A 276,274-nucleotide genomic window follows, 5' to 3' on the forward strand; every position below is an offset into this window, starting at 1 on the left:
ATGTAGGTCCCAGCCTTCCAGCCACTCCTTAGATTTCAGGGATTACCCTTTAGAGACGGGAAGAGGGCAGAGATCACAAACATGATAAATTCGGACAGCCTGTAGGTGAAATAAATCTAATGGGGTTTTAGTCTTAAAGTCTCTAGTGTGCCATTCCTAACTGGCTTTTTCCAGAAGCTACTGAAAGACTTTCTGGTGTCTCTGTCTTCCCCCTCTCCTTGGATGCTGCCTTTGCTCACAAGTTTGCCTCTTCCCCTCTTGTTTGTGGGGTCCCTCCCTCCAGGAAGGACCACTTCTCCACGGAATACTGTTCTTCACCTTGCCCTGGGAGTACCTGGGACTACACCCCATCCCTGTGCCCCACCCCCTGTGGCCCCTGGTGAATGTAGTGCTCCAGAGAATGGACAAAAATAAACCCAAAGAGATCTGAGTCTCATGGGGTCACACACATACAAGCAGACCTTCAACATACTATCATCCACACAGACATACACCCCGTCATCTCCATGGCAAAAACTCTCCCTACTCCTTGGGAAACTCTGGTGTCTTCTCCTTTAAGACCCAACACCAAGAAATAAGAGGGCTCATAGAGGGCTGACCAGCTTTTCACTGATTCCTGTGGGACCAGTTCCCGACCGACTCAGACCCTACCTAAGGCAATGGAGTAGGAAGGATTGTGGGGCAAAGTCCTTAAGCCAAGAACTGAGGTCTCAGCGGGCACTGTCCACTCTGGCTACCCTCCCTGCCCCTGAAGACAAGCATCCCACCCATTCACCGCCTCCCTTATTCCTCCTCTGACCACAACCCTGCCCAGGACACATATGCAAGTACATCACTGACTTTTGATTCAACACCTAAAATGTCAGCTACCCAAGGGCAAGGTTTTTATTCACTACTGTATTCCCAGTGCCTGGAAGAGTGCTTGGTCCATAGAAGGTGCCAATCAAATATTTAAATACTTGTTGAATGAATATGAACTGGGCACTTTAAATTTACTTTTCTCTAAATTAAATATTTACCAGAGAGGTTGATGCCCCTCCCCCAACTTCATTCACTGATTCAACGAACACTTACTGAGCTTTTACCATGTGCCAGGCACACGGTGCATCATTATGACTTGGAGGAAACACCCCACGGCCCAGAGAGGTGGGGTGAACTGCCAAGGTCACACAGCATATCTGTGGCAGAGGAGGACCAGGCCCCCTGCTCCTTGGCCTCCGGAGCCCAGATATCTTTCCATGACACCACAGGCTTGTGACTGCAAGGCAGGGCAGACTGGCAGCACACACCCATCCTGGCGCCAAGCCGTGGGGCACTGTGGGGCCATTCTGAGGGACAGATGAGCTCCTTGCAGCCAGCCAGCTGCTCTGGGTAAGGGCCCTGGCCAGGGCCTAATGGCTTCCGGCGTCATAGCTAGTGTGGGCTCCTCCAGGAGAGGGCGCCCGCGACTTGCAAGGGGCTATGCCCTCCTTACCCAGGCCCACACACTCCTGTGCACCCCACAGTGAAAGCCATTATGGACATTCAAACAGGAGACCCACAAGCCATGTTCCAGGCTCTGTGCCAGGCCCTTTTAAATAGTTAATATTCATTTTAATATTTAATGTAATAATTTAAAGCCATCACAACAATCTAAGTCAGATCATGTAATTCCTTGGCTCAAAATCTTCTGAGATGACTTCCCACTTCACTAGGAGTAAAAAAGCCACGGCCTACAAGATGCTAGGCCATCTGTCCCCATTGCCTGTCTGACCTCCTGTCCTTCCACTCTCCTGCCCGATGGCCTCCTGGCTCTTTTGGAGCCCACAGGGCACATTTCCACCTCTGCCTAAAGCAGTCCTGCCCAGACTTCTGCACCATTTGCCTCCTTCAAGATTGACTCAACTGTTCCCAGTGAGGCCAACTCCTATCCTCCTGTTTGAAAGTGTAAGTTACCCACCACACTTCCATCTCCCTTACCCTGCTCCATTCTCCCCACAATATGCATCACCTGATGATCTTTATCATTTCTTTATCTCTTTACATTTGTCTCCTTCCTCGAATATAAGCAACATGGGGACAGGAATCCTCCTCCTTTGGTCTTGATGTTCCATCTGCTTACAATGTCTTCCCCCACATTTTTACCTTTTAGAATTCAATTTATATTTTTATTTTATTTTATCTTTTGGTGGGGGGTAGGTAATTAGTAGGTCTATTTATTTATTTTTAGAGGAGGTACGGGGATTGAACCCAAGACCCTGTGCATGCTAAGCATATGCTCTACCACTTGAGCTACACCCTCCCCCCTAGAATTCAGTTTACATTTAAGAGTTCAATTCAGCATCAGTGGTTGCCAGGGGTTGGCGGATGGGGTATGTTTGACAACAAAGGGGATGCTCAGGCAATCTTCAGGGTGATGAAATTGTCCTGTATGATCCTGGAGTAGCAGATGCAGTTCTCTGCATTTGTCAAAACCAGGAGAACAGCACATCACAAAGAGTAAGCTTTAATGTATGCAAACTAAAACCAAAGATGTCATTCGTTAAGGCTCTTGGACACTATAGATATAATTCAGTGTTTTCTCTGCTCTCTCCATGCACACACAAACACTTTGACTTGGGTCTTTCAGAATGATGATGGGGGATAAGGGTAACTTTCTTCATCTCCTAATGACTGCCGGCTCCTCCTTTGGGTCCTCTCTGCTCTTCCCAGGCTTCATCCCCTAGGGTTCAACGTCAGGTCTAGGTCTCTCACCTGGACTTTTTAAAAAAAAACCTTTTATTTTGAGATAACTTTAGGTTCACATGCAGTTATAAGAAACAACACAGAGAGATACTGTGTATCTTTTACCTGGTTTCCCCCAGTAGTAACATCTTACATAACCATAGTACCATATCACAGCTAGGAAATTGCCATTGACATAGTCCACCACCTTCTTTAGATTTTACCAGTTTGCATGCATTCATTAATGCTTGTTTGCGTGTGTGTATTTAGTTCAATACAATTTTATTACATGTGTAGATTCATGTGACCACCAGACTCAAGATACAGAACTGTCCCATCACAAAAGTCTCACTTGGACTTTTAAAAGCAGTAATGTCCTATCCTGATGTTTCTCAAAGTACAACTCTTAAACGCATTGGAGTCACTGGGCTATTTATGTGCAGATTCCCAAACCCTCCTAGCCCCTATACTGAATCTGCACCTCAGAGTGGAGCTTGGGAATCTGTACTTTTAACAGAGGCTATACTTTGAGAACTGCAGGTCTAACTGGCCTGCAACTCTCCTATCTCCAACCCACCCTCCACCCTGTGGCTGCTAGAAGGATCCTTCTAAAACACAGCTCTAACCATGTTATTCTACTGCTGAACGCCCTGCGGTGGCCCCGGATGGCCATCAGGATAGGGACCTTAGCAAGCAAAGCTCTCTTTTCAGGCCCCACTTCTCACCTCCACCACCTCACCCCACTGTGGTTCAGTCCCTCCAAATTCCTCTGATTCTCAGAACATATCATCTACTGATTTTGCTGTTCCCTCTGCCTGGAACGTCCTTCCTACTTTCCTCTCCCTGTTGCAACTCTATACAACAACTCATTTAGACAAACGAGGACTTGAAGGTTGAGAGAGATTTGATGTCACTCAGCAAGGAAGGGCAGGACTTGCTGGGAGCCAAATCCATCTGACTCCCTGCTCCTGGTCTTACTGTTGACCACGGCTACCCTGGAGGCTGTGGGAGGCCACTGGTCCCTCTTCCCCAGGGTCTGCTCATCTTCACTTGAGCCTGCCTGCTCATCTTCACTTGAGCCTGCCTGCTCATCGGCCTGTCTGATATCTCACCCAGGACCTCCTCTCCCTCTCCCAGAGCCACGTGGGGCTGGGAATCAGGGCCTGAGAGGAGGGAGGAAGGGAAATGGGATTGAGCCCAAGGGTAACCTGACTCCCCAAGTGGGTGGCTGGGAGGCGGGGCACACCTCAGGGTAGGGGGCTTGGAACAAGTCCTTAGGGACCCATTTAGGCCAAGGAGGGCGATGGGGGCTCTTAGAGGGGGGAGAAGGAGCCGAGTGGTGTCCAAGTCCCCTCCTCTGCTGCCGCCTCCCTCCACAGCTCCCTCGCAACCCGAGCCGGGGGGCCTAAAAATAGCCCCCGAGGCGCAACCACCGGCCGCCCTGGTGACCTTCTGGGTAGCACAGGCCGAAGGCGGGCGGGCAGCAGGAAGGCAGGGCGCCGGCCCCCCAGGACTCATCTCCCAGGGCAACATCCCCCGGGTGCCCCCCGTGGCCGTCCAGTTCCAGCGTCCCCCCAGCCCAACTCGTAGAGGCCATGCAGAAAGCCCGGGGCACGCGAGGAGAGGACACGGGCACGAGGGCACCCCCGAGTCCCGGGGTGCCCCCGAAGAGGGCCAAAGTGGGGGCCGGCGGAGGGGCGGTGGCCGGGGCGCCGGTCTTCCTGCGGCCCCTGAAGGACGCGGCGGTGTCTGCGGGCAGCGACGTGCGACTGCTGGTGGTGGTGCGCGGGACGCCCCAGCCCCGCCTCAGCTGGTTCCGGGATGGGCAGCTCCTGCCCCCGCCGGCCCCTGAGCCCAGCTGCCTGTGGCTGCGGAGCTGCGGGGTGCAGGATGCCGGCGTGTACAGCTGCAGGGCCCAGAATGATCGGGGCCAGGCCTCCTGCGAGGCTGTTCTCACAGTGCTGGAGGTCGGAGGTAATGGGGAGGTGGAGGCCAAGCCTGGCGGGGAGGGGGCTCAGAGGTAGAGAAGAGTGGCCTGGGCCACACTGGGGAGGTACCTGTTCATCCAGTCTTCTTCCCAGATGCTCTGGCTTCTCAGCTGTGCTGACTCAGAAGTGCCCTTCAAGAGGAAAGTGCAGGGAAAGAGGTGTCAAGGTAGAGAGGCTCCCTATAGGAATGTCAGAGGTCAAGGGTCAGCATTTGGTAAGCAGGCCACTCAGGCCTCTCTGGGTATTGGGTAGTGTGAGCCCTCCTAGTTTCCCTATCAAGAGAGGCCTCTTGGGGAAATTGTATTCATCTGCTCCAATAATTCAGACTTAAGATTCCTGATTAGTCCCTTACAGGCGAGTGCATGTCTGAAGGAGGGGGCTGGCTCCTCTGGTCTGGTGGCAATGCTGAGGGGATGGGTCAGAAGTCCTTGCAATCCATTGCTGGGGTAGGTTGGTGTGGTCAGCAGCAGGCTGGTTGGAAGAGGCCAGTCAGTGGATAAATATGAACAGGGTGCAGAGCATCAGGCATAGAGCTAGGACTGTGGGCTCCCAGGCGTGTATGGAGGTGAGAGGTTGAGAATCCACACACAAGCATGTGTGTGTGCACGTGCGGGCTGGGCAGGGGTCTGGTGGTAACAGCAGATGAGGGACAGGATTTGTGGAGTTTGCATGGAAAGTGCCTGGGCCATGCCTACCTGAAGGTTCAGAAGGCATGGAAGGGGGATGCTCAGGCTGGTGCATGGGCCCCTGCCTACAGAGTAGAGTACCAAGCTTGCATGTGAAAGGGTAAATGATGGTCTGAGGCAGAAGGGTGGGGCATGAGACTGGGCCTGGGGCTCAAGGTCCTGCTGAGGCTGCTATGGGTGCAGGCCAGGGCTGAGTCTCCTTGGGTCAGTGTTTGGGCTTCCTTTTTGACTCCCTCAGCCCCTAAGCCAGTTCTTCTCTAGGCTCAAGACAGAACCTCAGCAGACTGAGTCTTAAAAAATAGAATTCCAAGGAAGTAGGCTGCAGCTGGGGTAGATGGCAAAGAGCGGGAGGTCACTGAGTCTTTCCTGGGCATTTTCAAGAGGGAATTCTCACTACAGCCGGGTAGCCTCATGTACGGGGTACATCCCTGGAGGCTGAGGAGGAGACGCAGGCATGAAGGAACTCAGCAGCTGGAGGGGTAAGAAAGCCCCAGGTGCAGCCATATCAGAAGATGGAGCAGGAGCTCAGCCTCCCTGTGTCAGCATCTCCACTTTCTCCCTAGCCCTGCCCTGCTCACCTTCCTCTTCAGTGATAGAGAGGGCCAAGGCTGGCTTCTCTTAGTTGGCCTCATACCTAACCAGGTACAGACTTTCCCGGCCTTGGGTCAGGGCATGGGGCTGAGCTCTGAGCTGGGGAAGGACTGGACTTCTTGAGGAATCTTCTCTCTGGTGCCCTCAGAAGCAAAGGGGACTGGAAACAGAACATAAATCAAAGGGCACAATAGATAAATTGATGAGAATACAACTTGGAGGAAAGAGATTTTAGGGCAGGGGGAGGAAGCCACGAGAAGGAGTATGGTGTCATCATGTCTGTTTAGAGCTGGAAAGGACCACAGAGAAGTGCAGGTCCACACACTGTCTTTGACAGGTCAGGACACCGTGGTCCAGAGCAGAGGGAGATCCACCAAAAGACAAACAACTAGTTATGGCCATCCTAAAACTAAGCACCCATTCCCTTGGTTTGGACTCTGGGGGCATTTTACCACTTAAGTTCTAGACAGAGGAGAGCAAAAAGGGAGGGGGAGCTGTCCATTGTATGGAGAGTAGCCCAGCCCTGGCCTTTCTGAAGATGAGAAACTCCTAGCCTGCCCTGGTCCCCCAAAGTGTGGGGTGACAGGATGGCAGAGCCCCCTAGCCCCTCTGTAATATGGATGGTGTGGTCAGCAGAGCTGATCCCTGGCTGGACATACCTAGACGGAGGCCAAGAGGACAGTCTCCAGGCTGCTCTGGTGGAACAGCATGTTTGAAAGGCTGGGGTAAGGGAAGGACCCTGGGTGCTGGGGGACTGGATTGGGGGCCAGTCATGTTAAAACAGGAAGAAGGTTGGGCTGCAGCAAGTCACATTTGAGAGCTTTTCATACTGGTAAACTCTTTGCCCCAAGAGCAGCTTTATAATTAATTGGTAATCATTCTCAGTTGTAATTTATAATAGTATGAACTATGCTGCTATGTGGCAGGCAATATGCTATCGTATCCTTTGATATATCATTTAAGGCCTGCAGCAACCCTTGGGAAACTGAGACCCAGAGGGATTAAATGAAGCATCTTGATTGTACTGATCGGAAGTGGCAAGGCACAATGGAAGCCTGAGTCTGTCCCACTGCAAAGAACCACATGCTTAACTACTACATCCCTCCTACATGATTGGCAAGGGAGGGGCTCTGCTTTGGTGATGTTGGAGGACTGGGTGAGTGTGGCTTCCTCCTCCTCCTTTTGCCCGCCCCCCACCAGTCCCTGCCCAGTGACAGGTCCTGGTCCGGGGCAGCTAGGCAAGCAGCTCAGTATCAGAATAATTCATGGAAAAATTTCTTGATTGGGATCAACAGCAAGAGGACTTCAGGGTTCTCGAGGAAGCCCATCCAGGATCTGGCTGCAGAGGAAAGGAGGCAGTTTCCTGGCTGGGACTGCTCTCTGGCTCAGCAAGACGGGTGATGCTAAGGTTCCTGGCACTCCTGAAGCCTGGGATGTTAACTCAGGATAGAGGGATACTGGCATGGCTAGAGGGGGCTGGGGCCTTGAAAAGGCAAGTGGGCCGCAGGCTGGAGAGTTTGGAGGATGGGAAATAGGAGGGTAGGATTTGGGGTGTAGAAATGAGGAAAGAATAGGAATAGTGAAGACGGCAGAGATGCAGGATACTTGTAAAATGGAAAGCACCCTGTCTCATTTTTGTATTTAATCTTTAAAGCCCCAGGTTACTGACCATCATATGTATAAAAAAACTGGGATTCAAAGAGGGAATTTACCTAAGGTCACATGACTAGTGAGGTGGCAGAAGCAGATTTCAAAGCCTGGTCTCTGGGTCTAGGTCCACAGTGCTTGTCCTCAGAAAGAGAAGTGTGGGGACACTGAGGCAAGGATCTGTCATCATAATCATCCTTCTATCAGTATCCCCAAAGTCATCTTCAGGCCCAGTCTCCAAGACAGGCAGGCATTCTTCTCTCTCAAAACATCAGGCTCCCACTTGCATGGGCTAAGGAGCCATGTGCCAATCAAGTGACCAGAGCAAGTGCCACCCTCATAGTTTGGGGCATGGTGTGGCTGCAGGGGGAGGCCTGCACTGAAAGGCAGGGTGTAGGGAGGCGGGGGCACAGTCAAGAGAAGGTGCAGACTGACGATGCTTACTGTGTTTGGCAGTTGGAAGTTTCATAGCCAGGGTCTGGAAGACCCTGGTGCCAACTTGAAGAGCCAAAGGTCAACAGATGGTAGTGAACCATGCAGGGGGCTTGAAGGCATGGAGAGGAGAGATTAGAGAGGAGAGATGGCCAATTTAGCGATGGAAATATGGGGAATACACCAGGAACTGTGTGCATTCTATACTTACCGTCTTTTTCACCTGGCATGGGGAATGTCTGCATGAAAAACCAGGAGGAAAAGAGTATGGAGTTGGGAATGGGTATGGAAAGTGGCCCCATCCATTCATGCCAAGTGCTAATCAGGGAGAGGAGGAGGGGCCAGAGCTGGAGCAGCGAGGAGCTCTGGGAGGGGAGAACAGAGAGGCCATGAAGTCAGCCAAGGTCCATGCAGGAGAATCTCCTGAAGCCAAGGCAGGCCCTCCCAGGAACATCCTGAGTGGAAGGCGAGATGGTCGCTTCTCCAGCTGTTTCTGGAAAAGGGCCTGGGTCAAGACAGAGAAGGGAGGGAGGTTGGAAAATGAGCTGCTCCAGGAAGATTTACAGTCCCCATCCCCACCACCCTTCATCCTCTCTACCGGCAGCTCTGTCACCTCCTCCCATGTGTACCGAATGCCCACTGTGTGCTGTCACTGTGCTAGGGGCTTGGGATTTATAAGTTGGGGTGGGGGACTGAAATTCCTGTCCTGCTAGAGATGACATTCTAGTAAAGGGAAACAGATTATATGCATTAAACAATAAATATGTGAAAATTATATAGTATGTCAGAAATACAGAGCAGAGTAAGCAGAGGAAGGAAGAGAGAAAACTGAAGCAAGGCAGGAAAAAGAGGGGTGTGGGTGTCTGGCTCAGAGGAAGGTCTCCGTGTGAGATGAGGCATGGCATGATGACCTGGGTTTCCTCTAGTCAAGGGGAGATGCTGGTGGTGTAGAAATTGAAAGTCTGATTTTGGGGAAATGGCAGGGGGGCCCAGCTGCCTAGCCTTGGAGGAAAAATGGGGCATTCTGGGACCAGCTTGGGGAGGCCCACCCTGAGAGCATGCTCTAGGCCAGCCCTGTGTGGGTGAGCAGTGCAGGCCCAGAGCAGGAACACAGAATCTCATGGGCCTCTCCTTGGCCCAGCTGTCCCGTCACTCACACCCGCTGCCCATTGGTTATTTTTGCTACGGAATGTGCCAGCCCCTCGGATTCTCCTGCAGAACAGGCGCTCAAGTTACCCACTCTCCTCACTCAGCTCCCCCATCTGTGAGTGGGTGTGTTTGGGGGTGGGCAGGGAAAGCACCCATCCCAGGGTCCTCTAGCTGCAACTGATACGGACACACACGTGTACCCTCTCGTTGCACGTCCCCATGTCTGCATGTGTCTGTAGGTGCAACCTCTGCCTCTGGGGATGTGGGTAACAAGACTGCCTGTAGGCACCCAGAATGTATAAGACATGACCTAGAACTTTAAAATAAAGGGGCCACAAACTCAAATATCTTCAAGGGCCAAGTAGAAACTGAAAATGAGTGAGGTGCTGTTGTCAGCAGCTGAATTTGAGTGTACTTGCCCCACTTAAAATATTACACAGGCTGAACAAAACTCATCAGTGGGTTCTGTATTTATTTTGGACCTATGCTTTAAAGAAATAAAGTTAGGGGAACCACTGACCGATCAGCACGTGAGGCTTTATGGCATAGCGATCAGTAACAAAATAACAGTGCCTGGGTTAGAATCCCGGCTCTCCCAATTATTGGCTCTGTGACCTTGGGCAGGTAACCTCTCTGTGCCTTTGTGCACAGGTTAAATGAGTTTATTCATATAAGGTACTTAGCACATTGCTCTGTACATGCTAAGCATGCTGTCAGTGTTGATGATAATGACTTAGAAGTCACATCTCAGAAACTAGGATTGGCACTACTTGTGCATGTTGGGGTGGGAATTTGGATCTGGGGACACAAGGATACAGAACCTGTATGGCTTCAGCTATGTAATAGGACTTCTCTGAGCCTCAGTCACTTGTCAGTTAAATGGAGTCAGTTACATGTTCATAAGGGTTTCAAGCTCATGGTGTTGTTGTCAATGAGGCAACATTTATAAAGTGCCTGGCACTTATAAATGTTAGGAAACTTAGTTGTAATGATTGTTGAGGAGGGGTAGAGTTTTGTGTAGGCAAAGTGTGGCCGGTACTGAATGGGAGGAGGACAAAGAAAGTTTGGCGAGTGTGCTTACCTGTGAGTGAGGTGGGTTGTATCTGTGAATATCAGAGGTACCTCTGGGCACCTTGGCTGTGTGTGTGTGTGTGTGTGTGTGTGTGTGTGTGCGCGCGCGCGCGCCAGAGTGCAGAGACAGAATGCCTACCATCAGGCAACTGGAGGACCCTCTCTGGCTTTCCTGAGTAGCCTGGGGGTTTCGTATTCTAGGTTCATGTCATTACAAGGACCTTTGCCCTGTGTATAACCTGGGTCCCCCACCCAGCACCATGGCCCTGTGGCCTGGCACGGCGGACGAGTGTGCATGTTTGTGGAGTGAGCAAGTGGAGATGCAGCTGACCTTCCAGAGTAGCCCCACGGGAGGCGGGTGGGGGTGGCGTGGATGCCGCGTTGGACAGCCAATGAGAGTGGCCCGAATTCTCCTAGGGGCCACTGCACCCCTTTCTGTGCCTCAGTTTCCCCACGTGCCTAGGGCCCGGGAGGCAGATGCGGGGTGGGGGGTGCTGCGAGGCGGACGATCGCTGCCCCAGGGGAAGCAGGCGGGCAAGCGAGGGAAGGGGCGCCAGGGTTGGGGTAGGGGGCGAGGGCTGGCGGGGGAGGGGCAGGCTCTGGCCGCCTCGGCTGCCGCCGCCGCCGCCTTCCCGCCGCCCGGGTTCCCGCAGCCCCAAGGCTCCTTCCGCCACCGGCGCCGGCCCCCGCCCGCTCCCCGCCTCGCCCCCGGCCCCGCCTCCAACTCCGCCCCGCCCCCGCCTGTCCCCTCCTCGCCCGGCCGCCGGCCCGGCCCCCTCCCCCGCCATGAAGAAGCTGTGGGTGAAGAAGCGTTTCCAGGTGAGGGCTCCGGGGGCGGGCGGCGCCGGGAGGGGGCAGGACTGGCTGGGCGCCCCGGAGGGAGGGCGGGTCGCCGCAGCTGGGCCCGGGGAGGGGGCGCCGGAGCCGCGCCTGCCCCACCCTGGCCGCCGAGGCCGCGGGCCGGGCGCGCTCCGGGGGGCTCCCGGGCTGCGTCAGGCACCTCCCCGCGCCCAAGGGCAGAACCCCCCCCCCACCAGCTCCCGCGATCCCCGCGACCACCTGGGAAGCCCCTGTGCTGGCCTTCGGCATGGAGCGCCCACAGGCTTCCGTGCTACCCCTCGCCTCTGTCCAGCCCCGGGCCCCCGCCCGGCTCTCCCCAGCCCCCAACTCTGGAGCCTTCCATCTTCCGGAGCTCGTGAAAGCACCGCGCAGGGATCCGCGCAGGGCTCAATGCATTCCGCAAGCCCTGTCCTCCGCGGACCCGGGCCTCCTTCCTGCCTTCACGAGGCTACGGCCCTTTGGGGGACTTTGCCTTCCGCCCCCTCATCACGCTCGCCGCCCTGTTGACACCTATCCCAAGTACCTGTCCTTCTCTCAGCAGAAATCTATGTCCTTATCCCTCCATCTCCCAGCCATCCAAGCACCCCCATCTCTTCCTTCACATCAGTCAGTCTCTATCTCTGGGAGTGTCGCTCAGGTCCCCAGTCCTCTGTCCGTCACAAGTCTCAGTATTTGACCCTTGCTCCTCTCTCCCTGCTCCTTGCCAGAGCCAAGCTGGAGCTCCAGCTGGGAGGGCTGACAGGAAAGGAAGAATGGAGAAATTCCCTGTAGGAGAAGCTAGCTGCCCGGGGTCTCTTCTACTCTCCCCACCCTCACTGGCCCCTGGAATGAGTTTCTGTTTGATATAGAGGTTTGGACAAAGATATAAGGACGTTAGAGCATCAAGAGCAAGCCTTCCTCTCAACAACTCATTCTGGCTTTTCTCTTTCAGAAAACCGGCCATTCCCACCGGGCCTTTGGCCGTCTCACCCATGGTGCGTGGAGCGTGGGCTCCGTGCTCTAGCCCACGTGCACTCCTCTTCTTAGTCCATGTCCCTTTGTGAGGCACCAGGCCTTGAAGACAGCCCATGAGATGCAGGACCCCCCCCCCATGTCCACATTCGCCCACCCACCCAACTACCCACCCAAGAAGGCTCCTTGTATCGTGCAGCCGAGGGAGGACCTAGCAATGGGGGTGGGGGGCAACTGGCACACCCCATCGTGGGCCTGGGCTTACTGTTCTCCATCTGTGGGGCCAGGTGGGAATGAGTTCAGTGCATGCTTCAGCAACCCGTACATGGCTCCTGCTTGTCATGGCATTAAGAGAAACTGAGGCACAGAACCTGGTAGAATCTGGGAAAGTTAAAAAATAGGCCCAGAAAACTTTGTTCCTAGCCTGACCACTGGGCATTTTTGAGGACCATTCAGCAGTAGAAGAAAGGGATCAGAAATAGGGTGCTTGTCACATCATGGTGCAGAACAGATAGGGAGGTTTGTTGTAAGGAGAGGTTGCAAATGTTGTTATAGGGTGGGCCTGGCCCCTAATGGGGCTATGGCTGGGCTGAGTACACGTAGTGGTGTGTGTGTGTGTGTGTGTGTGTGGCCAGTGGGAGCACCAATGAAATTGCCAAGGGCCCAGAATCACTGGGGTAGTTGGAATAATCTGCCAAAGCACATGGGCTGCCCAAAGCTGGGCCCAGCCGAGACTGCAGGCAGGCAGAGAATGAGATGCTTTGCCCATCCCAGGTGTCTCCCTCCCCTTGCTCCCATCCCCACAGGGCATCTCTGGGCACTGGGTAGCCTCATGGCCCCTCTGTCCTGCCTGCCCACAATGCCCTACCCCACAAACGCTCTGATAACAGCCTGTCCATGTCTCTCTCCTGCTGCTCCTATGGAAGCGAAGTTTTCCGCTCCTGCAGAAAGCAAAGTTACGGTAGGAAACTGGCTCCTGCCCTAGCCCTCCACTCCCCCACTTCCCTGCCCGACCTGGCCTCTCCTCACCCTGCCTCAGCTGCACCCGGATGTGTTCCAGCTGGTTTGGGGTGGAGGACAGGTTGGTCCTGCGGTTGGTCGAGTGCCCTGATAGTACGACTCTGAGGTGACTCCCCTTTGTTCCTGGGGTACTGGGACCCAGCACTTAGGGCCTTGGCACCTAGGACCTTGTGATTTTGGGGGCTGCTCAGGAACGCAAGCTGTCACCGATGGGGGAGGATGGAGAGGGGCTGCGGCCCTGCCATCCATTAAGTGGCTGGGAGGGTGTACTCTAGGTAGCTTTGGGGGCACTACCAAGGAGGCAGGGGTGAGGAGCCAAGGGCCCAGAGATGGAGCCAGGGGACCAGCATGGGAGGGGTTACCCTGAGCCTCCCAGGATAGGCAGAGGGATGTGGGGAGCAAAAGAGGGGGAGAAGCTAGGTTCTGGAAGCTTTCCCAGTGACGATATGGAGCCTGCTGTGGGGGAGGCAGGAGGTGACAGAGGGAAGCGTTGGCGTCAGAGGGAGGAGAGTCCTGCCCACACAGACCCCTTCTTCTTCAGACTCCGAGACGGGTGAGGATGACATCAGCGATGTGCAGGGGACCCAGCGCCTGGAGCTTCGGGATGACGGGGCCTTCAGCACCCCCACGGGTGAGCTCTCTGGGGCGCTCACAGAGCCAGCAAGAGAGCTGTCCCCAAGAGCTGCCGAGCTTCACTGTGCTCCTTTCTCTAGGGGGCTCTGACACCCTGGTGGGCACCTCCTTGGACACACCCCCGACCTCCGTGACAGGCACCTCAGAGGAGCAAGTGAGCTGGTGGGGCAGCGGGCAGACCGTCCTGGAGCAGGAAGCGGGCAGCAGGGGTGGCACCTGCCACCTCCCGGGCAGCCCAAGGCAAGCACAGGCAACCGGGGCCGGGCCACGGCACCTGGGGGTGGAGCCGCTGGTGCGGGCGTCTCGAGCTAATCTGGTGGGCGCAAGCTGGGGGTCAGAGGATAGCCTTTCGGTGGCCAGTGACCTGTACGGCAGCGCATTCAGCCTGTACAGAGGACGGGCGCTCTCAATCCACGTGTAAGTAATGGCCTCACCTGGGCCCACTCTGTCCTACCTCACCATGCTGTCCTGCACTGCCCCTCACCGCTCATCAGCCTCTACCCTCCATGTCCCCAGCATCATCCATCTCTCTGTGCACTTCTCCACCCCCAACTGCTTCCACTCCTGGCCCCAGCTACCCACTCTATCTCCCACATGGCTCCATTCTCCTCCTGTGCCATCACCACCTACATCCTCCTGCTCCCACCTGTCCTGGCTTACTGTGCCATCTCGATGGTCTCGTGGACCCCTCTCTCCCTTCCTGTCTCCTCCAAGATCTCCACTCTCCCGGGGGCCCTCTACTGCCTCACCCATTCAGGCTCCAGTTGTCCCCAGGATCCCCCCCCCTCGGGAGCCCCCTCCGTGCCTGCTGTCTCAGCAGCTGCTGCCTTTTCATCTCTCTGCACATTCCTGTTCCCATGTGGGCCTTTTTCTGGGAGGAACGGAACCGTTCCACACGGCAGCTCCCGGGAGAGCAGGAGGGAGCAAGAGCACAACCAGGAGACAGAAGAGAGCAAGGTGGTCAGGGGGTAGATGGGGCCAGGGGCCTGGGAAAGCAGGGGGATGTGAAGTATCAGGGGACTGGGGCCGGGTGGGATGGGGACAGGGGACTCGGGTGGAGGTAGAGGGCTTGGAGTGGTGGAGGTGGGGGCACGTGAGGATTTGGGGGGAAACGCCCGAGGGTGGGGTTGAAGGTTGTCCTGGTAGGGGGTGGTGAGGAGCGGAGGTGTTGGAGTGAGCCATTGGAGCCATTTTTGGAGGTTTGGGGCTGGCGGATACAAGAGGGAGTGCTATAGCAGAAGAGGGGAGTGGCTGATGAAAGAGGTATTGGGGGGCATTTGGGGAGCTGAGGGGGGCCTGATTGGTGATAGGTATGTGTGTGTGGGGGAGGTACCATCACGGAAGAGGAAAAAGGGGCCTGGTGTGGGGAAGCCTTTTTGATGTTGGCTGAGGTGGCTAGTGGTAGACAGGGGAGAGGTCCAAGGCAGACGCAGGGGAGGCTCCCTTGTCTTATCTGGTTGGCATTAGCCAGGCGCTCCCGTGCCCTGGACTTGCCTTTTCCTTCCCTGCCTTTCTTTGCCAAGCCCCAGCCGGAGCCTAGAGTTGCTATGGCAACTTCCGAGGAACCCATTTCCTCAGCAATGTCTGTGGTACAGAGGCTGGCCTGGAGCTTGAAACTGCCGGCAAGAGGCCTCCTCTGCTGTCTCCAATTTCTCTCCATGCCTCACCCAGTTCCCAGAGGCCATTCCTAGGGGACTGTTGTCCCTCCCCTAGAGTAGACTCTGCCTCCCTGCAGGTGGCTGCCCGAGGTTCTGCTCCCTCAGGGCACTCTGGATTGCATCTTCCCTCCTCCTCTACCCCCCAGTCAGAGGTGAGGTTTGCAGTGTGGGTGGCTGACCCAGGTAGTCTAAAATATCCTGAGACTTAGGCACCCCTAGAACTTCTGCTTGTGGCTGGTACCCTACCATTTCTCCTCCCTTCTGTACCTCCAGAATCCCAGACATTTTGGAGGGAACAAGGGCTCAGAAGCCAGACTACCTGGGTTTCAGTCCTAGCACCAACCATTTCCTAGCTGTGTTACCTTGGTAAGGCACTTCACCTCTTTAAGCCTCAGTTTCTTCATCTGGAAATGGAGAGAATAACAGTTCCTACCTCAGAGGATTGTCGTAAGGATTAAATGACTCAATAAGCTTTCAGCACATGCCTGGCACACAATAAGTACTCAACGAGCCATTTCATAAGCTTTTATTAAGCTCCCTCTAATGTGTCAGGTACGATGCTAACGTCTCTGATTCCTTTTCTTGCTAACCTCTATATTTGATGTGAACCCCCCACCACCAAGGGCCTGGATGGGGGAAGCTGAGGCCCAGCTCATAGGCATCAAAGCTTTGGAGGCAAGGGGGCACTCTGGGCTGACCAGCACCTTCCTCCTCCTTTCCCGTACCCGCCGTCCAGGCCCACGCAGAAGTTATTTCTGAGCTGAGTTATTTCTGAGCCTACTCCTTTGAGGAGCTCTGTGTTTCTCAGGGGGGTTTCCAAGGACTCAAGGTAACTTTCCCAGGGGCGAGACAAATTCAAAGGCCTGTACTAGGGGCAGACTGATCAAAGGGAACAGGAAACTGGGTGTCCTCGTTTCCCACCCCAGGGACTCGGGCTGCCACCTGCTGCATCCTGGCAGCACTGGTGAGGGGCTCAGGTCTGAGGAGGTGCTAGGCAAGCCCAAGGATAAGGGCATTGCTCCTGGAAGGCATGTGCCTGTTCTTCTGGGGGCCACAGTGAACAGGGCATGTCCTGCTGAGGATGGGCAGGGCTGTAGGGGCCAGCTGGGGGCAGGAATGAGTGGGAGGCTGCATTCCTGAGAGGGCCCCTCCCCATCCAATCCTCCCGCCTTCCCTCACCACTTCATCCTTCAGGTCCTAAGCCTCATTCTTTTCTCTCCCACCACTCAGTTCTGTTCCTGCTGTTTCCTAGCTTCCGGGGCTGGGGGGAGGGGGCTGGCCTGAGCCCCTGGGACTGAGTCTGTACCTGGACCCAGCCACCAGCCCAATCTTCCGGTGCCAGAGCCGCCAGCCTCTCCCCAGTACCTGCTCTGGCTGTGCCTTCCTCTTAGTGGGGAGGGGGAGAAGGGTCTGGCCCATGTCACACTCAAGCCTTCCCAGCATGCCCACCGCCGATGCCTGTCGCGAGCTGAAGGTCTAGGAGAGGAGCCCCCCTGAATCTTCTACCCCTCTTCGTCTCGGTTCTGCAGCAGCGTCCCTCAGAGTGGACTGCATAGGGAGGAGCTTGACCTTCAGCCTCAGCCGGCCAGCGAAGCCCCTCGTCGCCCGGCCCTGCCGCCTCCCTCCAAATCCGCGCTGTTGCCCCCACCGTCCCCTCGGGTGGGTAAGCGGCCTCCGCCGGGACCTAGCGCCCAGCCCACGGCCATCCCCACGCCGCCCCACCGGCGCACTCGCGAGCCGGTGCCGCCCGAGGACGTCACCACCGAAGACAAGCGAGGGAAAAAGTCTAAGTCGTCGGGGCCCTCGCTAACGGGCACGGCGGAGTCCCGGCCCCAGACGCCCCTGAGCGAGGCCTCGGGCCGCCAGTCGGCGCTGGGCCGCTCGCCGAGGCTGGTGCGCGCCGGCTCCCGCATCCTGGACAAGCTGCAGTTCTTCGAGGAGCGCCGGCGCAGCCTGGAGCGCAGCGACTCGCCGCCGGCGCCCCTGCGGCCCTGGGTGCCCCTGCGCAAGGCCCGCTCGCTGGAGCAGCCCAAGTCCGAGGGCGGCGGGCAGTGGGGCACGCCGGGGGCCTCGCAGGAGGAGCTGCGGGCGCCGGCGGGCAGCGTGGCCGAGCGGCGCCGCTTGTTCCAGCAGAAGGCGGCCTCGCTAGACGAGCGCACGCGGCAGCGCAGCCCAGCCTCCGACCTTGAGCTGCGCTTCGCCCAGGAGCTGGGCCGCATCCGCCGCTCCACGTCGCGGGAGGAGCTGGTGCGCTCGCACGAGTCCCTGCGCGCCACTTTGCAGCGCGCCCCATCCCCTCGAGAGCCCGGCGAGCCCCCGCTCTTCTCTCAGCCCTCCACCCCCAAGACCCCGCGGGCCTTGAGCCCCGATGCCGCCCAGCCGCCCCCTCCGAGCGTCGCGGGGAAGCCCGGGGATGAGCCAGGGAGGCCTCGGAGCCGCGGGCCAGCAGGCAGGACGGAGCCGGCGGAAGGTCCACAGCAAGAGGTTAGGCGCCGGGACCAGTTCCCGCTGACCCGAAGCAGAGCCATCCAGGAGTGCCGGAGCCCCGTACCGCCCCCCGGCGCCGATCCCCCCGAGACCAGGACGAGAGCCCCGCCAGGTCGGAAGCGGGAGCCCCCGCCGCAGGCCGTGCGCTTCCTGCCCTGGGCCACGCCGGGCCAGGAGGGCGCTGCTGTGCCCCAGACCTTGGAAAAGAACAGGGTGGGACCTGAAGCCGAGAAGAGGCTGCGCAGAGGGCCAGAGGAGGACGGTCCTTGGGGGGCCTGGGACCGCCGTGGGGCCCGCAGCCAGGGCAGAGGTCGCCGGGCCCGGCCCACCTCACCTGAGCTCGGTAAGGCCTCGGGAAGAGTAGAGAAGGTGCTGAGACCTGGATGGGAGCACGTCTGGGAAGAGGCTAGGCAGTAGGGAGGGTGTGGCTTCCCCCGGGGAAGTGTGGAAGCAGGTTGAATTTGAGTGAAGGATTGTGAAGGTCCCTTGTTCTAGAACCTGCCTGCTAGTAAGGCACAGTGTGAGTGTGCTTTGATGGAGGCTGGATGGAGCAGAGGTGTGAGCAGAGACCCAGTGCCCAGTGCCTACCATAGGCCCCCTGGGTCTAGTAGCCTACTGGGCTGTTGGGTCTATGACCTAACGCTGGGGAGAGATACTGATGGAAACCTAAGGAGCCCCTCTACACCCCACCCATCTGTGGGGGAAGAGACCGAAGTCCATCTCAATAAATAATTGGTCAGGTACCTGTTACAGGCAAGCTTTGGGCCAGCCAACTCTCAACACTGACCTTCCCATCTCGGCACCATCCTGTGACCCCTTATGGCTACTAAGAGCTGACCCAGCCTCCCTTCTAGCCTCCCCTCTCCCATCCTTGAGTCCCTGCATGGCTGAGCTGATTGGTCACATGCTAGCCTGTGTCTCTCAGTCTTCCCGTGGGTGGTGACCAATAGGTCGAATGCCCCTGCCCTTAACTCTTCTTATCCTGAACATCAACTTGGGGCCACTCCTGGAGTAAGACAGAGGAAGCCATTTTTGACTCACTCCCACCCCTGCTGGCTCCCCCAGGCCAAATACCTCTACGCACTGCTCCCAGGACGCCCTGTCAGTGTCCCTTTTATTGCACTTACCACCCAGTATTTTTATTTTCATCACACTATTTTTCATTTTAGTATTACTGCCTCAAAATCTTTAGAGATGATTGAGCACCTGTTCATCATCCTGCTAGTCACATTTTTGCATACCCACAGCCATGTCTCAGGCATTGCATTAACTAGGCACTTAGAGATGTTACTTTATTTTAATCTGTATGCCAGCTCTGCAAGATGTTGGGTGTTATTTATCAGCTCCATCTAACAGATAAAACTGGGGCGCAGAGAGATTATCCAATTTGCCCAAGGTTCTGTAGCTAGAAAATAGCATAATTGAGATCCTCACTGCTCTTTTGGCTTCATAGACTGTGCTTTATCTAGCTTATAAAATGTCAGACTTAGAAAATACCCAGAGAGAGCCATGACAGTGGAGTTTTCTGATCTCCTTGTGTGTACAAGCTTCCTGTAAGCAGAGACTGTATCTTTTTCCTGTTGTATCCCTGGTATCCATACAGAGTAAGCAGTAAGTGCAGTATTACTGCTTGGTGAATGGACACAGTCAAAGCTGATCTTCATGAGGCCTCTCAGATGGCTGCCAGAAGCACCTGCTGCTCCCTCTTTTGAATCCAGTGGCATCACTAATTTGACAGTGCATCATGTATTGCCCTTTGACACTATTATTGTTTAAAGCTTGCATACCACTGGCTTGTCCTCTGTTTGTTTGGAAGCTTGTAACGTGCCCCCTGAAAGCACCTTGCACGGGGCGTGATCTACCACCCCTCATGACCACTTTGTGTAGAGACATACACAGCACAGTCCCTGTCTTCCTCCAGAAACCAACACTCTAACTGTGGCTGAAACTGAGGAGCAGCCAAACTATCATAGATTCCCGGCCACTCTGTCCTGCCTAAGAACACTATTCTGTCTTCCTTTTTTCCCTGTCTCAGGATATTCAGGGGAGACACCCTTCCCTCCCCAAGCCTTGCCTTTTAGAAGCCCCTCTGTTGGGTTTGCCCCCTCTCCCCGTGCTTCATGCCCACAGGGACCACGTCCCTTACCCTGTCACCTGTGTCTCCAACAGAGTCTTCTGATGACTCCTATGTGTCTGCTGGAGAAGAGCCCCTAGAGGCCCCCGTGTTTGAGATCCCCCTGCAGAATGCGGTGGTGGCCCCAGGGGTGGACGTGCTGCTCAAGTGTATCGTCACTGCCAACCCCCCACCCCAAGGTAAGCTCCAGGCCTGGAGAAGATTGAGACAGAGAGGGGAAGGTTCCTCCCTCCCTGCCGCCACCCCAGTCCTTGGAGGAGAGGGTAGGGAAAGAAGGGAGATCATTTGCTTCCAGAGGCTGTCTGGACTCCTTTGTGTGTGTTAGGGAGCTTTCCCAGAATTCCCTGCGAGAGGAGAGGGCAGGCTGGGCTTTTGTGATTGAGGGGGAGTCCTCGGGATTCCCTAGGGTGGGGAGAGGAGTGCTACGAGCTCTGTGCGGGGTAGGGGGAGATTTGCCCCAGTGAGCCTGTGGGCCATGGCAACTTGGTCACCCCGCTGCTTCCCCACAGTGTCCTGGCAGAAGGATGGGTCCTCGCTGCGCAGTGATGGCCGCCTTCTCATCCGGGCTGAAGGCGAGCGTCACACCCTGCTGCTCCGGGAGGCCCGGGCGGCTGACGCCGGCAGCTATACAGCTACTGCCACCAACGAGCTGGGCCAGGCCAGCTGTGCTGCCACGCTGGCTGTGAAACCTGGTAGGGACCCCGTGGGCCCCAGGGCTGGGTGAGGTGAGCAGTGACCCTTCCCGCTCCCAGCCTGGAGCTTGGGCTCTCAACCAGTGTGCACAGTCTGTTCTGGTGTGTTGGCTGCTCTGGGGGAAGCATTTTAAATGTCCCTGGCCTCAGGGCAGGGGCCAAATTCCCAAGGGACACATGAGGCTGGCCAACTCATGAAGTCATTGAAATTTGTCTTTAGATATCCATCCTTCTGTGGCATTTCCCTCAACAGGATCCTGTGGGGAAAACAAATTATCCTGCAGTCTTAGAGAAGAAGAATCTCCCAGCTCAAAGGGCTTAAAAGCCTTTAGGAGTCTTCTGAGGTCATTTCTTCTCTAGAACAGCACCCTCTTAAACCCAGTAAAAAGATGATTTTAAGGGCCACAACCCTCCTCGGCTCCCTTGCTCCTTCTGCTGTACCCAGAGCCCTAAAGAAGGTGCAGCTGAGAGCACCTCTCAGGAGATGGCAGTGGCCGAGGCTGCCTTGTTTTCTATTTTTATGAAAGTACTCTCTTGGTGTCATACTACTCTCTTTGGGTTTAAGCCCAGTTTCTTTCTGATTCAGGGCTGGACTGGTCTGGTGTCAGTGTCCATGGCCAGTTTAAGTCATTCAGGTTGCTGGGCTGGACAAAGTACAGATGCTGAGCAATGGTGGTATGGGGAGGTGAGGCTGGGTAAGGGGGTGTTAACAGAAGGCAAGGTCGCAGACTCAAACCTCAAGGATATCACCATTGGGTAAGCAGCCTAGATCAAACGACCTGGGTTGGATGCAAGGCAGATGAACCTGGTGCCTAGAACAGCCAAGTGATCAGCCAGTGTTGTGGGATGCTGGACTGAGAGCCCTCAGAGCCCCGAAGGAGCCTGGGAATTAGACCGGCAGAGGGAGGGGCTGGGCATGCCTGGAGGGGAACAGCACACAGTGTTCTGTCCCTTTCTTTCACTCAGTGCTGCAGGAGACAAGATAACAGAGCTCGTTTTGCTGTGGTCCTGGGGCCTCAGTACCTTCATGATTAGGGAGTTCTTGCTGGTATCTGACCTGAGTTCCCATCCTGCATTAGATCCTTTCAGTTGCACCTGCCTGACTTTGCAGACCTGCAAGTCGTCATCTTTAGCTTACGTATCCCTCCCAGGAGCCCGGGTATTAGGGTTTCTCCTTCTCTTTGCCCCTCCCGCCACACTGAATCATACCCGTCCCTCCACTGCATGCTTCCGTCCTTCCATCACCTCTGGGATCTGGCTTCTGACTCAGCTCCCAGCTCCCCTTAGGGGGCCCAGATCTGACCCCAGGACTTGAGTCAATACCTGGCTTGGGCTAAGATTTGGCAGGGGGTTGCCGGGGAGGCGATTGCCCCAGTACTGGCTCAGGGCCATTTGGGAGCCTTTTAAGGTTGGGAAGGAGGCTTGGGGCAAGGCAGTTGTCAGCACTTGACTGGGAGTTCTGTGTTCACCACGCTGAACCTCCCTGCACTTCAGTTTCCTCATTTGTAAACCAGAGATAATTATACCATCCTCACGATGAAAGCAAATGTGTGAACGAGCTTTATGAACTGTAAAGCTGTAGACAAATGTTGGTTGTTAGCGTTATTAAGGGGTGATGTTGTGCACAGGAGTGTGGGCTTCCACGGGGCTCCAGGGAAGCTGCCTTTTCCTTTTCTACCCTTTCTTCAGACTGTCTGTGCCTTGGGAACTCCTCCCCTGCCCTTGCCAGGCCCTCAGACCCTCCATATTTCCCAGTCCCTGGGTCCTCAGCCCATCACATCATCTCTGTGCCTCCTCCACCCTGGGGAGCCAGAAAGCTTCATCCCATGAGTCAGTTTCAGCAGGCATTGCAGCCAGAGGACAGCTCCTGTAAGTCAAGCTGGCTGGAGGGCCTCAGGGCTTGAGGGGCAGGCACGTGAGTCTAGACTCAGCCGGCATGGAGGAAGCAGATTTTCTTACCCTACAAGGCACTGTTTGGTCCAGAGCAGCTGGACAGGGGCCAATGGACCCAGAGAGCAGTAGGAGTGGACAGAACCAGTGGGTGGTACAGACATTTGGCAAGGGAGGGGTCCCAGGGCTGGAGTCTGTAGGGAGTGAGTGGGTGGGGCAACAGAAGGGTGTCTGGCAGTGTGGTGTGGGTAGGGGGAGCGGGTTGAGGGAGGGAGTGTGTAGCGTCTTGTGGGAAGAGGCCTCGTGGAACCACCCCCCTTTTCCGCTCCTCATGACCCCCTTGGTAACCAGGGCTGGCTGCCCCATGCCCTTTTGGGATGCCCTGCCAACAGAGCATGCTTTAGAGAGCCCACAGATCTCAATTTCTGGTTGGGAACCCTGGGAACAGGGGCAACTAGGGATGTAGTTTCCCAGGTTTGGCGGAGCAGGGTCTGTCCTCACTCCCGCTGGCAGCCCGACCCCAGCTCTGGGTCCCTCCCATTCCACCCTACTCCACTGAATGACTCCGGAGACCACAGTTACACTCCCGAAAGGTGTGTGTGTATTGGGGCAGGTGGCTGGGGAGTGTGAGAAGTGTGCTTAACCGAAGTTAAGCATTCTTGATGCTGCCCACATCCATCACACAAGCATTTGAGTACCACCTGGTTGCCAAGTGCTACATCTCTCTAAACAGTTTCTTGTGTTTGGAGAGTGCCAGATAACTTTTTTTCCCAAACCCTTTCACATCTCTTCCATTACTTGAGCTACATCGCACCATATACACTCCTTGCAGAGGAACATCTCAGGTAGTAATATTTCCATTTTACAGATGGAAAGATGAATATGTGGCAAGTAAAGTGACAGAGCTCACACAAGGCCAGCAGCCTTTAGTGAGCGTCCGTAATCTACCTAAGAATGTTAGAAGCAACAGGTGATTTCAGATGATGGAAATACTCACCCATGAAGCAAATAAACTTAGTTCTGATGGCAGATAAAAATAACATGACTAGTTAGCATTTACTACAGGTTTTGTGTGTACCAGGCCCTGTATTGATTGTGTTATCACATTTAACCCCCGCCCCCCGGGAGGTAGCTTCTATTATCATGCCCATGTTACAGATGAGGAAACCGAGACTTGGAAAGCTTTGGCAAATTGCTCTAGAGCATCACTGATCAGTAGAACGTTCTGTGATGATAGAATTCTTATACACTGTCTAACAGGGTAGCCACTGGCTACAGATGCATATGAAATGCAGCTAGTATGACTGAGTGGCTGAATTTTTCATTTTATTTCATTTTAGTTAACGTGCATTGAAATAGTCTCAGGCAGCTAGTGGCTACCCTGTTGGGTGCTCAGCTCTAGGAGCAGAGGCCACTGGGAGACTTCATGATTTGAAGCCCTGTCCCTGGGTCTCCCAAGCCTATAGTTCTAACCACTGCACTGTCCTGACCCCTTTCCTTCTACTCTGAAGAGGATCAGGGTTAGGGTGAAATTGTGCTCATGAACTCCCAGTGTGGGGAGGTGGGGGCAGACTGTCGATGCCCTCTGTGGGTAGGTCAGTCTGGGTGTTTTCTCTCCTTCCTCTCTTGACACCCCACCCCCACCGTGGCTGTGGTCCTGCTTTGTTTCCCTGCGTGCCTGGTGTGTGCACACTCAGCTCACCCCCACAGGCTCTGGTCAGGAGGAAGGGGGATGGGGGCTTCATGCACCCAGGCCTCCGTCCTGCTGCCTTCAGTCCTCCCCTCAAGCGCAGATCTCATATATTTGAGCCCAGGGTTCTAGCATTTTTCCAGCCAAGACCTTGGCCTCTGTACTTCCCCTTAGCTGGCTGCTGCATCCTTATCTACAAAGCAAGGATTGTTGTAACTCCTAGGCTACTTCCTTAGTAAGATTTGTGAGGCTCTATGTGGCTGGTGATTTAGCTAAGGACATTTGGGCCAGAGGATATAGCTTATCAAAGCCCACCCATAGGACCAACACCATCATAACAGAAGAGAGGTGGTTTATTGAAGGTCATGAATATAAAAGGAAAGGAAGGAAAAAATTACAGCATCAGCATCCCCCCCTTTTCCTCGCCCTGGTCTTGGCTGACTGCCGCAGAATTACAGGTTTTCCCTTGGGAAGGCAGTGACTGCCCATGGAAAGGATCTCAGAATGCCACACGGCCCTGTTGTCCATCTTTGATTGGGGTTTGGACAGCATCTAAGAAAGCAGCACGGTCCCTTGAGGCAACTCAGCCCTCCCTCCCCCTTCCTGTCTACCAGAAGCAGGTCAGCCCCGATGGGTGCCCTCCCCAGGCTGCTACCTCAGAATGGGGGTCGTCATGCACAGCTCTCAGAAGAATGGGGACCTAATCTACTGTAGGTGCCAATTTACCTAAACGTGGAGCAACCCCAAATAACACTTCCATGGCTAGGTCAGGCCGACTGTGTGAAAGTCCCTCTGCTTCTATGTCCATTTTAAACCAAGACGGAAACTTTCTCAACACAACCCTGCTCCGTTTCCAAAGGGAGATACTCATAACTGCACCTGCGGAAATTCCCAGCTACAGGCCAGCCTATGCCCTCTTTTCTCTTACTTCCGTGGCGGGACTACACAGCAAATGAGTAAAGAAATCGCTTTAGAGGACCTTCTGAGACAGTGCATGTGGGGAGAGGGCTGTGACTGGCCTGGCCATGTAGCTGTGCTGTTAACCTCCAGCACGTTCCTCCTTCCTCAGAAACCTCCAGGAACGCTGCTTTGCCTTTGGAGTGAAGGCCGCGCTCCTGAAGCTGGCCTCCACCATCTGGACCTGCGGATGACCCAAGGGTTGACCTGCTTTAATCCTTCTTTACCCAGTTCTACCCAGACAGACGGTTGAGCTGCAGTTCTCTGCACATGCTTTCTGCCTTAGAGCATTTGCTCAAGCGGTTTCCTCTGCCAGAAATGCTTTTTCCTGCTTAAACCAAACTCTTAATTCTAATATCCCTGCCCTCAGTTCTCCCTTCTTCCCTGAGCCAAAAGCAACATCCTGCTGTCTCTGCTCCGGTGACTTTTATCTGCCCCTCCCTTGCCACCTTATTCCTGCTTGCTGTTATAATCGTGTATCTGGCTTGATGCTCCAACCAGCCAGAAGGTTCCTGAGGACAGCACCATGCCTTCACTACTCTCAGTCCTCCAAGCCATACCTGGAGGCCCTCCTGGACAGTCAGGGGCTGTGTGGACCATAGGGGCTATGTGCAAGGTGGCAGTTGTGGGTAGAGATTCCTGTGAATTTCCTAGCCCCTGAAACAACCTGAGGCACTTGCAGAGGCTGGGCAGTACCTGCATCTGCAAAAGGTGATGAGGATTTGCCTGAGAGTGGAGGTTGGGGTGGCAGAGGAGGCTACAGAGTAGTGGTCCTACAAGTGTGGCCTCCAGACCAGCAGTGCCAGCATCACCTTAGAAATGTGTTAAAGATGTGTATTATTGACCCCAGCCAGACCTACTGGATCAGAAACTGGGTGGGGCCCAGTAAGCTGTGGTTTAAGGAGCCCTTCATGTGATTCTCGTGCAAGGTGGACTCTGAGCACCACTGCCTTGAGTCAGGGACCTTGCACCTGGTGGAAGGCCAGGTGGTGCAGTGGGAAGCACGTGGGCCAGACCTCCAAGGCTCAGAGCCTGGCCTTGAGGTTTAGTGGCTCAGTGAGATGGGACTTAGTGATACCACCTCTTTGGGTTGTCATTCTCCCGTGAGGGTCATGGCGGTCTGTAGACTTTCGTGTACATAAGAATTACCTGAGGGGCTTTTTTTTTTTTTTTTAATGCAGTTTCCCAACCCCTGTTTCAGGAAATCTAATTTTTCAGGTCAGAGTAAGGCCCAGGAATTTATAGTTTAAATAGTTCCCAGGTGGTCCTGATGTGAGTGGTTCAAGGATCACTCTGAGAAGCCCTGATATAGAGGGCCCTGTGTGACGCCTTTCATGTAGGTGGCTGTGACTGTATCTATCCTGGAAACAGCTCAGGGGAACACACTGGTCTGAAGGGTGAGGGCTTCCTGACTTATGAGCTCCCCCATGCCATTCTTTTCATTGAATGAGTCTGACCTAGAAGCAGTGTTGAAAGGCCAGACAAGGGCACAGAGTGTAGGGGCAATACTTCCATATGTGCATCCTAGATTTGGCTGCCCTCTCCCTGCCTGGTGTAACTGTGTTTCTTACAGTGAGAGCCAGGTGTGTGGGTAGAGCAGGGCTGGAGTATAGGGACTGACTACAAAGATGGTTTTGGCAGTGGGGCCAGTGAAAAGTTAGGTGGCACCTGAGCCTGGTGTGGAGCCCCAGAGGCTCTGGGAGCTGATAACAGAGATCCTAGAGTACCCTCCTTGGCCATGCATTCTGGAGGTACAGAGGGGTGGGAGGGCACTGCCTTGTTTTGAAGAGGCCTTATTCTGCCCCCTCTGGAGCCTAAGTGTCCTGCCTAGGTTGCTCCAACATCCCCCCTTTCTAAGGGACTTGAGGGCCCTCAGAATCACTTGGTCATTGCGTGGCCCCAGCATGCTATTCCCCTAGCCACCACCAGGGGTCTCAGGCTCCCTGCAAACCCAGCCCATTAAATCTCTGCAGTCCCTGCCTGGGCCCTTGAGCTGCCTCAGTGCTGTCCAACCTGGAGGTGACCCCAGAGGGTCACTAGACTCCATGGAGGGAAGGGGGCGCCTGCCTCCAGGGGCCATGCTTGTGATCTCAGCATTAGCTAGTGGCTGAACCCTGAGCAGTTTCTCGCCAGGTACCGTCCTGACTTCCCTCTCCACCCCCACCTCAGGACAGCCAGCCTGAATGGTGGGCCCCCCTCCTTCTTCACTGGCAATGCTGGGAAACACAGGTCATAGCTTGGGAATGTGGCCCTGAGCAGGGGTGATGGGAGGCGGGAGGAGGCCATGTGACCTCTCCTCAGTGGCTCCCCTACTCTGCTGCTCTGTCTCCAAGCCCCTTCCCCACACTAGTCCAGATGGGTGCTAGTTGTGAGGGATCACTGCGGGAAGCAGCCTCCGTCCTCCTGACTGTTGGCCCTGGTGGGGCTGACAGGCTGAGGGACCGTTGCCAACAGGTGCCCTGGGAGAGCCTGTAGGAGGAGGATTGGGTGCAGGCCCAGTACCCCAGGGTGACTGTTGGGGCAAACCTACCATGGCAGGTTTGGGGAGGCAGAGGTGGGATTCTGGGCCCCTGAAGTTTAGAGGGGCACCTCTGGGAAGAAGACTGAAGGTCCTGATAGCTCTCTGATTCTCAGCACCAGGGAAGACTGGGTATGCCCTGGCTCTGTAGTGTTTGAGGCTTGTTGGTGGATTCCAGTGTCAGGAATCTTGGCAGTTTGGTCAGGAAAAGGGGCATCCTAGGGGCCATTTGCCATCAGTACCTCCTCTGGTGGACACGTCAAAACAAATGGGTCAGTGCAAGCGTCTTGGCTGCTGCAGGGCACTGTGCCCCCCATCTTCCTCTGGAGACTGAGGCCCCCACCCTTTGAGTCGAGGCGCCGCTGAGGGGGCTTTGCATTTGTCAGGGTCCAGAAGCTGTAAGTAGAGAAAAGGCAGATCCCGCTGCTTGGGAATGAGCAGGGTGGCTAAATACAGCCGCTGCGCTCGGCCCCTCCCTGCTCCTCCCCCTCCACTCCAGGGCCCGGGCTGCTTGTGGTCTCAGCAGGCACCACCTTCCCAGCCAGCTGCCTGCCTGCCACCCAGCCTGTCCTGGTCTGGCCAGTCCCCACCTCCTCCTTCCCCCTCCTCAGGCTCCTTCCCCTCCCCCAGGACCGCGTGCAGAGCCTGGGCAGGGTCAGCAGAGTGAGTGGGGCTGGGCAGGCTGGGCTCCTGCTCCCTGGGGAGCTGGGCGGGGGTGGGGGGTGGGCAGTGGGCAGGCAGCAGGAGGGCCTGGTGCCAGGACAGAGACTTCGCGACAAGCGCAGCCTGGGGTCTGTGTGCAGAGTCTTGGGGTGAGTTGGGGTGCAGCCCCATGGGGGAGCCAGGGCCAAAGGGGCTTGAGGTGGGGGACCAGGAGGAGGGGCCAGGGGGCTGTGGCAGATTCATGTCTGTATTTGGCAGTCGGATGGGGGCCAGCTCAGTGAGGCTGGGCCCCTGGCCAGTTGCAGGGGAGGGCATCAGGACCCTGGGGACACCTCTCCCCCAAAGCAAGGCTGGTGCCCCCTCCCCTTCCCCCGGCTGAGCCGCCTTCTCTGTGGATGACTCTAACTCTGCTTTCCCAGCCCCTGAGAGTTTTGGGGTCCATGCTCTAGGGTTGAGGCCAACAGGTGCCCCTGGGGTATCTGACGCAGGAAGCTGAGAAGGGAGCGGGGGAAGGGCTGGTTGAACAGTGCCGTCTCATTGGCCCTGGCTCTGAGATCAGGATGGGGCTTGTCTGAGGTGTGTGTGTTCCTCTGCACCAGGCCTGGCTCACCCAAGATACCGGTGTCCTGGTTGTGTCACTCTGGGGTCCAGAGACGCGAACCACCTGCATTAGGAGCCTACACTTCCATGCCAGGAATGTGGGTGCCCTGCTCCAGTGGAATTCCAACACTCCCATAAGGCCCAGATCCGCCCCTCTGCTGCCTGAATCCTTTGTCCCGGGCCATTCCCTGTAGTTCCCCCACTCAGGAGGACCAGCAGTCAGGGTTGGGAGAGTCTGGCAGAGCAGAACTCAGGGGCTGAGGGACAAGAAACACCTGGGGAAGGTCACACAGCAAGCAGGAAGTGAAGTCAGAGCAGGGCTGGTGAGGGGGGCTGCCTCAGCTCGTGGGCTCTGTGACATTTCAGACCTTATCAGGACCTTGATCCTGGGCTGATCGATCAAGCTCTCTCAGTCTCTCTGCCCCCTTCTGCCCCTGGCATCTCTCTCTATGCCACTGCCTCTCCTCTGTTTCTCCTCCAGGTGGATCCACATCCCCTTTCAGCAGCCCCATCACCTCTGATGAGGAGTACCTGAGCCCCCCAGAGGAGTTCCCGGAGCCCGGGGAGACCTGGCCCCGAGCCCCCACCATGAAGCTCAGTCCCGGCCAGAACCGCCGTTCCTCTGACACTGGCTCCAAGGCACCCCCAACCTTTAAGGTCAGATCCCTGAGGCCAGCCCCTAGCCTCCTGGGTGCCCCTATTCTTTTGTGTGGCCCCTTGTTCTTGGGGCCACCCTGGGTCTCAGTCAGACTGGTGTGGAAGTGGCCCCTCTCCCAGAACCCCCTGCCCACAGGAGCCAAAGCTAGGCCCTGTCTCCCCTGACACTTTGGGGTCCCCCTTCAGGTATCACTTATGGACCAGTCAGTAAGAGAAGGCCAAGATGTCACCATGAGCATCCGTGTGCAGGGCGAGCCCAAGCCGGTGGTCTCCTGGTGAGTAGCAGCCACTGACCACCATCTGCCAGTGTCACTTGCTCCAGGCTGCACCTTGCAAAGCCTGGCTTTGGGTAGAGGGCAGTGGACCCTTTGCAGACCAACCCGTGATCTGCCCGGGGGGCCTCATCCTAGGTACGGTGGTGCTGCTTCCCCCAACATGCCCCGCCCCTTGCCTGAGGTCCAGGCTGTTTCCGGGCTTCCCCTCTAGGGAGGGGTTTGGGGAACTAATGGTTTCCTGCCTGTCCACTTGGGATGAATGGCTAGGAGTCATCTTACTCCTGGAGAAGCCTGGCCCCCTATGCCCTGTCTCCACCACCATCAGTTGACAATAGGGTGATTTTTGAAGCCTGCTCTGTGCCCAGCCCTGTGCTAGACCCGCACATAATTTCTTTCTGAGCTGCCAGAGCCCAGAGTTAAACTCAGGCCTCAGCTGTAGCGTTTCATTCCAAATGCCTGAACTTCGATTATTCAGTTTGCTTAGCTTTCTATTGGTTTAGGTTCTATTTTTCACTTTTAACTGATTATTTTTGATATTATAAATTATTTCATATTTCTTTTGGGAAGTGGGAGAGCTATCTGTCCATTAAAATAAATAAAAACACTACACAGAATCTAAAAATCAGTAAGAGCTGAATAGCTTGGTGCTACTCTAAGTGCGGTTAAATTCCAAGAAAGGAGAGACCCAGGTGGGCAGAGGTGGTCTGGAAGTTCCTGGAGGGGATGATATGACAGAGTCGGGGGGGAAAACTTAGCCCTAACCCAGGTGCCCAGGGTCAGTGGGGACAGATCTGGAAAGTGGACAGACGATGTGGGGAGAGGGAAGGCCTGATTGGTGCTGCAGCCCCACTCCCCAGTGCATGCAGGTCAGGCCCCTGGGTCTGGGACTGAGTTCTTGCTTCTCTGACAGGCTGAGAAACCGTCAGCCCGTGCGCCCAGACCAGCGGCGCTTCGCAGAGGAGGCAGAGGGTGGGCTGTGCCGGCTTCGGATCCTGGCTGCTGAGCGGGGCGACGCTGGCTTCTACACTTGCAAAGCAGTTAACGAGTATGGCGCTCGGCAGTGCGAGGCGCGCCTGGAGGTCAGAGGTGAGCACCTCACACTCTCCACGAACTCCCCCGCATCCTGGCCCCGACCTCGTCCCTGCCCACTTGCCAACTTTCACACAAGCTTAGTTCTAGGATGCCAGAACCAAAGGGACCTTTGAGGTCCCCAGGTTTAGCTGCTTATGCTGTAGTTGAATAAACTAAGGCCCAGAGAGGGGAGGCGATTTGCCCAAGACCACACAGCATATTGTTCAGTGCTCGGCTTGCTGTTTGGTACTGCTTTCCCTATGCTGAGTCACACCTGCCTCAGTGCCAGCCTGCTTCCCGTCGCCGGCCGTCCTCTCCGCACTCTTCTGAGCTTTTGTCACCTTGCCCTTGACAGGACCCTTACTTACACCCACTTCCATTCTTCTCTTGTCTCCTCTACCCATCCCATTGCTGTGCAGAAGGTATTATGGTTGGGGGTGGCAGTGGGGAGAGTCTGATAGCTGGACCCGTCCGGAGGGGCCCTTGGAGTGACTTGAGCATGGAGCATCGCAGGGACCCCAGGGGTGCCAGGGTAAACAGAGCTGGGAAGTGTGGAGAAGGCCGGGCCCTCAGAGTCGGGGCAACCTTCCAGACAGTGGGGATGACAGGCCCTAGCCAGGCTGCCCCCAGGGGCTAGTGATTTTCCTCTTGAGGGCAGGCTGTTTGCCTGACCTTCCACTCACCCTTCTCATTGGGCAGGTCAGGGTCGGGAACCCCTCCTCAGCTCTGCACTCAGCCACCACCCCTTCCTTCCTGGCAGAGGCCAGCTATGAGGATACTCTCAGCCCCCTGTTGGAGCCCAGACCCTGAGAGTCATGGTCACCTCCCTGGGCCCCACCTGCCTCAGTTCCCCTGTCCTGTGCCTCCAGTTCCTGGGGTTGCTACTTCCTCCGTCTCTGAATTCTTCAGCTCTCAGCCCCCCAACGCAGCCCCATTCCCTTGCCTGCTCCTTCCCCTCAGGGTCTGGCTCTGCCTTGCTTCTCTGTATTAACCCACGTCTCAGTGCTTCTCTCTTTTTGGGATTTCTCCCAACATCCCCCAGGCTTTGGGGTGCTCCTGACTCCTGGGAATGCCTCTCGCTTGGTTATCCAGGGCCTCTAGCTGCCCAGGAACCCTGGAGACCTAGCCTCTGACTGGCTGCAGTCCCTCCCCACCTACCCCAGGGCTGACCTCAGGGGAGCTGAAAGTGGCAGTGCCGCCCTGGCCATTTTAGAGGGGCCCTAGCCAGGTCTGCGTGCCCGTGCGTGCCTGTGCGTGTGCGTGTGCGTGTGCGTGTGCTGCACTAACCTGCCGCTTGCTGACTGAGGTTTTTGTCTGTACACAGGCGAGTGAGCTCAGGGGGCCGCCTGCACTCCCCGCCGCTACCCTCCGAGCCGCGCCCCTGTCTCAGACACCTCTCGGACCTCGCTGTGTTTCACTGCCTCCTGCCCACAGACCCTGCCGGCCCGGACCCTGTCCCAGCCTCCCCTCCCCTCCCTACCCATTCAGCGTCCTGGGATAGCCCATGAGACCCCATGGACCCCTCACTCCCCAAGTGGACATATGGCTGGGCAGGCTGGGAGCCCCCACACGGACTGAGTGCCAGAAAGGGGCGGCCATGAGGGGTATCAAAACCACCCCCCAGTCTCTCCCCAAAGGGGAGCACCCAGCGAGTGCATGTGCTACCGCTTCTACAGGCCCTGTCTGTCTTTCCGTTTGTCTGTCTGTGTGTCTGTGACAGTCAGGGAAGGATGCCTCTGAGCTGATGTGGGGTGAGGCAGAGGGGGAGAGGACAGGGCATGGCATCTGTAGGACAGAGGGGTCCAGAGGGACAGGGGGCTGTAGACAAGGGGCTCCTGGTGGGGGCAGATCACTGATCATTCCAGAAACGGGTTTCAAATGGCACAACACTTTATTTCACAAGAGACCAAAAGCCAGAGGCCCCTGGGCCCTGTGCTGAGGAGGCCTGGCTGAATCCTGGCCCTGGGCAGGCTTAGGGCCCATTTGGGGCTCCCTTGTTCACTGTCAGAGTTGGGGATGCTCTGTCTGGGAATGAGGGTGTTAGCCAGGCTTGGTATAGGAGTAGGGGCCGGCTGTAGTGGGTGTGGAAATACTCGGAAATACCTGTTTCTTAGTTCAAATAAAGTCCAGTTTGTACCCAGCTGGTGTGCTGTGTTTTTTTTTCCGCCGCCGTCTCTGCCCCTATGTGGCCCTCTCAGTTTTCATGCCCTTGATTCCCTCCCGCTTCCTCTGAGTTCACCCTTTTGGCCCATGTGGGATTGCCATCCTGAAGCCAGGCCTGGGAGCTCCTTGCTGTCTTGGCCTGCTGGGTGGGCGGGCTTTCCCTGTCTCCAAAGGAACAAAATGCATCTCTCTCTCTGTGTCTGTCTGTCTCTCTGTGTGTGCGTGTGTGTGTTTCCCTTGCCCCATGTTTCTCTGCTCCATGCGTGCCTTCTGTGGCTGCTTCCCCACCCCCAGCACACCCTGAAAGCCGGTCCCTGGCCGTGCTGGCCCCCCTGCAGGACGTGGACGTGGGGGCCGGGGAGATGGCGCTGTTTGAGTGCCTGGTGGCGGGTCCTGCCGACGTGGAGGTAGACTGGCTGTGCCGAGGCCGCCTGCTGCAGCCTGCGCTACTCAAATGCAAGATGCATTTCGATGGCCGGAAATGCAAGCTGCTTCTCACCTCTGTGCATGAGGACGACAGTGGCGTCTACACCTGCAAGCTCAGCACGGCCAAAGGTAACTGCCCACTGGGGCCTGAGGGCTGCCATGGCGCCCAGGTACTGGAGGGAGGGGAGTGGAGGTGGAGGAGCTGGGTGCAGAATAAGACGCCCAGAAAACGGGGCTCTGCCTCCTGGGAGAAGAGTAGTGGGGTGGGAGATAGTGCAGCACACCTGCTTGGATAACACCAGCGTTTGGAGTAGCACCTGACTCAGCATGTTCTGTATGAATGTTCGCTGTTTTTCCTGTCGGAGCCAGCTACTGAAGTATACCAGCCACACCTGGACTTGGGTTCCAGTTCTTGTCCTGCCACATACCAGCATGTGACTTTGGACAAGTCACTTCATCTCTCTGAGCTTTAGACTATTCATCTATAAAAAGGGATCATGATAATACCTACCTCCTAGGGGGATGGGTAGGACTAACGAGGACTGATGTATGTACAGAACAAAGCACAGACCTGGCAAAGGGTGGCAGCTAATAAATCTCCGCCATTGTCATTATTAATGACGTCTCTGACCTGGCCCCTGTCCTCTTTTGAAGAGCTGGTATAGTGCCTCACCCAGTTGTGGTGATGAGCACCTAAAGGTGATCCCTGTAAGCAGGAACGGTCAGGTCAGCATAAGGGGCCATTATTTCCCCCAGAAGATTCTTTGTAGGGTGGTCGAGTGGGGCAAAGGGGAATTTACTCTGGGTCTGGGGTGGGGGTGAGGGAGTGTGGGCATGACCAGGGTGGGCAGAGGAGGGTTCTAAGGGTCGGGGAAAGGGGTGTGGGGGAGGGAGTGGGCTCAGATTCTATGCCTTAGAGCTGAGCTGAGCAGGATGAGATGAGGAGAGGAGAGTCAGGCCGGGCCCTGGACTCGTGTCATATCCCCAGGCCCCGTGGCAGCCTTCCACCCACCCTTGCTGACCCTCACCCTCCTGAGATGGTCCAGTCTTTAGATCTTGCCCTGCTCTGGTGCCCTGGAATGTTGCTGGGCTCTGCCCAGGCTCTGGCTTCTGGCCCAGCTTCTTTTTCCTGCCCAGTATGAGAGCAGGACCCTCAAGCTGGGGTGCCTGGGGCATGGTGTTCCCCGCCCCATTGCTGACCCCTCCCCACCAGACGAGCTGACCTGCAGTGCCCGGCTGACGGTGCGGCCCTCACTGGCGCCCCTGTTCACACGGCTCCTGGAGGACATGGAGGTGCTGGAGGGCCGCGCAGCCCGCTTTGACTGCAAGATCAGCGGCACCCCACCCCCCTCTGTGACCTGGACTCATTTTGGTATGGCTCTCCACCCTGTAGATGTTTGGGGATCCCCCCAAGGGCCAGAGGGCGGGGTCCCCAGCTGAGGCTGCTCTGTCCTCCTGCCCCTCCCTGCCCAGGCCGCCCCGTGGAGGAGAGCGAGAACTTGCGGCTTCGGCAGGACGGGGGCCTGCACTCGCTGCACATTGCCCACGTGGGCAGCGAGGACGAAGGGCTCTACGAGGTCAGCGCCACCAACAGCCACGGCCAGGCCCACTGCTCAGCCCAGCTCTATGTGGAGGAGCCGCGGATGGCGGCCACTGGCCCTAGGTACTGCCTGGGGCCCCTGGGGCTGCCAGGGGTGCTTCTGTGGTGCCCTGGCCCTGTGGTGGGAGGTGCGGCTCTGGGCCTCTGGGCAGCTGTGTACTTCTTCCAGCTCAAAGCTGGAGAAGATGCCATCCATCCCCGAGGAACCCGAGCAGGGCGAGCTGGAGCGGCTGTCCATGCCTGACTTCCTGCGGCCACTGCAGGACCTGGATGTGGGACTGGCCAAGGAGGCCATGCTGGAGTGCCAGGTGACCGGCCTGCCCTACCCCACCATCACCTGGTTCCACAATGGCCACCGCATCCAGAGCAGTGATGACCGGCGCATGACACAGTGTACGTGTCCAGGAGGGGACCCTGGGGGTGTCCCCTCCAGCACCCTTTTTGCTGCAGTTCCCTCTCCCACCTTTGGGTCTTGCTTTGCAACCTTCATTGTGCCTGGGAGAGGGGAGCGCAGAGAGGCTATGAGGCCACTGCTTCCTTCCTTGAGCCCTTGAGCCCACACAGCACCCGTCGACTGGGTCACCAGTCTGGGCCTTGGTGGCCTGTTAGCATTTACTGGATGGGCAGTACAGCCTGCTACTGACTGCAGGCAAGTTACAGGACCCCTCTGTGCCTCAGTTTCCTCATCTGTGGTAGGCTTGTGATGAAAATTGAATCAGTGAATGCATGGAAAGCACTTAGGGCAGGGCCTGGCCAATAACAAGGGGTCAATAAGTGTTACTCTTATGGGTACCGCGTTGTTGCCACCATCAGCATCCTTGTCGATAAAGCGATGCTGCTCACAGCCTCCTGGAGAAATTCTAGTGAAAAGCCCAGTGTGGGCAGTGTCTGGTATCAAATGGATGCTTGGTCCGGGGTTGGTAAAAGGCAAATAAAGAAGAAAGAGTGGGGAAAATACCTAGGAACGTATTTGGGACCATGTCCTCTCAGCCTAGGATGTTTTCTCACGGAGTATCTTAGTTCCACCCTTGAGGGAATCTGAGTCTCCTGTGAGAAGGTCTACCTCCTCCCCACCAGCAGTGCCACCCCGTGACCTGTGATGGGCTCCTCTTCTGGCTGCAGTGTGACAAAACTCACCTTTACTAAGACCTTCCTGAGTGCCAGGCCCTGGGTGCTCGAGGCTGATGGGGATGATCTCACCTTCCTCACCACAGACCTGTGAGGCAGGTGCTATTATCCCTGTTTCCAGATTGGGGAACTGAGGCTTATAGAGGGATAGTGACTCGCCCAAAGGCAGACAGGAATGGCGTGACTCTGGTGTCCACCTCCTGACCAGGACGTCCCCTTTTGCCCATGTCTCACTCTCCCCTCCCATCTCCTGTGTCACCACCGTGGCTCTGACCCTCCCCTCAACCCCTTCCATGGCTATCTTTGCTCAGCCCACAGGCTTCCTGTCTCTCACTCTGCCCTGAGGCCCCGGGTGGGTGTCTGTCTCAGGATCTGAGCTGGCGTCTCTGCTTCTGTCTGTATCTGGGATCAGTGGCAGCCCTGGGCTTCTCTTCCCGTATAAATAGTGTCAACAGAGATAAATGAACCAGTGATTGTTCCATGCAGAGATAACCGCTAAGAGGAGGGAGGGGTGTTTGGGGATGGCCCTGATGTCAAGGAAGGAGGACAGTGCAGGTCTCTTCCCCTTCACGTCCCCCCGGGGATGGCCTCCTTACCATCATGCAGGGAGCACAGGGTAGGGAGAGAGCTTCAGAATCAGAGGGAAGCAAGTTCAGGCTGTAGCATCATCATTTATTAGTGGTATGATCTTGGACAAGTTCGTTAATGTCTCTGACCTCACTGGTAAAATAAGGATAATTTTGCAGGGTTGTTGAAAGGCTTATGGAGAAAAAAATGCATGTGAAGTATCTGGCATGGTCTAGGCATAGTGCAGACAACTCTTCTTGTAATTTATAATCTAATGTACTTTGCACTTAACTGTATGCAAGGCGTCAGGTTCTGGGCTTGGCAGGACAAATCAGCTGTCTTTAAGGAGCTTGCAGAAGGCATGATACGTGAAGGAAAAAGGAAGGACCACCCAAAGCAGTCGGCTGGGTGCTGGAGGTCCTGGGGAGGGAGTCAGGGATGGAGGTATAGAGGGGACCAGGGGCACAGACAGGAAGCTTCCCAGGACTGGCACTCACTTGAACTGCATCTTGAAGGAAAAGGAAGCCTTAGGTAAGAGAAGAACATTCCAGAAGGGAAGAATTTTGTGAGCAAAGACCTGGAGAGGGAACTCATGTGGCTTGTTCAGGGACCTGATGGCAGGTCAGGGTCAGAATGTGGAGGCATAGCAGGAGACATGGCTCAGTGGGAGTTTGGGCTTTGGATGCCACCTGATTGGCAGTAGGTGCCATTAAGGTTTCCAGATCAAGAGGTAGCATGCAATGCAGACCACACTGGTGGAAGCTTTCATGGCCAGTGGCCTTGGGGATGGAGAAGAAGGCACTTGGGCACAAAGTCTTGTCAGAACTTGGACATGGAGGTCATGAACCCCGAGAGATGCGGAGATGAGGGGCAGTAAACGGGGTAGGAACCTGCAGAGGGTGAATTGGTATGGGAGGAAGATGAGAAGTCACTGAGCCTGAAGTGCTAGAGGGACAGGCAAGAGGGGCCAGGGCTGCAGGTGTGGACTTGGCAGCCCGGACCTAGAGTTTGCTGCATGATGGACACCCTTCTTGCATCTGCTCTGCTCCTTGTAGCAAGTGGGGGTGGATGGCCAGGCCTGGGTGGCATGGACCCATCCCCCAGAGTATGCCCCTAGCTCAGGACAATGTCATTGTCCCTCCCCCCCAGACAGGGATGTCCATCGCTTAGTGTTTCCTGCCGTGGGACCTCAGCATGCTGGTGTCTACAAGAGCGTCATCGCCAACAAGCTGGGCAAAGCTGCCTGCTATGCCCACCTCTATGTCACAGGTGAGGCAGGTACCCTCCTGGTCAGGTGCATCCACGGCCCAGCCTCCGGCCTACCCACACGCTGGGCAAGGGAGTGGCTTCCACACCAGCTCCCTTCCCCTTGGTCCCCTGGGGAGCCATCTGGCCTTGCCTCTGCCCCTATGACCATGTCCCCAGCCCCCAGCCCATTGCCCCAAAGCTTGGTGGTCCTGCGGGGCCACGGGGCCCTAAAACCCAGCAGACATTCTGTGTGTGGCTTTCAGATGTGGTTCCAGGCCCCCCAGATGGTGCCCCGCAAGTGGTGGCTGTGACTGGGAGGATGATCAAGCTCATGTGGAACCCCCCCAGGAGTCTGGACATGGCCATTGGTGGGTCTGGACCACACAGGGGTGTGGGTAGGGATGGGGGCATGGACAGGGCAGTCTTAGCCGAGGGGACCGAGGGTGGGCAGGAAGGGAGAGCAAGGCCCAGCAGGGCACAGGGGCATAGGGGCATACAGGTGAGGGGTGGGAATAGATGGAGCACTGGGAGCATGGCCAGGAGGGGCTTTGCTGGTCCCCTCTCCATGGTGGGTGAAGCTCCGGCTCCAGATCAGGAGAGGAGACAAAGTGGGGGCTGCCACATTCCCTTCTCTTCTCAAAGGGAGTGGGTGCTTGGGTCATGATCCTGGGAAACCCCTCTCCTTCCCTGGGCATCTCTTCCTGCTCTGTGCTTCTCCCTACCTCAGGTAGCAGCAAGAAATTGGGATTAAGTCAAGCTCCCCCTATGCCTGTAACTGGACCCCACATCTTACACCTCATTGGCTCTGAGCCTGGCCAGGCCTGTGGTTGGGCAGGAGCAGATGGGGGACAGGCAGAAGCAACAGGAGAAGCTGAGGCAGGTCCTCAGAGCAGAATGATGTTGAGTTCCTGGTTCCCAAGCCAGCTGAATAGGGACAGAGGGCACCCCAGCAAGGCCCATCTCTAGCAGCTGCCTTCCCCCCAGACCCAGATGCCCTGACCTACACTGTGCAGCACCAGGTGCTGGGCTCGGACCAGTGGACAGCGCTGGCCTCGGGCCTGCGGGAACCCGGGTGGGCGGCCATGGGGCTGCGTAAAGGGATCCAGCACAGCTTCCGGGTCCTCAGCACCACCATCAAGAGCAGCAGCAAGCCCTCGCCCCCCTCCGAGCCAGTGCAGCTGCTGGAACATGGTGAGTCGGGGGGTTCCTGTGGGGTGGGGGTGGGGGTGGGGGCAAGAGCTGCTGGGCCAGGGAGCTCGGTGTCCATGGAGGAGACTCCAGGGCTGATTTGGACATGAAAACTACGGTGGGAATGGGTTGGCTGGCCGTGACCCCTACTCGTCAGAGTGCTTCCTTCCCACTCCGGAAATAGCGCATGCAGTTGACAAGGCTGAAGCTCTAAGTCAGACCAGCTGGAAGTCCAATCCCAGCTCTGCTGCCTACTGGCTGTGTTCCCCTGGACAAGTTGCTAAACACCTCTGAACCTCAGCTTCCTCATCTGAAAAATGGAGCTTGCATGGTGATTGGGAGGGTTCAAGGAGCAGTGGGTGCTGAAGATCTGGTGTCAAACCCAGCATAAAGCCAGCCCTCCTCCTCCCAGGCCCGCCCCTGGAGGAGGCGCCCGCCGTGCTGGACAAGCCAGACATCGTGTATGTGGTGGAGGGACAGCCTGCCAGTGTCACCGTCACCTTCAACCATGTGGAGGCCCAGGTCGTCTGGAGGAGGTGGGGCTCTGCCTTGCATGCCCTGTGCCTCACATGAGGCAGCCCAGCTCCAGGTGACCAGGTCTGGATCCTGCATGACCTCCCTGTCGTGTGTCCCTTAGCTGCCGAGGGGCCCTCCTAGAGGCCCGGGCAGGTGTGTACGAACTGAGCCAGCCAGATGACGACCAGTACTGTCTTCGGATCTGCCGGGTGAGCCGCCGGGATATGGGGACCCTTACCTGCACTGCCCGCAACCGCCATGGCACACAGGCCTGCTCAGTCACACTGGAGCTGGCAGGTGGGTGACAGCCGGCCTCCTTCCCTCTCCTCCCTCTGAGGCCCACAGCCTTCTCCTCACACCCCCAGGGATACACACCCACCTGCCAAGCCTAGGTCTCCCCTCTCAGGGGCCATTTAATGGCCACAATAATACCAGTCCTAGTTACAATAACAGTAATAGTACTAATAAAGATATTTATTGAGCACCTAGTATGTGCCAGGCTCAGTGCTAAGTATCTTACATGTATCACCTCATTTAACATTTCTGTCAACCCTGGAAGATGGAGTCGGTTATTATCCCCATTTTACAGATGGGGAAACTGAGGCTCAGAGATTGTGCTAAGTAATAGGCCCAAGGTCACATAACCTAATCAGTCAGGAGCTGGGATTCAAGGCTAGGTGCCCTACTCCAAAGCCAGACTATGCTGTTAGCTCCTGCGTTAAACACAACAGGAAGTAGAACCTCAAGTATAAAAAGCCGGGAGAGGGGCCAAGTCAACTTAAAAAAGAAAAAGGCCCAAGTGAGCTCATCTTATCACCAGACTCTCAGCTCTAGGGATCCTGGCTGTTGCCCTTTTGCACAAGCCTCTTTGGCAAGCCTCCCCATCTTTGCAGTGAGGACCTTTTAATAATTTCTCCTTTCAAGATACAGTCTCTCAGGCCGTAGCATGCATTAAGTAGTAATTGTCTTGTTTTCTGGTTTGTTAATTAACTCTAGACATATGTAACTGCCACTCAGAACTTCAGATCAGCATGAGCTAAACAGTGTTACCTGCTGAGTAGATAAGATTCCAACCAAATGCAAAGGAAGTGACATTTTAGTTAGCACAGGCCGTCTTATCATGGGGTAAACGTACATTTTCTGGTGCTTTAAAAAAAATCATTGAAGTTGGCTTAAAACCTTCTGATCCTTTGACCTTCATAGATGGACCCCTGCCACTGCCCCCACCCCTACCCACACCCCACCCCCAGCAGACTATGACCAGATTCCTAGAGAGCAGGGCAGGCAGCTTTAAACTAGAAGAGAGGTGGCAGTAGAGTGTGTGAGGAGGAGATAACGGGGACCCTACTGGCCCCTCCGTGGAGGGTGGGTAGGGTGGGGCTGCAGGAGATCTGGGCCCCTGGTTTCCCTTTTATGTGTCTTCCCCTTTGCCTAGCTTCCCCCTACCCCACCCCAGCACTTCCTACTCAGCCATCACTTTGCTCCTTGACAGTACCATCTCCAGGACTCATCTTTCTTCCCAGATATAGGAGGAGACTCAAGGTTTGGGGAGGCCCTGGCCACCAAGAACCCTGCAGCGGGCCTGGCTGGGACAGTAACTGAGGGAAACCCTGACCCAGCTGGCCAGGGCTAGAGCAGGCCTGGGGCTTGGATCTGCACCCCCTCCTGCTGTGCCCCACCCCCTCTCCCACAGGCAGGTAGAATGGCCTCTTTCCTCCACACCTGCCCCACTGATGCATCTTCTGTGCTCCCAGGATGACCTCCCCCTTTATCTGCGTAAAAGTTGAGCTATGTGCTTGGACATGAGGTGCTCCCTGCCCAGCTTTTCCCTCAGGGCCTATCTCTCTCACTCCCCTTAAAGCCAGGATCCTCAAACATGCTGGGGGAGGGGGAGGGCACCAGAACGTCACAGGCTTCTCCGAAAAGCACAAGCACATTGGAATATGTATTTAATTCCGTCATGAGAATTAGAAACTGCTTTACCAGGAAATACCACAAATGCATGATATGTGTAGAGAATAAAATCAGTCTCACGTGGGAGAACTAAACCGAGAATCGGTACCCGTTTATTCATCTTGCCAGCTCCCAGATGGTAGAAGTCCCCTTAAATATTTAAATAAGATTCAGAGAGAAAACTTCAAGATAGAGGCAATGCCATCCGTGAACTTCATTCAGGGTCACAGACTGAGCCACCTGCAAGGCCCAGGACAGGTAAAGTCAGAGAAGCCCGCAGAAGGGCAGCCACCCACAGGGGGCAGTGTCGGGCCACTCCTCACCAGCCCATTAATGCAGTGAGGGAGGCAGCTCAGGACAGCCAGTCCTGATTTTCCAAGAGAGGCAGGAAATCCAGATTTCTTTTGTGTGTAAAAATCTCCTAATTTCGAAGCTGGCAAAAATACTGAGATCCAAACAAAGCAAGCCTGCATTCCCTGGCTTAGGTTTTCTGAGATTTGGAGAACATCACATTTGGATTTGTAGAGAGAGCACTTGGTCCAGGCAAGGAACTCTTGTGTTCCCGGGGCCAAGTCTGAGAGTCCCAGGGTGGGATGCTGGGGCTCTGGGAGGTGGGGGGTTGTCTGGTGTTATGTCTGAGCCAGTTGCTGAGGGAGGGTTTAGAGAAGGACTGAGGAAGCAGGCCCTTGTGACCCCAACGTTCTGTCCCCCTCCCTATCCTACCCTAAATCCTGTGTGTTTCAGAGGCCCCTCGATTTGAGTCCATCATGGAGGACGTGGAGGTAGGGGCTGGAGAAACTGCTCGCTTTGCTGTGGTGGTTGAGGGGAAACCACTGCCGGACATCATGTGGTACAAGGTCAGAGGCTGATGGAGTCCTAGCATGGGGCTGGCCAGGAGCCTAGGGGGAAGGGAGGAGGGATTTCCTGGGGCTGTGGGAGAGATCAGGGGAGCCAGGACAGAGAAGAGCAAAGGAGCTGCCAGAGGTGTGGTTAGGAGGAGGAAGTGGGACCCAGAGGTGCTGGTGACACTGGCAAGGGTTTGAGGAACCAGAGGACCATGGCAGGGTGGGAAGAGGGGTTGCAGAACTATTCATGAGAAATAAGGGTGGAACCTATTCTGGGTCTGAGCAAGGCCCCTAGGGTGGAGATAACTGGGACCTGCGGTAGGGGTGAGACTGGGTCTCTGGCATGGAGCTCCAGCTGAGTCCCAGGTGGAGGTGAAGCCAGGCCTGGACTGGAGGTGACAGTCACCTCTGCAGGATGAGGTGCTGCTGACAGAGAGCAACCATGTGAGCTTCGTGTACGAGGAGAATGAGTGCTCCCTGGTGGTGCTCAGCGCGGGGGACCAGGACGGAGGCGTCTACACTTGCACTGCCCGAAACCTGGCTGGTGAAGTCTCCTGCAAAGCAGAGTTGGCTGTGCACTCAGGTGGGCTGGAGTTCAAGGCAAAGTGCTCACCCAGGAATCTGATGTGAGCTCCCAACCCGGCCCTTCACTCCTGACCACCACATCCTCCAGCCCCAGCACCACTGCCTTGGGCCCCCAACATTCTTGCTTCTCTTCTGTGTCTTCTGTCTGCCCTGCCTGGGCCAGTCTCTGCTCTCGTTCCTTCCTGCCCTCCCCACCTAACACCAGACATCTCTTTCTCAGCTCAGACAGCTATGGAGGTGGAGGGGGTCGGGGAAGACGAGGAGCAGCGAGGAAGGAGGCTCAGCGACTTTTATGACATCCACCAGGAGATTGGCAGGTGTGGGGCTGGGGCAGGTGCTGTGTCCGGGGGCCGAGAGAGGCTGCGTCTAAGTCTCAGCAGTGTCTGATCCCCATCCTCTCCCTGCGTCCTCACCCAGGGGTGCCTTCTCCTACCTGCGGCGTGTGGTGGAGCGTAGCTCTGGCCTGGAGTTTGCAGCCAAGTTCATCCCCAGTCAGGCCAAGCCGAAGGCATCAGCGTGGCGGGAGGCCCGGCTGCTGGCCCGACTCCAGCATGACTGCGTCCTCTACTTCCACGAGGCTTTTGAGAGGCGCCGGGGACTGGTCATTGTCACTGAGCTGTATCCTAGGGCAGGCTGGGCGGGTGGGGGACACACGGCCTGAATGACTGATCATTGTAACAGCCAATTAGCAACATGACTTACACTTTACAAAGTGGTCCCATTGACAATTGGGAGTTCTGAAGATGTCTTACAAATTCTTTAGAGTGGAGTCTGGAGGCATATGTGTGAAAACCAACATTTTTTTAGCTTAAATTTACATAGCACTTAATGTGTGCCTGGCAGTGTTCTAGGAGTTTCACAAATATCGAGGTAAGGAGGCTGGGTGGTTGGCTAGCAGGGTGACCATGTCCTATATACTAGCCTCCCAGTCTGCACTGTTAGGACCCAAACCTCAGCAAAATGACAAATTATTATGTGTCATGGACCTTCTGGGTCATTCTCAAATAGGGGCAAGAAGTTCCATAAACAGTCAACAAAACACTGCTCCACCTTGATCCTTCTAGATACTTCACAGGGTGGGCGAGAGGAGTGTTATCCCTATTTGACACCACAGGGAACCTAGATTCAGAGAGGTTATATGACTTGCCTGAGATCCCACAGCAAGTGAGAGTCCAAGCAGGGCTGTCCCAGATGGCAGGGGGAAGAAGGAAGATGCAGTTGCTATCTGGTATCAGATGTGCTTTAAGGGGAAGGAGAAGCCTGTGCTGAGCTAGGACCCAACCTGAGCTCTGTGGGTGGAGGGTGCTGCCTAAGGCGGGCCCAGCTGTTGGCACTGGTCACTGTTCTCCTTGATCTGGGACATAGCTGCACGGAGGAGCTGCTCGAGCGAATGGCCAGGAAAGCCACCGTGTGTGAGTCTGAGGTGAGGGCAGTGGGTGGCAGGGGCCTGATTGGGCACCAGCATTCAACCACCTGAGCTCCGAGACCCAAGGGGTGCATCCTGGGCATGCCATCTGTGCCCACAAATAGGCAGGGGTGGTGGTGGAGAGGAGTACTGTTAGGCAGGCAGCAGAGTCCCCTTCACCCATCAGAGCAGACCCGCACCCTGGGACTTGTACTCGGTAAATCTCAGCAGACCTACCCTGGTCCCTAACTCTGTTGTTTCCCGATCTTCCTTACGTAAGTATTCCTCACACATTTCTCCAGAAGGAGCCCCACCTAGACTCTGTTCAGTCTCAGTGCTGTCCTGCCTTGTAGGGCTGCACAAGTTGTGCACTGCACAATTCTACTGATTATCATGTAAATGACTCCCTCTTATAATTCTGCTGCACGCAACCTGTGCAGCTGTACGTGGAAGCCCTGAATCTCAGCAACCCCAAACCTATGTTTCAGCCCCCTCCACCAGCCACCTGAAGGCCACTTCCCAGGCATGGCCTGACTTTTTACCATAATCCTGCTGGTGATCAAACATAATACCCCCCGATTCTGGGCCTCCTGTTTCCACAGATCCGGGCCTACATGCGGCAGGTGCTAGACGGAATATGCTACTTGCACGAGAACCATGTGCTGCACCTGGATGTCAAGGTGAGATGCAGGTGGGAAGTGGGGAGCAGGCAGAACCTGTGGGAGCCAGGCAGTGGGGTGTCCTCCCCTCTTCACTCGGTCCCCACGTCTTGCCTTGTGCCCTGCAGCCTGAGAACCTGCTGGTATGGGACGGTGTTGAGGGTGAAGAGCAGGTGAAGATCTGTGACTTCGGGAATGCTCAGGAGCTGACTCCAGGAGAGCCGCAGTACTGCCAGTACGGCACACCTGAGTTTGTGGCACCTGAGATTGTCAACCAGACCCCTGTATCCGGAGTCACTGACATCTGGTATTATGGACATCTGGGACTGCTGGGGTGGGCCAGAGCAGCTTCCCTCAGTGCCATGCTGAGGACTCGTTTGGTGGCAGAGAACAGCTTTACTCTGATTCCTTCTCAGACAGTTGGCTGGTGGCATTGCTCACGGGGGCCTCCTGCCCTTGTTACTACCTGCCCCTCATCTGCCAGGGCTGACCCGATCACTCAAGGCCTAAGCCCTGATAGTCCTTGGCTCCTCTCCCCCCCCACCCCCAGGTGCTAGGCCTCCCTGCCTGCAGCCACCTTGCCTCCCCCAGTGAGGCAGACATAGCCTTTTGGTCCCTAGACTCCTCTGGGCTCCCTAGGCTGGCCCTGCCATGACCCTTGAGTCCTCCAGGCATGTTGGGACCTCTGGGTTCAGGATCCTCCCCAAAGGAGGCATCCCTGTGCCCATTTGTGCATGGCAGTGTTCACAAGGAGGATGCTTCCTTAGTAGATCAGCAGTAGCAAGAGAACTGCTCACTTCCGGTGGGAGGTGGGCTGTCCTCTTACCCATCTACTCTCCTTTCTTTTCTACCAGGCCCGTGGGTGTTGTTGCCTTCCTCTGGTAAGGACCCCTCTGCACTCAGGACCCCTGTCTTCTAACAGTCTCCAAGCAGGTCCACTGCTAACATTTGCAGAGCCTGGGGCAAGAGAGCAGCTGGGGGCCTGCAGCCCACCCCTTTCTCCTCCATACTGTGGCTCCTTCCTGCACTGGAAGGGGCCTCATGTGCACGAATGTGGACATCCAGACTGTGTGTCCAAGCTCTGTCCACCACCACGCCCCCCCATAAGGGCGGGCACGCTGGCAGCGTGCTTGGGAGGCAGGACAGGGAGAGGCCAGTGCAGGCTCAGTGCCATTTAGGCAGGGAACTAGTCCAGAACTCGGACTAGGAGGGGGAGGCCCTGGCTCCTGGGGCATATCCCATTGGCATAGACTCCTCACCTCAGGGAAAGGGCATGGCTGGAGGAGGGATGGAACAGGTCCTCTAGAGTATGGGCTTAGGAGAAGGACCTGGTTGCCCAGGATTCAAGGCATTACTGCCTCCCCGCCCATTCCTGGGTTTGGATAGGGGCAGGGCAGGCAAGAATCTGCAAGATTCTGCCCAGGTTCACCCTGCCTCTGCCTGCCCCACAGCTCTGGTGCCTCCATCTGTCCCTGGCCCTATGCTCCCCTGGCATCCACCTTTGTCTCTGCCCCAGCCCCAGGACCCTGCCCCCTCTCACCCAGCCCTCTCCACCCCTACAGTCTGACAGGAATCTCCCCGTTTGTTGGGGAAAACGATCGGACGACGCTGATGAACATCCGAAACTACAACGTGGCCTTCGAGGAGACCACATTCCTGAGCCTGAGCAGGGAGGCCCGAGGCTTCCTCATCAAAGTGCTGGTACAGGATCGCCTGTGAGTATGAGGCCCCAAGGAGCCTCCCCCTTGCAGGGTCCCCTCATGCCACCCCTCAAATCCTGCCCAAGCCTCTGTCCATAGGGAGTTAACCGCCCAACTCCTTAGAGGCCCTGTTTTCCCAAACATTTATTGAATGAATGAATGAATGAATGAATGAATGAAAAATCCCTTCTTAATCCTCATTCCTTTACAGGAGACCTACCGCAGAGGAGACCCTAGAACATCCGTGGTTTAAAGTGAGTCTTGCGGAGGGTAATAGCTCAGTGGTAGAGCACCTGCTTAACATGCACAATGTCTGGGTTCAATCCCTAGTACCTCCATTAAAAAAAAGATTAAAGTGAGTCTTGTCTCGCAATGTGGTGGTAGAAGAGGTGGAAGGAGAGAGAACGTTATCAACAGCTCCAATTATTGAGTCCCTACTGTGTACAGTAACCACGATAATGCATTTTATTTACATATGATCTGTTAGTCTCACAATGGCTCTGTAAAGGAAGGTATTATTACTCCCATTTTGCTGATAAGGAAACTGAGGCTCAGCTTGGGGTATCATGGACTCCAAGGCACAGGTCTGGACCTCCCCATCCTAGGGATCCTCATCAGGTTTCTCCCTGTCTCTTGAGACCAGCCCCAGTCCTCCACACTCCTGTGGCCTTCCTCCATCCTGCCCTGGTCCCACACACTATGGTTGGTGGGTGGCCTGGCTGGCTTGTCCTCTTGGTTTTGAGCTCTGTGTGGGCAGAGTTCTCACTCATTCATCTTCAAACCCCAGCACCACAGGGCACAGTGCCAGGCAGAGGGAGGGGTTCAGCAAATGAGCCAGAAAGAGTAACTGAATAAATCATCCAATGAGCATGGTGCTGGGTCAACAGAAGGCTGAGGTCATTCTGGTATCTGTCCCTGGAGTAGGAGCCTGATTTCTCAGCTCAGAAACAAGCTCTGAAAAGAGCAACCTGGGTGGGGGCTGAGGGGCACCTCCAAAGGCTGGCCCACCAGACTCCATATGTCTGGGATGCTGGCTCTAGATGGAGACAAATGGTGACTTGGGGAGCAGGGTTCAAGCCAGGGGTCTCCCAGGGCAGCCAGTAGACCAGGACAGGGCCTTGAGCTCCAGTATAAGCTCTAGAGCCCACCCCTGGAGCCACTGGTTTCCTATTTCTCCACTTAGGTTCAGGGCATTTGTCCACACGTGGGTACGTTGACCGTGGGAGTTGCTATGACAGATCCGAGGGGAAAGGGAGCCCCAGGAACCCAGATTCAATGCTGCTTGGTCTACTGTCCCCTCCCGTGGACATTGTCTCTCCATTGCCAAACTTGGAGGGTTAGGGTGGACAGAGGACTTTCCCTCAGGCACTCTTTCCTGGTTTGCAGACACAGGCAAAGGGCGCAGAGGTGAGCACGGATCACCTAAAGCTATTCCTCTCCCGGCGGAGGTGGCAGGTGAGTTTGGCAGGGCCCTGCCTCTGTGCCTTCATCTTCTCCCCCTGCAGCCTTCTCTCTCTAACACTGCTTTTTCTATCAGGTGCCCTCTCTCCTGCTCATCCATCTTCATGCACTTTTTACTCTCTTAACTCCCACTTCCCTCCTGTCCCCTGACTCTGCCTGCCTTGGGCTATCTCCCCTGGGGCTGAGGTGGGCCTGAGTGGGTCAGTTCGGCCCCAGGGGTCCCTCAGGTCTGACTCTAGTACCCTGTCTCCAGCGCTCCCAGATCAGCTACAAGTGCCACCTGGTGCTGCGCCCCATTCCTGAACTGCTGCGGGCACCCCCAGAGCGGGTGTGGGTGGCCGTGCCCAGAAGACCACCCCCCAGTGGAGGGCTGTCATCCTCCTCCGATTCTGAAGAGGAAGAGCTGGAGGAGCTGCCCTCAGTGCCCCGGCCACTGCAGCCTGAGTTCTCGGGCTCCCGGGTGTCCCTCACTGACATTCCCACTGAGGATGAGGCCCTGGGGACCCCAGAGGCTGGAGCTGCCACCCCCATGGACTGGCAGGAGCAAGGAAAGGCCCCGTCTCAGGATCAGGAGACCCCCAGCCCTCAGGCCCTCCCCTCCTCAGGCCAGGAGGTCCCGTCTGGGCCCAGCCCCCAGCGGGGAGAGCTCCGGAGGGGCAGCTCAGCTGAGAGCGCCCTGCCCCGGGCCGGGTCGAGGGAGCCGGGCCGGGGCCTGCACAAGGCAGCGTCTGTTGAGCTGCCGCAGCGCCGAAGCCCCAGCCCGGGGGCCACCCGCCTGACCCGAGGAGGCCTGGGGGAGGGCGAGTATGCCCAGAGGCTGCAGGCCTTGCGCCAGCGGTTGCTGCGGGGCGGCCCTGAGGATGGTAAGGTCAGCGGCCTCAGAGGCCCCCTGCTGGAGAGCCTTGGGGGCCGTGCCCGGGATCCCCGGCTGGCGCGGGCAGCCTCTAGCGAGGCGGCACCCCGCCACCAGCATCCACCTGAGACACGAGGCCTGCAGAAGAGCAGCAGCTTCTCACAGGGTGAGGCGGAGCCCCGGGGCCGGCATCGCCGAGCTGGGGCGCCCCTTGAGATCCCCGTGGCCAGGCTTGGGGCCCGCAGGCTGCAGGAGTCTCCCTCCTTGTCTGCCCTCAGTGAGGCCCAGCCACCTAGCCCTGTGCGGCCCAGCGCCCCCAAACCCAGTGCCCCCAAGTCTTCAGAGCCTCCTGCCACCACACCCAGTGATGCCCAGCCCTCAGCACCCCAGCCTGCCCGAGAGAAGGCCCCAGAATCCATGCCAGCACCAGTCCCAGCCCACAAACCTACACAGCCCCCCATAGCTCTACAAACCCCGGTGCCCCCCCTCACACCCTATGCCCAGATCATGCAGTCGCTCCAGCTGTCGGGCCACGCGCAAGGGCCCCCGCAGGGCCCTGTCGCACCTCCATCGGAGCCTAAGCCCCACCCGGCTGTGTTCGCCAGGGTGGCCTCCCCACCTCCGGGAGCCTCCAAGAAGCGTGTGCCTTCAGCCGGGGCTCCCGCAGTGCCAGCCGAGAAAGCCCGTGTCCCCACGGTGCCCCGCAGGCCAGGAAGCAGTCTCAGCAGCAGCATCGAGAACCTGGAGTCGGAAGCCGTGTTCGAGGCCAAGTTCAAGCGCAGCCGTGAGTCGCCCCTGTCTCGGGGGCTGCGGCTGCTGAGCCGCTCGCGCTCCGAGGAGCGCGGCCCCTTCCGCGGGGCGGAGGAGGAGGACGGCATGTACCGGCCAAGCCCCGCGGGAACGCCGCTGGAGCTGGTGCGACGGCCCGAGCGCTCCCGCTCTGTGCAGGACCTCAGGGCGGTCGGGGAGCCGGGCCTCGTCCGCCGCCTCTCGCTGTCGCTGTCCCAGCGTCTGCGTCGGACCCCGCCCGCCCAGCGCCACCCGGCCTGGGAGGCCCGCGGCGCAGACGGGGAGAGCTCGGAGGGCGGCAGCTCGGCGCGGGGCTCCCCGGTGCTGGCGGTGCGCAGGAGGCTCAGCTCCACGCTGGAGCGGCTGTCAAGCCGGTTGCAGCGCAGCGGCAGCAGCGAGGACTCGGGGGGCGCGTCGGGCCGCAGCACGCCGCTATTCGGACGGCTGCGCAGGGCCACGTCCGAGGGCGAGAGTCTGAGGCGCCTTGGCCTCGCGCACAACCAGCTGGCCGCCCAGGCCGGCGCCACCGCACCTTCCGCGGAGTCCCTGGGCTCCGAGGCTAGCGGTACATCGGGCTCCTCAGGTGAGGAGGGGCCGGGACAGAGTGGAGTCTGTGCGAACAACTGGGGTGGGGATGGGGTGTGGGACTGGGATGATAGGTAGGCTGGAGAGACGCCCTAGGACGAGGAGAGGGCCGGGGACACCGACCGCGAAGAGGCGGAAGGCTTTCTGGAGGCCCTGAGGATGGAACTGGCAGGGCTGGAACAGCGGGAGGCTGAAGGGCAGAGGCTGGTGGAGCAGACCAGGGTGGGGGCTACAAGTTCTCTAGTTCTCTGGGCGCGGGGTGGGGGGAGTGTGGAGCTGCCGGGAGGCGGGAGCTTTCTGGTACTGGCTGGCAGGTGCTCATGGGCCTGGGTCTTCCCAGCTCCTGGGGAAAGACGAAGCCGCCTGCGCTGGGGCCTCTCTAGGCTTCGGAAGGACAAGGGGTTGTCCCAGCCAAACCTCTCTGCCAGCGTCCAGGAGGATTTGGGTCACCAGTATGTGCGCAGTGAGTCAGGTAATAGAGGCCTGCTGCATAAGTAAACCCCTTCCCGCCCCAGGGGATGGTCATTGCTGGTTGGGGAGATGGCCACCTTGGGGAGCCCTGGCAGTAGTGGAAGGGGCTTGAAGTCAGGGAAACAATAACAATAATAATAGCAGCTGCCATTAATTATCAGTGCCAAGTGTCCTATTAAGCACTTCACAAGCATTGCCTCACTCCATCTTCCCACATTGTTTAGGAATGATTCTTACCATCTCCCTGTTTTACAGGTGAGGGGACAGAGGCTTAGCCATGCTTGCCCAAGTCACAGAGCTGGTAGTTAGAGGAGCAGCCAGAGTGTTGGGCTGTATGACCCTCTGCAGCCAGATCCCAGCAGTGGCTTCAGGACACTGTGCTAATGCCTTTCTTTGGCTAGTCTCCTCCCTAGGTCTCTGTCACTGGGTGTAGTTCTGAAGGAGGTCAGGACGAGGCCCCCTGCAGACGTGTGTATGCATGAACGTGCTCCCAAAGACACCCTTTCTCTCCCACCTAGAGGCCCACAATCTGGATTATGCCTCCAATCCTCCATTTCTCTGTCGCCCTGAACACACAAGTGCCCCTCCCTGTCCCCTCTGCCCCTACAGAAGGCACTTTGCACAGATAAGCAGCCTTCAGGGCTCTTTGCTGGGGGCAGGAGCACTTGGGATATACCCTGGTCTGTTTCTCTGCCCACGTGTGCTGGGGCTGCAGGGAGGGAGGTATTCTCTACCTGGGTCACCCCAGTCCCCCACCTGAAAGGGGGGGTGTTACTCAAGGATGACAAGCAAAGGCTTCAGGAGGCCAGGGTTTCCAGATAAACCTGCAGAAAGGAGCAGGCCCACCAAACTGGCCTGCATGCAGAATCTTTATTGGTTACCAATGTTCTCCTCCAGTTTCCTGATAAAACTCCTCAGAACTGCCCCAGACATGCCTTAGCCGGGCTTGAGATGACTGTGTCCCATCTTGACCAGGGAATGGGAAGCTGGGGCATCTCACCTGAGGAAGTTGGTGGTGGAGGGTGTAGTGAGAGAAGAGAAGGGAGGGAGGCCAGCTGGTGGGGGCAGGGGTAGAGAAGGAATGGGAAGAGAGAGAGCAAAGCCAGCCCTGAGGCCTGGGGACAGCTGATCCCTTCCCACATGGGGCCTCCCCTCCAGCTCCATTTTGCTTGTGAAGCTGATTTCTTGCCGAGGCAGTGTCCCTTTACTTCATCCTATCGCCCCCTCCTTGCAGGAAGAAGGCTGTCCCAGGTCCACTTTACCAGCTAGGGCCCCCTGGGGGTGGGGGTGGGAATGGCAGAGCTGGGCCAGGGTCACCTTTCACCTCTCCTCCTCGGCTCCCTCTCTCTCCCCCTACCCAGTACCCTCACTTGGTCTGAAGGCAGCCATTGACAAAACTATATTCACTTTATGTTGCTGGAGCCTCAGTGTGGGACCCCTCCCTGGGGAACACTGGGGTAAAGTAGGAAAGGGGACACACTGCTGTCCTGATCATCTTGCCCAGCTCATTCCCACCCCACTCCCTCCTGGTTCTTCAGAGGTGTCTGCCTCTCAGCTCTTTCTGCCCACGTGAAAAAATATCTACCATCACCACCACCACCACCACTATCCCTGGACCAGACTGGGATTTTTCCAAAGAGACACTCTCAGGGAACAGGAATGCAAATCTTCATGGCATTTAGGAGCCACAGGCCAGCAAAGACCTGGAACAAAGACGTTGGCCATCCACAGCCCTGCTGTGGGCTCATTCACCGGCCAGCTGTGAAGCCAGCTTTGCTGAAACGGCCTCTTTCTCTGGGGGTCTGTGCCCAGCTTCTCTACTGGGCATGCTAACGAGATAATCATCACAGTACAAGCTAACATCTTTGAGTGCTTATTATATGTTAGGCACCTGCTAAGTGCTTTGTGGGCCTCTTTGAATTCTCACCACAGCCCTATGAGCTTGGTGTTATTATCTTCCTCAGTTTACAGACATGGTCCAAGGTCATGCAGATACTGTCTCTTGTCCCTTCAAAAACTCTCACTACTTAGCTGACGTGAAGGAGTATGTAGAAGGTCTGAGACCAGCTCCCTGGACCCCAGTGGGGAAGAGGGGTGGGGGAGGCTGACACACGTTGGGGGTCTGCCCCAGGTTTGCCTCGACTTCAGGTCTTTTGAGATTGCACTTGTGATTGAACGTATGTTCATTCCCGAGCGTCTCAGCTCAGGTCGCCCGCTCCTGTCACTTGCCCTATGGTGCCCCAGAAGGAATGGGGATTGCAGGAGCTTAACCATTGTAGTTTTTCAATATTTGTTTTTATTTTATTTAACAAATGCTTATAGAGCACTTACTTAGTGCCAAGCCTTGCTCGAAGTGATTTATAAACATACAAGGTAGCCACCAAGCATCTTCAATAATCAGTGAAAGAAAAAGATAGTTCTGCACACAGTGAGTGCCTGGCGAAAGTGCTCACCCCAAATAAAATTCTCAAAATCCCCACATCTGGGAAGAGATGCCCTTTCACTCGGCCCCCTGCAGGCAGCACCAGCTCGCCCCATACGCACACACATCCTCCCCTCCCTCAGTGGGGAGTGAGCCAGGATCCCGCAGACCTATGGCTGTCTTTGCTCTCCCTCCAGACTTTCCCCCGGTCTTTCATATCAAACTCAAGGACCAGGTGCTGCTGGAGGGAGAGGCAGCCACCCTGCTCTGCCTGCCAGCGGCCTGCCCTGCACCCCACATCTCCTGGATGAAAGGTAAGCCCATTTCTCCTCAAGAGAGATGGGTAGACAAGTTTGGCCCCAAGGCCCGGGGATGTTCAGTGGGAAGTAGCAACCGAGGGGCCCTGGAGGACGTGTGTTCTGCCTCACTCAGCAGCCCCTCCTGTTCCTCCTTTGCTCCTAGACAAGCAGTCCCTGCGGTCAGAGCCCTCAGTGATCATCGTGTCCTGCAAAGACGGCCGGCAGCTGCTGAGCATCCCCCGGGCCAGCAAGAGGCATGCTGGGCTCTACGAGTGCTCAGCCACCAATGTCCTAGGCAGCATCACCAGCTCCTGTACCATCTCTGTGGCCCGTGAGCCTGGGGCAGGGACCAAGGCGGGCAGTGATGGGGAACAGTGGGGCAGGGCTTGATGGGCCCTGAGCTGGGCCCAGGGTTTCACTAGGGCTTTGCGTCTCTTGCCAGGTGTCCCAGGAAAGCTAGCTCCTCCCGAGGTGCCCCAGACCTACCAAGACACGGCACTGGTGCTCTGGAAGCCAGGAGACAGTAGGGCACCATGCACGTACACGCTGGAGCGGCGGGTGGATGGTGAGGGGCCAGCAGGCTGGTGGGGGGAGCAGAGGCAGGTGGAGGGTGGAGAAGCCGGGGAGACCTCACAGACAGCACTGGGAGCTTGGGCCACCCCTCTTGTGGCCTCAGCTCCTCCTCCATGCTGCCTGCAGGGGAGTCTTCCTGGCACCCCGTGAGCTCGGGCATCCCTGACTGTTACTACAACGTGGCCCACCTGCCAGTCGGCATGACTGTGAGGTTCCGTGTGGCCTGTGCCAACCGTGCTGGGCAAGGGCCTTTCAGCAACCCTTCCGAGAAGGTCCTCGTCAGGGGCATGCCAGGTCAGTGGGACAGGGTAGGGTGGTGGACAAAGAGGGCAGGGAACACTGAGCCCAGGGCGCACCCCCTCCTCAGAGCACCTAGTTTTGCCCGTAGGGCACCATGGTGATGATTTTCTCTATCTCCACTCAGATTCCTCAGCTCTGCCATCTGCTGCTCACCGAGATGCCCCTGTTACCTCAGGGCCAGCCAGGGCCCCGCCTCCTGACTCTCCTACCTCACTGGCCCCCTCACCAAGCCCCTCCCCAGCTCCTGCTCCCCCAGGCCCCCAATCAGTCCCTCTTGGCCCCTCATCTTCCCCATCACCCCCCAGCCAAGCCTTGTCCTCACTCAAGGCTATGGGTCCACCACCCCAAACCCCCCCACGAAAGCACAGGGGCCTGCAGGCTGCCCAGCAAGTAGAGCCTATCCCAGCCAGTGCCCAGGTCTCCCCAAGTGAGCCCAAGTCTTCCGTCCCTGACACTGAGACCCCGACCCCAGCCTCCACCCCTCAAGGGGTAAAAGCAACATCCTCAACTCCCTTGTATATGGTGACCTCCTTTGTGTCTGCACCACCAGCCCCCGAGCCCCCAGCCCCTGAGCCCCCTCCTGAGCCCACCAAGGTGACTGTGCGGAGCCTCAGTCCAGCCAAGGAGGTGGTCAGCTCCCCTGGAGGTGGTCCTCCTAGCTCTTCTAGGCCAGAGGGTACCACTCTGCGACAGGGCCTCCCTCAGAAACCCTACACCTTCCTGGAGGAGAAGGCCAGGCAAGTGGGGCCAGGGCTGGGAAAGGGAAGGAGGACAGAAGTGGGGAGTGGGTGGAACTTTGGCGACACAGGGATTCAGAGGGAAGACCAGCCTGCCTGGGCCTGGTGTGGGGGAGTGGGAGAAGGGGTGGGGCGAAGGCAGGAGGCACAGAGATCTGGGTCCTTAGCACCATTAAGTTCAGATTTTCTTTGTGCCAGGCACCATGCTAAGCTCTTAGCTATTCGATCTCATTTAATTTTCACAACTGAGAGGGAGACACTGCATTATTCCATTTCACAGATGGGAAAACTGAGGTTAGAGAGGAGAGGTTATGGGATTTGCCTCAGGGACTAAGCCAGTAAGTGGCAGAGCTGGGACTCAAACCCAGGTTCCTAGGATTGAACTCCAGACCCCACACTGCATTCTTGCCCCCAGGGGATACCTGCTCCCCCTTGCTTAGCCCTCACCATGGAGGTGTCTCCCTCTCTCCTCTGAGCCTGTGCTATCTCCACCCAACACCCAGGGGCCGCTTTGGAGTAGTGCGCGCCTGCCGGGAGAATGCCACTGGGCGAACGTTCATGGCCAAGATCGTGCCCTATGCGGCCGAGGGCAAGCGGCGGGTCCTGCAGGAGTATGAGGTGCTGCGGACACTGCACCACGAGCGGCTCATGTCGCTGCACGAGGCCTACATCACCCCGCGCTACCTCGTGCTCATCGCTGAGAGTTGCGGCAACCGGGAACTCCTCTGTGGGCTCAGTGACAGGTACTGGGCCTTCTAGGGGAGCAGGGAGGGAGGGTGGGGAGAGCTGGGCTCGGATATCACCTGTTCCCTCCCCCACCTCTCCAGGTTCCGGTATTCAGAGGATGACGTGGCCACCTACGTGGTGCAGCTGCTACAAGGCCTGGACTACCTCCATGGCCGCCATGTGCTGCACCTGGACATCAAGCCAGACAACCTGCTGCTGGCCCCTGACAACGCCCTCAAGATCGTGGACTTTGGCAGCGCCCAGCCCTACAACCCCCAGGCCCTGCGGCCCCTTGGCCACCGCACGGGCACACTGGAGTTCATGGGTGAGGGCACCCTGCCAGCCAGGGTTGGGGTTGGGTCACTGCCAAAGGGGCAGCAACCAGGGCTTACCCCACTTCACTCACACATGTGCCATTTATATGCAAGCACTGAATTAAGTCCTTTCCATGGATTTTAAAAAAATTTCTCTTTACAGTAACCGTTGAAACTGGCATATCACCCCCATTTTACAGATAAGGAAACAGAGGTGCATTGAGGTTAAGTATTTGTCTAACATCAGACAGTTATAAATGGTAGAGCCAGGTATTTGATAAAGCTGGAAAAACAGGAGAGTCAATTATTAATTTCTATAAATCAGGGAAACCAGCTACCATTTAGCTACCTGCTAAATACTTTCTGTTTATTATCTCCATTCCTTAGAGTTATTCTGCAAGCCACACTTTACAGATGAGGGGATGGAGAGCCAGGCAGGTCTAGTACATTGCCCAGGGTCCTGGAGCTAGAAGGGGCAGGCCTGGGATTAGAGCCAGCCAAGCTGATTTCAAAGGGTCTTAATCTCATTGTTAGCCACGCTGTTTGGGAACCCTACTTTGGAGCTGATCTGAGGGACCTAGTGACCCTGGTTCTCAGCTCCTCTGCAGTTCTGGTGACCCCCAACTCCCCTTGCACCATTCAGTGCCCTACGCCTCCCCAGGGGCCACTCTGCCCACTGGCATCCAGGGATTGCTATTCTGGTACTACCCATGGTCTGGTGACCTGGGCATCCTGGTCCTCAAGCCCCTAGGGACCTCTTCTGCCCCTCCCTGCTCCCTTGCCATCAGGAAGCTGGTTCAATTTGGCCTCTTGTCTCCTGTCAGCTCCTGAGATGGTGAAGGGAGACCCCATCGGCTCTGCTACAGACATATGGGGAGTGGGTGTGCTGACGTACATCATGTGAGTGCCCCTGGGACCACCTTCTACCTGCACCCTCTCCCCCACCCACCTCCCTAGCCACACATGCATGTGCACACTGGTGCACACATACATACACACATGAGTGCCCAGGTGCGAGTAGCCTTGTCTCTGAGCTCCTCTGAGCTCTGTGTCCCTAAGAACCCCCACGCTAATGTCCCCCTGGACCTGTAACCCTCAATTTGCATATGTCAGTTGAACTGTCTCCACCGCAGGCTCAGTGGACGCTCCCCATTCTACGAGACAGACCCCCAGGAAACAGAGGCTCGCATTGTGGGGGGTCGATTTGATGCCTTCCAGCTGTACCCCAACACGTCCCAGAGCGCCACCCTCTTCTTGCGAAAGGTCCTCTCAGTACATCCCTGGTGAGTGGGTCCCACACCTGCCAACCTCCCAGCATGACCTGCCCCTGCCTAGCCCATGCCTAATAATACACTGTGGCTGCTGCTGCTACTACTATTACTATTACCGCTACTACTAAGTGGTTGTACTACTACCATGTAAAGCCCGTAACAGTCCTGTGACATAGGCAGAATCACTGTCCCCATTCCAGAGATTGGGAAACTGAGCCCCAGAGTTGCCCAAGATCACTTACCAGGGATGAATCCAGGATTGGGGCCCCCATCTCTGGGAGGGTGGGGCCCCGCCCTGGTCTGGGGCCCATCTCTCCTGGCTCACGGTCCCCGGCTTGGCCTGGCAGGAGCCGGCCCTCCCTGCAGGACTGTCTGGCCCATCCATGGCTGCAGGACGCCTACCTGATGAAGCTGCGCCGCCAGACGCTCACCTTCACCACCAACAGGCTCAAGGAGTTCCTGGGTGAGCAGCGGCGCCGCCGGGCCGAGGCCGCCACCCGTCACAAGGTGCTGCTGCGCTCCTACCCAGGCAACCCCTAGCGGCTTGGACCACAGGCCGGCCTCGGGCTTTGACTCGGGGTTCCCGCTGATGCTGCGGGACATTCCAGGGCCCATGCTGAGCCGGGTGGGCCCGGGGCTTCCGACACCACCAGCAGCAACATCCGGCCGGGCTATTACCTCATGGACCTGCGGGGACAGAGACTCTGGGCTGTGGCCAATGCCACCGGGCCAGAGCCAGAGCGAGAGACCCGTTGGCCAGGCTGGGTGGGGTCAGGAGCAGGAAGAGGGGCAAGAAGGGGAAATGGGAGAGTGATAAGGAGAAGCTGAGAGATAGGGAGGGGGAGACTCGAGGAAGGTTCTGGGGGAGGGAGACAATGAATCTGGGGGAGAACCAACCCAGGAAGGTGTGAGTTGCTGGAGAGGAGAAAGGAGGAGCCCAGGGTGTCAACAGGCCATGGGCTGGGAGTGTCAGTGAAGCAGGGACAGGGCAAGGAGACAGGCCAAGGAGCCATAGCCAGTGTGTGAGAGAGGGCAGCAAGGTGGGGGAGGGAGAGGAGAGAGGACACAGGTCGGGGTGGGGTGGGCCAGCTGCCAGCATCCCCAGAAGGAGAAGGATGGAGGGCTAGAGGCTGGAGGTAGTGGTCACTCACGTGGCGCTCTCCTCCTTTCCCAGTGGATGCAGGTCTGGGCACTCTACTGGCCCAAAGATGTCCCCACTGCTCCTCTGTGGCCTTCACCCTTCTTCCCATTCATATTTATTTATTTATTGACTTTTATGAAGTCTCCCTACCATCCAATCCCTAATGCCCATGTTGTCCTGACCATCCCCCCAGCCATCCAGCTGTCTGTGCAGCTGTCTGTCTGTCTGTCACAAGGAAAATAAAAACGGCAAGCAGCAGGACCTATGTGTGTAGTCTATGGGGAGGGGTGGCTGGGGGTACAGGGAGTGCTGGGACAGGGGCATTCCAGCCTTATCTGGGCCAGTGAGAGCCAAGGTATACCAGCTAGCCCCTTGGGACCTTCCTCCCCTGTCCCCGATCCTTCTGGTCCCTCACCTCTCCTTCATTCCTAGAGGGAAGAGAGACATTGGTCTGTTTCTCCCTCTGAAGTTTTTGGAATCCTGGCAGGACCACTGAATCCCCACCATCACCCTCTAACCAGTCTCTGGTGGCCCCCACCTCTTCTCACATGTTCCATCATCACAACTGGGAGGATGCTGGGCTCTGGAATGGACCAGCCCACACCCCAATCCTGGCTCAGCCTTCTTCATTCTGCTTGGGAGGCAGGCCAGCTCTGGTCCTAAGCCCTGGAGCAGAGGGGGTTTCATCATGATAGTAGGCAAGAGCAGGTGGTGTGAAGAGCTGTAAAGAAAACCAGGATTGGCCCATGTGTCCACGCTCTGTGTTAGAGCACCAATCAGGATACCCAGGGCACCAGCAACACAGGGCAGTTGTGAGTGCTCTGCTCCGCGTGTCTGCTGTGATGGAGCTGTAGACAAGTGTTTTCCTAGGTCCCAGGGACACTCAGTCTGAACCTTCTAATTCCCATAGCAAGCCGGGAGCGGGGAGGGGGCAGTGGGTGTTAAGGGACCTTGACTCTACCTGCCCTCCTGCAGTGCCACAGAATGGTCACTGGGTCCTAAAACTGAGCTGCCCTGCCTGGAAGTGTGGGGAAAGGGAGTTAGTTCTTGTGTCCAGAAGGACTGTTCCCCCTGCCCGTCTCCACCTTGAAAACTGTTCTTGGCAAAGTAAAAGGAATAAAGCTTTACGCCATGAGCAGAGGGAGCTGGTGCTGGTGTATTGCTGATCAAGGTTGAGGGCCGCTTGGTTGTAGCCCAAACAACCTTTGGCCCAGCCCAGCCCAGCCTCTCTGGCTTCTCAAGTCCCCAGAGAAGAGGCAAGCCCCATCATCAAAAAATAACAGGATATTAAAGCCAGTTGGAAGGGACCAGAGAGACATCTTTCCCACCTGCCATTTTAGCGATGAAGATATACAGTTTGCCTGTGAGAATCTCTAATCCCCTACACACTGCAAATGTTTTCATATAAAAATGAGGTGCCTGAACTCATATCTTGATAAATGGTAAAATTCCTCTCCTGTCCCACCTCTGATCTTGAGCCTCATTCTCATCTCCATTGGAAATGGCATGTGAACTGCTTGTTCCAAACCCAGAGGAGCAAAGGTAATTTATGTCAGCTGAGCCATGTCAAAATTGCTCTGATCAAAAGGTGACAGTGCTCTGCACCTTGGTGGGCAGTTACAGTGAATGGAAGGAAGTATTACCTGGTGCCCTAGCTTGGGCAGACTGGACTCCAGGTGAGTCCCAGAAGGGTTAACTTAACCCCTTTACCCCAGGTGGTCTGATGCCCCTATGCACCAGTTTATGCCTGGAGAGGGAGCTTGGGCAGACCTAGAGTATTGGAGTCAGTGTTAGTGCCAATCTCCAGGGATAGTGTGGCCCAGCCAGACCCTACCATGTCACATGAAGGGGAGTGAGTGGGAATGGGGTGGCAGCAGGGGATGCTGTTCTCAAAAATCTTTAAGGTCCTCTCTAGGTTTATCTCAGTTTACCATCAGGAGGCACAGTCTGGAAATGACAACCCTAGATTCCTGAGGTGGGGGAGAATAAAGGCACTTTCAGATTGCCACATGGCCTTCTCATAATTAGTCCGGATGGACAGTGAAGCCCATTGCTACACTGGCTTCATTCAAGAACACCTCCACAAACACTCACACCCCTTAACCGACTGTGTCCCAGGAAGGGCATGTTGTCCCAGTGTCCAGGGACTGACCTGAGTGTAAGCTGTCCCAGCAGGAAGCTGAATCTCTTGTCGACTTGAGGCCTTGTCTGATCCTCCTGGCAGCAGGATGGATACTCCTTGCTCTAGGAAGGGATGGGGCCACTTTCAGCTGCCCAGCCGTCCCGGCACTGACATGTGGTATACCCCAGAGCTTCTTGGATTACCCCCACCCCTGGATCTGCCTCAGTGGCTGAGCCAGCATCTCAGGCATCCTCAGTCTAAATAAAGAGACTGCTTGGGTTGGGGGCAGGGGCTGGGGTCCCCAGGGGCTTGGGGCAACCACATCAAACAAGGCAAGGAGGGGAGTGATGTATAAAGCCTGGGCCTGGAGCTAAATACCTGTCCATGATCCTGCTGTGCCATCTGGAAGGGCTCCGTGCCACCTGCTACCCAGTTAGTCGACCCAAGTCCTGAAGTTGACCCTTCACGGTGAGTCTGGATCCTCAGGTCAGCCCTAGACACTCCCACTTCAGGGGATGTTCTGAACCTGCAGGGAAAAGGCTGAAGGTCAGAGTCCTGTGTTAGCCTAGACCCCCTTCTTTGTTTTCTGCTCCCCAGATGTCCAAAGCAGCTCCTGCCAAAAAACCAGCGGCTGCAGCCCCGCCTCCGGGATGTCCCGTGGATATCAACGACCCCCAGGTCCAGAGCGTGGCCACTGGTATCAGGCCTCTTACCGCGGCCACAGGTGAGGGGGAGGCCTGAAGAACCCGCTTCCGGAGAAAGGGAACTGGAGCTGCAGAACGCTCATCCTTGCATTTAGGGGATGGAGGAGGGCCGAGCATAGTGTCATGTACCGCTAGGGTCACTGGACTTAGGAAAGAGCAATTACTGAGGTGTGGAAGGGTGGGCCACAGAGTAGATACTTTTATCAGGGTAACAATTTAGGAGTGGCTGCCCCTCCCCCATGTTTAAAGGTCTAGTGGCTGAGGGGACGGGCAGGGGACCATGTATGGATGTATAGAACTGCGGGCGGGTCAGAACTGAGACGTGGGAGCTCTGGGCCCTGAACCCGCCTCCGGCTAGGTCCCGGAAGGCACTGCGCGGGAAGAGGCCGCCGCGTTTGCTGGAGCCTCTGGAGGACGTGGTGCTGATCGAGGGCAGCGCGGCCAAGCTGACTTACCGCTTCGGCTTTCCCGGACCCGTTCATCCACTGGAGCAAGGATGGCAAGGAGCTGCGCGACGGGCCCAAGTATCGCTATGTCTTCGGAGACCCTGACGTAGTCACACTGGTGGTGAGCGATGGCGTGCTGGTAGACCTGGGGCAGTACAGCATTAACGTAACCAACCACTTTGGCCAGTGCTCCGACTTGGCTCGCATCCTCGTGGAAGGTACGCGCGCCTGGAGTACAGTGCCACCGCGCAGAACAGCACCACCCAGCAGGCGCGTAGCCGGGTCCAGCCGCGTTTACCGTCGGGCCTCACTGAGTTCGGACGCGGATGTGGCCCAGACCCAGCACAGCTTGAGACACAGACCAGGGTGCAGCGTAGGCCGCCCGTGGCCCTTTCCTACCCTAGGATCCTGTTCCATCCAGGTTAAGAAGTCCTCTATGGGCTTCAGTCACTAGACTCCAGGGCCCCAAGGTCACAGGGAGTCAGAGGCAGAGCCAGGTTTAGAGTTTTGGTCTTCCGGCTCCCTGCCCAGGGCGATTTCCAAATCACCGCGAGATGTGTGAATATTCTTGGGCTTTCACCCCGTAGTATCTCTTTTGCTCCTGGATTCAACTTGAGGGGCAGGATTAGTCCTGTTTGACAGTTGAGGAGTTGAAGCCCCAAAGAGGCTAAAGACTTGTCCAACGTCACACAGCCAGCCTAAATCCATTTCGTATTTAGAACCGACTATTAGCCGGGGAGTGATGCTCCTGCTCATCTTATCTCTCGGTGCCTCAGTGGGTCGCATTCCCTTTCCATTCCTCTAGTCCCGGCGAAGATTCAGAAGGGACCGAATGACACAAAGGCACACAAAGGCACCACGGTTACGCTGACTGCAGAGATCTTGGGCGCGCCTGCGCCGGAAGTGGGCTGGACCAAGGACGGCGAGGACATCGAGGAGGACGACAGGCGAGGATGTGGACCTGCTGCAAGGATAGCGCCTGGAGCCAGAGCTTGGGCGGCACAGGGCCCAGAAACGCAGGAGTGGGACGGGGGCAGGAAAATGGGAGGCGAAGAACAGAGCTGGCTAATTAGTCCTGCCCAGGTCGCGCGTAAACTGATCCGAGGTCCTGCTATCCCCCTCTTCCCCGCTAGGGTTTTCTTCGGTATCAGCAGCACCACCACGACGCTGACCAGCCGCCGGGCCACGCCCGAAGACAGCGGCAAGTACGAAGTGTATGTGGAGAACAGCCTGAGCATGGACCAGAGCTTCGGTCTCGTGGATGTGGCCAGAAAGTGGCCCTCATACACTTCGCCCTGGCTTCAAGCTCTGGGGTCGTTGGGACCGACAACCCTGCTTCATATTGCTTAATAAAGCTGCTCTCTCTGACACTCCGCGTCTGTTCTGTTCTTTTGAGACTCCATTTCCCCATGCTCTCGCACCCACACTTATTCCAGATCAGCACGCCAAGGTCACAAACTGTTGGGGTCAGAATGTTTGGAGAATGCCTAATCCAATGCTTCGTTTTACATATAGTTAAATCTGAGATAGGATTTCTCTCACGATCATAAGTTTCTTCACTTCTCAAACGGGATAGCAGAGCCTTTGACTCCTCTTCTTTTGTATACTTCAAGCCCCACCCTCTCCTGGGGCTTTGCACTCTGGCCCCGCCCACCTCAAGGCTGGCCACACCTCCTCAGGTCTCTAGCTTCGCTCTTCCCTGTGACCTGGTTCTCTACTTTGGCTGCTACCCCTGGGCCCTTTCCCATACAGCTCAAGATCCTAATCTTAAATTCCAACCTCTGCTTCTCAGGCCCTACCCTTCTCACTTAGAGTCGCCCCCTCGACCCCTTGGCCACGCCCCCGTGCTCTCCCGTAAGTCCCACCTCCTCGCTCTTGGTTAGAAAGCGGGGAGGTATTAAGAACTACAGTTCCCGGCAGACTCCGCGAAGGAGGTCTCGCGAGTTGCGAGAAGACACGTGCGCGGAAGTAGCAAGCAGTAGCGGGCGACAGATCTGGCAAAAGAGAACTAGTGGTAAAGGGAGCTGATGGAGGGGTGGCGGAAGGGGTAGAGGGCAGGGGACGGCCGGTAGACAGAGGTGTGGCTCGGAGGTCCCGGGTGGTTTTTCGCACTTCCGCTCTTGTGTTGGTCCCACAACCCCTGGCTACGCGAGGCTAGGGTTTATTAGACAGTCAGTTGTGGGGTTCAGAGGATCAGCAATCAATCCTCCGAATCCAGAGATTCAGTGCCTTGTCAGTATCCATACTCAGGGGGTTGGTAGGTTCGGTATTTGGGATGCCAAAGGAGTCTATCTTTTGATTCAAGGTTCATCAGCCAGAGGTTAGTTTTAGGACCCAGTTTCAGCCTATTAGGGTTTTTGCTAGGATTTGGGATGCATCAGAAGCGGATCAGTGTTAGTTCCGTACTTGGGATCCATTCTTCGGATTGTAGTTAAATATTTGGGGCCCACTCAGAATTTGAGGTTCAGTATTCAGGGTTCACTGTTAGGTTTAAGGGGTTAACATTTAGAGTAAGAATACAACAATTGGGAATAGGTGGCTTTAGGGTTTTGGTTTTTTGAGGTTTGGGGTCTGAGGTAGGCGTCTGTTGCTGAGTTTCTGAATTTGCTGAATTTGTGGCCAGAGGGAAGTCTGTTAGGGGTCAGATTGTGGGATATGAATTTCAGAATTGGGGTGGAATCATTGTGGGATTTGAAGGCCGTCTGGAATCTGAGCTGGGATTTGAGATGTTTGGGATTTGTGAGGTGTTGTGTCCAGGGTGGATCTATATTGACTTCGCATTTACATCTTTGGAGAGGACTAAGTGTTGCTATTCGCGGTTTGGGGTTTGGTTGGGGTATGAGATCTGAGCCTGATTTCTCTGTTGGGATTTGAGGTTTAGGTTGTATTGCCATCATGCTCAAAGCTGTGATCCTGATTGGAGGCCCTCAAAAGGGTGAGGAGCCAGGAGAATGGGGGGAGGAGGTTGGGCTAGAGTGGTTGGTAGGGTGGGGGCAGTGGGAGGCAGGAAGCTGAAATGTGCTTCTCTCTCCTCTCCCAGGGACTCGCTTCAGGCCTTTGTCTTTTGAGGTGCCCAAACCCCTATTCCCTGTGGCGGGGGTCCCTATGATCCAGCACCACATTGAAGCTTGCGCCCAGGTAACCCCATGGACTCCCCTCTCCCACCTCACTTCCTGCTCATCTCCTTCATGTTGTATTTTCCCTTTCCCAACCATGACCTTCCCAGGAGGCATAACTTCAGAGACCACCATTTACAAATGACACTGTGAGTGGCGCCCCCCAGAGTTCTGTAGTGCAGCCGCCCTGCTGTCTTCCCTTAATCTAGTCTCTCATCTGGCTTCAGGCTTAGATTTCCCTCCTTTTTTTAAAGCGTGGAATGTGAGATCAGCCAAGAATCTTAGAGACGATTTAATGCTGTAGCAGGGGAACTTTAATAGCAAAGTGCAGAACTTAAACCCTTGCTCTCTGTGGAGCTAATTTCTTTGTTGCTTTTGGTATTGGGACAGGCAAAGTTTTATTTGAATCCAGTCTCTGCCTGCTGCAAGGATTTGAGCAAATATCTCACCCTTCCTGAGCCTTAGTTTCCTTATCTGTTAAATGGGGGTGATTGGACCTGCTTTTTGGGGTGGCTAAGCTTGCAAAGATGTTTATAAAGTGCCTCGTAGGATGTAGGCACTTGGTATATGGTGTCCTCACCTCAAGCTCAGATTGACAGACAGTAAATATGGTGGGGGGAATGAATGGATTATCCTTTAATGCAGCTTGGTATACAGAATCTTTCCTAGGGTGAGAACCAATTCAGTTGTGAGGGGGCAGGGGAATAATAGGATGATAAAAGATTAAAAGATCAGGGACTGAGACTCTCTCCAGTTTTCTCATTGTCCAGAGGAGAAAACAGGCCAAAGTGGTCAAGTGAGTGCCCTAGGGCCCCACAGCTGAGACTGTAACTGTGGTCTCTGGACTTCTGGGCTGGTAGTAGGGATCTCTCCCTCCTGTCATTCCTTCCAATCAAATTTTTTTTCTCCCAATCTCTTCTCTTGCCCTCAGGTCCCTGGGATGCAGGAGATTCTGCTCATTGGCTTCTACCAACCTGATGAGCCTCTTACCCGGTTCCTGGAAGCTGCCCAGCAGGAGTTTCACCTTCCCATCAGGTGTTTGTGCACATGTACTATATGGGGGTTGGGGGGAAGTGCCCTAAGCCTCTGAGTTCTCAAGAGTGGGTTGAGTCAGCATTTGCTGGACTTGCATGCTATGAGGATTCTTATTTGGGCATCTCTGAATCCCCGAGTTTATTGGTTTTCTCTGTGGGCCTTGGGCAGGTGTACACCTGGAAGTAGAAAGAGTAGGGTGCCCAGGCTCGTGGAATCTGTCTCCTCTGATCTCACTGAGCTGGCCCTGGGGTCCCTGGGGACAGGTACTTGCAGGAATTTGCCCCTCTGGGCACAGGTGGTGGTCTCTACCATTTCCGGGACCAGATTCTGGCTGGAGGCCCCGAGGCCTTCTTCGTGCTCAACGCTGACGTCTGCTCCGACTTCCCCTTGAGCGCTATGTTGGATGCCCACAGACACCAGCCTCACCCTTTCTTGCTCCTTGGCACCACGGTGAGGGTGCAGAGTGGGGGATCCAGAGAGGTTTCTGGAATGCAGGGTATTGGGGAGGCAGGGGCAGCCCAGGAGGTTGGAGTGGGGTCAGGCATCAGGAGGGAGATATTCCAGAAACCCCAGTGGTGATGGCAGTGGCAGTGGAGACCCTGAGCCCTGTGGTTGCTTAGCAGTCAGGAGCAAGGGAGGGGTGGGGGCAGCTGTCAGTTCTCACCCTTGCTGAAGGCCTGTCCCTGGTGGAGCTGGGTGCCAGGTGCTATAGGGGAGGGAAAGAAAGAGAGAGAAAACTGACCTTGCTGCCCTGGAGCTGGCGGGTCACTGTCCTGGTGTGTCTGTCTTTCAGGCTAACAGGACACAATCCCTCAACTATGGCTGCATTGTAGAGAATCCACAGACGCATGAGGTGAGAGCAGAGACAGGGCTGGCCCAGCACTTGCTCTGTTCATCACCATTCCCCAGCTCCTCCTCCTGGAGAGGAAGCTGGAATGCTGTGGCATGGGCCCCAGTCTTGTCAGACAGGTGGGGTATACCCTTGGTTGTTCTTTATATCCCTTCTGGAGAGATTGATGAGAATGAAGGGGTAACAGTTAATTTCCATGGGTGTGGTGCTTCAGTAGATGTATGATTAGGGTACTTTGGGAACATGAAAGGAGTCCTAACCAAGCTTTGCCTGGGTAGGGGTGGGGAGGGCTCCCTGGAGAAAGTGAGGTCTGAGCAGAATTAAATTTATGTAGATGAAGAAGAAGACAGAAAGGCATTGCAGGTAGAGGGAACGGCATGTGCAGAGGCCTGGAGGCAGGAAACAGCATAGCCTCTCCAGAATTATGGCGGTCAGTACATAATCAGCAAGGCAGAGGGTCTCTGTCCCTGTTTGTGACACTCCCTGCTCCTGAGCCTGGCTGACTTTCATGCCCCCCTTATATTTGTTCAAGCTTTAGTATTAAAAAACATGTAAGAACACACAGGCATATGGATTTTATTTTTAAGTTTTGTGCTAGGCACTGGCTAGGTGTAGAAGAAACAGAGCCAAAGGACAATCCTTGCTTCTCAGGAACCCTTGGACTACTGGGAGAGACAGTCAAAAACCAACCATTGCAAATGACACCAGTGCTAACAGTGGGGTATGGTCAGAGGCCAGGGGTGCCCAGACTTGAGAAGCTAACTCTAGGGCAGATCAGAGTGGACTCATGCAGGAAGTGACAATGCCAGCTTGGTTTTGAAGGCTGAGGTTTCCAGATGAAGAGATGGGAACAGGCATTCCAGGCGTAGGCGTGCAATAGCATGGAGCTGGGTTCTGGGAGCACGAGGAGGTAGGGAGGGGAAAGGCATGTCGTTCGGACTTATCTTGAAGGTGAAGACTAGTGGCATGCAGCCTGCATTTTAGGAAGACCACTCTGGCAGCTGGGAGGACCTGGAGATCAGAGGCTCTTAGGAGGCCGTGGCAGTGGCCTCTCCACTGAACCCAGCCCACTCTGTCCTCAGGTCCTGCACTATGTGGAGAAACCCAGCACGTTTGTCAGTGACATCATCAACTGCGGCATCTACCTCTTTTCCCCAGAAGCCCTGAAGCCCCTCGGGGATGTCTTCCAGCGTAATCAGCAGGATGGGCAACTGTGAGGCAGACCCCATGGCCTTGTAACCCCTGGTCCCCAGTCTCAAACCCCTCCCCCCAAGTCTCTGCAGGCTGCAGCTCCACCCGCTCACCTTCCTTCTCCCTTCTCTCCACTTGTCATCTCCATCCGAGCCTCCCAGCCCCTCCCTGCCTAACCTCATTCTGTCCCTCTTCCTTATCCATCCCAGTTCCTCTTCTGTCACTGCCTGCCCACTCCCCTTCTGGTCCATTTCTCTCAAGCCCTGAGTGTCCCAGAGATGTCTTTCAGAACAGACGGCAACACACACACTTGGGTGCACACAGGCTTGGGTGCAGACACACATACACATACACACACACACATACACTCAGGCTGAGGCTCCCCTTGGAGCATAGTGCCCCTGCTCACCACAAGCCGCAGTCCAGAGGTCATCCTCTTAAGGCCTGGGTGATGTCCCTTCTGTGGATCCCTGCCTTTGCTCCCTCCTTCCCCGCCCATCTCCCCATCTCATGCTTCATTCACTCATCTCACTCCCACCCATCTCTCTGCTTCTCTCTCCATCTCTCCTGGCCTCTCTGTCTGTTTCTGCTGAGCTGGCATCTCTACCATCTCTTTCTCCCTTTCTTTCTGTGACTGTCTCTGACCTCACCAGCTGCCTTCCTCTGGGGTGAGTCTGTCTGTGTTTCATTCCATCCAGTGAGAGGGAGGGTGCCTGGAGGCGGGGTTCAGAGGAGTGGATGGGGAGGAGAATGGCAATGGTGGGAAGCCAGCTCTGGTCAAACTCCTGGACGTGGGGCGGGATGGGCTGCAGGTCTGTACTAAGTTGGGGAGGAGAGGGGTGAGGAGTATGAGGGTGGTGTGGGAGCTTCCTGAGATGTGAGCATCCCTTTGGAGTGGATCGGACCAGACCTGGAAAGGTGGTGGGATTCCCTCTGAGTCCTATACCCAAGAGACTGAGTTGGCCCCCATTCAGGCTCAGCTGGGGAATTGATGTCAGCATCCCTTCCTCTCTGCCAGGGAGGACTGTTCAGGCTTGTGGCCCGGGGCAGGTACCATCCGCCTGGAGCAGGATGTGTTCTCAGCCCTGGCTGGGCAGGGCCAGATCTACGTGCACCTCACTGATGGTATCTGGAGCCAGATCAAATCTGCAGGGTATTGGAGGGGCCCCTGATGGGATGGTTCGGTCGCCTGGTGGTTGAGACTTTGAGGTGGTGGTCACAGCCTCCTGAGCCCCTGCTCCACTCTGTGTCCCCCAGCTCAGCCCTTTACGCCTCCCGCCTCTATCTGAGCCAGTACCAGATCACTCACCCAGAACGCCTGGCCAAGCACACTCCAGGGGGTCCACGAATTCGAGGTACCCACCCCAAGTCCTAACCTTTGCCCACCACTCCAGCCCCCTATCTACCCTCTGAGCTGTGACTCCTGACCTCAGATCCAGAGGTGAGGTCTCAATCCCTGCCCTCCCTGAACCAGATATGGTTTAGGGTATTTGCCCCCAGGTCCTCTCTTCTGCTTCTAGGAAACGTTTACATCCACCCAACAGCTAAGGTGGCCCCATCTGCTGTGGTAAGTAGTGGGCCAGCCCTGGGAAAGGAAGGTGGCTGGCAGGATGGGTGGGGTGGTGCAGATGCCTCCTGAGCCCAGAGGGCTGGCCTCCCTCCCCACTTTGTCACAGCCTCAAGCAGTCCCTTCCCCCTTGGGACTGGATTTGGGGCCCTCCAAGGCCCGCCAAGGCTTATTATGTGTGCTCTTTTCCACAGCTGGGCCCAAACGTCTCCATTGGGGAAGGGGTGACTGTGGGCGAGGGTGTGAGGCTCCGAGAGAGCATTGTCCTCCATGGAGCCACACTGCAGGTAGGCACCTGGCACATATAGCAGGGCATAGGGCCCCAGGAGGCTGAGGGTGGGGGTGAACCCTGTAGGCTCTGCATCTGGCCCTCATCACCCTCTCCCCTCACATCATCCTGTTTGGCAGGAACACACGTGTGTGCTACACAGCATTGTGGGCTGGGGGAGCACTGTGGGTCGCTGGGCCCGCGTGGAGGGTACCCCCAACGATCCCAATCCCAATGACCCCCGAGCCCACATGGACAGTGAGAGCCTCTTCAAAGATGGGAAGCTGCTGCCCGCCATCACCATCCTAGGTACGGCCTCCCAGGGCCCGAGGCTGAGAAACCTCCACAGGTGATGGCCATGCCCTGCGGGGCCATTTGTTCATCTGCGTGTATGTGTGCGTGTGCGTGTGCGTGTGCGTGTGCGTGTATGTATTCCTTTAGAAAACATTTACCAAATGTCTGCTGTGTGCCAGGTCCTGTGTGAGTCACAGGGGGCATGAGGCCAGGACACAGGTGGGCAGGGAAGGGTCCCTCTGGGATGGCCCCCAGCTCTTTACCCCTGGCCTCCCCTCCCCACGGCCTCCCCCTTGTGCCCTCAACCACACTGCAGGCTGCCGCGTCCGGATCCCTGCCGAGGTGCTCATCCTGAACTCGATTGTTCTGCCACACAAGGAGCTGAGCCGCAGCTTCACCAACCAGATCATCCTCTGAGTGGGGCTGCCAGAGGGCCCCCCCAACTCCTATCTGCTCCCCTGAGGCTGCAGCCTGCTCGGCCAGCCTCTGTCCAGGAGGGACTGGAGGAAACCAGGCAGGCGCTCCACACTCAAGGCGGGCAACGTGGGTGGCCGGGGGACTCCTGGCCTCCGTCTCCACTCCCTAATAAACCCGGGTGAACCTTGGAGCCAGCACGGACTCCGCTTGTGCCTGGGCTGGGGGTGAGGGCGGAAGTGGGGCAGCTGAGTCAGGCCCCCCCACATTAGCATTTAAATTGGAGTCGTTGCTGCAGGCTCATGAATAATGAATCTGGAGCCCTGGTAAATGTCCCCCTCCCACTGCCTCAGCCTCTTGTGCTGCTCTGGAAGAAGGCCCTCAAGGCTCCCAGCCCGCTGGCCCCCGCCTTCACCCCTACCCCGACGCTGCCTCCCTGTTCCCCTTCACTGGGCCTGGCTCAGGCTCCAGGAGTGTAAGATTCCGAAGGGCTGGGGGAAGGATTTTGGTTGGGCGGTGAGGTGCGGGCAGCAGGCACAGGGGCTGGGAGCTGTGGGCCCGTGGTTGGATTACCAGGCACACGTTTTTCTTGGTTCCTGCCGAGCCCCAGCCTCGGCCCGTTTTCCGCTTTGCCAGCTCCATCTGCTCCCAGCCTGGCTCTTGGCGGGGTTGGGGTTTCTCCGAACCCCCACCCCCACCCCCAGCCCGGAGTCCTGATGTCTGTCTCCTACTCTCATGGCAGGCGGGTGGGTCCGAGCTGGTATCTTTCTCTCCAGAAAGAACCAAAGTGGGAGCTACTGTTTTGGGAAGGGGGGCCCCTGGCCACCTCTCACCACCCTGGCTCTGGCCTTTGGTGTGGGAGGTGGGGTCTCAGTCTTCCTTCTACATTCCTTAAGCCCCAGAGAAACCCAGCCTTCTCTCATGTTTGCCCATGACCCCCTTGTGCCCCTCCTGGTGCCCCCCTTTCCCCAGCTGTGGGTGCGGAGCTTAGTTGCCAGATGAGCTGGTAATGATCGTAATCTGCTAATTGAGAGGAATCTAATTACCCGAAGAGAATGGGGGGGCAGGGCGTGGGTGGGAGGAAGGATGGGGTCCTGGCAGCAGGCATGGGTGGCAGGCGGCAGGGTGCTGGGGCCTGGTTGTCAGCACCAGGGTCTGGGACAGAGCCCAGGATTTCAGAGCTTCTTAGCTGGGCAGTTAGAAAATACTTTCTCAGGAGCTGGGCTGAGGGTGACCTGGGGACTGGGGCTAGGTGTGACCTCCCAGCCGTTGTAGGCCCTTCAGGCTGTGTCAGCACATGATGAATCCACCAGGGACTATAGCAGTCCTGACCGACAACCTGCCTTGACTCAGCCCCTTTCCCAGTTGGTTCCTGGTTCCTCTGGTCTCTGCCTCCAGCCCAGACCTTCTGTCATCTCTGTGTGGGGTCTGGAGGGGGCTGCAGATGCCAACTGTGGGCCTGGGGTCAACCCTCTGAGGGGAGGGCTGGGAAAGGGTGAGCCACAGGGCCAGGGGCTAGGTCCCTTCCTTTCCTCCCCGGAGTCCTGACCCTTCTGTTCGATGTGGTTGGCAGAGGCCATGGCAGCTTCATCATAAATATGATAATTTAATTATTTTCTCAGCAAAACACCGTGAAATCCAATAAGTCTGTGTCAGGCCCTGGCCCCCAGGAGCCCCCTCCTGGCCCAGTGGGGGTGGGGACAGGCACTGGAAGGGGAAAGGGTCAGTGTTTGAAGTGGTGGGGGGCTAGGAAGCGGAGGTCTCGGCAGCGGCCCCCCCAGGCGGATGGAGTCACAGTTGTATGTGTGTGCTCAGGTGGAGGGAGTCTAAGGAGAGAGGCTGCAATGGTTCCCGCTCCTCTCCAGCCTCGTCTGCCCTGGGAGGGGCCTAGCACCCCTCTACCTCTGGTGGCACAGACCAGAGCCCAGGATGTGGGAGCACCCTGCCTCTGGAGGGAAGAGCAGGGAGACCCCTTCACCACCTCTGGGACCTCATGGGCTCTGGAGGGGTAGGAGGGTGCTGGCCCCGAGAACGGAGGGAACTGGGGTGGGAAGTAGGGGATGAGGGGGGAGGGATGCGGGGGAGGGGTGCGTTCCTGCCATTAGTGCTTTTTTCGGTTTCCATAAAAAGATTATTCTGTAAAATCAGTGAGGGGGAGCGAGCTGGGGGCCGGGGAGGGGGCGGGTCCCTGGCACCAAGCTGGATGGGGTGACAGAGGAGAGCTGGGGACGGGACAAGAGCATGGAGAGAAATTTGGATGGACTTCAGGAGCCAGCCAGGGGGAGAGGCCGAGCCAAGAACACAGATTCCGGGGAGGCTGGCCAGGATGGGGTGGGGCGGGGGCAGGGCCCTCATCTCCCTCCTGCCCGGGCCTCATTCCCACCCTCATCTCCATCCCCTCCCCCTGGCACTTAGCAGCCATTATGGGGGAGCAGATTGCAGCCCCCTCCCCCTCTCCGGGAAGCAGGCACAGCTGGGGCCCCGCCACATCTGCCGCATCAGCACAGAGCACAGCTGGGTGTGCCCAGAGCTGCGCTCCACAAAACACAAAGTGGGGGCGGGGGCCAAGGAGAGCCCAGACCCCTGAGACAGACACACTGACACCTCTGCCAACAGACACAGACTCCTCGAGGCGAAGCTACACCCACCACCACACACGATCCCTCGTGTGCAGAGACGGGAGAACTGACAAACATGCAATTACTCTGCCCCGCCCGCCACCCCCGCCCATTCCTCCTCCCTTCCCTTCCCTCCAGGCTCCCCTCCACCATCCCGGCCACCTCTGAACTGCCCTCATCTCTCGTCTGGAGGGAGCCGGAGCTTCACCCTTCCCAAGCACACCCTTCTGGGAGGCTTGGAGAACCAGAGGGCAGAGGGTGGTAAGGGGCATACTGATCTGAGGCTGGAGCCTGGGGAAGCCACTGTCCTCCCCCCATACTGATGCCCCTCCCCACAAAGAAACCCCCTCTGAAATGCTGGTCCTTGCTTCTCTGGATGTGATGGGTCTCCATGCCAGGGTGGGCTGGCTTGGCACTCTTGACTGTTGTCGAGTTCCCCTTAACACTGTGTTCCATCGGCCACCTCAAGGAGGCGCTGCATGTGCTGCACGTCCAAGTTTTAGCCAGAGCTCAGCAGCTCCCAGGGCCGGCACCTGCCTCTTCCCCCCTTCCCAATAGTCTGCCAGTTCCCTCCTCTCAGCAATGCACCCCTCCATTTAGCTCTGCTACCCTGACAGGTGCAGGGTGTGAGGGCTCCGTCAGTAATGGAAAAGACCCCCTCACCATCAGAGATGTTCAGAAGTCCCTTCTTCCTGCCACTGCCTCCCCCCAACAGGCAATGACCACCTCTGGCCTCTGATTAAATCCTCTTGCAGCCCTTGTTTCTCACAGTCATCTCCTTGGCCCTGATGTCTTGCCCTCAACCCTCCCGTCCCTGCATCCCCTCATCCTCGAGTCCCACGCCGAGCACCCCCCACCGCTGCCCCTCAGAGCTTTAATCCCTCCTGCTGCTGTGCCGCCTTATCTGCTCCTAGCAGCTTTCACTGCTGCAAAGCCCTCTCCCCCGCCTTCCCTGGATCTTCTTCCCCCTCCTTCCCATTTTCTCTCCTCTCTGACCAGCACCCACCACTCGCCTGTCTCTGCCTCACGCCCCCATGATGACTCCTGGCTGACACCAGATCTGCACCCCGGTGCCCTTTGCCCTCTCTCCAGCCTCAGCTCCGAGGTTGCCAGCTGCCCACCCACTACCCACACTGGCTTCTTCCCTCCCCTCCCCTCCCCTCCCCCACAGGCCCCACAGACTTGGTCAGTTTCTGTCCAGCCAAGATTTTTCGTCTTTCTTTCTTCCCTGTCCTCCCTTTCCTGGCCTCCCTCCCAGTTCCTCCAGCCACCCCTTGATCTTGGACCTGGTCCTCTTCAATCCCAGTGACCAGCTGTCTCGGCTTCGGCATCCCCAAAATGGGATGCGGTGATATGGATTGTTGGTACCAGCCACAGGAGACGGGTCAGGGCTGGGCTGGGCTGGGCTGGCCCTAGGACAGGGTTGGAGGTGCAGAGTGCTGGCGGGCAGTGGGGGCAGGGCCTGGCTGCGGGACGCTAACCCTCTTCAGTTGCCTCAGATCACGTCCAGGCCTCCCCACCCCCTTCACTGGGACTCTCATTAACCGCTTCTCCTGCCTCGTCCGCGGCATAAATAACCCAGATAAATCAGCCGCCGTCCGCCCCCCGCCCCTCGGCCCCCGCACAGCCCGTTTGTCACCGCTGCTCGCTCACCAGCCAGGCCTGGCCCAGTCCCGGCCTCCACCCCCCCATCCCTGTCCCTTCCCGCCCACTTCTGTCCCACACTGGCTTATGCCTTGGTCCACACCAGAGCCAGGCTTCGGACAGGTGTCTGGGCTGGGGAGGGTAGCAAGGGGGTGTACTCTAGGAGCAGAGAGAGGCCGAGGACTCTCCCCAGGAGAATGCCATCTGGGAGACTGGGGGTCATGTCTTTTATGAACGAGGCCACCCAGGCAGGGAGTCTGAGGCCCACAAATGGTGGGAAGGGGCCAAAGCAGCTCAGCTTGGGGGATCCTATGCTGGGAGAAGAGGCAACCCCAAGAGCCAGGGTGCAGGATGAGCCTTGGAGGCTCCTTGGAACCCCCAAGCTGGATCCTGGGAGGTCTCCAGACCTACCTTTTGGAGCATTTTGCCCAAATAAAAGCCTCCATGCCCCCTGCCAGGTGTTCTGAGTCAGAACCCACCTGCCCTCTGTCAGCTCTCAGCCTCCATTCCCATCCCCAGCCTTGTGAGGTTGTAACAAGGGACACTCTAATCTCTGCGTCTCAGTCCATCCACCGTTCTCTTTCAGTCGGGAAGCCTAGTTCAGCCCTTGGGTGGGGGGTGGGTTGGTGGACAATTGGACTGGGAACAAATCTGGGGAATGGGGACAACTGGAGGGTGGAGGACGCCTGGCTGAGGCTTCACATCCTGACCCTGTACCTCTCCAATACCGCCCCTGCCCCCGGCACCCTGCACCCACACTCCCACCTCCAGAGTCCTGCGCGGACCCTCCCCCCTTGCTTGCACTCTGCTAGGGTCCTGGCCAGCCACACTTGGCCCTGATGCTCACTGCAGGGGGCAGCTGGTCCCCTGGGAGCGGGTGGGGGAAGCCTGGAAGGGATGGGGGAGCTTGGGCACAGGGCTGGGGGTGGGGGTGGGGAAGAAGCTGGGCCCGGCCCCAGGGACCAGCTGGGCAATGAGCCGGGGAAGCAGCCGGGAGGCTAAATGAGGGAGATTATCACCCAACTGCAGCCGGGCAGAGAGGGAGGCAGGCAGGGAAGCGGGGAGAGGGAAGGGAGAAAGGACGGGGGCCAGAGGGGAAGGGGGTATAAGGGGACAGGGGGGCAGAGGGGTGACAGAGAGACTGGAGGAGTGGGGGTAAAAGGCCAAGGAATGGGCTGAAAGGATGTGGAGATTACTCCCACTGAGCATAACCAGATTCCTGGGGGTCTAGGAGACTGGATGATGGGGACCTGGGGACAATTGGAGACAGCTGGTAGGAGGGGGTGGTGCATGCAGCTAACTGCTGTTCCACTTCCCAGTGGCCTGAAACTCCCCTCTCCACCCTCCTCCACCCTGCCCCTCTATACCGGGTTATCACCCAACTTCATTCCTTCTGGTGGTTGAAGGCTTCCTGACATCCCCTCAGGAGGAAAGAGGGTGGGCTTTGGGCCCATAGAGGCCAGTTATGTCTTATGTCGGGAAGTATGACCCTGTGATTTCACTGGATGGCAGGACAATTTAGGGATAGGCACTGAGTCCTAGGCAGCAACCAGTGCTGGGGAGAGCTTGGGGGGCAGCTCCCCGCTTTCTTGGCAGAGCCCCAGACTGAAGTAACCTTAAAAAAGCAATTAAATCACCTTTGAAAAAAAAAAAAACCCAGTAAAGAAAAATCAATACCAGGAGAAAGGGGAAGAGAAACGCTGGGAAGGATAAGGAGGTGGGGGAGGAAGCTCTGAAAGGGTCTGGTAGTCCAGCAGGGAGGGGGGAGCATGGGAGCGGGCTGCCTGGGCAGGGGGGCAGAGAGATGGGGACTGTCTGTGGTCACTTGGAGACTCTGAGTGCTAACTCAGCAGCTGCTTTCGGTGCCAACCCCCTTCCCCTCTGGGATGCTGCCAGATGCAGCCCCTGACCCCAGAGGTCCTATCTCCTCAGCCTGGGGGAGCTGGCTTGTGGGAAGCCCAGCTAAAGGGCTGCTAAGGAAGCTTCTTTGTTGAGAGCCTGGGGACAACCCCCGCAGGGTGCCACACAGGGCTGGGGTTGGGGGGTTGCAGCTTGTATGGGTGGCCTCCATGCTGGGGTAATCCGTGATGGATGGGGCTTGACCTGGCCTTGCAGCTAGCAGAGCAGCTCCCTGCTCCCCATGGGAGCCATCCTTGGGCCCCTTTTCCAGGCCAGGCAGGGGCTGCGACTGGCAGGGCAGGCCTGCCACAGGGGAGGGGTGGCCGCTGGGCAGCGGGTGGACCTCAGGCTCTAATCCCCAGCAGCTGCCGTTTCCCTCAGATCGATTCCCTTCTCACTTTTTTTTTCAGCTGCTGGTTCCGCGGCTCGGATCGATGGAGCCGCCTCCCCCGCCCCTCTGAGCTTCCTCTCCCTTCTGCTCATTAGCGCCCCGATTAATCAGCTCCCCCTTTCTTCTGGGGGACAAGTGCTTCCTCTCCTGTGAGGTCTCAAGCTCTCACACGGGCCCAGAGCAGAAGCTGCTCACTGTGACCAACCCCACCCTGGGGGCGCCAAGGCATCATTTCCTCCCGCCAGCTGGCCACCAGGGGCCCCGTCCCTGTCCGTGATAACAGCCCACGTGCCTGCTTGCCCTCCGCAAGATGGCAGCCACCCCAGGGCTCCCCTGCCCCTCTCTGCCAGGCACTCCCTGCATCTGTTTCTTTAGGATTGCACCCCCTCCCATTCAAACCCAGCACATCTCTACTCCCTCCAATATCCCCATTTGGGCTTTTCAGACACCCTCCCCACAACATCACACCTCTCTGCTCCCTGGCCTGTCTACCCAATATACGCTCCCCCCACCCCTAGCCTGGCTGTGGCAAGGGATTTGGGAAACATTTGGAAGGTAAAGTGGCCACAGATGTGCAAGTCAGCCAGTGTGCCCTCTGTCCCAGACACATGAGAGACTGAGTTTGGAGGTAGGGGTGAAGTTGGGGAGAGAGTGGCCAGAGTCCCAGAGAAGGTAGGGGTATGGTGGGTGTTAAGTCAGAAGCAAAGCTCTAGGGGAGCCAAGAATCTTAGTGGAACCACCATTGTCCTCTTGTCTGTCTTGCCTGCCCTCCTCTGCCCTCCCCTCCCCTCCCTCATTCAAACAAGTGGCTCTCCCAAGGAGTTTCTGGAAGCCGCTGTGAGTCGGGTATTGGGGTCAGTAGTGGCTGGGTGCTGGAGTCAAGAGTCAGGGAGGCCAGGAGGTGAGGGATAGAGTTGACTGACCCTTCCTGGGGCGTGGTCCAGAAAAGTGGCAAAACGAGCTGAAGACTCTGGGTGCGACACTCCTCCCTGGGTGGCCTGGGAGTGGGGCCATGTGGGGACCCCACAAGTGGCTGGAGTGTAGCAAGAGTTTGGGGGGAAGCCCAACGAGGTCTCAGACAGGGACAGGGGATCCCTGTCCTGGGCTGGGGGCTGCCCTCTTCCCTGGCCTGGCTCCTGCCGCCCGTGCTGCCGGTGAAACGCTGTTGACATGTCCTGAATTATTAAGCACGGGGTGGGCTCCGGAGCACATGCTGAGCGGAGCGGCTGGGGCTGCGCGGCGTGGCGGAGCAGCGCTCGCTCCCTCGCTCACTCGCTCGCTTGCAGGGACACACGCAGGGGCTGACAGCTGTGCTGGTGCTGATAAGGGAAGCCACAAGGAGACGATCGAGGAGAGAGACAAGCGGCAGCAGAGGCAGCAGCGGCAGAGGCAGCACCAGGGCTGCGGAGCTGCTGGGAGTGGGAGTGACTCCCCCACCTCAGGCCCCCACCCTGTCCCCGTCCTCCTCCCATTGCCCTGAGTTTAGAAGAGCAGCCGCTGCCACTGCCGCCACTCCGGAGGGCACCGGGGGCTGCTGGCCAGGGAGGGACAGGGGCAGGGAGGCTCCGGCCAGTCCCAGCAGCCGGGGACAGATGCCGATCGAGATTGTGTGCAAAATCAAATTTGCAGAGGAGGATGCGAAACCTAAGGAGAAGGAGGCAGGGGATGAGCAGAGCCTCCTGGGGGCTGCACGGGGGGCAGCAGCCCCCCGGGACCTGGCCACCTTTGCCAGCACCAGCACTCTGCACGGGCTGGGCCGGGCCTGTGGCCCAGGCCCCCATGGACTGCGCAGAACCCTGTGGGCACTGGCCCTACTCACCTCGCTGGCTGCCTTCCTGTACCAGGCGGCTGTTCTGGCCCGGGGCTACCTGACCCGGCCTCACCTGGTGGTAATGGACCCTGCTGCCCCAGCCCCAGTGGCGGGCTTCCCAGCCGTCACCCTCTGCAATATCAACCGTTTCCGGCATTCGGCACTCAGCGACGCCGACATCTTTCACCTGGCCAACCTGACCGGGCTGCCCCCCAAAGACCGGGACGGGCACCGTGCTGCCGGCCTGCGCTACCCGGAGCCCGACATGGTAGACATCCTCAACCGCACTGGCCACCAGCTCGCTGACATGCTCAAGAGCTGCAACTTCAGTGGGCACCACTGCTCCGCCAGCAACTTCTCTGTGGTGAGTCTTGCCAGCTGGCCCGCCAGGCCTGGGGAGGCCAGAGGCTGGCGGGGTGGGGGGGTGTGCAGGGCATCCTCAACAGGGCTTCCCTTCCTTCCGCCACCAGGGGCTGGCCTCGTGTCTCCCCGAAGCCTGGTGTTTCCCTCTGGCTCCCCAGCCATGGAGCAGTGGATGCTTGTTGGGGCTTACCCTGCTGCTGCCGCTCCTCTTCGTGGCCCTGCTGCTGCTGCAGTGCCCAGGTCTGGGGGCCGAGGGTCCTGGAGTGGGCCTGGGGGCCTGAAGCCGGTCAGCTTGTGGGGAAGGGATGCACCATGCCGTGACCAGACCCACTGACCCTTATTTATCTCTTGCTCCCTTTTTCTTCTGTGGCTAGATTCTTCTCCCCACCAAACAAGGGCAATGGGGGAAGGATGTCTGGGGGGCTCCAGCAAGGGAGGGACTTGGGGCTGCCTCTGGGGGAGGCTGGATAGAGCTGATCTTCGCACACACTGGGTGCCAGTGTCTCTTGTCTGTCTCTGTCCCGCACACACCCCCTTTCACTGTCTCCCTCACACATCCCTCTTTCATGCGGCCCCTCCAGCTTCTCCCGCTTTCCAGGCCCTCCCTCCGTTTCCTGGTTCTTGCTGCTCCCTTGCCGGGCTCGGGCTCTTAAACTGAGAATCACTCATTCACTCTTCTGTGCACGGCTCACCCTCACTGCTGCCCAGAACACACACACACACACACCCACTGCGTTGGGACATAGTTTCCTGCACACTCTCTCTCACACACTCGGTATCCCTGTCACTACACTCATGTGCACACCTGCACGCCCACGCACCCAGAGAGCTACTCATCTCTGAGCCCACATCCCTGCTCTGACTTAGCTGCCGAGGGCAGGGTCACGCTGTGAATGTTGTCCCCTCTTGTGACCCCACCCCATCTATCTCAACCACTGCTCTCCGTCTCTCACGTGTGTGAATGCACACACACACACACACACACACACACACACACACACACACATACACTCTCACGGGGAGTGGAGTGTCAGCTTGGGCTGCCCTCCTGTGCACACCATCCACAATCAGGTGTGTGAGGTGTGTGTAGGGGTGTGTCTTGTACGCTGTCTGTCTGTCTGTCGGTGCTCCATTCACCCACAGTCACAGGATGTCTATTATTCCTGGTGCTTGAGATGCTGTCCCCAGTCCACAGTTTACTTCCAGCATTGTGTACGTGTGTGTGGGGTGTGTGTTTTCATTCTTGTGACCACTGCCCAGCACATATGCAAATACATGGCGTCAACATGTGCCCATCCAGCCTAGCCTCTAGCACCACCCCGAAATGGGAGACTTTCCCTTCTCATGGCCCCCACCCAGGTTCTCACTCACTGCCTCGGTAGCACCAGGAAACATGTCCCAAGCATGTTTCTGCCCCCACCATCCCTGCAGCCTCTGGGTCCTCCTGCCGTTGGGTTGGGGGGAATTGGGTAGAAGTGGAGGGAGGGATGGGAAGGAAGATTGTGCTGGGAGAGGAGTCAAGGGGGTACTAGTCTGTTGTCCAGCTACACACCCTGCCTTCTAGGAAAAATCACTGCTCTCAAAGCCAGGGCTGCGATTGTCCCCAAGGAGGAGTGTGTGAATGTGGCCTTTCTGGTCCGTGGGGCTCCTCTGTGCGACATCCTCACCCCTCTGGGTTGGGGGGGGCACAGACAGAGCCCAGTCTCAGCAGGTGTTATTGGGGCAGAAATCAATGGGGGCTTTGTGTGGAGTGGGAGTTTGTGTCCCAGGCCCTGGCTGGGGGTGGAAGGGAAAGAGGAAGCCTCAGTGGGAGGGGAGGTGGGGGAGGAAGAGATGGAGGGGCAAGGAAGCAAGGTGAAGGAGGCAGGGGGTTCCTGCCTGGCATCTAGGAAAGGAGATACCTGGAGGATATGGGAACAGGGGTCCCCTGCTCAAGGCTGGCAAGTCCCTCTGAATCTGGAGTTGGCTGGGCAGGGGTGAGGGTGGCTCTCCCACAGGCCTTCTCCTACCCTGAGATTAGAGAGAAAAGGATAGAAGTTTGTGGGTCTCTGCTCTGGGGCTGCGGTGGCATGGTGAGGGGTGGTCAAGAAAAGCAAATACTGGGGGACAGGAATTCCCCTTGGACCCTACTCCCCTGTCCCCACCCAGTCTAGTCCTCCTACCATTCTGCTCAAACCCCATCCTTCTGAGTGTAACTCTCCCTTGGACCTGGCATTCTAGGGTTGAGTCTTCTGGCAGTTTACCAGAGTCTCAGATTATGGGTTGGGATGGGGGTCCATGATCCGTGGCATTGGGAAAGATAGGGTGTATTGTGGCAGCAAGACTGAGAAGGACGTGGACACAAAGACACAGGGTCTCTGATGAGGACATGAGGTCCCTAATAGACTCTGTGGTGAGAACACGGAAGGCGCGATGGGGATTTGGGATCTATGGTGGGGAGACGGGTACGGGGATGAGTGGTGGGAAGCTGCCAGGGTGTGGGTGGTGAGAGGGTCAGTGATAGCGACAGGCTTTGGGTCAGGGGCTCTTATGTGTTTTCTGTTGCTTTTCCTGTTTCCTCCTTCCCACTCCCCACTCTGCTATGACCTTTCCTCTGGAATCCAAGTTAATAAATGTCACATTTTCCAGCCTATTTTTACTCTGGGTAATGCACCCTCCCCCAGTCCCCTCAGCTGCTGCTCTTGCTTCTGTTACCACTGCAATTGCTCTCACCCCCATGCTCCCTTATGTCCCCTCACTGACTCCCCATCAGTCATTCAATCAATCAACATGGAGTTCTGAGCACCTACTATGTGCCAGGCTCCCTGCCAGGTCTGTGGGGGAGAACAAAGAAGGGGAGCCCTGGTCCCCAGTCCCTGTCCTCAAGCAGCCTCCAGTCTCCTGGTGGAGCGAGGATAGAGACACTTAAAAGCTTAACCAACCATGCAAGAGTTAACCAACCATGCAGGCAGTGTCAGGAGGTGGCAGGATTAATTGCCAAACGAGGTACATGGATAGTAAGAGCCTGAGTTCAGAGAGAGAGGCCACTCTGGACTGAAGAGGGCTGGGAAGGCTTAAGGGGTGAGGCAGGCTGGGCAGGGTTTGGAGAGGAAGGGAGGGGTGGGGGGTGGGAGAGCAGAGATGGCTCCTGGGTGGTGGGGGATGCACCCACCTCTCTGTTCCTGCTCCCCTCCACCTATCTCCCCCATCTCTTCTCTTCCCTCTCCCCGCTCCTCACACAGTCTCATGCCAGCCCACTCCACCTCCTCCTTTCGCCACCACCTATAATGTTCTCCTCCTTCCTCCTTGAGTCCTACCACCATCCACTCCCTCCACCCAAGTGCGCCAAGCCTCATCTGTACTTTCCCCAATGCGGCTTGCTCTCAGCCTGCCCACTTACTAGAAGGCGGAAATCACTCTTTCTCCCTAGGCTTCGTTTCTTCAGCTGTAAAATGTGGCTCTAAATCTCAGTGTCTCCTCTCAGCTGGGGACTGTACAGTGGAGCAGTCAAGTGTTTGGGTTCCAGAGCCAGACCATCTGAATTCGAACTTTGGCTGTGTGGCCTTTAAACTGTGTGATCTTTGAGAAGTCAAAAAGCTTCCATGAGCATCAGTTTCTATATTCGTTAAATAGGATACTAGAACCTAAAATAATGTGAGTGGTTGTAAGGATTAAAAGAGATGGCCGTAAAGGGCTGAGCACACTGCCTGGCACGCGTGAATTGTGCACTCTGAGCGTGTCAGCTGGTATAAATGCAGCCACCCCGGTTCCTGGCTTCCTTTCACCTGCCTGTTCCCAGCACCACCTGCTATTTTCTGACCCACGTGCTGGCATCTTCGCTACTCTCCATCACCTAGCCTTCCTCCTCTCTTGACCCTCAGGCCCCAACTCCCTCCTACCCCCTCCCCATGCTATTCAACCCTCCCCAGTATTCAGGCACGCATGCGTACATGCAGGAGTGCACACACACACACTCAAGATCCGTTCCTGTGGTGATGTTAATGTTCTGCAACTGTGCTGTCCAACATGGTAGTCACTAGCCACACTGGCTATTAAGCATCAGCAATGTGACTAGTGTGACAGAGAGAATGAAAGATCAATTCAAATAGCTGGGGTCAGTGGCTGCCTATTGGACAGTGCAGCTCCAGGTGGTCCTGGGAACGAGGTTCAGGCTGCCACGTTGGGCAGGGCTAGGCATTCCAACTGGCATCAAATGATATAAGGAGATGGCAGTGGTCTGTGATTGGAAGTCCGGCCATCTACTTTGTGGGCTGAGGTCCCAGGTTGAGCTGAGGAGGGGGCCAGTTTCTGGGGATATCAAGGTGTCTGGAAACACATATGAGCAGATACATCTTCTTCCCAGGTGCGGGACATGACCTTGGTCTTTTCCATCCTATTGTCTAGAAAACTGAGGCATGGGGAAGGTGGAGAATCCTTGAAGAGGCAGGGGTAGGGCCAGCCCGTCTCCATGAGGTCATCAGGGGTCCCAGCAGCCCCTGGAGGGGTAGGTGACCAGGGACCTGTAGGTGCTTCCCTGTCTCCATCCCCTCTCGGCTCTCAGACTTTTCTCCCCCTCCCAACCCTCCCTCCCACACGCTGGTGACTGCCGTGACTATTAATCACTCACCCTGTTCTCTTCCTCTCTACTAATCAGGCACAATTAGACAAGGCCTCTTCCAGCAGGGCAGTCCCCCTCCCTGCCCTCTTCCCTCCCCTCCCAGCCCCACCCCAGCTGCCATCAGGACAGCTCAGAGGCAAAGGGAGCAGCCGGCAAGCCCTTTGTCACTCTCTGGCTCCCCTGGCCCCCAGTTCAAGGCTCCTCCGCTATCCTCTGCCTTCCATCCAAGCTTCTTCCTGAGCCAGTCCCTGCCCTGGTGTGGCCAGGCCCATAGTGACAGTCTCTGCGGCCCCTCCTTGATTTTGGGAGGGGCTACTCTACAAACATTCCAACGCTATACCTTTGCCACTGGCTCCAAGGGCCTCAGGGCTGTCCCTTGCCCCCTTGACTCAGGAAGGGAGAAGGTTCCCACGGAGGTTGGTCTGGGCTTCTTGTCTACCAGATGAGTTTACCTCTGACCCTCACTCCCAGGCCAGCTCTCTGTGCCCTCCAGTCCCATCTTCTCCTGGGGCATGAACCTTGAAAACATTTCGTTCAACATCTAGTTCAGAGTTGGTCCTGCCTTCAGGAGCTGGGCAGGTCAGGTCGGAGAGGGCACTCAGTAGGGAAGGGTGGGGTCTGAGGAGAAGTGAAGGTCACTTATTTTTAAAGGGAGGAGCTACCTCTCAGCCCCAGCTGTTACCCTATGGTCAGGGATGCCCAGTGTTAGGGGGTCTTCCACTTTGTGCAGAGAAGCTCCAAGTCCTGATTATTTTAATTAAAAATTACCTGATTTGAAAAAACAATACTCTGAGGGCTACCTACAACTCAGACAGCGGAACCCAGTGTGCTGGCTTCCCCACCTCCTGACCCACCACTGGCTGCTGCCCCTCAGGCTTCCTGGAGGTGGCGCTCTTAGCCTGGCTGCTTCCCATTGGCCAGTGGAGTTGGTGGAGGGGGATTTGAATGATGTATCCCAGCAGCCAAGGGCAGGCACTGTTATTGTTGCAGAGGGCTGGCCTGCAAGGGCAATGGGGAGGGCCAGGAGGAACATGCCCCACCCGGCCCCACTCAGCAGTCCTGTGGCCTCTTCATTAATCAGGAATCAACACCGAGCTGGGCTCATTATCAGCTCAGCTTCTCGTGGCACTGCCGGAAGATGCTGATTAGCATTTGAAGAAATGGCCCCCACATTTCCCTCCCGTCCTCCCTCTTTCTCCCCTGCCCATTCTCCTTCCTGGACCCCCACCCCTGCCCTTCTGCTTCCCAGGAGGAACCTGCTCCCTCTTGTGGCTGGCGGCATGGCTGCCTCTGCCGGGCCCAGGCGAGGGGCAGAAAGCATCTGGAATGGGGGGTGGGGAGGCAGGAGGAGCACCCCTGGGAGCATCAGCAGTGCAGAGCCTCAGGGCTACTCAGGTTGAGGCCCCGAGTCAGTGGGTCCCACTGGGCAGAGGAGAGGGAGTGAATGTGAGGTGGAGTCTGAGTGTGGTCAGAGAGATGGACAGTCTCCCTGGAGGAGGGGATGAGAGGGCAGCCCCAGGACAGTGAGTTATCAGTGTTTCCCTGCCCTTCCAGGCTCTACTAGCAATGCCACCTCCTTGGAGCAGCTGGGAAGAAGGGGTGGGGACACCCAGAACGGAACCATGGACAGGAGGGACAGGAGGCCTGAGGGTTTGTGTGTGTGTGTGTGTGTGTGTGTGTGTGTGTGTGTGTGTGTGTGTGTGTGTGTTTGTAAATCATGGTGGAGGTTTAGGGTCTTGGAACCATCCCAGATGAATGGGGGTGGGAAGGCAGAAAGACAGAGACCCTGGAGGTGGAGATAAGAGGGTTCACAGTGCTGTGTGTTTTCCAGAAGAGGGAGGGGGTGTCTGCAATTCTTCCCAGGTCCCCAGGCTGGGGATGGCAGCGCTGAAAATCCAACCCACGCCCCTAAACGTTCACCATGCCCTTGGGACACCAGTTTTGGGTTGGATGGGGGAGCAGTTCCAGAGATACAGGCATAGGCTGCAGCAGCCGAGGCAGCAGCGAGAGAGTTCAGAGAGGAGCCACGGGATGATTAAGGGGAAATGGAGGATTGATTTAGGAGGAAAGATTAAAGGAGCTAAATCCGTGGCGCTTGGCTCAGCGGTGACTAAGCGTGGACAGGATAATAGCTTACAAATGTGTGAAAGGTGTAAATACCAAACGGGGGGAGGGGAGGCAGTTCGGCGGGCCAGGGAAGCGGGGATGGGGGGCTGGTCAGGCCCCTGGGGGACTGGGGACCCTTGGGCCACTGCGCAGTAGGGTTGGATCCTCTCCAGTGGGGGTGCTAGAGGGAGCAAACGGGGTGTTGGGGAGCCCTGGGTTCCAAGCAGGGATCCCATCTCTGGGGCGCAGCTTCACCGGCCAGTGCTGACCTCCACGTTCCACACCCGCCCTGCTGAGGATCTGAAGCCGCGGGTTCAAATCCCATTGGAATCGCTCTGCGCCCCTCGGCACCCTCGGCCTTTCCCTCTGCAGCCATCTGCTGGGGGCCCCAGTCCCGCCGTCCCGGCTCGCGCCCCCTTGCCCCTCCCCGGCCGCGGAGGGCGGCGGGAGGCGGTGTCTCCCTCCGCGGTGGAAGCCTCTGGCGCGGCTGTGTGCGGAGGTCACTTTGCCGAGGAGCCGGGAGCCGGGGGAATGCAAATGAGGCAAACCCAGGGAGGAGAGCGGAGGAGCCCGGAGGAGACGGGAGGGAGGGCGCCCGGGCGCCGTGATGGATGCCTGCCCCGCGGGAGGGAGGAGGGGGCGCGGCGAAGAGCGGGAGGCGGTGGGTGCGGGCCTTCTGGGTGCGGGTGGGCCCGGCCTGCATGCTCGGGTGTACGCGCGGGGTTGGGGGTCACTGGCACACTCACTCACCCACCGCCGCCACCACCGCCGCCGCCGCCGCCGCCGCCACCGCCACAGCCACCATCGCCACCTTCTCAATCTCGGCCCCTGAACGCCCGGCGGGCCACGGGTGTGACTCACTGCGTAAGCAAACTCTTAACGAGTAACTTTGCATCGAGGGCTGGAATGCCAGGGAAAGACTTCGTTACAAATTAAAAATATTCCCGCCTGGAAAATTGACTTTCTAGGGTTTAAGGCCAAAGTGGTCGCTACCTGGGAACAGGTTTGCCTATTTACCTGCGTCCTGGAGGCCCTGCTCTCCTCTCTCCAGTGGAAACGCGGCGCTCCCTGAAATTACCATATTCTTCCACGGCCCCAAGCGCTCCTCGGCTCCCAGCTTCAGCTCGGCCTCAGCCTGTGGTCACACAGACTTGACCATCTCACCATCTCCTACTTTTTCGCCAACGCTCACGCATGTGCATTTGAACAAACATCGTGCCCATTTCCTCCTAGACCCACAAGCACTTCTACCTTGAAGAGGAAGTTCCTTGGAAAGCACCTGGGTGGCTGGGGTCGCTGCGTTGACCCTGTGGTAGGGAAGGGGTCAGGCCTTCTTGAAGGGTGGTCATTCTCCCTGTGTCTGACTGGTGTGTGATCTGATGCCCTTCCTGGGTGGATGAGTGCACTTCTTTGGGAAGTTTTACTCTCCCACCCAAATCGAACTCCCTGGCAGAGGACTTGGATTGGTTCCCCTATGGTAGCATTTATCACAACTAGTCATGATTTACCTGGACCTGGGGTCGCTGGTTTTGTGTGCTCTGTTCTCCGCTGCTGTCCACCTGGCTCAGTGCCTAGATGCTCAGTAAACATTTCTGGAATGAATGAATGCCCCAGTGGCCAGACAGCAAACTCCTTCAGGGCAAAGACCAGCAATTTTGTTCTCTGAATCGTCCCCAGCACCAAGCACAGTGCCCAACGCATCATATCAAGGAATAGTGTTGGATGGGTGAGGGGGATTTGAACACCCAGCATTTCTTGAGCACCTACTGTTTGTCGGGGCTGTGCCAGGTGTATGTCAGCACCCAGAGGCTCTGAGCACAGACTCTGGTGCCAGGTCGCCTGGTCCCCTGCTCTGCCACGTCATGTGAACTTACATTGTCTTTTCTGTAAAATAGAGATGTTAAGAAACCTTCAGAAGAGGGATTTTGTGAGAATTAAGGAGTTAATTTATATAAAGTGCTTAGGACTGTGCTGGGCGCAGAGTAAGCACTAAGTAAATGTTAGCCGTTGTTCGATTATTTAGGTACATCATCTGTTTCCTTATAATACCTCTGAAAGGTGCCTATTATTATTCACATTTTACAGATGAAAAGTGTTGGATCAGCTAGGTTAAATGGCTGAACCCAAATCCCACAGTCAGTAAAGGCAGAGCTGCAACCCTGTACCCTCCACTGATAGGAGAGCCATAGCTCAGAGCTTGGGAGTTTGCCCTAGCAGAATTCCATCCTCTAAGAAGCAAAATTGCAGTCCCCTCCAAAATTGCTGAGAGAGCCTTTACCAAGGTGCATGATGCCCTGTGAGAGTGGGCCCAGTGGGGATCCAAGATCAAATGGCTGCACCATCTTGGCAAGGAGTTCCACGCCCCACATGGGCTCCCCGACTTTCTTGAGCACCTACCTCGCATCACTCTGAACTTTGTCTCCGATCCTCACACTGGCTTTAGGAGGAGGAATTACCATTCCCTTTTCACAGGTGAGCACTCTGAGGCTCAGAGAGGTTAAACCACCACCCTAGGTGGCCTGTCCAAGGCTGGTGTCAGAGCCAGGATTTGAACCCTGTTCTGTTAGGCTCCATAATGTGCACCCATTTTGCATGTTATGAAGCTTCTGTGGATCTGTTTCCAGCACCACATCCAGTGGTCGATCTCTGCCCCAGTTTGGGTTTTACTGGTCTTCGCAACACTCATTACTAATGAGGCCTTGTGTATATGATTTCACTCTGCAAATGCCTTTGACATTCTTTCTCTTTTGAGACTTATAACCAATCTGTGAATTAAGTGGGGCAGGAATTTCTATCCCCACTTGACGGATGAGGAAACTGAGGACCAAAGAAGTCAATAAATCACTTTACTAACCAAGATTACACAGGCTGTCACTGGTGGAGTGGGAGCTGGGACCAGGGTCTACTGACACCTGAGGTTAGTGGAGAATGCTGGGGCCAGTGGGAGGGGGGAAGTGGGTTCTAGATCTGAATTTGCCCTTTTTTCTATATGCCCTTGGATATGTCCCTTGCCATCTCTAGGCTTTTGTTTTGGCCTTTGTACAATAAGGGTTTGGACTGAGTCACCTCCCAGTTCTAATCAGTGCAGACCCGACCCTCCACCCCCTGCCCCCAGCACTTTGAGTTGGTACCATCTTCCCTGGCAGAGATAGAAAATGAGGAGGCTTTGAACCTGGACACTTGGGCCACCCCCAAGTGAAGCTGGGGCCTGAGAGCCGTCTAACCTGGGGTGCTAGTCACAGTCCAGGGTAGATGAAGATGAAGGACCCCTTTCCATTGGCCCACCCTGGACCCCAGGGCACTGCAGTGTAAGTTCCAGGGGTCTAAGTTAGAGGCATGAAGCTGGACCACATCAGGGGAGGGCTGATGGAATTTGAAGGGATAAAGCTGCCATGGAAAAGTGGGGTAGGGGGAGGTGCCAGGGCCTTGGCAGACACAGGGTGCCCAGAAGGCCCTGGAGATAAAGCCCAGGCTGCAGATTAGCCCTGGGATTAGCCCGGCCTCGGCTGCTCCTGGCTGCTTCTCATCTCATGGAGGCCCAGAGCCTTCTCCCCCTGCAGCTCTGAGCCCTGGCCCTGCTAATTGCTTGTTAACCCCGTGGGCTCTGTGACTGCAGGGAGGATGAGGGGGTGGGGAGGGATGGGGGAGAATGCGAGCCAGCCGGCCAGGGAGAACTTTTCAAGGAAATGGGGGCTGTGGACAGATGGAACTCAAGGGACTGAGAGAGAAGCCACCACTCACAAATTCTGGACAGATCTTCCCCAGCCCCTGATCGTTATCTGGGGCAGACCTAGAAGATGGGGCAGGGAAAGGAGGGAAAGTCTCCTGGGGAAGGGTTCTTGGCTTGGGGAGGCAGCTTCAGGCCTAGGGGAAAATCTAGGAGGAAAACAAGAGTCAGAGACTAGACACCTAGACTAGGGGATAGACCGAGGGGAGAGCAAACAGGATAGAAAGCAGTGGGCAAAGGAAAAGAGAGGCTGAGGTCAGCGAGGCCAATGGGAGGGATGACAGAGGCCAGGGGGATGGCAGGCTGACAGAGGGCAAGGGACAGAGGCAGAGATCAGATGGATAATTGATCAGTCAGGCCAGGAGGATAGAGAGGGACTTGAGGACATTCTAAGATCAGGGGACAGAGACTAGGAAGATGGACAGATCCAGGGCAGGGTCCAGACCAACGCTAAAACAGAGATGGTCCAAGAGGGATGGGTAGAGGGCTGGCTGGAAGGAGAGTGGTGGAGGGGTCCCAGGGGCTGCCTTCAGCGCAGACGTAGTCCTGTCTAAAAGCTGTCCAACCTACGGACAGAGGGGCTCAGCCTAGGGCCAGGAGGGTGGACCTGGGAGCAAAGGCAGAGAGCAAGGGAGGGCAGAGAAGAAGGAGGGCCAGATGGGAGGAGGAGGTGGGCTCTGAGATGGGGACAAGCCCCAGAGGCTGAGGGCTGGGTTAGGGTGAGAGGACCTGGAAATAGCCTCTTGGCCCATTAGGGCACATCCTGGCCCAGGACATGTCCCTTTCCATGGCAAGACTCTGGACCCTCAACTCCTGCTCACCCACCCTCCTTCAGGGCCAGTCCGTGGGGAGAGAGCAGTGGACAGCCAGTGGGACCTTGTGGCTGAGCAGCCGTGCCGTCTCCATGGAAGAGACTGTGGGCTGTGCTGCCACCAGAGTTCTGCCACTTAGGAGCTGGCGTCTCCACTTGCCGCTGCCTGCCTGGCCCAGGGACCGTCTCCAGGGCAACGCTCTGCTCTGCCCAGCAGTCAGGCCTGACCCGGGCTGTGCAGGTGGCCTGGCCCAGCCAGTCTGGCCTGTCCATTCCCTGCAGAGTATTGTCCATCAGACCCAGAGTCCTTTCACCCATCTCCCTTTGTCACCCCTACTCTGCACAGTCACCTCAAGGGCAGGGGTACTATGTGGCCATCCCCATCCAAAACCTTTAGAGCCAAAGCCTTCCAGGTTGGCTCTTCCCAGCACAGGGCTGGGCTCAGCAACACGTAGCCTGTGGCTGTGTGTCTAGGTTGGAGGTGCCACATAGGGAGGCTGCCCCAGCCACACCCAGGTTCAGGATCCTACCAGTCATTCACTTACATCCACCAGGTGATTTATAAGCACTAACTCTACTTTGACATCAGGTTCAGTTCTACTTGAATCTCTACTCTTGTTTACTTGCTGTGTGCTCTTAGTCAAATTACTTTCCCTCTCTGAACTTCCTCATCATGAAACGGGGGCACCAATGCTTACCTTATGTGGTTTTCTTGGAGACTCAAAGAAGAAAATAGATCAAAAGTACCAGCATAGGACCTAGTACAAAGTGGGAATGTTTGATAATGTTCATTTTGCTTTCCTTCCCCCTATCTCATGCCTCTTTCTGCAAATTGCCCTGGGCTCTGGGGATGCCAAAATGGTGAACCAGGGTTCCTGGCCTCAGGGAGTCCACAGCCTCCCTTGAGACTATGGAGAGACCATGACAATGCCTGGGGTTAGGTTCAACCAAGGTGGTGCTGCACACTGCGGGGCACGAGTGAGCAGCTCACTGCTGTCCCCAGCGCAGCCCAGGCCTTGTTTAGCCTTCCAACTGGCCACATCAGCAAGAGCCGATTCCAGCATCTTCTTTGCCCGAAATAGGAAGAGGGGGACTGCTTTGAGATTTTGGGCAAATACTTACGTATGCCCCCCATCTGCCTTTCCCACAGCACTGAGAACCCAGGGATCTTGCCTCAGGCCCCTATAGGGTTCTTCTCCCTCCAGTGACACGTTGAGAGTCAGGCTGTCTTGATGGACTCTTGCCCTTCATCTAGGGCCTTTCTATTCAAAGTGCGGTCCTTGGACGAATAGGTTGTTAGAAATGCAGAATCTCAATCCTGCCCCCAACACACATTTACTGAATCAGAATCTGCATTTTAACAACAGGTATTCTGTGCACACATTAAAGTTTGAGAAGCACTGATCTTGGAGACCTTGGCAAATCAGCCAGCTTCTCCAACTGAGGCCAAACTGAGGAGTGTCAAGTTTCCTCATCTGTAGGATGTAACGTGGTTCTGAAGATTCAATTGGAAAGAGTGCATTAAGCATTTAGTGCAGTGCCTGGGGTGGAGCAGATGTTCTGGGACTGTCAGCAATGCCCACTCCTGCCCCACAGATGGACACACAGCAGGGAGCTGGAGTAGGCAGGGTCAAGGACTGGAACCCAGAAGCTGGCAAGGGTGCAGAAGGAGGAGGGGAGGGACAGGTGAGGAACTGAACTGAATGGTAGCAGATCTGGAGAAGAGAGTGAGAAGGGTGTAGAGGAGTGGAGTGGAAGGGAAGGAGGAGTAAGAGAAAAGGGGACAGGTGTTGGGTGACACTCCTGTCTCATTTCAGGTGGATGGGTTGACAGGAGCTGGGGCTTGGGGTAGGGTAGGCTTGGGTTGGGGGAGTTGCCAGCAATGGATTGTGGAAACATCTTGAGTCTTGCATCTGGAGGAGTTCCACCTCTCCCACTGACTAGCTGTGTGACGTTAGGCAAATCACAGCACCCCTCTGAGCTGTGGTTGCTTCATCTGTAATCACTGGGCTAATTAAACCCACCCGATACCAGAGTGGCTAAGGCGATGAAGTGGGGCAGCAGTAGATGTTGCCGTGTTTTGTTAACTGCACAGTGCTTGTTATGTGTGTGCTTTTGTTTTGAGAATCTGAGGCAGGGTGTTGGTGTGAATGAAGAACTGTACGAGAGGAGAGGAGAGCGTAGCCAGGGTGATTAACCTAGCTGGGATGGAAGACAACCCTGCCCCGCCACAAGGGCGGCCCCAGGCCCCCAGTTCTTAGAACTCCTCACTCCCACAGCCCTCAACTCAGCCCTTTCCCTTCCACAGCCTCCCTGTGGAGCTAGGCATTTCAGAATCTTTCCCTAACCCTGCCTTGTGCCTTTTCTCCCAGCTTTTACCAAAGTGAAAATGTTCCCAAGTAGAGGGGAGGGAGAGAGAGAGAGTGATTGAGTGCACCGACCCCTTACCCCGAGGGAAGGTGCTGCCTGTGATGGGTTTGACCCTGGGGCTGGTCCCTGTAGGGTGAGCCTGGCAGAGGGGAACTTCCATCCGCCTCTCTCTCAAGCTCCTCCCCACCCCAGCTGCTCTCAACTCCCAACTGCAGCTGTGTTCCCAGCCGGAGCCTGTTTCTGTCTCCGGGGCGCCAGCTCCATCTGGTGTCCATGCTGGAGAACTTTTTGCAAAGGATGCTTATTAAAGCATCCCTGTGCCCTGCTCTGGGCCAGGTGCTGGGGACAGCAGACGGGCTCATTGCCCTTGTGCAGCATAAACTCAAGTGAGGAGAAGCTGGATATTGAACACAGGGGCAAATAGACAATCATCGCAGGTCTTTTTTATTGAAGTACAGTCAATTACAATGTGTCAGTTTCTGGGTACAGCATCATCTCAGGTCTTGATGAGTACTTTGAGCAAATCAACAATCACATTGTGGGGGGAAGATGATGCTGTGTGGTATGAGTCTGCATCTGAAGAAGGGACATTTAAGCTGAGGCTTAAAGGATGAGCAGCTAGCCATGCCAGTTGTAGGTGAGGGGCATTCCAGGAGAGGGAACTGAATAAACAAAGGCCCCAGGGAGGGAAGTTGTTCCATAAGTTTGAAATTGTCACAGAGATCTGGGAGTGGAGAGGCAGCAGAGAGAGGCAAAGGTTTCCTCACGTTGAAGACTTTCAGGCAAGGGAAGCAATTTGGTTTTATTCTCTGTAAAATGGGAAGTCATTGTTGGGCTTTAAGCTGGTGAGTGGCTTGACTGGATCCACGCAGTGTAGACCGAGCACTATGGCTACTGCGTTATGAATGGCTTGGAAGGAAAGGCAAGGAGGGATGAAGGGACACCAGTTAGGGCCCGCTGCCATAAGCCAGGGGAGAGGATGGTGAAAGGGGGACATGAGATGGAAGGAAAGTGGATAGATCCTAAGTAGATTTCAGAAGTCTAACTGCCCAGGACGGCTGCTGGATTGGATGCAGGGTGAGGGAGAGATTTCAGGGATCCTGACTTGAGAAATTAGGTAGATAGTGGGGCCCTTTACTTGGTGGTGGAAAATGGTGAGGAACAGGATTTGGGAAGATGTCAAGAGTTCTGCTGTTGATATGTTAAGCTGGAGCTGCCTTTTAATCACCTAACTGAGGGTGTCAGTAGAAAAGATGGAGCTCGGGGAGAGGCTGGGCTGTAGGTTGGTTGCTGGGATATGGGACAGGGGGCTCCAGGCAGGTCTGGTGCTCCTCACAGGGGACAGGGAAGCCTGAGCCTAAGGCATTGTCTTCCGTCTCCCCTCCTCCTCTCTCTTACCCCCAGGTCTATACTCGCTATGGGAAGTGTTATACCTTCAATGCGGATCCACAGAGCTCGCTGCCCAGCCGGGCAGGGGGCATGGGCAGTGGCCTGGAGATCATGTTGGACATCCAGCAAGAGGAGTACCTGCCCATCTGGAGAGAGACAAGTATGCAGGCAGGAAAAGGACAAGGGCTCCAGCCTGGGTCCTCTCTGCCTGGGATGGGTTTCCAAAGGTCTCCATCTCCATTGTGCAGACGAGACATCGTTTGAGGCCGGCATCCGAGTACAGATCCACAGCCAGGAGGAGCCACCCTACATCCACCAGCTGGGCTTCGGTGTGTCCCCAGGCTTCCAGACCTTTGTGTCCTGCCAGGAACAGCGGGTGAGCCCCACAAGCTGGGTCCTGGGTTGGGCCCAGCACCAGGCCTTTGGGCTCTGAGGGAATGCTGTCCAGATCTGCCCTCCAGAAACTCCCATCCCTCCAGCTCTCCTGTGGACTTTGCCAGGGCTGTGGGCACTGGAGGGCTGGGTGGGACTTCTGGGTGTAACCCCATCATGCCCCGCCTCCACAGCTGACCTATCTGCCCCAGCCCTGGGGCAACTGCCGGGCGGAGAGTGGGCTCAGGGAGCCTGAGCTTCAGGGCTACTCGGCCTACAGCGTGTCTGCCTGCCGGCTGCGCTGTGAAAAGGAGGCTGTGCTTCAGCGCTGCCACTGCCGGATGGTGCACATGCCAGGTGGGCGCCCCACCCCCCGCCAGCCCTCCAGGGGCAGAACACTGCTCCTGTGCATGGGGGCTGGTGCATGTGTACAGCGTGTGCATATGTCTCTACCCACGTGAGTGTACACGGTATGTGTTTGGATTTTCTGCTTGTTCTCATATATGCACATGGGAGTGTGCACATGTGTGTTTGTGTGCATGTTAATATGTATTTATGCATACATGTACTTGCGTTCATCTCTGCTTGTGTACTTGTAGGGATTGTGTGCATGTGCTTGAACACGTGCATGCAAATGTGTGTGCATCTATGTGCCCCCAAGCACACATTGGTTTGTGTGCATATATGCATGTGTATATTTTCATGCTGATATGCACCAGCATGTATAAACTCACATATGCATGTGTATGTGCAAACACACACATGTGCGGGCATGCATGTGTGTGCCCACATTTGGGAATGTTGTGGGGGAGCACGGATGGAACCGTAGACTCCAGGAATAATCTTCTCTCCTTTCAGGCAATGAGACCATCTGCCCGCCAAATATCTACATCGAGTGTGCTGACCACACACTGGGTCCGTGCTGCCTTCTCCCCTCCCTGCCTTTCGTCACCCTCTTCTTCATCTCTCTGTCCACCCTTCTCCTCACTGTCTTGGTTCCCCTCCTCCCAGTCTCTTCCTAGGGGGCTTCTTCCTGGGGGGTTGAGCCGTATCCCCATACTTCCAGGGGTCTGAGGACCTTTGCAGGTGTGTTCCTTGGTAAGTGCAGGCAGTGGGGTGGGGGGTGTTGCAGAGAACCTGGGACTGAGAGTGAGGGCTGGACTTCTCACCTTGGTTCTGCAGATGAGCTTGCCTCTCTGGGAAAGTGAGATGACTTTTCCCTTGGTGTGAGGAACGTTGCATTGCTGGCTATTGGTTTAAGTAAGGCAACCCGATCTGTCCATAGGTGTCATCTGATTCACACTTCCTTCCTTCCTTCCTTTCTTCCTTCCTTCCTTCATTCATTCTACAGATGTTTACAGCCTGCGCTGGTGCTGGAGCTAAGAGTGGGAACAAGAGCCCGGTAGGGCTGTGGACAGGCATTACAATGCAGGGTGTTAGTTCTTGGGAAGGGGAACCTCAGGGTTCTAACAGGGCCCCAGGAAAGGTATGCAACCCTGCCTGGGAAGGCAGAGAGGATTCCTAGAGGAAGTGACATATGAGCTGAGACTTGAAGGCTGTGGAAGAGTCAGCCAGGTGAAAAGGGGGACATGTTCTAGGCAGTAGGAACAGCACGTGCTAAAGACCAGAGACAGCATGTGTGTCTGGGGCCATGAAAGGGCAAAGTCAGTGTGGCTGGAGGGCAGAGAACAAAGGAGCGGGTGGAAAGAGTGGAGGAGGCACTAGGAAGCCAACAACAGCTTAAGGTGAGGCAAGAATGCCATCTGATTTTAAGAAGGTGACTCTGATTAGATGTGAGGATGGATGGGGGGAGGAAGACCAGAAGCAGGGTGACTGGTCAGGAGGGCATTGTGGGAATCCAGATGCTGGGGCCATGGGGATGGGTTTGAGATGCTGGGGCAGTAGAATCACATTAAGACTTTCTCTGTCCCACACACCAACTACATCTGCCAAAGGGGTGATAGAAGGTGATTAATGAAGGAACAGATGTGTGAGTGGGACTAGGGGAACCACAAGGGGTGGTGAGACTCCGCAGAACTCACAACACCAGGGAGCCTTTCCTCCCTGGGCCTGAAGGGACAAAGGAAAGGAACGCTACTGGGCCCAGAGAGTGATCCGGGGCTGCCCGAGATGGATGGGAGCCAGGAACCAGGGCCACAAGAGGAGGAATGCAGCCTCTGCCACCTAAATACCCCAGCATCTCTCCTCTCCTTGCCCTGTGATCCTGCCGGGGCCTCCCATTGGGCAAACCTAACCCAAAGACAGTGGACAGGGAGTCTAGGTGATGCATTTGGCAGAGATCAGACCTCTGGGACAGAATAAGGTAGGGAGAGTGGAAAGTGGATCTGAAGCAGTGAACAGAGGAAACCCAGCATCCTGAGAATACCAATCCTGTCCATTTGTTCTTCTGTCCGTCCATTCATCCATCACTCCACTCATCCATATGCATGTGTGAAAACATGCATAAATCCCATTCATCCTAGGATCCTCTCCAAGCCCCTTGTGTGTCCAAGGCCTCATTGACTAATTAGCTCTGGTGAATGGGTTGTGCCCTCCCTCTGAGCCAGGAGGACCTCTCTGCCCCAGGGGGCTGGGAGGCAGAGGGATACAGGAGTGTGCTGGGCGTTCTGCCTCCACCCACTTTCTCCGGTGCTCTGAAGCTGGTCCAGGAAGGGACTCCCATCCAGTCTCCTCTAGACAGTGCCAGCACTGGCCAGAACAGGCCCTCAATGTGGCCATGCCTGCCTCAGGATACCCCTAAGATTCCTCCTTGCAGTTAGAGGGCCTCTGGGCTGCCCCTGGCCCCTATTGCAGTTGGTGCCTCTATATTGCAGACTCCCTGGGCGGGGGCTCCCAAGGCCCATGTTTCTGCCCTACCCCCTGCAACCTGACCCGCTACGGGAAAGAAATCTCCATGGTCAGGATCCCCAACAGGGGCTCGGCCCGGTACCTGGCAAGAAAGTACAACCGCAACGAAACCTACATACGGTATGTGTGTGTGTGTGTGTGTGTGTGTGTGTGTGTGTAGGCCGCCCTCAATAGGCCTGATTTGTGGTGGAGGCTGGGAGTGGGGCCCATCTTTATTAATAATGAGTATTCTGCCAGGAAGGTCCTTCACAGATCCTTTTCTTCTAACCAACCCCTACCTATCCTCCAAGTCACATCCTGTGTCTCTGCCTCCATGGAGGCCCTTCTGAGCCCAAATGCCTTTCATCTCCCACAGCATCCTGTACATACCTCTGTCACTGGACTTACCCACTGTTTTAGAATCCTCCATTTGTGTGTCTTTCTCCCCCAGCAACCTGGCAGCCATTAAGTGCACATGGAGTGAATGCTGTGCGGGGAGGCGGGGAGAACTAGAAGGGATTGGGGAGGAACCAGGTGGCCTGCAGGAAAGGGCCACACTGAACCTTGGGTCTGGTACCCTGCAGCCAATCCACTAATGCTGAGCATCCTCTGAGCCAGGCCCAGCGCTGGATCCTATGGAGACAGAGATGATTAGAACACAAAACTCATGCCACAATTTGTAGATGAGGCCGTGTTTGATGGTGTACTATTGATTCTTAGGCCCCGGGAGAGATTAATGTGGGTAGGGTAGGGGAAACAGGGGAGGTGTGAGTGGGGCGTCTGAGGATCCCGGGTTTGGGTCCATGAGAACAGGAGAGAAGGGAGGCATCCCAGTTAGAGATCTGTGGGATGATGCCAAGGCCAGCCTGAGCAGTAGGCAGGCTGTGTGTGTGGAGAGAAGCAGATAAGAAAGCAGTTTGGATAAGACGGTACAGTGCAATCTTGGTCTGGGCTGTCTTGGTGCAGTCTGATCATGGGCAGTCTTGAAAGTCTGGAACAGAAATTTTGGAGTGGACTGTCAGGCAGTAGGGAGCCACTGAAGGTTCTAGAGAGGTATAGGGATGAGGCAAAGTGAACGTTATTTGTTCCTCTAGAGAAAGCAGGAGGGACTCTTGCAGGCTCAGGAGTTTTGTTTTCCCAGGCCCTTTGCTAACCCTCAAAATATGAACTGACATGCATCTGGGACAGCCTCCCCTCAGAGCTTCTACACACATGGGCTCTCAGATCTGGATCTGCTGGGCCTGGGATGTCCCTACCAGCTGCCTCCTCAGGAAGACGGCCCCACAGGGATACCCTGCTTCCTGTCTCTGCAGGGAGAACTTCCTGGTCCTAGACGTCTTCTTTGAAGCTCTGACCTCTGAGGCCATGGAGCAGCGAGCAGCCTATGGCCTGTCAGCCCTGCTGGGTGAGCCCTGGCCCTGATTCCTCAGGGGTGGACCAGCCAAGCCTGATCCCTCTGACCGTTCTCTCGTGCTCCCCAGGAGACCTCGGGGGACAGATGGGCCTATTCATTGGGGCCAGCATCCTCACACTGCTGGAGATCCTCGACTACATCTATGAGGCAAGGCATGGGGGCCTGGTGGGGGCCATGCAGATGGAGAATGGAGGGTGGGAGGAAGGGCTGGGGGAAAGCAGAGGGGTGGTGCAGGCTTCCTGGTGGAGCTGGACTGGCTGGGAAGTCAAGCTCTGGGTTCTTTGCTGGGGCCCCCTTACTGGCAGGAAGGCCTGAGGGCACTGAGGAGTCAGGAAGAGGGGATGGGTGAGGAGGACTGGGGCGTCCTAGTGGGGGTTTGCTGGGGCTGCTGGTCTATAGGGTGGGCCTGGTGAGGCCCGTTCTGCTCCTCTAGCAAGTTTCCTGAGCTCGCCCCTCTTCCCCGACCCTGAACCCCAAGGTGTCCTGGGACCGACTGAAGCGGGTGTGGCGTCGTCCCAAGACCCCCCTCCGGACCTCCACTGGAGGCATCTCCACTTTGGGGCTGCAGGAGCTGAAGGAGCAGGTGAGGATGGGCGCTGTCAAGTGTGCAGCCAGCATCCCCTCCTGGGACTGAATCCCCCATAACGTCTCAACTAGCCTGTGGGAAGGAGTTCAGGGACAAGGAAGGGATGGCTGTGTGAGGCTTGGGGGTACTGCTTGAAATCTCCTTGTCCCACTCACTCTTCACCATGCAGAGTCCGTGCCCAAGCCGGGGCCATGCGGAAGGTGGGGGTGCCAACAGCCTGCTCCCCAACCACCATCACCCACACGGCCCCCCAAGGGGCCTCTTTGAAGACTTCGCTTGCTAGGATGGTGCTGTGTCCAAAAGGACCCAGGAGTCTTGGTCCCCTCCCTGGATCCCCACCATAGTCTCCTCCTGCTCCTGGGACAGAATATCTGGGGGCAGTGAGGGCGGTGCTCATTGGGAGGGTGGGGACTCAGTTCCTGCTCTTGCCTACCCTGGCGCCAGCTGCTTTGCACAAAGGTCCCTCTTGTCCACACCATCCACCCCTAGGCTGGTGCCCAGGGAGGGCTGGAGACCAGGCTATGGGCCCCTGTGGAGGGGAGTGTAGGGGAGGAGAGAGGGAGGTAGAAAAGGGGGCCCATCCCAACCAGGGTGGAATCCTCTGTACATTTGTATATATTTAGGGAGGACAGGGTGGGGGTGGGGGTAAAGATTTAGAAGGTAAGTGGGGCTATGGGGTGGGTAATTTAGGGACAGCCAGGGTCCCAGCCCTCGAGTGTCAGCAGGAGAAGGCAGGCCCCCAGGACTCAGGACTGCTGGGCTGGTCCTACTTCCTGCCCCTCTCCAGTCCCAGCTCCCCTTTTGGCAGGGGGAGTGGGTGGCCCAGCAGGCCTGGCCCAGCTCCCAGTTCCCCCTGCTCCAACCCCACTTCCAGAGTCCCCTCCGCAGGGAGAGGTAGATCTTTCAGAACTTGTCTGAGTTTGGGGGTGGGGAAGGGGGCGTCTCAGGCCTCTCTGCCTCCAGTCTGGTTTTATAAAGTGCTGACAAAATTGGGAATAAAGAGGCATAAAGAATTCTCTGTGTGTATATGTGACTAAGCTGGGAGCTGGGGTGGGGCTGGGCATATGCATGACTTGGTACCTGGGAAAAGGAAATCCAGGCCCCAGCCAGGACAAGGGAACCCTCCATCCTCAAAGCCCTCCCTGCCCCCATGCCTACCTTTCAAAAATTCAGAACTACTAGTCCACACTCAGCCAGTTTATTAAAGGCAAGGAGCTTTATCAGGAGTGCAGAGAGAAGCTGAGAGACACCCTACCCTCCTCTCTCAGCTCCCCAGTTCTCCAACAACTCTTCTACAGCCCAGCACCCCGGGGTGACCCTAGGAAGCAAGGCTGGCGTCAGGCAGACTGCACTGCATAAATATTCGGAGGCCACAGCCTGAATCAGCAGCGTCAAGGGGGCAGGGAGACCTGGTTTGGGGCAGAAAAGGGTGGCTCCAAGGGCACCTCTTCCAGGGCTTGCCCTGAGCCCAAGGACCTCCCAAGCCAGAGAGAGGGGGCCTGTGGGCTGCCCTGGGGTCTGAGGCTGTGGCCAGCCCTGTCCCGCGAGGCTGGCAGGGAGAGGAGCGGGGCGGGGTGCCGCCTGGCCAGGGTTCCGGGGCACAGGGCGGGGTCAGGTGCTATTGCCCTGCTCCTGCTCAAAAAGCAGCATGGCCAGCTGGGTGCGGGAGCCGAGGCTCTCGAGCGCGCTCTGGCGGCAGCGGTGGTACATGTCCTCGCTGAGCCGCGCGCTGCACGTCTGGGCCCGATAGCGCTGCAGCAGCGCAGGCTCCACGGCCCTCAGCACGTGCAGGCTGGAGAAGCGCAAGAACAGCTCGTACACATCCAAGCTCTCCAGCAGCTCCTCCTCCTGCTCCGAGGCTGCCGCCAGCCGCGCCCGGGCCGCCACGTAGTCGGAGTTGTAGAAGCAGGCCTCACTGGCTGCCTGGCGATCGAAGCGGCCCGTGTCTCGGCCCAGCTCCGGGGGTCCCGGGCCCTGGGGTGGAGCCACGGTGGGGTGAAAGGCCTGGAAGTGCATGGGAAAGAAGGCCTGCCAGCCAGAGATGGCGTGCATGCGGCAGCGGTTCAGGAAGTCCGGAGTGAGCACCGTGTCTGGCCCGGCCAGCAGGAACAGCGTGTCCAATGGGTGCTTCTTGGAGAGCAGATCCATGAGGCGCAGTGGTGAGGGTGCGGCTGTCTGCACGCTGAGCCAGGGCACCCGGGCACCGGGAAAACGCCGCTCCAGCTCTGCCACATGGGTCTTGACAGGTGCAAAGACATCTGCATGGGCCGCCCGCTGGGCCTGTCGTGGCTCGTACAGTAGCAGCAGGGTCAGGGCTGCTGCAGCATCGCCCGGCTCCAGTGCAGCCGAGGCAAAGGCCTCCAGGAAGCCAGGGGCCAGGTCACGCTCGGCTGCAGCCAGTGGCAGTAACACAGTGAGACGTGAGGCCTCGGTGACGTAGGGCACAGGCAAGATCTCCACGCGACTCAGTGGCCGTAGTAGCTGCACCCTGCGAGTGAGGGGCCGGCGGCCTCCCTGGGGGGTCAGCGCCTCCAGCTGCAAGTCCAGCGTGTACTCCATACCCCGGGCAGGATCGAAGCGTCGGTAGCCATTAACCAGCTGCTGCTTCTGGAGCCGCAGGGCTGGGTGGTATCGGCGGTTAAGCTCCTCCAGAGCTGCCCCCAGAATGTCAGCCACATCAGCCCTGTCAGCCCCACGCAGTGGGCAGCGGGGCGAGCCATCAGCACAGGAGAAAGCGTGCTGCTCTGTGAAATAGTCCCAGCGCAGCACCTCAAAGCGAGAGGCTGGGCGGGATGGTGCTGGAATGCCCACGGGCCAGGCGGCTGCCCGCTCCCCATCAGCTGCCAGACGGCTGGTGTTCTGGATCTCCCACTGGATTGAAGAAACAGGCCATGAGTAAGGCCTAGATCACGGGGGCCAGCACACAGCTGGGGGACTGGGCAGGTATCAGAGGCCACTCAGGATGGGTTCCCCTACCCTTGCCAACCTCTGCCCACCCAAGACCCCCACCTGTCCTTTCCCCAGATGGAGGAAGCCTGAGAGTCAAATGGGGGTTTCTGGAAAGGCTTCTCAGAAAAGGAGAAACAGATAGGGACTGGGAAGCAGGTTTGTGCTGTGATTCTAGTGCTAATTTTTTATTACTCTGAGATGACTGAGACCTCTCAGCCGCCCCTTACCCCTGCCTCTGACCTGTCCTCCAGCCCAGATCATACCTGTAACTCCTGGATCTCCTGGTATGTGCGTTCCAGCTCAGCTCGGGCAAAAGCCTTGTGCAGCTGGTACATGTGCACAGGGTCACGTATGGGGTGAGCCGTCAGGGCACTGCGGAAACGAGGGTCCCCCTCCTGCACGGGCTCCCCAGGGCTCAGCTCCAGGTAGCTATAGTGTACCCCCTGGGGAGGAGAAAGGGGTGCATAATGGGAAACATGAGGTGATAGTTGCCCCACCACACCTAATAGTATGTGTATCATCTTCCCATTCTATGGCCTGTTGTGGGCTTGGGGTCAGAATTCTGTGGGTTTAGGTCTACCTTGACCAGTTGTAACCTTGGGCAAGCCTCTGCTAGCTCATCTGTGAAATGGGCATGCATCCTATCTCAGAGCCATCCGGGAGCTCAAGTAAGATAATAATCGTCAACATCGAACACCTACTATGTGCAAGTCTTCCTTATTTTTTTCTTAATCCTCATAACAACTTTGAGGAATAATTATTTCCATTGGTATGGATGGGGATACGGAGGCTCAGGGGATTCAGTAATTTACCCAAGGTCACAGGGACAGAAAATGACAGAACTGGCACGGAAAACCAGGCCTAGATCTCCAACCACCCCCTTTGCCTCTCAGGGGGAAGTGTACAAGCCCAGACAGGAGGCACCGGTGAATTGACTTATCTTCCTACCTCGTGGTCGGCAGTGCAGCCCACCCCAGTGGCATCCAGAATGCAGCGGCCCAGCCACTCATCCGGGCGTGCACTGACTATGTCGTTGCGGCAGCTTTCCAGATGGGGGCGCAGCTGCTGCAGCAGTGTGCGCGACAGCAGCACCCCAAAGCCACCGTGGCAGTAGCGGCCTGGAGCAGGCTCTCCACCGATGAAGTCTTGGGGTCGGCCCAGATAGAGGTGGGCAGCGGCTGCCAGGCTGAGGCGGCCAGCTAGGCGCGCCAGTCCGTGCGCCTCGGTGTAGGTGGCATCGGGCACCAGGAAGAACCAGTCAAAGTCGTCGCCGTGCTGCTCCAGCAGGTGGCGCAGTGCCAGGTGCAGGTGCCCGATGGGCCGCTCCTCGCCCAGTGTCACCACGGCCATGCCAGGTGGTACGCGGCGGCCCCGTGAGCCTGTCAGGAACACCACACGCTCTAGCCGGTGCCCCAGAGTGCGGTTCACGGCCACACCCAGCGTGGGCAATGTGGCCTGTGAGGTCAACACCGCCACAAGCAGCCTCTGCCTGATGCCCAGCTCCGTGCTGATGTAGCGGGTCCTGGGTGGGGGAGGGGTGAGAAGATAGGGTTATTAAAAAGACAACAAGGTAGGCAGAGGGCAGCGTACATAGGCTCTGGCAGGTCACACGCTTTCTGGGCTTGTTTCCTCTCTTATGGTAGGATAAGAATAAGTCTCTCCCGGGGTCATGAGGATTTAAGTGAAATATTGATTGGCCTTTTAGGAGATGGCACTATCCATGCAGATATGAGAGATACATTGTGGGTCTGATTCCCTGTTTCATTACTTAGTAGTTGGGTCCTTGAGCAAGTTATTTAACCTATCTGAGCCTTGGGTAGCCTCATCTGTAAAATGGGGCTGATTTTATCTCTTTAAAGCACTTAGCCAAATGCTTGGCACACAGGTAACTCCACACATCAGGTATATACTTATTTCTAAATATTACGCCATTACACGAATATATCACATAAATGATGTAAAGGAATAAATGGCATAGAGATGTAGTGAATGTGTTTGGGGGAAGGGCAAACTAGGGCTCGGGTTTCAGCAACTTACCTTCTGTAACACAGAAGGTAAGTTGCAGAAATGGAATTTGAACTCAGTGTTACTTAGGAGGAATTGTTTCAACTCATATGCAGAGGCATGAATGGGATGGGTACCTCACTCTTCCCCCACAAACCTCACCCCCTCAAATGCCCACACAGGAACAAGAGATACAAGTAAATCCTAGTTATCTCTTTTCTCTTTCCCTCTATGTACCCACTCTATATACCAGTCATTTTTCTAAACCCAGCACCCACCCAGAGGGCTAAGAGGATCTTTGGGGGACCATGGGTTCAAGCAGGTTTAGGAAAGAGGCGGGCAAGTTCTATCCAGGCCTGGATGGGGCCGAGAGAGGCCTCAGATGGGCTCCACACCTCCCGGGGAAGCAGGGCCATAGGAAATTATTGGGGCGCAAAGACTTCCTGGCAGGCCAGCCCCTTCCTTCCGGACCCTGACCCAGCCCCTAGCGGCCTCCACGGCCCGTCCGTTCCGGCCGGTTCCCAGGGGGTGGGGCTGGTGGGTCTAATCCCTACCTGACGGCCTTTTTGGCGGCCTGGCCAGGCTGTGCGGGATGGTAGGGCAAGACACGCGGCTCCCAGTTCTCCCCGGCTCCTACGCCAGCCCCGGGCCTCTCGCGCTCCGCTCCGGGCTGCACCGAGTTGGGCCGGCGCGCCGCGTTGGTGTTGCCGCGCGGCGGTAACTCAGAATCTCCGGGTTGCGGTGGCCCTGGGCCGCATGGCTCCTCCACCCAGGTGACGCTGAGTAGGCTCAGAGTGAAGCCCAGGGAGATGCCCACGGCCACGGGCCCTGCGGGCCGCAGCACCGACAACAGCAGTGATGCCCGCATGGCGCCCGGACCGCGGGCCCCCGGCCGTGGAGCAGCCCCAGAGCAGCCAGAGGAGGCTCCAAGGGGGGCGGGACCGGGGAGGGGGCGGATCCGGAGGGCTTAGGCCAAGCGGGAGGGCCCCCTCCCTCCCCGCCGAGTAGAGTCCCCGGCCCGAGCCGAATCCCCTGCGCCGCGTTCCGATCTCTCTCCAGACGCCGCTTGGTACCGCTCAGGGTCCCAGCGCTGGGCGCGGGAGCCTCCGCTGGGGCCGCCGCTGTCCGACGTGTCACTGGGAGGGCCCCGCCCCTGGGGTGGGGTCTCGGGCTCCAGCTACCGGAGAGGGAGGAGAAGTGGGAGGTTAAAGGGGAAGGACCCCCGGAAGTGCCCCCTCCTCAGTGCGGGAGAGGCAGACGCCGGGGGCGGAGTCACTTACCTCCCCACGGCGTGGTTGGTGCGTCCCCTGTGACGTCAGAAGTAGCCCGCCCCTGCCTGGATGGTGCGCCCTGAGTGACGTCAGGAGCTGAGGCCGGAGCTGTCCATCAGCACCAAGGGCCGCGGGCGGGCTCAGGGCATGGGGCCGCGGCTCTGGGGCAGCCCGAGCCCCTGCTCCTGCTTCTTTCCCTTCCCCAGGCCCAGCCCGAGTCCGAGTCCCCGGACGCCGCGGGACTGGAGTGCCAGCCGGTGTTGGAGGCGGAGCGGCGACGCCGCCGCGCCGGGACTGGTCCCTCCGGCCCAGCAGCCCCCTTCCCCTCACGGGGGACTTTTACCGGACCCCAGTCAGCTGGAACCTCTGGAGCCCCGCAACCCCAGCCCCGCCGGCCCCTGCACAGCCTCTTTCGCTCAGAAGCTCAGGTCGCCTCCAGCCCAGGTAGATCTTGGACAATCCCAGATTGAGCCTCCCACGGACCAGTCTCCTGGCTGCCTCCTTCTCACCGGCAGCACACTGCCCTCATCTTCCCCAGCCCAGTCCCCCTTTTAACTTCTTCATCCCGACTCCCTCTAGCCAAGCACTTTTGTTTCCCTTTGTCTTTTGTTCCTTACTTCAGGGATGCTTTCAGAGCTGTATGATGTGGGCACCAACCACTCCTTTGTCCACTGTGTCCTTGCTTAGTTCTCCCACTCTCATTCTCACCCCCATCCCGGTAGGGACCCAGGCCTCCTCCTTGACCCCTACTTCTTCTCTGTTAGGCTGACCTGGGAGGGTGACTCCCTTCTGTTCCCAGCAATATGCCAGGCACTGTGGCGACGCTGCGGTTCCAGCTGCTGCCCCCTGAGCCAGATGATGCCTTCTGGGGTGCACCCTGTGAACAGCCCCTGGAGCGCAGGTACCAGGCACTGCCGGCCCTCGTCTGCATCATGTGCTGTCTGTTTGGAGTCGTCTACTGCTTCTTCGGTGAGACCTTACCTCATCCCTCAATTGGATTCTCCACTGTCTCCCCAAGTTATTTTTCTGAGGCACCCTAAATCTTCTTTAGAACTTTACTACCACCATGATAGCTACTTTTCTTTTCTCTCCCCTTTTTTCCATCGCACACTTTTGTAGATAATTTAGACTCCAGACCCTAGAGAACACGGGGTTTTGAATTAGATATTCTTGAATTTGAACCTGGCTCTGCACCTTATTAATTGTGATTCCTTGGCACAAGGCTGCTTTGCCTAAAAGAAGGCACAACTTTTTCTAATTTGCACAAAGGTGCCAGATGGTCTAGTGGAGTAAGTGCCCAGTGACTCTACAGAAAAGGTACAGAACTTCAGATAGGGGAGTGAGCATTATGGGCTAGGTATCCAAGGAAAGCCTCCAGGCAGAGCATTATAAGTGGTTGGATAAAGTCCAAAGGAAGCTTAGAGGTCTGGGTTCCAGTTTGGGAAGGGGTGGGGTGTGACTTGTGCTCTGGGACCTCTACATCTCCCCCTAGAATGGCTGGGTAGTAGGCAGGGGTGTGAGCCAGATGGTCCCTCCCCTGCTTCCACCCCCGAACTCTGGGCTGAACAATTGTAGAGTGGGCAGGAAGAGGAGCTCCTCTAAGGGTTCAGGACACATGCTGGGTCTCCAAGGAGTCTGTGTCACCTCACCCCCTCCACTATTCTTACCCCTCCCTCTACAGTTGCTCAGTGCAGCCTGACCTTCACTCTCCTGGGCTTCCCTGCCACCCTACCCCTCTTGGAGGCTCTGACTCCCAGGCTCTTGGACTCTCTGAGTCCTTGTGCATGCCCTGCTCCTCTTTCTGACCCCAGAACCTCCAGGACTCAAATGCTTCTCCTCATTCCCATAACTGACTCTCCTCTTTATGACCTTCCTCTTTGGCTCTCCCTGACCACTTGATCTTCATTTCTGACTTCCATCTTCCCAGCTTTTCAGAATCTACAAGTCCCTCACACTTCCAGGTACCCTTAATGGGCTTAATGGGCCTAATGGCCCTATCATTTCCATTTTTCTGAAACTCCATAACCACTATTTTCCCCTATAATCCTCTTTGACTCCCTACAACCCCTTGTAAACCCCAGTGACCCCCAACCACCCTAGCTATCTCATTACCTTCTATCCCTGTGACTCTCTCTATTACTTCTAACATAGAGAGATCCCTATGACCCCATTGCCTGATTGCTCCTACCATGATCTCAATGATTCCATTTCTCTGGCTTCAGTATTACTCTCCCTGAGAAACCCTTTAATACTATCAATGAGCCTACAGATGTCAATCTCTCCTGACCTGCAAAGACCTCAACCTATGGACACCTACCCCAATAACTCTGCTTCTCTTTGTAATAACATCATATCTCTGAAGCCCTGAGACCCCTCAGCGGCCTCATCTTTCTGATCTGTGTGACCTCACCTCTTAAGTTTTTCTGACTTCAGAACACCTCATTTCCCTGAACAATCCCTCCTTAAAGATCCCAGTGACCCTATCACTGATTCATTCTTGACTCCAATGATCTATCTCTGACTCCTCTGACCCCTAAAGACCCAACGCTCATCTCAATGACTGTCTCTCTCTTTTCCCAATGACTCCCAATTACCTATCTCTCTGACCTCCCTTGACCTCAGTGGTCCCTTCACTACTAATCTCAGGACCCCAGTGACCCCCCCCAGTTCTCTGATATTAGTGTCCTGCCTCTGGTTTCCCTTGTGATTCCATGTCCCTGACCCCTCTGACCTCCTGCCTTCAGCCCAGTAACCTTGCTTTGGCCTCTCACTAGCCCCTGTTCCCCTCCAGGTTACCGCTGCTTCAAGGCAGTACTCTTCCTCACTGGGTTGCTGTTTGGCTCAGTGGTAATCTTCCTGCTGTGCTACCGAGAGCGGGTGCTGGAGACTCAGCTGAGTGCTGGGGCAAGTGCGGGCATCGCACTGGGCATCGGGCTGCTCTGTGGGCTAGTGGCCATGCTGGTGCGCAGCGTGGGCCTCTTCCTGGTAGGGCTGCTGCTCGGCCTGCTGCTCGCCGCTGCCGCCCTGCTGGGCTCCGCTCCCTACTACCAGCCTGGCTCTGTTTGGGGCCCCCTGGGGCTGCTGCTGGGAGGCGGCCTTCTCTGTGCCCTGCTCACACTGCGCTGGCCTCGCCCACTCACCACCCTGGCCACTGCTGTGACTGGTGCTGCGCTCATCGCTACCGCTGCTGACTACTTTGCCGAGTTGCTGCTGCTGGGGCGCTATGCGGTGGAGCGTCTACGGGCTGCCCCTATTCCCCCACTCTGCTGGCGGAGCTGGGCCCTGCTGGCACTCTGGCCCCTGCTCAGCCTGATGGGCGTTCTGGTGCAGTGGCGGGTGACAGCCGAGAGGGACTCCCACACAGAAGGTGAGAGGGCCCTGGCCAGGGTGGGCATAAGAGAACTGGGAGGCCAGGGCTGGGTGGAGGCGCTGAGCGATTGGGGAGTGGGGAAATGAGCTGTACACACTAGCAGCAGAAGGCCTTAGTCAGGTTAGAGAGCTGACTGTCTCTCTGGGGAGACACCCTCCGTGCCACCGTTCATTCCACAACAATGGATAGAGCACTGGTTCTGTACCAAGCCCATTTCCAGGCACTAGGGATGCAGCAGAGACAAAACAGAAAAGGCCCCTGCCCTGATGGGGTTACATTTGGGGTTGGGGGAGAGAGAAAATAGACATGCAAACAAACAAGATAGTTTCAGTTCTGTGGAGTGATATGCAGGGTAATGTGAAATATAGACAGAGTGGCCAAGGAAGGTTACTTGGAAGAGGTGACATTTAAGCAGAGACCTGAAAGATAAGCCAGGCAAAGAGCTAGAGAAGAGGGAATAGCCAAGGGTGAAGGCCTGTGAAGGAATGAGACTGGCCTGTTGAGGAAGTGGGGCTGGAGTGCTGGGTGAGGGATGCTGATTGCATGGGGACCCTGGGCCATTGATGCAGACTCTGGGCTTTATTAGAAGGGTGATGAGCTGCCATTGGAGATATAAAACAGGGAGAATATAATGTAATTTAGCATTTGGGATGCTCATTCTGGTTACTAAGTATAGAAAGCAACGGAAAAGGGAAGCATAGAAGGAGAACAAGTGAGGAAGCAGCTTAGTTATCTAGTTGAGAGATGACGGCTAGTCTAGGTGAGTCACCTATGGCTCTGGATTGGGAGAAGGGTAATAGCTGCGGAATGGGTACCTAGAGTCTAGAAATTTTCCATAAAGACCTTTGGAAGAAAGGAACTGCAGGAAGTCCCATCTGGGAGGTGGGAGATCAGGAAAGTAAGGAGGGGGCAGTTATGGACAAGGAGAATCTGGAGGCCTGGAGTCCTTGGGTAGGAAAGAGCAGGCATGCTTTGGGGAGACGAGGCATGTGGGCCTCTGAGACCTTTCTTTGCCCAACCCTTCACAGTGGTTATCAGCCGGCAGCGCCGACGCGTACAGCTGATGCGGATTCGGCAGCAGGAAGATCGCAAGGAGAAGCGGCGTAAGAAGAGACCCCCGAGGGCTCCTCCCAGAGGCCCCCGGGCTCCTCCAAGGCCTGGGCCCGCCGACCCTGCTTATCGGCGCAGGCCAGTGCCCATCAAACGCTTCAATGGAGACATCCTCTCCCCGGTGAGCATCCCGAGTGCCTCCAGCCCGGGTGGAGAAGGGAGGGTTGTAGACTGTCCAGGCAGGACTGGGCTTTTCCTAGGGGCTAAAAGGCCTAGCACATGTCCACCCACCCATCATAACCCCTCCCGTGGGAAACTGCTGGATGGGGGAGAGGTGTCCTGAGCGTGAATTTTAATGAGGTGTGGTATGGGGGTAGGGTCTCAGGGCTGTGGACTCTGGGTGTAATGGGGTCCTAGGCCAAAAGCAGACCAGGATGTGATGGTGCAGGGAGGGGATGTCTGCCTGGGGTGGCTTTCAGGGCAGGGGGTCCATAATGGCACTCTCACACCCATGTTTACTCTCCCACAGAGCTACATCCAGAGCTTCCGGGACCGGCAGACAGGGAGCTCACTGAGCTCCTTCATGGCCTCGCCCACAGATGCGGACTATGAGTACGGGTCCCGGGGGCCGCTGACAGCCTGCTCGGGGCCCCCAGTGCGGGTATAGCAGTCAAGCTGCTCCTGCCTGCCTGGACTCATCGGTCACCAGCTCTGCCAGCCTGGGGAGGCCTGCTGGGCCACAACTCAGCCCACCTGGCCCGTGGCCTTGGGCTGTCCCTTTCCCTATCCGGGAGAGGGATGGCCTGGCTGCCAGAAGGGAGGACCTCTCTCAGTCTTAGCCTGGCCTAAGGGGAGAGCCCCCTCCCAAGCTCCCGAGGGGCTCCTGAGGGACGCGAGTGTGAGCCCCATTGGGGTGTGCTCAGGGTTGTGAGTGTGTCACTTGTGTGTGCGTGTGTTTGGAGGGATGGCCTTGGAGGGGACACTGGGACCCTTGCCTTAGATTTCTGATTGGTAGGGCTTCTCCGAGGGTGGCCCCACCTCTTCTCCCACTGCTGGAGTCCCATGGGTCACTCTCCTGCATGTTAAAGTGGAGGAGATCTGCCTTCCTCCCACATTGCCTCCACCTCTCAGCCAGGCTCATCTAAGGCTTCTTGTCCTTGACCATGGGGCAAACTGCAGCAGCCCTCACCTTGGTCCCCTATTCTCTGCAAGCCACCAGCCTGAGGGCAGTGGCCGGGGAGGGGGGTGGGGAGGTACTGCTCTGGGCTGGGCTAAGGAAGGGGGTTAGGGGGAGGGGGCTTAAATGCACGGTGCATGTCTGGTGTCTGTCATGCCACTCTGGACACCTCATGCTTCTGTCTCCCCCCATCCCACTCTGTTTTACATCTTTTATAAATGTGCCAAACTGTGCAGCTTCTGCCAGGAGTGGTGGTCTTCGGTGGCTGTCACTTCCATGGGCCAAGTTGGAAACACTGTGGCCCTTGGTTCCCTGTGTCACTCACTACACGGGGGCTCCAGGCAAGTTCTGCCCTCCCATGTCACACAGAGAGCCAGGAAAGGGGCTGTACCACTTTTATTGTCTCCCAACACCTCTGGTTCCCCTCCCTCCCCACCGCTTCCAGGGGTAAGGGCACATGCCTTCCAAGCTGTCCGAGGGCACCTGCCTGGCCTCTTTGGGTCCTCCTAGCTACCTGCAGAGGAATGAGAGCAAGTGGGGCTGGGAAGAGAGTGGGTACCACCTTCCTCTCTCCTGGCAGAGCCTGGGCTCCTACACAGGAAGAACTGGGCCCTCACCCTCTGCTCCACCCTTTCTGGACTCCTGTCAGGGCTGTCTGTGGGGGCAGGAAAGGGCAGGTGGCCAGTTAGAGGTGGGGCAAGGCGAAGCATCTGAAGGGAATGCAGGAATTCAGGTGGAGGGTAGGGCATCCCTTATGTGGACAAGGAAAGAAATGGGACCAGCTCAGGAGCCCTCTGCCCAGGCTGATGTGGAGCTCACTGAGATGGGCTGAGAAGCCAGCTGGGCAGAGAGCAGGAGGGGTGAGGGACAGGTGAGGGGCACAGACCAGGGTAGGTGGGAAGGAGAGGGACTTGAGTACAAATGGGTCATTCAGGAGAGACAAACGTGGTCTAGAGGCAGGAGGAAATGAGGAGAAGCTCAGAGAGGAAGGAGTGTAGAAAGGTGGGAGTAGCTGCCCTAAATCTAGTGTTTCCCGTTGAGAACACAGGACTCCCTCCTCTCCTCAGCCCTGGCTGTGATGTCCCGCCTGCCTCCTCACTCCCCATCTCCAACACATCTCAGAACCATCTTGCCATCCCAAGTTCAGGAAAACCTGCAGGAGGTGTGTCTCAGCCCACGGGTTCCTAGGCGACCGCTGGCCAGCTGACCTGCCTCTCTGACCTCTGCTCAATCGGATTTACTTACCCTCTACCAGCAGCCGTGTGTGGGCGCTGTCCTGGCCAGCCTGGCAGCAGTAGGTGCCCTGGTCCTCAGGTCGCACGTCATGGATGACCAGGCTGTGGGTGGGGCCATGGCTGCGCAGCTCGTACTTGTCTCCCGCGCACAGCTCGACTCCCTCCCTCAACCAGCACACTTGACCCCCCGAGCGGGACACAGTCACCTCCAGCACCGCCCGGCGCCCAACCAGAACCGTCTTCTCAAGAGGGGGGCGGCGGCACATCTGGAGAGGCAGTGCTGGGGTTGGAGGACGAGGGCTTAAGTTAATAAGGACACGCAGGGCCCCCAGGAGGAGAGAAGCATCTTCCCTCCCTCTGCAGCATCCACTCCTGGTCTTAGATCTCTATGCCACCAGTCAGTTCCTCTCTACCCTCAAACTCAAAGTCTCCTCCTCCCCATCTCCTCCCCAGGAAACGCACTGCCCTCTGTGACCCGCTCCAGGAGAGCCCCGCGAGGAAGGAGGCGGGGAAGCAGGGTTCACCGGACCAGCTGTCAGCCTGCCAGTCCCAAGGCGAGACAGTGCCCACTTCAGGCCGTCCTCATCCCAGTTTCTTACCCTCAACCTCCAGCTGAGCCACGGACTGGGCTGGTCCCGCCTGGAAGCGGACCTCTCCAGCGTCCTCCGCGCGCAGGTCGCTCAGCACCAGGATATGTTTCTTCCCTGGGGGTGAGGGGGGCCGCTAGAGAGGCCGGAGCCGCCTCTGGAGAGGGGTCGGGGATGAGAGTGGGGCCGCAGTAGGTCCCCGGGTCGGTTCAGTGGCGGTAAATGTGAGCGGGGCTGGGCGGAATTGGGATGCCGAGGGGAAAGAGGGGCGGTCCAGGACCGAGGGCTCAAACTGGGGGCCTGGGAAGGACCAGGAGACTGCTCCTTGGGCTGTGGGGCGGGGCCTACTCGAGCTGGAGGTGGGACTTATCCTAGTAGGGCGGGGTCTGTCTGAGCCGGGGGCGGAGCAGTGAGAGGCCAGAGTGGGTAGAAAGTCGGCCAGACCTTCTTGTCGTATGCGGACGCGGACTCCGGGTCTAAGCGGGCGGCCTCCGAGCTCCCAGCTCCCGGTGGTCTCGACCTCCGACACGGTGCACTCGAATGTGGCTCCGTCGCCTTCCCGCGCTCGCACCGACTGGAGCTCGGAGAGCACCGGCACCTTGCGCTCTGGGGCGGAGTCAGGGGCGTGAGGAGGGAGTGGCGGTACCGGACCACGCCCACATCTCGTCCTCGCTTTAGAAGCACCCAAGAGAGTCTCGGAAGCAAGTCTGGTCCGCGGGCCCAGCACCCATGGCAGTGCCCGGCCTGGGCAGCACCCCGTACCCACCGTGCACCACCAGGTGGACAGGCCCGCCGCGTGCCATCCCCACCGCGCAGCTGTAGGTCCCAGCGTCTGAGGAGCCGCAGCGCCGCAGCTGGAGAAGGCGGCGTGTGCCAAGGGACTGGATCCTGAGCCGAGGGCTGGGAGTGAGCGGGCGCCCGTCCTAAGGGCGGGAGTCGCACAGTGTCGGTGTGAACTCGGTTGGGCATCGGCAGCCGCAGCCCCAGTAGGCGGCGGCGCCCTCTGTTGATGCCAAGCGGTTTCAAGGCAGGTTTACGCTATGGGGTAGGGCCATCCCGCGCCTTCGGGACCGGGACCGCGGCAGGAATCTCATGGGAAGGTGGCACCCTTTGGGAACCTTAGGTGTAAGAAGGGGGGTCACAGGAGCGGGAAGCCTAGAGTCATTTACCGATCATACTAGCCATGAGCGTGGATTCTGGAATCAGGAATCCTGGATTAAAATATGGGCTCTATGTCTGCCCCTGGGCAATGCTTCACCCCACTGAGCATCAGTCTCCTTATAGATAATAAGACCTACCTCATAGGGTTGCTGGATGGGTTAGAGGATTAAATGCAAATAAATTTTAGCACAGTGCCAGGCATATCACTCACTGAGTTTTAGTTATTTCTGTTGGGGCCTTGTTATTGCTGTTATGAAACTGAAATGGGCTGGGCTGGGACTGAGCTCTGACCTTCTCCCAGGTGATGTCAGCCAAGGCCTGGGAAAGCTCACACTCGAACGTAGCTGTGTCACCCTCAGTCACTTCTAGGTCCTGTGGTCCCTGAACAATGGTCACTGGGGCTTCTGGGAGCAGGAGAAGTAGGATACACTTAAGCACAAGGGGTCACTAGTGGGCATATTTAGACAAGGTGATTAACAGAGGGCACCAGTGAGTGAGGGGCATGCTGGGATAAGTGGTCCAAAGGGGATGCTGGTCAGTGGGGGGACACAGCAGGAACAGAGCAGTCAGTGTGACAGGAATGACCAGATAGGGGTCACATTTAAGGGGATCAGTGGGGGACATACTGAGGGTACAGGGGAATGGGGGAAACTGGAGTAGAGATGTCAGTGGAGTTACCTATAGGCAGGCATGGTTAGTGGGGGCCACACTAGCTGGAATGGACAGGAAAAACTGGCCAGTGGGGACAACATGGGCTTAGAGGAACAATGGTGGGACCCTAGAGCAGATGTGGTCATTGGGAAACACACTGGGGCTGAAAGCAAAACCGGGGGACCCTGAAGCAGAGTTGCTGGTGTGGAGTCACCCTCCTGCATGGTCAGTGGATCACTGGGACTTGGGTAGTCACAAGGGCACACTCAGGCAGGCAGAGGGGGCTGCAGCAGGCATGATGAGTGAGCTCACCTTCACAGTGGTTGGCAGGGCCACGGTCAGGCAGGCAGGCAACAGGGACCACCCTAGCACAGGCATCTTACAGCGGCACAGCCAGTGGTCCACAGGGACTGGAGGCTCAGTGGAGCCACACTCAGGCAGGGCAGTCACTGGTGCCACACGTGGCCAAAGGGTCAAGGGAGTCACACTCTGGCAGGGAGGTCAACAAGGGCCACACTGGGACAGGCAAGGTGAGTGGGAGACACACAGGTAGTGGTGTCAGTATGGTCACACCCAGAGCAGTTAGCAGACAGGCGATGGTTCCAGAGGCCGCACCTCTCACAGTGAGTCTGGTTGCACAGCGCAGGGCATCCGCAGTGAAGGAGATGCAGCCTGAGTCTGCCAGGCCCAGGTCACTGAGTACCAGGTGGTGAGTGTGGCCCTCTGCATGAATTTGGCACTTGGACCCTGGCTGCAGCTGGACTCCACCTCGGGCCCACTCCCCAGTCACACCCTCCTGGGACAGCTCCAGCTGGAAGGTGGCACTGCCCCCCTCGATGACGGTCACATCCTCCAGAGGCCGCAGTACCCTAAGCTGCCTTGCTGGTGGGGGGAAATGAGGAAAGAGGGAGGATGAGGGCTCCAAATCTGGCCAGGGGTTTGGGGGACTTGCACACCCCTTGGCTCTGCCTGCACCACCCTAACACCCAATCTAGTAAGGTTCTATCGAACAAAGTACAGGACCAGGGTGCAGAAAGAAGGGAGCAGAGCTGGCCTTACTTGGGTGAGAGAGGAGCTTAGTGGGGTTGGAGGAGGGGACACATAAAGGGGGTGATGTGTAGTTAGGGGGTGAAGAGGTTGGGTGAGGGGTGCTGTGACACTGGAAGGAGCACAGAATTTGGAGTCAGACCATCTGGACTTGATCCTAGCTCTGTCACACAGTTTGTGTGCTGTGTGACCTTTGGCAAATGGCTTGACCTTTCTGGGCCTTAGTTTCTCCAACTGTACAAGGCTAATAGCATTGAGACACAGGTTTATTGTGATTAAATAAATGAAATAAAATTAGATGAGAATATATATCACCACCAACAACCATTTACCAAGCTCTGTGTGGCTATTTCTCAAATGTTCCCAAAGACCCTTAAAATAGGCATCCACTCCATTTTTAGGAAGATTTGGCTCAGAGAGGTTAAGTAATTTGTATGAAGTCACACAGTTCATAGAGGGCTCAGGGGTAGGGGTGCTATCTGCTTCCTGCTTGTCAGATGGGCCCATGCATCCTGGGGCAGGTAACTGAAAAGATAAACCCAGCACATCTTTCTGGAGTATAACATTTACGTTTATAGCAAAGCCAACTTGGACATATGAAATGGAATGCGAAATCCACATGGACTTCTAAGGTAAATAGAAAATATTAGAAAAAGAAAAGTTTCGCTTTGGGCAGGCTGCTTCAGGTCACACTCCTGGGGGTCGGCCAGGGCTGACTTGCCTTGCGGCAAGGGGCACTTTGGTGGGGGTCTGAAGGGCCCTGGGCCAGCCAGGAGAGGCTGTGCCATGGGGTGGGCGATGCGTTAGGAGAGGACAGGGCACTCACGCCTTACACTGAGCCTGGCCAGGGTGCGATCGTGGTGGCTCTCACAGCCGTAGGTGCCCTGGTCAGCCAGCACAACGCCGTGGATGAAGAGGCGGTAGATATGGCCGTCCTGGGCCATGGACAGGCGGGAGTCAGGGGGTAGGGGTGCTCCACCCCGAATCCAGCGCACAGCCCCCGCTGCACCCACTCGGCCTGTCTCCACTTCAAGGCACACATCTTGGCCTTCCTCTGCCCGCACATCCTGCAGCCGCCGCAGAAACAGCAGCTCCGTTTCTGGGGAGAAAGGGAGAGGGGGCCATGGAGCCTGGTAGGGCCTGGAGGCTGACCCCCTGCTCCCTCTCAGGGATCTTTCCCCCTGCTAGGGCTGGGGCCTGGAGAATAGGTTCCGGGCCAAGACTACTTTCTCTCCATTAGGATCAAACCTCGAACATGGAGCCGGGCACTTGTGGCTGTGCCCCCTGCTCGGGCAGTCACGGTCCCCGCATCCTCGAGCTGGCAGCCTCGCACGGTCAACGTGCGGTTTGACCCATTCTGGGCCATCTCCAGCTGGGGCCCTGGAGTGACAATGGCCCCATTGCGCAGCCAGGTGACCTCGGCATCTGGTGGGGAGACTTCACACCGGAATGTGGCATCGTCACCCTCATGGACAGTTAGCGGTGTAAGCGCCGAGACCAGCTTCACCACCGGTGGTTCTGGGGGGCAAGGTCAGGCAGTGAGGTGGGCTGGGTCTTTCCCCTTCCCTCCTCCTCATCCCCTCCTCCGGATACGGGTCCTCATCTCCCAGTTCCCGAACAGAACTTTCCTGTGTCAGCCATGGGGTGTCTCAAAGGACAAGATGTCAACTCCCTTCCACTCCTAGCCAACTCCTCTCAATGCGGGCCTGGCACCTACCTCTATGACTCCCTAATAATAACATCATTCACTATGGTCCCTATTTATCTTATTTAAATGTCGCAACAGCCCTATAGGACAAGCACTACCCCCACTTTGGAGCTGGGGCCCAGAGAGTTTGAGCAACTCGCCAGTGTTACACAGCTATTGGGAAGCTGAATTCAGATTGGAACCTAGGGGAGGGACGGTTGACTCTAGAGCCCTGCTTTTAAGCACTGGGCTGTGCCTCCTCCTATCTGAGGGTTCCTGGAAAAGGGATCCCTGACACCTCATCCAAGAAATAGCTGTGCATGCACTGGTTGGAGCCAGAGGCAGTGAGGTGGGGGTGGGGGTGAGGGGGCCCAGAACGGTGTGGGTGTGTGGTCCTTAGGGGGCCAGGGCCCAAAGGGTGTGAGGGGTGCACTGTTACCTTCCACGCTGACGAGGAAGATGCGGCTGTCCTGGGGCGTGTCGCACAGGTACTCCCCAGCGTCCCTGCTCCGTGCCCCCCGCACCCGCAGCACCTGCCTTGCCCCGTCCTGTTCCAGCTGCACCCGCCCCTGGCTTGCCAGGCGCTCCCCGTCCTTGTACCAGCGCACAGGGCCCCCCGGCCCAGAGAGGTGCACCACCAGCTCTAGGTCCCCACCTGGGGCGCTGCGAACCCTCATCTGGGCCGCCTTGGGGGCCACCACCCGCACGGGGGGCTCTGTGGAGTCAGAGCTGGGGGTCACTGGGGTGAAGGGCTAGGAGGAGGGCAGTGGGAGGTAAGATGGGGAAAGGGACTGAGAGCAGTGGGGCAAGGGCTGGGCAAGGGGTACTAGAGAAAGGGGAGACTCGTGGGTTTAGGGGCACAACTCTCAGGCAGCCAGCCCAGGCTATACTCACCAGCCACTTGGACGTTGAAGCTGAGGCTGGGGGCCCCCGGGGCTGCCCCGGATTGGCAGGTGTAGAGGCCTGCATGGACCAGGTCTGCAGCCCGGATGCAGAGAATCCGGCGGGGGCCCTCAGCGCGGAGCTCCAGGCCCTCACCCTCCTGCACTGGCCTCCCATTGTGGCTCCAGAAGACAAGGGCTCCGGCCCGGGACAGTTCACAGCTCAGCACCACTGGCTCCCCGGGGGCCACGCAAAGTGGGCTGGGGGCTGCCTCTGGGGCAAGGAACTGCACTGGGGGCTCTAGACAGAGAGAGGAGATGTCAGCTGGGGCCTGCCTCTGCCTCCCCTACCCAGGCTGGCCAGGAACACCCACCAGCCAGGCTGACATTGAAGGTGACGGCATCGTCACGAGTCTCGCACACATACTCCCCAGCATCCTCCGGCTGAGCGTGGGGCAGGGTCAGGGTGCGAGCTGGCCCCTCGGCACCCAGCTGCAGGGCCTCCGATGCTTCCACCTCCAGCCCATCCTTGTACCAGCGCACCTGGGACCCAGCAGGGGCCACCTCACAGCGCAGCTCCACACGCCCTGGAGCCCCAAACTGCAGGTCCAGGGAATGGGCGGCTGGATGCACGATCCTCTCTGGTGGAGCTGGTGGGTGGACAGAGAGGGGAAGGTGAGTGGGCTCAGCCAGTAGGCCTCCACCTGCCTCACCACTAGATTCTCAGCCCTCTCCATTTGCAGTACAGCTCTTGGGAATGGTGCCACCTACAATCCATGGGCACTTACTGTGTGCTGGGTGCCATGCTAAGCACACTGCAGCTCTTTTCCCAGCTCCTCCTGACACTCCCTATTTTTGGCTTCACCTTATAGATGAGGACCTGAAGCTTCTTTACAGGGAACTGACTTGCCCAAGGTCACATGGACAGAGGGAGGTAGACCCATACTAACAGTCAGATCTATCTGACCTGAGTGCGTGGCCTCCCCTACCCCGCCCCCACTTCCTACCCTACTTCCCTGTTTTGCCTCTGATGCACTGATCACAACCTGAAAAACCATCTATTTTACATATTTGTTCTGTCTCGCTCTAGCGAGAATGCAAGCTTCGTGAAGACAGGTTTCTCTCATTGGTTCATTACTGTATGCCTCAGCATCCAGAATGGAGCTGAGCACGTATTTGCTGAGTAAATGAATTAGTGCTCCTGATTGCTGGGCTGTCCCCACCAGACCTCTGGTCACTGTTCTGACCTGATCTGGGCAAGCCAGGCCTCTCAGACAGCTGAGAACGAGAAGGCTGGGGGGCGAGAGAAAGCGTGTGCAGCAGGCAGGGCCCTGAACGTGCAGGAAGCGGGAGGGCTGGGTCCCTCAGCCTCCCGCCTCTCTGCCTGCCCAGGACGTCCCAGAGACCGCCCACCTGTGACGGTGACAGTGAAAAAGGCCGAGTCGTCTCCAGCGTCGCACACGAACTCGCCCCCGTCCTCCGGCTGGGCGGCGGGCAGCACCAGGCGGCGGCGGGGCCCATCACTCTCCAGCACCAGGGCCTCGCTCTCCTCCACCTCCAGCCCATCCTTGTACCAGCGCACGGGGGCGTCCTCCCGTGACAGCTCACACATCAGCACCACACTCTCCAAGCTCACAGCGACCAAGGTGACCTCGTCCCGGGGGTATAAGATGCGCACGGGGGGTTCTGCAGAGCAGGGACAACCACAGGCTGTCACAAACTCACTGGAGCCATCTGGCAGCATGAAGTCCCTGTTGCCCACAATCACAAGAGTAATAAAGATAATAATAAAAAGGAATAAGAGGTCCCCAATCTGTTCTCTGAAATCCCTGGGGCCAGAGGTGTCAACGAATCCAGAATGCTTCTGATTCCTGAAATGGTACACTTATCATATATTACATAACCCCCTCAGCCCCCACAGTGCTACCTCCATAATCAGTCACATTAACATTTCTGTGGTGTAACATATAGATATATTCACTCTAAGCAGGGTAATTAAAAAGTAGAAATAGTTTCACAGAGTTAAGCTCAGGTTTCACTGAATTGACTTTTAACACCTAACTTACAAAAAGCCTTTTGATTTTGAGCTTTTGTTAAAAAAAAATCAGAATTGTAGATAAGGGATGGTGGATCTGTAATAGCAAGTACTTACATACCGCTTCCTAAAGCTCCAGGAACTGTCATAAGCATTTTACACCCTCATAGCAATCCTAGGACGTACATATTGATTTATCCTTATTTTTCTGATGAGGGGACTGAGGCACAGAGTGGTTGAGCAACTTTCTTAAGGTCATACCTCATACCTAGTTGAGGGCAGGAGGAAGAACTACCATCTGTTAAAGGGAACAAACTCTGGAAGCAGTGGTAGGGATTCCAAATCAAAGTTTGCAGGAAACTCAGTAATGAGTTTTGCACATGACTAAGTTCCCTGGGGATGTTAAACATTGGTTCCAGGAGTTCATCTCCAATTGCTCTGAAGTGGTCAGTCTTTCACAGAAAGGAGCCATGGCAATATTGGAGGTGACCAGAGCACTGAGCCTGGGCCTGCCCATGCTTCCATGCACCTGGGAGGTCTCCCAAAATCAAGTCTCCAGGCCCCTTTAGTGCTCCTTTAGCATTTGGCCACCTTGTGGCTGGACTGGGGAACTGCTAGCTTTTTGGTCTAGGTCTCTGCAGAGGTGCGCATGGGCAGATGTGGCCACCCGTGAACATTCAGCCCTTGCCTCCGCCTCCCTAACTGGACTTGTTCCAAGAGTCTAGAAAATGTAGGCTGGTTCTCTGGGGCCTTGCGGGATGACGGGTGGTGATGGAGGCAGTGGAATGAGCACAGGGTGCAGCAATGGGGCTGGGGTGTCTGCAGAGCTGTGGGACCTCAGTTTGGCATCAGGCTTGATTCTCCTGGTCCACAGCCAAGGTGGTGTGTTGTGTGAGCTTCCCCATGGAGAATCCGGTGTTTTGTGGGGAGGACAAGTGTGGACTGGAATGTGTGTGGCCACAGCCATTATGTCTGGCCAGGGCTTGGGGCCGGAGAGGTTGAAGGGAGTCACTGCAGGACAGAACATGTGCAGAAAGGCCTCTTTGGCTTTGTGGCTTGTGCGCACCAGGCTGCACTAACTGGGGTGCATGGAGTCGGGGGGCCCTAAGTAGCTCAGCCTAGGCTGAGGCACTATTCCTAGGGCAGGGCAGGGGAGAGGCAACCAGATGGTGCCAGCAGCAGGATGGTCTCTCAAGTGCAGCCAGTGGGGTTCTTTTGTGCCATCTAGTATTGTTTTGGTCCTACACCCCCTGCCCCCATCACATACACACTGGGTTGGCGCTGTGAGCTGCAGCCCCAAAGTTTCCGGCACTGAACCAACATCACTTCCACAGCTGTCCTGTGCTTTCCTGCTTTGAACATTCTCTCCCCACCTTTAGCCCAAACCCCGACCCCCACTTAGCTAACACAGCCCCTGCTTCAAATATCTGTTTTGAAGGCACTTCCTGCCTGCCAACCAGGTTAGCAGCCCCCAGCCTTGGGCTCCCACTGCACGCTATCGCAATACTCGGCCACCCACACTCTACAGTTCTCTAACATGTCCGGCTTTCCTGCCAGGCTGTGCATTTCAGGGGGGAGGCAAGCATGTGTGTCTAAGTGCTGCTGAGTGTTCAGAGTCCAGCCCAGGGCTGGCTCCTGTGGGTGGCATGGCAACTTTCCCCGAGGCTCTCCCTGAACCTTCTGCTCTGCTCTCTTGAGCCCTCACCCCTCACAGCACTTGTCACGAGGTGTCACTGTACATTTATTTGTGTGTTTATTGGTTAAACACAGGGGTCGCAAACTCAGATGCCCACGGGGGCCAGGTAAGGTAAGGTCAGTGGCTGAAGTGGTCTGTGGGGAGGCAGAAACGGCGGGGAGGGTGGGACAGAAGAATGTGGGCCCCATCTTATGGGGTCAGCTACTACTCAGCGCCAGCTGTCCGTCGCCATGGGGGGAAGCGGGACCAGAGCCGCCGGGTCTTCGGCTTTTTCAAGAGGACGCATAACTCCGGGTTGTTATTTGAACTGTCCTGACTTTGGTAAGACTCTGCAGGCCAAACAAAACACATCTGTGGGCTGTATGGGACCCTAGGGACTGCCCGTTTGCGACCCCTGGTTAACAGTTGCCTCCCCAACTAGACTGGCAGCTTTCTGACAACAGGGACCGTGTCTGCATTACACACCAGTGACCTACAGCAACTGTCCCAGGGCCTGGCACATAGGAATTGCTCAGTAAATGAGCTGGTGGAGCACAGCTATTCCCGGCCTTGGGTGCCAGAGAGGAGCTTGCTTACTCGAACAAGGACCCTGGGCTCTTTCAGGCAGGGACCCCCAGTACATGCACCCACAGTCCCACCTTTCTCCTCCACAATATGCTAGCTAAGGACTCTGTGGCCAACTCCCCCAGGGGCTCAGGACCGTCCTCTGGTAACCCTGGGCAGCTGGGGTGGACCCACACCTGTGACAGTGACGGTGAAAGACGCGGACTCATCGTCGATTTCACACAAGTACTCGCCGGAGTCCTCCAGCTGGACGGCAGGCAGCACCAGCCGGCGGATAGTGTCTTCCTTCTGCAGGAGCAGTGCCGGACTCTCCACCACCTCTTCGCCGTCCTTGGTCCAGCGCACCTCAGCCCAGGGCCGGCACAGCTCGCAGGTCAGCACCACACGCTCCAGGCGCACGGCTGCCACGTATACCTTGCCACTGGGGTACACGATCCACGAGGAGACATCTACAGGACAGGGACAGCCATGGCTGGATGTCAGCTGGGGCTGAGGTGCCTGGCTGCCCTGCCTGATCCATGCCTGTTCCCGGCTCCTGGAAAGTGGGCTGTGTGGTGAAGAAGAAGGCTCTCCCTCGGACCGTGACTCACAGTTGCTCGGACAGTCACCCACAGGTGGAGGCATGACCACAGTCACCAAAGCACATCAGAGGCACAGCAGCACAGTGGGGACTGTGGTGTCAGCCTCAGCTGTAGAAACACTACGTTCTCTGGGTTGGGGCAGGGACAGGATGAAGGGTAAGATTAGGGAGAGGAGGGTTGGGTGCCCAGACGGAGCGGGGGTCTCCTGCTGGCCTCAGACCTTCTGACCCCCTAGTGCCTGGGCCCACCCCCATTAGACCCTGCCCTGTGGTAGTGTTGCCAGCTCTGAAGTTCCCTCTTGGCAGGCGCCTTCAGGAGAATGGAGAAGGCAGGGCTTCCCTGTCACTTGTGCAGCTGAGACAGGTGTGCTTGTGACCACACGCTTCCAGCTGGTAACTGAACTTCAGGGTGCAGACCATGGGTAGAGGAGAAAGGGGGTGGGGTGTGTGACCAACTTGGGGGAGGGAACCATGGTCCAGGAATGTGACGACTGCCCAGGTGGGGTTAGGGGACACCTTCCATGTCCCACAGCCCACCTAGAGCCCCACCTGTGATGGTGACGGTGAAGCTGGCCCGCTCATCCCCGGCGACACACTGGAACTCGCCCCCGTCCGGAGGCTGGGCGGCAGGCAGCACCAGGCGGTGATGGGGCCCTTCATTCTCCAGCACCACAAAGTCGCTCTCCTCCACCTCCTCCCCGTCCTTGTACCAGTGCACAGGGGCGTCCTCCCGGTCCACCTCACAGGTCAGCATGACGCATTCCGAAGTTATGGCATGCACAAACACATGCTCACGGGGGTCCAGGATGTGCACTGGGGGGTCTGGAGGGCAGCAGAGATGGGGTCACACAGACACCCACTCATGGGAGACATGAGTCTGTACTGGTCACTTGGCTAGGAGAGTCTCCTCCCAGGAGGACATTGGGAGGGAGGCCAGCTGTGCTGGGGGCTCTGGGGCGATGACGTGGAACACTGAGGGCGTGGCAGGTGAGGCATGACAGGAGATCATGTGGCACCTGAGTGCTGTGAGTCTCCAGAGGATCAGAGGGGACTGGGTGGGGACACAGAGGGTCTTTGTCTAGGCAGAGAGGAGGTCACTATCGCAGGACACATCAGGGTGGTGCTTGCTGCTGTTTTCACGAGGAAGCCCCTGCTGCGTGGCCCCAGGATGGGCAGGAGGTGGTAATGACTTAGTGGTGCCACCATGGGGTAGTGCTCCCTAAAGGTAGTGAGTTCCTCATCCCTGGGTGCATTCAGGCAGGGGCCAGAGGACCTCCTGGCAATGGGGCTGAAACAGGATTTGCGCTCAAAGTGAGAAGATTGATTGAGCTGGATCACTGGTTCCTGAGCTGTCCTCCCAGAGTGGATCCCCAGTCTCTGTCCTGGATATTCTGGCTCTGGAGGCCACAGGAGCCTGGGGCTATGCACTTATGACAGGTTTCCAGGGTGGTTCTGAAGCAGCCAGAATGTAGGCTGACTTCTGAGAGCCTTTGGACTACTGCACCTAAAGCTTCCCTTTGACCCTGGCCTCCTGGGGCGGTGGGATAAGCACTCCTGGGTGTGAACCCAGCTAGGGTGTTTGCTGGCTGTGTGATAATGGGCAGGATGCATAACCTCTCTGAGCTTCAGTTTCTTCATCTGTGAATGGAGGTACTGGTCCTCATATAGTTGTGGAGATTAAATGAAAGTGAAGTACTCAGCACAAGACTTGGCCAGCAGGTGCCAAACAAATGTTAGCTCCTGCATCTTCTTCCCTTACCTGCACTGAGTTCCCCCCACACTCCCCCAGCAGCGGGTATGCGGGGGCCAAATGTACTAGAGGGTGGTGCACAGGCAGCGGGATCTCAAAACATGTGACCCCTGGCCCACTAGGCCCTCCCAGGAAGGGACCCCCAGGCAGGCAGACCAGGGGGCAGGGCTCACACAGCCCTCAGGGTCAGCCTCAGCTGGAATGAGCCCAGATTGCTGTGGTCCCTGACCTCGAACGGTGACACTGAAGAAGGCTGAGACCCCTTCCGTTCTGCACTCAAACTCGCCACTGTCCTGGACGCCGGCCTCAGGCAGGATCAGGCGGTGTTTGCGCCCGTCCATCTTCACCACCAGCGACTCACTCTCCTCCACCTTCTGCCCGTCCTTGTACCAGCTCGCTGGGAAGTCCACCCGGGAGAGCTCACAGGTCAGCACCACCCTCTCCGAGGTCGTGAAGGTCAACGACAGCTTGTCCTGGGGACTCAGGATGTGCACTGGGCTCTCTGCACGGTGAGAAGCACAGTCACAGGCGGCATCCTAGTCTAACCCCAGTAAGCACCCCTCTCCGGTGCATGTGCCCAATGTAGGGAGGGTGAGCACATCAGGTCAGATGATGGCTGTTGACACATTCGTTGGAGTTTTAAAAAATGGTTTTGGGCTCACACACCAACTCTTAGTGTGCATAAGAATTCCTAGGGAGCCTGCTAAAAATGTCCCTCCCTGCAAGGGCCAAGGAATCTGCATCGTCAACCAGCCCCCAACAGATGACTCCAATGTTGGTGAACCCAGGTTGCATTTTAAGAACACTGCTCTGGCTATTGCTTACTTTGCCCTCCTCTTGGGATGCTGCAGCTAACTGCCTCAAGGCCTCATGCCTAGGCACCAAGGAATTCCTTATCTGGCCTTACAAACTCCAGCAACAGTGCAATGGCAAATGTTACCATGGTCCCTGAATTTTCAGATTCCTACCAAGAACTGTCCTCCTTAGGGAAGCCTCATTCCCTCTCCTCCCCTGTCTCTCCAGGTGGCAGAGTGTGATTCTGGAGACAGACTGCCTGGGTTCATAATCCAGCAGCACCACTCATTAGTTCTGTGACTTTGGGCAAGTCACTGAACCTCTCTGGGCCTCAGTTTGCCCATCTGTAAACTGGGGTGACAAAAGAACCCATCACATAGGGATGTTAAGAGGATTGTGTTAATCAATGTATGTAAAGTGATTAGGGTTGGGCCCGGCACCCAGAAAGTTGCTCTGAGAGTGTTAGCAATTACATGACAGGGCAGGAAGCAGTCAGGCACTAGGGGGCCAGGGGCCGTTTGTCTGAGATGACAAACATGACAGAATTCTGCAAACTACAAAGTACTCTGGAGAATTTGGATATGATGCTGACAAAAGATAATAAGGGGGTCCCTTATCTGCTGTGCATGGGTTGAAATCAGACTTCTGGATCACTAAGCCCTCTATCTGAGCTCACCACAGATGCTCCTTACTCTCCTGGCCCAGATGTGAGAAGCAAGACAGCATCTGCCTCATTTTCCCAACAGGAATTCTGTGTCTTGAGCCTATCTGCCCACCTTGGTCCCCACCAGCACGAACCTTGGATGGTGAGGGCGGCCGAGTCCTGCACACCTGGGCAGTTGAAGCCAACCAGTGCCCCGCTGTCCTCGTGCTTGACAGCTTGCAGGATGAGTCTGTGCTGCAGGCCCTTCTGCTCTATATGGTACCGCAGGGCCCCAGGCCCCACCTGGCCCTCTGGCTCATTACTCTTGAGCTCTGCCCCATTAAGGAACCAGGTGCCCTGAATGATGGTGGAGAGATCGAGGGAGAAGACAGCATCTTCCCCATCATATACCTGCACGTCCTCCAGACCTGCCACCAGGCGAGCTGTGGGCACTGAGATGGGGACAAAGCACAGCCATGAGAACCAGGGGGTGGGGCGGGGCAAAGGGCAGAGATTGGCAGGTAGAAGGCATATTACAGGACAGGGACCGAGGGCTGGGGAAGGGAGGAAGGTGGTGGGGAGGGTGCTACTTGGAGTACCACCGCTGGCCAGCCAGGAAGGACCAACTCACCTAGGTGAGCAGATCCATGGAACACAACGTGGGGACTGCGGCCGTGTTCACTGACCGTGCAGACGCGGAAGCGGTAGTCACCCTCGGAGGGCACACAGTCTCCAGGCACCTCCACGGCCCCAGCCTTCTCAATGCTGAAGCACTGGATCCAGTCTTCCGAGCCCACCTCCTGCCGCTCCAGCCGGTAGATGAAGGGCGTCTCGGGGGCTGGCTCGGGAGGCTTCCAGGTCAGCAGGACTGTGTTCTTGTGGCCCTTGAACATCTCTGCCAACACTGGGGGTCCCGGGGGATTGTGCTTGACGCCTAAGACAGAGGCAGGGTTTGCATCCAAGCCCTGCTCCAGCCTCCCACAGCCCTCGGACCTTAAGTCCACTTTGCCAACCCAGTTTCTGGGCATCTGGCCACCCTCCTGCCCTGATTCTCCTGTCCAGCCCTTGAGAAGTCTGCTAGGGGCTTTCATGCCCTCACATTTGACTCTGAGCAGAGTGGTGGTACGGGAGTTGCCCAAGCTAAAGGTGACCTCGCCAGCATCTTCTCTGGTGACCCCTGGAAGGACCAGGGCATGCATGTGGCCGGAGCTGCTCTGGCAGGTGGCCGGCAGGTCCTCCCCATCTCGGCTCCAGTGCCCTTCAATCCCAGCCTCGCGTGTCTCCACCAGCAGCACTGCGTTCTCTCCCTCAAAAACGTCGAGCTTCCGGGGTAGCCGCTTCAGGATGGGCCCTGAGATACGGACGGTAGTCCATCAGCCCAGGGTCTGGGCATCTACCGGCCTCGGTCTCGGCCTCCTCCCACCGGCCAGCTGACCTTTGACCGTCACGTTGGCCACGGTGCGCACGCGGCCTCGCATCTCGCACAGGTAGACGCCATCGTCGTCTGCCTTCAGCCTGTGGATGATGAGGCGCCGGACCGTGCCCTCCTCAATCTGCTCGTACTTGCGGCAGGGCAGCAGCCGCTGGTCCTCGCGGAACCAGGCCGTGGGAATGCGGGAGTTGGGGACTTTACACTCCAGCACCGCGATCCCATGCTCCCGGCCCTCCACGTCCTGCAGGGGCCTCGTGAAGCGGAGGCGGGGCTCTGTGGAGAAGGGAGAGACCAGAGAGGGCTCTGGAGAGGGCCGGCCCAGGAGACTCTCCTCCCATCATCAACTGCCTAAACCCACTTCGCTCAGGCCGTTTGCTCTTCTCCCAGAGCCAGCAGGCATTGTGGAATCAGAGAAAGCACAGGGAGAGAAGTCAGATGGCCCAAATTCTCATCTGACCCTGACACTTACAAGCCCTCACATCACCTTGACCAAAGCCATTTTCATGACCCTGGGCCTAAAGGGATGGAAGGGCTTGGACCACATTCATGATTTTCAAACTGTTCTCTGGGGCCCCTCACAGGTAGCCCACAAAATTCTATTAGGGTTTGAGCTGAATTTCATTTTGAAAGTACTTTAACCATTTTCAAAACTGCATTTTACAAAAAGAAAGCCTGACAATGGAAAGGGCCAGTGGGTTCACTTGGGCTGCTGGGGAAGCACACCTGTCTTGTCCAGCACCTCTGGGAAGCTCTGCCTTCCCGCTGGGCTTTTCTGTCTCAGGAGGATAGAGTTTAGCCCTGCCTGGCCAGTTTGTGCACATCAAACTGTACCCAGGAGGCCACCACCACAGCGCAGGTGCCACATGCTTGACTGCGTGCCAGGCAGGAATCAGGAGATTTGCCAACATTTTTTCCTCTGAGGGAAAAAGTTAGGTGATAACTATGGAAGGTACAATGTTGTGAGTTGTGATAAACTCCTATTTTGGGGAACTTTCACTTCCAGTGTGAGTTTGGGGTGTTCCTCCCCCCTCACCCATGAATTTCTATTTATGAGCAAAGTAAGCATTTATCAGATACGGTTGGGGACTCAACTTGGAAACAAATTTCCTCTCCTTCACCTTCCTCTTCTTGTAAACCTGGAGAGCAGTCTAATGAAAGGATAGTAAAAATTGTGGGGCATTTTTTTTCTCTCTCCCTCAAGTTGACCTTTGGTGTGAATCAGGAATTTCTCAGTGTGAGGCCTGCAATGAGGCCTTCCCCAGGAGGCTCACAAACTAGACTTGGTTATGAATGCAGCCTCCACCTAAAATGTGTGTAAATAAAATAGACCTCTTGTTTTCACTGATTGACTTTATAAGTTGTAAATAAGACTTGGAATTTTACATCCATAAAATGATCCTTTTATCTGTCTTATATATTGGGGCCCTAGATGGGATTTCCATTGGCGGGGGGGGGGCGGGGCAGGTGGTAAACAAAGAAGTTGAAAACCACTGGAGTACGAGAGTTCTGGGCCCCTCTTGATCTGTACATCAATCATTCATTAAAGCCCTTTATCAAAGGGTGGTTTTACACCATCTGCCTCAGAATCATTTGGGGAGTTTGCCAAGAATTTCCCAGAGTAGGTACCCTGTAGACCTACTAAATCCGAATCCCTGGGGAGTCTGGGAGGTGGGTGGGAAATGGCATTTCAATATTCAGCCTCCCTTACCCCCACCATCTTCTGGGCATTGAGTGGGGCTGGAGTTAGGAGGGCCTAGGAGGGCGCTGGAGGCCCCTCTCCAGAGCCCCGGCCGCCCGGGGGCGCCGCGGTACCTTTGACGTGCAGCTGCACCGCACTGAGCGTCTGGCCCGCGGAGTTGCGTGCCGCGCACACGTAGAGCCCGCGGTCCTTGGCCTGGCAGTAAAGCACCTTGAGCACGAAGCCGCCGTCGCGATCGCGGTACATGAGGCGGCGGCGGTCGGGGAGAAGCGGGCGGCCCTCCCAGTGCCATTCGATCTCGGGCTCGGGCTTGCCCATCACGTAGCAGCGGAACTTGGCGTGCTTGCCCTCATTCACCCAGAAGGTCTTGGGCGCGCACTTGAGCGGCTCCACCACGGGCCTGGGGGCCTCGTCGGGGTCCTCGGGCGGGCTCTCGGGGGGCTGGTGCACCTGCAGCAGCGCGCCGGCCCGCGCGTGGCCGTGCGCGTTGCAGGCGTGGCACACGTAGACGCCCGAGTCTGGCAGCCGAACCGCCAGGATGCGCAGCGCCAGGCTCGCGCCCGGGTGGCCCTCGGCGCGGCCCGGCTCGAGCGCAAAGTGGCTGCTGTCCCACACTTCGTCCAGCGCCATCCCATCCTTCTCCCAGTACAGCGTGGGTGCAGGGAGGCCCCCAACCTGGCACTCCAGCACCACCTCCGCCCCCCGTAGCACCCACTGGGACCGGGGCCCCGTCAGGAACACCGGGGTTCCCTCCCCGGCCCCAGGCGGCGGCAGCGGGCGCTCAGCAGGCTGGGGCTCGGGCTCGGGGGCCGGAGGCTCCAGCACGGTGACGGCAGCCGCCGCGTAGGCCTCTCCGGCCGCGTTGCGGGCGCGGCACACATAGACCCCCGCGTCGGTGGGCAGCGCGTCGCTCAGCAGCAGGCCGTGCTCGGCGCCGTCCGCCGGGAAGCTCAGGCGCTCGGAGGCCGCCAGCGGCTGCCCGCCCTTCTCCCACACGACAATGGGCGGCGGCTCCCCGAGCACCACGCACTTGAGCTCGGCCTCGCCGCCACTTACCACCCGCACGGGCCGCGGGAAGCGCAGGAAGCACGGGGGGCTCCCCTGATCCCCCGAGCCTGCCTTCATCGCGGCGGCGCGGGCGAAGGCCCGGAGCAGCGGCGGGAGGCCAGGAGGCGGGGCGCGTCTTGGGACCGGGTGCTGGGACCCGCGGGGCTCTCCCCTGGCCGCCCGCTCCCGGCTCGCCTCCTTACCCTCGGCCCGCAGCTGCGACTCTGAGGCGGCGGTAATTCCCGGGCCCGGGGCCCGGAGCCTAGAGGGCAGTCCTTCCTGTTTGCCTGCACAGAGAGGGGCCCCGCAGCCTCCCCTGCCTGCGGCCTGGCTTCCTGCTCCGGAGAGCCAGTCTTCCCAGCCCCCTCCCACAGCCAGGGCCTCTTTCCCCTCCTCCCTCCCACCTCCAGCCGCCAGGTCCCCAACCGCCCGCCAGGCTTGGGCCTGAGTGGCAGAGGCGCCTGCAGCTGCCAATCCCCAAAATATTCTCTGATGACACAGCTGGAGGACAAGAGCCCAGACTGGCTCCCCAGTCTAAGTATAGAGCAGGCGGGACCACCTGCCCCCAACCCCTAGCCCCAGTTCTAGCCCCCTCTCCAGCCATTCCCCTCCATGACTGGCCCAGCAGCTGCTTGGCTGAAAGGGGCCCCAGAAGGTCTGAGGGGTTGCCGCATTCTCTCTGACAAGTAACACTTTTAGGAGCTGGCAGACCCCAGCCTCCAGGCTCCTGTCCCACCTGGTGTCACCTCTGTGCTGGGTGCTGGGTTGTGACTCTGTGTGCGTGTGTGTGTGTGTGTGTGTGTGTGTGTGTGTGTGTGTGTGTGTAGGGGAAAGGGGTTGTATGTGTGGGTCAGGTCACTTGGGGTGAAAACCCTCGCTAGCCCTCTCCCCCACATTCCTGGCGGGAGTGGGAGATAAGGCTCAGGGCCACAGACATCTGCGTCAGAGATAGAAGGTCTCAATGCCATGGGCAGGGGCAACTTGGACTGCAGGGCGTGGGAAGGACTGGGGAAGACTGGGGTGAGAAGGGTAGAAGAGGGCAGGTGATGGGATGGGGAGGGGAGAGTGGGGAGGCCCAGGGCAGACCCTGACAGAAGGGAAACAGGGCAGAGTGTGGTTTCACCGCTGGCAGGGCCAGGCAAGCTATGTGGCCTCAGCTGCTCCTCTTACTGCTGGCCCAACGGGGTGGGCATGGCTGCCAAGGGCCAGAGCTGGACAGGGAAATTGTCCTGGCCAAGGTGAGGGCCCTGTTCCTCGATGCCTTGGGACCCCCAGCGGTGACTGGGGAAGGTGGGGATTCTGGAGTCAGGCGTCTGCCCCGAAGACACGCTGTGGGGGGCTTCAAGCGCAGGGGCTCTGAGCCCGAGGAGGAGGATGTCTCCCAGGCCATCCTTTTCCCGGCTACAGGTAATGGGGTGGGGAACTGGCATCTCGACTTTGAGAAACAGTGTGGTATAGCTTGGGCTTGGGAACCAGGCAGATCTGGGTTTGAATCCCAGACCTGTCACTTAACTGGCTTTGCAGCAATGGGCCAGTTACTAAACCTCCCTGAGCCTCTGTCTCCTCATCTGTAAAATGGACATAATGCCTGCCTCTCAGAATTAAGTGAGATGGTGTATCTAGAGTGTAGGGCTCATAGGAGGCATTTGGGAGATAGTGGTCTGGGGGCCCAAGGGTCTCTAGGGACAGAGGTATCTGGGCATGGGCCCTTTCCTGCCACCTTTCCTCCTGTCTTTGCTTTTACTTCCTGCTCCAAACATTGTTTCTTTAGCCCAAAGTAGTTGAGACTTGGGAAGATATCAGGGATGCAGGAGAAAGATTAGTTGGGAAACTTCAAAACTAGTCTATCTTGAGTTCCCTTCTCACCTCCCCATGTTCCATTGACTTAATGAGTAAAGCCCTCCTCTGGCTGGACTTTCTTGTAATCTGGCCCCCTTTTCTCTCAGAAAGGATCCCTCGCCTCCCTGTGCTTTGTCCCTATGCAGTATAGTGAGTAAAAGTGTGGCTTTGGGATCAGGCAGAATCCCAGCCTGGCCACTTAATAGTTAAATGGCACTTCATCTTTCTAACCCTCAGTTTTCTTATCTGCAAAATGGATCATCTTTGGTGAGGTTTATAATGAGATAATCCACGTAATGGTACAGCCCTAATTGCTCAACTTGTACTGGTTCATGATTGTGTGGTGCCATCTATGTAACTGTAAGGGTAAGGATGCCACCTGCACTTTCTTAGAACGCACACTCCTTTTTTTCTGAGCTACATCCTTTCTCCTCCTTTTCCTCTTTCTTGGTGTTAACCTGTCTTTTTAAAGTGTAATTATTTTAAGGAATTTCTCACGCAATTTTTCTGGCATCTAAAAAGCTATAAAGAGTAATATTAACAAATGCCTGTGTATACACCATTCAGGGTACCATTTCACAGTATCAGATGAACAGAAATTAAATCTAACTAACAATTCTAGGTGTTGGTGAAGGAAGAGAGTGCAAGGCCTCTTACACATCACTGATGGGAATATTAATTGGCAAAGCCACTTCAGAGAGAAGTTGGCAATGTCTGGTATTTTTAAAGTCCTTTAATGAAGAAGTAACAAAAGGGGAGCCTCTGTCAATTCTCCCTAGATGGGAGGAGTCTCAGTAGAGTGGCAGGCTCGTGGAGGGCAGCTGTATTCTTCCTGCTGAGGAGGAGGGGTCCTGGGTTCTGCCAGTCAGGGCTGTCCTCTGCCTTCCCTCTACCTCCTGCAGGTGCCAGCTGTGGGGATGAGCCAGCTGCTGGAAAGCTGGCCCAGGAGGCCCAGGAGGGCCTCTTCACATATGTATTCCGGCCATCTCAGCACACACGCAACCGCCAGGTGACTTCAGCCCAGCTGTGGTTCCACACGGGACTGGACAGGCAGGAGACAGCAGCCGCCAATAGCTCTGGGCCCCTGCTGGGTCTGCTGGCACTGTCATCTGGGGGCCCTGTGGCTGTGCCCATGTCGCTGGGCCAGGCACCCTCTCGCTGGGCTGTGCTGCACCTGGCCGCCTCTGCCTTCCCTCTGCTGACCCACCCTGTCCTGGTGCTACTGCTTCATTGTCCTCTCTGTTCCTGCTCGGCCCGGCCTGAGGCCACCCCCTTCCTGGTGGCACACACACGGGCCAGGCCACCCAGTGGAGGGGAGAGAGCCCGACGCTCCACTTCCCCTCTGCCTTGGCCTTGGTCTCCTGCCGCGCTGCGCCTGCTACAGAGGCCTCCAGAGGAACCTGCCGCCCTTGCCGACTGCCACAGAGCGGCCCTCAACATCTCCTTCCAGGAGCTGGGCTGGGACCGGTGGATCGTGCACCCTCCCAGTTTCATCTTCCACTATTGTCACGGGGGCTGTGGGCTGCCCACCCTGCCAGACCTGCCCCTGCCAGTCCCCGGGACTCCCCCTACCCCTGTCCAGCCCCTCTCTTTGGTCCCAGGAGCCCAGCCCTGTTGTGCTGCTCTCCCGGGGACCATGAGGCCCCTACGTGTCCGCACCACCTCAGATGGAGGTTACTCTTTCAAATATGAGACGGTGCCCAACCTTCTCACACAGCACTGTGCTTGCATCTAAGGGAGTCCAGAAGGTGGCCAAGCCCCCACAATCACCAGCCTGGAAGAAGGGCAGAGTTCAGAAAATAGATGGTTCCCACCTCCCCTCTCCTTCTGCCTGGAGGCTCCCCTCCTCACCCCATCCCACAGGTGACATGACAATAAACAACATGGTGCATACAACTTGGTGTGCATCCTCAGGCTTCTCTTATATGGTGCGTGTGTGGGAGATCTGGGCCCTGGGGAACATGGGGTAGTGGGATCTCAGGTCACTCAGCCTCACTTGACCTCGGAAATCTGGGGTTCACGAGCTGTAATTGGATGTGTATCTGCTGGGAAGCTACAACGGTTGGGGATGACGAAAATGTGCTCGAAGCTCCGGGCTGCCTCTCTGGAGACTGAATTGGCTGTCATACAAGCCAGACCTGATATGTCAATTGGGTTGCCTGTCCTGCCGCACCTCACAGTACCTACATCTAAGTGGCCATAACCCCCTCCCCTGCCACAATCTGCCCTAGCTGATGGACACCTAGCTCGAGGTCAGGTGATTCGTAGACTGGCCAGAGATCATGGCTTTGGGGGTCCCACTGAGACAGATGTTCAGAGCTGGTCAGGAATTTGAGTGGGGAGTAAGGGAAAGATGTATGAGTTGTCAGCCTCTGAAAGTCGACAAAGGGAGAGAGACAAAAGAATAAAGATGTGAGGATTTCAATTTGCTGAGGATCCTGGGACACCTTCAAATCTCTCATTAGCTCTTGATGTAGATTCCAAGAGGCCAGGCTGTACTGGGATTCGGGTTCTTGAAATCTTTGGCTTTCTCAATGTGCCATGTGTAACCCCTTAACTCAGTCCTTAATGTCAGAGGGTGGAAAGGCAGAACCTACTGTCAGAAAAACATTTGATCTTGTGTGAACTTATGCCCGCACTGAGAATCCACAGCAGGATGCAAAGAGTCCTTTTCTTCCAGTCCCGCCTTGATTGGGCCCCAGCTTCCCTGGCCTTCCTGTCTGCTTTCTTCACTCTCCTCCTTCTCCCCTTGGTTTTATTATCCTCCTACCCTGCCCCACGGTCCTGGCTTTCAGCCAGTAAGTTTCATCCAGGCTCCTTTTAAGAAGTGTGTGTGTGTGTGTGTGTGTGTGTGTGTGTGTAGAGGGGGAGGGTTGGGATGTTCAGGTCCCTCAGACTGAAACTCTAAGCACTTTCTGATACTGAAGTGTGTATTTATGCTAACGCAAGACTCCCTTCAATTAACCCAGATGGATGGGGCATGAGGCGGGCTGGTAAGTGCCTGGCCTAGGAAGGTGGTGTGGAGGGGAGAGAACCCACCCTGTCACCCTTAGGCTAACACCTTCTCCCTGTGTGAGCTGAGCTGAATGAGCTATTGTTCCTCACAGCACCAGAGCCCCCAGAGCAGCCCATTCCACGCTCCGGTGCTCCCCCAGTCTCTGCTGATGCTGAATTCCCCAGGAGGCTGCCACTGTTCTGGAGGGGGGAATATGCTTGTTCATGGGCTTAAGTCTCTCCCAGCACCTTCACTTAGACCCAGCATTACAACCAGTCTGCTCAGGCCCCTGGGCTCCCAACTCAGGTGGGGGACTGGGGAGAGGGCTGGTTGGGAATGAGAGATTATCCCCAAGCCCGTCTGAGCACCACTGTCTCCCTGTCTGGCTTCCTTCACCAGATCCCCCCTGCCTTGAGCGAGGCCTATCCCCAAGATCTTCAATCCTTCTACTAGGCTAGGGTGCTCCATCTTCCTGCTGGGGCTGCCTATGACCCTGTGAGGTCCAGACTTTTCCCTGTCCTGGGGATGTGGATAAGACCTGAGGGCTGGGGACACTCTACTGAGGGGCACAGTGTTCTCCACTAGGCCAGTTAGCAGACTGGTGTTGCTAGGGAAATATCTTCCCCTATCTGAGACAGAGTGGGAGAAGTGAGTACAGTATAGCAACTTTCCCAAAGCCAAAGGTATTCTTTCTAAAGGGCTGCTCTTTATTCTAAAGTTACCCTTCCTCTCTCTTTGTCTCTTTCTGTGTGTGAAAGTGTTATTCCTTTTATGATATTATGGTGACGGTAGAAGGTAGTGGTTTGTGGGGGGGGGGTTTGGTATATTTTTCAGTTTTTACTTAACAAAATAAAAATTTGGTCATTCTAATCACCACTTCTTAAACCAGTCATCTGTTGATGGACACTTGGGCTGTTTCCGTGTATCAGCTACTGTGAATAGTGCTGCTGTGAACACTGGGGTGTGTGTATCTTTTCAAATGAGAGTTTTTATCTTTTCTGCATATATGCCCAAGAGTGGGATTGCTGAATCATATGGTAGCTCTATTTTTAGTTTTTTAAAGAACATCCATACTGTTTTCCCTAGCTGGCTGCACCAATTTACACTCTAAAGGGAAATTATTATTTTTTTTAATTGAAGTATAGTTGATTTACAATGTTGTGTTTATTTCTGGTGTAGAGCATAGTGATTCAGTTATATATATGTGTGTGTTGATCCCCTCACCCTGTTTTGTTAATCCAAAACAGGTCAATCCCCTTTTATTTCAAATATTAATTTCTTTCCATAAATCATTCCCTTAGGAAGATGATTTTGCTTTTGTGAAAATATAATTTATCTCAGGCAATCTTTTGGAACTCAGACTGACTGTTGTTTATATATTATCAAGTTGTTTTCAGTAAGTGGAAAGGATCAAGGTTTCCTATATTGAGGGGAACAGAAGAAAAATCTTCTTACTCTATATTATTATACTGAGAAAAAAGTTTTCTCTGTAGTCATGGGATCAACACTTCTATCCTGTGTTGGGAGCACTCCCAGTATTTAAACACCCAGAACAGGTATATTCACCTTGAAATAATGAGGCCCCTGGAGAAAGATGAATTCCAAATCTCCTATCAGCACATTCAAGTCAGCTGGCAGTGAGTAGGCATAACAGGCTTTTCTAGATACCTGGAAGTGGGGTGCTACTTACTGTAAACAGTACCAAACATGTGGCAGTGGCTTCTGAACTAGACTCAAGGCTGGAAGAATTTTGAGGAGCATCACAGAAAGAGCCAAGATTGCTTTGAATAGACCTTAGTAGATATATGAAAGCTAATGCCAGTGAGAGCTCAAAGGAAGTAAGGAGCCTACCCAAATCACCGCAGGGACTATCTAAATCATTGTGAACAGACTGTTAGTAGAAATAAGAACATTAAAGGCACTGCCAGTGAGGGTGCAGAAGGAAATGAGGAACATACCATGGAAACTGGAGGTTTCTTGTTATACAGTGGCAAAAAACTTAGCTGAATTGTGCCCTGCAGTTATGTGGAAAACAGAAGTTGTAAGTGACAAACTTAGATATTTAGCTAAGGAGATTTCTAAGCCGCCTGCTTTCTTCCTGCTGATTACAGTAAAATGTTGGACGAGATAGATAAATGGACAAAAAAACCTGCTAAATAAACTATGCATAAAGTAAGTAAGCCACAAGGAGATATTGTACAACATAGGGAATATAGCTAATATTTTACAGTAAGTATAAATGGAATATAATGTTTAAAACTTGTGAATCACTATGTTGTATACCTGAAACATATATAATGTTGCATATCAGCTATATGTCAATAAGACATTCAATTAAAATATGTAAAGGAACCAGGACTTGATGATTTGGGAAATTCTCAGCCTACCCAAATGGCAAAAGGGACTAAAATAAGAGACTCACTGTCAGGAAAGTCTGCTCTGTAGAAAGAGATATGGGTACAGCTGTACAACGTTTTCCAAATTTCTAAAAAAAAATCAGAAGGTCTGAGTATTCAGTCACACAAAAAGCTCCTTGAAGAGTTCGAGGGTGTGACTCATAGATCCCCTTGGCCATCTCATTAAAAGCCAAAAATAAAAATATTATCCAGGAAAGATCCACGGAGGAGCCTTCTGTCTCCCATGACACACATAGGAGACCCACAATTTTCTTGAGAATGTTATACCAGCAGAAACACCACCTCTTAAATGGAAAGGGACAGAGAGAGTATGAAATGAAAGAAGGTGGTTGGACGCCTCTCCACCCCACTCCCTGCCCCACCAGTTCTACAGGCCAGAAACAAGCTGATAAAACTAATCATCTACATGCATGTGCCACCTCTCATGAAAAAGGAAAGATGTTCTGGGAGGGAGTCAAAGCCCAAAGGATGAAGCTGCAAGCCAGAGATTATTTCCAGGGCTTGAAACCTAATGGAGTGTGCCTGGCTGGATTTCTAAATTTCTTGGAACTGGTAGTTCCTTTTTTCATTCCATTTTCTGGTTTTTGAATGGGAATATCTATAACTTTTAGCCTATGCCTATCATACCAATGTATTTGGGAGCAGGTAATTTGTTTCACAGGTGCGCAGATGGAGAGGTATTGTGCCCCAGGAATCATACCCAAATCCTCACCTATACTTGATTTAGATAATTTAAATCATGAGATTTGGGACTTTTAACCTAGTGAAATTCAGATAAGGTTTTGAATTTTGAGTTGAGGCTATAATGGACTGAAATTTTTAAACACATTTGGAAGGGGGTGAATTTATTTGGTAGGGAGCGAATGTGTGGGGCAGAGATGGACTGCAGCATGCAGAATAATGGCCCTCCAAAAATGTTTGTTTCCTAGTCCCCAAATCTGTGAACATGTTACCTTACATGGTAAAAGGGACTTTGCAGATGTGATTAAATTAAGCACCTTGAGACGATAGGGAGATTATCCTGGATTATCTAGGTAGGCCAAGTGTAATAACAAGGTTCCTTTTAAGAGGGAGGCAGGAGAACCAAAGCTGGTAGTGAAAGATGTGAGGTCAGAAGCAGAGATTAGAGTGGTAGAGCCATGAGCCAAGGGATGCCAGCAGCTTCTACAGGTTGCAAGAAGCAAAGAACAGATTTTCTCCTGGAGCCTCCAGAAGGAGCCTGTGATATGTTACTTTACATGGCAAAGGGGGCTTGGCAAATATGATTAAGGTTACTATAGACTTTAAGATGGGGTAGGTAATTGTGGATTATTTGGTGGGCTCAATCTAATCACACAAGTCCTTAAAAACAGAGAATCTTTCCTGGCTGTTGTCTGAGAGATGTGATGACAGAGAAGAGTCACAGAGAGGCAATGTTGCTGGCTTTGAAGATGGGAGAAGGGGACCAAAAGCCAAGGAATATAGGCAGCCTATAGAAGCTGGAAAGGCAAGGAAACGATTCTCCCTTAGAGCCTCCTGAAAGGAATGTAGCCCTGCTGTCACCTTGATTTTATTTCAGTGAGTTGGATTTCTAACCTACAGAATTGTAAGATCATAAATCTATGTTATTTAATGCCACTAAATTTGTAGTAATCTGTTATGGCAGCAATAGAAAACTACCAGGAATAGTGACCAAAGATGAAGTGGTATCTGGGAAGAAGAAAAAGCTTCTCTGTCATTCCTGATGTATCCTACCTCATCCAGGAAATATGAAATTCAGCAGAATTTCAAATATTTATGCGGTCATTCTTTAGATCCCGTGTGTCTGACAAAAAAATACATTCCTGGATTTATGTACTAGTTTTGTCTCAGAGTAGAATATATTCTGGGTTGAGCAGTTAGAATAGTGTTAAATATATATAGTGGATCTCCTAGAAAAATGTGCTGAATGAATAAACTAATGTGATCAAGACAGGCTCTAAAGGGGACAGTATTACTTGATTTTGAAGTGCTACTTAACACATCTACCTAAGGACTGCTGATCTTAATGTCTTTTTATTTCTAGTTTATGATGGTCATAGCTCTATAAACAAGGATGCCAAGCTGCTTAAAGACTTAAACATATGACAAGACACTATAAACCTCTGAGAAGAAAACATAGGTAAAACATTCTCTGACATAAATCTAAGCAATGTTCTCCTAGGGCAGTCTACCCAGGAAATAGAAATAAAAGCAAAAATAAACAAAAGGGACCTAATTAAATTTATATACTTTTGCACAGCAAAGGAGACCATAAACAAAACAAAAAGACAACCTATGGAATGGGAGAAAATATTTGACAAGGGCTTAATTTCCAGAATATATAAATAGCTCATACAACTTAATAAGAAAAAAACAAACAACCCAGTCCAAAAATGAGTAGAAAACCTAAACAAGCAATTCTCCAATGAAGAAATACAAATGGACAATGGACACATGAAAAACTGCTCAATATTGCTAATTATTGGAGAAATGCAAATCAAAACTAGAATGAGGTATCACCTCACACCAGTCAGAATGGCTATCATTAAAAAGTCCACAAACAATAAATGCTGGAGAGGGTGTGGAGAAAAGGGAACCCTCCTACACTGTTGGGGGGAATGTAGTTTGGTGCAGCTGTTATGGAAAACAGTATGGAGATTCCTCAAAAAACTAAAAACAGACTTACCATATGATCCAGGATTCCCACTCCTGAGCATCTATTCAGAGGGAACTTTAATTCGAAAAGATACATGCACCCCAATGCTCATAGCAGCACTATATACAATAGCCAAGACATGGAAACAACCTGAATGTCCATCGACAGATGACTGGATAAAGAAGTTGTGGTATATTTATACAATGGGATACTACTCAGCCATAAAAAAGAATAAAATAATGCTATTTGCAGCAACATGGATGGGCCTGGAGACTGTCTTCCAAGAGAAATAAGCTAGAAAGAGAAAGAAAAATTGACATCACTTATATGTGGAATCTAAAAAAAGACAAATGAACTTATTTACAAAACAGAAACAGCCTCACAGGTATAGAAGACAAACTCATGGTTACTGGTGGGGAGGAAGGTGGGAAGGGATAAATTGAGAGTTCGAGATTTGCAAATACTAACCACTATGTTTTAAATAGATAAATAACAAGTTTATACTGTATAGCACAGGAAACTATTCAATACCTTGTATTAACCTATAATGAAAAAGAATACAAAAACAAATATATGTATGTATAAAAACTCAGAAACCTACCTTAAAAAATGCTATCTTAATAATAAATACCTTTTCAGCAACCCTCCCCCAAAATGCCAAGCTGTATTTTTTGATACTAGTAATATAGCTAAATCAATAATTTAAAAGATGCATAAATCTTAATAGGAGAAATAAGTATTATATGATCAAACTATTTCAAAATCAGAATGTAAATACTTTTCAGTGTATATGACAAAAAACCTTTCAACTTATCTGACAAAAAGATTTCTTAATGGCTATTGGTCAATGCAGCATCAAGAAACTGAAATGCGAATTTTACCAAATGATTTATCAAAAAGGGGTTTTGCTTATTTTTGTTTCTGCTCAAGAATGTTGTTACATTAACACTGAGCATGTAACAAATTGGTTTGCCTGGATGTACAAAAGTTATCAACATAAGCCAGACTTGCAACTAAAAATTCAAAACATACTTATCTCAAGAGCTATTCCTAGTCCAAATGTATCTATACTAAGGCTGGAAGATAGAATAAACCCAAAATGTATCTGGAAAAGTAACAAAAATAATTTGATTGTGTTCACGCTGGAAGTATTTTCCTTATTAATATGGCACATCACCTTTCCTATCTGCTACTGCATGGCTTGGAACAATGCTATTTTAGTTGCTGGAGTATCACAGCATTAGGAATACCTGCTTCTCGTATCAGGCTTTCATCTATGAGCTCTCTGGAAACAAAGACACAAAAACAAAGTCAAGAGTTGCAAATTCAGGATGGGAACGTACAATAAAGTTGGGAACATCTAGGATCCTGTGTGTACTGTTGAATATTTGTATCAAGTGACTCTCAGCGGCTAACCTGATTTGAATTTTTGTCATGGGCACTGTATCGTCCGCAGGAACAACTGCATTAAGTACTGAGTTCTTCTTCGCTTCTGGGGAGGAAGACGTACTGACTATTTCAGGTGTAAGGCTTCCAAGTTTTTGCTTTCTCTACTAAAAAGCCTTGAGCCTTGTTCTAGGTTGTATGTATTCTTGATTTTGATGACCCTGCATATCCAAATTCACTTGGTCACCCTGAACCAGTTGCAGAAGCTCCAGGAGAATTTCTTTTGAAATCTTCTGCCATCAATAATGCCACTTTAAAAAATTTCTAATATAAGTTGCTGAGTTTCAGGCATGCGTGCAAAGGGAGCCACCCTTCTCTTAACAAATCCAAGAAACTGAACATTTATTGGGTCACTGTAAGGTCTCAGTTCTCCATTATCTAAACTAAAACTGTTACTTCACAGTTTAAGCAGAATCTGAACATCTCGCAGCTAATTTTTTTCTCATTGCTGTATTCAGACCGCTTACAAAAGGAATGATCCAATCTGTACCCTCCACCTGTAGATGAGTTAGATTTGTTATCACCTGAAGCTCTTGAGGCTAAATGCAGAGGAACAGTCCCATGTTCCCTTGCCTCTTTGCAAAGTTCATTCACAATTTGCCCAGTGGAAGGTCAAATTATATGTAATCCACTGTATCCATGTTCACTTGACCAGAACCTTACAATGGAGTGATGTGGTGGTCAGCACATCAAGCAAATAAATGAACATCTCCCCAACAGTGGGAAAATGTTTGAGGTGGTATTCATGCGCTTTTAAAGACCATAATTTTAGGTCTATCATATTTAGAAGATTTGCATTTCCATTCATCTTCATACATTTCTGCCAAGGTCAATTTATTTCTCAATACATCATCACTCTGGTTATTTTCAGATTTCTTCGCAAGGTCTTCACATTCTTATCAAATTCTGCAAATCCTGTGCTTTTGAGGGTCACAGCCCTGAAGATCTCCTTTTCTACTCTGTGCACTAGGTGCTGCCTTCACCATCTCTGCCAGCTCCCTGCCTTCTTATGCTTTTAATGTTTCTCCCCACCCACCTCACCCCCTTTTTTCCCTTCCTATTTTGTCCTACCCTGAGCTTGAACAAATTTACTAAAGTCTTTGCTCACCATAGCTTTTGGCCTCTCCCTTTTCTTGGGCTCATTTTTCTTAGTATCGATCTCCTCCTTTATTGCTTATTTCAGAGTAAGTCTGCAGGTGATAAACTTTCTGAGTCCCCCGTAACTGAAAAAAGTCTTTTTATTTTCATACTTGAATGGTGGTTGGGCTTTGTATACAATTCTAGATTCAAAGATATTTTTCCCCTGAATTTTGAAAAATTCTCTCCATTTGCTTCTTGTATCCTGTTTTTCAATGAGACTTAATGTGTATATGATTCTCATACCTTTATAGTTCATCTGCTCCCCCTGCCCCCATCTCCTAAGTGGAAGCTTTCAAGATTTCCTCCTTACCATGGCATCTGAAATTGCACCGTAATAGAGCCACATTGTTAGTTTGAAAAAGGGATTCTAATTGGCATTTGGTGGGCCCTTTTGAACTGGAGATTCATGTTTTTTCTTCAATTTTGGGATATTTTGTTCTTTTACTTATTTGAGGATAACTTCCTTTCATATTCTTTCTTTTTTCTCCTTCAGAACTTTATATTAACTGATATTGAAAGTGTTAGATCAACCCTCTGCATATCTTAGCTTTTTTAAAAATAAAATACTTTGCGTATTTTGTCTTGTGTTATGTGATAGAAAAATATACTTGCTCAACCGTCCCAGTCATGCATGTACCCTTTAGCTGTGCTCATTCTGATCATTCTTTTGAGGGGTTCTTGTTATTTCATACTCATGTTCAATTTTTCAGTTGATTTTTAAAAAAAAAATCATTGTGATATCCTTTTCTATCCAAGAATGTAATAATTATTCTAAAGTCCTATTCTTGTTCTATGATTTATTTCACTGCATGAAAGTTCTTCTATGCATTGGATTTGATATCTCCTTTAAGATGTTGACTTTCTTGTGGGGAGGTTATAGCTCAGTGGTAGAGCGCATGCTTAGCAAGCATGAGGTCATGGGTTCAATCCCCAGCACCTCCAGTCAAATAAAAAAGTAAATAAACCTAATTACCTCCCCCCAAAAAAACAAAAACAAAGATGTTGACTTTCTCCCAACGTTTGGTAATTATTGGCTGGAAGCTTATCCTTTATTTCAGATTTCTGTTTGACCGTTTGTTCTCTCCGTTGTACATTTCTTAGCAAAAGGGTAATGAGAGCTTGTCATGATGTATATCATACTCTTCTGTCAGTAACTGCTATGGGGGGCTGTTTTGGTAGCTCATCTTCTGCAAGTGGGTGCTTCCTTTTCCTCCTATGTATCTAGTCACCAGGAACACTGTCCTTTCTCTCCATCTAAAGATCTTATATCTACTGCTCCCACCTGAAGGCAAATAATCCTGCTGGAATTGGACAAGAAAGGGGAGTGTATGTGGAGTGGTTGACATGCTGTGGCATGCTGAATAATCAGTGCCCTGCTGGTGGCTCCTGAGCCCAGGAGCTTCCAGGATCCACCCTCTTTGCGCATGGAGGGCCCTTGATGCTGTTTTCAACTCCTGTGGCAGTCTACTGCTGTGCACATTTTGGGCTGTGGTTTTCTTCTCTGATCAGTTTCCACCTGCCATCGTTCTTTTAGGGATTCCTCATGGTTTCTGGTCCACCAAGGGTTCTCATTGTTGTCCAGGATGATTATGAATTTATCTACTCATTTTTACATCTTTTCTGTTATTTCTAACCATTTGGGATGGGAGGGAGAGGCTGCACCATGTATTCAGTTTTGGACCAGAACCATCTCCCATCGCACTGTCTCTACCATGCATCACATTTGTGATAGGCAGCATAATGTCCACTTCCCCTAAAGATGTCTACATCCTAATCCCCAGAACCTGTGCAAATGTTATATGTACATTTTAAATTGACACAATGTTACATGTCAAGTTTATTCAAGTAAATATGTTATGCTATATGGGGAGGGAGAATTAATACTGCAGATGGAATCTACAAGTTGTTAATCGACTGACCTGAAAATAGGAAGATTATCTTGGATTTTCCAGGTGGGCCCAATGTAATCACAAGAGTCCCTAAATGTGGAAGAGGGAGGCAGAAGAGTCAGTGTCAGAATGATGCGATGTGAGAAAGAATCACTCAGTCATTGCTGGCTGTGAAGATGGAAGGGGGCCACGAGCTAGGGAAGCAGGCAGCTTCGAGAAGCTGGAAAAGACAAGAAAACAGATTTTGCCCTGGAACCCCCAGAAAGGAACAAAGCCATTCTGACACTTTAATTTTAGCCCAGTGAGATCAGTTTTGGATTTCTGATCTTTAGAATTATAAGATAATAAATGTGTGCTGCCTTAAGCAACTAAGTTTGGTGTAATTTGTTACAGCAGCAATAGGAAGCAGATACAATGTTGGGATGTGATCGCTGCCATCTCTTCCACCACATTGCCAGCTTGTTGAGAACAAGAAGCATACTGTCATTGCCTGTATTTACCCAGAATCAGCACAGAATCTAGAACACGTTCAGGGCTCAGTAAATATTTGTTGAAGAATGAAAGAATGAAAGGCTGCTCTAACTTTGAGGTTCTACAAAGACTGAGATTCTAAAGCAGCCTCTGCCTTTCCCCTTCTCCTGGTCCTGGAGACCCTAAGCCCTCTGATCTCACTCGTATCCTGTTTCACTTTGCAGGTTTTATTGCTATTTCATTTGCAGTTTCTCTTGTCATGGACCATTTCTCTCCTCTCTCCAGCCCTGTGTGTAGGCAGAATTGAGATGAAGACACTTGTCACATAGGTACCTGACTTTGCCAACCGGCCTTCCCCGGGTTATGCCTGAAACAGTGACTTTCTCCTCCTCCCCGAGATTCTGCCTGCTTTCTTCTCTTCTCCATAGGTGCCTCCACTCACATTTCCTATCAGATTTTTGCTCTTTTCCTATCAGCTTGAGTGGGGAATGTATTTTTCATCTCATCCTTTTCTTTCTGTGTTCTGAATTAAGAACATGGCCGATCTTTCTTATAGCCCTTCTTAACCCCTTTCTCAGATGATTTCATGGGTTTCCAGGGCAGACAATTAAAGGCACTCTCTGGTGACCTCAGGTTTACTATGAAGCCACTCAGGGAATCCCTTAGTGTATTTTGTGCAGAACTGCAAATTCCTCTTGGGCTAGGTGACCACATCAGCTGCTGGGTCACTGAAATATTGTTATTTTGTGGCTTTTCAGTCAGCCACTCTCAGGCTCCAGCTTCTCTGATTTCACATTGAACTTGGCTTCTGCCTCTCCAGCTTTCCCTCTGTGCACCTCATGTTCAGTCTCTCCTGGAACCAGGCTGGATGGGCTTGCTTGGTCACAGTCCAGTGCAGAGCTCTCATGCTAGATCTCCTGCAATGCTGCTGATTTGCTTTTGGTGATTCAGCCAATTCCTGGGCCAATCTTTTGTGGCTAGGTCTGGCAGCAGAACCGAGAGACATGATGTGTGGTTACTTATGTAGACAGAACTGCCTCTGACCACTCAATCCTGGGGCTTTTGGGGCCAGGCACATGGCCTCCTCTCTAGTACAAACTGTTTTATCAAATCTATTTTGGAGGTAATACCTACACTTCTTCATTCTCTTCCATGTGCCCCCCCCCACTTCCTGCTCCATGAAGATACCTAGTTGACTGAACAAGTAAATGATCCAATTTCATCCTCCCTTCCTACAAAGAAATTTCAAGTGTGAATTTTTCATTTTGGAGGAATCCTTAGATCTCAGTCATTCGATCTGCTCCAGAGTGGTGAGGTCCAGATCCAAGACAATGGCTCATGTTCTAGAAATGAATTATTACTTCTGTTCCCCTGTGGGCAACAGTCCAGGGGATTGCATGTTCTATGGTAGCAGGAACAAGCAAGCTTTGGACCAGGATGCTGAAGTTTATATTCTCTGGTAGTTGTTCTTGTGTCAAGACACCCTTTCTTCCTTTCCCTCCATCCCTGCTGCCTAAGCTAGTAACCAGCCCACCTTCCCTTACCCCTTTGGTAACAAGCATTTTGCAGATGTTACCCCAGGAAACTTAGGGGTGGCAGGGAAGCTACCAGTAGCAGCTGCTTACAACTCACTTCTCTCCTCACACAATAACGTGGGGGTGAAGCCTGATGCGCATTTCTGATTTTAGGCGGAGTGTTATTCTTTGGGAATAAAACTCAAAAGAGTGTAAGAGCAAGATATTATGGCATTTATTTGAGAAACACAATTTCACTCATGGTAATATGAAATTGTGCAGTAGTAGGGCATACACATACTACTTTCTAAGAACAATTTCTTTAAAATGGCATTGCATGCCTTTTAAAGATAATAATTCTTTAAGAGGTGAATTTGAACTTCAAACTTCAAAGAGTCCTTAGATTTAATTTTTAAAACAATGTTTAGCTCTTTAATCCTCCTGGAATTTAATGTGTGTGGTGTATATAAGGGAAGGAGCTTAGTTTTTTTTTCAGATGGATAGCTAGTTGTCCCAAAACTACTGAACACTCATTTAAACCATTAAAGTCAATTTTACTGTGGATAGTAAAAAAAAAAATAAATAAATAAATAAAAATTAAAAAAATTGCCATGTAATCTTGGTTGTTTCTGTCAATATTTGTCTATTTCTTTGTCAGTATCATGCTGCTTTGGTTATTGTGGCCTTATAGGACAGTTTGCTATCTGACAGGGCAAGAAGTGCCTCTTGTGCTTTTTTCCCCCCACAAAGTTTCTTGGCAGTGCTTGTGTGTTTAGTCTTCTAGAGGAATTTTAGAATCAACTTGTCAAGTTCCAAAATCTTCCCATTGAGATTTTGATGGAAATTGCATTAATTTGACATTACTATAATATTGAATCTTCTCATCAGGAACATGTTATCTTTTCATTTACTTAGGCCATGTCTAATGTCCTTAAAGTTTTCTGATTTTCTTAGTATCGATATGGCTTATTTCTCAAAATGTTCTAGGTATATACTCTCTCTTTCTTGTTTCTGTTATGGTGAACGGGAAAACTTTTTTTCCTTTTACTCTTTAAGTTTTTGAAAAGGTTTTGTCTTAGTCCAGGTTCTTATGGTAGCACTTTACAGAAATACATGGAAACTAACTTAGGGGGAAAAAGGGGATGCGGTGGGGAGAATTCTTTGGAAGGTGGCCAAGGCCTCCTCTGCAGGCCAAGAGCAGAAAGGGGAGTGGGCCTCCCAGAGGGCTGGAAAAAAGAACTGCATAGTCTCTTGTTGCTGCTTCTCTCAGTAGATGTTTTCTCTCTCTGCAGTTCAGTTTTCTTTGCTGCTCTTTGTCCCCCTTTCACATTTGAGGGGCTGCAGAACAAATCTGGCTATAAGGGCTACCCATATGAATGGTGACAAACTGTGGGCTCTGGAGGCACCCCAACACTGATTTCAAAGCATTGCAGTGTCAGAAACTTTAAAAGAATCTGTCTCTTCTTGTCTAAAGAGGTTAGAATTAGCAGTAACAGTTTGGGAGAACTGCCCTTCCTACTTCTGAGTGACTGATAAACAGGGACTGACAATCATCACCTTTCTGGGATTAATAATTATACAAAAGTATTTTGAGGTCCTACTTTTACTTTACATTTGTATACTGCTTTCCTGTTCATGATGTGTTTCCTCTTAGTCCGGTTCACTCACTTTTGGGCTTTCTGCTCAGTTCACACATAGTATGACATAATCGCCAAACTTTGTGCTTTAGTGGCATGTATTGCCATTTCAAATATTTTGTCTTTAGAAAATAAGATCCTTCAAATTTTGCAACTTGGGATAAAGGTGACTCTGACCTTAATTCTACTCTCAACTGGCTTACGATTCATTTTGAAAATAAATCAGAAAGTTGGGCACTACATTTAAAAAAAAAAAAAGCAACTAACCAACACCTCCCTGAAAACCAGAAATTCTGGTAAGAGACATTATTCTTTAGTCTAGTTCTGTAATAGATGTCCTTTTTGACCCAGAGCCAGGTGAAAGCTGCAATGGGATCTTAGAATCAAAAAACTTTGGCAATCTTGACGCTATTTGTTACTAATTGAACGACCTTCGCAAGTAACTCAGGCTTTGTTAATCTGTTTTCTCATTTTCAAACCCGAAACAGTAACAACTTTTAAAACCGGCTGTTATGAGATTAAACACAGTAAAAATAAAGGACGAGCTGCATGTGGAGAGTTACCAATCGCTAATATGAGAGCCCAACATTGCTGAAGGAAAAAGAAAAGCGAGTCTGGAGGGAAATTAAGGAAAAATCGTCAAAGGAACTTCAAAAGTGGCACCTCCACCAGCCCCAGCTCTTTCACACAGATGTCGAAAAACTCCTTCCTATGGTGGACACGCTCTCCTTTAATTGGAAAACGAATGTTGCTTTGAACTGGTCTTTTCCTAACAGAAAATTCCTTTTCTCCAAACTTTGCTTCCCCGCCCAGTCTGCAAACAACGAGTCAAGTTTTCCTCACTAGCCGGGAGGGGCCCCAGGCGAGCGCAGAGAGCGTCCCAGGCCGCGCGGGGCCCACAAAGGGGCGGGAGCCACAGGGGTCCAGCTTGGGGCGGGAGCCACAGGGGTCCAGCTTTGGGCGGGGGTCGGGGCCCCAGCAGCTGCAAAAGCCGAAGGACCGCCCCCGCGCGAACCAGCGGGCACCACCCCCAACCGACACTTTCGCACGACTTACGGAGTGGTTTCCGGCAGCGGTGTCCTGCTTTCCGGCCGCCCCTCCGGAGCGCCTCTCTTCCGGGGCGGGACTTCCTCTCCATTATTGATAGGCGTCGGGCTGCAGAGCTGGTGGGAGGATCACATACGAGGGTGAGTCGGCTGGAACCGGGCCTTTTACTCCTTGGAAGGGCACCATGGAGGTGCTCTTTCTTGCTCTTTCATGCTCTTTTCTCCCCGTGTCTTTTTGTGCGAACGTCTTGGCCTTTTGGCACTACCACCCACCTGAAGCTCTTCCGCTTCCTCTTTTTCTTAGGCTCCGCCCCCAGCGTCCTGTGGCCATGACGACCGCCCCCCGGGACTCCCTGGTGTGGAAGCTCGCGTGGCTGCTGCGGGAGTCCGGTGAGTGGACTTCCTGGTGGGCTGATGCTGGGGCAAGATGGGGTGCTTCCTACCTTCCAGAGTCACTCCCCTTTAGAAGTCATGGAGTTCCAGCTGTTTAAGGTCACGAGGGTTTGGGTGTCAAAGAGTTCATTTCTTCACTCCTCCGGAGTTTGTTCGGTCTGGTGTCCTGTGTCTTTTGACAGTCTAAACCATAGCCATCTTTCCAGGCCAAATTCCAGGGCCACTTCCTTCCAGCGTTCCCTGATACTCTCAGAGGAAAATGGTCGTTACTCTGCTGTTAACCCTTCGAGACCAAGAAGTGGTTATAATCATTGTTCTGTGGCATAGCGTTAAGTATAACTAAAAGCACAAGATTTGAAGTCAGACCCCACCTGGGTTGGAATCCCAACTCTTTCAAACTTGACCAAGTTGTTTAAGTTTTCTGAGACTCAGTTTTCCTCTCCAGCAAAATGGCATAATGATTGTACTTAACTCAAAGGTTGTTATGGGAGTTAATTTTAATTCATATAAAGCATTTAGTACAGTGTTTACATACGTAGTGAGTGCTCAAAATTGGTAGTAATCATAATTTCTTCCTTCAGATCCTGGGCAGAGTGGAGCCATAGTAGTTGTTCAGTAGTGGTTGGCATTAGTTGTGGCAGAACAAGTCCTCACTTTGAGATAAGACAGAAGTAGCAACTTCCTACCAGCTGTATGATCTCAACTGAGATTTTTAAGTTCTCTGAGCTCCAGTTTCCGTATTCGTAAGAGGTGTTTTAACAGTGCTTTTTAGGAGATTATGATAAAATTTAAATGAAGTAACATATGTCTAGCCCATATTGCTTAGTTAATGTCAACTGCCTTCCATCACTCTGTACCCCTATTGATGGTATCTGTGGAATCTCTCTTTATAGCAGTTTTACTTTCTGGCTTGTAATATTAACTGTGCACGTGTCTTATCTCCTTTTCTAGACTGGGAGGCTCTTTGAGGGTGGGTAGAGTCCTTGAATCATGTCTGTATCTATCCTGTGTCTAGTACATAGAAAAACCTTAATACAAGGTTTTAAGATTTGATAATTTATTCAGCAAAAATCTGACTTGGTTCCAGGGATTAGGGATGATTGCGTGCGTGCGTGCGTGCGTGCGTGTGTGCATGGGTGTTTGCGTGTGAGTGTGTGGGTGCACTGGTGCAAGTGACTAAAGAGGTAGCAGGAGGGAGAGTGTTACAGTGGTGAAATAGTTTTGTATCTTGATTGTGGTGGTGGTTACAGGAATCTACACGGGACAAAATGGCATAGAACTATGTTTTCCTGGTTTTGATATTGTACTCCATATAAAATATAACCATTGAGGGGTCATTTTAAGGGTACAAAAGGGTATAAGAGGATCTCTCTGTACTATTTCTGCAGCATCCTTTTAGTCTGTGCTTGTTTTTTCAAAAAATTAAAAAAAAATTTCTGCATGCCTACCTTATAGTTGTACTCTTTTTAGATGCAGTAATCAATACCAAAAGATGCCCTCAAGGATGACAGTCTGATTGGTGACAGTAATACCAATACCTTAGTGCTATAATGAGTGGTTATTCTTTCATGACATGCATTTTAGTGTTGTTTGAAAGTTTCTGTAAGTGTGCATGTTACTTTTGCAATCGGAAAAAGAAATACAGATGAAACACCCAGTCAACTTTTATGTAAAGTGAGTGATTATAGCGAAAAGTTCAGCAGTGTTACATGTTGAGAAAGCTTCCTGGAGAAGGTAGGTCTTGAGCTGAGCAGAGTAGAAGGGGTTGTGTCAGAAAATGAGAGGACTGCAACCAAGTCAGCTGTATTTCTAGCACTGTGAGTAGACCAGGCTGTTTTGAGCAGAAGGGGAAGGAAAATTTAGAAAAGTCAGGGTCTTGTAGTGAAGCAATCTGATATATGAGGCTGAAAAGCTAGGACTTCTTTGAAGATAGAGGAGAGCCGTTGAAGACTTTTGAGTGAGGAAAAGATGGAAAGTTTGGTCCTGCAGTGGAGGATCTACAGTATGAATTGGAGTGGGTGTATCCTGTTGTCACAAGTCTTAGAATAAAGGGAAAGAGCCTTTCCTTATGTCTCCCTCCTGTCTGCCCCTCTCCCTGCAGGGGATGTGGTCCTGTCTGGCTGTAGCACACTGAGCCTGTTCACTGCCACACTGCAGCAGCTGAATCAAGTATTTGAGCTGCACCTGGGGCCATGGGGCCCTGGCCAGACAGGCTTTGTGGCTTTGCCCTCCCACCCTGCCGACTCCCCCGTCATCCTCCAGCTTCAGTTCCTCTTCGATGTGCTGCAGAAAACGCTTTCACTCAAGGTTCTGGGGTGGGAATGTACAAAAAGCCCAAGAGAGTAGTGGAGGTGGGGCTGGGGGTACGGCATGAATGCACGAAGCCTTCAGGGCCCAGGTCCAGACTTTGTGAGGGCTGTGACTGGCTGTGCTAAGGAAGAGAGGCCAAGGAAAGGGACACGTGCCCAGCCTCTGTGACCTGAGGGTTTTTTCTTTTAGCTGGTCCATGTCCCAGATCTTGGCCTCCCAGGGCCCATCAAGATTTTCCCCTTCAAGTCCCTTCGGCGGCTGGAGGTATGGGGTGATGGGGGATGTTGGTGCACAAAACTCGAGCAGCCTTTTAGAGAGGGGAAAGAGAGATGGCCTCTTTTGTTTGGGGACTAGGCGGGCAGACCTGAGTGTGCTCATTGATTTGCAGTGATGGGGCACCCATGCCCTTTTCCATTTAATGCTGCCCTGAACCATTGGTGGCTCTGTCATCTTTTCCATCCTCCCTGTCAGGGGAAGTGGGGATGAGACTTCTGTCTTCTGTGAGCTTTAGTCTTCCTCCCTCCCTTGCCTTGCCCTAGCTCCGAGGTGTCCCCCTCCACTGCCTCCGTGGCCTCCGTGGTATCTATTCCCAGCTGGAGACCCTGACTTGCAGCAGGAGCCTCCAGGCATTAGAGGTGAGGAGGGTGAGGGATGGACCCAGATGCCTTGTCCTGAGGGACACGGAGGACCAAGTTCCGACATTCTTCCTTCTCTGCAACCTTCCCTGCCTCCTGCCTCCCTCTGGACAGTGTCCTTGCCCCCTCTGCTGTGCCCCCACTGCTCCCTGTGCCTGTCCATATATTTACAGTCCCACCTAGCATATTGTAGTCCATATTCTCCTGTCTGCCTCCCCACTCTCCCCACAGTGAACTCCTTGGGGCTGGGGCCCTGGGCTTTCTTTAAACCTGCATCTCCCAACTGAGCTTAGTATTTAAAGAGTGAATGATTGGGCAGATGACAGACCGTGGCCTTGGCATGGGGGGAGGGGAGAGTGGAGGTAAGAGCCCCCGTCTGCCTGCTCAGGAGCTCCTCTCAGCCTGCGGTGGTGACCTTTGCTCTGCCCTGCCCTGGCTGGCTCTGCTCTCCGCTGACTTTAGCTACAATGCACTGACTGGCTTAGACAGCTCGCTGGTGAGTGAAGTTTGGAAGGGGCTTTGGGGAACGACAGGGATGGGCCTTTAGTGGGGAGGGCCAGCTGGCTGTCCAGGGACGTTTAATTTCCCAATTTTTCTTCCCATCCCCCAAGCGTCTCTTGTCGGCTCTGCGCTTCTTGAACCTGAGCCACAATCAAGTCCAGGACTGCGAGGGCTTCCTGATGGTGGGTATGAGCAGCCTGGCTGAGCTGGTGCCACACGGGCCTCTGATCGTTCTCCTCTGACCCTCTCTTTTGGACTTGGTTTTACTCTAAACTTGCTCTTGCCTATCTCCCCACTCCTCTGCCCCACATAGAGCCACATCTGGGGAGGCAGTACTGTTTGGAGGCACAGGCTCTAACATAAGACAAACCAGCATTTAAATCTTAACTCCTAATCCCTGTTTGACTTGGGACAAATTAGTTAATCTCTCAGTTCTTTCATCTGTAAAGTAAATCATAGAAGTATCTACTTTTATGGTGTTAAGATGACTGTGAAGAGTATCTGATGTTGTTTAGCCCAGCACCTAGCTCAGAAAAGGGTAGCTTTTGTGGTGAAGATGAAAAACCCTTCTCCCATGTCTCCCTGTCAGGGCTAAAAGCAGATACTAGTTAAAATGTTAATAAACTGTCGTGATATTTAACTAGTGGTAAAACCATTCTAATCTGTAATAAACTGTTCAGCATGAGTTGAACTCAAGTTTGATTTGTGCAGAGGTAACCAGCTGTTCTCAAGGGAGAGTGAGGGAGTGGGGAGGTGGACGGCAGGGCCTTGAGCAGATTCTCTCTTTGACCAAACTCTAGCCAGGTTCCTCTGAAGTCAGGGAAGTGGAAATTTACAAAAAGCAGGAAGGGGGCATCAGTCCACGTGAAACCTGTCTGGGTTTGCCTGCTGCTACTTGCCAAAGTTAGACTCTTACCCTCCCATGGAGGCTGGAAGACAGGGGCCCTCTCTTCAGGTGTTGGCTGAAACAAATGAAATTCTGGCAGCCTCGAGTTTTTCTGGGCAGCAATGTCAGGGGGCTGGAGTTGTCATTCTGGAGCCGTTAGAAACTGTGGTAGATTTGTTTAAGTCTTTTAGTGTGAAGGTAGTGGGTAGAAGAGTGGTTGAAATCATTTGTGTTGAGAGTCTGCAGTCTTGATAGGTCAAGGTTGAGGCCTAGTCGAGAAGAGGGCTCAGAGGAGCCTGGCTAGAGTTTGGTCAAGGAGAGAATCTTCATCACCCCCACCACTCCCAGGAACTGTCTGAGCTCTGCCATCTGGACATCTCCTATAATCACCTGCGTTTGGTGCCGAAAATGGGCCCCTCGGGAGCTGCTCTGGGGACCCTGATACTGCGAGGCAATGAGCTCCAGAGCCTGCATGGTGAGTGAGGCCATGTGGTGGGGGAGAGGGGAGGCCAAGGTGTGGGGGAGCGGGGCAGATATGGGTGGGGATGGGAGTGTTGTGTGACTCAGGGTGGCCTGGGACCCGTGTGTCCCCCAGAGCCTCATGCAGGCTTTTGGGCAGGTCTGAGGTGCCCAGGATGGCCTTTCTGCTGCGCCCTTCTGCAGCACGCCCCCACCCTGTCCCACACCCCCTCCAGCCTTGCTCGCCCACTTGCCCGTCCTCCTTTCTCACCTCTGTCCCAGGCCTGGAGCAGCTGCGGAACCTGCGGCACCTGGATGTGGCCTACAACTTGCTGGAAGGACACAGGGAGCTGTCGCCGCTATGGCTGCTGGCTGAGCTTCGAAAGGTGAGGACCTGGGGGTGGGCTTCATGCCCCTCCTTCCCTCCCTCCCATGCTGAGTTGCTCAGTACCCTTCCTCACCCAGGGAGGCCCATGGCCCACCATCTCTTCCTGCCCCTCAGCTCTACCTGGAGGGGAATCCTTTGTGGTTCCACCCAGCGCACCGAGCAGCCACTGCCCAGTACTTGTCACCCCGGGCCAGGGACGCCGCCACCGGGGTGAGTGGTCTTCCTGAGTCCATTCTGCTTTCCCTTCCCTGCCCAGGCCTCTCCCCACGCCTGCGCCCTCTTGCCTCTCCCCACCCCACCCCTAGGTGAGGGGCCAAAGCCTTGGTCCCCCTGCTTATTAAGCCATTACACCCACCAAGCCTGGTGGTCCTTATGGGACTAGGAGGGCTCCCAGCCCCAGCTTGGGGCTCTCTAGGGCATGCGCTCCCCCCACTGACAACGCCCCTCCCCTTTTATCTTTGCTCAGTTCCTTCTTGATGGAAAGGCCTTGTCACTGACTGATTTTCAGGTTTGTGTGGTGGGAGTGAAGGGGGTGGGGTCGATTTGGGAGGACATGAAGGGAGGGCGCTAGTTGAGGGAAACAGATGGTTGTCCAGGTCAGGGTCTTCTTGGTCAGCTGGAAAGTAGGCCCAGCTTGGGCAGGGCAGAGGTGCTCTCCTGGCTCCAACCTCCTTCTCCTTCCTGTCACCCCGCACCAGGCCTCCACATCCTCAGGGCTTGGGCCCCCAGCCCTGCCTCTGCCTTGGCTAGTGGGGAGTACCACCGAAACCTCTGGCGGCCCCGACCTGAGTGACAGCCCCTCGTCGGGAGGCGTTGTGGCCCAGCCTCCTGTTCGTAAGGTTAAGGTAACTGGTGTCCTAGGCTGCCTCGTGCTAGGGGTCGGTTGCCTTTACGAGGGCTCTGGGTTGCCGCTGTGCTGGGAATGGTAAGGGCTTATCCTTGCTTGTGGGTGAATTTTTTGGGTAGTTAGGTAGGTGGCCCCAGATGGCAGGGTGGGAGGCCCTGGGTTTCATAGAATGTGGTCCCTCTACCCAATCTCAGAGCCGAGTCCGTGTGAGGCGGGCGAGTATCTCGGAACCTAGTGATACAGACCCGGAGCCCCGGACTCTGGACCCCTCCCCGGCTGGTGAGTCAGTCCTGCCCCCTGCCCCAGTCCAGCACTCTCCAGTCTTGTAGTCAGGAGGACTTCTTTTTTTGGTGGAGTGGAGCGTTGTGGCGGCTCTCCTAGTCCTTCTTTCCTTTTAGTCTGGGGAAAGGAGCAGAGACTGTCCCCAAGCAGCATTTTCCAAAGGGTTTTCCATGGAATGTTAATTTTGTGGGATGTCAGAAGATAATATAATGAGAGGATTCCGTGACTCGATCAGCTTGGGAGAAGCTAGGGTAAACAGGGTTATGTAGGTGTCCTCCCTCCAGGACATCTCAGGACATTAAACGTGCTACTGTGTATCTCAACTCTCCCAAGCAGCAGGTGCTGCGCACTCCAGAGTTGCACATGACCGCAGTGTTCTGTAAAACAGACTTTGGGACGTGCTGCCGAGGGGAGGCCTCTGGCCTTTCTCTGACCTCCCTCTCCCCCTGCCATTACACCCCCTTTACTTCACTCTGAGGAGCACACTCTGAAGAGGCTGGGTTGTCAGGGTTGTGGTGGGGCTGGGCTTGCTTACCTGTGCGCTCCCCTACCTGCCCAGGATGGTTTGTGCAGCAACATCGGGAACTTGAACTCATGAACAGCTTCCGAGAACGATTTGGCTGTGACTGGCTGCAGTATAGGAATCACCTGGAGGCCTCTGGGACCCCTGTTCTGGCGACCTCCAAGACCCCTGCCCTCAGCACCCTGCCCCTGGATGTCCCGAGCCCTGAGACTGTGCCAGGCTCTCTGCCCCCAGAGAGGGAGTCTCCAGAGGAAGTGGCAGAGGAAGTCAGGGTGGAGCCGGAGCTACTGGAGGAGGAGGAGGAGGAGGTGGTGGAGGAGCAGGGAAAAGAGGAGGGAGGAAAGGAGGAAGAGGAAGAGGAGGAGGAGCAGGAGCACAACGAAATGGAGGGTGAGTGCTCAGTGACCACGGGGGAGGCTGGGACCAGGTGCTGGTGGCGTGTCTGGGAGGGTTAGGAGAACCCAGGTGCGGGCACCTGACCCCTTTTGGATGGATGGCCTACCCCACAGGAGGGCAGTCTTGGGTATGTCACCCTTCTTACAGGGCCACCCTCTTGGTCTCTCTTCAGTGGAGCTCTGCCGCCCCATGTTGGTGTGTCCCCTGGAGGGACCCGGGGGCGTGCGGGGGAGGGAATGCTTTCTCTGGGTCACTTCTGGCCACCTGTTTGAGGTGGAACTCCAAGCGGCTCGGACCCTGGAACGGCTTGAGCTCCAGAGTCTGGAGGCAGCTGACATAGAGACGGAGACCCAGACCCAGAGAGAAGCAGTGCCCGAGGTGAGCAGGGGAAGCGAGGGTTCCAGAAGAGGTGCTGGGCTTCTTTCAGGAGCCGACTCCGACAGCATGGCGTCGGGTGCCAGATGCGGGCTGGGCGTCTCCCACGGTCTCTTGCTGAGCTTGGTGCCAGGGAGAGGAGCCGTGGGGGCAAAGGCTGGTCCCCAGGTGGCTGGGGAGGCTGGGCTGAGGAGCAGAGCTTCTGGGCTAGAGCGTGGCTGTCAGCAAAAGCATCTGAACAGAGTCCGGAGCGGTTGTTTTCCTCCATGCTCTCAGTAGAACCTGAGTCCTTCTGACCCCCTCTTCCTGAGCAGGGCTCAGACCCATGCCCCAGGGGCCCCATCCTTGTTCTGCGCTTCTCCTACATTTGCCGGGATCGGCAGTTGCGTCGCTATGTGGTGCTGGAGCCAGATGCCCAGGCAGCCATCCAGGTGACGGGGCCTAGCGCAGGGGCCCAGGTGGGCGGGGGGAGATTGAAAGGCTGAGGGCTGGGGTCCTGCTCACAGCTGGGTCTGGCCCACCCTATTCCAGGAGCTGCTTGCTGTGTTGACCCCAGCAGCCACCTCAGCTCAGCAGCAGCTTGGGGGAACAAGGGACCCACCGGAGGGCAGACTCCAATGTCTACGTTGTGGCCATGAGTTCAAGGCAGAGGAGCCCAGGCAGGGCCTGGACAGTGAAGAAGGCTGGCGACCTCTATTCCAGAAGACAGGTACAGGCCCTTCCCTTGACTTCCCTCCCCATGCACGCCTCCTGCTGCTTCTGGGAAAGTGGCTTCGAGGGAGGGAATGTGGAGGGGGAGCCCTAGGGAAGAAAAGGACGGAGACCAACTTTTCTGCCTGGAGGAAAAATTAAAACCATCTGCCTGCCACATTTACAAAAAAACAAAGAAAAGAAAAAATTACATCTTCCCCCCACTAAAAGTCAGGAAATACAATCTCTGTAGCTGTTCAAGTGTACTCATTATTTTTTCATAACTTGGAGGCTTTTCCCCCCTTTTCTGGCTAATATTTCAGAAACTGCATAAAGCCCAGTGAGCCCTCCCTGCAGTGCTGGGCTGTCTGGCCATTGAGTAGGATGCTCTGGGAGTTGGCTTAGGTTGTCCTCCCTGACTGACCTTGTGAGCTACTTGATACGGAGGAGCACCTCGGGGCATCTCTTGTTCTGTTCTTCAAGACGAGAGATTTTCCATTGTAGACCAGTCAAAAAACCGTGCCTCAGAAGACACTGAGGAAGAAAAAAGTATTCTTGATAACACCTATGTTGAAATGTATGATTTTTATTATTAACTTTTCTCTTCTTGGCAGCCGCTAGAGCAAGGGTTTAAATTTTACCCAGAAAACAGCCCTCTCCATTCCTGACCCTGAACCTGCCCAGGTGACCACAGGCTCCTGAGGCCCGGCAGCACAGTGTGTGCAACAGAAATAGCCCCACCTCGTCCCGGACCCTGTCTGTACTCCATGCGTCATGTGGCCCCGGGGTCCCTTTGGTGGTGGCATTTGTTGTGAACATTCTTGTGTGCTCCATTCTCCTTTGATTTGATCCTTCGTTACCCTGTCTGAGCAAGAAAGAGAATGAACGTGCCCTGTGATGTTAGGAGGTTTAAATGTGACTAAATGGCACCAGGCACAGTGCCTGGCGCAGAACCAAGGTCCTCCGCAGTTGGCAGCTGCCACCACGACCCCCAGCCCTGTGGTCTTGGGTGGGTGTGTTAGTGATGTCATCTGTCTTCCTCATGTGCAATGTGGAATTGGGGGAGTTTTTGTCGAAAGGTCTAGCCCGTCCCCAGCTTGTTGTAGCTTCTCAAAGAATATTTCCTGTCTTGTCTCTGATCCGTGTCCTGGATTCCATTACCTGATTCCATTTGCTCATGCTGACCACCCTCCAGGATAGACATTGTCATCATCCCCATCTCACAGATGAGAAGCCAGGCACAGTGCTTAGGTGACTTGTCACAGTTGCTTAGATGACAGCATTTGAGAGACGGAGCCTGGAATTGGACCCTTATCTGGCCCCCTGCCTTCCCCACCTGTTGATTTAGGGCTTTCAGACATCAAGTACACGCCCAGCCCAAGGCTGAGGGAGGGGCCTAGAGCAGGGCCTGTCTGTGTTTGACCCACTCCTGAGAGGGCCTGAAATGAGAAGGCCGAGTGTATTTTAAGGAGGCTGTGGGCTGTGGTTTTGGGTTGCTCATCCCTCACTGGCTGGGGAGCGACTGGTCAGCAGCTGGGCCTGTGGGGGTCATCAGGTGGTTTAGGAAGGTGGGTGGTATGTGAAGCTGAAAATGTGGGCCCAGGTGGGCCTAAGAGTGTGTGTGTGTGTGTGTGTGTGTGTGTGTTATGAGCATGGTAGGGGGTGTGGTGACACGCAGCGGGGTTCATGGGGACTATGCCCATTTCCCCTCCAGAATCGCCTGCTGTGTGTCCAAACTGTGGTAGTGATCACGTGGTTCTCCTGGCTGTGTCCCGGGGAACCCCCAATGGGGAGCAGAGACCGGGAGAGCAATTTCCAGCCCCCTCACAGTCCCCCAGTGCTGTCCATGACCCTCCTGGCCACAGCAACCACACCAGCAGTGCCCCATCTCAGGCTCCAGTCTCCCATGACCACCACAGTTGGAGCCTCAGCCCCCGTGAGTATAGGCCAAGAGAGACAGGGGTGCTTTTTGGGGGAGGGGAGCTAGGACCGGGGCAGTGGGGACAGGCTGACGGCCCACCACTTGCCCCCAGCCTCTGAGCGCTGTGGCCTTCGCTCTGTGGACCACCGACTCCGGCTCTTCCTGGACGTCGAGGTGTTCACCGATGCCCAGGAGGAGTTCCAGTGCTGCCTCAAGGTCTGTGCCAGCCTGGCTCTGCTCTGTGCCCCCAAATGACCAGGGTGTCTGCCTGTTTCCACTGCAGCCAACTGTGTCTGAGCAGTCACTCTGGAGCCACCAAGTCTGGCTTCCAGCTTGAACCCTGGCAGTTGCTCTCAGTGTGGCTGTGAACACGCTCCTTGGTAGTTGAGTCTCTGTTTCCTGTCTCCACGGGGATGACAATAGCTACCGTAAAGGAGTATGGAACACATGTGAGAGCTGATGTCTGAGGGCTGCCTAGCACGGCCCCTGGGGCTCAGTAAACGGGGCCTCCTCTGTTACTGTGAATACACGCGGCTATCGGACCCTCTCGTGGCAGTCCTAGCACTGGCATGACACTAGGGAGATAGCGTACATCAGTCTGGCCCTCCATCTTCTATCCTGGCATGAGGAGCAGACAGCTGTGATGCTGTGTGAAAGTGCCGGAGTCGGGCTTAGGCCCTGGAGGGGCAGTCAGTCCAGCCTGAGTGGTCCAGGAAGCCTCTCCTTCCTGCAGATGATGGCTAATCCAGGTCTTGAAGGATGAGTTACAGAGGAGGGAGGAAAAGAATGTTCTGGGAAAAGGAAGCAGCAAATGCACGGAGATCTGAGAGATTAGTTAGTGGGGAGAACTGGCCGTGATTGGGGCAGCCGGGGGTGGGGTGGGGGCAAGTGTCCCAGGAGGAGTATGAACAGGCAGGCAAGGGTGGTTTCAGAGCATTGTCTTGTGCCTGCCAAGGAGTGTGGACTTGATCTGAGGCCTGCAGGAGCCACTGAAGGCTTGGAAGCAGGGAGGTGTTGATTGATTTTGTGTTTGGGGACAGTCGTTCTGTCAGGGGGTGGAGGATGGGTTGGAGGGGGCAAAATAACAGGCAGGGAAACCTGCCAAGAGCCTGACGCAGGTCTTAGTGCAGGCGGGGCTGTGGGGTGGAGAGCATGGCTGGGGTGGGTGACCCGTGAGGACTTGGGCCCAGGCCCTGTCACGAGTAGCCAGCTCTCAGGTTGGCAGCTGCCTCCCTAGTCCTGTTTCTCATCAACGTCCTCTTCCCCTTAGGTGCCAGTGGCATTGCCAGGCCACCCTGGGGAGTTTCTGTGTCTTGTGGTCGTGTCTGATCACAGGCTCTATGTGTTGAAGGTGACAGGGGAGATCTGGTAAGTGAGCAGGGCCGCGGCCAGGGAAGGGTCTGGGCCTCCGTGGTCTCACTCTGCTCTCACTCTTTTCTGCCACTCTGCCCTCACTGTCTCCCCAGCGGGCCTCCGGCTAGCTGGCTGCAGCTGACCCTGGCCGTCCCCCTGCAGGATCTGAGTAGCATAGAGCTGGGCCTGGCAGGACAGAGCCTGTGGCTGGAGTGGGCAGCTGGGGCGGGCAGCTGTGTCCTGCTGCCCCGAGATGCCAAGCACTGCCGGGCCTTCCTGGAGGAGCTCGCTGGTGAGAGAGGGGAGGGGGAGGAGGGAAGGTGGGGTGGGGGCCAAGGGCCACAGCGCCCAAGTGCGGTGCCCACGATGGAGACAGCCAGGTAACAGGACTCGTCCCTCTTGGAAGTTCCTGAAATCTAGCAGTGCGGAGATTGGGAAGGTGTTGAGAGGTTGGGATGGAAGAGATGGAGTCTTTGAGGGCTCCCTGTCCCTGGCTGGCTCTGTCCAGATGTCTTGCAGTCTCTGCCCCCCACCCGGAGGAGCAGCGTCAGCACCACGGAAGAGGAGGTGACCCCGAAGCACCGGCTCTGGTGAGTGGCTAGGAGGTGGAGGCCGGGCTGAGGCCCAGGCGGTGGCTCTTGGAGCACAGGCCCTCTCTCCACAAGCCCTGGCCCTCGGCAGGCCCTGAGCACGCCCTGAGCACCCGGGCCTGCCGCCTGTCCTCCCGCCCATGCCTCCTGACCCAGGCCTGGCCTTCTGCTCTTCCCCCCTTGCGTACTTCCCACCCCCTGGCTGATCTCTCCTTCCTGGGCCCGCCGCCTTCCCCCTAGGCCATTGCTGGAGAGAGACTCTTCCTCGGAGCCTCCCCGGTTCTTTTACCTACGGGTGTTCCTGGTTGAAGGTGAGGTCGCTGTCCCGGTCCCCCAGCACTTCTCCGTGCCCTTGTAGCAATTCTCAGTGCTGGGACGTGGACTTCTACCCAAATAACAGTCTCCTTGTTCCCAGTCTCTCTGAGAGGGGCTAGGAGGTGCCCTGGGGCCTCTGTTGCCCAAAGACCTTTGCTTTTGGGCCCAGGTTTTCTGTGATGTGAAGTTTATCATCTGGGTCTGCTCTGCCTCATCCTTTTGGTGAAGGCGAGAGCAGGTCCTTTTTCTGACGGATGGGTGGTGGGGCAGGTTCCCTTTGTCTTGGGCCTCAGAGGCTTTGGAGGCTAGAGATCCCTGGGGTTTGGGAAAGGGAGGGCCTCGGCCTCCAGAGGCATAAGCCGCGTTGTGGCCACCTCAGTTGGTCATTCTCCCAGGCGGCCCTGGGATGCCGCCCTGGGGGATCTGGGCTCCTCTGTGGCCTTCCACTCGGGCCTCACCCTGCCTCTTTCCCTCCAGGCCCTGCTGCCTGCCCTGTGTCCTTGTTGCTGACTCTGTGCACCCTGTACCTGTTAGATGAGGACCCCACGGGGTCCCAGGCAGAGCACCCTCCTCCAGCAGTGTCTGGTGAGGTCTCTGTGAAGGCGCCGCCCTCCAGGCCAGGCCCTTCAGTGCGTGTCAGGGAGCAGCAGCCGCTCAGCAGCCTGAGCTCCGTGCTGCTCTACCGTGTGGCCCCGGAGGACCTGCGGCTGGTCTTCTATGACGAGGTGTGGGAGTGTGTGTGTGTGTGTGTGTGTGTGTGTGTGAGGTGGGGGGAGAGAGGTGGGGGTGGAGGTGGTGGGCGGTGTGGGAAGCGGGTCTAGGAACTGGGGCTGGATGGAACTTGCTGTGGGCAGTCGTGGTATTTGGAACACAGAAAATTAGGGTGCGGGGCGCTGGGGGGCTGTCACGGGGTTTGGACAGCAGGAAGGGAGGCAGTGGAACACCCTGGACTCGTTGCCCAGCCTTGGGTTAGCTGGGAGGCCCTAGTGAAGCACCTGGCTTCTTTGAGTTTGTGATTGGTTGGGCCTGTGTGCCAGCCATTTGATCTTTACAGCCCCCACGTGAGGAGGTAGTTACTAGACCAATCATAGGTGAGGAAATTGAGGCTTGAGGATGTCAACTGACGTGCCCAAGTCACAAGTTGTAGAGCTAGGAACTGAACCCCAAGCAATTCCTTGGAATTGACTCCAGAATTGACATTCTAGAAACAGGATCAAAGAAGATGGTGAATGTGAAAGCCCTTTGGGGCTCTTCAGTCAGTGTCGATTGGGTTCTGTTTAAAAAACTCAGAGTCAGGATCTTTCACAGGGAGTGACACAGGCTTGGGAAAGGGAAGAGGCCATGAGCCAAGGAAGGGCAGCGGGTCATCCCCGAGGACTCCCTGGCCCCCTGCTCTGCTGTGGCCCTCTGTGGGTCTCACCTCACTACTGCTTGTCTGCCAGGTGTCCCGGCTGGAGAGCTTTTGGGCTCTCCGTGTTGTGTGTCCGGAGCAGCTGACAGCCCTGCTGGCCTGGATCCGGGAGCCCTGGGAGGAATTGTTTTCCATTGGACTCCGGACCGTGACTCAAGAGGGTCTAGAGCTTGTCCAGTGAGGCTGCTGTGCAGGCCCTGCCCCCGGCCTCGGGAGCCATGGCTGCAGATGCTCTCTCTCCAGACTCTGGCTGTGGATTTCTTCCGCCTTTGGGCGCTGGCCAGGGAGGCCCCAAATGACCCACAGCTCAAGGGCAGGGCGGGAGGACTGGTCGGCCTCTGGGTGACCTGGCCCGAGGGGACGGGCTAAGTGATCAGTAGGAATGTTTGTCCTGCACTTTTTCTCAGGTATCAATAAAGTTGTTTCCACTCCAGATGTCAGGGGTGTACTTGGAGGTATCACTCCTGAGGCCTGCTGGTCTGCTGCCTCTTTTTAACAGGAACTGTCCCACCCGTAGCTCTTCCCCAATGGGCAGGCCAAGCAGCCTTGTTTGAACTGTGAGACCCCGTCTCTGACCCTGCCGTGCCCTTGCTGATGGGATCAGGTAGTACTCCCGCCCCTCCACCCGTCCTCAGCCAGCAGCGCCTGTCGTGTGGCCTGGCGTGGAAATCACCACCTAACAAAACAGCGGAGCCAGTTAGTCTCACTTTCAGATTTCAGTTGGGAACTAAAGAGAATCTCAGGCCTTGGGGAACTGAATACAGTGTGACTGAGAAGAGGGTGTGTGGAGCTGGGCTGTGGGGTGGGCATCTGGTGATTTCCGTCCCTGCCTTCTCAGCACTGCCTCACTCAGTGCCGGGGCCTGGTTGGGTTGACTCCGTGGCCACCATGATCAGTTTAGGATTGGGCTAACAAGGCCCGGTCCTGGCCTTTTGCTGGAGCAACCAAGAAAGAGGCAGATTTCCCCCATGAGGGCTGCTGAGGGGAGAAGCCTGCAGCTGCTGGCCCTGCAGGGAGAGCCTTCCTGAAAGTGGAACCATGCAGAGAGAGAGAGAGGAAGACAGAACTGAGAGGTGGAGCCACCAGGGTCAAGTCCTGGTGGTGCCCGGGGGCAGATACCCCTGGAATTTTAGGGTATGTGATCTAAAGAGGACCCCTTCCTTTTCTCTTTTTTGGCTTAAGTTGATTTAAGTCAAATATGAGCCACTGAAAGGGTCCTAACTGCATACATCCCTATTCTGACTTGACCTGTGGGCCTGAGTGGGGATCTGTTTCTTGCACTGAAGAATGAACACAGCGGGAGTAGTGGGACCTCCATATTGAGTAGAGAGGCCTTGATAAGAGGGCTTGGGGAGGGACTGCTGAGGACTCAAGCTAAGCTGCTTTTGAGCCCCAGAGCCTGGCTTGGCTAAGTGTGTGTGGTTTTGAGAACTAACAGATGGGTCTCATTTTGGGAGCACGTACCTGCCAGGCACTGAGCTCAGTAGTAACAGTCTTCTCGCAGGGGTCATGGGAGGTGGGTGGCATCTTGTTACAGGTGAGGAAACTGAGGCTTAGAGGAGGTGAATGACTTGTCCAAGTTCCCATCAGTAAATGGAGGAGAGCTGATGAGTCCAGGCTCATAGGACTTCAAACCTAGGCTGTCGGCAAACCACTGGGCCGCACTGCCTCCCCCTTCCCTGCAGCGCATGGACCTCTGTGCCAGTCCCACTTAGAGCAGGCTCATTGCCAACCCTGCCCTGGGCTGGGGGGTCTCTGAATATTCCTGTACTTGTCCAGCACAGGCAGGCCCAGATGTGCTATTTTTGAATTTTCTCTTTTCTTCAGAGTGTAGTGAGATGTTAGGAGAAGTATTGATTCGTGGGTGGTTTCTACCCCTTCTAGCTGAACTGCAGTGAATAAAGATGCTGGATCTCTCAGTTCTGAGTGAGAGAGCTAAGCTGCAAGAAGAGATTTGGAAGGGACCATAACTGGTTAAGAGTCTGGAGTGGGAGGGGGAGGGTTTTCAGAGAAGGGTAGTAGAGGTAGTGTAGGTGCAAACCTTTGACGCTGAGGGGCTCTCAAGGTGGAGGGCCCTGTGCCTTGCTCCCTGTGTGGGATTAGGGAGGACAGTGACCTGTCAGATGTGCCGCATGACCAGGGCAGCTGGAGCTATGGCAGTTCAGAAGGACCTGGCAGGATATGATTGGTGACACTTGCCCGTATCTCTCTTGCAGGGAGAAGGGAGGTGGCCCAGAAGAGCCTGTGGGCCCACGGTGGGGCCTGGAGGCCACTTGAGAGGCTGCTGGAGAGTGTGAGGGTCCACTGCAGGGGAGTGGGAGAGGCCAGCTCCCAAATGCGGATGTAATCGAATTAGACTTAAATTCATTGAGTTTCAGTCACTGATTGGGAAGAGTTTACTTGAATGTTACCAGGCTAACTCTTCTGTTGGTTAGAAATGGGCACCTATTACAAGGAGAAAGTCGAGTTATACAGAAAAAAGTTTTATTTTTGCATACTTGAACTTCAAGGACCACTATGTTTCCGGAATTCCTATTTCTTACCATTGGGATGGTCAACATTGAGGGTTTGGAAGGTGTGGCTCTAGAGGGGAAGGGAAGTAGTTCTTTCATGGTGGTCTGGGGGGTGACTCCTTCCCCCCATTAGAAGTCCTTCAACTCAGGGTTCCGGGGAGAGGGCTATGTTCTGATAACTTGGTCAGGTCTCACTGTAAAGCTTCGTTCTGGGGAAGTCCAAGGTGGGGCCTCCTGCAGGGAGGGTGGTTGTAGTAGGCTGGAGAAGACCTAAATTCTCCTGGAGTCCTGTCTAACCTTGACCCAGCCAGCCCTCTGCAAACTCTGGGTCCTGACAGGATGGAACCATGTGGGAAAGAATCAGTGCCACTGGAGGTCAGGCCCTCATGAAGGACTCAAAGTACCACATCAAGGTCCCTGGATTTAAGGAGGGAAAAGAACTGCTGGGTCCCCGGTGGGAGAAGGTGCTAGGTAGTTAGGGCACACTCTTGGCAACTCTGCCCTTTCTGACCTCCATGTAAGGCAGCATTGTTCCTATCCTGAAGCACGTGCATTATGTACTCATTCATAAATTCCCTGAATGGATGAATGTATTTATTCCTTCACCTGACAGAGATTGATAGGACACAGGTCCTGCCACAGAGCCCATTAAACCATATGTCAAGGCGGGAGAGGTTCCCCAGTGGCTCATAAACTACTACTCCCACGAAACAGCTACTCTCTCTGGGCCAGGACTGAGGGGGAGGGAGTGGTGAGGCCAGTATTTAAGGCTCCATTGAAGATTTATAGAGGAACACCCCTAAATAATGGTGAAGGTCATAATCTAACATCTATGGCTCAGTGAGTCCTTACTATGTTCCATGCATTGTTTATAAAGCGTCTGATCTTCCCAAATGTTTCTCATGTTCCTTTGATCATAAGATACAGAGCCAGTAAGCTCAAGAAAAGAGCCCTTAGTGCATACATGTGACCCATCCCTGGAAGGCTGGCGCTGAGGCCCCAGAGATAGGGTTTCTCCTGTCTCTTGGAGCCAGATGGTTTCTCTGTCTCCTCCCTAGCAAGGCCTTGGTCAGTTCTAGTGGGAGAGTAGGGAGGAAATGGGGTGAATCTTGGAACTGGCCAGTTGGGAAGTTCTGGCCAGGGTGGAGGTCCCTCAGTGACAGGCCTGCAGAAGGGTGGAGAGGCCCAGAAAGGACGGTGTAGAGGTTCAGGAAATAAGTTCACCTACTTCTGTTTTGCTTGGAGCTGGCCTGAATTTTTAATTGAAGCAAATTAAAACTTCCCAAAAATATTAGTCCACTTTCTTGGCAGTGTGCAACCCTCCACCCCCACCCCAACCCGCTCCCCGATCAGTGATCTTGCACCGTCTGCAAACAAGAGCCAGAGCTGGTCCTGAGATGGCCTTCCCCAGCCTCTGGCCCAGAGCTCCCTTTCATGGAGGCTGGGCCCTTTTACAACCACATTCCCAGAAGCCCCACCAGGTCACAGTCAGCCTGGGTCGGGTAGAATAATCTCCAGTCATTTTAGGATGATCTAGAAAGTGGTGTGAGGCTGGGGCAGTTGGAGAGGAGCTTCTGCTATTTCCTTGTGCTTGAAATCTCTGGGCACAAATCTGTTTTCTGTAACAATCCAAGGAAGTCCGCTGCACCCTTTGTCCTGCAGGTGCTCTTTGGTGAGCCAGAAGACAAAGATGCTGGTGTTGCCCGCCCAGGTCATTACCACACCTGGGAGTGTCTGACCTTCAGCTCTGCACCTCACCCAGGGGAGGTGCCAGGGCGCACCTCCTTCTCAGACCCTCTGAGCTACTGGGGCTGCTCTGCCTCTGACACTTGTGCACAGATGTCCGTCAGCAGGACTTGCCTTCCATACCCTGGACTGACCCCAGAGATCAATCTGTCCGCTCATTCTGGCCTTTCCCCTCGAACGAGTGCTTATCGATCGCCTGTCTGGCCTTGGGCTTGCTGGCAGTGGAGGCCTGAGGCAGTGGAGGTACAGGATTCACTCCCTGAAACTGTACTTAACAGCATTATGCTACATTTTCTGTAGAAACAAGGTGGGAGGGGGCAAAATATATATTCACGTTTGCCTCTCTTTCTGTGAACAGATTCTGGAGGGAATAAACAGATATTGGTGGTGAGGGATGAAGATGAGAACAAGGCAGAAGAGGGAGGGGGTGGTATTGAGGGTTATATTTTTACTTTATAGATGAAAAAGATATTAAAACTCTCAATGTATTATGATTCAAAAGTTACATTAAAAATTTATGTAAGGTCCTGGGTGGGGGTCATTGGCCAGACTGAGTGGCATACATCTTGATTCCTAAGACTTTGAAAGAAGGGGAGCAGGTGAGCTTGAAGACCCATCCCTCTTTCTCAGCAGGAAGTCTGTCTCTGATGGGTCATTTCACGTGGAGTGAGAGGTGACATCCTTCCTCCTCCTTTGCCAGGATGCTGCAGTAGCTTCTAAGAAGACCTGGCCCAGATTGGTTAGCTGTGGCTGAAATTCAGCCACAGTTCTGTGTGGCTGCTTCGCCTATCTCTGGGGGCATGCAGTATTTCGCGTTTACCTATTCAAGAGTCAGTGTGTGTGACGGTCATAGAGGAAGAGGCACAGGAGATTTAGATTCCAAAGATTATGCGTTAGTTTTGCATCTCGCTCTTTAACCACAGGCAAGAACATGCTCTTGCTGCTCTGTGGCTCCTTCGTCTCTAGTGAGGGATGAGACCAATCAATAACGTATCCAGCTCACAAAATTGTTGAGCGCAATGATGTACACGGAAGCACCGTGTGAACCAGAAAGTGTTAAATAAATGCTGGTTTAAAAAAAAACCTCTGCCTGTTAGTTATTACAAACCTGCTTTGTTGCCTAGAGATGCCCTCTGTAACCAGAGAGGGATAGCCTGCATCTCACTGCCCATGTGTTTATGAGTGGCTGTTTCTCCAGGGTGCTTCCGAGGCAACCTCAGACACTTCCGGGGGTGCGAACAGGCCATGGCATGTGTTTTCTTGGCCCATCCTCGGTCACTTGATCATCTTGGACTCAGTGACTTCTATGCCCTCCACAAAAACATTTCTCAGTTTATTAGTTACTATAATTACTTGTGCACTCGCCTTCAATGCCACAGACATTATTGAGCTCTTAAAGTGTGCCAGGCTCTCCGTGAGAAGACGGGTGGGAGGTAGGGATAAACCAGATATGCTCTGGCTCTTGGGGAGCTTACTGCCCAGGGAGGTGGTGGGAAAAGGCACCTTGGAGCTGGGTCAGGAGGATGGGAAAGATTTCAGTAGGAGGTGATCATTGTAATGGCCATTTTGGAGCATCTACTTTGTACCAATCATTTCATTGACATGACTGCACTTGGTACAAATCTAAAGGAAAAATGTGATCTCTACTTCATAGGTGAGAAAGCTGAGGCTCTTAAGAAAGGGGATTCTCACCAAGGGGTGGCTGGGGCCCTGTTTCTCTTCCCCTGAAGCTGTATTGCCTCTTAGATCTTCTAAAGTGCCCACCCTGGTTCAGCCTCTAGTTTTTTAAATCTGTCCCTTTGTGGTACCAGGTTCCAGGGTTACCACATCCTACCCGAAAAACACCATCGAGATCCTCAGCCCCCAAATACCCATGCAGGTCCCGTTCTTTCCTGCAGGGGGCCTTTCCTGAGCTCTTCCTTCTGCCCGGAATGCTGGCCCCTCTCCTGCTTCCCCAACCCACCCCTCAGTGCATGGCTAATTCTTTTGTACCCTTCAGGTCCTTGCTTAATTGTCCCCTCCTTACAGCTCGCATCTTTAACTACGCAACCTGAATATTCCCTGTAAACGTGCTCTCCCCGTATGGTGCTTGCCAGATTTCATAATTATAAATTTATGTCTTTGCTTGTTTGTAGTCTGTAAGCTGCCCAAGGGTAGGGACCAAGTCAGGTTTTTTTCACTGATGTATATCCAACACCTGGCACTGGTAGAGTGTAGAGTGAATGTGTGGATCTTGGTTACACACTTGCGAGTGCCTAAACTGTTACATTTTCAAAACACCTTTTATTTCAAGCCCCCATCCCAAGGGGTTGGTAGGGCTCCCCTGATCTCACCCTTCCCTCCCATCTTGGAGGGAAACTCCTTCTGCTTTGCTGATTGGGGAGGGCAAGGGGTGACTCTTCCACCTTCTCCCTAGCTTCTGGTCAAGACAGTGCGGGTCTTGCAAACACTTTCTTTTTCCTCCTCTGCAAACCTTCCTAGATTTCCTGAGAATTTGGCTCTGGATGAAGAAAAGCAGAAAGGCTTGCTAAGCTTTCTGTCCCACCCATTCCCCTCAAACAACAAAAGCCAAAGCAGGCTACCTGCTCCGGTGGGGTTGGAGGGGAGTGAAAGGACTCATGTCAAAATGTCATCCTAGCACAAATGAACTGAATCTCTGGAGCTTAAAGGTAGGCTCCCCAGAGGGGTGAGAGAACCTTCAGATGCAGGCCATGCTGTCCTGGGATTGGGTCTGTTTCAAAGCTGAGTCCAGGTTTACTGAGGGACACATAGATTATGACGACATAAACCACGGCAGAGTAACAATAGTAAATAAGAAGAATGACATTTATTGAGCGCCTATTCTGTGCCAAGCATCGAGTTGGTATTTATATATAGCATCTCTGACTCCAGAGTCTGGGCTCTTTCTCAAAGCCATGTTACTTCTCTCGTAAAATAAGGTCTTACTCACCACAAGTTCAATCAACAACAGCATGTGCCACTGGGCGCTCTGTTCTGGGGAGTAGGGAGGAGATGGCAAGAGGGAATTCCAGGCCAGTCTAAGTGACAACCTGGGGTTACCTGAACCCACACCCTACTGTCTTCCAGAAACTCTTCAGCTTGCCAAGTTAGGATTACAAATGCAAAGATTGGTCCATTGGCCAAGGACCGTCAGAATCTACCCTGGTGGAGGTAAAGCTGTCCTGGATCTTTCTGTCTTCTTTGAATTGGTGTGGCTGGGATCTTCAATTTGGCAGGAAGACTTACTGCCCTTTGAGATGTAAGCCAGCTTCCACTTATTTCATGTGTGTACATTTTATCATTTTTCAAATTGCAAGTTACCCGAGGGCTTCTGCGGCTCTTCCACTTGTAGTAGTATTGATACCAGCTGACACTTACTGAGCACTTCCTACGTGCCAGGCACTGTTCTAAGTGTCTCACATGGATGAAATCATGTCAGCCTCTCAACAACTCTGTTTTCATTGCCATTTTGCAGATAGGGAATCTGAGGCCCATAAAGGGTAAACAACTTGCTCAAGGTCATGCAATTATCAATGACAGAGCTGGGCTATGAACTTGTGCTTCTTAATCACTCCCCTCTTTGGCTTCTAGGAGCCTCCTTAGAAATTCGGGAAGTGAGTGGTATGTTTCAGTTTATGCTCATGGCATGGAAAGTTTAACACTTGCGGGAGGGCATCAAGGCATGGTTGAGGGGACAGGGAGCACTGTAGTATATGAGGCTAAACATTAGACACGAAGCCAGAAGCCCTTGGGTTCAATTCTCTGCTATGCTGCCTACCAGCCTTGGACCTTGGGCAAGTCACAAACTTTCTGAGCCTCATTTTTCTCACCTGTCAAATGGGATTAAGATGCTCTGCCACAGAGGGTTGTTGTGTGCTCATGAATATCAAAGTGGTTTCTACCTAAATTTAAGGTAGTGGCATGATCATGGTTGTTATCTTTAGGATTAAAGGATGGAGATGGTGAGGAATGATGTAGGAATAAGAGAGGTAGGGGCTACCCGGGCCTGCTAATAGGATGCTAATTCTCTCACTTGCTCTCTCCCAGCTCCCTGATATTGGTACCACTAATGCCTGGTGCCCACTCAGCCTGTGCCCTGGACTCAGAGCCCATCTCTCTGATTGTATCAGTCAGGATGCCGAGCTGCAAACAACAGCTACTCTAAGCTGGAAAGGAATTTATTAAAAGGAATAATGAATATTAGGTGGTACTTTGGGGAGGAAGAGAGAGCTGAGAATAATGACCAGTCACACTGCCAGAGTGTCTATCTTCTGTAACTGGGCACCAAAACCTCCACCATGCATGCGCGCGCGCACACACACACACACACACACACACACACACACACACACACACACAGAGTGGTCATCCTTAGTGCATGCAAGGAGCACTCTTTTGTCACAGGAATGAAGACCCCATTGGGAACAATCTACAGGAGACTGACAATTACAGTTGTGCTGGAGGCAGTGGGACACAGAGGAAAAGCCTCTTGGACGCCAGGAGATCTGAGTGGGAAACATGTGCTCAGTGTGTTCCCTGGGGAAGGTGGGGCCTCAGAGGGATGAGCTGTGTGATGCCCTTGGGCATCAGTGTCCAGGGCCCAGGTTGGCAAGACTCTCCCCAGGCTGTCTTGGTATGAAAGGATCTCCTGTCTGACTTTACTGGCTAAAAGAAAGGGACTAGGGCCATGAGCAAGACCAAGGTGTCAAAGGTAAACTGAAGGCCAGAGCCCTCAGAAATGTTCCCAACTGGGGAATTCAAGGCTCAACTCGGAACTGAGTTACCTGGCTCAGAGCGATAAGGGACTGGGACGTGCATTCATGTGCTGGGGCCACCATAACAAAATTCCATGAACAGAGTGGCTTAGACAACACAAATTTATTATCTCCCAGGTCTGGAGGCCGGAAGTCGGAGATCAAGATGCCAGTAAGGCCGTGTTCCCTCCAAAGGCATTAGGGAAGGATCTGTTCCAGGCCTTGCTCCCACGTTCTGGTAGGTTCTGGGCTTGGGGCAGCATCACTCCAATCTTCACATGTTGTTTTCCCCTAGTATGTCTGTGCCCATATTTCCCCTTTTTATAAGGACACCATTCATACTGGAAAATGAGCCCACCCCACCCAGGATGGGTTGAGCTGAGACCCAGGTAAGGGCAGGGCTGGGAGAGGGTAAATTACATGCCCAAGGTCATAGGGTTAAGCCTCTTCCCCACACGGAACCCCTGGTGCCCATCACCCTGTCCCCCTCCCCAGGAGTTGATTTCTCTCTCCTGAGCCTGGCCTGGCCGCTTTCACCCTCCCCTGCCCTCAGCTCCATCCTGGGTTTTCCCCAGACACCCTCCTATGTTCTAAGGATTTAGGGTTGTGGCTTCAACAGGTATTATCGAGGGCCTGTTATAGACATGGCATTGTGCTAGGTGCCCAGTTTCAGCGAGACCCCAAAGGGTCAAACAGGGCTCTGGTCTTTCATTTCAAAGACCTTTGCCCTTGGAAAAGAGGACATGACCTCAGGGTCCAGAGAGGTGGAGAAGGCGTATGAAAACTGAGCCACAGAAGCTTAGTGCTGGATAGAACTCTGGAACACTTTTTCCCCAGACCACGCTGGCTACGATGGGGAAACCCAGGCCCAGGGAGGGGAGGTAACGTGCCAAGGTCAAATGTTGGGTGGTGCCTGGTGGTAGAAGCTGGACATCGGGGGCTGTATTGGGACTGAAGGGACAGGTGGTGGGTGCTTCCCCGGGTCTGTGAGCTCAGCTCCCAAGGCTGGCGGGGCTGGCGTCTGTGGAGGGGTCGCCTCCAGGGCTCTTGCGGGGAGGGGAAGCTAAAAGCAAGGTGGTGCGTGAATCTGGGGATTGTGGGAGTGGAGGGCGGCGCACCCGCCCCCGGCAACGCGTGGAGCGCCGGAAAAGGGGCTGCGGGACAGGTGGGGTCCTGCGGGGGCCCGCGCGTGGGGGCCGGGCCGGCCGGGGCGGGGTGAGTCACCACCCGCCCGCTCCCATTGTGCGGCCCGGCGGCTGCGGCGGCGGCGGCGGCTGCGGCGGCGGAGCTGCGGAGCCGAGCGCGAGGAGGTGGAGCCGCGGGGTGCGGGCTCCGGCGCCTGCGTCCGCCTGGCGCCCCTGGCTCGCCGCGGCCGCGGGCGCCCCCCGGCCGTCCGGCCCTGCGCAGTGACAGGCCCCGGAGCGAGTACGGGTGGGAGATGAGGCGCGGCGGCCGGCCCGGGTCCTGCACGCTCCAGGCCCCCGAGGTACCGCAGGGCGGTGCAGGGCGCGGCGGGCCGGGCCCGGGGATGTCCCGGGCGTGGCGGGACCTCGATGGGCGCACGAGAGGGCGGGGGATCCGGCTCCGGGGAGGGGGAGGGGGCGGCCGCGCGAGATTCCTGACCCCGCCCTCCTCCCCCAGAGCTCCCCACTAGGTCCCGTCAGCGCCCCCTTCTTCTCACCCGGGTCACGGATCCCTCAGTGAGTCAGAGCCTCCCAAACCGCCTCTCCGGACATGGCCAACGGAGTGATCCCGCCGCCCGGGGGCGCCTCCCCCCTACCCCAGGTGACTGACCCTCGCGGGGTTGGGAGAAGAGGAGGGGGAGGGACTTCATGGAGGAGAGGGGCGTCTTCTGGTCGACCTTGGGGGGACCCCCCCCCCCGATCCAGAGTTGGAACTAGGCAGGGAATATGGAGAAAGAAGGGGTCTTTTGGTAATTTTTGGATCTGTTGCCCCCACTCCTTACAAGCCCTGGGGGCCTGGGAGGTTGACATCAGCTTGGGGCACAGGGAGTAGAAGATGGAGTTTGCTGGGCTCCCCCATCCCCACCAAGGGCTTGGAGTTGGGGTGGGTGTGGGGCGTACATGGGTCAAGTGTCCTTAGGAGAGTCTGTCTGAGTCTACAGGTCCGGGTGCCCTTGGAGGAGCCCCCTCTGAGCCCAGACATGGAGGAGGAGGACGATGACTTGGGCAAGACCTTGGCTGTGAGCAGGTTTGGGGACCTCATCAGCAAGCCCCCGGCCTGGGACCCCGAGAAGCCCAGCCGCAGCTACAGCGAGCGGGACTTTGAGTGTGGGTAGCCTGGGGACCCCTAGTGTGGCCGCCCTCACCACCATCACCTTCATTGCCACCATCACCGTGCTCTCCACTGGCTTGGTCACCCGGTGCCGTCTTATGCTGGATGCTGTGCTGGACGCTGTGCTGGGCCACCATGCCATGTTAAGTCATCCTGCCTCACTCACCCATCACCTGTCTGCCTGCCAGGGGCGCTGGGCCCCAGACATAGGGGAGATGTAGAGAGATGGGCCTGAGGCCTCCCTTGGTGACCTTCATCTTCTCTAAGGCTCTGTCATACCTCTGGCCTTGCTTTCTTCTGTCTGCCACCTCCCCTCCCTTTCTGAGCTCTGCTGACTTTACCTTTCCTTTCCTCGCTGTATCATGTCCCCCCATCCCCACCATGACCTCCCCTCTCCATTGCTCCATCCCCCCACTCTCCCAGGCCTTATCAATGACAGGACACAAACACAGGTGTTGGGGGGAGCCTGGCTCTAGAGGAAGGACTAGGGTGCACTTGTTTGAGGCTTTGAGCTAGAATAAGGTGTGTGCCACTAGGGTGGCAAGGGGCCCTCTTCTGCTGTAGGGGTCCCAACAGGCTCTCCTGCACCCTCAGTTCACCGGCACACATCCCACCATACCCACCACCCGCTCTCGGCGCGCCTGCCTCCACCCCACAAGCTGCGGCGACTGCCCCCCACCTCTGCCCGGCAAACCAGGAGGAAGAGAAAGAAGGAAAAAACCTCTGCTCCTCCCTCTGAGGGGACCCCTCCCATCCAGGAGGAGGGGGGAGCCGGAGTGGATGAGGAGGAGGAAGAGGAGGAGGAAGAGGAAGGGGAATCTGAGGCAGAACCCGTGGAGCCCCCACCCTCAGGGTCCCCACCAAAAGCAAAGGTAGGATCTGCCCCTGAAGGAGGGCTGGCTGTTCAAGGAGGGGTGCGGAGAGGAGGGGAGGCCACAGCAGCGGGGAGTGGGGGCGCGGGGCAGGCAAGGCGGGGCTGAGTGTGGGGTTGGGGCAGGGACCCAGGGCACGTGTGGTTTATCCACAGTTTTCCATTGGAAGTGACGAGGATGACAGTCCCGGCCTCTCAGGGAGGGCTGCCTTCACCAAGCCCTCGCCGCCAGTGGGCCTGAGTTCCGACAAGAGCCCCCAGCACTCAGTCAGGTACTGGCCTCTGGCCCAGCCCAGAGCAGGTCCTGGGCTCCTTCCTGACCCTGAGGACTGTCCCCAGTTCCAACCCCAGAGAAGCGAGGAGGAGAGGAGAGGAGGTAGAGGAGGCAGGAAGGGGCGTGCTGGTAGTTGACAAGGAGAGAACCAGAGGGCCGACAGGGAAAGAGTCTTCCAGGAGAGTGAGGGTGTCTGGGTGAAGAGGGGATTGAGAGGAACTGGGGACCAGTGTGATGGGGGTGGGAAGGTGAAAGTGAGCTTTTTCCTGCCCAGGAGGAGCCTGTGTTTAGTCTCCAGGCCCTGTCCCCTGACAGAGGGCAGAAGAACCCCTAACCTGGCCCGTGTCTGTGGAGGTTCTCTGCCAAGTCCAAGGTTGCCATGTTGCCTCCTCAGCTCCCCAAGTCCCCGGGCCCGTGTCTCCCGAGTCACTGGAGAGAAGAGTCGGCCCTGGAGCCCTTCGGCCAGCTATGACCTGCGGGAGCGGCTGTGCCCAGGCAGTGCCCTGGGCAGCCCGGGTGGCCCAGAGCAGCAGGTGCCCACTGACGAGGCGGAGGCCCAGATGCTGGGCTCCGCCGATCTGGATGACATGAAGAGTGAGTGACATCCTGTGGCAGCCCCCACGGCCCACTCCCATGGGTGCCCAGCCTGTGAGAGACCTTGGAGAGGCCCCGTGCTCTCCCCAGCCCAGGGCTGAGCCCCTCTGTAGTATCCCTCTCTGCTGGAATGTGGCCAGTGACAGGGAGCTCACTACTTCACCAAGCCACGCCTTGGGTGCCAGAGCTGAGAGTTCCCCACACTGCACCTCTGCCCTTCCGTCCTGATTGTGTCCTCTGAGTCACCCCCGGAATACAGCAGCCCCTCTTCCACGTGACGTTTGGAGATATCATCGTGTCCCCCTCCCCTGAGGCTCTTCTTCTCTGGGCAAATGCTTATCTGCTTCAAACCAGCTCCCTGAGTCTGAAACCACTCTTCTAGGCTCTGCATCTCCCTATGTCAGGGTCCCCCACTCCCACCACACCACCCTTGGCCACGCCTGGCTGTGATCTCGGCACATTCCTTCCATCTTATCAGTGCCCTGGTTTCTGTGCCACCTGTCATCACCCATGGGGCTCTGTGCCCAGGCCAGGGGCATCACTGACCCCGCCCTCCTCCCCCTTGGAACCACTTTGTGCGTGTGGGGTGCAGGGGAGGGCTTTGAGCTCAGTGCGTCATGGAAAGTTGCCAGGGCCTGAGGACAGGGACAGGAACAATCCGATGGCAGCAGCAGCAGCAGCGGTGGCAGTGGGATGGTGGTGGGGTCAGAGGGAGGGTGTGTTTACAGACCCAGAGTCAGGGCTGGAAGCAGCAGGGAGCAGATCTGGGGACCTGGGGAGTCTGGATCGGGAGGCCCGGCCACTTTCAGCTCTGGTTGGACAGAGACCACTCCTGTCCAGGCTCCCACCTCTCAAGAGAGCCAGGGCTCTGGGAGGGAGCAGGGCCCAAGGCCACAGCCATCCAGTAATGACGAGCCTGCTGGAGGAGGTCACAGAGCCCAATGGGGCACTGAGCCCTGGGCCTGGGGACACTGAGGGCCGGAGCCCTCCTAGCCCTCGAGACTCGCTGGCCTCAGAGGACTTAGAGATGTTTGTGCTGGACCTCGAGGACTATGACCTGTGGGAATCCATCAGGGGCGAGCTGAGCCCCATGGCAGGGGGACCGGCTTGTGAGTAACTTGGCTGCTGGCCTCCCCACAGCTGCTAGCCTGAAAGGGGCAGATGGGGAAGAAGGGAGGGAAACTCAGCCTGAGTCTGCCTGGACGTGTACCCATGGGGGAGACATGGGTGCTGAGGGGGTGCAGGGAGAGTGCCGCGGTCTCGGGGCCCGGCCACTTAACGTGGCTCACTGCAGTGCAGAGTGAGAAGCAGTGGTTGTGGCAGGGGCTGTGGACTGAGTTAGGTGTTGTATTTTTATTGTGGCTTAGCCAGTGGTTCCCCATGTGACTTTGGACTAGTCCTTTCCCCTCTCTGGACCTCAGTCTCCTTATATAGGAAATGGCCACTCTGGATGATGTAGTTTTGTTGGCATGGCCCCTGGGTGACTGTGGGCCACCCCCCAAGTAGGCTGGCTGGGCAGAGCTGGAGGGGCTGGCCCCGAGGCCCTGAGCTGGAGTCCTGGGACCGCCAAGCCCACCTTCTCTGCAGGTCACCGGCTGGAGGACAACCCTGGTGTGCGGCGGCACCTGGTGAAGAAGCCATCTCGGACGCAGGGTGGGAGGGGCAGCCCCGGTGGCCTGGCCCCCATCCTGCGCAGGAAGAAGAAGAAGAAGCAGCTGGACCGGAGGCCTCATGAGGTACAGGACCCTGAAGGGGTGGACTTTTGGCTTCCTCTCACCTCTCCTTCCCAGAGACCCCCTTTCCCTCCCTCCTCGCCTGGCCCCATCACCATGTCCACAAGACAGCTGGTCCCATCTGGTGGCCCCCAGGCCCTCACCCTTGGCGCCCACCCCAGGTGTTTGTGGAGCTGAACGAGCTGATGCTGGACCGCAGCCAGGAGCCCCACTGGCGGGAGACGGCCCGCTGGATCAAGTTTGAGGAGGACGTGGAGGAAGAGACGGAGCGCTGGGGGAAGCCCCACGTGGCCTCGCTCTCCTTCCGCAGCCTGCTAGAGCTCAGGAGGACCATCGCCCACGGTAAGGGCCCTGCAGGCCTGGCCCTGGTGCTGCACACCCTCTTCACAGACCGTAGAGCTCAGCCTGTGCCAGGCTGCCTGGCCCGAGGGACTCATCCCTGGAGCCCTGGGGCCAGGAGAGGTCTGGGTGCCCTTCTGGGGTCGTGGGGTCCAGCTGCCTGCACAACCATAAGCTCTGAGGGGCAGGGCTGTGCCTTGGTACCTGGTACTGTACCTGGGCATAGTAGGTGTCCGTCCACGTGCAGTAAATCAGCAGATAACACCCTCTCTGGGCGAGGCAGGGGCCATGCCCTCACCCTTGTGCTTCCTTTTTTCATCCCTCTTGGGTTGGGCTGTGACCATATGGAACTGTGTGTCTGCCTGGGTGCCCTGGGGGCTGGGCTCACCCAGCATGTTTGCCTGCCCTCGGGGAGCAAGGCCACTGGGGGGTGTTTTTTTCTATCTGATGGGACCGTGTTTCCTCCTCTGACTGTGCCCCCAGGAGCTGCCCTCCTGGACCTGGAGCAGACCACTCTCCCAGGCATCGCACATCTCGTGGTGGAGACCATGATCGTGTCTGATCAGATCCGGCCAGAGGACAGGGCCAGTGTCCTTCGCACCCTGCTACTGAAACACAGGTGCCAGGGTGGGGTGCCTGGGAGGGGGCCTTCAGGTTCAGCTGCCCTTCCAGGAGCACAGACCCTCCTGAGTGGCTCTCCAGCCTCTGCTTGAATACCCCAAGTGACAGGGAGCTCTTTAGAAAGTATCAACTGTTAGAAAGTTCCTTCCTACACTGAGGCAGAAGGGCTAGAGGCCCTGACCCTCCATTCTCATTTCCTCATGACCTCAGTCCACCAAGGGTCTCTTTTCCTCATCTGCCTTGCCCCCTTTGGCCTCTCCTCAGCCATCCCAATGATGACAAGGACAGTGGCTTCTTTCCCCGAAATGCGTCCAGCTCTAGTGTGAACTCGGTCCTGGGGAATCATCACCCAACCCCCAGCCATGGCCCTGACGGTGCAGTGCCTACCATGGTCGATGACCTGGGGGAGCCAGCCCCACTCTGGCCTCATGATCCTGAGGCCAAGGAGGTCAGTCGCCTTCTTCTGACCTGGGCTCGTGGGGTGGAGAAGGCTTCCAGTTTCAATGGAGGCTATGGATGGCTTCACTGAGTGGATCAGGAAGATTGGGTGCCTGGCCCCATACTCGGCATGTGGGGGACCTATGTGACCAGCACGAGGGACCTGCCCTGGAGAAACAGGATGTTTAAATGGGATGATGGGGCAGACCCCAGGGAGCCACTTAAACAAGATAAGGCTGAGGTGATAGTGGGGGGCTTGGAAGAGGGACCTGGATCCTGGGCTGGTCTCCTCCTGATATGGGGCACATCACCAACAGTCCCTACATTGGTTGGGGAGGGAGAAAGCAGGGCCCAGATCCAGGGATGGGAGGGCAGAGTCCAGGCCTAGAGCAAGGGATGGGAGGGCCTGCCATGGCCTCCGGTCTGGGTCCCAGCCCTATTCCAGTTCTGCGTCCTCAGAAGCCCCTCCACATGCCTGGGGGAGATGGTCACCGGGGGAAAAGCCTGAAGCTGCTGGAGAAGATCCCTGAAGATGCTGAGGCTACTGTCGTGCTTGTGGGTAAGGAGGGCTCGGCTCTAGGGGCAGGGGCTGCAGGGCATGGGTGCCTCTACCGGGGTCTGTGTGTCATGATTTCTGGCCTGCAGGCTGCTCCTTCCATCCCCAACCAGGCCTGCCCCCCCCCCGCCCCTGCTCTTCTTCTCAACCCATCTTGCCCCTAGCCCTTTTTTCCCCAATCCTCTGCCTGTTTTCCATCCAGTTTTCTGCTATCATGGACTGTTTCTAGTCCATGTAGCACCTTTGTGAGGATTAGAAAATAGCATGCTTTCCTTAATACCCTCGATTTCCATCTGTTGGTAAATTATAATAAATATTCAAACACGCAAACAAATATGGGTTCTTTAGATTGGGGTTTCCTTACGCAGTGCACAGCCTGCACAGCTGTATGTGATGGCCCCAGATACCCACTCTAGGGCCTGCCTTGACTGCTCCCCTTTGCCCAGCACCCTGTGCCTTACTCTGCCCCCAGGCTGTGTGCCTTTCCTGGAGCAGCCAGCGGCAGCCTTTGTGCGCCTGAACGAGGCTGTACTCTTGGAATCTGTGCTTGAGGTCCCCGTGCCGGTTCGCTTTCTCTTTGTGATGCTGGGGCCCAACCACACCAGCACTGACTATCACGAGCTTGGGCGTTCCATTGCCACCCTCATGTCTGACAAGGTGGGTCCTGCAGTCCTGGAGCAGGGTGCTCTCCTGTTCACCTGAGCCCTACTTGTTTCCTGTCCCTCTCACTGCCCCTAGTGGAGCCCATGGATGCAGGGGTACTAGAGGCCCTCCCAGGTGCAGGCCTTGCTTCAGAGTGGTAGAGGGAACTGTTGGTTGAGAGAGAAAAGCGAGCCTGGGGCTGGGGCCGTGGGAATGGTGGGGAGGATTCAGCAGAGAAGAGGAAGCCCAGACTCCGAAGTTTTGGATGTGACATGAGACTTGAATGGGAGTCTGGATTCTTGTGGGCTCGGATAGGAGGGTCCTCTGGCCAGGGGTGACATTCAAAAGATTTACCAACCTTCAGGGTGGGGCCTTCTCCAATCAGAATGGCCCCTGCTTTGCCAGGCTTTAGCCCCTTAGGTGTTGCATTGTGGCAAAGTCTGGAGGCTCTGAGGGGAGTAGAGGGCACTCTTGGGGGTGCAGGTGGTGTTCCGGGCTGGGGCTGCCTGCCGGACAACACAGACTTTTCACAAGTGGACAAGACCTGTATATGTGGCTGAACGTTCACCTTGCCTCTTGCTCTGTGATGGCCCAACACCTGGTCCCCGAAACCCCCATCCCAGGGGTTCCCTGGGCCGCCAGCTCAGCCCCTGCCTCTCCTGCCCCCAGCTGTTTCACGAGGCTGCCTACCAGGCAGACGACCGGCAGGACCTCTTGAGTGCCATCAGCGAGTTCCTGGATGGCAGCATCGTGATCCCCCCATCCGAGGTGGAGGGCCGGGACCTGCTGCGCTCCGTGGCTGCCTTCCAGCGCGAGCTGCTCAAGAAGCGGCGGGAGCGCGAGCAGACCAAAGCTGAGATGACCACTCAGGGTGGCTACGTGGCCCCCGGGAAAGGTCAGACCCTTGGGGGCCTGGAGCCCCCCTTCCCAGCATACATGCTCCCACCCCAGCTCCCGAGGCCCTGACCCCAGTCCCATCCTGACTCCTGAGCCCTGTTTATGGCTTCCAACCCCTGACCCTGGTCTCTGCGACGCGTCCCCAGCTGGGAAGGATGGAGCCCAGGGCCTGCTCCCAGCACGAGGGGCATGGTCTGTGTTCCAGCAGCCCCTTGTGCCCCCAGAGCTGTCAATAGAGTTGGGGGGCTCCGAGGCGGCCCCCGAAGATGACCCCCTGCTGCGGACGGGCTCGGTGTTCGGGGGGCTTGTCCGGGACGTGAAGCGCCGGTACCCACACTACCCCAGCGACCTGCGGGACGCCCTGCACTCCCAGTGCGTGGCCGCCGTGCTTTTCATCTACTTCGCTGCCCTCAGCCCTGCCATCACCTTCGGGGGGCTGCTAGGTGAGGGGGTGGGAGGAGAGGTGAGGGGGCTCAGTGTCACCCGCTGGGTTTCTGGGTCAGGGCATCCCAGTGATCACATTAGGGGGCCGGTGGCTGAGAGGAGATCACCCCTCTTGTGACCATCTTAAGGAGCTGCTGGCTCAGCTTAGGGGGTCCCAGCAGTCACTTTTAGGGGACTACAAATGGGAGGGGATTGGGGACCCGATGATCACCTTGGAGGCTGGTGGTGAGGGGCAGGAGGGATGAGAGTGGTGAGGGGCCCTAGATATCACCCTAGGGGGCTGCTCTGTTCTTCTTGGGTCCCAGGGTTAGGGAAGCTAGACGAGGAAGAGGGGCCAGGTGGAAGGAGCTGGGCCAGGCCCATCCCACCGACCCTTGCCTGCCCCAGGGGAGAAGACGGAGGGGCTGATGGGTGTGTCTGAGCTGATTGTGTCCACGGCTGTGCTTGGCGTCCTCTTCTCTCTGCTGGGGGCCCAGCCGCTGCTCGTGGTCGGCTTCTCTGGGCCACTGCTTGTCTTCGAAGAAGCCTTCTTCAAGGTGACAGCCTGCCCCACCCCTCCCCCGGGGTCACCTGCCCCATCCTATGCCCCAGCCCAGGTGAGAGGGCCCAGCGGTCACTCCCCCTCTCCCTTGGGGGTCACCTCTTGCCTGTGCCCTGGGTCCCTGACGTCCAGGGCAGACGGCTGTGGGTAACCCTCTCTCCCTCCTGACCTCTAGTTCTGCCGAGCCCAGGACCTGGAGTACCTCACGGGCCGGGTGTGGGTGGGCCTCTGGCTGGTGGTCTTCGTCCTTGCCCTGGTAGCCGCGGAAGGCAGCTTCCTGGTCCGCTACATCTCGCCTTTCACCCAGGAGATCTTTGCCTTCCTCATCTCGCTCATTTTCATCTATGAGACCTTCCACAAGCTCTACAAGGTGGAGGCCCCGAGAGGTCTTGGGGGTGGGTGTAGAGGGGGCTGGGCAGTGCCCTTGGGAGGAGACCATGGGAGGGAGTGGTGTGGGCAGAGGGAACAAAGAGGAAGGCTCTGTTGGGTGTGAGCATGGGGGGTTGAGGACACCCTAGGCTAGGTCTGAGTTGAAGGGCAGGGAGTCAACCCAGATGTTTGAACTCCAGGATTCACCTGCAAAGGTATGTGGCAGGAGGAGGGCACTGTCAGTGCTGCAGGGCTGGGGGTCCTCGCGTCACCATTTGCAGAGGGGGGGTGTGTGTGAGATGTAGCTGGATGTCCTGTGTTACATTGCCCGGTCAGGTCTGTCCCTCACAGGTGTGCTGATGGTAGGAAATCAGGGCCACCTACCCAGGTGAGCGCCAAGGCGGCCATGTAACCCACACAGGTGTTCATGGAGCATCCACTGCTGCCATTCTACCCCCCTGGGGGAGCCTTGGAGGCTGGGCAGGACCTGAATGGGAGTGTCCCGTCTCCCACTGAGGGGCTGCCGGGCCCGAGGAACCAGCCCAACACGGCTCTGCTGTCCCTCATCCTCATGCTTGGGACCTTTCTCATCGCCTTCTTCCTACGCAAGTTCAGGAACAGCCGCTTCCTGGGTGGCAAGGTGTGTTGCTGGCAGGGTTGGGGCCTGGGGAGGCTCCGTGGGTCTCCCTCAGTTCCTGCTGTCACCGCCAGGCTCTGCTCCAGAGTGGGGCTGCGCCTTCTCCCAGTCAGCCCGGGGACCTGAACCGAGTCCTTGCAGCCCTCCTCCCTGTCTGAAGCCTCAGAGAAGTGTAATCAGGAGGGGAATGCCCTCCTGGGCTGGGCCGACACCCGTGGGGTCTAAAGGGACAGGTCAGGGGACTCCTGGATCCTGCTTAGACGCAAGCAAGATTGGGGTTCTAAGCCCCCGTGCTCCTCTCCTGACCCTCACCACTGTCCTCCTTCGGCTCCTTTACCCTGATTGGCCCCTCTCAAGGCTCGCCGCATCATCGGGGACTTCGGCATCCCCATCTCCATTCTGGTGATGGTCCTGGTGGACTACTCCATTACAGACACTTACACACAGGTGAGTGACTCCCAACCACCTCTCGCCGCTGGTTCTCACCCCAGGGCCTTGAGAGTGAGGCCTCAACACCTCCTCATTCTCCCAGCAGCCAGTCAGGCCTGGAACCCCGCTTTCCTGGTGAAATGCTGGTGTGCTAGGGCTCCCAGGGGTGCTTGGGCTGAGGCTTTCAGAAGCAGCCGTGTGGTCCACCTGAGTGGCCAGCTAGGGGGTCTGGGGCTGTGTGTGACCCTCAGTCAAGACTCCTGGAGGAGCAGGTGTGGGACTGGGAGCAGAATGACAGGCGTCCCCACAGCAGGTCTCCTGACAGCTTTGGGGCTCACGGAGAAGGTATGTCATTTCCCTGTCCTCTACCAGACCCTTGGAGGGACAGTGACTTCGGAGGATACAAAACTAATTTCCTCCAAACTGTTCAGACCTAAATTCCCTGGAGCCCTGGTACCAGGGGCACAGTGCTTGCAGGGAGCAGCTGCTACATGGAGTTCCTAGCTTGGGGAGATAGCATCCTTGAACCTTATCTTTCTTCTGGCCGTGCAGAAGCTGACAGTGCCCACGGGGCTCTCAGTGACCTCCCCCCATAAACGCACGTGGTTCATCCCGCCCCTGGGCAGTGCCCGTCCTTTCCCACCCTGGATGATGGTGGCAGCCGCCGTGCCTGCTCTCTTGGTCCTCATCCTGATCTTCATGGAGACACAAATCACTGCGTGAGCGGGCTGGGGACACCCTGGATGGAGGAGGTGGGGGAGGGGTGGGGAGCTGTGGGATTGGCAGCCGTAGGGTGTACATCGGCCTGGGGCACAGTTTCCCCATTGTGCTTTGACGTGACATCTGTCAGTCGCCACCGCCATTTGCAGGGTGGCACTTGACAGTCCTCAGAACACCCTGGCAGCGTGTTCTCTCACCCAGTGATGCTCACATATATCCCATTTTGGTTAAACCACAGTGATGTGGTGAGAGCTGGCATCTGGCTTTTGCGGTGTTTTAAATATCCACAGTATGGGAATTTGGCTCAAATTTGCTTAAATGTGAGAACTTCAATTTGAGAACTCGAAAGGGGAAGCTGGCAGGTCCCGGGAAAGCTCTGCTGTGGGTGTCCTTGCCCCACTACACTGTCCCTGCGGTGTGTGCCTGATCCTGCCGCTGGCCCGCCTGCCTCTCATCCCCGCTGCCCGTCCCCTCCCCGCAGGCTCATCGTCAGCCAGAAGGCACGGAGGCTGCTCAAAGGCTCCGGCTTCCACCTGGACTTGCTTCTGATCGGCTCCCTGGGTGGGCTCTGTGGGTTGTTTGGGTTGCCCTGGCTCACGGCTGCCACCGTCCGCTCAGTCACCCATGTGAATGCACTGACCGTTATGCGCACTGCCATTGCGCCTGGCGACAAGCCCCAGATCCAGGAGGTGCGGGAGCAGCGGGTCACTGGAGTGCTCATCGCCAGCCTCGTGGGTGAGAGCATCCTTGCAAGGCCCCGGCCCCGCCCCACAGACTGGCCTTCTTGGACTTTAAATCCTTTCTCCATCCCAGACTTGACCCAGGCCCCTTCTGAATTTCTGAATGCGTCATGACTGGCCCTGCTCTGACCCCCAAACCTGCTTCTTGACACTCCATGTGCCCTTTTTTCTGGAGCCCTTTCTTGGTTCTAAGTCCTGCTCCATTTCTCCATCTTCTCTTGGTCATAGTGATGAGGTCCAGCTCGTCCCCTCCCCAGCAGGCCCACCTGTCCTCACGGGGGCTGTCCAGGGGTCATGTAGGTCTGTGTCACCTCCTCCAGGCCTGTCCATCGTCATGGGGGCTGTGCTGCGCCGGATCCCGCTGGCCGTGCTCTTTGGGATTTTCCTGTACATGGGGGTCACATCACTGTCTGGTATCCAGCTGTCCCAGCGTCTGTTGCTTATCCTCATGCCAGCAAAACACCATCCTGAACAGCCCTATGTGACCAAGGTAGGGCCAGGAAATATGGAGGTGGGGAGATGGGCTGACGGCGAGGGTGTCCAAGGGATCCCTGGGCTGGAGATGGCTGGGATGACCATGGAGGAGAAGTTGGGACCTGGGGAGCCGAGTCCCCAAAGATAAGTTGGGAGCTGGTTGGTTGCTGTGTGGTGAGACCTGACGCCTGTTCTCCAGGTGAAGACCTGGCGGATGCACCTGTTTACCTGCATCCAGCTGAGCTGCATCGCACTGCTCTGGGTGGTCAAGTCCACGGCGGCCTCCCTCGCCTTCCCCTTCCTGCTTCTGCTCACGGTGCCACTGAGGCGCTGCCTTCTGCCCCGGCTCTTCCAGGACAGGGAGCTGCAGGCGGTAAGGGATGGTGCCTGGTGCAGTCTTGGGGGCATGGGCCCTGGATTCAGGGAGATCTGGGTGCCAGTTTCTGCTCTTGTGTGATGATAGCAAGTTACTAACCTTCTGAAGTTTTATTTTCATCTGTATAATGGGGCTACTAATAGATTCTCCCTTATAGGATCATGGTGCGGATTAAACCAGGTAAAGCAATGCTAATCCAGGTAGAGCAGTGAGAACCACGGTTTGGTGTGAAGAAAGCACAGGGCTGCTATAGATAGCTGTGAAGATCATGTCCTGAATCAAAGCACACAGCTGAGGGACAAGTAGGGGTGAGGTGGCACCACAATCCATCCCGAGCCCTGTTTTTATCAGCTAGGGGAAGGGACATCTTTTTGAAAATCGCCCACCCACACATGGGGTCTCAAGGCACCGCAGGAGCGAGGAGCCCCAGGAAAGCACTTCTCTGTGGTAGCTGCTGTCATTCTCATTGTTAGGAGGTATTGCTGGGGGGTGACCTGAAGGCTCTGGCCAGAGGAAAGTGCTTCAGCCTGGGGCCGCGGTCCCTGTAGACAGCCAGGCCTAGGAAGGTCTGGGGGCAGTGAGGGCTGCTGGTCAGAGGAGTTGCAGGGGAATGGGAGGCGGTGAGTCTGCGTCCCTGCCTCTCCCAAGCTTCTCCTCCATTCCACAGCTGGACTCCGAAGATGCTGAACCAAACTTTGACGAGGACGGCCAGGATGAGTACAATGAGCTGCACATGCCAGTGTGATCCTCTCCGCGGTGCCCCTGAGACCCCGACACCTTAGTGATCGACACCCCGGCCCCAGTCAGAGCCTAGTACCAGGGCCAGTGGACGCCTCATGACCCAGAGACGTGCCTGGAACCACTACTGATGCCACGGCCAGAGTGGCCCCCTGACTCTGCCTGAGGCGCTGACCTCGTCTCACCCAGGCCCTTTCACAGACCAGACAGGCACAGGCTTTGAGCTCATTATAACCACACCCTGTGTCTTGTGTCTGCCTCACTTTTTTGGTTCCACCTCTGGTTTCTCAGGTCATACTTATCCATCGGTAACTGGAAAAATTCTATTTTCAGGGTCATCAAAATCAGGGAGAGTTTCGAGGCAAGGACAGACTTCTTAGGGGAAAAGGGACAGAATCAAGACCACAGAAGTTCAGGGCTGGGCCTTATCTTCACTCTCTCGATCCCTCTGAAGTACAGTTGAGGAGCTGGAGGCTCAAGGTCTGGCTCAAGGTCATACACTGTTAATCCAGCCCCTGCTTAGAAGGAGAGGGCGGGGGAGGGGGGTTGCTCTGCTTTAGCCACTAGGGAAATCGGAGCGTGCCACTGACTGTGGGGCCACAGAGGGGAATGGAAAATGTTTATTTTCTTTCCCTGATCCTTGGCATTCCTAGGAGCAGGGACAGTAGCTGCCCAATCCCCTAGACGCCAGGGTGGTGCTGGATTTGGGGTCCTGGACCATTTTAGATTCTCCAGGCTTAAAAGAGAGGCAGTTCTGAGGCCACTCCTTGTGCAACAGTCTGTCATGCCAGAAATAACCTGGGAGGCCTCCAGGAGGGTGCAAACTGGGAGCCCATTGCGTCACAGCTGCTAGGCAACCAGCCTCGTGGTTGAACGGTTGTCCCTGTGTTGCCCTCTGGTGGCTGCTCTCTCACACTGCAGGCTCTGACCGGACTGGGCATGGGTAGCACTGCCACCTGGTGGACCCACTGTGGTCAAAGATCCCATTCAAACACATTTAGTTCCTCCTGGGGAGATAAGGGGGTGAGGCAGAGAGGTTCCGTGGACTTCCACAGCCCTGGGCAGCCCTGAGCATCTACAGCCGGGAATGCCTCCACCCCAGGTTAGCCATTTCCTCTGGAGCTGGCCCTGCTTCTTCCTTATCCTTTCCCCCAGTTTCCCCACAGGTGTTCAGGCCAACAGGTAGAGCCCTGAAGCTGATCAAGAGAGAAGGGACACACCGCTGTGAGGCTGTTTTGTTCGAAAGGAAGAGATGCGCCCCTCCAGCTGTCCCGGATTGTCATTCAGGCTGAAGTATTTCAGCCCGGTCGGCCTCTTTGGTCTCTGGCACCACGGTGGCCTCCCGCTGCCTCTGGCTCCAAACTGATTCCCTTGGCCTCTGTGAAGACAAGATTCCTTCTCCCTTAGATTGACCAAGGCCAGGTGGCATTTCAGAGGAACTTTGCCAAAGTGCAAAGTGAAGGTCAAACACAAAAGAACTAGAACTGAGACGTGTAGAGCAGAGCAAACGCGAAGAAAGCGGGGGCCACACGTACAGGTGGGCCTGGCTGAGAAGCTTCGCGCGCGGGACTCTTCCTTTCCTGAGCTCTGGATCAGGTTGCCTTGCCTGTTCTCAGGGCCTCAGTGTGGGCGGGCTTCCCTCGGGGGTCTGAAGGGTGCTGAGACCCACCACCCCCTTCCCCGAAAGGAACCCCCTTCTTCCGGAGCCCCTGAGAGAAAGTAGCGACCTAAAGACTCGGCTCTTCATTGGACACAGATTGTGTCAATCATCTCTGCTTGGCAAATAGCTGAGAAGTGTGGGCGTTGCTCAGTTGGACAACGAGAAGCAAGAGGGCGGGGCCTTTTGAAACAGGGAATGAGTGTTGGTCTGGGCTCGTGGGTCAGGGTGGTCTCCGGAGTAACTAGGCCCTGAGGCTTCAGTTAGAACAGTAGGTGAACAAATTTCAGTGAAAGTTTGAACCAGACATCATTTCTGACTGTGAACATGCCCCTCGATGGAAAAGGATATGAATAAGGCTCAAGAGCCTCGAACCTTAGAGACCACAAAACCACCGCCTTTATGCCCCTCTCCCCGTCGCCCCCTCTAGGGACGGAAGCTGCAGCTTGGTGAAGTACAAGGCCAGAGCTGGCCGACACGCACGCGGAGCTGGGCCTGGGTGGGGGCGATTCTAGGGTGGGGGCCCGTGGAGGCTCTGAAGTGCTTAGTGGTTGCAGCGGCCCAAACGTTTACCAGGCATGGGTCTCTTGGGGGATGGCAGAGGACAGAGTGACAGTGGGGGCCAGGGAAAGCCAAGGGGTGATGGGACAGTAACAAACCCACAGAACGACAATTGGCCTGACCTTTCAGAGATCAAGGCAGAGATGGTTACATTTGGGGACGTTCAGAGTTTGTCCTGAAGCCTTGGTAGCCTCGTGTTTTCTCTGGCTTTCTCTTCACTGACCCTCCAACCCTATCCTCCGGAGGGGCTGCAGCTAGACTGAGGCCACCTTCTTCCAGGTGTAGAGGGAGAGCCAGGGGAGAGGAGCCCCATCCGGCTGGGTGGCACAGCTCTGGGGGACTAAGTGGGGGCGTGGAGAAGCCGTGGTACTTTTGAGTGACAGGCCAAGCTGCCCTCTGCTTTACAGAGGAAGCTGTATGGCAAGTGGGCACATCCAAGGTGGTGCAGGACCCTTCTGATAAGGAGGACAGCGGGCCTGTTGCCATCTTAGTCCCCGCCTTGTGGCTTTCCCAGCAGGGTTATGGCCGCATCCTGGGAGGCTGCCCCACGCTTTCAGTATCCTTGGACAAGTTCAAGCCCACTTCAAGCCCAGAGAAGTGCTAATTCATTCTTTGACTTTGAGCAAAGAGGGTGGCTGGCATTTCCTTGCTCTGTGCTGAAGATTCAGCTCACTTGTGAGTCTCCTGCCCTCGTGAAAGCTTCTGGCTGTCAGAGCTCACAGACCATCTGCTTGGATTGCCCTGTGCCCCTCCTTTAGGGCACAGAACCTGGCAATAATGTGTCCCGTTTGGCAGCCACTGTGACATCTTTTCTTGTATCGTATCAGGTGACTCAAATAATGATCGTGCCTGTTGACACTTAGAGTTCTCAAAGGGAATTCTGAGCAGCAGTGGAAAGACAAAACAGAACTCAAGGGCACTTGCGCCAGAACACTGCCCATGTAGCTGGCGCTTAAGCCATTGCTGAAAATAACAAACAGGTTCTGGGCAAGCATCGAACAGGGGATGCAATCCAATGTGGCAAATAGGAAACCCAGGGTGAGGCGTTTGGGTTCCAGATAGATAGATGGTATAATTATCTGAGAGAGAACTTGATCAGTTGTGTGATTCACCACTTGTGCAAAGAGGAAACTTTAATATTTGTAGGGTGTATGTTCTAGAAGGAGGATTTAAAATTTAAGACCTCTGCTGGGGTTATTTGTAATTTAGCTGGAAATGTTTCTTTTTATTGAACAATCCTTTATCAAGTGCTGACTAAGCAGACAGCTGTTGGGATGTTTTCTGGGTGGTGGGTGAGTCCCACTTGGACCTGGGGAGCCTGGAGGAGAAGCAAGGAGCTCCTGGGACAGGGCTGCCAGGGCTCTAGGAGGGGAGGGACAGAGAGGAGGTGGGGCACAGCTGGAGATGGAGGGAGGCTGGATGCTGCTGGAATGACAGGGACGGGGAGGGGTGCCTGCCATAGCACCTCTTCCGCTGCACCCCCATGGCTTGTATTTGCCTGTCTCCCCTTCTGGGCCATAAGATAGGCAGAGACCCAGTCAAGAGGTCGAGGACCCTGCCCCACTGAGGATCCAGTGACAGCCAAGGGTGACAGCAGCAGAACTTTCAAAGAATTCTGAGAATGTTTCTGTTCTCACGTTTGTTAGTTTCAATTACAGCTGTCACTTTCTCCATGTCTAATAGTCATAATACCCAAAGAGGCATCGTGGGTTTCTTTTGGAGCCAGCTGGTGGGAAAGATGTTGGCGATTTTGCATACCAGGCTGATGAGGAGACAGTGGCATGTGGGAAAGAGAAAGTGCCATCAGGGGCCCCAGGAGACAAGATGAGGATGGACGGGAGCCTGGGAGATGGCTTGGGGCTCAAGCCAGCAGGAAGTTTTGAGTTCCATCTTAGCTGTCCTGTTCCTGCACCATCAGTGGTTCTTCCAAATGTTGATGATGGAGGAACTGGAGCATCTTCATTCTGGCTTTTGGAGGGCCCATTGTGTACAGGGCTTTTTTTGTAAGAGCTTCCCCCAAGGCTGGAACCCCTAGAGGCCACCCGATGCCTTGTTTTCTCTCCTCCAGCCTCTGCTTGTTGGGTCCCAGCCCTACCCCCTAGTCCCACTGTAGCTGAAAGTCATTTCTTATTATTACTTCTCCCTAGTGTGAAAATACAAATACATGGTATGCATATTTATTTTAGAAAGGGCAGGAACCATGCCTATTTCTATGCTGTTTACCAAGCAACCAAAAGGGCTGTACATAGCACATTCTGTCTAATGACTGGGCTAGTGGGTTGGGGCTGTGATCTGTGAGCTTCTTCTTGGCTTGGCTTACTTTGCTCTCGTTGAGGGCATTGAGGTTGAGTGGCAAGAGCACAGGGCTGGCAGTTGGGAATCCTGGGTTTTAGTCTTAGCTCAGGCACTGGCTGGTGACCTTGGTTATGTCCTATCATCCTTCTAGGAGGTTAGGGGTTTGCTCCAGTGTCTCTTATGTGAACCATGTTCTTCAGCAGACCTTGGTCCCTGCAGTGCCTGCTCCAGAAGGGTGGGAGGTAGGAGGCTGTAGTGCCATGGTTACCCCCAGAATATCTCTGGGACAATGTACGAGGCTTAAGAACTTTTTCCTTAGCCTCGCCGGATAGAAGGGAGGATACATCTTGGGGAAGCCTCCTTTTCCATTCCTAGGGACTCAGGGATCATAGCAGGTAATGTAGCATGAGCAGGTGGGGGCTGAGCCGCTTGACCTTGGAGAATGACTTTGGGAGTCACGACTGAATAATCAGACAAAGCTCTGAGAGAGAACCAGAATTCAATTAAAGTTTAATATCCATAAAAATTGCACAGTCCCAAGGGATAAGATGTATATTAAAAGAATGTGGGATTATTTAGAGTTAAATGGAAGAAGATATAGTTACTTTGAGTCAAATAAATGCAAAATCAAGTGTGGGCCTTGGATGGGAGTTATGGATTGGACTCTGGTTTGGAAAACCCAAGTCAACCACTTGTACCTAAGGGAGGGATCTGTGATCTCGGCCACCTCTGTCTTTAAGTTAGGAAATCAAACTGCAGATAGGGCTTGATTGGTCTATAGAGTAACCAATGAGGATGCAGTCAGCATCCCACTCCAACTCTCATTGATTAACAATGTTAGTTAGAGAAAAGGAAGTTATCTCCCTTATATGTAGACATTTAAATAGCCCAGAGAAAATTTTAAATTCAGCACACAGCTGTTTAAGGGAATCAAAACTATAGTTTTAATATTTTCAAGTTCAAAGAATTTGTGCATATGTTATTATCTTAACCCATTCAGGCTGCTATAACAAAATGCCATAGGCTGGGTAGCTTATAAACAACAGAAAATTAATTCTCACATTTCTGGAGGCTGGGAAGTCCAAGATCCAGGTGCTGCAGATTTGGTATCTGGTGATATTTCTTGTTCATAGATGGCAGTCTTCTTTTTTTTTTTTTTTTTTTAACATTGAAGTATAGTTGATTTACAATATTATATTGGTTTCAGGTATGCAACACGGTGATTTGATATTTTTATAGATTATATTCCATTTAAAGTTATTATAAACTATTGGCTGTATTCCCTGTGCTGTACATTACATACTTGTGTCTTATTTATTTTATACCTAGTAGTTTGTACCTCTTAATCCGCTATCCCCTATCTTGCCTCTCCCCCACCCCTCTGCCCCTGGTAACCACTAGTTTGTCCTCTGTATCTGTGAATCTGTTTCTGTACTGTTACATGCATTCATTTGTTTTATTTTTAAAATTCTGCATGTAAGTGAAAACTTACAATATTTGTCTTTCTCTGTCTGATTTATTTCACTAAGCATAATACCTCCAGGTCCATCCATGTTATTGCAAATTGGCCATCTGTCTTCTTGCTGTGTTTTCACAGGGCAGAAGGGACAAGGGAGATCTCTGGGGTCTCTTTTATGAGGGCACTAATTTCTTTCATGGGGGCTCCATCCTCATGACCTAATCACCTCCCAAAGGCCCTACCTTCTAATATCATCACTTTGGGGGCTAGGATGTCAAAATATGAATTTTGGGGAGGACACAAACATTCAGTCTATAGCAAAGATACTTTATATTCATGCAATTTTAGAGAATTTGGTTATTAGAATAATGGGCCACTAACATTCATCTTTTATGTTTTTATTTGAATAATTGAGTTTTTTTATTTTAAGTTGAAATCTTTCTAAGTTTACATAAAGATTGGAAATTTAAGAGAATTTAAGCTTGACTTTTTTGTATGCTTAATTTATTAAATTTATAAGAATCATTTTAGTACTTGGGAAGCTTTGTCAGTCAGATGAAGTGCTTAAAAAGGAATTGAAGATATTAAATTTATAAATGCTGCTTAAAATGTTGAAGAGATTTAATTAACTAAGTGTGTAAATGGGCTAACATTAATCATAAGCCCTCTCAAAGTGATTGTTAATATTTGCTAGACTTTAATAAATAGGATAATAAGATTCCTAAGCTGATTTTAAAAGCTGAAGGAAGAGCCATACATTTCTAAATCTACACATTTAGTAAATCAAATTCTAATTTTCAAGACCCAAATAAAGCTATGAGTGGTCTTTTCCGTGCACAAAAGCCACCCTCGGGGATGTAAAAACTTCCCTCTAACCAGTGAGCAGGTCTTCAGGGGTGCAGGAGGGAGGAGGGTGAGTGGGAAGTGGAAAAGAGAGAAAAAAGATTTTTTAATTGTGTTTTTATGTATTTTTATTGAAATATAGTTGGGAGAATAAGATTTTAGTGTCATTGGATTGTCTTGTTCCCTAGGTCAGGCTAGTTAGTGTATTCCACCCAATGCCCAGTTGCTCGCTCACAGGGAGAGACTACAGTTAAATCTATGCTCACTATGAGGGTGATCAGAATATCTGAGAAGGGTATTTGGCAGCTAAAATAGTGGGTTACATCTTGGTGACTTTGGATCCTACCAGTCCCTCTGAGCAGCCCCTTCTAGGTTGGGTTTCACTGCTGTTCACTGTAAGTTGCTCCCCAAATCATCTCCCCTGAGTAAGAGTTTGTGGTAGAGGCTGAGGTTTTTGTTTCCCAGAGGGAAAACAGCTGAGAGCCAGCGGAATGTGCATCAGTCAGAAGGCTCATTTGTACCCAACAGAAGCCACATTTCGCCAATTTAAGCAGAAACAGAGCTATTGAAAGCCACTCACTGAACCATTGGGAAGGTAGGAGAATTGAACTCAGAAGCGGGATTGGCCAGAACCACCGTCAAAGACCTGTCATAGAAAAAGTTTGGTGAGAACACTGCTGCCACCGCTGAGCATGAGATGCCACAGTTTGCGCCCCTGGTTGTGGATGCCATCCTTGGTATTGCTGACATGGATGCCCCTGGAATGGCTACTAGAACGATGCTCCCCTATCTTGCTTCTCTGCATGACTAGCTCCTGACCTAAGGTCTCAGATGGATGTGTCTCATTGGCCAAGCTTACATCATGTGCCCATGCCCAAGCTGCAGGAGAGGCTAGGAATGAGAGAACGTGGCATTTTTAGCTTCTGTGGTGGGAGATGGGCTCTGATTCCCTCTGAGACTCACAGCAGTGGTGTGTTGGAGCCAGCTTACAAAGGTTGATTGTTAGAGCTTTAGGGACTTGTGAGCTGGTTGTTGAACACCACTTTTATTTAAAAGTAAATTACAGTAGGTACACTTTCCCCTCCTCCTTCTGCAAAGTACAACTAAATCCCTGGACACTATATATAAAAGAAACACAAGAAAACTCTGAAAGGAGAGACCAGGAGGCACCTTGGGACCCAAGGAAGAACACATTGATGATTAATGGAACAGAATAGAGACCTCAGATATAAACCCACACAAATGTGCCCAACTGATTTTTGACAAAGAGTACAGAAGTAATCCAATGGAGTCAAGATAGCCTTTTCAACCAATGGGGATGGAGAAATTGGACATCCAGAGGCAAAAAGATGAATCCTGACCTAAGACTTATACCTTATATAAAAATGAACTCAAAATAGACTTCAGACTTAATTGTAAGATTTAAAACTATAAAAACTTCAGAAAAAAAATATGGGAGAAAATCTTTGAGATCTAAGGTGAGGCAGAGTTCCTAGACTTGGGAACAAAAGCATGATCAATAATAGGAAAAATTGATAAATTGGACTTTATCAAAATTTTAGAATTTTGCTCTGCAATTGACTCCAAGAGGATGAAAAGATAAGTTACAGAGTAGGAGAAAATATTTCCAAACCACATATCTGACAAAGGAGTAGTATGTAGAATATATAAAGAATTCTCAAAACTCAACAGCAAAACCCAAACAATCCATTTTGAAAAACAGGCAAAACACATGAAGAAACACCTCACTGAAGAAGATATACAGATGACAAATAAGCACATGAAAAGATGTTCAGTGTTATTGGCCTCTAGAGAAATGCAAATTAAACCTGCAAGATATCACTACACACCTATCAGAATAGCTAGAATAAAAAATAGAGAAAACACCAAAGGCTAACGAAGATATGGAGAAACTCATCACTCATACATTACTCGTGGGAAGGTGAAATGGGGTAGCCACTCTGAAAAACAGCTTGGCAGTTTCTTAAAAATGTAGACATGCAACAATTACATGACCTAGCAGTCATACTACTGGGCATTTATCCCAGAGAAATGAAGATTTATGTTCATACAAAAACTTGTACAAAAATGTTTACAGCAGTTTTATTCATAATAGCCTCAAACTGGAAACAACCCAGATACCAATCAATGGGTGGATAGTTTAGACAAACTGGAATACTAGTCAGCAATGAAAAGGAATGAATTTTTGATATACATATAACCTGTGTGTATCTCCAGAGCATAATGTTGAGTGAAAAAAGCCAGTCCCCAAATGTCATACACTGTAAGATTGCATTTATATAATATTCTTAAAGTGACAAAATTATGGAAATAGAAACAGGTTAGTGGTTTCCAAGGGTTAAGGAGGGGATGTGGGTAGGAAGGAAGCGAGCAGTTATAAAAAGGTAGCATGAAGTGTCCTCATGGTGATGGCAGTGTTCTGTATCTTGGCTGTGTCAAGGTCAGTAACCTCGTTGTGATATTGATCTCAGCATAAAAAACTTACTTAGAAAAAGTAAAGTATAGGAACTCAATTGAATATATTATATTAAAAACAAAGGTATTAAATACTCAAAATTTGTCACTTCCTAATTATTTTTTTACTTGTACTCTTATCGGTGCTCCTGAAATTATTTATGCCTTTTGTTTCTGGATGGTGGAAATACTCTATGATGGTTGGCTATGGTGCCTCTCTGCCCAATTCTGCATTCAGCGACATCACATTGCCAGCTTGAAATCAGCCACAGTAGGAGGAGCTACAGCATAGAAATGGGCAAATGCTGCAAGTTAGATCTCCCCTCCCTTCATAGCAGGTTGCTAAACTTTTACAGGGACACCGCTGCTTATACAGTAAGGAATTTCCCAAACATAGAATGCAGGTTTAGATACTGGCTGACCACCTCCCACAGGAAATAACAAATATGTATAAAAAATGAATAATGATTCAGATCAGTTATGAGAAGAAGAGGAAGCTGGGCTCTTCTTAAAGCTATTTCAAAGCTAGTTCATTGCTAACCTCATTTTATACAAGGCAGTTGTGGACTGTGGGTGAGTCTGGGTCTGGAGAAATGACATCGTTACTGTTGATAATCTTGTTTTTGAATATTCAGCAGAGAAATGGCAAGATGGTGGAACTGCAAAAAAAAAAAAAAATGGAGCCTTATGAAGACTCAGATGTCATTGTACTTTTCCCTAAGCAATATCTACTCTCTCTCCATCAGATCTGGATTCTTTAGCACCCCAATCTAGGGCCCATGTAGCTACTGGTTTTGCTCTTACAGCAAACTTTTCCTTCCCATGCTTCTTCATTTGGCCATAAGTGAGATGGGAGTGGTTGGTGACGGGCTGGTGGGTGAGTGGATGATCTGATTAACCATCCTATTCCATATTTTGGTCACGGTGACTGGTCCAAAGGATGGGCACGCGCAGACAAGGAGACACATGGACATCTGGTATAAGTTCTCTTCATCCCCTGGGATTGCTGCATTGGCACTGGCAGCATCCATGCCCCCTGGCACACAGAAATGGCCTCTCTGCAGCCAGGGTGTGGCCAACACAGAGCCAGGTAGAGATGACAGACAGACGGACAGAGTACCATTTGAGCCGAGTCCCTGGGAGCCCCTGAGGCTCTGTTCCCTGCAGCTCATCCTTCTTAGCTAAATTCCATTTTTGGCTAGGAAAATTCTAGTTGAGATTTTTGGCAAATGCCGCCAAAAAATTCCAGATAAACACAAATTCCTTATAGACTCTCCCTTGGTCTCCATGGTTTCCCTTCCTTTTTCCTGCTCTTGATCCCTCTCCTCTCTATCTGGAACTTATATATGTGATCTAAAACTGCCAGTCAAACCTAAAACCATGGGAAACCCCTTTCCACCTAGACATCTGGTTACCTTACAGGTCATCTTCAGAGGTCCCCTGAGTAGGCTGCTTCTCTCCTCTGAGTGTTTTTGGATGCAGCAGCCAGCCACGAAGTTGAGTCAGAGGCAGTGTAACAGCATGATTCTGCTGGTTTATAGCCTGAAAGAAACATTTGGGCAGTAATATACTTTTTTTTTTCAATGTAGAAGAAACCTCCAAGAATCAAATCAAATGTTTTTGAGAAACATTTGGCGGCGGTAAACTGGTGGGGCGCTAAGACACCTCCGTCTTTGGCTCCCATATTTCCTGATTTATTCTGGCACCAGAATGTCTGTAGTGCCACCATCAAGCCACATGTTAATTTTTTTTTGTCTACGCAAGGGTGTAAACTGCATATGCTTTATTTCAATTAGCTTAATTGTTTTTGGTATTTAATACTAATTGTCTTAATTAGCTTCCAAAGCACAACAATGCCGACAACGGTAATGACTACATCTTATCCATATGGTTACAGAAGACGGATGACTCAATTTCCCATCCTCAGGCTGTGCGAGTCCCAGGAGGAGGACCGGACAGATGTGGCTGATGTGAGAAGAGGAAGATGGAAGTCCTCCAGGGAGCTGACCTGGCCTTGAATGCAAAACCTGAATATCAAGAATAGACGAGGAGGTGATGGACAGAGGAATAAAGCAGGAGAATGAAGGATTTATGTAGCACCTGGATCATCTATTTTCTTAATGTGCATACAATAGAGTGATGCTGGGTGAATGCTAACAACAAATTTCCCGGTGCCAGCAAGTTCTATTGGCTCCAATCTGAAGAGGCGATGTTTGAAGACCAAATTGTGGGAGACTGAAAGTGAGAAACAGCCCCGTAATGCAATCTGTCTTGGGAAACGCTGGAACCAGTCAAAACCTCGGTGACATTTCTTTGGCAAATCTGGCTTAAAAGAAGTTCGTAGCTAGTGCCTGGCATAGATTGGGAGCTTAATGTATGTTTTAATCAGCACCTGTCAGGAAATCCTTTGGGCTCAATCTTCAAAATATATCTAGAACCTGACACTTAGCACTTCCTTAACTGCCACTATCCTGCTCTGATGCGCCATCATCTTTGACCTGCCCTCCCCCACCAGCCTCTTGACTTGTCTCCCTGTGTCTACTCTCAGCCCCTACAGTTTATTCTCAACACAGCAGCCAGAGGAATCCTTTGAAGCATAAATCATATCATATCACTCTTCTTCTTAGAACCCTCTAATGACTCCCATCTCACTTGGAATAAAAGCTGGAGTCCTTGTGATGGCCAGCAAGGTCCTCCCACCTGACCTTACCTTACCTTTCTGAGCTCATTTGCTCCTACCTTCCCCGACTCTCTCCATCATGCCTGCCCTCAATTCACACTGAGGACTGCATTGCCCAGTTCTGCACCTACCTGCCACCTGAGGCTAGTGACTATCATATTAGACAGGGCACACATAAAACATTTCCGCCATCACAGACGGTTCTGCTGAACGGTGCTGCCCTAGGGACTTCACACTGGCTGGAAAGCTCTTTTCAAAGATATCCATCCACATGGCAAACTCCCTCAAATCCCAAGTCTTTGTTCAAATGTCACCTTTTCCAAAAGGCCCATCTGACCACCCAATTTAAAATCTCAACCCTAACCTGGTTCATTCATCAACCATCCCTGCTCCCCTCCTCTGCTCTATTTTTTCTATAGCATATATAACACCTTATAGCATATTATACAATTTAGTGATTTGTAATAATACTCATTTATTATTATTGTTAGTCCCCCATGAAAACACATGCTCCAAGAATATGGATTTTTGGCACTTTTGTCTGCTGCTGTCTCCCCAGCATCCAGAACAGTGCCTAGCGCAGAGTAAATACTCATTAAATATTTGTCGAAGGAATTAGTTAACAGATCAACATATTTTCTGATCACCTGCTGTGTCCCAGACTCTGTGCTGGCACTGGGGATACATAGAAGAATGAAATTAGACATGGTTCCTGCTGTCATGGAATTTCTGTTCTAGTGAGAGAGACAAGTAAACAAACAAATACCAAAAACAAATTCTGGAAAGTTCTATAAGAGAGACAAATAAGGAGCAGAAATAGAGAATATCGTGTGTGTGCACGTGTGTGTGGGGGTGTGTAGGGGGTGGAGAGACTTTCTGAGGAAGACAGGGCAGCTATGTAATGAAGGGTGTGGGGGCGTTGCACATGCCTGCAAAGGTGAGTGACTAGTGCATGGGAGCTGACTGTGAGTTAGTGATCATCAGAAATCAGTCAGTGAGCGGGTGCTGCCTCCTTGGCAACGTGAAGTGTGATCTTGAACCAGCAGTGTTTGAATCATCTGGCATCTTTTTAGAAACGCAGATTCACAGAGCCAACCCCACACTTGGGAGTCCGGACTTCAGAAACCCCTCAGGTGAATCTGTTGCTCCCTGCCCTTTAGCACTGTGCCCCTCTGTAGAGTCAAAGCCCACGGCGGGCACCCGGTAACCATGGGGCAAATGAATGAATCAGTGAATGAGTGAATGATGTGGGGATGCCTGTAGCAATCACCACAGTGCCTGTTCCTCTTTATGTTCTCCTTCTTTGGCTGAGGCTCAGATAATAATTAACATGAAATACAAAGAGATTCTTTCTTTAACTGAGCCAGAGGGCAATCAGTAAGTGCAAGAATGAAAAAAAAAATACCTTGGTATCATAGGAATTCAGAGATTTGGAGTCAGAGGGGAGGGTGATAGGCACTCCTGACTGGGGAAAGCAAAGGTTTGAGGCTGAGAGGAGCAAGTCTGGATTGTGGCAGAGAGAAGGAGGCTACCAGTGGGAAAGGGCAGTTTGTGTGGGAGTAAGTCGGGAGGATGCTGGAAGGCGGGCAGGTGTCCCCTGCTGGTGTAGCGAGTACACGGGAGGTCAGGGGAGCTGCCTCCGGGTGTCTTAGGAAGGTAGTGCGGCCATTTGCTAGGTGACTGGATGACAAAACTTACAGCTGTCTTGGTATTGCTTATAGAATACCTTAGCTCTGTGGTTAATGTTGAAAAGAGCGGGAAGGTACTGTCACTGTCTAGCATCTTCTTTATGCCACACACTGTTCTAAGCATTTCTCTAGCGTGTGCTCATTCAATCCCCACAATCCAGTGAGGTAGCTACTCTTCAATTTGACCAATGAGGGGACTGTGTGGCACAGAGAGGTCAGTAACTTACCCGTGGTCGCCCAGCCAGTAAGTGGTAGAGTCTGTCTCGAATCCAGGCAGCCTGGCTCCACTGCACTTTGCTGCCTCGACTACACTGTGAGTCCAAAGGACCTTGGGAAATAGCGCTCTGCCTTGCAGCTCCCCTGTCCCCTCAGAGGCCCTCTCCGGGGTGGGGGTGGGGCGCTTCAAAAGGTCCCGCTTTCCTGGCACCTTCTCCCTCTGGTTGGGCCCCACTCTCCCCTCCTCTGCCCTCGGGTTCCTGTGGTCAGTGTGTCTGCCAGTTAGCACTGGGCAGGTGGGCTGGTGCAAGTAGTAGGAGGGGCTGTGGGCTTGGCCCCAGGTCTGGGCGGGCGGGGGTGGAATCAGATTTTATAGGGCCTGAAGTCTATACTGTCTTGGGAGTCTTCTTTAAGAAAAAAATACAAAAATGTCTTGCTTTTGCAAATTCTATAAAGTCATTGACCTTATGAGTCCTTGGCAACCCCTCTCCCTCAACCCAGGGCCTCAGAAGGGACCTCATTATCTTCTTGGAAAACCTGCCTCTGGGTCTGGGCCTGGTTTTCCCAGACGTCCCAGAGCGGAAAGACTGGCATCTTTCAATTGCTAAGATGAGCTCCTCTTACAGCAAAAGTCAAGAGCATGAATACACTCCTGGAATCTCTTTTTCTCACCTCACCAAAGCCTTGGGGGTGGCCTTTGATCGTTCTAGCTTGGGAGAGGGCAAGAAAACCCCATCTTGCCTCCTTTAGGACAGGGGTTTAATCAAAGGGCAAGGCAGTAGGTGGAGGGCTCTGCCTGTTTGAGTCCAAAGTTAGGGCCCCACTGCTGGAAACTGGGACGTGGGGACTGCTGGCCAAGAAAGGAGATGGCATTCCCCTGGCTGGGCTCTAAGGGACAGGCTGCCATTGGCTACAGTAAATGACTCCAATTCCTTCCCTTTTGTTGGTTTCATAGTTATTTTAGCTTGTTTCTGCACATGTTTTGTAAACATGGTCCAGTCTGGGAGTGGTCTGTCCTGCTGTACCTTCAGCGAGGACCTGGCTTTATTTTTTTTTAAACACTTTTATTGTGGTATGGTTCCTGTACAGTAAACTACACATATTTCAGATGTACAGTTTGATGAATTTTGATAGATGTATACACCCACGAATCCACCACTACAATCAAGATAGCTAACATTTCCATCACTCTGCAAGAAGGACCTGGCTTTTTATGCAAGTGATGATTTAGCAGGTAGCAAAGCTAGACAGTAGCTTCTATAAACAAGCCTTTTCCTGGGCCCCGCTTGGGCCTGCAGGGCTATACCAGAAACTGTTTCTGGCCTGTCCTTAGAAGAGGGACATGATCACGATGGCTTTAGCAGTGTTAAATGAGATGTTTGGAGAGGATTCAAGCCAGGAGAGGCCAAGAGACAGGCCAGGGGGTAGGGTAGGGACCTGAGGGTGAGGATGAGCAGTGAAGCAGGGAGCTGTGTGGGGATGCGGGGAGTAGGCTGGTACACTGTCCACCACCCATGCCCATCATGCAGATTCCAATCAAAGAGTGTGCCACTCCAAAGGCGTGACTTGTGGTCAGTGTGTGTGCTGTCACCTTCACCGTGGTTCTCCTGGGACTCCACTGAAAGGGTGAACTTGATATTTACATATCTCTCTTCTCATTTTCTTCTTTCTTTCTGTCTCTGTCTCTGAGGAAATTGACTGTAAATGGCAACTTCACAGATAGTTCTGAGCTGCAAATTACAGCTAAGCCAGCAGTCCTGGGATTTACAATCATAACTTCATGGAATTGAACTATTAACTAATCCAAACACAGGTATATTAAGTTGCCAACCCTGGCGTCAGCAATTACCAGCAGCACCTCCATCAGTCAATAATTCTAAAATGGTTGGAATTGCTGCTGCCTCTTTAATCAGCCTTGGGGAGGCTGAGAAGCTCCTTTTTTCTGCCTCCTTCATGTTTTCCTGCAGGAATTTTAGGGACCTGGATGGGATGTCTTTTTTTTTTTTTTTCCCCATCCCTAGAAGAATCATGTGATAAGACTTGAAGCCTGAAGATGGTAAAGCTGAAAATTAAGTACTAAATGTTCAAGTGTCTTGAAATGTGTCCTTTTCAGAAGGACCACGTTATCTGAACAAGAAACAGAACCACGGGCAGAGCTCACCTAGAAATGGAAAGGACCAGTGAGTTGTAGAAGAAATACTTGCTGAAGGTAACAAGTCCAAAAGGCAGATTGACCTTGAGAGCAGGATTTGTTTTCATCAAGGTCTCTGTGTAGTGGAATACTAGTCCTGACTCTAAATGTGTGAACTTGGGCTCCGTGTCTTCCTTCTAATTCAGGATGCCCTTGCTCACCGGTTGCTAAGGGGTGGGGATTTTAGGTGATGGATGTACAACACTAAGTAACATCACGAGAAAGGGATTCTGTTTAGAGTCACACTGGCTTGAATCCTGGTTCACCCTTTACTTAATCTCTCTGTGTCTCAGTTTCCATGTTTCTCAAGGGGAGGAGATTGATCACTACCTTTTGGTGTTGACATGAGAACTGTGCCTGGCAAATAGTGTTGTATAAGTTTTTATTGTTTTGATGATGAATTTGTTTTCAATGCTTCTGGTCAAAAAGAGAAGGTCTCAATTTGATGCTAACACATCTTTAACACCCTCTCTAGGCACTGGCTAATCTCTCTTTAACAGAGAGTAGGGCTTAGTTTCAGAGTTAGTGAGAATGTTATGATCGTGTTTTTCATTATATTTATTTTTATGGTTACCTCCTATTTATATGACAAATGACATTAGTTTTCTTTTTGTAACAGTGATATAACTTTAAAAATTAAAAAATTTAAATTGAAGTATAGTTGATTTACAATATTTGTTAGTTTTACGTGTACAGCAAGGCGATTCAGTCGTGTATATATGTGTATGTATTTCAGACTATTTTCCATTCTAAGTCATTACAAGATATTGAATATAGTTCTCTGTGATGTACAGTAAATCCTTATTGCTTATCTATTTTATGTACAGTAGTTTGTATCCGTTAGTCCCATACTCCTAAGTTATTCCTCCCACCCTCCCTTTCCCTGAGGTTGGTAACCACAAGTTTGTTTTCTACTGACATTAACTACTTTCTTTTAAAGTAACTTTATTTAAAAAAAATTTGAGTCGATTTAAACAAAATTATTAAGAAAATGTTAGATATAAGTGGACAGTGAAGAAGGCAAAAATGCTAATGGTGAGACATGGCTAGCAGAAGTAGCAGACTAGGCAGTCTTGTCTAAAAGATCTTCCAGCACAAGTGTTGAGACTGATGACATCTTTGGGCATGTTTATATTCAGGGCAGGGTGCTTAGCAGGAAGTTTCCTCTGGCTTCTTCCTGGCTTCTGTTTGTCTTTCATTTGTGAATGGCCACAGAGATGCCATTGGGTTAGTCGAGTGTGGCCAGTCCTATGCCCATGGCCTCCCCATTACCCTGGTCCCTCCAACTGCTGGGATGGAGGCGTCCAGAGGAAGCAGGTGGACCCTGACTCTCAGTGCAGGTCACGGGCCGGGCGGTGGTGGTGGGGTCACACTACATGGGAAAGTGGAATTTTGAAAAACTGATCATTTTCATCAACTGTGAACAACAAATAGGGCTTGGTTAATCCTGAACCCATGGCTTCTCCTTCCAGACACCAGACTCCTCACTCCTTCTAAATAAGAAAGAGCAGCTCCGCCAAGTCTCAGGAAAGCAAAGGGAATGAATGCTGGCTCTGTCCACTGAGGGAGGAGGCTGGGCAAAACTGGATGGAGTAGATAGACCCAAAGAACATACGTTTTTAGGTACTATGGACAAATTGACTTAAAAAGATGGAAATGTAAAATTCTGGAAATGACAAGATCTAACTGAGCTATTATAGAAAAGCAGATCTGGGGCTCATCTAAGGAAAAGCTGGGTAACACAAGCTGTAAGTTAACACAAGCCATCATATGGGTGGTTGAAATATAGGCCTGTAATGAAACCCCATCTGCGAGAATTTCTCTTTCTATAACTATATCTTGGATCTCCAGAGTCCTCCTCTTGGGGCTCCATCCTAGAGCAGTCTGTGCCAGCTCTGGGCTGGTCCTAGGTGAGGAGAGGTGGACGACACATCTACACTAGAATGTCCTGTTGTTACCATAAGCTAAGGTAGCCTTGAATTTTCCCCTCCAAATCCCCTACTGCATCCATGGTATTCCTGTGATATCGGCTGCAAGTTTTAAAACCTTGGGGGCCAGAGTTCAATTTCCCTCGCCTGTTATTTCTCCATCCACCCACTCGTTAATTCCTCAAATGTTTTTTGTGTGATTACTATGAGCTCAGTGTCTTTCTGTTCATTCTTCCCGTTCACACTGCCATTTCCCTCGGCTGATTCTTCATTCAGTAAATACCAAGTGCTTAATGTGTGCCAGAGCAGGATCTGTATCATCTCATGCCTGAATCCTTGATTATAGTGCTGGGCATATTGATGCTCAGGAGGTATTTACGGAATTGACATAAAGGTGTCTCAGGCGTCTCTCTTTTGCTGGGGATGTTTTTTGTTGCCTTGGTGGGGAGAAAAATGCTCTCATGTTACCCTGGTCTAGCCTGAATCCCGAGGGCTTAAACAGACATCCTCTTGGGGACCAGGTCTGGGGATCTACCCCAGCCCCTCCTTGTCTTCCTAAAAATTCTATTCTGAGAGTATGGAGCTTAATTCACTGGATGCCCAGATGGTCAAATAAATGAAGTTAAGAATCTGCAGGCAGCTAAGGGGTGGAGATGCAGGAGTCACCAGAGATGCTCTGCCTTAGGTCACTTTAAGTTAACCCACCTTCTGCTTTCATTTTTAATTAGTTTTCACAGAATCCTTTTCCACTGGGAGAACCTAAATTGGCATTGTTTTTAATTACTAAAGGAAATTGACAAACCACATAGAAGTATTTATATACTTAAACTCAATCCCTGTGTGGAGAAACACCTTGTAGCTTGGTGCTTTATTATAGATAGATAGATTTGTCCCTTGCTTGTTGAAAAAATAATCAGACTTTAATGCTGGGACTGCACATTAGAGTGGAGAGGAAGATGGCCCTTAACTTTTCATTACACATTTTTCAATAGAATCCCCTTGGGGTAAATAGTTTTTTATTCTGGAATAATTTGCCATAGTGTTTACAGAAAGATTTCTTATTCAACAGTAAAATGGTTGTGTTACTTTGATTACATTCTTAGCCCTTGATAATTGTCTCATTTTCCTTTTGTGAAAGGAATTCAGACACCTAACACAATTGTACCTTGACATCAATTCAGAGCGTCATGAGGAATTTTGCTGACAGAATTCAGTGTGTTGTGAATATCTTCCTTGTCCACATTTGGTTTCCTTAAATCATCTGTAGCACAGACGTTGCCAGCTGCTGGAAAATGAAGCTCCAAGTTCATGCTGACTGATAAGGAGAAAAATACCTAATTCAAATTCCAAGAATTATTTGACCTAAATGAATTTCAGCTTGAGAAAATGGGGTCAACTCTCTGTACCCCAGAAGAACCACCCTGGTGATTAAAAAGGAAATCTTGAGGAATTAAATTATGTTGCTGTTCAGCTTTCATACACACACTTAGGGGAAAAAAAAGCCCATTGCATCAAAGGCTGTCGGAATAACTCAATTTAGTGATGGTGGCAAAGCATTGCTGAAAAAAGGCTTTCTAGGCAGCAAGCTTTGCTCCAGGGAACTGCTACACACTTCAAAATTGGTATCCGAGAGAAAAGGAGAAGTCTTTCAAATGAATAATTTTATGACTTTCAACCACACACATGCTGCTTGAATATCAAATTATTTTAAATGAGAACTTCAAAAAGATCTACCTGTTAAATGAGTAAAAAGCTCTAAACCACTGCCTAACAGAATGAAGAGATTTGGATTAAAATGCCAAACGGGGCAGGGCACTCTTGTGCCAAGATTCCTAAAACATGTACAAAGCAGAGTTTAGCCCCAGATGAAAGGGAGGCATTGACCTCAGGATTTTAGAGAAAATCAGATCCAGCCCTCCTTGTTTTACAGGTGAAAACACTGAGACCAGAACACAGGTGTCCTGCCAGACCCATCCCCAGACTATTCAAGTGTGTAGTTCAGACCCGTTCCAGGTTAGCGTTCTCTGGGTAGCACAGAGAAAAGTTAGTGATTAACTACTCTGGGCTGTGGGATTAACAAAAGATAGTGGTTTAGGTGTCCACATTCCTAGATGACATTTACATTGTAAAACAGAGCTTCAATACCTTTAACCCTTAGCTCATTGCTAAGGCAGGGATTGTCAGGCACCGCTCGCCCATCCTTTATATCAACAAGTAGATATGTATGCATGAAGTTAGCTACTGAGTGTTGTACAGGAAACTCTATGTTGGTCTGGTAGTTGGAAGATGCAAATTCTTGTCCTAACTCTGCCACCCAGGAGCCACATGTAACCCTGGGTAGTTGGTTTATGCAAGATGAGCTGCAGGAAACTGGGCATGTGGACTTTTGCCCCAGGTTTCTTCTTTCTCAGGGAAGTAATGAAGAAGATACAGGCTCATAGAGGTGAAAATGCTTCGTGAACTGGTTAACGTCATGGGAGAGTGTATTCATCATGTTTTTTTGTTTTGTATTTTTGATGCTTTGCCATCTTGGGGCCTTGCTGACTCTGGAGAGACATCTCCTCCCAGGGACAGCTAATTTCTAGAGAGCAAATAACTCATCAATCCAGAGCCCATACCCCCAATCAAATTCTTTATCAAATTCTTTATCTATCAAAGCCCTCCTTTATCAAATTCTTACACTCTGGGCCACTATTCTCCTGCCCTGATCACATCACCTGAGGGTCAGGTACCAGACAAGTAAGGACTCCCTCTGCCCCAGGGCCCAGTGAATCATTCAGATTAGCCAATGCCATGCCTGCTTGCCCTGCCTCACCTGTTTCTTCACATGGAAACCGCAATAAAGGCTCGTGCCCCCGTTTTCTCCTTGCTCCTTCTGCTTCCTGACTGGCCCTGGTTCTTCCCTGTGTGTCCCTCGGCGTCATGGCATGCCCCCCCTTCTTTTGGGACCTATGAGTATAACAAACTTATCTTTTAAAAATCAATCAATCAATTAATTATCATTTTAAAATTAAGACTTTATTTTTTAAGAGCAATTCAAAGTCCACAGCAAAATTGATGGGAAGGTTCAGAGATTTCCCATGTACCCTGCCCCCCGCCCCCCAAACCTTTATAGCATCCCACACTATCCAGTCAACTTCCCCTAGAGAGTGGTACGTTGGTTATAATCGGTGAACGTACACTGACACGTCACCATCACCCAAAGTCCACGGTTTACATGACTATTCACCCTGGGTGTTGTGCGTTCCGTGGGTTTGGACAAATGTATAGTTTTTACCGCCCTAAAATTTCTGTTGCTTAATCTATTCATCCACCACCTTTGTAGCCACTGATATGTCTGTTGTCTCTGTGTTTTGCCTTTTCCAGAACGTCATATAGTTGGAATCATATGGTATGGAGCATTTTCAGATTGGCTTCTTTCACTAAGTAATATGCATTTAAGGTTCCTTCTTTTCTTTTCATGGCTTGATAGCTCATTTGTTTTTAACTTTGAATAATATTCCATTGTCTAAATAAGCCACAGTTTATTTACCCATTCACCTACTGAAAGACATTTTGGTTCTTTCAAGTTTACTTTCCATAAGTAAAGCTGCTATAAAAATCCACATGCAGGTTTTTGTGTGAAGATAAGTTTTTAACTCCTTTGGGTAAATACCAAGGATTGTGATTGATGGATCCTATGGTCAGAGTGTGTTTAGTTTCGTGAGAAACCACTCAAGTGTCTTCCGCAGCAGCTGTACCATTTTGCATGAGACAGTTTCAATTTCCCCACATCTTCTCCAGCATTTGGTGTTGTCGGTGTTCTGGATTTTGGCCATTCTAAAAGGTGGAAAGTAGTATCTTGTTTTTATTTGCATTTCCTTGATGGCATATGATGTGGAACATCTTTTCATATGCTTATTTACCATCTGTATATCTTTGGTGAAGTGACTGTTGAGAAATTTGGCTTATCTTTTAATTAGGTTGTTTTCTTATTGTTGAAGTTTGAGTTCTTTGTGTATTTTGGATAACAGTCCTTTATCAGATTTGTCCTTAATCAGATATGTCCTTTACAAATAATTTCTCCCAGTCTGTGGCTCGTCTTCACATTTTCTTGACATTGCCTTTTGCAGAACAGAAGGTTTAAATTCTAATGAAGTCCAAATTATCAATTATTATATCATGGATCCTGCTTTTGGTGTTTTATCTAAAAAGTTATCACTATACCCAAGGTTGTCTGAGTTTTTCCTTACGTTGCCTTCTAGGAGTTTTATTGGTTTGTGTTTAACATTTAGATCTGTGATCCATTTTGAGTTAATTTTTGTGAAGGGTATACCTTCTGTGTCTACATTTATTATTTTTTTAACATGTGAATGTCCAATTGCTCCAGCACCATTTGTTGAAAAGACACAAACTATTCTTTCAGTGGCAGTCATTTCCTGATCTGTTGGCCTCATCATACATAAATAATACTAAAATCTCTGTTTAAAAACAGGTCTGATTTTTATTCCACTGGGATGGGATGCTGCTTTTGTTAACAGCTGTGTCTCTGCTGCCCAGTGATCACTTTTGCTGGCTTGTTCAGCCCGCAGGTCTGCCTCTAAATCTTGGGGGCCTGGAGTGCAACCTGTCCCTAGGAAGGGAGCAGTGACTCAGAGCTGGGTGACGGGCAGGTAGGTCAGCTCCTCCCCAGCCATGCCCAGAGCCACGCGCACCCCAGGACAGCACCTGCAACCACACTGCACTGGCCCAAGGAGAAGTCCAGGCTCTGCCTTCCCACCTCTGCTTGTTTCCCCTTTTATCTGGGCTCTCTGATCCTTCTTCTCTGGCACCATATGTGTATTCTCCAGCTCTATCTTGTCATCTGTCCAGCTTCTACAAATTAATGGAAGGCTCTCGTTAGCATTTTAAAGTTTTTCTTCATTTAGTTTCTGCACATTCCGTATTAGGTTTATCCTTATTTTGTTTGTTCTGACTTTTTGACTATTGTTAGTTGTCCCTTTTTAAGTGGGATTTTTCTTTCATTATATTTTCAAATACGTTATGTGTATGTAGCTAACTATTGATTTTCTTGTATAAATTTTTATGGCTAGCCACCTTATTGAATTTTCCTATTGATTTTAACAGGTTTTTTTTTTTTTAAAACATGATTCTCTTTGCTTTACAGGTATAGAGTGGAAACTAGCTGCAAATAATGGTATTTTTTCTTATGTTTATGGTTTATTCTCTCACAACAGTGTTAAGTTACAGCGGTGGGAGCGAGCATTCTTCTCCTGTTTCCTTGGCTTTTCAATTTGGTTTCTTAGGAGAATGCTGCCTCTCTGATTCCATTTGTAACCTGGGATACTGAACCTGAGCTCTGAGCTAGCGCTCTGGGCTGTTACTGGTTTGAGAATTGGGAGTCAGGGTGTTAGGGGGTCAGGGGGTTCTCAGAGCTTGGAACTCACAAGGCAGATGGACCACTTAATCTTCTCTACATCTCTAACATGTGTTCTTGTCCCCATCCCAACTTCTTTTTGAAACTTCCTCCAGCTTGACTTGTATTTTCAGGAGTTTAGCAAATAATCTTAGGGGAAAGGAACCACAGAAAAGAAATAGTCACAAAACTAGCATTATTGAAATGAATTGTTTAATTAGAGAAACATATGGCTGTATTTCTAAGTATTTTTGTCCTTAAAAAAATTTTTTTTTTTTTTAAAATCACTCAACCCCTTTTTGGGCACCAGTGACAGAATTCAAAACCAAATCAGCTTAAATTAAAAAAAAAGAATTTGTTGATTCCTATAACCAAATTGCACAGAGGGTAGGTTGCTCAATCCCCTCCTCTTTCGAGGACTGACTTACCCCTAAAGCTGTTGCCATGGGGTAGGCAGCTCTGGAGATGTTGTTTTTAACGTAATGACAACCATCTACGGAGCTCTTGGTAAGTCCTGGCACTGTTCTAAGCACCTGACATACATTCTCATTTAATCCTCAGCACAGCCCTCTGAGGGGGCATGGTTACCCCTGTTTTACAGATGAAGAAGTGGGACCTTGGTGAAGAACTCGCACCAACTCACAGAAGCAGGAAAGAGGTGGGCCTAGGATTTGAAGCCACTCCGATGGAAGAGTTTTGGTTCTTCAGCTCTGTACATGCTCCTGTCTCTTCCTTCAAAATCAGAGAGAAATGTGAGCTCTTCTCATGAGCTCCAGTTGGAAACATTCTGGAGCATGGGCTCTGATTGGCCTGGCTTGGTCATTTGCATATCCCTGAGCCAATCACTGATGTCGAAGGGACCAGTTACTAGGATTAGCCCAGCCTGAGTCACATGCCCGTCCTGGGGCTATAGAGAACCAGATGGGGAAGGAGCTGTTTCCCAAAGAAGGTGGGGGTGCTGGTTTGGGTAGACAAAAGGATACATCTCTCCAGCTCCCAAACCCAAACCTTCCACTCCAGGTAGGCCAGCCATCCTGATATTCTGGGAAGAACATTGCTGCCTCCCCATCTTTGTGCATGCTATTCCCCCTCTCTGAAATGCCCTTTGCTCCTAAGTCCTGGGTACCATGTCCCTTCTTTCTATGGGTAGTACCTTTCTTTAGATAGCATAGAGCTTCCTCCCTTCCGGCTGATTTTGGAGAGTAGCTCTATAGATTTCTCCAATCATATGACTGATGAGAAGATGGTTCTGTTTTCTTGGGGAAAAAGAAAAGCTTCCTCCACTCACTATTCTAAGATCTTGCACACCACCCCTTCGAACTTTCCAGCTGATGGAACTTAGCTGGGAATTGAAGAAGTTCAAGGTGTCTGTGCCAAGATATTAGCATATACTGCCCCAGGCAGAGGCACCACTGGAGCGCTCCATCTGTTTTGCCAAGTTCTGTTATGTAAGTGGCAGCTGAGGGTCTCTTTTGAGAAACATGGTGTTTGTGAATGATGTGTCTTAATAGAAGAACAATGAGACACACCAGCACACAGAACGAACTTTGTGGGAACAGGTTTTTTGCTAGAGGGTAATTTGGAGGCTTAAGGATGTGTAGGAGGAATGGCAATCAGGGTGGGGTAGTGGGTTAGGACGCTGACAGGAGAGATCTTTTCATTTGTGACGCATTGTTGGCGGCTGAGACTTCTCTGGGGGTGTCTGTCTAGGGGCAGGGTGGACTCAAGATTCTGGAGAGACAACCCTGAGGGGGTTGTTGGGGCCACTCTTCCCCTCTTCTCTCACCAGATGAGAGATCACCCCATGCCTGGCCCACCTGTGGCTCTGGGTATTCTCGCTAAGCTTGGGAGCAGTCATATTCACTTGGTCAGTATGGTGGTTGTAAAACTTCTCAAGCACTCTTCCTACAGGGGGTGAGGTCTATGTCCCTTCCTGTTGATGCTGGGCAGATTGTGACCGCCTTGGCAATGGAGTACGACGGAAGGGCTAGAACAGGCTGCGAGGCTTCCACCTGGTCCTCTCACAATGCTCGCTCTCCAGAGACCCTTCTCTTGGGAAGCCCCCTCCTGCCCTGTTATGAGAAACCCAACCCACGTGGAGAGCCCACGTGGAGGTAAGTGTTGCTGGCCGATCCTCCAGCCACCGCAGCCCAGGTGCCAGCCATGTGCCTGCAGAATCCCAACCTGGAAGCCCCAGATAATCGTGCAGAAGAAAAGAGCCATCCCTGCTGTGCCTGAATTCGTGACCCACAGAATCCGTGAGCAAAAGAAAGTGGTAGTTGTTTTATGCCATGCAGTCTTCGCAGTTTATTATAAAACTATTATAAAAACAAAGATAACTGGGACAGTCAGAGTCTCTTGGTATCAAAGGGTCCCAGAACTCTCTTCAGCTCCAGTGCCAGAGAGTGATGTGCACTCTGTGCAGAGTGGAGTTCTTTGCAAATACTAGACTCCCAGGCTGACTGGCATTATTTTCTAAGCCTTCCAGTATGTAAAAAAAATGATGCCATCCTGCCCAGGAGCATTTTCCCAGTTTGGAATCTGCTTTGGTTCCCATGTTATCCGGGCACTCTACCTTACTCTATCAGCCTTGATGGAAAATTCCAGTGGACCTTTTTCTTCTACAGCTATTTATAGTTTCTAAGAAGCAAGATCCAGCACCTTATCCCCGCAGTTTGCCAATTGACATGGAAGACTTGATCTCCATACTTTTCCTCCTCCTGTCATATTATTCATCTCCTGGTCATTGAATTTGAAACTGGGTTTAGATCGCTGAAGCTTGAAGGAGTTCTATTAGCCAGTCAATCAACAAACGGTGGTAGAGTGATTACTCTTTTTTAAGGGCCTGTGGAAGAAATAAAGAAATATATGACTTAATCCACACTCTTGAGAACTGGTAATTTATTTGGGGAAATAAGACACATACATGGAAAGTAAAATAACCCAATGATTATAATATTTCCAGCATTTAAATAGCATGTTACCTATAAGAGGGCAGCCAGTACTGTTCGCCTTTTTGTGTCTGATGGAAACTACGGACACTTTTTATAATATATAAGCTTACAAAGGAAACCAAACATACTGAAATATGTCTATCCAAACACTAAAAGCCAAAACCAAAACCAAAACAAATCTGTGAATGTAGTAACAGCTAATCTTCTGTATTACCCATTAAATAAGATCTAGCAGCAATCTTATAACCACCGTAATTTTGAAGTGGCAGTGAGTATAAATGATATACTGGAAACCGGGGGGTATCTGCCACAACTGTAATGTGGTTCAAAACATCTTTGATTTCTATTGGTGACAAAAATCACAGGTATTGTTAATATACACATGGGGGGAGCAGCATGCCTACATTTATAGTTGAGGGAGATGCTGACTTTTAATTAGAGGTTCATGCAGGCAAAAACGGTACATGTTCTTTAGCAAAGTTAAAAACAACAGAATTGAAGTCAGTCTTGCTTTTATCATCACCATGTACCATCCATTTTAATATCAGTGATAAAAACATCCCTGCAGGGACAAAGATTCCCATTGCCCCTCTGCCCTCAACTTCAGTATGCCACTGAGTAAGCGTGTCCTTTTTCCCTATCCAAGTTCACAGATCCCTGAATTCTACTCGTAGACCCTCATGCCAGTCTCAGACTCCGGGTTACAAACTCCCATTGTATGTTGTGTCCTAGTTTAGGGAAGGGACCCTGGAATCAGATAGGGCTGGGCTTGAGTCTGCGCTGTTGATTGGTTATGTGCCTTTGAGAAAACTGCTTAACCTCTTAGAGGATCAGTTTATTTCTCTGGAAAATGGACTATAATAGTGCCTTTCCCATCATTGTTGGGTGGATTCATGGAGGTCAAAATGTGGGTGAAGTAACTGCAGAGAGATATTAAATGTATATTTCTTTTCTGCAAATATTCACTTGTCATATGTAAATAATTAAAGGCTTTGGAGCTGAATTTTGAGAATATTAAATGTATCTTTTATTCCCAATGAATTTTAGCACCAGAAATAAAGTAAACAAACTTTAAAAGAAAAAAAAGGAGGGTAAAGTAGTTTGTATGTTGTTAGTAGGAATATAAATTGGTGTAGCCACTGTGAAAACCAGTGTGGAGGCTTCTCAAAAAACTAAAAATAGAACTACCATATGACCCAGAAATTCCACTCCTCAGTATCCGAAAAAAACAAAAACACTAATTTGAAAAAATTCACTGCACCTCAATGTTTATAGTGGCACTATTTACAATTGTCAAGATATGGAAGGAACCTAAGTGTCCATCAACAGATGAATGGATAAAGAAGATGTGGCATACATACACAATGGAATACTACTCAGCCATTAAAAGGAATGAAACTTTGCAACTTGCAGGAATGTGGATGGACTTAGAGGGCATTATGCTAAGTAAAATAAGTTATATAAAGACAAATACCATATGATATCATTTATATGTGGAATCTAAAAAATACAACAAACTAGTGAATATAACAAAAAAGAAATGGATTCGCAGGTATAGAGAACAGACTAGTGGTTATTGGTGGGAAGAGTGGAGGCAGAGGGGCAAGATCGGGGTAGGGGATTAAGAGGTACAAACTATTATGTATAAAATAAGCTACAAGGATATATGGTACAACATGGGAAATATAGCCAATATTTTATAATAAGTATAAATGGAATACAATTTTTAAAAATTCTGAGTCACTGTATTGTACTCCTGTAACCTATATAACATTGTACATCAACTACACTTCAATGAAAAAACGAAAGTGAGTGAGCCTGGCGCTTGGAGGGAGCTCCATCAGTGGTGGTGGGTGCTGGGTCACAGGCTCCAGGACCAGCTACTAGTCCTGCTCAGGCTGCAGCCGATCTGGGATGGGGTGGGTTCTCCTGGATCCACTGGTACACATTGGGTCCCGCAGCCCACTGGGAAGACTGCACTGGCATGGCAAAGCCCAAGTCTCTCCTTACAGGAAGCCTCTTGACCTTGGGGATCAGTCCAGTGTTAGAACTTTTGAAATCATCCTGGTCTGGGCCACTCATCTGACACTTTGTGCACACGTGGCTGTGGCTGTTCTTACTCCAGCTGCTCTCCTTGGTTAGGTCATAAATGCGCTGAGCGCAGAGAACTGCAAGATAATTCCTCTGGCTGGAAGGAACTTTTAAATCTTCCTTCCTCCCTCTGCAGCTGACAGCCTGGCACTGAGTAAGTGCTTGATAAATGTTTATTGGATGAAAAGACAAATCAGTGGGGGAAGGGACTAGCCCCAGGATCTTGGTGCACTTCTCCGAGCAGCCAGCTTTGGGCTTTGCTATCGCCAGCCCGGGTCTGTCCGGGGTGTCCTATAACCCAGAGCCCTTCACACAGTTCATGCAGGGTGTTTGCATTATCGGCTCCTCTGCGGGCGGATTAATCACATCATAAAGTCAAACAGCCAGTCTGGTGCGGTGTCTCCAGACGTCTGACTCTAAGAAAGGTGCCTTTTTCACTTCACCTGTAGTGCAGCTGGGAGCTGAAACCCTTGATGCACTGGCTCTATACCCAAAGATTGAGATCTCAGTCGTCTGAGAAGGGTCTCCGAAGTTCCCACCAATCCTGCCTGAGAACCACTGCCCAGCACTAATGTGAAGGGCCCCAGGCAGTGTGGGAGCTTTTGTGGGACTTAGTGCAGGATTCTCTGAGCTTTGAGCCTCAATTCCTTCATCTGTAAAATGGGGGATCTTGATAGAACCCAGCCTCTAGGGAGGTCAGGAGGATTGAATGAGACAATGCATGCAGTGTTCTTAGCACATAGTAAGTGCTCCAGAAATGGTTGTTGTTGTTGTTGTTGTTGTTATTATTATTATTTTACTGACAGGTATGGGTGAAGGTGGAGGAGAAGATTTGGGCCATAAAGATGTCCCTGTCTTCACCTGCTACTATGCTGTGTCTGTGTAAATCTGGATCCAATAAGCCAGCGCACATGTACACCCTTGTGCTGTGTTGTGCTGGGGACAGACAGGGTGGCTGTCTCAGCCCCTCTGTCACAGCAGACCATGGAGGTTTGAAACTGCCTCATGTCATTTATTATCCAGGCAGGAGGAAAGTAAAAGGAGAGACTTCTGCACTTAAAGCACTTTTACTTTATTAAGAGCCTTTCTAATGTAAAAATCGCTCACACAGCCACTTTCCACGGCAGCTGCATTATCATTATTTTCAACACTCTAAGGACAAAAAGAGATTAGGTGTGAGGAAGGGCCGAGGTAGGGGGAGCATTCAAGGGCTGGATTTAAATCCAGTTCTGCAGGTTGAGCCCGTGTGAATGCAATCTTATAGGATTTGGAGGCAAGGGCCTCTGTGGCTTAATCCAAGGTTTCTCCAACATCTGGGTCATTGGCAATGTCACTGCTGCTTTTATTCTAACTACATCAAGGGGATACTCAGAGAGAGAGCTAATTCTTCATTCCTTGCTAGCCTTTAAGGCACCAAATAGACACTCCTGTCAGGCGACCTTTCTTGATCATAGGAGACCTGAAATAGAACTGTTTTAACCCTTTCTGATGATTAGACAAGGCACAGAAACACACATCCTTGGTATCTTTCCACGCCAACCAGATGAATTTCAAACAGGAGAGCTCAGAGATCAAAGAAGGGTGTACATTTCATTACCCCACTACAGCCACACGTCTGCTCAGCCTGCCGGGAGGTCCCAAGAGCCAGAGCAGGCAGCAGCCAGAGCAGGCAGCAGCACACACGTTCACCCAGCACTTATTTATCAAAGCGTTATGTGCCGGGCCCTGGGAAGGGTTCAGTGGCTGAGAACTCAGTCCCTTCCCAGGGGGAGTTCAGGGTTTAGCATGCGACAAAGTATAAGAAAAGATGTGACTGTGACCAGGGCCTTAAGAGTGCAGGGCAGACACTTCCCAGGCTGGCCAACAGCTGTAATTAACCTCTTTCTCCTTTTCCTCATTTACTTGAGAGACTGTGGGACTTAGTGTCATTTCCTACCCTCCACTGCAACTAAGTGGTTGGTGATGCAATCTGGGGACATGAATCGTTACATAGAAGCCTATTGGTAGGTTTTAGGAAAACTTTTGTTTTTCTGAAAAAACAGAAGAAGCTGGAAAGCAAATATGATGCCTGGATGTGTGGCAGCCATCTTGCAACCATGAGGCCACAGGTCTAAGACAAGGGGCACTGGAGAGCTGTTGTCCTTGATATTGTGAGGCCTTCCTTGAGGCTGCTTGTTATGTGAGAAAATAAATCCCTAGGCTACTTTAAGTCAGTCAGCTTTTTATTCTCTGCAGCTGAATGTCATCCTGACAGACACGGAAAGCTACAGATGAAGTGTCAGGGACCTGCTAAGGTGGGAGAGGTGAGCTGGCACAGGAGGAGGTTGGGAAAGGCTTTGTGGAAGTGGGTGGGGGTGGCATTTGAGTTGAGACTTAAAAGCCTGTAGGTGTCCATATGTAGAGGTGGGAGGGAAAACTGCAGGGCAAACAGAGGCAGAAGCTGGGAAAAGTGGTGAATCAGTGCTTCTCCTGCAAGTTGCAGACACCAAATCCAAACAAAGGACAGTTGTTTACTCATGTGATTGGAAAGCCCGAGGGTTACATGGGCAGAGGTTTGTCTCTGCTGTCTTTCTAGCCCTTTCTCTCTCCGGCTTTGTTCTTGGAGAACTGTCTTTGAGTAGCAGACAAGATGAGTGGCATCAGGTTAGACTCACGTTCTCCCTGCTTAGAAACCACCAGAGAAAGAGCAGCTTGGACTGTCACCATTCATATATCAGGCCTTGGCAAGACCACTGCTGGCCTTGCTTGGATCCTTCCTGATGCAGGCAGCACAGACAGGGAATCTGAAAGGAGGGATCTGTCTGGAAGGGTGCCCTGTGCGGGGCCCCACCTGCACTGCCCACCATGTGTGACAGCCCCAAGGGGACCACGGGGAGTGAGGGATGAGTTCCTCAAGGAACCAGAGGTGATGGGTAAGCGAAACCCGTGGTGACTGTAGGTCTCCATGAGCCCTTTGCTCTGGTACAGCTGACTGGGGATCACCTGACCTGAGGCAACTGCGTCCCCTCCTTGACTGAAATTGCGAAGCATATGATTGAAGCAAGCCCTCCAGGAGACACTATAAGGTTTCTCACGAAGCCAGCCTCTCCAGACATCTCTCCCACATTTGTCACTTTTTTCCTCCTTCACCTGCCCTCCAGTTGGATGCAGGACTGTTTTCTTACTGTTAAGGGCACATCTCTTTCTCTCTCGTTCTTTCTCACAAGAAAGCAAAGAAAGACGCAGGAGGGATGGGAGAAGCAGCAAACCCCAGGCTGGTTACATGATCTCTGGGCTGAAAAAGAACCAAACGTGACTTGGGAAGCATAGCATCCAGCATCCCCTGTCACCCTGCTCCCTTTTCACACTAGATGGAGGCCCCATTGTGACTCATCTCCAGGGAGCCTCGAGGAATCCTGCCCTGGGGGCCTGGCCCCTGGAATTGCCAGTAGCCCCTCCCCGGATGAAGGCTTCAATGGCAGAAACAAAATCACTGCTCTCTGACCAGCTGGAAACCTTTCAGGGCAGAGACTCTCCGGCTTAGGTCGTTAGGCAAAGAATGGAGCTTTGTGCAGCTCAGGAGAGAAACCTAATTTGGATGCTCTAAATTTGTTTGTTTCTGTCCCGCCCCCGGAACCCCCTTACTCCCACTGCAGCCCTTTGCCAATAAAAGAGTCGAGAAACCCGTCTTCTTCCTGCATTCGTTCCACAACCCTTTTGAGCTCTCATTATGTCCCAGACATCCTTCTTAGTTCCCCTACTTGGCCAAGGAAAGATTCCCTCACTACTTTTGGCTACTAAGTGCAGGAGGCACACTTTGCCCCTGCTTTGGAGTGACATTTTCAGTCTAGTGCCCCTCTTCCTCCTTTCTCCTGCCTTCTGAATTCAATCCTCCCTTCTCCTCTGATTCCTGTTCTTGTTTCTCTCCATGACCTCTGGCTCCCTATTGGCCTTCCAAAAAATTTCATTGTTTATGGTTCTTTTCTTTTGTTTTTAATATATACAAATATCTTCCTCTTGTTGTAGCTTGCCTTCTTGTACACCTCCTGGCTCTTAGAGAAATACTTCTACTTGGAGGCAGCAAATGTGATGGAAAGAACAGGCAATTCAGATGTTAAATGCTGGCACCGATGCTCATTACTGTGACCTTGGGCAAGTGACTTAAGCTCTCTGAGCCCGTTTCTTCATCTGGACAACAAGTATGATATTAACACCTACCCGTGGGTCTTTGATGGGGATTAAATGAAGTGATTTATGAGAAAAGCACGATGCAGGCATTTCGTGTGTGTGGACCGTGCAGCAGGCAACTTTAATTCTGAGTGGTAAAGGGATGCTCACATGTACTCTAGGAACTGTCTGTCATAGTCAACTTCAAGATTTGGGAAAGTCCTTCAATTACAGTGCTTCCCAACCTGGCCCCAGAAGTGGATGTTAGAAACTGACAGATGTTTTCTGGATAAATTACACCCAAACATTCAGGGTTTTATGTTTCAGAAAGTCTGAAGGGGCTGGAATTTTAATCTTCCTTCTGCCACTCCTAGTCTTGTTTTGGAAATGGACTTCAAGTCACATTTTTGAAATTCCAAATGAGTGACCTCCCCCTCCCCCGAGCTATTTGGAATGTCCATTTGCTGCTGTTTGTAACCTGGGCTCCTGACCTGGCTTTACTCACAGCTCAGAACTCACCCGAAGACCTCGGGGCTCACTCACGTCATCTTGGCTCTCTGACCTCTGGTTTTGTGCGTTACGGTCTCCTGGTTTCTGATTTAGATTTGGCATCTCTCAGATTCCTTAGATACTGGCAGTACATCCCATGACTCTGGTCCTGCCTTTCCTTCCACAAGCCTTTTGTTACTCACCTTTTAGGTGGTCTAAGCCCTTTCTGGAATTTTCTGGTGGAAAGGCTCTTGTATACCTATTCCTCTCTTGACGTTAAGCAGTCCTTCTGCTACCTTCTTTTACTTTGAACCTGTGAATTCCAGCTGAATTCTCTGCTCTACTGAGACTTTCTTTACCTGTGCAGAAGATACATTTTTTACATTCTCCCCAAGTATATACTATATATGCAATATATCATTTGATTATATTTTATGTAATGTATAGTACATTATAGATTATATATAATACATACAATAGAGAGCATTACATATACAAGTTTCCTTGTGACTCTAGTGAATTAGTTTTAGGGATATTCGGAAGGCTGAAAAAAGGTAAAATAATGGGTCATGCTACCCCCTAGTGGCAGAGCCTGGTGACACACATCTTGGCAAAGGTGAAAGTTTTATATTCTTCTTTTCAAAAATAAAAAACCAGGGACCACACAGATGAATATAGAATTTGGATAATTCCCCTTAGGTTGTAGATTCAGGTGTGTTTCTGCTGCAACCTGTGTTCACAGATAAAAGATGTTTCTTTTGAGCTCTGTGATCTTAGCCTTCTATTTAGGGATATAGACTATTCACAGCAAAAAGGTATTTTTTTAAAATGGATGCACAATACTGAACACTATATTTATATGAACAAAATTATATTTTCCCCTACAGTTTATGTATTTTTTTCAGAAAAAGCTTTGTGTAAAATTGAGATGTGTCTTACACACCTGGGCCGTCCACGCGCTGACAGATCAGGTCTTCTGCAGCCCTGGTGCATGGCCTTTGCGTGCTCTCCAAGGGTTGCTGTGGAGTCAAGGCCTCTGAGTATCTGATTCCAGGTTGTTGCGAGGCCTCTACTGGACCCCAGCAGGCAGCTAGGCAGCCTGATTGGGTCCTGCTGTGCTGTCTGGCCCTCTTAGCTGCTGTTCAACTTCCTTTGATTTGTTTTTCTTTTTATTTTTTTAAAAAAATTTGAACGGAGGTACTGGGGATTGAACCCAGAACCCTGTACATGCTAAGCATGCGCTCTACCACTGAGCTCTACCCTCCCCACTCAGTTTCTTTTTCTTGATTCCTTTGAGCATCTCCACCTGCTGCCTCCCCTTCCACCCCCCCCCCGCCCCCACCTCCCAGGGGCCCAGGCCCAGGACCCTGGCAGCAGACGTAAATGACCATCCAGCTGCAGACCAGACACTGCAGCACCCTGGCAGCTGTCCAGGGCCTCGGCCACACTGAAGGCATTTAACACAGCACACGAGCCGGGGTGGGCAGACTCCCTGAAAAGGTCCAGAGAGTAAATATTTTGGATGTGTGGGCCAGTCTCTGTTACAAATTTTGAGTTCAGCTGTTACAGGGCCAAAGCAGCCGTTGGCGATACAGACATGAATGGGTGTGTCTGTGTTCCAGTAAAACCTCCCGAACACACAAATTTGCATTTCATACCATTCTTATGGGTCATGAAATATTATCCTCCCTTTGATTTTTTCCAACCATTTTAGGATGTGAAACTCTTTCTTAGCTTGCCAATATTGCAAAAATAGGCACCAGGCTGGAACTGGCCGGTGGGCCTTGGTTTGCTGACCCTGATGTCAGAGTGAGCCTTTCATCCCCCCTTTCCAGCTGACCGCAACTTTCCTGACCACCGTGAACAACTGGGTTCAGGACACTATTTTATCCAGTTTCCCAGATAAAACAACATAGTTCAGAAGTGGTTAAATTTTTTTGTTAATTCCAAACAGACACCTATTTATTTAGGTGTTTTGAACGGCTTGGCCGAGCTGGCCTTTTATTTCCTCAAAAGAATTTGTTGATCCACTGGAAGTTCTCTTTGAAAAACAGCCTCATGGATGTTTAATAAGAGTCTAATTTAGAACCTTCGGGGCCTCAGTCACCTCCATGTCCTTTTCTTTCTGTGTCCACCCCTCTGTCCATCTGCTCCTTTCTTCTTCCTAATTAGCTGATTATGTAATCAAGCATTTCCTCACCGGTGCGCTAATCATCCCGTGGGCCTCCTGTGCCTCTTCTATTTCTTTGTGGGATGAGGTGCCCAGGACCTAATGGCAAGGTCAAGCTGCCTGCAGTTGTACTATGTACTAGCACCATTTCCATGTGTTCGTTCCTCCTTAATACGACTAATAGCCATTGTCCTCTGTGACCTCCAGGGAGCACGGAGCAGCCATCCTCTGTACTCTCTCTGTAATCATTTCAAGATCTTTTCCTTAGGAAGTTGTCACTCATTCAAGGCCCATCAGAGATCATAAATAGTTTAAATTGCTCTTTTGAGTGTGAACTGCCTCCCATGGGCCATTTAATTTATCAGGTGTCCCCTGGCTGCACTTGTCCCATGACCAGCCCCTGTCCCTGCCCTTGGTAACTCGGTTTCCTTGTCTTCCTTTGGTCCGGTCGGGAAAGGGAGAGCTTCCAGGTGGGAGTGAGCTGGTATTCTGCGGCTGACCCACTCAGCAAGATAATAGTGATGCATTTGATTGGCTTGGAAGTGTTTTAAGCCCAAGGAGGTTGTCTGTGGAGGATTTTCGAGAGGCCAGATGGATCCTGAAATTGTGCTCTGAATTGGTTTGCTTCTGTTCAGAGAATACCCAGGGATTTTACATTCCCTGCAACTTCCCCAGTTTGGGGGTTTTATTGGGTTTTCATAATTCGCCACTCTAAAGAACTTCTGAGACAGGCTGACTTGGCTGCATTTTTAGCTGCTCCCAGTTAGTAATCGTTGAAGATGTTTAAGTTCATGAATTTAGTTAGTAAAATTGGAATATGGATTGTAATTAGATAGTGATGTTGTATCAATGCTGAATTTTCCTGGATTGGATAATCGCCACTGTGATTACAGAAGAGAACGTCCTTGTACTTGGAAGATGCATGCTGAGGGGTTTAGGGGTAAAAGGTCATGATGTTGACACCTCATTTCAAATGGTTCACAAATATGTTTATATATACACACATAATGTGTCTAATAGTGCCTACACAAACACACACATATATGTAGGAAGATAAAGCAGATATGGCAAAATGTTCATGATGAATTAGGTGAGCCAAGGGTGATGAAGGGTAAATACTGAAGAGTATGTGGCAGTTCATTTGTCATCTTTTTGCAACTTCTATTTGGTCTGAAGTTTTTTGCAAGTGAATGGTTTAATTAATTAGGATGATGTGTCAATGGCATGACAGCAGCTGAGGCATTTATAGAGGGCTGGCCTGGCCCCGCCTTCCCCATGGCGCTCCTTGGTGTGCTCTTGGATTGAATCCTCCACCCTGCCCAGTGCAGGCTCCTGCCTCTCTGCTCCCTGTCCCCGCTGCCCCATCTCAGTCAAGGATCGTCAACCTGGGCTGAGCACCACCAGTATGTGCCAAGTGCTGGCAGGGACAGGGGAGTGGAGATGTTGTCCCCATCCTCAAGGAGCTACAGACCAACAGGGAAGACAGGAACTAAACAGACAATCACAGAGGCCTGGAAAAGAGAAGTGCTGGTTGCTGAGGGAAGCATGTCGTGGGGTCTAACCCATCTAGGGGCTCAAGGAAGCCTTCCTAGGAAGTGGTATTTGAGCCCAGAGCTTTAGGATGGTGGGGATTAGCTTGGCAAAGAGAGGGTGGCAGAGTGACCAGCATGTGTATGTGGACTTGAGGAGCATGTTGGAGGTGTGGAGAGAAGCCAAGCCTGGCTGGAGCAGAGAGCATGGGCAGGGGCAGAGAAGGTGGGAGAGGTAGGCAGACCACTTGGATAATTGATCTAACTTATTTTTCTTTCTTCTGAGAGCCAAGGGAAGGCAGTAGGCAGTAATGCTATGATTAGCTTTGCAGTTTTGAAAAAAATAACCCCTCTAGCTGCAATGTAGAAAATTGGGGAAAGCACACATGGTGATGGGGAGAGAAGCTAGGAGGCTGTTGCAGCAGTCAGGTGAGCAGTGATGCTTTCCTGGACCACATGGAGGCTGTGTCGACAGAGAGAACTCAGTGGGTATCAGAGGTATGGAGGAGGTGGACTTGGCAGGACGATTGATTGGACAATCCTATTCTGACATCCCTTTATTGAAAAATTTCTCTGTTTTTCCCTTAGGTTTATATATCTGGTTGGAAAATATTGTTATTTTCAAAAAGCATTTGCAGACATACCCATTTACGTGGCATTGACTAATTGCCTTGTCTGTGTATGCCTGAGATGAATGAATATTCCTTGCACAGGGATGAAGCTTTAACTTGTTCAATAAAATTGTGCTAATTAGGAATTGGGAGCTACCCATCTCATACATTTTAGAAACTTGAGATGTGGGAGATAGAAATTAATGTAGTTTTAAAACAATTTATTGCACTTAAGAAATTGCAAGTTAGACAATAAGGTTTATATTGGAAGATACTAATAATTTTGACAAGGAAGAGACCCTGCATGATACAATCACAATTCTGACAAATAAATGCCATGGTACTTTTCCATGCCAAGGATGATTTACAATTATAGTAATACATGCTTCTCTTTGATTTATGGTATCCTGTTAGCCATGGAATTACTTAGCAAAGTCAGTTTGGCTTAATGTAAGATTTTTTTTCCTTACCAGGAAAAATTTTTGGCCTGAAGAAAAAATGACATTAATTTAGAAATAGTGGAGTTATCACTGAGTTATCAAAATAAATCTGAGGACATAAATCAATTCTACTGCATGGAGAATGCTAAATCGATAAGTCCAGAAAGACTTATTGATTTCATGGCTATCACTCAAGCCTTCTTCGGTAGATTCCTCAGCCATATGTTTAACTGAAATGATAATGTAGATAACTTTGGGTAGGTCTACGAATCCTGATTTTAACATGGGTTTGTTCAAGGTAATGGAAATAATTTGGCCAGGCTGGCCATCTCCTTCAGATTCAGGAGGGTATGTGTTGGAAGACTTTACATCTTCCTGTCTCTTGGAGCCTCTCTTCTGGGCAGATCACAGCTCAACAGTTTTAAGTCACTTCTTTTAAATTTAATTTAAAAATTGTACAAATAAACTCATCACAGCATCAAGGAAACATTGAAAAACATCACTCATAATTAACACCACCCTGACATGTTGGCAACTATTACGCTGAACTGGAATATCTATTTCTGTGACTTGTTGCTCTCACTTAAAAAATTATGAGCCCTTGAGGACAAGTGTTTTTAACTTAGTATCCCCTAGATCTTGTATAAATGCATGAATATTTTTACATAGTTGTAATCAGAACTCTATCAGTTAGCTTTTGCTGCATAACAAATAACCCCAACATTTAGTGGCTTAAAACAACGACCATTTTATTTGCTCATGATTCTGTGGGTCAGATAGGTTGTTCTTCTGTTCTTAGCTGGGATTGGACACTCATGTGTCTGGTGTTTGATGATGACCCTGGGATGATGGCCACCTGTCTCTTGTTATCCAGTAGGCAGTTCCCATGATGGCAGAAGAGTTCCCAACAACAAGAAGGGAAGTGATTATCAGGCACTTCTGTGCAAATACTATCAAGCTTTTGCTTGTGTCACATATGCTAATAGTCCCTTGACCAAGGTCAGTTACATGCCAAGCCCATATTTGAGAGGTGGAGAAATGGATTCTATCTCTTGATGAGGGGAGCTACAAATACTGTGGCCATTTTTCAATATGGTGCAGAAATATAAGTAAAATTATATTTTATGCTTTTTTCCTTAACTGTAGATGTTTCCTTTTGTTACATCTTAAAAAAACTAATATATTGAATATTTATTATGTGCTAATTGCCTTAGACACATGAAACATTGAATCCTCAGACAACCCTAAAGGTGGGTGAAAGTATCATCTCTAGGTTACTAACGAAGAAACGGAGGCTTAGAGACATCAAGCAACTCACCCAAGGTAACACAGCTAGTAAGTACGAAAGGAGATTATAGCCCTGATCTCCTTGATTCTAGAGTCTTACTTTTAGCAGAATTTTCATAATGGTTACTGTTTCCCTCTTGTTGGATGTTCAGAAATTTACAAGTTTTGAAGTTGTAGGAAACATCATCAGGGGGATTTCCTAAGCTGTGTGTGGGAGTCTTACCCCTTCTTTACCCAAGGGTGACTTCGGCTTTACGGAAGAGTCACGCTGTCTTCCAAGTCCACCAAATAGGCCTCCTTCCAACTTCGAGTAATTCTGATATCTGACTTTCTCCTACACCATGGAGGCAAAAGGGTGGTAGCTGGATTCTGTCAAATCCTAATTAAGGGTCTGGGCACACTGTGTGTGACTGCTCACCCAGTACCCCCTTCTCAGGCAGGCGGAGTGTTACAGTGACTCCAACCTGAGCACGCCAATGTGGTCCAGGAATTTTATTTTCTTGCCTCCTCTTCCTGGATGGAGTATCTCCCAAACGCTATCAGGGAATTATTCAGGTATCCTCGTGCCTTCCCCTGCCTACTGTCTTCCTGTGGTTGATCAGCTAACTGTTGCTTCCTGGGAGCCAAGCTGATGGAACCATGGGCTCAACGTGTGCATTGGAGAAGGCAGAGCCAGGCTCAGTAATCCCACCCCTCAAAGGGGTGGGGTGCAGAACAAAGCAAAACAATAGCTTAGATACAATTGTTGGACTAGAAAGATCATATATGAGGATTTCCACAGGCACTTAGGAGGAACCTTCAAAGATGTCCAGAAGCTTGGGCAGGAGCTCAGAGGGGTTTGTCCACACCTTAACCACCATTTCAAGGAAATGGGCAAAAACTAGGTATAAAGGAAAAACCACACTCTTCTTGTGTTTCTCCTTTACTCTCACAGTACTACCACACTTAAGACACTTCCAACACGTGTGGGTTTTCCACACCTCGAGCAATTCTGTAGTACCAGCTGGGCGTCCTGCAGTTCACTTTGATACTAACACCAACTAGAGTTATTGTGGACCCTGCAGCTTAAGGGCTCCATCCCATAAGAATGCCCCCTGCTTCAGATGCCAATCACAAGTAATAGGTCTCCTGGTTACCCACAACTTCTGTTCCACTTGGTTACAAATTAGAGGTTCCGACGACTTTCCTCCTTAGATTTGATTGTTTGCTAGAAAAGCTCACAAAACTTGGGAGAACACTTATGTTTACCAGTTTATTATATAATGACAGATACAGATGAACAGTCAGATGAAGAGGTACATAGGGTGAGATCTGGAAGGGTCCCAAGTGCAGGAGCTTCTGTCCTTGTGGGGCTAAGGGGTGCCACCCTCGTGACATGATGTGTTCACCTACCTGAAAGCTCTCCAAACCCCATGCTATTGGGATGTTTACAGAGGCTCCATCACACAGGAATGATTAATCATTAACTCCATCTCTAGTCTTTCTCCCCTACCAGTGATCCGTGGCATCATGTTGGTAGCTTGGAAACAGCCATGGTGGGGGTATCTACACCCTAGAAATCTCTCTGCAGATACTACAGATTAGGGCTTGATTTATTGCTTTGTTGATTGCCTAGACTTAAGAAAGTAATGGAGAAAATGTGAATAATGCATGTGAAACTTAAAAAAGTGTGTCATGTCTGTACCTGTTACGTTCAGAATCATCCAAAAAATGGAGGAAATTCTCCTGGCATTTGGAACTATGATCTGATCTGATTCAGCAAGGACGTGACTCCTGTTGCTGATGAGCAAGTGAAGTTCAGACATACATCTTTATTATTTCATTTTCTTTTGTCTTGTAAAGATGTAAAAAATGTAAAGAAAACCGTCACCAACATTCATGCTGTAACTAGATTCATTTGACATTTTTAACCATAGGTGGACTATGGATACAGGAATTTGGCAAAAAAAGTTGTGTGGTTCCATTGGTTACATGGGATTTATAATAAAAGGTATTGTATAATTTGTTATTATTGATAATTGAGCACTATATGTCCTTTATATTAGTAAAAGTACATAGTAAAAATTATGTACATAGTATGGCCTTATATGCACATCTGTTTTCCCCCAGGGAGAAATTGTTAAACATTACCCATCACCCTATTGTGACGGGCATATTCCCGTCACTCTTACTGGTTACCTGTAAGAAGTCGGGGGATCTTCCTCTTCCTCTTCAGTCTGTACGCTTGAGAACACCACCCTTCTTCTTATCCTTGGCTCATTCAGCCACAGGGAGCCCTGTGAACCATTAAGTTCAGCCTGCTGAGGAAGTCCAAAGGACAACGACTTCCCTACCATCTGAGGACTTTCCCGGGAGGAACCATAACAGAAGCAGGTAGAAGACAGAGTTAGCATTTCTTGGGTCTCTTGTAAGTGAAATGTCTTATTCGTCACAAAGGCACACTTTAGAATTTTTGTATTTACATGTATCAAAGTAACAATGACAGCAAGCAGTTATCTGCTTTATCATTTACAAAGCACGTCCACATTTATTAGCTTATTTCATATTTCTCAAGATTTCTGTTTCTTTTTTGAAAAATTCTAGTAACTCGTATATTTACTTATAATGTTCCCTGTTACAATATCACATGCAGTTTGATGAAACAGATATTCACCACATCCATGGAGTTCTCTGTTTCTAGCAACTCAAGTGCAGCTGGAGAGGGGGATATCGCTCATGGCGTTAGACTCCAGCCAGCTTGTTCCTCCCCACAGCGTGGGATTAAAGGCAAGGCGTTTACTTGCTATTTCCTACACTCTGTAGTATACCAAATCTGCACTGAATTCAGGGCAGGAAACAAACCCCCTTAAGGGGATATTAGTGGTTCTAGAGGAAAGCATGATCCCCCTTGCCAAAAGGAAGTATGATGTAGTTGTCTTTGAATCTGTTTCTCTCTTGGGGGTATCGATCAGGCAGAGAAGGGTATTGGGAACACCCAAGGAGGGAGAGGGGGACAAGCAGCTGCCTCAAGGAGGGAGTTCCTGACCATTTTCTAAATACTGTACCTGTTTCAGCGCTCATCACAATGGAGGAAAACACCATCCAACTCAACCATGTTCTTTGTGGTTGTGATCAACAACATAGCCTGGGAGGTTTGCTCTGGAAAATTCTGCATAGAGTAAGGTATGAATTAATCCAAAAGCCAGTGGCGACTCATTTGCAATAGTTCACGCTTGTTAACAACAGTTAGATGAGATCTTTGCCTGCAGCACCCAGGGTGTTGGAAGTTTGGCTGTTACTCAGTTAACATGATTGAGCTTCAGAGCTACTCAGAATCTCTCAGACCTGAAAATGGGCATTTGGAACTAAAAGAATTGATTTGATGCTCCTTGATGATCAAACTAAATCAGATTGTTATCAGAACTTAACTCCACTGTGTGCTGCGTGAGCTTCGATTGTCTACGCGAGCATACTTGGCACACTTGGGAATGGAAAAAAAAATTCAATTTCAAAAGTAAACACAGTTAGAGAACAAAAATAGTTCGGAGGACAGCTTATCAGAGAAAAAAGCCCAACTAATGAGGGCCAAAAAGTACAACTGAAAGGCAGAACTGACATGCTGTTTATACAGCTAAGGATGCCAAATCTATTTTTTCACCAAGATTTGCTTTTTTCTCTTTAGTTATTGATTACCTTCGCAAAGGAGAGAATATTGACATGTGCAGAAGACTGCAACGGGCTGAAATCGTTTTAGTTAGAGTATCTTTGGCAGGTCTTCGTGTTCTGATTTAAAGGAACCACTGTGGGTTCTGAAATAGCTTTTGTCACCAGTTTCATCACAGACCTAATCATCCAAAACATCATGCCCTGTAATTTGACTGAAAAGCAGTGAGACAGCAAAAGCTTCAATTCTTGAAAAGGATTTAGCAGCCAGCCAGTTTATGCTTATTAGAGGCGCCCTGACACCATCTCCTCCCTTCTTTCTTTACTCCAACCACGACGAAATAAATCCAGAGCCTTGAACTAAGTATGGAGGTGGGAGGGGCGAAGGAGAGGACCTGAGCCGACTCCTGGGGGAAAACAGTTCTGTTAAAAAAAAAAAAAAAACAACATGAAACAAGGCTTTACTATTTTACAGAAGTTCTAGTGTCAAAATATTGAGAACTTGAAAAGTGAGTCATTTTGGTTTTTTTTTTTTTTCAGAGAACAGGCAAGGACACATGCTCAGGTCAGATTAGAGTGGAAAGAATCCAGCACTTGATGGGTGGAGACCTGGTCCTGGAACTTCTGCACTGTGTGACCTTTGACAAGACTCTTAACCTCTCTGAGCCTTGGTTACTTGTTTGAGGCTGTTTGCTTTCAGCCCTTTACACTCCCCTCCCCCAGCCCCGTGGTAAACCTGTCCACTTTTAGGATTAAGATCCTTTGAAGGCTCACTCTCACACCAGGTCGTCTTAATTTTTATGCTTTGGGTTTTTAGCAAAGATTATTTATTTATCGGGAACCTCCTGGAAGGTCAGATATTTTTGTAAGGAAATGTAAATACCATCCTTCAAATAAGCCTACATTATCACAAAGTATCCTTTGTTTTGATTATGTATGCCACAGCATTAAATTAAAAAACCAACACATAGGTGTACACATGTGACCCTAGTGTCTGCCTTTGTATATACTAGATACCCAGGTCACCTTCCTCTAATGTAGTTTTTTTTGCCTATGCCTACATTGACCTGTGGCGTTCCCTTTGTCTTCCCCTGGGACTGCCACCATCTCTTACTTACCAGCTGTCCCCTCTGCTGGAAACCAGTCCTCTTCCTTCATCATCCCAGGGCACCAGAGATGAAGCCCAGGTGGAGCAGATTGTCGATAAGTGTTTGGAAATTTTTGCGGGTGATTATGGTGCAGGAAGGGGACAAGTTCAATTCAGACATCCCTATTCTTAGAAATGTATCGGCAGATCCCCCATGTGGTGGGTATGTGATGCTGGGGGGAGGAGGAAGATGACTAAATGGAACCTTTAACAACTACCCTTTCCTCCCCTTCCCTTCCCTCCCTGAATTGGGTCCTGGAATTCAAACAGGAGACAGAGATGGGGGAGGGCATTTCAGGACAGGAAAAGGGAAGGGAGGGAGGGAGCGGCGGAAAGCAGGCTTGTTCAGAGTTTGCCTGGAGCTGGCTCTGTTAGTCATCATCCCCCAGCTTGAGGAAGACCTTTCAGAATGCCTTTGACTTCCAACGTCTGGTTAAGCAAACTGCACTGCAACGCAAAGTCGGCTTGATGCAGTTGGCCTAAGCCCCACATTTTTCTCTGCTCTTTCTGGTCTGTCTTGGTAAAAGCTCTTTGAGGGTGTTTAAGCACCTAGTGACAGACGTGGAGATTTAACAAGTTTTAGGCACCTTGATTTTCTTGGGGGGAGAAAGACTCATCTGCTGTCACTCATCTGATCCAACCTGTCTTCAGATCATGATGAAATTCCTTTTTGTCACATCCCCCAGGTCCTAATGAAAAGGCGGATTAGCCTGATCATCAAGGCCCATCAGCTCCATGCTCTTAGTTAAATGGTACCCACCGTGTGCCGCGGAGCAGAGCTGTGCAGGGTTAGTTGGGTGTGTTATTACAATGAGTTCATTTAATAAACTTGCCGTCAGCATCTTAATCCTCAGTCAAGTATAGGCATGAGAGCCCTCGTTAGCCATGATTAGGCGACAGTTTTGATGGTTAACGACATTTTCTCATCCCCCCAGATTCATTTTCATTAAGACTCTAAATTGGTTTAAGAAAGTTTTTTTCAGCAAGAGCACCTGATGGACCATGACTTTATGGGTTTTCATGTTAAAGGCCTGTTAAAAGTAAGTTCAGTTTCATTTTACATTTGGGTTCATGCTGGGATCTATTTCCTATGTGGTTTCTAACCCTTCTGCCTCCTCTTCTGCCTTCCCTGTACTTGGGTCCCATCCATCAAACAGGCTAGATGTTCATTACATATATGCCATTCTACTAAAGGTGTAGAACGTTCCGCAGAGGGGGTGGCATCAGAATGGTTTTGTGTCTTCCCTGTCATTAGAGACTGGAGGGAGTCGTGCTGAGTGCTCGGCAGTGCCCAGAGTTCAGGTTAGATTGGCAGATTCTGACCTGACTTATCTCCTTTCCCCACCTGTCCCCTCCTGGGAGCACTGTGCTTGTGCCCCCCACACCAACAGCACCAAGTGCACAGTAAACGCTCCGGGGATGCTTGAGGGGTGAAGAATGAGGGCTGGAGGGTCCCAGATTCCAAATAAACAACTGTTGTCTCTCTTTTCTCTATATCTGTGTTTTTCTGGGTCCTGGGGGAAGTAGATATGGAGACAGGATTAAACATGCAAGGATTTTATTAGGAATACACCTCTCCAAGAGAAACTAGGGGAGAGCTGTTGGACTGTGATGCCAAGTCTGAGCGGCGTGAAGGAGGAGGGGAGGTTGGCTGGCAATGTCCTAGACTGCCATGCAGGCAATGAAGGTTTAGCACGCTCACTGGGGAATCTCAGAGCTAAGCCAGCCGCCAGCCTCGTTGTTGAGACCTGCTGGGCTCAGCCATTGGCCAGGAGCAGCTGGTGGAAAGTGTGGCCTTGGTGTGAAGGTGCCACTAGAGTTCTGAATGCAGCCCCTGGGGCCCTTGGTTAATTGTGCATCTTGGAGTTGGAGGTCTGTGAGGTGCCTTCCCATGGCTGCTGCTTGGGGAAGGAGGAAGTAATTCTGAGAAAAAAGATTAATGGGGAAGTTTTCTACAGTAATATTCAAGGATTACATGGGGAAGATTCACCAATTATACTCTACATCCACTATACAGAGAATTTTTTAAAACGTACACCATATACACAACAGTGTGCTCTACTGGAGATTAAATATGTATTTTCCCTCTGTTCTAGCAGAAGAGGGTGAGAAAGATACCTTGTTTATCTTAAGAAGAATAAATATGTGAATCTCTGAAAGTACTCCCTACAACATCCCCGTGAAGAAATCTGGGATCCCTGCAGACATACTTAAGAATGGTGATGGTTCCATCTTTCAGAAAACGGGGTGTGACTATAGGCATTTTGGGACTAGCATCTGGGAGAAGACTTGGTGAAGAGAAGGTGCCTGGGGCTCTTGTCCATGAGGTGGTGAAAGCTGAGCCCATCTGGTTCCTGAGTTCTGGGGCTGGCTTTCAGTCAAGGAAGTGGGTGAGGATGGGAGCAGAGGGAGTGCTGTGATGACGGGCATCCTGCCACCTGGCATCATGTTCTTGGCTTGTCCCTCCTGCCTGCTTGGGCTGTGCTCCCAAGGCTCTCCCAGGGGTCCCTGCAGGTGGGAATACCCACTAACTCAGTAAGGCAGGTGGCTCAAGTGCCCATACTGTGGAGAGAGTATGCAGCATGAACGCCCTCAGGGGAAATATGGGTGAGTCTGAAAGGCTGGCCATCTCCATTACATTAGGCTTCAATGTGAGGTCGGGTTTTCTGACAATGAGGGGAATTAGTCACTGAGATAAAGGTGAAGTGGACTTTCCCAGGGTCCTTTGACAGAGGACCATCTTGTCTCTTTGGGGTGGATTTTGTGTGGTCTTGCCTGGTGGGGAATGGGGCACGGGGATATATGGAGGAGGAAGGGCGGTCAAGGACCAAAACAAGCTCACTTCTCACAGTGGGATGATCTGCCTCCTCATCTGCTGAAATTGGGATGGGTCCCATCATTGTTCTTGCTTCTGGTTTGCTTGAACTCTCCAGGGTGCATTAAAAATAAGGAAATCAGGTCCATTATCCTTTATGCTTGGTTTCATAAGAATAAATTACTGGAAAATATATGCTATGATGTATCTTTTTTTTATCCTACTGAGAGAGGAATCTTTGTAGCACCTTCTCTTGTGAATAGAACTCAATAGTTCTCCTTTGTGTAGTAAAATGGTATTATAGTCATGCTCGCTTGTGGTATTGCATGTAATTACAAGCCTGTTGAGTTCTGCATTTAAACCCACTTTGGGGGTTGTGGAGCTCAGCTTTTTTCAATCACACAGGATTAAACTTGGCATTCAGTTTTTTTGTGTAAAGCTGGTGCTAGCTGGGTAATGTGCATTCTGACCACCAGTGTGAAGAAAAATTAATTCCATTCAGGGTAGTCAGTCAACATGCAATTGTCCTGTTGGGACCAGTGTTTGTGGACAAGGACCACAAAGTGTTTGTTTCCTTTCTGACTAGGGCTCATGTCTGATTGGTTCATATCCATGTCACACCCGCTGTCAAAAAAGGTTGAATATTGTCTCTCACTTATCTCTACCTTTTTTCACATGTTGGTTGGATTACCAAGCTGTAAACCAAGATTACATGTTGGTTGGATTACAGCTGTAAGTGCCAACTGACACATCTGAAATTTAAGGGCAACCGATGAAGTGTAATGGGTTTACAAGGGGCTACCTCCAGGCTTCTTCTGTCTGCTGAGGCAACTGCATACTATTGAAATGATTGTTTAATTTATAAATTAAACTTCCAATGGGAGGACTTCCAAACCAGGGTTGGTCATACCTCTGACCATAGGCCAGTGTTGTGCATATGCTCATCTGGTCTAAATATATCCTAGCTTCCATGACTCTGTGATGGGTCAGCTTACTGTGTCTTTCATGTAGATATGTGCTTTCATTATGTAAGAGTGTTATCAAACCTGGGTTTGGGTCCACTCACCCAATGCACGGCAAAGCCAATCTATTGACACTGGGTTGTGGTGAAGGAAAGTACAGTGTTTATTGCAGGGAACCAAGCAAGTTGAAGACCCAAACTCCCTGATGGCTTTCAGGGAAAGATCTTTAAAGGCAACATTAGAGGTGTGTGTTGCTGGGTGCCTGGTCAGCTCATGGACATTATTCTGATTGGTTGGTGGAGATATAACAGGATGATGTGTCGGGAGTCAACATCATCAACCTTCTGGTCCCAATCGGTCCGGGGTCTACGTGCTTGTGGTCAGCAGTTTCCATCTGGTGGGAGTCTGGTCTCTGTAAAAACAGCTAAGGAATGTGCATCAGGCACTGATATCTATATCCTTCAGGGATGAACTAAAGGTCCTGTGACTTGCTATATGGCTGATCTATTGCTTAAACTCTTACCAGTTTCCTGACCCAACAGCTATTTTTTGTTACTACACGTTTACATTTTCTTAATCATTAACTCTGGAGCCAGCCTTTCAAGGCTCAGGGGAGGCCTGAAGCTAAGGCTTTTACTTCAAGAAGTGGAGGATATGGGGGTGGGGATGGGGGTCCTATACCAGAGAGAGTCCTGGAGGGTACTGCTCGGTTTCAAGAGGATGAAAGTTGATCTCCTGGTTTCCCTGGAGTCCTTGGCTCTGAATGTTGTACCCTGTGCTAAATTTCTGGGATGCATCACTCTGCTTAGAAGGGCTGAGAATTGGGAAGAAAATGGAAAAAGATAAAAAGCTTGGGGATTTATGTAATAGCTGTGAAATTGGAGATTGCATTTCTCTTGTCCAATTTTCCCAGGCCCTTACAAACTCTTCTTGTCTAAGCAAAGTCAGTTGTATGTTGTAGACTTGTCCTGACCTACTATTCCAAACATATAATTATGACTTAAAATAATAAGTAGGATAATAGCTGTCATATAGTGGAGTGATGGCCACGTGCCAAACCAAAGTGCTAGTGGCTTCACGTACATTATTTCACTTAATTTTTAGAATAACAGCCCTGTAAGTAGGAATTATTTCCCACCTCTTACGGATAAATAACCTGAGGCTCTGGGAGATTTAGTAACTTTCCCAGGTTTACTTAGCCTAGCTCTGCCCAGCACCAAAGCCCACAGTCCATCCTCGCCACTGTGAGGCCTCCCAAGGAAACTCAGTGGTTCCACTTGGTCAATGCGTTTTCTAAAATGAGGTCTGGGAAAATGTTTCATGTGCTCCAACTTTGTAGGCAAAATTCATATTTCCTTTAAAATTCCCCTGCTCACTCCTCCAGTCAAGGTTATCTTGGACGCAGGAATTTCTTCAAATACTCAGACCACCTGTCACCTGTGGCGTATTCTGAACCTTGACAGTCTCTGAAGTGGTCCTCCCCTTGCATGAAAACAGCTCTAGCTGGCTTAACACTGGAAGTGAAATAATTTTAAATGGCTTCCACACGGCTCAGCTTTCAAAGAGGTTCCATTACATATAACTTCACATAAACAGATAATCAGAGACCGGAGCCTAGGAGCACAGTTCCTGCCTCCCAACTGGCATGAAGCAGGGGACATCTGCCCTGCATGAAGCCTGAGTCAGGCCGTCCCTCTCATCTGTGACCTCCTGCAGTTGGGAGGGACTCACCCAGGATTATATAAAGATTTCACAGGGGGCATTGAGAAATGGGATGGGATCAACTTGAAGAGAAAACCTAATTGGTTTGACTCCTTTCTTCACCATCAGTAATTATTTTGGGATCAATAGCCCATCTGTAAAGTAAATGTTTTCCTTCCAGAGGTAGAATTTCTTGCCTTGGTTGCAAGTCCAGACAATTTCACTTAAAAGGCTCCATCAAAGATGAACCTGACCTCCTTCTACTGCTCTTCCTATTTGAGTTCTGCAGATCAGAGGACATGGAACACCACATTTTTCCAACAAGTTTTGTCAGCCTCCCTGCCCCTCATAGTCTTTATTATTATTTTTATAATTTTTAAATTCCCAAAATGGATGAAGGTTGTTGGGGTGGGAAAACTGGGAAACCTACAGGGCCTGAGCCTGAGGTTTCCTTTGAAACTGTCATTGGTTTTCCAGAAGGCCAGGTATTCCAAATGTACTGGGGATGGAAGCATCCTAAGATGCCTTACTTTGGAAATTTTTGAGTTCCTAAGAAGGCTGCTGAGAGCTGAAGGCCCCTCTAAATGAGGTCTACGGGAACAACACGTGCTTGTGAGAGAGGCCAAGGGAGACTTATTTTAGAACTTTGATCTAGGGTTCCAGGAACTCCCTGCTCATACCATTTCTCTCTCTCCTTAGAAAGTCTAAATCCTACTCAGTCTTCATGTGATGGTTTAGGTCCATATCTTCTCCAGAGAGTCTTTCTACCAGGTCTGGTCTTCTTTGATTTAATTAATTAAACGTTAATTAATTAATGTTATCCATTTTAATCTAACATTGGAATGAGTAGCTACTCATATAAGGTATTGGTCTAGGTATGCTCTGTGGGACTGCAAAGATGAACCAAATTTAGATCTTTCCCTGAAGAGTTTACACTTGAACTGGAGAGAAGTCAAGCGTACCTGGGGATGGGGAGGGATAAAAATAAGCAAGTAGTTACTATACGGTGTTTTAAGGTAGAAAGTGATGTAATGCAATGAAAGAATATGTGAGGAAATGCCCCGAGGGACTCCTTCCTGTTTGAAGCAGAGGACCTCTGAAAAGTTTCTCTCTATTTTGAAGGTTCTTTGAGATACACAATGTTCACTTGAGCCAGGAGAAAACTGCTTTGGATTTTTATTTCTATTTGTTTCCTAGTTGCTGGAAGAGGGCCTTCACAGAAGATGCTGACAGCAAATTTAAAATGGGGTTGGGTGTTTGGTGAGCCCTACCTGTGGGAATGAAGGTGAAGGGCAGGCATCCTTTGCTGTGTATGGCTTCCAGCTCATGAAGATGTAAGAACCAGCCAGCAGGGACCATAGTCCGAAGAGGCTTGTGAACTCCCTTAAGCCAGTGACTTGTCTCATGTTTATTATGTCTGTTACCTCCCCCTCCCTAATGTTACCTCTGAGGGATTTAAGGATTGAGGGTAAAGCCTTTAAGTGGGTGGACCCAGTGCCCCTGTCTCTAGGGGCAGGGAGGAAGGCAGGGCCTGTGGAGACTGGGCTAGGCAAGGGAGAAGAGTGGGGGTCTGCTGGGTTGGAAGAAGACCAAGAGAGAAGATGAGCAAGCAAGTCCTGGGGCCAGGTAGGCAGGCAAGTGACCCGGTCTTGGCATAAGGAGGCTTCTGGGGTCCTTGATACGAGCAGGAGTGAGTGTCAGGGAGGTTCTGAGGACCGAGAATTACTCTTGGCTTGGGGGATCAGGGCAGGTTGGCTTCATGGAGGAGACTGAATGTTACTGAAGCCCTGAAGGGCAATCCAGATCCAGGGACATAAAATTTAAAGGAAGAGAAACAGGAAGTCATTGGGTTTTGTTGGCCAGAAGAGAAGGAATGGAGGTAGGTGTAGAAAGGTGGGTACGGGCCAGACCATGGCAGCTAAGGAGACTGGGCGATGGGGCAGGATCACTGAAGTCTCTGTGAGGATGTAGAGCCATGCTTTAGGGAGATTAGTCAGGCAGCAAGGTGGAGAGAGAGGTTGGATGCGGAGAAGGGTCAGAATCCCTTGGTGTTACGTAGGATAGGGTGTGTATCACGCAGGGTTAATTTGCTCTGCCTGTATTGGCGGCTTTCAGCTTTCTGAAGTGGGGGTGAGCAGTTAGGAACTGATGTGTAAGCTCCAGAGTTAGCAGGCATTTAGTCTTCAAGCATGGCTCTTGGCTTTGCCGTCCCTAGGGAGCTGCCATTGTTATCAATATTGATCCACAGCAAATAGAGGAAAGGTGCAGAAAACCATGTGTTCTTTGAAGGGGGACTTCCCAAAAGCTCCACAGGACACTTTTGCTGACTTCTCATTGGCTGGAACTTGTCACATGGCCACATCTAACTGAAGGGAAGTCTGGGAAGTGGAGTCTTTTAGCTGGGCGGCAGTATGTCTGGCTAACACTGAGGGTACTTTTTTAAGGAGAAGGGGGAGAAGGAGTGTAGGGGACTTGGTAGACTTTGCCTCCGGGTCTGGATTCAAGTAGTGGCAAAGAGAATGGAGAGGAAGGGGAGAAGATGGGAGATATTCAATGACACAATGACCAGGCTTGACAACTGTTTAGAAATGGCATGAAAACCAGAGATACTTGGAGCCTGGGTAAAGTGATGTGGTGGAAACCACTGTTCCTATGTGCCAGGCACTATTCTAAGTGCTTTCGCATGGATTTTATATTGATCCCTCACAACAGCCTTATGAGATAGGTCCTAGTACGATTATCTGTATTTTTCAGATGAAGAAAATGGGGCCTGGGGAGGGTAAGTTTTTGGCCCAAAGTGATACTTCTAGTGGCAGAACCAGAGTTCGAACCCAGGCAGCTCCTTCCAGAACCTGTGCCCTTAACCACTTCGCTTGTGGTGGCAATGAGTAGAGAGAGGAGACACAGGAGTATCCAGGTTCCTCTGCTCTTTCCTCCAGACTATTGTCCCTTTCCCTTGAGTAGAGTTCACTTCTGTAGTGCTCAGTGGGAGACGGTGAGGAAAACTCATTTATCTAATGTTTGCACGTGGGCTTGGAAAGCCTGGATGGGGAGTCAGAAAGGTGGGCTCTGCACAGATTCAAAACAGGGAGCTATTTGCATGGTTTCCAGGGACAGTGGGCAGCTCTGTGCTCCAAGGGCTTGGTGATGCGGCTTTGGAAAGGACAGAAGAGATTCATTTTGTGGCTAGATGTAACTTAGAAACAGTATTCTCTGCTCCTTGCTGTTTTGCAGAAAGCATGATTAAGGCCAAGTCTGTGCCAGAGCTAAAGACCAAGAATGGAGTAATGTCTGCAGAGAGAAGGGCAATTAGCAAATTCCTTAATTAGAGTCGGGTTCCTATTTCTCCAGTCAATTCTAATCACCTGTTAGGTTTTAACTCAGCACCTTTGGCCTGCAGTGTGCAGCCACAGAGTTCAGAAAATCAGGGCCCATCCATCTTGGGTAAAGTAAGTAAGACCTGTTTTCCCCTTCTGTAAAATGATTATCACAAAAAACTTATTTCCTGAGACTGTGAGGATCCAAAGCATTAACATGTGAAAGTGTTGGCAAGCACTCAAGTTTAGTTATTTATTACATCAGTGGTAACGATGGCTTATTAGTCATTAATGCCTGCTAGTAGATGATTCTGTGCTGAAATTTCATGCTTCGTTGAATCCACTGACTTCCATTTCTCACCAAGGTGCTGACTCTTGTAATCAAAGCTTGGAGATTTACTTAGGCACCAAAAGATTAATCTTGACAAAATTCATGACGTTTCTGTTTTTTTTTTCTGTTCACTGGGCATTAGCCATCATCCCCAGGATGTGACACCTTCCTCTTATTCTGATGGGAATTTGTATTTAAATGTATGTTGAAAAAACATAGTGTGGAAAAGCTGCAGTATGTTGACTGTGGGAAAAGCGCTTTCCTTGAACAAAAATCTCACACTGGAACGAACTCTGATGTTTTGATATATAGAGCCTCCATTCTAGGTTCTTCCTGAATATGTCCATCTCCCATTCCATGCCTCCTTCCTTCCCTTCCACCAAGATTTAATTGTAAGAGACCAAACTCATCTGTAATTATCCAGTTCTAAAGATGCAGACAGGAATAAGACATGGTTCCGTCCTTAATAGGCTCATCGTCTGGGAGAGAAGGCAAACTTGAAAATAAATAATTGTAATACGGTGAGACAAATACCATTAAATAAATATATACAGGGTACAGAGGTGGCATTTCAACAAATGCATCTTGGCATGTTAACAGGAGGAAAATGCATCTTGGTATTATCCCCGTCTAAGTATGCAACTCCAGAATTCATTCACTGCTCTGTAAAAGTGACTCTCCTTGCCTGGGTGTCATGTTAATTTAACAATCTTTTTAATTTCAGGGTTTTTACTAGTCAGTCTCTTCCTTCTTTCATCTCAATACTTCTTAATCCCGTTTATGTGTGTATAATACAAGGTGCATGAGGTCATCTCTGCCTCCCCCATTCTCTCGTGACCTTTCTATGTGTTGTTTTACTTTTCCATATTAAATCTTTAATGTGCATAACTGTGTTCCTTTCTTTAAAATCCAAACTCGCCTCATCAGATTTGCAAAAATATGAAAGCTTGACAACATACTTGTTGGCAAGGCTATGGGGAAACAGGTCTTATACATTGTTGATGGGAATAAAAAATGGTACAATTCCTGTGGAAGGAAATCTGTTAATATTTAACAGAACTGTATATGTATTTATCCTCTGACCCAGCAATCCGACATCTAGGAATTTATCCTGATAAAATTCCATCAATGTGAAAATGCAAATACACAAGATTATTGTATTCAAAATCATTATATTTAAATATGACAAATATTATACAAAATACAAATATCACAAGGGAGTGTTATTTGTAATCACAAAAACATTGGACATTACCTTAATGTCCAAATGTAGGAAACTGATGGAAAAAACTATGGTACTCACACACAATGGAGTGCTATGTGGCCATAAACAAGAAAAAGGAAGAGCTCTATGAACTGACATGGAGTGATTTCTAGGAGATATTGTTAAGTGAGAAAAAAAAGCAAAGTGCAAAGGAACATATATAATATGCTACATTTTGTGCAAGAAAGAAGGAAAATTAGAAAACATATGTATTTGCTTATCTTTACAGGAGAAACACAGGATGGATAAATCAGGGAACATTCAAGTTAGTTATAAGAGGTGGGGGGAGTAGGGCAGAAGAGAGATGGAGGGAGCAGTGCTTCTCGGAGTGTGTCTTCTTGCACAGTTTTGACCTTCAGAAGCCATGTTAATGTTCCATATAGTCAAAAATAAAGTTAATGAGGATGGGAAGGGGAAAAATCCCTAAAGCTGAAAGCAAACTGAAACAAATCACCCAGTCATACTTCAAATGAATAACATAACACTGAAGAGGGAGAGAAAAAAAAGAAATGACTAATTCAAATCACTTTTGAATGCCTGTCAAGTGGGAGCACGGGGTAGAGGGAATTGCATACAAATCCTGAACTCTTTTGAGTAGGCTTGTGTTTTGTATGAGTAGGAGAAAGCAGTTCTGAACCAGTGGTGTATGTATTATAGGACTGAACAATTAAGTACAGGTGACCCTTGAACAACACGTGTTTGAACTGCGTGGATCCACTTATACAGAGATTTTTTTTTTCTAAGAAATACTACACAGTGTGAGGTTGGTTGAATTCATGGATGTAGACCAATGGATACAGAGGGCCGACTATTAAATTATATGAGGATTTTCAACTGTGGGGTGTTGGGGTTGGCACTCTGATCCCTGTATTGTTCAAGGGTCAACTGTAAATATATTGTTGTTCTTGGGAGCCAGGGTTCTTGCTGGGGAAGAAAGGACATAATATGGAGTAAAGGAAGGCAAAAAGAACTCTCTTGGGATGGATTGAAATTGGAGGCATCAGTGGTTACCATGTTTCTAAAACACATATAGTATATGTTTATAAATGTATATACATGCATATATATATATGTATATATGAGTATATATGCACACAAATATTACCTAGTTTTGTCTGCTAAAAAGGGCCAAGAAGCAATAACACCTAAGTTACACTCAGCACACCTAGTGCCCGAATCTTGGTCTCTAATACCGTTCCCCACTAAAAGGAACCAGGGCTCCTGGGAAAAACAGCTGATTCCAGGGCTGGGGCAGGGTAGGTATGAGATGAGCCCAGAAAATTTTGTTATGCTAGAAATTAAGAAAATGATAAAATAAAGATGAAAGCAGGTCATAAGGACATAGGAACCAGCTTGAAAGGATTTCTACTGGTTAAATCTGCCAAAATAATTAAATAAAATAATGAATCATAAACCATTAAAAATAAGAATTCATGAGTCCATACCAATAACAAATGGATATATTAATAATAAACATATGGGGAGGGCTGTTCCTTACAATGCAATGCTGAATGCTAACTGGTAAATTGGGAGAAGGTACTAGAGTTGGAAAGTTAGCATTTTGCAACCATTATCGTAAAGTTTAGATCAAGCAAGAATCATCAATACATACTAAATTTAGGGGGAAATTTAGATGAGGAGCAGGATATTTGCATGGTCTTAAAGGATCTCCCACAGACTGATGACTAGTTCCAAGGGGGAAAAAATAGCTATTATACAGTTGAGAAATTCTACAGCTTGACTGGTCAAAATTTGCATCAACCGTGAGAGCCGATGGCCATCACGTACCTCTGGATGTGATACCCTGAGAAAGATACAACAGCACCTATGTAGTATTTTGGCCAAGACTGTGTAAACCGAATCATGAGGAAACATTAGATAAACTCCAAATGAGAAACATTTGATTAAAAATGGGGAGAGGGGAGCTCTTTGCTTTAAAAAAAATGTCATTGTGGATGACCAAGAGAGACTCTGGAAGTGTTTCAGATTAAAAGGATAAAGAGATGTGACAGCTAAATGCAATCCTTGACCCTAGGCTGGATTCTTTACTGGAGAGAAAATGCTGTAACAGCGTTATTAGATCAATTGACAAAAATGGGATATGAACAGTAGATTAGATAAAAGTATTGTTCTGAAGTTAAATTTACTGAAGATGATAACTATACTATAATTATGGAAGTAAGTGTTTCTATTCATAAGGAATACAATTCATGTATTTAGGGGTAAGTGGCCAAGATATATGTAATGTCCCTTAAAAATCAAGAGAAAAATATGTATGAAAGAGAGAGAGAGAAGAAATAAAGTAAGCAAATAATAAAGCACATGAGTAAACTGTCAGCACTAGGTGAATCTAGGGAAAAGAAAATCAAGCAATCTTTTATTAAGTTTATTCTTATAACTTTTCTCTAAATTTCACGTTATTTCCAAATAAAAGTTTGAAAATTGAATCTTGCATATCCTGCTTTGGTGCAGGAACATTTATCTCCCTACTATCCTATTTGTTAGTTTTGGTTCTGGGGACCATGTTGATGTCTGACCACATGTTAGAATAGTAACTAAGAAACACTCCCCACCTCCATTTTTTTTTTTTTTTTGGTATTGAAGCTGTATCTTTGCAAATGAAATCTTATGTGGAACATCAAGCTGAAGAAAAGATGAAAGAGGGGCCGCTCTGACTGCAGCGTGGGTGAGTTTGTTGGAGGAGTATTACAGTCCTGTCTACCTGTCTGCTTCACCTCCCACTCCCTGGTGGGCAGCCCCAAGGCACCTCCAGGGTATGGAGTTTGATAACTGCTGCTCTAAATTAAATGGGGGCATGGTCTGACTGACCTTCATAACCACTGAATGAGATTGACTGTTCTGAGATTGGAAGAAAACCTCAAGACTACTCCACAGCAGTTGACGTACTCTTTTTGGACATGTCCTAATGCACACCTTCAGGGATAAATGACCAGTTCCTTTCCTGTCTCTCCCTGAGGTTATTCCATCCTTGGCCTGTGGTTCACACTTGACCGGTATTCAGCAACAAGGTGCTGTATGTCAAGCCCAGTGTGAGATTGTTTCAAAGGATCAAGTTGTTTCTGAAGATACATGTATAGATGAGACTTGTATAAGCAGGATCACATTTTCTCATAGCTGCTTCGTGGTTGCTCGGGATTCATTTTCAAATGGCTGTCGTGTCTCACTGATGTGGCTTATGTTTATCCAACCATCTTCTTCCTTTCCTTTTCTTTCAGGTCTTGAGTCTTTAACACATTTTGTGGAGAGAAACTTGGCATTTAAAGACAACTTTGGCAAACCTTTTTGTAAAGTGACTTACCCTTCAAGTTAACTGCTCTGAAAGTTGGAGTCTTGGTGTATTGTTGGCCATTGAACAACAATGAGTTTGACCTGTGCAGGTCCACTTATACATGGATTTTTTTCAATAGGAAAAACAACAGTACTACACACACAACTGTTAGTTAAATCCTTCGATGTGAAAACTCAGATATGGAGGAATTGTTTATAGGGAGGATTGACCATAAGTGATACTCAAATTTTCAACTGTGCAGACTCGGCGCCCCTAATGCCCACATTGTTCAGGGGTCAACTGTATTTGTATCTACTTTAAAACTCAAACCTGAGTCAACAAAAATTTAAGACTGTTATTTATTCAGCAAGCTTTGGAAGACTGAATCTAACAAATTCATTTTGTTTAAGATGTAGCCGTCTTAGTGATTTGTCTCAAGTCCCTATAAGGCTTTTTGCAGGGCCCAAGACTCTAATTGTTACCGGTCCCATTGTTCTTTTCATAGGAAGACAAGTCCCTCCTACAGTGAACTGCCACACAGAGCTGTCCCTTAGATTTAATCTATTGTGACAATTCCTGTTGATTGGTAATGAGTTCCTGGACTCCTATGTTAAGAGGGATTCTGGGGCATCATTTGGACTTGGTAGGAATGAGCGTCATGATTCATTTGTGATGTCTGCTTGGGGACGTTATCCAGGTGTAAGCAACATGTGTGATGATCCTGGCCTAAAAGTAACTCTCAGGGGCCCCGTTTCGTTGGAAAGAACACATTTTCCCGTTGGCCATAAGTGCTGGTCTATTTGCTGTGCTTTCTTTCTATAAACAAAAAAATATTGCCTGCCATTTCAGTCCTACAAGGATCAAGTCATTAGCCTCTGCAGTTGCTGACCTACAGTACACCCGGAAAGGAATTCAGGATGAGGCATTTCATGGTTTAGATCTGTGGGCCCCTACATAGTTAAGATGCACATCTAAGGAAGAATTTCAGTGATCCCAGATTCTTGCATCTTCCCATACATAGATAAGAACTAACGTCATTACCTTGAGATAACTTTTTTTTTTTTTGTGATGAGTAGTAATCTTTTACCAAGATCTTTGACCAAAAGATTGTGATTAGCACAATCTTTTACTTGTGATTACCAAGTAATCTTTTACCAAATACCATGTATTTCTCAGCCCCCAAAATTCTTAGTATACTTGCTCCTCCCCTACCTCTTCAGAACAGTTTGTCAGTCCCATCTGAGAGGCTGTTTCCCCGGCTATAGTTCTCAGTAAGACACTGAATGAGACTCAAATCACAGCTCTTATGTGCTTTTTCTTTTTTTTTCCAACTGACATTGCTAAACAAGGAAACCTGACTATGGAGCCCCAGATTAGATATGGAAGGAACTGGAGAAACCTCACGGAGGCTTTGAGGTGTCTCTCCTGCAGACTGATGGCATCCCATGCCATAAAAGAGTCCTTAGTGGAGGGTATGGCAAAAGGCAGTGTTAAAAATCTCCTAGACTTTTATTTGGGTTCAACTGGTTGGCATGCTCATCTGGGGATTTCAGAATGCCAGCCTTTCTTTTTAAGGTGTCAGAACTCTGACATTTCTTGTACTGTGCAGACTCAGTGATGCTTCCTTGTAATTTAAGTGGCAAGAAAAGTTGACCCTGGCAGAGCACAGCCTCTCCCAGAACCTTCCTCAGTACTGAGGCATAAGAAACAGAACAGAACTTTAGAGATGGATGACTCCTTCAGAAGCCCTATGCCTGGTCTCCACAGATAGGGGGTATGTCTTCCTCCTTTAATCCCATGGCATTTTGTACCCTCTCCCAGGTGAGCTGCATAGTGCTGCTCGACAACCTTCCACTGAGATCCCCCTCAGCACCCCCTCCATTTGTTGATAAGAACCTTTTAATAAACCTTTAATCAGTAAACTTTTTTGAAGGCTAATTACTATGTCTTGCTTTTCTTGTTTTCTCACGGTTCCTGGCAATGCTGCAAACCTTCTAAGACCGCGTGTTCTCAAAGTGAATTGTTTCAAAAAGACTCGTGGAATTATTTGTCAGGGTAAGAATAAAAAAAGCTAGCTGAGTGATGCTAACCCCAGCAAGTCGTGATAGAACTAACTGCGCCTTGTCCAGCGCGGCGCCTGTCCCCCTCCTCCAGGTGTTTGGATTTGAGTTACTTTTGGGAATTGGCAAAGACAGCTTCCTGGAGCCCAGTGGTTGGAGGTGTTCTGACTGGGAGGCAGGGTTTTAAAAGCAGCACTCAGAACGATTCAATGTGTGTTTTATTCACAAGCAGTCACGAATAAGGAAGACTTTGTGTGGTAAGACGTCATACTTCCCAATAACACATGCTGGAATTAGCCGTGCGACCCCTCCCTTCCCTCCAGCAGAAAACAGCTCCCCATTCATGCATTCCTTTCACATCAGACCCTGTTTGCCTCGACCCTTGCCTGGGTTCTAACTTTGGGGCCAGACGAGTAAACTGGAGCACAGAGGCAAAAATACCTTCATTGAAAGAAGTCGTGGAAGTCGACGGAAGTGGGTCCCCCCAACCCCATCAGAGCAGAAATAGGTGCGGGGAGCTGACAGTGGGAGGTTTAAGCAACGCTATTTTGGGGGCAAAAAGGAGGATCCACGTTCCTATTTCACAAATTGTATAAAATGGCCTTTTCCTGCCTCACTCCCTTCTGTATCCTTCCCCCATGACTGAGGAATCTGTGCAGAACTTTTAATTAAAAAGTTGAAACTAGAAAGAAAAAAAAAATCCTGAAATGGCATGGGTAGTTATGCTTTATTTCTTTAATTAAAAGAAATTGAAAACACATTAAAATTCGCATTTCAGAGAATTTTCATGTAATTTTCCAAAGTTTTGTTCTACTTTTATTCTACCCTGGTGGGCTTGATCTGACCATGGTTTAAGATACTTTGAAAAGTCAAAGAAAATAATTTTGTTTATGAAAGATGTAAAAAAAAAAAACCAACCAAAAAACCTGAGGTGTTTAATAATTCTGAATCCAGATGACTTAACTATGGTAACCAACAGGACTCCGAATTCTCACAGATAATTTAGATTGCAGGCACCTAACTATACTGTGACACACCTGTCTGTGCCCTCGACTCACCTCCTTCTCTCTCCCCTTCATTCACCAGGCTCCACGCCCTAAATATGCTGTGCCCTTTGCCCTTTGCCCTTTGCCACCTGAGGGTTGCCCAAGGATGCTGTTCTCTGTCCAGGAAGGATGTTCCCCTCCAACGCCAGTGCAGGCACCGGGCCAGTGCCTCCAGCTAAAATCTCACCTCCTCTGCCAGGCCTTCCCTGGTCTCCCTGGCTGAAGCTGATCATAATATACATCTTATTCTTCATTTTTGCCTCCTGTTTATTTCCTTCAAAGTATCCATCAAAATGTATAATTATTTTATAGGTTAGTTTACCGGTTTTGGGTGTCCTTGAAATGTAACCACTTTGAAGGCTGGACTCCTCTGTCTGCATCACCAGCATTGCCAGCTGCAAAGACTTGTTGAATAAATGAACTTCAAATCGTGTGGGGTTCCTAAGTGGAGCTGGCAGGAACAAGTCACAAGGGGCCACCACTGCCAGGATCCAGGCTGGCATGGAGAGGGGTTTCGTCCTGTGCCCCCACAGCCAGCCAGGCTGGGCTGGGGTGCTGGGGTGGAGTCACAAGAAGAAAAACTGAGCTTTTGATTGAAATCCTTTTGATTTCGGGACTCTCTCCATATTTTAGCGGCGAGGTTGTGTGAGTCAGCCCAGGCATGGGCTTGAGGCTGTGTCTTTTCTGGCAAAAGGTGGGAAGTGGGTCATAGTTACTATTTTTCATATTAGCAACACAGCTCAGAGTTTTTCCTGGAAAAACATGTCCTTTTAACAGCAGACATTCAGTGAGCCTTGAAGGTGCCTTCTCAGTCAGGTGTGCTGCTGGAGTCAGGAGGGACAGGGAAGAAGGGGACAGAGATTTATTGTTCAGAGGGGAGGCTGACGTGTAAACAATTATAACACAGAGTGACAAGTGCTGCTCCCGAGGGAAGCCCAAGTGTTCTCCTGGGCAGGTGGAGGGGCTGTGCGGGGGTGGGGGTGTGGGGTGTGGTGTGTGTGTGGTGTGTGTGTGGTGGGGAGGCTTTCCAGTACTGTCAACCTCAGCTTGCTGCCTCCTTGCTACTTCCTTGAAAGAGGATTTGGTGACCTCTACTGGGGGATGAGACCTCCAGCCTGAATTAAACCAGTTGGTCCAAGGAGAGGAGATTTGCACAGAAGCAAGGCTTTCTATAGTAAAATATTGGCTTTAAGAGATAAAGCTCAAAAAAGGTTTGATAAAAGGTAGAGGGACTTGGACCGATAGCAGCCAGAAAATATTTTATGAACGAGGCCAGAGCGTGGAGAAGGCTGGAAGGCATAGAGATGCAGAAATGAGGGGGAGGGGAGCTCCCTTGGACAGGGAAATGAAATTGGAGGCCTGGCTGAGCAGGTTCAGCTGAATGGGGATTTGGACAGAGCAATTCTGCTTCTAAGAATTTATTCTCAGGAACCGATCAGATATATAATTTATGGTATGCCCAGAATATGATAGGACCATTAAAAATGATGGTGCAGTTTTATTTATATTGGGATAAAAAGACATTCAAGAGATAGCAAATAAATACAAATTCAATCCACATATTGGGATAGAAAGATATATTAAGTTATATTGATAAGTAAAAAACCAGATTATGCAACAGTATTAAAAACATATAAAAGTCTAGAAGTAAACACACGGTGCTCACAGTGGGGGAATGGGGAGGTTTAAGAACAATTGTTTATTTTTTGCTTCACACTTTTATGTGTTTTTTACCCTCACAATGAGCAGGCATTATATTTACAATCAGAAAATCAGTGAAGTGATTTCCATCTTGAAAGGAAAAATCCACAGGGTTTTTAAAGAGATGATTAGGGCTAGAGTCTCAATTGAGTAAGTAACTGCTAGGAGGTGCTGCATCACTCATTCGTAATTTTCCAAGGAGAATGTCCCAGCAGGCAGAGGCTCTGGATCCTGTGGGTTAGAGTCTGGGTAGAGACAAACCCTTGTTTGGGTTTGCTCCCCAATATTGATCTAGGAGTCGGGTGTGCTCCCCCTTTAATGCTCGATAACCGGCATGAAAAGGAGGAACTTCTCTTGCTCCCCGGTTAGAATCACTAGGGAGCTGAAATTAACATCCATCTGTGCCCAGGCCCCACCCCTCAGACCAATTAAAGCCCAATTTCTAGGAATGAGACACCCTGATGCTGTTCTGCAGCCGGGGTTGAGTACCTCCTGATAAGAGGTACCCATAAAATATAAACAGATAGCATCCTAAATTTGGACCTGGGCATTTCCGTGCAGAGTGTCGATCTTTGAAAAAAGTGATGCCTTGTTCAAAATACTTCTGCACCCCCTTCTAGGAAAGTCTCAAAGCACGTGCGCAAACAAAGGCTCTGGGAAGTCCTGCAGTGAAGAAATCTGTTTGATTTGTTTCACCTGGCGTTTCCAATTGTTCCTGCCCATTGAAAACCTTTGTCTAGGGTAATCCTTTATCTTGAGTTACAGTGGGCTGGCAGCAGTAGCCCGGAGTTCTTTTTGAATGCCACATAATTTGGGCACGCTGTGGGGGCACTTCTCTACAATGTCCCTAAAACTCTGGTAAGACCAAAGGGGATCTCCGGACAATGAGCTGTAGAGGTGAAAGGGGAGTTCCCATTCTGGAACTTTGGGGTAAACCTGTTGCCCACTAGAGCACCTGACTTGGGACAGTAGGGAGGGAACACCCTGACTACAGAGTCAGGTGTACACAAGAGGGAGATGAGGTACAAAGAAGTTATTGAGTGACTATCCCAAATCACGCAGCTGGGCAGAAGCCCAGAAGGGACTAAAATCCAGGCTTTCTGCTTCTCGGTCAGACCCTTCCTCCTCCCCCCACCAAATTAAAGACATTACTTCAGGCATTTTATGATCTTTGAATAAAGGAGCACAACCACGATTAATGGGGAGTTTCGGCTTTCTTATCCCATTTTGTGTTCCTATCTCCATCTGCTAAGAAGACACCCAAAGGTCTAAGTACCATTTGGTCATAAGGAATGTTTAGAATTGAAGAGCTGGTTTGACACAATTAAAAGCTTCCAGAAGGCTGTTATGGCGCCAGTTATTTACTTAGCGATAGTGAGCTATTTAAGTTTCATTATGGAGTAGAAAATAGGGAGATAAGAACAAAATATGGTCAGGCTGACTGTGACCTCAAAACCCCTGCTCCTTTGGTTCATAAAAGATAGTAGAAGCAGAACGTTCTGATTCAAGGATCGTTCTTTGCATAAACTATGCATTCTCTTAAATGGAATTGTTTCTTAATCTCTTTGTGGGCTGCTAATGGGCCATTTATCTGGGCATTCCAAGGCAAAGAGACTCTGGACCAAACAGAGCTGCCAATTTGGAGAGGAGTCCCTATATTGCTGGTGGTTGAATCAAGACACAGTAACTCTCTGCCTTGGACGAAACAAGGTTTACTGTTGTAAAAAAAAAAAAAAAAGCATCAGAAACACTCCCCATCAACAAGGCAAAGAAAATAATGTTCACTCCTTCATTCTTCTGCATCCTTTTTTTTGGAGTCCTGCCTCCTTTTTATATACATCACTTTGTTGAGACTCTCCTTTCTCTTCCCTCAGTCCCCTTTCAAGGTCATTCTCTACAATAATTTTAACCGTAATATTTCCCGTGACACAACTTCTCATTTTGTTCTTCTTATAGGATGTAGGAAGGGCTGGAGGACATAGCAGGGTGAAGGATCTGGTTCAGGGGATTATCGAAAGGGGCACTTAACTGATATATCTATACACCAACATACATACATAATTGAGAAATAACCTATGTAGAGTAAAATTCACCCATTATGGTGTATAATTTTATGAGTTTTGACAAACGAATACTGTTCTATAACTACCACCCAAATCAACACGTATAACACCTCCTTCACTCTGAAAGTTTCCCTTGTGCCTCTTTATCATCAATTTCTTCTTTCTACCTTCAGTCGTTGGCAACTACTGGTCAGTTTCTTATCTCCATAGTTCTGCCTCTTCCAGAAAATCATGTACATGGAATCAATCATACAGTCATCTCTTGAATCTGGCTTCTTTCACTGAGTGTAGTACATTGGAGATTCACCCAAGTTGTTGCATGTATCAGTTGTTGCTGTGCATGTGCGTGTACTGCGGTTTGTTTCCCATTCACCAGATAGAGTGTTAGCTGATATAGGACCCATCAAAGCAAGTGTGGGACCTGCCCACACTCAAGGGGAGGAGATTGCCTGGGAGTAAAAGTACCAGAAGCCGGGATAGTGGGGGCAACTTTAGAGTCTGTCTGCCTCACTCTTTACACACGTGTACAATTTTCCCTTGGGTTTATACCTAGAAGTGGAGTTGCTGCGTCCTAGGGAACTCCTTCTATTGCTAATATTGCTCTTAAAGAATCTCTTTTCTGGAATTAATATAGCTAAGTCAGCTTTCTTTTGGTTAATATTTGCCTAGTATATGTTTTCCCGTGCTTTTACTTTCAATCTTTGCACATCCTCATGTTTGAAGCATGTCTCTTATAAATAGCACATACCAGAATTTAAAAAATAACTCCAATCTGTCAGCCCTTCTCTTTAACTGGTGAGCTCAGAACATCTATCCTTGTTATAATAAATGACACACTGGGACCTATTCTTATTATCTTAATTTTTCACCTTGTGCACTTTTACAACACTTTCTTCTTATCTTCCTTACTTTTATTTCTCGTGGTATGTCTGTATCTCCCTAATTTTGCCTAAGGTGAAAATTTAGAATTCCCTGCCCTCTCCTCCATCTTCCCCCATCATGTTGATAAAGCCTAGACTTTAATTCTAGATTGTTATAGATGTAATTTCTCTTTTCCTCTGGACTTAGCCTTTTTCTTTTCTTTTTTCTTTTTTAAACAATAAGAAAGTTTATCAAGGCATTTGACCATCCTTGTCCTACAAATCTCTTGTAGAATTGCATAGGTTTTTCTCTCCCATGTACTTCAACCCAAACTATTTATAATGCACATCTTTCTGCAGCATATTTTGCATGCTTAAGAATATTTTTATTTGGCTCTAATTTTTGAATATAAGTATTAGGGTTGGTTGAATATAAAATACTAAATTCTATATTCTATTTCTTTCAATTTTGTGAAAACATTACTCCATCTTTTTTTTTTTGCATTTAATATTACTGATGTCAATCTGATTCTTGTTCTTTTGTGTGTGATCTGCTCTTTCTATGATAAACGTTTAGAACTTTAAAAAATTTGTTATATATAGGTATGTGTTATAGGTATGTATATATAAAATGTTTCTTAATGCAGAGATATTTGTTCCCATTATGTCCTCAAATATGTCTTCCTCTCCATTGTTTTTCCTCTCTTTAGTGGAGTTCTTATTATTTAAATGTTAATCTATGTTCCTTATCTTTCAGCTTTGCTTTTATATTATCTATTTCTTTGTCCTTTTCTTCTTCCTTTTGGGATATTTCTTCACTCTGGTCTCCCAGTTCACTGATTTAATTTTAGGCAGTATCAGATCTACTCTCTCTTTCTTTCTATTATGTTTTTATGACTAATATTTCTATTTGATTCTTTTTGTGTTTTCTTGCTTATTATTAATAATAATTATTTCTTGTCTCTTTTCTAGGACACAGGATATAGGATATATAATTTATCAGGCTGATTAAAAATACTTAGCTCCTGCGTCTTAATATTTCTGCTTCAGTTGGAATCAGGAGGTTATTTTCATTTTGAAATGGCTGTGCTCCTCAAATATCTTGTTACTTTGTTTTGTGGGCTCACCTTTTTCCTACTCTGCTACAGTGCTACTGCTTCTCTTTCCTCTGTCAGGCAGTGCATACGGGGGGGAAGGCAGAACCCCATTGAATCAGGGGATTAGGGGTAGCTGAGCTTCAGGGTCTAGAGCTCTGACATAAGAAAATTACATTCAATGGCTCCTTATCCCACAAAATAACCCTCTGGTTAGGTCGTCATCCTTTGTTCCCCAGGGAGAAGCACAGTCACAGGAAACTCAGAATTCCGTGCTTCTGAATCTGGGCTGTACCCTGAAATCACCTGTGAAGTTTTTAAAAGTTCTGCTGCCCAGGTCATGCTCCAGATGGATTTCACTGGATCCTTGGAGGTAGAATCCAAGCAGCAGTGCATTTAAAGCTCCCCAGGTGATTTCAATGTGCAGCCAAGGTTGAGCCCTGTCACTGAGACTAGATTGTAATTCTCCAGCACTGGGTGTTGGAAGGAGAAGGGATATGGAAATAACTTTTGAGGGTCATTTGGTGTCCCTGGTTATTCTATTTCTTCTGAGGACCTCTGCACCAGATTTCTGTGTCTTCACAGGTGGAGTGCAGGCCCGGTCTGCCCCAAGGTGATGAGGGGAGGGTTGGGGGAAGCAGGAGCAGAATTCTACCAGTTCTATATTATCTTCCCACAACCTTCCTGGGCTGTGTCCTGCCCCAGGAAAAGACACCAGTTTAAAACAGCCCAAGTAAACTCAAAGCTTTTTACAATGTTCTCTTCTTTACCTTTCTGTTCTTGTGGGATTGGTGGGGATGGGGCAGTCAGGTGAGGATCCAGCAATCATGCTAGTTCAGCATCTTGGCCGGAACTGGAGCTATTCAGGGTATGTTCAAAGGACTGGAAGTATCAGCATCACCTGGCTTGTTAGAAATGCAGACTCTTAGGCCCTACCCTGGGCCTGTGGATTCAGAGTCTGTGTTTGAACTGTTCCCTCCAGTAATTCCCGTGCACACTGAAGTTTGAGAAGCACTGCTTTACACTGCATAGATGCTGAATAAATACACTTAAATGGAATCAGGCACCTTTTTGACCAAGTACTTCCGTGTTTGCTTGGTCATGTTGTGTCTATAAAATGTTGATTTGGGTTCTCTGATTTGAGCTTTCTCTGCCCTAGGCCAGAATTCAACAATGTTGGATTTGGCTACTATGCAGATGGATTTTTAAACAGAATTCCTTTTTTTTTTAAAATTGAAATATAGTCAGTTACAATGTGTCAATAGCTGGTATACAGCATAATGTCCCAGTCATGCATATATATACATATATTAATTTTCATATTCTTTTTCATTAAAGGATATTACAAGATATTGAATATAGTTCTCTGTGCTATACAGAAGAAATCTGTTTTTTAATCTTTTTTTATATATAGGGTTAACATTTGCAAATCTCAAACTTCCAAATTTATGCCTTCCCACCCCCTTTCCCTCAGTAACCGTTAAGATTGTTTACTATGTCTGTGTCTTTTTCTGTTTTGTAGATGAGTTCATTAGTGTCCTTTTTTTCTTTTTCTTTTCTTGTTTTTAGATTCCATATATAAGTGACATCATATGGTATTTTTCTTTCTCTTTCTGGCTGACTTCACTTAGAATGATAGGCTCCACGTCCATCCATGTTGCTGCAGATGGCATTATTTTATTCTCTTTTTTTAATCACTGAGTACTATTCCATTGTATAATTAAACAGAATTCTTTAATTTAAGAAAAACAATGCTCTAGTAGCACCATGTACCTCTAGGTTGTAGCACTCAGCACTGTTGTGATTTTATATTTACTGGCGTGAGAAGCTGACTGATTTCTGGCTCCTGCATAATACAGTAAAACTCCAGAAAAGCTAGGAAGAGGTCTGACTTTATTAGCCATTGTCTCCCTAATGCCCAGCATAGCGTGTGACGTACTGCAGGTGCTTAATAAGTATCAAATGAGAGCGATGACACAAGCACCTGTAGAGATCTACTTAATTGATGGTTGCCTATTGATTGCCCACATTAGTGATTACACTTGGGTTCTTTTGTTAAGAAAAAAATTATAGTTTGGGGAATATATTTCTTCCATTATTATGATTTCTTGTCATTAATATTAAATCCAATTATTTGTTTTTTTTAGTCATTTTTTAAAACTTGAATGCATACTGGCATTTAAAGAAATGCTAATATTTAGTATCTACTAATTTCTTAATTCAGTATGTACATTTTTTTTTTCATAAAATGAAGCAAAAACGTTGCATTCAAGGAATTTCAGATTTCTTTGTTATTCTTAGCAAAGAACAAATCCATTTATTACCTGATTTAGAAAAGCAAGAGGGTGCCAGGGTCATGGCGTGTGCTGAGAATGAAGCCTCTCAGAACAGTTTCTATGACTATTCTCTCCTGTAATCCAGTTTGGGCCCAGGACAGCAGCCCAACCCACTATATTAAGTTTACTCTTTCTCCTTCTCTGTCCTCTCTGCCAGATTTCCAAAGAGGTGCTGACGGTGAAATAGTCTGGCCTCTCATCAGTCCGAGAAGTGGGCGGGAATGCGCGCTGACTTAAGAAAGGCGTCTCACCAAAGCCCCAGTCTTGATTACATAAGGCATATAAACGTGCATGTAAATAAACACTTTATTTAATTTGGATATTAAATGTTATTGGTGAAGATAGAGCATGTGTTCCATTATATTGGATACTGATGTCTTTTATGGTTATGGTTCCCCAAAGCTGTATGATCCCCCCAAATATAATCCAGCTGATACAATTCTGAATCAGGGTTCCGAGTCTGCTTTTCTGTGTGTCCCCGTTTCATTCTCCGCCTCCAACAAGCCTCCTTACACATATATAGGAATGATATGTGCAGCAGCATTAGGCAATTTTAAAAGTTAGGAGTTTTAAAGGCTCCTGCCTAGCTTTTCTCTGGAAAACTTGAAATGAAGTATTTTGCTTTAAACTTGGCAAAGCTGAAGACCAAAGTGGCGTCTCTGATCAGGGAAAGTCTGACTTGAAGGCTATTCGAAAGCCGGGAGCACAACACAGACTTACTCGTCAAAGGTGATGAAAGATAACGCAGACCGGCAAAATCAAGCAGCCTAACGAGAGGACCGACTATGGAAATGATTTGGTTTCGAGCATTGCTGAGCTCTAAAGCAAAGTAACTTATCGCAAGCTTTTCATGAAACATTGAACTGCAAAAGGTAGATACTATTTGAAAATGTTTCATTTTTTATTCCTAAAAATGTGTATTTATCTGACAAATAAATGTAAATCTTAAGGAGACATTTGGAGACTGCACTTTCGTCTATTCTACCTACCTTTCAAAATTGATCGCAAATTCTTCACTTCATTAAGCAAATATTAAAAAAAAAGAAAAATAAAGAAGAGAAAACATATTATGGATTTCCAAATAAAAGTGTTTATTTTTTTCTAGAGGATAATAACTAAACACAAGGAAAACCTAGTTGAATCTACTTTCTAAGCATCACTGAAGAGTTTGTGAACTAAACAAACAATGATCTTTTGCTGAAGCGATTGTAAGAATGACTAGAGTGGGGGAAAAGATCATTTGTTCAGGGAGGACATTGTTACCCTCTTACCGCCTCCCAACTCTGCTCACTTTTTCTTTGTTGAATTGGGGAAAAGAACCAGATGAAAAACCTCATTTCACCAGCAGAGGTCACCCTTTCTCCTTTATCTTTCCCAAGGAATGGCTTTGCTGGGATTCTTTAGTCCAGGGAAATGCAGGCGTTTTCTGCTGGAAGCACAGCCAGAGGGCTGGTGGAAACAGACGCATCTTTCATACCGGCTGTATCTTCTTACATATGCACCGTTTAGGTATATTATCCACCTGTACTCTTAAATGGATAATTTGCATACATACAATAAGAACTTTAGGTTATGTTTATAATCCTATTGTTAATCCACTTCGTTAAGTATTACTCAATGCTTACTGACTCCAATTCTGCCCAGTTCTCTGACTCATGGACCAAAGAGTAGGTTGTCATAACCTCCTGGAAGTGACTGCCATGAACTCTCAGAGAGAATCCCTTGGTGAGTTCCTTCTGGGGAAAGAAGAAGAATTAAACAGGATGAGGATATATTGAACATTGATCAAGCATGGAGCCCAGTGCCGGGGACTGGAAGGTAAACTGGAGAGGAATAAACCCCAATCCTGGCTTCTGCTTCTGGTTTTGTTTTAGAGACAAAAGCGTGTGTTTGCTAACATTGGACTATAGAATGAAATTCTAAGTGGATTATTCATAATAGAGTGTCCAGAATATGGGGCAAACCTTAAGTATCATCTACAGAAGGTCAGGGATAGGTGGGTGATGGAGTCGGAATCGCTCCCATCACTTGCCAGAGACTGTGGATAAATAGGCAGGAATTTCGCAAGCTGATTTTTAGACCACTGGTAGCTTGAAATCAGCCTTACGGGGAATCTTTACAACATAGAAATTGGCAAACAATAGAAACCAAGCCCCACCTTCTGCCAGCTCGCCAGTACTGCACAGCTGACAGGCCCCTCTCAGTACCGGGGGAAACAGTCATCACCTTATTCTGACAGTGACACACTTAGGAATTTTTTGATGCAAATATTTACTGGACAAAAAGAGACAAATAGCCTGACTGCCTTCTCCTCCTCCTTCAAAAGCTTTGAAACAAAAGTTTTTTTTTTTTTTAAATCAAATACAGATTTCTGTTCTTAATTTTAACCAGTTTGTTCAAAAGATAGGCAAATCGTCCCAGCTTTCAGGCACAGGCACAGCCTGATTCCTTTCTTTAAGCCCACACTAGCCCAAATTTCCTTTTAAAATCCCCCATTTTCCTCTTTCTGCCTTCTGTGGCTTCCTGAGGGTAACCATGCTAACACCATCCCTGCCTGGCTCTTCACTGGTTCTTGTTGGCTCAAGAAGCCATTCCAGGTCTCTGGGCCCGTCTTGGCTGCCTGGGCTCCTCGGGTTTGTGAGGGACGGTGGCTGTTTCTCATTTCTCCACAGCATCAGCTTCGTGTTTCCTGAGAGGTCAGATCTGGACTTGACAGCGTTGTACCTGCTGAGGCAACATTTGTGGGGGAGAGGACAGCCATTGCCTCCCTGCCTTCCACACTCAGACAGGGCCCACCCCTCTACCTGCTCTGAGGAAGGTACCGTGACGTCAGTCCGCAGCCTGCATTTTAGGGAAAAGGATGCTGATTCTAGAACCCAAGGACTGGAGGTGTTATCAAGAGGCTGCCCCACCCCTGCTGGGGACACTGGCGTATTTACTGCCACAAACCCAGTGCCTGGAAGAGGAGTTGATCCCCATTTGTTAACTGATCTGGATTCTCCGCCTTTCTCAGGCAGAAACACATTCATCAGCCAGGCTGTCTTAATGAGGGACCACAGACCAAGTGGCTTAAACAACTGACACATATTTTCTTACAGTTCTGGGAGGCTAGAAGTCTAAGATCTTCCGGAAAATTTGGTTTCTGGTGAGACCGCTCCTCTTGATGTGTAGATGGCCACTGTGTCTGCACGTGGCCTCTTCTCTGAATGCACAGAAAGAGAAATCTCAGGTGCTGCTTCTTATGAGGACGCTGTAAGGCCATGGCCCTACCCTGATAACCTCATTTAACCTTAGTTATCTCCTGTCTCCAAATATAGTCACGCTGGGAATTAGGGCTTCATCATATGAATTTGGAGGGGGACACAATTCAGTCCATTACAAACAGGGACTGATTCTGCTTTACGAATATTTACAGAAGAAAGAAGTGTCCCCCACAATTTCCTCTTTCAGATTTAACAACTCTCTCTTCAGGAAAGTCTTCCACAGGCCTAAACCCTGTTAGATGCAGGGCAAGGCCGTTTTTTTCTCTGACATCCCTGGGGAGGGGAGAGAGGGACTCCTAATTCTTTATATCTGTGGTTTCCATCTGTGTCTCTACACTTAAGTATCCCTCAAAATCTATCCACTCAAAGTAAATTTTTTTCATTCACATTTAAATAATAAACATGTGCAGTAATCTAAGGAGACGTACACGGAGCCAAGTCAAACAAACAGTGATGGGGCTTCACGATTCCTCTAAGTGAGAATTTTTATTCCTTAAAAACCTTAATAACACAGTGGGTTTGAAAATCATGACTACATGACCCCTTACCCCTCTCTTCTCCAACTAACTCCTTCTTCAATCCTGTTTCTTTCGCTAGTTGTCGAGGGTATAAAATAAATCAGGGTAGGAGTTGGATAGCAGTGCCTAACTGTTTCCCCCTCATTCCTATTTAGTTTTTCCTCCACAAATTTGGGTTTTGTGCCTCTCCCTTGGTGGGGGAGGTTCTTTTTGCGTTTGTCAGTTGTTTTGGGGGCCGGGGAGTGGTGATGGGAGCAGGCAAATGTTCCTGGCACTGGGAAAAGAAATTCAAAGCCTTGAGTGCATGCTACTCTTCTGGGCACGTTTGCTTTTAACAGGAAACTTCTGGAAGCAAGATGCTTGAATGCAAAGAAACTGAGTGCCTGTGATGAGGATTTCAGGCAGGTCTGTGAGAGATACTTTGTGGGGTGTGTGGGGACTTTCTTCAGAGCGCAACTTCTAGACAAGCACCTGCCCCTCCCCCACTCACTGGAGAGTGGGGGTGGGGTGGGGAGAAATGGTGGGCATGGGGCAGGGCTGAGACGCAGCCTTATGACTGTGTTTGTCACCCCCACTCCACACACACGCTCCCTAGTCTCCCAGTGGGTTATAGGTGGATTTGGGGTTACTCTGCCCACGTGTGGCCCCAGGTGCACAGGCTTGAAGGGAGCTGGACATGGGCCACGTCAGGGGTGGGGCTGCCAGTTGGCCACCCCAGGGTGGGTCCTCCCTTCCCTCCGCCGTGGAATCCAGAATCTCAGGACTTCAGCGCTGGGAGGCACCTTAGAAGCCCAGGGAGCGTAAGCCTTTCATTTCACAGATGAAGTCACTGAGGCCCCACAGGGCTCCACCCTCTTTCGGGGCTCGTCAGAGGCACTTAGGAAATACATGTTGGCTTGGCATGACCCGCTGTGAAACAGGCGTAGCAAAACTCCCCACGTGGCAGCGGGATGGGGCGGCCCGCAGCCGGGAGTGATTCTCCCGCAGCCGCTTCGGCTGGCCGGCCGAGGGGCGCTGCGGGAAGCTGGGAGGGTGCCCGGGAGTGGAGGTCCGGAGCCTCCCGTCACCGAAACCCTGCCGTTCAACGGAATGCCAGCGCGGGAAGGGACCTGATAGATCTTTAAGCTCAACCCCCTTAGGTCACAGAGAAAGAAACTGAGGCCCAGAGAGGGGAAGTGGTTTGCTGGCAGGACGGGGCTTTGAACCCAGCCCAGCATCTTCTCCGTGGAAATTCTCCGCGCTGTGCTGCAGAGCCTCCCTTGGCAGCAAAGCTGAGATGGACTTTATTGTCTGGATTCAGAGAGTATGTGAGCCGTAGTGGAAGCACGAGAGGGGAGAGCAGGCAGAGACGCAGGCTGGGCCTGACAAGCTTGGCCCGGCTTGCTCTTATGCCGCCATTTTGTGACTTCAGATGGAGCCAGAGTGATTGTCCCACTAGTGAAATAGAACCGTATAAATTAAACCTGCAATGAACTGTCTGCTGAAGGTGTGAACAAGGCCGATAAATCCCTAGGAGCTTAGGAAACATCTGCTCCTTACCTCGAAGGCAGAAAGTTTACCATCAAGCAGACAAGGCCGGGACTGGAATCTTTCACTTTCCCAGAAAGGATAAAGATGGGGCCCAACCTTCAGATAAACCCCGTAGCCCGAGGGAATTTCTGGGAACCATCGGCTAGCTTGTCCCTTTCTCCTTTACTACCCTGGAATTTTCCCACCCTGCCATGTCTCTTTTCAGTTCTCCAGGGACCTTGTGCTGTGCTTATGCAGTCATGGAAGGGAATCTTGACCTAGTCAGGGTACTTTGTGCTGAGCCCCTGTGAGTGGATGGGTAAGTCTGGGTCAAGAGGAGGAATGACAGGAAGGCTGCCAGGCAGAACAGGAATCAGGAGTGGGAGCAGGTCACTGGGAATCCCTGGTCAGAGGTCAGGGTCTGAGGGTGGATGTTGGGGACTGGTGATGGGGAAGGTGCAAAGAGGTGAGGTCAAGAATCTAGGAGATCAGAGCTGGATTGCTACTCTGACATCAGGAATCTTGGCATCAGGGAAAGTATGAGGAAGCACCATGATTTAGTCCTCAGATGCGAAATGTGATCTCTAGCAAGATGAAATGCTTGTGAACACAAGGATGGCAAACAGGTGACATTTTGCTTGCTGATCCCAACCAAATGGAGGTAGCCACTTGAAGTGTGGTACCCACAAGGGTCAGAATCCCTGGCTGAGTTGAAGGGTGCTGTGTCAATTGATGTGTTTGCAGTGGATGGGTCAGAGACCACCTGGTGCCACATATGCTCCATTCTTCCTTTAACTTGTGGACTCTCTTAATATTCCTTATTCCATCTAACCCTGGTTGGCAGCTTGGACCTATGTGCCCTGTCCACTCTTACTGTTCCAGTGTCCTGCAGAGGTGCTGCGCTGCTGGCCCAGGTCATAGAACTGCCTTAGAGATGAGCAAATTCCTTCAGTTTCACCCCAGGGGGTGTAGTCTAAAATATATTCTCTTTACACATCATTATGTTCAGTATCAAAGGATATTGCATGTAGACAATCCTTTAGATAGAAAATAATAGATGGTTTCAAAACTCAGAGGCTGTGTTTGGATACAGACCACTGTCTGTCCTTGTGGCCATGGAGCCTGTCTCTTACGTTCTCTCAGGGGAGAGTCATCAGCCTGGGAGTCTGGTGGACGGTGATGAGTGAGGAAGCAAGGTGGTCCATGCCAGGCTCCTTGCTCTACTCCGGGATAAACTCTGACTTTTCCAGATTGATAAGGAGTGGATATTTAGTAAATCGTTGGTAAGTGAAATGAACTCTACGAGGGAGAACATCCCAAGGCAAGTATGACCCAGTCCCTGCCCTCCGGGGCTTCTACTCTAAGGACGCTAGGTGGCAGTGGGCTGAGGGAGGAGGAGCAGTGAGACGTCTTTAGTCCTCGGGCCCCTTATCCCTCAGTGGCTGGTGAGAAGGACCAGTGCGGTGGACTGTCATTGTTTTGGTCATAGTCATGTGGACCCAGTTGTGCTGGGTGGGGGTGGGGATGGGGGCATGAGAGGAAAAAATTCACTATTTCTTCTCCTTCCATGTTATCTGCACATATGAGATTGATCAGAGTTGCAACTTGGAGCTTTTTGGTATTTCACCAGGGGCAAGTGTCAAAATCCACTCATCTAGGAAATAGTGAGTAGGAGTGAGCACCTGGGATGGGGACCTGGGGTTTCTCTGATGGCTTCATAGCATGACTTTGGGCAAATTACTTGATCTCTTTGAGCTTCCATTTCTTCTTCTTTTTTAATCTGTGTGGTGGTGGGGGGATAATAATAATGCCTGCCTTGTTATCTAATGAGATTAAAAAATATTAACATGTTGGAAAGTGTGTTATAAATTGTAAAGCCCTACAAAAATGCAAGGGCTTATTATTATGACATTAAACGTGAATAATTGCTAGGCACGAAGTGCATATTTATTGCATTAGAATGTGAAAAAGGAGGCCTCTTTTGAATGGGATAGTCACTCCATATTTTATTGACCAATCTAGAATCCATAGGAGCAGCCTTTTCTTCCACTCTTTGATGCTGCTGGGCTCCAATCAGCAGTGAAAACTTTGATTTGAGCCGTTTTAGCAAAGGTGGAGGATTTTCCCCTCCCCTTGGAAGGGCTGGTTGCTCTGAGGAGAGAAGAGGCTTGCATTTTAAGATGGATGACCAAGTGAGAGGTGCAGTCTTGGACTGAAAACTGGAGCAGAACTAGTTGGCCCTCAGAGGCCTGGTTCTCTTGGTTAGTTCTGGTTAACCATCCGGGCCGCCTGGACTAAGGAATGACAGGGGACACCAGGACAAGAACTGAGGTTGGTTGCTTGGGGCTTACTTGATTCTGGCACCTGACTCCCTTCCCTGTAGCTTGGCCGGGACTCAGCTTTTGTTGCTACCGACATTAGAGAGTTTCACTGCAAGTTCTGTTTAGCTCATTCGGGCAGATGGAAGTATTGTCCCATTTGAGTTCAAGGCTTTGCAATTTGGAGCAAGTGTGCTTTGAGCTCAGAAGATCAAATGCTCTGCTGGCAAGTTGTTTTAACTTTCAGTTCCTGCAGTTAGGGGAAAAAAGTTTCAAATGTCATTTGCTGTAATGATTAGCTCCAGTGAAGGATTCTACCTACGGGTATTTGCTTCAATGCTGTAATTGGCTGAAGCCTGTATATTTGATCATTAACAAAATGATCTCCTTTCTACCATGTTCATAATCTTGTTTAACGGAAATGCAGCCTTGATTTCTTCCTGGGCTAGGTTGCTATTTTTCTGGCAGCAAGAAGTGTCGGTTTAAGATTTTGTCACATAGGAGACATGGCAAAATTCCATCTTGGAAATCTCTAAGCAGGGGACTCCTCAAAAAGATAGGACTGGAAGGAATATTCTCGGCCCAGCTGTGGGAAGCAGTGTGTTTAGATCAGAATGAACCACAGAGGTTGGCTTATGTGGAAACTTTATACCTGTCGCACATGTTTTAGACACTTCTGAAAAAACAAACAGCTCCATATTGGCAATTACAAGGTCAGAAAGTCGCATGTTGGCCCCCGTGCCAGTCTGGCTAGCTGGGTCCTCAAGCAGTCAGCACTGGTGTTGGTAAGTAAGAGTATGCTGTGGTCACTTAACCAGTCTCTGCACCTGGGGGAAAAAAAAAACCAGCCAGAAAGAAAGCAAAGAGAATTTGAAACCAGAGTGCACCATAGTGACAGTGTTCAGATTTTGAGTGCCTGAGCTTTGTCTGCATTCCAGAGTTGGAGGGATTTTTGCAAAGCATGCATCTGTACAGGCAGAATCTCCTTAATCCATATCTCAGGGGCAAGATTAACACTGTGCAACACCCTGTCGGACCTGGATTTCTGGAACCACGTTCTCATGAAAAGTGTCCCATGGACCATGTCATCTTTTTCTTCCTCGTCTGGGTTAAGCCAGCTGGTTCATCTCCTGAAATTCAATATGCTCCTCCTATTTTTTTTTTTCCAGAGATGTCACTGCACAAAAGAGGCTCATGAAAAGAAACAGCTGCGCCGATACCAGCAGGAGCTGCTGCAGCTACAGATTCAGATCTGTGCACCTGCATGGAGTTGGGTGACTGGAGGCTTGTCAGGGGATGGAATATCCTGGAACATCAGGGCTTTAAAGCCAGAGGGATGGATGGCTCCAGGGCTGGCAAACTGGATACCCCACTGCTCACCTGGAGGGCATGGGATCACACCTGGTTTGAATTAGTCAAAAGGCTTCCAGGGTGGGGGGTTAGTTGGTTGGTTGTGAATGAAATGATTAGCTGGTTGTAACAGTTCCTAATAAACAGATTGTCCATATCAATGACTTCTATTCAGTGAGCCTCAAAGAAGTGACATCTCTGTAGCCATCGTGCAGGAGGAGGCACGACTGAAGAATCCTGTTAAGGTGGTTTCCTCATGTAGGAGTGAGTGGGCTGGGAGCCACTGGGGGGTTTTAAGCAGAGGAGTGACGTGATCTGACGTCTGTTTTAATAGATTCAATCTGCTACGCTGGGGGTAACTAGTAAGGGAGCAAGGTAAAGTAAGTAATCAAGATAACAAGTGATGTGGTTTGGAGGATGGGAGTCTTGATGCAATGGGGAGAAGCTGTTGGATGCTGGGTATATTTTGGAGGTAGAGTCATAGCATGAAAGGGAGGGAGGAGAGGATGCCTTTGAGGTTTTTGGTCTGAACAACTGGAAGGGCTGAATTTCCCAGCCACTGGGAAAGACTTTACGGAAGAACACATTTGGGGGTGAGAGAGTATCAGGATATCAGTGTGGGTTATGTCTGTTAGACATCCTAACGGGGAGAATGAGTAGGCATTTGGATCCATGAGTCTGGAGTTCAGAGGGAGGTTCTACCTAGAGATATAAAAATCTGGGAATCATCAGTGAGCGATTGAGATCCACTGGGACAAGATGAGATCACCAGGGGAGGGGGGCACGTGGAGGAAAAAAGTGACTCAAATGCTGAACCCCGGCTCTCCTGTGCAAGACGGTTGGGGAGATCAAGAGGATGACATGAAGGAAAATGAGAAGGAATGGCCATGAGGTGGGAGGAAGACTGCAAGAGGGTGATGGCCTGAAAACCAAGTGAGCAAAGTCCAGTGAATTCCAGGACGAGCCCTGAGCACTGATGCTCAGATTCAGCCACTGGGATGTCACTGGTGACTTTGACAAGGGCAGTTTTGGTGGTGTGACGGGGCCATCATTTGATTGGAAGGAGTGTACAAGAGAAAGAGAGGATTTGTACTGACAACTCTTAGAAGGAGTTTTGTTGATTGTAGAGAGAGTAGAGTGAGGAAAGTTTTTCATTTTATTTTTTAAATAAAAAAATTTTATTTATTTATTTTTTAAGAGGGAAGAAATAACATGCCAGTGGAAATAATCCAGTAGAGAAGGAAACTTTTGATAGCATAGGAGAGTGAAGGGAGGGCTGTTGGAGCCATGTCCTGGGTGGGATCCAAGATACAAGTGGAGAGGCTGGTCTTCTGTAGGGGCAAAAACAGTCCAGCCATAGGAAAGTGGGGAAGGCAGAGTTTGTGGGAGCAGATGCTGGCGAGGGGGTAGGAGTGGAGGTGGGCGACTGTGGCAGTTCTTTTCTGCGAACTTCGGTTTTCTCAGTGAGGTAGGAGGCAAGGTTAGCAGCTGAGATTAGGGATGGGAGAGGAGGTGCTGGAGGCGGAGGAGAGAGGACAGTCTTCTCTAGGAGGGTGGCGGGGCAAGTGGATGGGGTAGTGAAGTATGATGGCCAGGCGACATGAGGATGCGGCTGAGGCCATGAAAATGAATTACATTAAGACTGGTGGGTGTTGGTACCTGATTTTCACTAGCCACGTTCAGCTGTGGGGTGCGGTACAGAGTTGGATTTCAGAGGTTGCTAATGGAGTTCTACAAAGCAGGTGAGGTGCACCCTGATTTCTCTATTTTCATAAAAATATTGCTGGTTACAGACTTCCTAAACTGATTTAACAAACTATGAATGGGTTGTGACCCACAGTTTGAAAATCACTGATCTAAATGGCATGCCTATTTTTTTTCCCTACTTGGCTTCTTAATGTAGAAACACAGCCTCAGCTAAGATTTCTCTGAGAGCCCACCGGGCATTTGCTGAGTACCCTCGAGGAGCCTAGCATAGATTTCAGTGCTGTCAGGGAGCCAGGAGAGGAATAAGACATATTTCCTGCCTTCAGGGTGAAGAGTTGGGGAGGATGGGAATCAGCGGCCCTGCCCACATCAAGCACAGGGGCCAGATTTTACTACTCAAAGACGGTGCCACACTGTGGTGTGCTACGACTTTAAGAGTGGAATGGATGCCGAGGGGCTCAAACATCACAGGTGTCCATCTTAATGTAAATCGGAGAATACCTGTTCTCCACATGTGGTCAGATCACCTGACCCTAAGACTGTCACCTCCTTTAACCTGAGTAGTAACCTCTATTAATGCATCCTAAGACAGTGACAACTTTCAGGCAACCTTGGAAAATTGTAGGCTCATGCTGAAGTTTTATGGTCAAACTTTTTACCCTTTGAGACTCAAAAAACAATTAAGTTCTCTTCAATTCTTTATCATATATTTGATTTCTTTTAGGGGGAGTGTTGGGTAAAGTAAGTGCCTTTTCTGTTGGAGGTTGCGGTTCTGTTCTGTAGCTACACACCTACTGAGTGGGGATAAAGTCTCTGTGCTGGTTCTCTCAAATTTTGGTTCATCTTGGAACATATGATCCTGCAGAAAACAGTTTGCAAGAGTCTTTGATGCAAATGGAAAAATACCCAATTTCTTCATCTTTTCGTTCTATTGTTGGTCTTTGATTCAAAGGGAAAATGAGTTAGGACAAAGGTGGTGTATTCAACCCCATGTTTGAATCATATTTTAATTCAGTATAAAAGGCCTTCCTCTCTCTCTGTGACAGCCAGTGTTTATGGTCCCAGACATGGCATTGGCATTCTGTTTATGATTTGGATGCTTTGTGCTAACACACTTGCCACGGATGTAGTTGGGCTCGCCTTTCCAAGCAACAGTTAAACCAGCAGGAGACCACTTGTGTGCAATTTGCTGGAATGAAATCTACATTTTGGGATTAGATTACTTAGTAGTGTCATTTTGCATTGAGTCGACTTTGTGGGTGGTCTCCAATAAACCGTGCATGTACAGCAAGTGTCAGCCCTGATTATCTCCAAGCAAGCTTGTAATGACTGCACAGCTTGGTATTTACAAGAAAAAAACCAGCTTCCCTTAACTTTTAATTCAAAGAATGCGGGGGTGTGGACAAACCCCCACAAAAGGGTGGCAAAAGGCCCGTTGTGGGGCCATTCTTGAAGAGTGCAACTTACCTTTCTGTCCTTTCTGGAGATCAGAAGTAATAGCCACACATGTCACTTGGGCCTTACCAGTTAGGACATTAGTCTTTAACGATGCCTGAAGGAGCTATTTTATCTTGGGATATATGAGGACTGAAGGATTAGTGGAGGAGAACAGATGAGGGGAGTGAACTGTATGGTTGGCTGAAGCATGAATACATACAGTAAATAACAAACGATGTTCCAGGACCACCCTCCTGCCATCCTGGTGGTAGGAATTTTCCAGGGCAGTGGTTCTCCACCAAGGGTGATTTGGCCCTCCAGGGGACGTCTGGCGATGTCTGAAGACATTTTTTGGTTACAATTGTGTATCTATTTCAGACTTTTTCTCTCTCCCTGTGTCTGTGTGCTCATGCTGCGTATACTGTTTAGTGACTTGCTTTTTAGACTTAATGATGTATTAGGAACATCTCTTCGTGTCAATAAATATAGATCCACATCATCTACATCATCATTTTAAAAAGCGGCCTAGTATTTTATTGTATTGATGAACCATGATTTAGTCAATCAATCCTTTATATTTTGGGGCATTTAGATCATTAGGGGTAGTCTTCAAAGCCCAAAGAATGTCTTGTCTAGGTTGTAGGAAGTTCACAGTTTGTGGTTCTAGAAAGACAGCCCTTTCTGTGCCCACTTGCTGCCGTATAAACATCTCCAGGTAGTTAATTCAGGAGGGCTGCTCTCTGCACAAGATGCAGGTCCTCTGCTCCCTCTCTTCCTGGGCTGCCTGCTCCTGGATGTGTGTGTGTGTGTGTGCACGTGTGTGCGTGTGTGTGTGCGTGTGAAAGAGTGGGGTCAGTGCAGTTCTTTTTATGCCACAGCATAATCTAGTGCATCAGAGCTCAAGCTCATGGAATCAGGCTACCCAGGTTCAAATCCCAGCTCCCATGCTTGGGTCCATAACCTCACCTTACCTGAGCCTCAGTTTCCACATCTGGAAAATGGTGATACCAACTGTGCCTGCATCATAGAGTTGTTCTGAGAAAACTAAGTGAGGTAGGATACCTCTGGCACATACAGTGAGTGGGTGGGCACAAGAGAACACTGCCCAGAGGATGGTCCGATGCCTGTGCACTGGGCTTGGTCCATCCCTCTGCTTCTCTCCTGGACCCCCATTGTGCCCGGCTGCCCGAGAGTCTCTCCAGTTGATGCTCTATTGGTCACGCAGTTCTATCTCTTAGGGCCTGCCAGCACCCCTGTCCCCTTGGCAGGCTCCCCTTGGCCTGGAACAAGCTCCCCTTCCTTTTCTTCCCTTCACACTGCTTGGCTTGGAGCATCCCCCACACCCACACTCCCCAGGAGGACTTCCTGGCCATGTTCCTCCAGGCTGTTTTGGTCTCCAGCCTGTCATTAGAGGAGCCCTGCTCACTGTCACAAGTTCACCCCTTGTCCCCGACCAGAAGTGCCACAGCAGTCATTCTTCCTCTACTTTGTCCAGCCTGTGCTGCCCCTGCCCCTCTCCCAGTGTCCTCCGTGTTCAGTGTGGCCGTAGGAACCCATCAGCCCCCTTGCTAGTCCACAGGAGGACCTCGGGCTCAGGCGGGGCCCTGTGGCACTGAGGCCACAGCTGGACCACCAGAGGGCAGATGTACGAGTGTCCCCCCAACACCAAGTTGGGTGAGATCCCCTGGGCCCATGGCTGGTGTCAGCCTTCCTCCAGCATCTCCCTGCTACAAACCCTCTTAGACGACCTTCTGGGATGTGACCGTGGGTGAATGGTCCCCACTCAGGTCCTTCCTGCTCATCCTTCTCTCCAGTCCTCTGAGTGCCCACCTAGACTCAGCAGAAAGGTCTATTCTTTTTGTGTTGTTTTCCTGCCTCCGTGACCTTCACGGCCCAATTAGGGAGGATGGCATCACTGTTTAGATGGTGACCCTGAATCATTAGTAACAGAAAGCTTGGCTTTCCCGAGCAGGGCCTGGTTGATTGCCTGCAAGCGTTATGCTCTGCTTTTTAAGCAGCAAGAAAACAAGTTGCATTTTGATATGAAAACCAGGCTGACTGTTCCTAGCCTATGTAGATCCCACTTCCTCACCCTCAGGCAAACGAGAATGACTGCCTCCCTTCTCCCACTTCCGCACACTCGAGTCTGTTTTTCCTTCCAGTTTTTCAAAATTTGCTCGGTGTTACAGAACCATTAGCCGAATATAAAGAGAGAAGATATTCACCCACGATACCACTGTCATCCCTGACAAATTAAACTGTTTTGATTTTTTCCATGTTCCCTTCCAGTTTTTGTCCCCATGAACATATAATTTAAATAGTCATAATCATAGTGTAGCTATCATTTTGTGTTCCACATTTTTCCATTTAGCATTAATTATATCATAAGCATTTTTTCCATGTTGCTGCAAAGTCATTGTAATTATCATTTTTAATGACTGTATAAGAATTCATCAAGAGGGGAGTAGATTGCTTAACCTTGTTCTGTTGTCAGGCCTCCTGCGACTGCTTTGGTGTTCTGTCTCTCCTTCGGGGTTGCCCTTGGTAGCCTGTCCCTCTGCTGTCCTCTGGGTGAGGGACAGAGCAGCGATGAGGGGGATGGAGGGGTGGATCAGGAGGAGGGGAAGCAAGCAGTGTGAGTTATGAGAAGCCTGCATAGCACACAGTCACAGTTCAGACTCCCAAAGGCGAGAGCTCGAGGAAACCTGGCCTTCACCTCCTTAAGCTGCTTCACTAAGGCTATTTTCGAGAATGACTTTTACACTTACATTCTGAATGACTTATAATGCCCAGAGGAAAGGTGGCTGTTAGAAACTGATTGAGAAAACAAACATCACTTCCCAAGCCATCAAAATCAACTCCCAAATGCTATTCAAATTCTAAAAATAGAGATAAAGTTTTTGTTAATCAACTATCTAGTGCTGGTTAGAACTAACATGATAACTTAAAAGGGTTTCAGATAGGACAGTGTTTCTTAAAGTTTCATGAGCTCTAGACCCTCAAGATGCTCTACAAAATGAGGGGATTTTGACCAAAAAGTGTTTGGAAAACAGTCATGCTGCATGCTGGATAACACAATGCCCCTTTTAAAACTCAATGCTCGAAGAAGGCCTGCAGGACTTACCTTTGGTTGACCTGGTTATTTCCCACAGCCCCGGGTGCTTCTGTCATACGGTGCCTTCACCAGTGAGAGTCTGCCCAGGAAAATGAAAGCAGCTAGGTCATTCGGAGAGGACTGGCTACTGAGAGCTTGTTTAAAAAGTGTTGAGAGAGCTGAAAGAGCCAAAAGGTGTTGTGCCCCAGAGACCTGAACCTGCAGGAAGCAGTGCAACCCCAAAGGGTGGGTGTGGTCTTCCCAGAACATGGGACACACTTGTTTCTGCAATGCTGGGGGTAACCCACAGGGCGCTGAGACCAGCACAGCGGACAGAGCATGGTGGGACACAGCAAGTGGTGAGGCTGGTGGGAAGGGGCAAAGCCCAAGTGCTAGACTGATGAAAGTGGCTTGAGCTGTGAGTGCTGGATTTGGGGAAGGACCACGGAGCCCACAGCTATCTCTTGGAGACATGTCATCCTCTGGGATAGGCAGAATTCTGGTCCCCATGGTCTCTGCCACCCATGAATATGTCAGGTTAGGTGGTGAAAGGGACATTGCTGATGTCATTAAGGTTACTAATCTGCTGACCTTATGAGAGGGAGCTTATCGTAGATTACTTGGCATGGATCCAGTGTCATCTCATGAGCTCTTAAAAGTAGAAGAGGAAGCTGGAAAGGATGTCAGAGAAATCTGAAGCATCAGAGCATGTAATGTGCCATTGCTGGCTTTGAAGATGAAAGGATCCACAGCCAAGGAATGCAGGCAGCCTCAGGGAGCCGAGAACGAGCATCAGGTGACAGCCAACAAGGAACCCTTGGGATCTCAGTCCTACAACCTCATGAAATGGAATTCTGCCAACAACCCAAATTAGCCTGGAAGTAAATTCTCCCACAGAGCCCCTAGAGAAGAGTTCAGGCCACCCAGTACCATGATCTTGGCCTTGTGAGACCCTCAGCAGGGAACCCAGCCAGCCCACTGGACTTCTGACCTATAGAACTGTGAGATAACACATGAGTGTGGTTTTAAACCATGAAACTTGGCGTGAATTGTTATGGCAGCAATGGAGAACTAATCCACCCTCCCATCTTCAAATCACCTGCCATCCCGTCACGTTTGCAGAATCTACCAGGAAACCCATTGGCAAGGGGGTCTGGGAAATCAGTTTGTGGGGCCCCAGCTCCTCTGTAATTCAGCACAGAAGGGCAGGAGTGAAAGCTAAAAGCACACAGGTGGGCGAGTCTCCGGCACCGCATCTAACACTTGGTGGGTTGAATGTTAGGAAAACCACTTTGGGGAATTCTGACTATGATATAGTAGAGTTGGACTTTTGAAATGGGTACTCTGGGACTTCCATATTCATGCCAATTTTATGAGATTGCCAGAGGGGTGCAGTGGGGTGTCGTAGAGAGAACCCCACAGGCTGGCGGTCAAGTCCCAGGTCTGCACTCTCTCCTTGGGTGGCTGGGGGTGGCTCACCCTGCCAGAGCCTCAGCTCTGCTTGTGTGAAGGGGACCGACAAAAGCACCCACCACGTCCTTTCAAGCTGTAAAGTTCCCTACCTGGAGAATGACTTTACTCTCCTTTAAATGACTGTGGATTCTATTTAAATGATTGCCATCATATTTGTGATTGATTTGGTGCTGCATTCTTGATTAGCAACAGAACTCCCAATCATAAGACTGTTGCTAAGGGAGATTATGATCCAGCTTGCAGTCATCTGCTCACCAATATGGGCCAAATGAATTGATCCAATCTTGATGCTCCTTGGCCCCAAGTAAGTTGAGGGGCCTCCAATGTGGGCATAAGATTGATCATTGTTACACGTGGTGGCCAAGCTCTGTTACCTCTGCCCTGGCTGCTGTGGGGGAAGTTAGAGCAGTGAGTCACAGAGCCCCTGGCTTCAGGGAGCTTCTGATCTAGTTGAGGGAGACAAGATGGACACGAGGAAATGATTGGATGGCAACAGGAATGAAAAGAACCATGTCTTAAATCACATCACAAGTTTATGTCAACTGTACCAGGTATTTTAGAAGAGAGGCCTTTCCTTTTACCTTTTGGAGCATAGCGAGAGACACAAATCTCTGAGCAGCAGTGGTTCAAAGCTGGGTTTTGTTGGCCTCGCATTCTTCTTTGGCTCTCACTGGGAACTGCTCCGTGAAGCCGTGGGTGTCTTTTGTGACAGTTTCCCGCAGGGGATGAAAAGTAGCTTGCCACCCACCTTGAGCAGGTTGTTTCTTGAGGCATTTGAAAGTAAAACAAAGTACCCTGCCATTAATGGAAAGCTAGAATTTTCCATCTGCTTGTACTTTTCTGACAGGTTGGTGGATGCTGTCACGGGCTGTGTGTGCCTTATCAAAACGCATGTTTTTAGCTTGTTATTCCCGGGTGGGTTAATTCCTAATGCTCCTCTTTGATATGCAGTGATGCCGTGCTCTTTATACAGCCCTCTTCTGGGGGTGGTGCCTACAGTGCAGACGCAGCGGCCCTGCCTCCCCAGAACCTGCACATCTGCACAGGTGGCCGAAGTTTTCATTTTGCACCTGGATGTTCAGGGATCACCGGAGATACGGCTTCTGAGGTTTCAGCCGCTTTGATACCAGAAGCACCTTTGTATGCTGCATGTTCGATGTTTCTTTTTCTTTCCTGAGGGACTGTGTGGTTTTGGAAACCTTCGAAATGGGGCATGGAGCACATTTTACCTTTTCTGTCATAGAGACACCGTTCCTCTGTGATAGTATGGGACAAGTGTACGGAGCTGGGAGTGCTGCCTGGGATTGAGTTCTGATTCCAACATTTCTTTGGGCAAGTTTCTTAACCTTTCTGAGACTCAGTTTTCTCATATGTGAAGTGGGAGAGAAACAAAGTGATAGGGTTGCTTCGAGGATTAAATCAAACAATGTATGTTATGTGCTTAACATGAGGCCTGGTATATAATAAGAGCTTAATACATGTTAGCTGACATCATCATCTTTTTAAAAAAATTTTATTTACTTATTTTTCTTTCTTTTTTTTTAATCAAAGTATAGTCAGTTTACAATGTTGTGCTAATTTCTGGTGTATAGCATAATGTTTCAGTCATATATATATATACATATATTCCTTTTCACATTCTTTTTCATTATAGGTTATTACAAGACATTGAATATAGTCCCCTGTGCTGTACAGAAGAAACTTGTTGTTTATCTACTTTATATGCAGTAGTTAGTATTTGCAAATCATGAACTCCCAATTTATCCCTTCCCACCACCTTTCCTCCCTGGTAATCATTAGTTTGTTTTCTATGTCTGTGAGAATGTTCCTGTTTTGAAAATAAGTTTCATTTATGTCTTTTTTTTTTTTCAGATCCCACAAATGAGTGATATCATGTGGTATTTTTCTTTTTCTTTCTGATTACTTCACTTAGAATGATGACCTTCAGGTCCATCCATGTTGCTGCAAATGGCATTATTTTATTTTTTATGGCTGAGTAGTATCCCATTGTATAAATATACCACAACTTCTTTATCCAGTCATCTGTTGATGGACATTTAGATTGTTTCCATGTCTTGGCTATTGTATATAGTGCTGCTGTGAACACTGGGGTGCATGTATCTTTTCAAATTGGAGTTCCCTATGGATATATGCCCAGAAGTAGGCTTGCTGGGTCATATGGTAAGTCTATTTTTATTTTTTTGAGGAATCTCTATACTGTTTTCCATAAGGGCTGCAACAAACTACATTCCCACCAACAGTGTAGGAGGGTTCCCTTTTCTCCATACCCTCTCCAGCATTTATCGTTTGTGGACTTTTTACTGATGGCCATCTGACTGGTGTGAGGTGATACCTCAGAGTAGTTTTGATTTGAATTTCACTGATAATTAGCGATATTGAGCATTTTCTCATGTGCCTATTGGCCATTTGTATGTCTTCACTGGAGAATTGCTTGTTTAGGTCTTCTGCCCATTTTTAGATTAGGTTGTTTGGTTTTTTGTTATTAAGCACTAACATTATCATCATCTGCTAGATCATGATCCTCATCACATCATTGCCATTGTCATCCTCACCAGGTCCATCAGCAGCAGCATCATTATCGTCACCACCACCACC

General features: G+C 51.9%; 10 protein-coding genes, 4 long non-coding RNA genes and 1 pseudogene across 49 annotated transcripts; 9 read left to right on the top strand and 6 right to left on the bottom strand.

Moving 5' to 3' along the window:
• Positions 1-2,245: 2,245 nt before the first annotated feature.
• LOC141577746 (uncharacterized) lies at positions 2,246-11,755 on the bottom strand. 2 transcript variants are annotated; one of them, XR_012507178.1, is made up of 4 exons: positions 11,631-11,755; positions 8,259-8,552; positions 4,761-4,822; positions 2,246-2,733 (listed from the first exon to the last, which is right to left on the bottom strand). It is a non-coding gene; the product is annotated as an uncharacterized LOC141577746 (long non-coding RNA). The 2 variants fall into 2 exon arrangements; XR_012507177.1 differs by having other exon boundaries at positions 2,246-2,738.
• On the top strand, positions 3,991-59,189 carry SPEG (striated muscle enriched protein kinase). Of its 16 annotated transcripts, none has more exons than XM_074364349.1 (43): positions 8,546-11,086; positions 12,039-12,081; positions 12,949-13,019; positions 13,620-13,709; positions 13,792-14,128; positions 16,899-18,199; positions 20,026-20,169; positions 20,500-20,682; positions 29,482-29,657; positions 29,844-29,932; positions 30,843-31,018; positions 33,461-33,721; positions 34,806-34,964; positions 35,066-35,255; positions 35,362-35,585; positions 38,037-38,156; positions 38,399-38,503; positions 39,120-39,326; positions 39,736-39,859; positions 39,961-40,136; positions 42,537-42,649; positions 43,052-43,220; positions 43,443-43,539; positions 43,640-43,840; positions 44,588-44,645; positions 45,230-45,307; positions 45,415-45,593; positions 46,141-46,167; positions 46,849-47,001; positions 47,198-47,240; positions 48,373-48,441; positions 48,701-50,672; positions 51,015-51,146; positions 53,765-53,881; positions 54,030-54,197; positions 54,309-54,431; positions 54,566-54,733; positions 54,864-55,476; positions 55,980-56,219; positions 56,304-56,527; positions 57,341-57,416; positions 57,650-57,799; positions 58,135-59,189. In XM_074364349.1, the coding sequence occupies exons 1-43, from the start codon at positions 10,528-10,530 to the stop codon at positions 58,325-58,327; spliced, it is 10,098 nt and encodes a 3,365-aa protein (XP_074220450.1). In that variant the 5' UTR covers positions 8,546-10,527; the 3' UTR covers positions 58,328-59,189. The 16 variants fall into 16 exon arrangements, with proteins under 16 accessions (XP_074220466.1, XP_074220453.1, XP_074220454.1 ...); XM_074364350.1 differs by having other exon boundaries at positions 12,985-13,019; XM_074364354.1 differs by having other exon boundaries at positions 10,989-11,086; positions 12,039-12,345; positions 12,990-13,019.
• A 331-nt stretch (positions 59,190-59,520) lies between these two features.
• LOC123615021 (uncharacterized) lies at positions 59,521-62,346 on the bottom strand. Of its 2 annotated transcripts, XR_006722555.2 has the most exons (4): positions 62,210-62,346; positions 61,429-61,576; positions 61,081-61,172; positions 59,521-59,649 (listed from the first exon to the last, which is right to left on the bottom strand). It is a non-coding gene; the product is annotated as an uncharacterized LOC123615021 (long non-coding RNA). The 2 variants fall into 2 exon arrangements; XR_012507179.1 differs by lacking the exon at positions 59,521-59,649 and having other exon boundaries at positions 61,059-61,172.
• SPEGNB (SPEG neighbor) lies at positions 61,168-63,570 on the top strand. The gene is given in 5 exon segments (XM_045512090.2): positions 61,168-61,744; positions 61,747-61,774; positions 62,113-62,211; positions 62,213-62,418; positions 63,006-63,570. Coding segments are annotated over 5 exon segments (975 nt in total). The 5' UTR covers positions 61,168-61,647; the 3' UTR covers positions 63,551-63,570.
• Positions 63,571-64,118: 548 nt separating this feature from the next.
• On the top strand, positions 64,119-71,132 carry GMPPA (GDP-mannose pyrophosphorylase A). Of its 3 annotated transcripts, XM_010948831.3 has the most exons (13): positions 64,119-64,214; positions 65,076-65,135; positions 65,241-65,338; positions 66,248-66,351; positions 66,615-66,801; positions 67,145-67,204; positions 68,284-68,414; positions 69,411-69,545; positions 69,650-69,747; positions 69,913-69,959; positions 70,154-70,246; positions 70,368-70,536; positions 70,838-71,132. In XM_010948831.3, exons 2-13 carry the CDS (start codon positions 65,096-65,098, stop codon positions 70,936-70,938), a joined length of 1,263 nt encoding a protein of 420 aa, XP_010947133.1. In that variant the 5' UTR covers positions 64,119-64,214; positions 65,076-65,095; the 3' UTR covers positions 70,939-71,132. The 3 variants fall into 3 exon arrangements, with proteins under 3 accessions (XP_010947133.1, XP_010947137.1, XP_074220467.1); XM_010948835.3 differs by lacking the exon at positions 69,411-69,545; XM_074364366.1 differs by lacking the exon at positions 67,145-67,204.
• A 5,043-nt stretch (positions 71,133-76,175) lies between these two features.
• ASIC4 (acid sensing ion channel subunit family member 4) lies at positions 76,176-100,943 on the top strand. The gene is made up of 10 exons (XM_010948836.3): positions 76,176-79,661; positions 94,676-94,820; positions 94,909-95,036; positions 95,227-95,389; positions 95,891-95,947; positions 97,867-98,020; positions 99,193-99,284; positions 99,361-99,440; positions 99,772-99,876; positions 100,049-100,943. The coding sequence occupies exons 1-10, from the start codon at positions 79,080-79,082 to the stop codon at positions 100,160-100,162; spliced, it is 1,620 nt and encodes a 539-aa protein (XP_010947138.3). The 5' UTR covers positions 76,176-79,079; the 3' UTR covers positions 100,163-100,943.
• A 118-nt stretch (positions 100,944-101,061) lies between these two features.
• CHPF (chondroitin polymerizing factor) lies at positions 101,062-105,962 on the bottom strand. 2 transcript variants are annotated; one of them, XM_010948837.3, is made up of 4 exons: positions 105,387-105,960; positions 103,777-104,350; positions 103,092-103,271; positions 101,062-102,750 (listed from the first exon to the last, which is right to left on the bottom strand). In XM_010948837.3, exons 1-4 carry the CDS (start codon positions 105,698-105,700, stop codon positions 101,491-101,493), a joined length of 2,328 nt encoding a protein of 775 aa, XP_010947139.2. In that variant the 5' UTR covers positions 105,701-105,960; the 3' UTR covers positions 101,062-101,490. The 2 variants fall into 2 exon arrangements, with proteins under 2 accessions (XP_010947139.2, XP_045368049.2); XM_045512093.2 differs by lacking the exon at positions 103,092-103,271 and having other exon boundaries at positions 105,387-105,962.
• A 12-nt stretch (positions 105,963-105,974) lies between these two features.
• On the top strand, positions 105,975-112,214 carry TMEM198 (transmembrane protein 198). 3 transcript variants are annotated; one of them, XM_074364370.1, is made up of 6 exons: positions 105,975-106,547; positions 106,868-107,072; positions 108,895-109,470; positions 110,502-110,704; positions 111,053-111,135; positions 111,937-112,214. In XM_074364370.1, exons 2-6 carry the CDS (start codon positions 106,907-106,909, stop codon positions 112,208-112,210), a joined length of 1,302 nt encoding a protein of 433 aa, XP_074220471.1. In that variant the 5' UTR covers positions 105,975-106,547; positions 106,868-106,906; the 3' UTR covers positions 112,211-112,214. The 3 variants fall into 3 exon arrangements, with proteins under 3 accessions (XP_074220471.1, XP_074220470.1, XP_010947143.1); XM_074364369.1 differs by having other exon boundaries at positions 105,982-106,547; positions 106,903-107,072; XM_010948841.3 differs by having other exon boundaries at positions 105,998-106,547; positions 106,903-107,072; positions 111,053-112,069.
• Positions 112,082-131,411, bottom strand: OBSL1 (obscurin like cytoskeletal adaptor 1). Of its 4 annotated transcripts, XM_010948839.3 has the most exons (21): positions 130,257-131,411; positions 128,448-128,717; positions 128,112-128,363; positions 127,644-127,946; positions 127,168-127,464; positions 125,804-126,076; positions 124,374-124,646; positions 123,421-123,693; positions 120,363-120,635; positions 119,324-119,599; positions 118,963-119,250; positions 118,508-118,783; positions 117,630-117,899; positions 117,208-117,480; positions 115,950-116,216; positions 114,975-115,087; positions 114,289-114,445; positions 113,967-114,128; positions 113,535-113,639; positions 112,946-113,215; positions 112,082-112,214 (listed from the first exon to the last, which is right to left on the bottom strand). In XM_010948839.3, exons 1-21 carry the CDS (start codon positions 131,266-131,268, stop codon positions 112,207-112,209), a joined length of 5,691 nt encoding a protein of 1,896 aa, XP_010947141.3. In that variant the 5' UTR covers positions 131,269-131,411; the 3' UTR covers positions 112,082-112,206. The 4 variants fall into 4 exon arrangements, 3 of the variants coding, with proteins under 3 accessions (XP_010947141.3, XP_074220468.1, XP_074220469.1); XM_074364367.1 differs by lacking the exon at positions 118,508-118,783; XR_012507180.1 differs by lacking the exons at positions 112,082-112,214; positions 112,946-113,215; positions 113,535-113,639; positions 113,967-114,128 and adding an exon at positions 115,647-115,783 and having other exon boundaries at positions 114,309-114,445.
• A 209-nt stretch (positions 131,412-131,620) lies between these two features.
• On the top strand, positions 131,621-135,490 carry INHA (inhibin subunit alpha). Of its 2 annotated transcripts, none has more exons than XM_045512094.2 (2): positions 131,621-132,428; positions 133,932-135,490. In XM_045512094.2, exons 1-2 carry the CDS (start codon positions 132,242-132,244, stop codon positions 134,762-134,764), a joined length of 1,020 nt encoding a protein of 339 aa, XP_045368050.1. In that variant the 5' UTR covers positions 131,621-132,241; the 3' UTR covers positions 134,765-135,490. The 2 variants fall into 2 exon arrangements, with proteins under 2 accessions (XP_045368050.1, XP_010947145.1); XM_010948843.3 differs by having other exon boundaries at positions 132,203-132,597; positions 133,932-135,264.
• Positions 135,491-137,097: 1,607 nt separating this feature from the next.
• On the bottom strand, positions 137,098-150,534 carry LOC141577747 (uncharacterized). The gene is made up of 4 exons (XR_012507182.1): positions 150,251-150,534; positions 145,603-145,792; positions 142,348-142,382; positions 137,098-141,391 (listed from the first exon to the last, which is right to left on the bottom strand). It is a non-coding gene; the product is annotated as an uncharacterized LOC141577747 (long non-coding RNA).
• On the bottom strand, positions 141,385-144,029 carry LOC105064099 (UBX domain-containing protein 2B-like; annotated as a pseudogene).
• Positions 150,272-164,950, top strand: STK11IP (serine/threonine kinase 11 interacting protein). 5 transcript variants are annotated; one of them, XM_074364380.1, is made up of 25 exons: positions 150,279-150,381; positions 150,545-150,630; positions 152,735-152,940; positions 153,133-153,207; positions 153,483-153,578; positions 153,967-154,074; positions 154,190-154,261; positions 155,314-155,440; positions 155,707-155,810; positions 155,927-156,022; positions 156,279-156,320; positions 156,511-156,657; positions 156,854-156,938; positions 157,501-157,854; positions 158,033-158,238; positions 158,550-158,666; positions 158,767-158,944; positions 160,640-160,861; positions 160,959-161,062; positions 162,117-162,214; positions 162,313-162,491; positions 162,708-162,789; positions 163,030-163,100; positions 163,582-163,829; positions 164,547-164,950. In XM_074364380.1, the coding sequence occupies exons 2-25, from the start codon at positions 150,570-150,572 to the stop codon at positions 164,694-164,696; spliced, it is 3,228 nt and encodes a 1,075-aa protein (XP_074220481.1). In that variant the 5' UTR covers positions 150,279-150,381; positions 150,545-150,569; the 3' UTR covers positions 164,697-164,950. The 5 variants fall into 5 exon arrangements, 4 of the variants coding, with proteins under 4 accessions (XP_074220479.1, XP_074220481.1, XP_074220478.1 ...); XM_074364378.1 differs by lacking the exon at positions 158,550-158,666 and having other exon boundaries at positions 150,278-150,381; XM_074364377.1 differs by lacking the exon at positions 153,967-154,074 and having other exon boundaries at positions 150,280-150,381.
• A 146-nt stretch (positions 164,951-165,096) lies between these two features.
• Positions 165,097-188,507, top strand: SLC4A3 (solute carrier family 4 member 3). Of its 5 annotated transcripts, XM_074364374.1 has the most exons (24): positions 165,097-172,033; positions 173,667-173,766; positions 175,170-175,313; positions 175,654-175,819; positions 176,418-176,695; positions 176,851-176,966; positions 177,363-177,562; positions 179,150-179,298; positions 179,457-179,637; positions 180,118-180,253; positions 180,520-180,703; positions 181,153-181,252; positions 181,722-181,906; positions 182,561-182,786; positions 183,013-183,231; positions 183,620-183,768; positions 183,949-184,143; positions 184,564-184,782; positions 185,137-185,226; positions 185,761-185,927; positions 186,410-186,663; positions 186,989-187,158; positions 187,342-187,515; positions 188,186-188,507. In XM_074364374.1, the coding sequence occupies exons 3-24, from the start codon at positions 175,263-175,265 to the stop codon at positions 188,261-188,263; spliced, it is 3,687 nt and encodes a 1,228-aa protein (XP_074220475.1). In that variant the 5' UTR covers positions 165,097-172,033; positions 173,667-173,766; positions 175,170-175,262; the 3' UTR covers positions 188,264-188,507. The 5 variants fall into 5 exon arrangements, with proteins under 5 accessions (XP_074220475.1, XP_074220474.1, XP_074220476.1 ...); XM_074364373.1 differs by having other exon boundaries at positions 165,097-173,766; XM_074364375.1 differs by lacking the exons at positions 165,097-172,033; positions 173,667-173,766 and adding an exon at positions 173,819-174,409.
• Positions 188,508-229,556: 41,049 nt separating this feature from the next.
• Positions 229,557-249,188, top strand: LOC141577655 (uncharacterized). 2 transcript variants are annotated; one of them, XR_012506889.1, is made up of 5 exons: positions 229,557-229,768; positions 230,415-230,523; positions 245,145-245,226; positions 245,777-247,884; positions 248,976-249,188. It is a non-coding gene; the product is annotated as an uncharacterized LOC141577655 (long non-coding RNA). The 2 variants fall into 2 exon arrangements; XR_012506890.1 differs by having other exon boundaries at positions 247,829-247,884.
• The last annotated feature ends 27,086 nt before the right edge of the window (positions 249,189-276,274 follow it).

The sequence above is a fragment of the Camelus bactrianus genome, chromosome 5 (genome assembly GCF_048773025.1).
Source record: "Camelus bactrianus isolate YW-2024 breed Bactrian camel chromosome 5, ASM4877302v1, whole genome shotgun sequence".
Classification (NCBI taxonomy): domain Eukaryota; kingdom Metazoa; phylum Chordata; class Mammalia; order Artiodactyla; family Camelidae; genus Camelus; species Camelus bactrianus.

Bases quoted from the DNA above. Each gene is read 5' to 3' on its own strand.
- SPEG (XM_074364349.1), top strand. From the start codon at position 10,528: ATGGCCCTGTGGCCTGGCACGGCGGACGAGTGTGCATGTTTGTGGAGT. The intron at 44,646-45,229 runs GTGAGGGCAGTG...CTGTTTCCACAG, and splicing joins CCACCGTGTGTGAGTCTGAG to ATCCGGGCCTACATGCGGCA. The intron at 53,882-54,029 runs GTAAGCCCATTT...CTTTGCTCCTAG, and splicing joins CCACATCTCCTGGATGAAAG to ACAAGCAGTCCCTGCGGTCA.
- GMPPA (XM_010948831.3), top strand. From the start codon at position 65,096: ATGCTCAAAGCTGTGATCCTGATTGGAGGCCCTCAAAAGG. The intron at 66,802-67,144 runs GTGAGGGTGCAG...TCTGTCTTTCAG, and splicing joins TCTTGCTCCTTGGCACCACG to GCTAACAGGACACAATCCCT. The intron at 69,748-69,912 runs GTACCCACCCCA...TTCTGCTTCTAG, and splicing joins AGGGGGTCCACGAATTCGAG to GAAACGTTTACATCCACCCA.
- ASIC4 (XM_010948836.3), top strand. From the start codon at position 79,080: ATGCCGATCGAGATTGTGTGCAAAATCAAATTTGCAGAGGAGGATGCG. The intron at 98,021-99,192 runs GTATGTGTGTGT...CTGTCTCTGCAG, and splicing joins CGCAACGAAACCTACATACG to GGAGAACTTCCTGGTCCTAG. The intron at 99,285-99,360 runs GTGAGCCCTGGC...CGTGCTCCCCAG, and splicing joins TGGCCTGTCAGCCCTGCTGG to GAGACCTCGGGGGACAGATG.
- CHPF (XM_010948837.3), bottom strand. From the start codon at position 105,700: ATGCGGGCATCACTGCTGTTGTCGGTGCTGCGGCCCGCAGGGCCCGTG. The intron at 104,351-105,386 runs GTAGGGATTAGA...TCCCCCACCCAG, and splicing joins GCCGCCAAAAAGGCCGTCAG to GACCCGCTACATCAGCACGG. The intron at 103,272-103,776 runs GTAGGAAGATAA...TCTCCTCCCCAG, and splicing joins GCTGCACTGCCGACCACGAG to GGGGTACACTATAGCTACCT.
- TMEM198 (XM_074364370.1), top strand. From the start codon at position 106,907: ATGCCAGGCACTGTGGCGACGCTGCGGTTCCAGCTGCTGCCCCCTGAG. The intron at 107,073-108,894 runs GTGAGACCTTAC...GTTCCCCTCCAG, and splicing joins AGTCGTCTACTGCTTCTTCG to GTTACCGCTGCTTCAAGGCA. The intron at 109,471-110,501 runs GTGAGAGGGCCC...AACCCTTCACAG, and splicing joins GAGGGACTCCCACACAGAAG to TGGTTATCAGCCGGCAGCGC.
- OBSL1 (XM_010948839.3), bottom strand. From the start codon at position 131,268: ATGAAGGCAGGCTCGGGGGATCAGGGGAGCCCCCCGTGCTTCCTGCGC. The intron at 120,636-123,420 runs GTGTGGGTCCAC...CCTGCTCTGCAG, and splicing joins TTTCACCGTCACTGTCACAG to AACCCCCCGTGCGCATCTTA. The intron at 118,784-118,962 runs GTGAGTATAGCC...CTGACTCCACAG, and splicing joins CTTCAACGTCCAAGTGGCTG to AGCCCCCCGTGCGGGTGGTG.
- INHA (XM_010948843.3), top strand. From the start codon at position 132,336: ATGTGGCCTCAGCTGCTCCTCTTACTGCTGGCCCAACGGGGTGGGCAT. The intron at 132,598-133,931 runs GTAATGGGGTGG...TACCTCCTGCAG, and splicing joins CATCCTTTTCCCGGCTACAG to GTGCCAGCTGTGGGGATGAG.
- STK11IP (XM_074364380.1), top strand. From the start codon at position 150,570: ATGACGACCGCCCCCCGGGACTCCCTGGTGTGGAAGCTCGCGTGGCTG. The intron at 156,658-156,853 runs GTAACTGGTGTC...ACCCAATCTCAG, and splicing joins CTCCTGTTCGTAAGGTTAAG to AGCCGAGTCCGTGTGAGGCG. The intron at 162,215-162,312 runs GTAAGTGAGCAG...CTGTCTCCCCAG, and splicing joins AAGGTGACAGGGGAGATCTG to CGGGCCTCCGGCTAGCTGGC.
- SLC4A3 (XM_074364373.1), top strand. From the start codon at position 175,263: ATGGCCAACGGAGTGATCCCGCCGCCCGGGGGCGCCTCCCCCCTACCC. The intron at 177,563-179,149 runs GTGAGTGACATC...CCTTCTCTGCAG, and splicing joins CGATCTGGATGACATGAAGA to GTCACCGGCTGGAGGACAAC. The intron at 182,787-183,012 runs GTCAGACCCTTG...TTGTGCCCCCAG, and splicing joins CTACGTGGCCCCCGGGAAAG to AGCTGTCAATAGAGTTGGGG.